The sequence below is a fragment of the Tiliqua scincoides genome, chromosome 1 (assembly GCF_035046505.1).
Source record: "Tiliqua scincoides isolate rTilSci1 chromosome 1, rTilSci1.hap2, whole genome shotgun sequence".
Lineage (NCBI taxonomy): Eukaryota > Metazoa > Chordata > Lepidosauria > Squamata > Scincidae > Tiliqua > Tiliqua scincoides.
Genome location: NC_089821.1, coordinates 41,373,926 through 41,662,283, shown reverse-complemented (window position 1 = coordinate 41,662,283; position 288,358 = coordinate 41,373,926). Strand labels below are relative to the sequence as shown.

The window sequence follows — 288,358 nt, the reverse complement described above, 5'->3', positions numbered from 1 at the left end:
GTGAACTGCACTTCAGTGTGTGACATGACATGCCTGAAAAGTCACACTTGGAATCAATATGCAATTATAAAATAGCTCTGATTTTAAAAACAGAACTCTATCTAAAATATATCACAAGACAAAACCAAGATTTATTTAGTTCAGCATCCCACAGATGCCTTCAGGTAGCCCATAAGCAGGAAATGAAGGCACCTGTTCTCCCCCACCATTATCCTCAACCAACTGCCATTTTGTGCTGTGGTTCCTTCTGAATCTGGAACAGGGGTGTCCAAAGTTTGTGGCAGGAACACCACATCATCTCGCTGACACTGTGACAGGGGCTGAGGAAAAAAAGAATTAATTTACATTTAAAATTTGAATAAATGTACATAAATTTACATAAATGAATATATTAAAGATGAACTTATATGAATGAATGATATCTTGCAATAGCTCAAGGCCTATAAAAAGCCTTGTACACAGCAAGGCTGGCCTTTGCTGTCGCTGCTGCTTCACAGATGTGAAACAGCAAGCAGTGAAGGGAGCCCTCATCCCACAGCTCACAACAGTCACCCTCACTCTGAGAGCATTGTGTCAGGCCAGCATGGGCTCCAGGAAGTCTCTAGAGTACCAGAGGCTTATTGGAGACTGGGGGCTCCCTGTGGACGGCAAATGGCCCTCAGGCCGGGGTTTGGTCACCCCTGATCTAGCGGTTCTATTTAAGCTATTAGTCATAGACCTACCCTCCAAGAAATTGCCTAATCTTTTAAGCCAAGCCAGTAAGCAACACCACATCTTGAAGTGGTAGATTTCACAAATTAATTATGTGACTAAGGGTGTAATCCAAACCTATGCTGGAACAGGCAAGCCAGGAGGCTTGCGCTGTATCCAGCACAGGACTGTGCCCAGTAGCGGCTTAGCCAGAGGAAAGGGGAAACTCTTCCCCTTACCCCTGCTGGCCCCAATAGGATTTGCACCACCTCCTGAGGTGGCACAAGTCCAAGGAGAGCGGAGCGGCTTGAAGCCACTTCGCTCTCCCTAGGGACAGGGGTTGGGATCCAGGCTAACTGCCAGATCCCAGCCCCACCTCCGGCTCCCCATGAACCAGGGCCACCCATCGCCCTCCCTCCCCCTGCCCAGGAACACCTCCCTCCCTCCCCCTCCCTGCTTCCCCCACGCCTACCTGTCACCCTTGTGTTGGCTCATGCGAGCCTACACAAACAGCTGGGAGGAAGCCGGCACAGGGGTCTCAGTCGGCCTCCACAGGCCGGCGCTTCTGGGAGTGCAGGCCTGGCTTCCTCCCAAGGAGGCACAAACATGCTTTACAACATGTTTGCAACCCTCCCAGGCCAACCCAAGGGACTAGGGCCAGCCAAAGTCAATGTTTGGATTGCACCCATAGGGCACAATCCTAAACCCCGGGTTAGGCCAGCACAAATCACTTGCGCTGACCCAGAGTTGTGCTGGCCTCCCTATGCTGGATCCAAGCCTGGTGGGGTAAGTTTGCATCAGCCAAGCGGGATGGGGGGGTGGGGAGGGCAGGAGGAGGCAGGGAGGAGGCATTTCAGGGCAGGGGGAGAGCGGGCCGCAGGCATTCCTGGGAGTGAGCAGGCAGGGAATGGGAGGCGGGGCCAGGCAGTTATGCTGGATCCTGATCCCCATTCCTGGGCAGCGTGGAACAGTCTCTGGCTGCTCCATTCTTCTCAGATCTGTGCCACCTCCTGAGGTGGTGCAAGATCCATTGGGGCCAATGCAGCGTGACACGGGGTAAGGGGAAAGTTTTCCCCTTGCCTCGGGTTGCGGCACTTCTGGCCCCAAACTTGCGCTGGATGCAGCACAGGCCTGCTGGCCTATCTCAAGTTAGGATTGCACTGTAACAAAGTTTCTTATTAAAGGAGGCAAGGTATTTCAACCTGTGCTTAACAGCAGTCAATTATAACAGTTCTTTAGTATACCAGGGAATGTCATTTAACCAAAAGAGAAGCTAGTTCTAGAAAGTCTTGCTTTATAGAAAGTGAACAAGAGGGCTGGTGGTGAACTGATCATGAGAAAAAAAAAATGTGACTGTTGGAATATTTAGGGCTGGACAACCATATGACCTGCAGTCTTGGATCTCTGACTTGGGGTGTTAAGTTTCCATTCTCCTGAGAGTATGTACAAATTGAGTATTACAGTCCTGTCCTACACTGTCATAAAATATCTATGTCTGATATCCTTGAACATGAAAGCTGGAATCCCTTTTAAGCCTGACTAAAATAATATGTTGTTACATATTGTTGTTACATGGTCAGGCTGTTGAATACTTGGATAAGCCTGCAGTAGTTTATGAAAGGGAGAGGTATGTGGCTGGCTATGGCACTTCAAGACTACCAACAAGCTTAGCTGAGAGGTTTCGCTTTACATAGCAGTTGTAGAGATAGAACTGTAAATAAAAAGTATGAAGCCAGCAGAAATACAATAACTAGAAAGTAAGACTTAGGGCACAAGCCTAGTCAGGTCTACTCAGACACATGTCCTATTTTGTTCAATGAGGCTTACTATCAGGAAAGTGTGGTTAGGATTGCAGCCTTAATCTTGGAGGAGATTCAGGTCTCCCAGATACATCAACAAGCCAAAAACAGAGAGGACAATAGAAAAGTGTTATTAAATTAGCAAAGTTGAATATCAATTTGAAAAGCAGTCTAGAGAAAAATCAAACTTCTGTTTGATGGAAATTGATGGGTTGGTATGTCCCCACAGACCAAACTCCCATCTTTACTGGGAAGAAGACTCAGTGTGCTGTTCAGGCAAGTGTATGGAAATGGGAAAGCCAAGTTTGAATCTCTACTTTACCAATGAAGTTGCCTAGTCCAATCATTAGTCCATCTAGCCCAGTATTTTCTACTCTGAGTAGTAGTGGCTCTCCACTGAGTCCTTTCCCAGGCCTTGCTGCCTGGTTGAATCTGTTTGAACCTGGGGTTTTTTCCATGCTTGTGCTCTGCCACTGAGACATGACTCTTCCTTAGGTCATCTTTGGCCCAACTTGAAGCCCAGTACTGTACAGTACTTTGTACTGTACTTTTACTTTGTACTGTATAAACATGGGGACCAGAGAAACCAGAACTAGAGTGATCAAGACTCTAAGAGCTGATGGACTGCTCAGACGACCACTGTGACCATAGTTTCAGTGTGTATTCATTAACCACTGAAATAATGATAATGTTTATGCTGCCAAGAGGCACAGTGGCTATCCATGTTGTGAAATCAAATTTCAAAAACCACTAGAACAATTCCCTCCCCCCCTCCATTTAGGTCTTGTGACTTGAGAAAAGCAACTTCTTTGAGGAAGTCGCTATGTGATTGCCCTGCAGCCAATGCTAGCTACTTGTGTGAATCTGAACTCATTCTCAAAAACATAAACCATAACCCATAAAAAGAAGATTTCACAGAGAAGGAAGTTAATAGAAGCCGTTTCCATCTGTGACCCTCTCTCACAGGCTGTGCGGGCATTGTTACCTCTTTCTCAATCAAAGTCGGGTTAGAAGAAGCGCTGCCTACTGTAAGCTAGCGTTACTAAAGAATAGCAGGATGTCAGCTAGTAACCTCAGAAAACCTGTCACTGTGCTGAGAAATGCCTGCGGTAGCCCTGACAGCCAGACCAAAGCAAAGCTTTTGGGGGGGAAAGATAAAAAGAACATGCAGTGCAGCTTCTGCATAGCAATGTATGCCATCCTGGTTACTGTCCAGTGCAACGAAATGAATTCCAGGAATGCTGCATCCTGACTGTATCTGGTGGAAAAATAATACCATATGTTCTCTAAGAAGACAAGACATCAAAGCTTTTATTATTATTATTATTATTTTTAAATATTAGGGCAGAGCTGTAGCCATAGAAGTGGAGGCCTGTGTTGTGCAGGAACCTGTCACTCTTAGGGATATTCCAAGATTCTTCCCTGGATTTTCAGTGTCGGTTTTTAAAAAAGCAAGTTTCTAGTCCTTTTTTATTTGTGAAAATATATATATGTAAAAGCACATGTGATATTCCACTCAGTTGCTCACTAAGAAGTAAACCTAATCCTGGCATGCTGTGTTTTGGTCAACGTGTGCAAAGGATTCTGGGGTGATTAACTTGGACATCTGGCACATATTTTTAATTTTTTTTTTAAAGTGCTGTTTTGATAACTTTAATTTAAATGGACAAAGTAGTGCTTTTTTTAACCTGTTGGTTGAGGAAGAAAGAACACACCCAAAACCTGTGAGAGAGGGTCACAGATGGAAACAGTTTCTATTAATTTTTAAATCCCCCTACATGAATGTAGGTTTATTTAGATTTATAGAGTTTCACATTGATGTACGATATCCTCCATTCTACCCCTTGCCTCGTACCACCAAATACTTCTGCTTAAAAATCTGTCCTGGTTTGGTGGTAGGGAAAAGTAATAACCGTATCTTATTAATTCGCATGCTCAAGGTTGGCTGTGTCTCTTTCCTAACAAAAAGCCATGATGGGGGGAGTCACAAACCATATTGGGACATAGCTCTTTCCCCTATGCTATTATTCACTCTTTAGACTGCTATTTGCAGGGGCAAATGGGAGTTTGGGGGGGGGGTGATTTTTCAACAGGGAAGCAGAAGAGCCCAAAAGGGTTAAACTCTTTTTCATATGCCACAGATGCAGTCTACAGTTGAGCCCCCACTGAACTGCTTTTTCTTAAGAAAGAAATGTGATCAAACTTTAAGTGTGCTAATTGAAAATACCTTTAACATAACAAATAGTTTTGTCCCCAGAGTCAATTTGGACATTACAAGAGATCTTAAAGAAGCATGTATTTTCTTTCTTGTGATGTGATGTAAGCAGAATAAACATTTTTACCAGGGGGTTGCATACTAGAGGCAGATCTGCTTAGGTCAGGCATGCTGCCTCCTTTTTTATAAAGTGGGTGAATAGCAGATATAAACACAGAACTTGCAGTGGGACTTGCTGGCAAAACAATCAAAATTGGATATTGCCTCCAAAGCAAATCAAACACAGCTGGAGTGTTTACCAACATATCTGTAAGACATCTCTTAAAAATAAGGTACCTATCTGCCAGATCTTTATTTTCCTTTCTTTGAAATTGTCATGAAGCTTTGACTCCAGATAAGAGAACTATAATGAAATAAAAGAAACATTGTTTAGCTGTCAAAATGAATTTGATGTGTGACATGTATAGGAGGGAGGGGAAGGCAGGATGGTGGGTTCCTGAAATTTGTGTAAGATGGGAAAAATCTTATTTTGAACCTGTGCATTTTAAATCAAAGTTAGTCCTTCAGATATGATAGAAACAAACAATTCTTTCATTTGTTTCATTGCTTCGTGGTTACATAAAAGTCAAAGGGGGGCTGCTTGCTTATTGATTAGAATGACCTAAATAGTGTAAAAGTATTTGACATTTTTGCTACCTGTCTGAAGAAAAATGTTGACTTTAAGCTTTATCCTATATTACTGTCAAAGTATTTACAGAATAAAACAATGAGAAGAAATAAGTGTACAGAGATGAAATGGTCTGATTTCCCTTCTCCGTGAAGATCATACATGTGCGTCAGATAACATCAACAAAATACAAGCAGCTTTACAATTCTGGCAGAGAGTGCATGTTTGTTATACAAATACATGTTGTAATTTGTTGTGGGGTGTAAGGTCAAGTCCCTCCTGCCCAGTTCAAGGCCCCAAATCACTTTGCAAGGGCTGAGACAATGTACACGGCAGCTACTACCAGCCACTGCATTCTCCCGTCCCAAATTCCTGCTATGTAAACTAGCTTGGAACTTTTGCCATAAGAATAGAGTACAGATACACGATGAATCCATAAATGTAGGTATCGTCCTTGATCCCAGGATATTTCCCTGCCCCCCCCCCAATAGCTTATTGCTTGTTTCAGGCATTGTTTTACCACCGCATTGAAGACCCAGCTTCAATTACCTTACAGAGGTTGTGCTTCTCCACCTGGCAAATAGACTTTGTGCCTGTCAATGCTTTGGGATAGGGCTTTTCAGACTGGGGCATCACAACGCCCCAGCCTGTGGCCCTGGCTTGTTTCCCTTTAAGTGGCAGGGGCAGCCAGGAGGCAGGGAGGAGGCAGCGGGGTAATCCCCAGGATCACACCCCTCAGGGGGGCTGCAGGGGCTTCGGTGCACTTACCAGAGCCTCTGGCAGCCTCCTGGGGGGGCAGGGAGCCCTGCATGACTGCCTGCAGGGCTCCCTGATACTTCAAAAGTGAAAGTGGAGCAATCACACTGCACTTCTGACTGCAGCCTAGGATTCTTAAAAATTTTCCTGCTTGATGATGTCACTTCCAGTCATGACATCACTTTCGGTGGGTTGTGACAGATTCTCATTCTAAAAAGTGGGTCCAGGTGCTAAATGTGTGAGAACCACTGCTTTAAACCATTGTATAGAAGAGGGAATTTTGGCAGGTGCAGCTTTTTAAACCCTTCCAGGTTGGGCCGCAGCTGCCAAAATTCCCTGTAATACAATGGTTAAAAGTATAGGCACGCTGTGTATCTGTCCTCCGTTGTATCGGGTAACCCAGCCTTTGTCTCTAGCATCAGTGGTTTCCAGTCTCCCATCTAGAGCAAAACAAAAGCTGAACCTGCTTAGCTTTTCCAGGCAAAGCCACAGCCTCCAGACCACAATTCTTTGCTCACTTTTTTCCTCTGGCCCTTTTTTTGCAAGCAGGATTCTAGCTGCAGGCAGAATCATGGATGATTGGACTGTTGGACCAGTGAGGGTGGAAGGGGCAGCTGTGAGTTACCTGAGTAAGCTCTCAGGACTAGGTTCCACTCTTCCTCTTGCCTCACTACATCAGAGACAACCAAAAAAAAACCCAGCAGGGACGTGTTCACAATACTGTCATGGAACATAAAAAATGATTTATGAAATACAAAAGCTACAATTCCACAAATATTTAAGCATACTTAAGCCCCTTGATTTCAACATAGTTAAGCATGCTTAACTCTGATGGATGGTGCCCATAAGTGCCAAACTATTTGGAAAAACAACAACATTAAAATCAGTATGATCATCAAATGTAAAAACATTTATTTTGATGTAATGATTGTGTTATCATTAGGAAAAAAAGAAAAAGACGGCACACTGATTTATTAGAAGGGTGAGTTCACTAATGATTAAAAAAAAACCTTAATATGTTTTTTGTTCATTTGTTTTATTTTTTTCCCTTTCCCCCCTAAATGTTTGTGTATCTTCGGCTTCAGCTCTTATCTAACTTTGCTGAAACTGGAAGGTTTTTCTCAGTAGACAAATTGTGATTTGACAAGATTCTTCGTAATTTAAATAGGGTGGCCTTTGCTGTATTTGTCAGCATTTTAAAAGATGCTAGGGCAGTCTGAAGATAAAAATCTCTGCCCTTTGTGTTGCATTAATAGAATGCGTAAGTGTTTTCTACAACCTGATCTTATGCACGTTCACTTGGATGTGAAGTCCCACTGACTTCAGTGGTGCTGCTTGCTCCCAAGTTAAGCATGCACAGGATCACCGCCGAAACATTATAAGAGCAAAGCTCCTGTTTTGGATTCCTTGAGAGCCGACAGGTGAGTCTGTAACTTCTTCAGGCACATGGTCCAAAACAACAAACACTCAAGGCCCTTTTGACTTGAGGGAGGGCACTTGGTGGCTAATATTTTGAGAACGCCATTGTCTTCTGTAATTTGCCCTGGTGTATATTTTGGAAGAGAAATGTTGTCAAGAATTATTTAATTAGAATGTGAGGAAGAAAAATGTTATTCAGTGGCTGTGAGACCCTAAGAATAAGAAGGAAGGAGGTGGGGGGAGATGTGCAGAAAGGTTAAAATAGAGACTTGCATTGTTTGCAAAAAGCCTGCTGTTCCCTTTATGTCTAACTGATCTGTGCCAGAAGCCCTCTTGAATTTCTACAAGAATAGAGCTTCAGATCATCTGCATTCAGTGCCAGAGTCACGGCCCTGGAACCGATAATTGCCTCTGACAGGATTTAATTACCTTCTCCAGGACCTTTTCTCTGTTTGATTGGAGACCACCCCCTGCCTCCGATCAAATCAGACAGTAATAACACACTGAAGCACAGCAGCCAATCACGAGTCAAGTCTGAACAGTGACCTTGCTGAGTAGAAGCTGATTGGCGGTGTCAGCCTTGTCAACTGTGTCAGTGAACCATCAGACAAGAAAGGGGGAGAGAGGGAGAGGGAGAAAAAGGGAGCCTGAGCAGAAGATAAGAGAACAGCATTAATGCTAATGGAGTCTGTCAGCATGCGCGGCTCGAGGTTGCATTTCAAGTGTGGCGAGCCACAAGAACCAAAATTATGGCAAATCGCATGCAAACCCAGAACGGTCGGAAATATATACATATATTTTAAGCGGTGGGAACATATCGGAGCATGAATGCACCTGCAGCATGGCTAAAATAAAAAAGATCCATGTCAGTGATATGAGAGAATCATTTTCCCGAGAAGGTTCACCTCTTGCAGAATATTCTGAGTGAATTTCCTAGTTTGAAATCACCACCGTTGTACTGGGGGAAACACAGTCATACTTGATAAAGCACTCTGAGAGCTTGTATTTTTAACATTTATCTGACATGTGCTTGGAGGGCTGCAGTGATTGTGCCCATTTTAATATAGATGCCACAGGTGCTGAGACCTTATGAGAGGGAATGAGGCATTCATTCAGAAGCAATTCATTGATTTACAGAAGGAATAATTAAATATGAATGCTTTCTTAAGACTGTGGAACTGTAGGCATGGATTGGTCCCCAAAAGTGCTTGGACTGCCACTGAAAGTGCAGCTACATAACCATGTAGCACATGCTAATGCTTATTAACTGTACATTGATGTTGGTGTTTTGTGTGTTGTGCCACGTGAATGTTCAGCCTGTGTTGTGCTAGAGACCATCTTCATTTTTTGGTGGCATGCAGATGCTTTGCTCTGATTGATTTCTGGTGTGCACATAATATGTGTGTGTGCATTACATGTTCCCTGTTTCCTATATCTGAAACTGTGGAGTGTCTACTGCTATTGCCACAACCATCAGCGTTGCACTTTTGGTCAGGGGAATGTTATTGCTGTTCAAGAATACAGCAGGACCCCAATGTTCCAGCAGTTGTTCTGGTACGTACCCTGGAAATTTTTGACTCAGAAGTCTTTAGTGAAAGCAGATCCCTTCTTTCTTTGCCTAAGGCTCCTGTGAAGGGGACAGTGGTCTCCTGTTGAGGGCATCATTTTGTTGACAAAGAGACAACACACCCAGTTCAGAGTTTAAGAGTTCCTGATTTGTCCACAAAGTTATGAAATGCTGGAGCAATGCCTGTTGCTAGATGGAGGGGAAAACAAGCAGGGGCAATTACATGACAGGGGCAATTACATGAGGTTACGTTCTTAATGCCATGCATGAAAACTGGGTAGCTACTTCTTACATAGATGAAAACATGAATATAAATGATGAACTTCAACAAAGAGCAGTAGCTCAATATGGTTATGAGCAGCTGTGCAACTGCATTGTTCTTTAAGGAACTCAGAGTGATGGAACCTGAGGACACCCTCCCCCCCCCCCCCCACGAAGAAGGTCTATGAAACCAGTTCCATGTTCATTGTAATAGTAGGGTGTTCCCCATGACCATCTTCTTTTAAATGAAATAATACAAAACCCCAGTCATGTTGCTATGTCACAGTCATGCATTGTTGGGGCAAGGCCATTGCCTTATTTATTGGTACAAAACATGGCAGAAACTAAGGGGCACTCTGGATAGCTACCCCTGTTGGCAAGGTAAGAGAAGCTTACTTTGGTGGCAGTGAATTGCAGCAGCGCTCAGTGCTCAGTGGCTGCCAGCTTCTAAAACTGAAAAGTTCCCATAAGCAAATAAGATTGCTCTGTTCTGATAGCAGAATACTGTTGAGTTTACAATTACTGTAGGCTCTCCTGTACTGCCAGTCTAGGTTGCACTTGCTGCCTGTTTGTTGCATGCTACGTTCCAACTTGCGCAAGCTGAGCTGAGTGTGAAACTAATGAATATCTTTACATCATTCAAAGCTCCCCCCCCCCGCCAACAAAGACCTGATTTCTTCCTGAATTAAGGAGCAATAGTGCAGTCCTCAAACAGCAAATAGAATCTGCACAGAGTCACAGAAAAAGGAGGAAAGCGATGCTAAGATTCTGGACTACTTCTTCAGTGGGGGAAAGCTGGGTTGAAAAGCATAATGAGGGCTGAATTAGTAGTGCACAGATGTTGCATTGTGTGCACTGATTTCTGCACAGATTTTGTACCTGGCACACCCTCTGCACACACAAACCAACTGCTAAATGTGTGGGCGCTGAACTCTTGTAGCAGCCTCTTTTGTAAAACAGTGCTTGTATCTCATGCTTATATACCAGTTCTGCACATGTCAATGCATGAATCAAGGCCAAGGTTTATATCATCCCAGTTCTGAGATACTGGTAGTGATATCTTAAGTTTAACTCATACTCAAATATCATGATTTTAAGAATTACATTTTTGGCCAAATACTTTTGGGCAGTGGTAGTTGCCTGTACTGAGCAAGGGGTTGGATGAGTTGACCTCGAAGGACCCTTCCAATGCTATCATTCTACGATTCTACTGTACTGAGATGTGGAAAGTTATTTATTTATTTACTTCATTTATACCCCGTCTTTCTCCCCAAAGGGACCCAAGGCAGAAAGAAAACTAAACTGAAGAAAAAGACCTGCTTGAAAATATCGATCATGTTCAATATTTTTAAAGACTTGAATGATAGAGAAGAAAAAAGATTCCCAAGTGAGCAAGTACAGACCCTTTAGAACTATTTCCAACCATGCAGTGATCACTGGAGGGAAAGAAAAAAAATCTGTATAATAGAATTCAAAATGATATTGAAGATTAGGAAATTGTATTTCATAATTACACAGAGGGACAGCCTAGTTACTGGTGTCCTTCATTGGCTTGGATGAAGCTGCTTGGAAGGCAAACTTGGCCCATTCTGTCCGACACGGCCTCTTTCACAAGACATTCATTTACTCGAAGAGAATGTTCTGGGTGCCACATGGCTCCAACTGCCTAATGGCTAGAAATATCTTGATATCTCTATAGCGACTATTGAGAGAAAGAAAAAAGGAAGGGAAGAAAGACAGCCTGAGATTTGTTTGTTTTGACCTGCCAAGTTACCCTTAGAAAGCTTCCTCATTCTGCGCTCCTGATAATCATTTGTATCCCTTTCCATGGTTAGCAACATGTCTCATTAGAGTATGATGAGGATTTGTTAACACCAGCATGTGTGGATGGGAAAATGCAATGGAGAACTGGAGGGAGTTAATTTTGGATTTCAAATATCACCCAGCAATTTTCTTTCTCTTCCGTTGCTTTTCCACCTTTCTTGCTATCTCCCTGCCCTTTTTCCTAAGTTGAAGTGTCGTTGCAATCAAATTCTTTCTGTGCGTTTGTGTATGTGTACAGCAGTAGCAGCAGCAGGATTCAAGGACTGTACGGTACTGTCAAGTACTGGGCAGAATAGCTTCTTGCAGTGCTACGGAAGGCTTTTTCTTCCGTGCCGCAACCTCAAATTATGTGAAATTGACTGTGTTTCACGTTGCGCTCTGAACCTTGGCTCAGATTCAGCAACGTTTTCACCCTTAAGCTGTAATACGGCCAAAGTTTAAACAAGATTTATTATTGTTTGAGGTAGGGACCATGGAAAATGGTCATTACAGCAGAATTCTGGCAACCATATTCTGGACAATAAGAAAAGCTCAGGGCTTGACATGAACCAGACTTGGTCTGGAGAGGGGTGGAGGCTTCCAAAAAGGCATACCATGAACTGGGATGGGCAGATTTCAAGCTTACAGAATCTGCTTTGCTTTTTACTGGACTCCCAAGGTCCTTCAAATGGAACCAGGTGTCAGGAAGGTACATGTACATGTCAACAAAGGGCTGGGATGCATCTGAGCACCTGCACAGATTCGGAGTTTGTTTTCAGTGCCAGAACTCTGCTCGTTGCTCTTTCAGCACAAATTCTGTTCCCCTCCCATCCAAGCTTTCTTCCTCTTAGCAACCGAATTGGGGGCTGGGGGGTTGGTTCAGGGTTGGCTTTGTGTTGTCACTATTGCTAACAAAGTCAGAAACGCTTTGCTGATCTATTGCAAATCACTCACAGACCTGCCTTCTGCTCACTCCTGCTTGTGGGATACATACAAATTACATTGTGTTTTTTTATTACACTGTAATTGTACAAAGAATGTTGGAGTCCTATACAGTATGTCCACAATCAAGGAAGTAAGAGGTTGCTGCTTTGCACACACTGGGGCTTTTTCAGGCTTGGCTTTTTGATAGTAGCCTTCCCATCCCTCCCACAAAGACATTCATGAGAGTTAGCATGATTCAGTGCTGCATTTGGCATGGCATGAGGGGCTGTAACAAAAAATAAAATGTTAGCATGTACGTGTGTGCACCTGTCCTGATAGACCCATGCCCAAGGCTGTTTGGATCCTGGCCACAAGCAAACAAAGATCCTGGCCTCAGACTCTACAGCACATAATTATGTGTTGTTACCCCTTCATCACTAGAAATATAGGAGATCTCTACCTATATTTAGCGGTTTTTTAGTACACCAGTATCAAAATGCACCAAATGTTGGATTGAACAGTTGATAGAAATAAACTGGCTTTCAGCCTAGAAATCTGCTGCAGCTTTTTTTTTTTAAAAAGCACACAATCCTTACTAAACATTACAAATGTGACCACAACCATGGAGAATGTAATGGAAGAGGTGTGCTTCCATTGCAGGGGATTGCTTTGTTTGTATACATACAAGGGAGTGGGTTGTTTTGAAAATGATTCCATCTGCTTAAGTGCACTGCATATTTATTTGAAAATCCTTCAAAGTACCCAAAAAATTTTTTTAAGAGTAGTTTTTGTTTTTTTTAATGTCACTAAATGGAGAAAACTGCAGCCTACTGATTATTCAGCTGGCAAAATGGAAATTCCAAGTTGCATAGACCACTAATTGCGGCCTGCCCACAGAATGACAGGTCTATAATTTTTAGTTTTGTGTGCATTCAGAGCCAGTCACCTTGACTCTTAGCAGTCCATTATCTGCTGGCCACCGACCATATGATGATATTCAGGGAGTGACAGGTCTTTTCCATTAAGGAATGATAAAATGCCCCATGCTTTACTTAGATAAAGCTTCTTGTAAGACAGAACAACTAGTTGCTCATCTGATGCCTGCAGGTTAAAATGATGCTGATCTGCTTCTGAATTTAGAAGTTTAAGGCTACAATTCTATACATACTTGCCCATTGAATTTAATGAGACTTACTTCTGGGTAGACATGCATAGGATTGTGCTGTCAGGGTTTGTTGTTGTTGTTCTATTGTGAAATTAACATCCTAAGAATTGTTACTAAATGATAGGTCAGTGGTAGAATTCAGTTCTTTGCCTAGTCTTAATAATAGACTTCACGAGACACTGAGCATAAAAACCTCAGTTCTATGCACTCCAGAGATTGCTAGCCATTTTCCCCTGCAGTTCTCTCTCTCACATATGCCGTACGCATATGTGCAACAAATCCAAGTGTACCATTTAGAAAGTATGTCATATTTCTAGCTTACTCATTTCTGTAGTGACAATGCAATGTATTTTGATGTCCAAATTTGGTTCTGCTTATTGTGAAGCTTCTGTACTCTTTGGATTATAGCAGTAAAATCAAACAAAATGAAAACAAATTAGTTGCCTTACATGTACAGAACAACTGGTGATTTGAAACAAGTGGTGATCTTTGACAATTGTACATAAGACATACAGTATCATATGACCAATTATTTCAAAATTAGTTACCCAAAGTACTTTGTAAACTATTCCATTTATTTCGGTTTATTCAGAGGCCATTCAAGTGAAAATAAATACAGTAAATCACAGTAAATTTCAAACCCTTTGGAACAGAAGTTTGCTGTCTGGCATGCAAGTCGGGCAAGACACATTACATGAATTTCCCCCCCCCCAACCATGTCCAGGTTTGTCTGACAGGATGAGAAGTGCCCTATCCGCACCTGTCAATGGGCCATCTCTTATGTGTGAAACACCTATGTGCAGAACATGATCTGTCACCTTTCATTAAATCTCATCTGTGGGGCAGTCTAGCAATCTATCTGAGTGTGGAAAGATTCCTTTCCATTAGACAGGACCTGGATGCACTTGTCCACCTACTAACTTCCAACTGGTAGGCCAAAGTCTCTTCCTTTCCCAGCAGGCCTTTCAAAGCAAGCATTTTTTCTGTGGTTTTAAAGATGCCATGTTTAGAATGTTGCCAAAGTCATATTTAAGCTAATCAAAATGGTTATTATGTTGTTTTGGTTTTTTGAAGCTATCTGTCTCCTTCACCCAAAACCATTTATAACCCCCCTTTTGATACTTAAGAAACTCTTTAATTTGAATCAGCTGTGTTTGGGAGTTGTGCCTAGCCTGGAAGTTTTGCTTGCCCTATGTGCCTGTCTGCTCAAGTGAGGAATGAGCTCATTGATTACTGGAGGAGTGAGCTAAGAATTTGGGGGGGTCATGTGAAAACATTTCTGCAGGACATGAAGCAGGAGACTTGAGACCCAGCAGTACAAAACTCATCTCTGCTCTAGGTTTTGAGCTTCCTTCCCTAGCTTCAAGGAGATGGATATCGCTGCTCTGAGGTGGCCATTACTCAGAGGAGCAAGTCGGCCAGCACCAGTTGGGAACTAGTTGCTGGTCTGAGCAAAACAGAAACAGGACCACCTGCCAGGTGACCGGGGTCTGAAAGCTGTGACACACCCCACTTGATAGAAGTAAAATCGTTTTCAGGGATCACTTAAGAGTGATTATATTTGGTAAATGGTGATTTGCTAGTTTAACAAAATATTTTGTTACTCAAGAATCAAAATTAGAAACTCAGGGCCCAGTCCTTTCCAATTTTCCAGCACGAGTGCAGCCACAATGCAGGTAAGGGAAGGGAAGGGAAGAAATGTTTCCGTACCTTGAGGAGGCCTCTTTGACTGCCTCCCCAATACAGGAAGCAGCGCACACCCCATCAGCACAGCAGCACCGGATCTGGAAAATGGGATAGGATTGGGCCTCAGTATTTTTAAGAAAGTGTTCTAGATTTCTAAACAGATGCCAAATTGTCACTTCCGGAGAGCTGTCACTTATCAAGTACTGAAAAGCGAGCAGTGAAGATGGAGGACAGTCATCATCTTGAATTCTACTGCTGAACTCTTGTCATTGTTTGCTCATTATGAGCCTATCTTAGAGGCCAATCCTGAACCTGGCAGTGCCCAGGGCTCCAGAGGTTCCAAAATGTTAAATGCCAGATCCTGTGGGTGCTGTGGCGACTGCCAGTGTTTGCTCACTTCCCCTGGGCAGACAACAGCTGGTGCCAATGAGTCTCCTTGACTATGTACCCATGTCTAAACGGATGCAGAATTGAGGAGGCCTGTGTCGGACCACCTGGCTTGGGAGGGAGTTTAGGATTCAGTAGCAGAGGCTGCCGCCATCACCATCCCTGCCCCCTTGCGGTCCCAATTCTTTTCTCCCTCCGTCCCATTCCACCCACTCCCTGCCTCCTCCGTTGCCCTGAAAACTCTTACCACGGCACTGGCCCAGCACTAGCACTCCCTACTCCCCGGGTGCCATAAACATGTTTTAGGGCACTTTTACGACACCCAGAGCCAGTACTGAGCAGCAGCACTGGTGGTAACAGAGCTCAGGGTTGGCTCTTACTTGCCTGTCTGTGAGCACTCCTACGAAAGGAGTCTTCTTTTCTTGTCTCCTTCAAATGTATGATTCACGCAAGCAATTCTAAACAATGTCTTTAACTCTGGAGATGAATCAGGTGGAGGGAGAGAAATGCCACTGCTGAACAATTCTGAGATTCTCATCTCCTCCTTCCTGAATACAATAGCCCCAGCACACCTCTTACTCCACAGGGTGGCTTGTACTCAGGGAATTGTGTGCTTCATCCAATTTTCTTCAAATAATGAACAAATGCTATCAGGTTTATTGGTCCTATCTTGTGCACACTTTTGGGGTGTAAATTATTTATTCCGCTAATTAAACTGCAAGCAGTCATGGACAGTGAGCTTACTGAGGCAATTCCATACGTATTGGCTGTAGGTTAATTATTTAAGAATTGCAATATCACTGGTAATACCAAATAAATACTGATCTCATCAGCAAAAGCAATTGGATGCTGCTGTCTTGCCAGACTTCAGTTCATGTAGCTGTTATAGGACGATGCCTTTTAGGTCTTGTATGTTAGAAATCAGCACAGCTTTGTTTGGGTTTTTGTAATCATGCAGGATTAAACCTTTTCTGTTCCCTTCCTTCTTTGGAAAATAAAGATAAATCTTTTGTTGAACTAGCCAAGTTTTATCTTGATGGTGCCTCACCTGCAACCTGACTCTCTTCCCTTTCCATTGCTGCTTATCCCCCTTTTGTATATTTTATGCCTTCTAAGCATGAATTGTGTCACTTTTATGTTCTGTACAGTGCCTAAAGGTGAAGGCAGACATGCATTATAAGTGTGGTGGAAGTGAATTAAACACACTTTTCTGCCCTTGAAAACAAATAAAACGCCCCAGACATGCAGCAAATATGTGTTGAAGCTATTCCTGCCATCCTTTGGAATGTTATGTCTGATGTTGCCTTAATACTCTTAGAGGCACTAAATAAGTTTCATTATTTCTAAGCCACCCTGAACTCTTGGAGATTTGCAGGACAGAAACATAATAAATAAATGTTAAACGATAGCATAAATAAATCATAGGAGCAGTCTTTATAGCAGTTCACTGGCATGAGATATACAAGGTACATTGCTCAGCTTTAAAAAGATTAAACTGGTCGTTCGTTCAACAAAAATCTGCAACATTTATGGCAGAGGAGCTTGATGCTAGGCTGCAAACAGCCAGGTTTGTATCCCCTGACTGAAGCTGTAATCCCATTGTCACTTATGCATGAATATGTAACACTGACTGCATAAGTAAAATAAATTCAGTGTTGTAGCTTTAGGAAAGAGTTAAACAGGTATGTCCAGTGCTGCTGTTGTGAGCAGACTGGGAACCAGGTCAGAGACAGCAGGTATATAATGCCAGGTGAAATTCAATTGACTTCTCATATCACTTGATCTTGCTATGCTTGAAAGCTGCAGTACACACTTCAGCCATCTTCAGAGGTGGCACTGAAGAGCAACTGAATGTTCCCATTCTGGTGCTGTAAACAATGTATTGATGCCTTCCATTTGCCTATGTTTGGAGGCATTAATTTGGAAGACTAGATTATAATTTCAAACGACAAACTTGATAAAATAGAGAAGTGGTAAGAGAATTGAAGAAAGACAACTATAAAGTATTTGGGAAATGGCATGCCAGAAAGAACTCTGTAATTTTAAAACAGGGGTCTCCAAACTTTTTGGCTAGAGGGCCACATCAAATGTCTGGTGTGGTGTTGAGGGCCAGAAAAAAATTTAAATATGAAGTTTTAATAAATAAATTAGAGATGGAACTTAGAGATGGAAATTAGAGATGGAAGAAGACTGAATAAATGAATAAATGGGCCCATTCATTCAACCTCTCTGGCCCTCAGAACACCCTCCAGATGCAACCAGAGCACAGTTCTCGTCATGTTCATTTGAGTGGGCCAGAGGCTTTCAGGGGACAAGAGGTTGGCCATGGGCTGGATAGAGGCTCACTGTGGACCGCATCTAGCCCCTGGGCCGGAGTTTGGAGACCCCTGTTTTAAAAGATCACACATCGAACGTGTATTAATAATGTGATATACATTCTTGGCAGTTCACTAGAGAATTCTAGGCTCAGATTTCAACACAGGAAAAGATCTCTTTAAGGCTGACAACAAAAGTAGAGGCGTGCCATGGTATCCACAGATTTGGTGTCCATGGTTTCAGTTATCCACGAATACCAAGGATATCAGGGACACCTCTTAAAAAGGTAGAGGAACATTTTAAAAAATCTTGTTTTACCAGTTTCAGGTATACATGGGGCGTCTGGAATGGACACTGGTTCATGCCTGTATAGTTCAGGTATGACTAGATGTGCTTTTTGCCAAGTTGTTATTCAGCATAAAAGAAGAAAAGGTGAATTGAATTGATGCTGGCCAATAGATGGACTTTGATGGACAAATTAGTTGTTGGGAATAGCTCTGGTTGAAATGATCATGAGTTAGTCCTATTTGATTTAATTGGAAAAGCTGTTAGAATCAGAAATGCAAGGCAAATTTTAAGGAGCTAAAGAGGTTAATTAGTGAGATAAGTTGGACTGGAGAGTTAATGCCACTGAATGCCAAAGAATGCAATTAAAATGCACAGAAAGTCAACAATCTGCATATAAAGTATGGTTAAAAATAAATAACAGAAAAGGCTCCAGCCCTAACTGAATTAGTAACAATCTGGCAGACTGATCCTATATTCAGGCAGATCTCAATTTTTGTGGGGGTTGCATTCCCATAAATCTGCACGCATTAATTAAAACCATTTTTTCCATAGGAAACAACAGGATTGCCTGGGTTAGGGGGAAATAGTCATTTAACACTCATGTGAACAAATTTTGCTTGCCCAAGATGGCGGGGGAGGGGGTGGTGGTTGATTTGACACAGGAGACTACTGGGAATTGAGATGGCTATTGATGACTGAGAAATCAATGAGGTAAAGAAAGTGCATTTCCCACCCACAATCCTTTCTCTATTCCTGTTTGCTTGGCTTGGCTTCCCTCCTTAGCCACTTAATTGCAGAGATCATCTGGTCTAATCCACCTCATAAGCTCTAGTAAATATATATAATATTATATATGGAATCCTGTTCTGTCCCAGACTTGTGAATTTGGGAGTGCAATCCTGAAGGGCCCTTGGGCCAGCGCAAGTTCCTTCCTCCAGCCCAGGAGGGTTGCAAACATAAGGGTGTGCACGGCCACCCCACACCAATGCAGCCCAAGGCTGGGTGTGTTCGCATTGGCCTTCCCAGGTCAGCACGGGCATCTGGGCCGGATGGGGAGGGCAGGGAGGGGGTCTTTTGGGGCAGGTGGTAGGCAGTCCATGGGTAGGGAATGGGAAGTGGGGCCAGGATTCAACACTTGTGCTGGATCCTAACCCCGATCCTGGGCAGCCTGGGCCAGCCCTGGGCTGCTTGGAGTTACGCCACCTCTTGAGGTGGCGCAGATCCAAGTAGTCCCATTGGGGCTGCTGTGGCTCTCCCTGGGGTAAGGGAAATTTTTTCCCCTTGCCTTGGGTTGAGCCTGAGCCAGCCCGAAACATGCGCTGGATATAGTGCAGGCCAGCTGGTCTGCCTGTTTCAGCACAAATTAGGATTGCACAGTAAAAGCCCAATCCTATCCTTATCACCTCTTACCCCTCACTGGATCTTTCCCCACTCCACCCAGTTTCACCCCTCCCTGCTCCGCCACTGCTTTACATGCTGCGGTAGCCAGAGTAGAGTCTAGCAGTGGATGGAGAGTACTGCCACCTCTTGCTGAGCGCTCTGTCGGTGGCCATTTTGCAACAGCAGAACCCTTCCACTGTCACAAATGCTTCCATGCAACAGCCCAATCCTGTATAGGATTGGGTTGTTATTCAGTTTTTTTGAAAGCCCAGATTAAACCTTCAGTTGTCAATTTTGGACATTCCTAACTTTTATGAGTCCATGTCAAATATTACATGCCTGTTCATGCCTTCGCTGGGGAGCTAATGCCAGGCATCTTAATGGTTGATCAGCAATGGACAAATGATAATGATTAATACAGTAAAGCTGGCGCAAGGCTTGGGAGACAGGTATGTTTGAGAGAGCACTCAGTCAATTGAGGCACGGTTATTCTTAAGAATAGAAAATGAAACAAGCGTTTTTCACACATGTTAAAAGGCTCTTGTACGGTGCAAAGAGATCAATTGTTTCCATGGTCACCAAGGTTGAACAAAATAATGCAGGTTTATTTTGAGAGACACAAGGTTTGGGTGACATAACAGGGTATGCTTTTTAACTTCTGTGTGTGCAAGACTGATTGGGCAATTGGATGTGATTATAAAGCCAAGAAAATAAGTAAAGTAATTGGAGTCTTAAAGTATGGATTTACAAACAACTATAGTTACATGAAAAACAAGATCTAATGATTTGAACAGAATTCATTAGATGCGCAGCGCAATCCAATCTTGCGCTAGAACAGGCAGTCCAGGAGGCCTGTGCTGTATCCAGCACAAGATAGGGCCCCAAAGTGGCTCGGCCTGAGGTAAGGGGAAACTCTTCCTCTTACCTGCAGGTAAGCCACTGCAGCCCCAATGGGTCTCCTTGGACTTGCAGCACCTCCAGAGGTGGCCTAAGTCTGAGGAGAGTGGAGCAGCTTGCAGCTGCTTCATGCTACTTGGGAATGGGGGTTGGGATCTGGCATAACTGCCAGGTCCCAGCCCTGCCTCCTGTTCCCCACCTGTCCGCCCCAGGAGCGCCCTCCGCCTGCCCTCCCTCCATCCGAGAATGCCTCCCTTCCGCCTCCTCCCCACCCATCCCAGAACCTTGCATCAGCCAACGCATGGCTCCCTCCCCAAGTTGGCGCGGAGGCTGGCCCAGAGGCTCCAGAGGCTGGCGGTCCAGCCTCCATCCTCAGCCTCCAGAGGCTGGCGGTCATCTGTGCGCTGGCCCAGCCAACTCATGAGGAGGCACAAACATGTTTTTCAGCACATTTGTGAACCTCCTGCACTGGCGTAAGGGACTTGCGCAGGCCCAACCCCAGGTGCACCAAATTGTAACCTTGGACTTTGTTTCAGATAGAAATGAGGATTACATTGTGATGTTTAAAAGACCAGACTTTTGGCAAATATTTGCAAAATGAAATGAGGATGCAGAAGGATCTGATAAAGACAATGAAGCTTGCTTGATTTAAATGGAAGCCTTGAGCCCTGGCTTTCTTTCTCAGGAAGAGAATAAAATGTTAATTTTGGCTGCAGCTTTGCCTTGGAAGGGTTGCTGTGGAGTCTAACAGCCCTCTAATTATCTCTGCATTGTCCTCTTGCTTCTCCTGGTGCCAGGACTTGCTTTAACAGCCCTGATCCCTGAGTGATCTCGAAGATAAGGCAAGGAGATGATTTAAGCTTGATTTATTGGCAGAAATTTCTTGCCTTATAGGAGAGTATCTACTGTAGATTTTTGACTTTTGATATTTAGAATTGCAGTTTAGAATTTATTATATCCAAGGCCAGCTCATCCACGACATTGGTTGCCTCCGGTAGTAGATTTTGAGGACGGGGTGGCCCCTCTGTTCGCTTGCTTCCATTTCTCCTCCTCCAACTCACTGAGGTTGGAGAAGGAAGAGAAAATCAGTGTGGAAGAGGAAGTGTTGAAAAGAGTAGAGTGATGGGTTAGAGCAGTGTCAGCCCAATCCTATCTACTCTTACCTGGAAGTAAGATCCATTGACTATAATGGGACTTACTTCTGAGTAGACATGCATAGGATTGAGCTCTGTCTCTCCACCAGTGGTACTTGAGGTGGTGTCTGGTGGTAGTAATAGGACCCATGTTGTCCAGCAGTGAAACCAGAAGTGTGACACAATAAATAGCAGTAGGAGGCTCAACCCGGCAGACAGAGCTCCAAAGGGACCAGGGGAAACTATAGGCCGGTCAGCCTAACATCTATACCGGGTAAGATGGTGGAGTACTTCATCACAGATGAAGTACTCAAAACACATAGACCAGGGGTGTCCAAAGTTTTTGGCAGGAGGGCCACATCGTCTCTCTGACACTGTGTCCGGGGCCAGGCAAAAGAAAAAAATTAATTTACATTTAAAATTTGAATAAATTTACATAAGTTTACATAAATGAATATATTAAAGATGAACTTATATGAATGAATGAAGGTTTTGCAATAACTCAAGGCCTATAAAAGGCCTTGCACAAAGCAAGGCTGGCCTTTCCTTTGCTGCCGCTACTGCATCACAGATGTGAAACAGCAAGCAGTGGAAGGAGCCCTCATCCCATAGCTCATGCGAGAGGTCAAACAGTCACCCTCATGCTGAGACCAGTTGCATCGGGCCAGTGTGGACTCCAACAAATCTCCAGAGAGCCAGAGGCTCATTGGAGACTGGGGACTCCCTGAGGGCCGCATTGAGAGGCCTTGAGGGCTGCAAGTGGCCCCAGGGCTGGGGTTTGGGCACCCCTGACATAGATGAACAGGCCTTGCTGAGGGAGAATCAGCATGGCTTCTGTAAAGGTAAGTCTTGCCTCACAAACCTATTAGAATTCTTTGAAAAGGTCAAAAGGCATATGGATGCAGGAGAACCTGTGGACATTATATATCTGGACTTTCAGAAGGTGTTTGACACAGTCCCTTACCAAAGGCTACTGAAAAAACTCCACAATCAGGGAATTAGAGGACAGGTCCTCTCATGGATTGAGACCTGGTTGAAGACCAGGAAACAGAGAGTGGGTGTCAATGGGCAATTTTCACAATGGAGAGAAGTGAAAAGCGGTGTGCCCCAAGGATCTGTCCTGGGACCGGTGCTTTTCAACCTCTTCATAAATGACCTGGAGACAGGGTTGAGCAGTGAAGTGGCTAAGTTTGCAGACGACACCAAACTTTTCCGAGTGGTGATGACCAGTTGTGATTGTGAGGAGCTCCAGAAGGATCTCTCCAAACTGGCAGAATGGGCAGCAAAATGGCAGATGCGTTTCAATGTAAGTAAGTGTAAGGTCATGCACATTGGGGCAAAAAATCAAAGCTTCACATATAGGCTGATGGGTTCTGAGCTGTCTGTGACAGATCAGGAGAGAGATCTTGGGGTGGTGGTGGTGAACAGGTCAAGGAAAGCGTCAACCCAATGTGCGGCAACAGTAAAGAAGGCCAATTCTATGCTTGGGATCATAAGAAAAGGTATTGAGAACAAAACAGCTAATATTATAATGCTGTTTTACAAATCGATTGTAGGGCTACACCTAGAGTATTGTGTCCAGTTCAGGTCGCCACATCTCAAAAAGGACATAGTGGAAATGGAAAAGGTGCAAAAGAGAGCGACTAAGATGATTACTGGGCTGGGGCACCTTCCTTATGAGGAAAGACTACAGCGTTTGGGCCTCTTCAGCCTAGAAAAGAGGCCCCTGAGGGGGGACATGATTGAGCCATACAAAATTATGCATGGGAAGGATAAAGTGGATAGAGAGATGCTCTTTACACTCTCACGTAACACCAGAACCAGGGGACAGCCACTAAAATTGAGTGTTGGGAGGGTTAGGACAGACAAAAGAAAATATTTCTTTACTCAGCGTGTGGTTGGTCTGTGGAACTCCTTGCTGCAGGATGCGGTGACGGCATCTGGCCTAGATGCCTTTAAAAGGAGATTAGACAAGTTTCTGGAGGAAAAATCCATTATGGGTTACAAGCCATGATGTGTATGTTCAACCTCCTAATTTTAGAAATGGGCTATGTCAGAATGCCAATGCAAGGGAGGGCACCAGGATGCAGGTCTCTTGTTATCTGGTGTGCTCCCTGGGGCATTTGGTGGGCCGCTGTGAGATACAGGAAGCTGGACTAGATGGGCCTATGGCCTGATCCAGTGGGGCTGTTCTTATGTTTGCTTTTCCACACTCAGAAAAGCCCTCTCACTCACCCTTAGCCTCTTATTGATGTTTGTTGCATCACATCTGGCCTCCCAACCCAGAAATATCTGGCAATGATGTCATTGCCAGTTACTTCTGGTGGTACTTTGAATAGGTGGAACATGTGAAGTAGTAACCTCGAGAAACACTGGGTTAGAGGCATTTCCAACCCACCACTCTGCTTTCTTCCAGACTTCCTTTTCCATTTTGGCCCCCTCTTCCTTTTCCAACCCAGGGAATGGGAGAAGCAGTGACTGGCACATTGCCAGGTAACAGGGGCAGCATTCTGCCTGCTGCCTCAGGTGCCAGGAAGTCTTTGGCTGCTTCTGCTTATACCCTAAAATTTGCTTCCTCCAGAAGATAAAACCCATAATATTATTTTGTTATAGAATTGCGTAGATTTTCAATGGAATTTGTGATGGAAATTGGATGGACATTTGTGATCGAATGTTGATACGATATATTTATTTAATTGTGATTGAGTGTTTCATCTTTTCATTGTGCGTTGTTCTGAGTGCAATTCTTTGTAGACAAGCAGCATATAAATTAATGTACAATACTGGTGCTCGCATAATATTCCGATCTGGTGCAAACAGAAAACTCACTTGTTGGAGGCCTGCAACAAATATCCTATATTTGGGCTATAAAAATCCATTGCAGCATGTTTAGGAATAACTCCAGATAATGCAAACAAAACAGTTCCAAAGATCAAGAAGAAATGAGAAGAAAGTAGTGGAGAGAAGGGAAACAGAACATGATCATGCATTCATACCATGAAAGAGTTGCAAGATAGACTGAAATTGCTAGAAGGGGCTAGACAGAACATTGAAGTGGGTAACTGCTACAATTAAAGCTAACCCTTCACTCCATTTCAGAGGATAAATGCAACTGTTACCCTGCACATGCCTGATCTTGTCTGATCTTGGAAGCTATTCAACTTCCTCATACACACAAACCCCTCTCGTGCCCCTCCCCCCTGCATCCCGTTTGTCTCACCTCTGCTCCCTATTCAACTTCCTGATACACACAAACCCCTCTCGTGCCCCTCCCCCCTGCATCCCGTCTGCCTCACAACTGCTCCCTGTTCAACTTCCTGATACACACAAACCCCTCTCGTGCCCCTCCCCCCTGCATCCCGTTTGTCTCACCAATGCTCCCTGTTCAACTTCCTGATACACACAAACCCCTCTCGTGCCCCTCCCCCCTGCATCCCGTTTGTCTCACCAATGCTCCCTATTCAACTTCCTGATACACACAAACCCCTCTCGTGCCCCTCCCCCCTGCATCCCGTCTGCCTCACAACTGCTCCCTGTTCAACTTCCTGATACACACAAACCCCTCTCGTGCCCCTCCCCCCTGCATCCCGTTTGTCTCACCAATGCTCCCTGTTCAACTTCCTGATACACACAAACCCCTCTCGTGCCCCTCCCCCCTGCATCCCGTTTGTCTCACCAATGCTCCCTATTCAACTTCCTGATACACACAAACCCCTCTCGTGCCCTTCCCCCCTGCATCCCGTCTGCCTCACAACTGCTCCCTGTTCAACTTCCTGATACACACAAACCCCTCTCGTGCCCCTCCCCCCGCATCCCGTTTGTCTCACCACTGCTCCCTATACAACTTCCTGATACACACAAACCCCTCTCCTGCCCCTCCCCCCTGCATCCTGTTTGTCTCACCACTGCTCCCTATTCAACTTCCTGATACACACAAACCCCTCTCGTGCCCCTCCCCCCGCATCCCGTTTGTTTCACCTCTGCTCCCTATTCAACTTCCTGATACACACAAACCCCTCTCGTGCTCCTCCCCCCTGCATCCCATTTGTCTCTCCACTGCTCCCTCTTCAATTCTGTCTCTGCTGGAGAGAAGGTGGAGTACCTCAAGACATGAGGGATGCAAACATCATCACGCTGTACAAGAACAAAGGCGACAGGGGTGACTGCAACAACTACCGTGGCATCTCTCTCCTTAGCGTTGTAGGAAAGTTGTTTGCCCGAGTTGCACTAAAGAGGCTCCAGGTACTTGCAGAGAGCATTTATCCAGAATCACAGTGCGGATTCCGAGCCAACAGGTCCACCACTGATATGGTATTCTTCCTTAGACAACTGCAGGAGAAATGCAGGGAACAACAACAGCCACTCTTTATAGCCTTCATAGATCTCACGAAGGCTTTCGACCTGGTCAGCAGGGATGGCCTCTTCAAGATTCTCCCCAAGATTGGATGTCCACCCAGGCTCCTCAGCATCATCAGATCCTTCCACAAGGACATGAAGGGCACTGTTGTCTTTGATGGCTCCACATCAGACCCCTTTGACATCCGAAGCGGTGTGAAGCAGGGCTGTGTTCTTGCCCCAACCTTGTTTGGGATCTTCTTCGCTGTCCTGCTGAAGCAGGCCTTTGGAACTACAACAGAAGGCATCTATCTCCGGACCAGATCAGATGGAAAGCTCTTCACCCTCTCCAGACTGAGAGCAAAGTCCAAAGTCCAGCTGAAATGTCTGCGTGACTTCCTCTTTGCCGACGATGCAACTATCACTACCCACTCTGCCAAAGATCTCCAGCAGCTCATGGATCGTTTTAGCAAGGCCTGCCAAGATTTTGGACTGACAATCAGCCTGAACATAAGAACATAAGAACATAAGAACAGCCCCACTGGATCAGGCCATAGGCCCATCTAGTCCAGCTTCCTGTATCTCACAGCGGCCCACCAAATGCCCCAGGGAGCACACCAGATAACAAGAGACCTCATCCTGGTGCCCTCCCCTACATCTGGCATTCTGACTTAACCATTCCTAAAATCAGGAGGTTGCGCATACACATCATGGCTTGTACCCCATAATGGATTTTTCCTCCAGAAACTCGTCCAATCCCCTTTTAAAGGCGTCTAGGCTAGACGCCAGCACCACATCCTGTGGCAAGGAGTTCCACAGACCGACCACGCGCTGAGTAAAGAAATATTTTCTTTTCTCTGTCCTAACCCGCCCAACACTCAATTTGAGTGGATGTCCCCTGGTTCTGGTATTATGTGAGAGTGTAAAGAGCATCTCCCTATCCACTCTGTCCATCCCCTGCATAATTTTGTATGTCTCAATCATGTCCCCCCTCAAGCGTCTCTTTTCTAGGCTGAAGAGGCCCAAACGCCGTAGCCTTTCCTCATAAGGAAGGTGCCCCAGCCCCGTAATCATCTTAGTTGCTCTCTTTTGCACCTTTTCCATTTCCACTATGTCTTTTTTGAGATGCGGCGACCAGAACTGGACACAATACTCCAGGTGTGGCCTTACCATAGATTTGTACAACGGCATAATAATATTAGCTGTTTTGTTCTCAATACCCTTCCTAATGATCCCAAGCATAGAATTGGCCTTCTTCACTGCCGCCGCACATTGGGTCGACACTTTCATCGACCTGTCCACCAACACCCCAAGATCTCTCTCCTGATCTGTCACAGACAGCTCAGAACCCATCAGCCTATATCTAAAGTTTTGATTTTTTGCCCCAATGTGCATGACTTTACACTTACTGACATGGAAGCGCATCTGCCATTTTGCTGCCCATTCTGCCAGTCTGGAGAGATCCTTCTGGAGCTCCTCACAATCACTTCTGGTCTTTACCACTCGGAAAAGTTTGGTGTCGTCTGAAAACTTAGCCACTTCACTGCTCAACCCTGTCTCCAGGTCATTTATGAAAAGGTTGAAAAGCACCGGTCCCAGGACAGATCCTTGGGGCACACTGCTTTTCACCTCTCTCCATTGTGAAAATTGCCCATTGACACCCACTCTCTGCTTCCTGGCCTCCAACCAGTTCTCAATCCACGAGAGGACCTGTCCTCTAATTCCCTGACTGTGGAGTTTTTTCAGTAGCCTTTGGTGAGGGACCGTGTCAAACGCCTTCTGAAATTCCAGATATATAATGTCCACGGGTTCTCCCGCATCCACATGCCTGTTGACCTTTTCAAATAATTCTATAAGGTTCGTGAGGCAAGACTTACCCTTACAGAAGCCATGCTGACTCTCCCTCAGCAAGGCCTGTTCGTCTATGTGTTTTGAGATCCTATCTTTGATGAGGCATTCCACCATCTTACCCGGTATGGATGTTAGGCTGACCGGCCTATAGTTTCCCGGGTCCCCCCTCTTTCCATTTTTAAAAATAGGCATGACATTTGCTATCCTCCAATCTTCTGGCACCGTGGCCGTTTTGAGAGACAAGTTGCATACCTTAGTCAAGAGATCTGCAACTTCATTCTTCAATTCCTTAATAACCCTTGGGTGTATGCCATCAGGGCCCGGTGACTTATTGATCTTTAATTTATCAATGAGGTCTGAAACATCTTCTCTTTTAACCTCTATCTGACTTAACTCCTTGGTTAGGAGGGGCCGTTCGGGCAGCGGTATCTGCCCGAGGTCTTCTGCCGTGAAGACAGATGCAAAGAACTCATTTAATTTCTCTGCCATCTCTAAGTCTCCTTTTATCTCCCCTTTCCCTCCCTCACCATCCAGAGGGCCAACCGCTTCTCTGGCGGGTTTCCTGCTTCTAACATATTTGAAGAAGCTTTTATTATCCCCTTAATGTTGCTGGCCATGCGTTCCTCATAGTCTCGCTTGGCCTCCCATATCACCTTCTTACATTTCTTTTGCCACAGTTTATGTTCCTTTTTATTCTCCTCATTAGGGCAAGACTTCCATTTACGGAAGGAAGCTTCCTTGCCCTTCATAGCCTCTCTAACTTGGCTGGTTAGCCATGCGGGCACCCTCCTGGATTTAGTGGAACCCTTCTTTCTTTGCGGTATACACCTCTGCTGGGCCTCTATTACTGTTGTTTTAAGCAGCCTCCATGCACTCTGGAGAGATTGGACTCTTTTTACCCTCCCTTTCAACCTCCTTCTAACCAGCCTCCTCATTTGAGGGAAGTCCGCCCGTCGGAAGTCAAGGGTTTTTGTTAGAGATTTGCCTGGTATTCTTCCCCCAACGTGCACGTCAAAACGGATCGCAGCATGATCACTGTTCCCCAATGGCTCAGTAACGTTTACATCTCTAACCAGGTCCTGCGTCCCGCACAAAATTAAATCCAGAGTCACCTGTCCTCTGGTGGGCTCCGTGACTAGCTGATCTAAGCCACAGTCATTTAGCACGTCAAGAAATCCGGTTTCCTTATCGTGACCAGAACACAAATTGACCCAGTCAATATGAGGATAATTGAAGTCCCCCATGATTACAACCCTGTCCCTCCTTGTCACCTCCCTGATCTGTTTCCTCATTTCAAGGTCCCCATCAGATTTCTGGTCTGGAGGACGATAGCACGCCCCCAGTATTACATCGCTGCACAAGCCTGGTAATTTAACCCACAGAGATTCTACGGTGGAGACGGACCCACCTTCAATCTCTACTTTGCTGGATTCTATCCCTTCCTTAACATAAAGGGCCACCCCACCTCCAACACGTCCCTGCCTGTCCCTCCTGTAGAGTTTATAGCCCGGGATTGCGTTATCCCACTGAAGAAAACACAGGTCATGGTTCAGGATGTGGACTCACCTCCCTGCATTACAATCTCTGCACATGAACTGGAGGTTGTCCATGACTTTGTATACCTTGGCTCAATGATCTCCAACACTCTTTCTCTCGATACCGAGCTAAACAAACGCATCGGCAAAGCAGCTACCACGTTTTCCAGACTCACAAAGAGAGTCTGGTCCAACAAGAAGCTGACGGAACATACCAAGATCCAGGTCTACAGAGCTTGCGTCCTGAGTACACTTCTGTACTGCAGCGAGTCATGGACTCTTCGCTCACAACAGGAGAGGAAACTGAACGCTTTCCACATGCGCTGCCTCCGACGCATTCTCGGCATCACCTGGCAGGACAAAGTTCCAAACAACACAGTCCTGGAACGTGCTGGAATCCCTAGCATGTATGCACTACTGAAACAGAGACGCCTGCGTTGGCTCGGTCATGTCGTGAGAATGGATGATGGCCAGATCCCAAAGGATCTCCTCTATGGAGAACTCGTGCAAGGAAAGCGCCCTACAGGTAGACCACAGCTGCGATACAAGGACATCTGCAAGAGGGATCTGAAGGCCTTAGGAGTAGACCTCAACAAGTGGGAAACCCTGGCCTCTGAGCGGCCCGCTTGGAGGCAGGCTGTGCAACATGGCCTTTCCCAGTTTGAAGAGACACTTGGCCAACAGTCTGAGGCTAAGAGGCAAAGAAGGAAGGCCCATAGCCAGGGAGACAGACCAGGGACAGACTGCACTTGCTCCCAGTGTGGAAGGGATTGTCACTCCCGAATCGGCCTTTTCAGCCACACTAGACGCTGTTCCAGAACCACCTTTCAGAGCGCGATACCATAGTCTTTCGAGACTGAAGGTTGCCAACTAACTTGGAAGCTAAGCAGGGTCAAGCCTGGTTAGTACTTGGATGTGAGACTGCCTGGGAATACCATGTGCTGTAGGCTTGTACCATAGTCTTTCAAGACTGAAGGTTGCCAACCAGAGGATAAATGCGTACTATTTATTTATCCTCTTGGAACTGATCTTTGCATTCCTTTGCTTTACTGTTGAAGCCCCATAATTACACCTGAAAAGGGAAACAGGTAGAGCTGAAAGGAGTGGGACAATAATATGAACAAAAGTCATTCTGTAATAAGGTGCTGCAGAAAAAGTGAAGCAGAGATATGACCCACTTTGAGGCATGGTTTATTTAGCACCAAGGGCCACCATTCAAATATGTCACGAACTATTATGGATGATGAACTACCATGGAAATCATGGTGCCTGAGGCATGATTTGAAACTCTTCATCTCCCTCCTCTCTATTATAACTCATGAAGTATAAAGAAGAAGAAGAAGGCAAAAAGGTAAAATAAAAGAGGGGTAGGAAAGACAAACAAAAAGTGTGCAGAGAACAAGATGGTAGGAGAAAGTCTGATAGTGTCATGCTCTGCCATAGGCCACAGGGGAATACTTACCCCAATCTGGCCTCAGTCAAGGGCGGCATGCATCAGAGGGCTTTACTCAGCTTGTGGTTGATCTGTGGAACTCCTTGCCACAGGATGTGGTGATGGTATCTGGCCTAGATGCCTTTAAAAGGCGATGGGACAAATTTCTGGAGGAAAAATCCATTACAGGCTACAAGACATGATGTGCAACCTCCTGATTTTAGAAATGGGCTATGTGAGATGCAAGGGAGGGCACCAGGATGCATTTGATGGGCCACTGTGAGATACAGGAAGTTGGACTAGATGGGCCTATGGCCTGATTCAGCAGGGCTGTTCTTATATTCTTATGCCCCCTCAGGTAACCTTGTGAGATGAACCAGTTCCTTTAGAAAGACATTCCTTAACTACCCCATCCTAAGCACAAAAGGCTTTAAAGATAAAAGGTAATCATTCTATAAGGGAGGCAAGGTGAGATAAAGGAGCCTGTTTCATCATTCTGACCATTTGCTTGAAAAATTAACTCTGTCAAGCTGGCTCTGAGACAAGGGTTTTATAAGGCCTGGGAGATCAACTGACCAGCTGTTGGCTAGCTGACTGCACCCAGCTTGGCACTGTCCCCTAACAGGTCTCCCTCCACCAGGATACTTTAATGAAGAGCTAGACTTCCTGCTGGACTAGGACATGGATGGTACAGGAGGTAAGGCACTGAAGACTGGCTGCAGGGAGTTTGATAAATCCACACACAGGGATCCTTACAAACAGAAAAAAGCCTTTTCTAATTTACTGCAGGTTTGAGTCAGGGCTAACCAATCACACTCTGAAAGGCTTCGATATAACAATAAATACTATGCCTTTGAGCATGTGCAGAGTCCCTGTCCCTCATCCCTGACAAAGGAAAACGCAACTGCATACATATTTTGGAGACTACTGTTTGAAATCAGTGGGTATATGATTCACAAATGGGCTTAAGGCCCATGTGCCTCTCATACTAGAAATTAAGCACAAAATTTGTCTGTTCTAATATATAATTTCAAATACTTTGCTCTATTCACATTTGGGGAGATTTGAAGTAGGTTTTGTCTTGAAGAGACTCGTTGTGTCAAAACTGATCAAGAAGAGTCTGTTGATTTTCCTTATGGTTGGAATTCTCCTCATGGGGATGCATATTTAGTAATCTTCCTCTAGAGTCCACCTAATAACTTTCTGCTGGAGCAAAGAATCCTAATTCTTATCTAAGGAAGTACTACTATTTAAAACAATATATTAAACAAAGTGCCCATGCCTGTGCATGTCTAGTCAGAAGTAAAGCCCATTATAGTCAGTGGGGCTTACTCCCAGGTAACTGTGAATAGGGCAGCACTTTGAATTTAACCTCTATTTGTTGACTTTTTAAAAATTGGATTGTTCTAATCAATGTTCTAATCTAATCTAAAAATGTTAGGTGTGAATCTGACAGACAAGTGTTTGAAAAATATGTGTATAATACAGGTACACTAACCAGTCAGTTGAAATTTTTTATGGCTCCCTGTTAACTGTATGTTTAGTGGGAAACCCAGGTTTATTGCTGTGTAATGCACATTAAGGCTAGTGCACATCCTGGACAGACAAGTAAGGGCCCAATCCTATCCAATTTTCAAGTGCTGGTGTAGTTGCGCCAGTGGGGTATGCACTGCATCCTGTGGTGGAGGGGCAGTCATTGGGGTCTTCTCAAGATATGGGAACATTTGTTCCCTTACCATGGGGCTGCATTGTGGCTACACCAGATCTGGAAAGTTGGATAGGATTGGGCCCTTCGTCAGCACAGACCAAAAATTAGGTCCCTACAGTGGTCCTATAGTGGACCACAAACTTGCACTTTAAAGGTGCAGAGTACTTTGTGGTCTGAAAATAGCATCCGCATGGCAAGCTTTTTCACCAAGATGAAATGTGAACCAGGGACAGGTCACAATTCCAATGACTCAGACTCAAGCCACAAAAACTTGAGTCACACGTGTCAAAAACTTGGGCACTGACTTGGAACTTGAGGGTTTTACCCTAAAAATGAAAAGACCTGTATAGACTCAAGTCAAGACTTGCATTTGTGTGCGCTTGCTTTTTTTTTTTTTTTTTGGCAGCTTCCACAGCTTGACTCACTTTTTGAAAAGCATCTGACTCAAGTGGTACTGGCTCTAAAAATGCCTCTGGACGAGTCACAATGGCCCCTGTTATGACATTTGCCATTCAGGTCTGGGGGGGGGTGGAGACTCTGGACTTGACTCAAGAAAAAGGCTCCGACACATCCCTGCACCTTACCATTGGCTGCACCTGGTCTCTCAATCCATGTGATTGTATGCAGTATGAACCAGTTCATGAGTATTACTTCACATTATATCTGGGAAGGGAAAACTTTATATGGGATTTTTTTTTTAAACAGCATCTGCATAGCAAACATAACTTGTAGGTTTCTACTATGGACATCATTCCCCATATAGTACTCCACAGCAAATAATTATTTGAATCATTTGCAATCTGCTGGAGTTCCCAAGTCATTGTTCCCTCAACACTCACCCTGAGCTGACAAGAACAAAAAGTGCCACAGAGAGATGTGATTAAAATATCCTTCAAAATATTCTGAATTGGCCCTGATATTTTATTATGGCAAGATTCATTCACAAATGTACAGAATAACCAGTGTTAATGGGAAACATTTCAGCCACTTTCAATAGGGAATCAACCCGCTTGAGCTTTGATTTTGTTCCCTGCTCCTTTGTCCTGTAAGGCTAAATCTTATCCGTGCACATGCAGAAATCTCTATGTAAATGCTGTGAGGGCTCAGGGTATTTAAATAGTCAGGGTTTAATTCTCCAGTCTGACATCCAGCTCATTTTCAATGTGGTCCATCATTGCTGGTATGACATTACTGAAAGCCAACTGATTAAAGCCAGCTCCTTTATGCATACTTTACCTCTATGACCTATGAGTGGCTTGAAACCATTTGAACTCTGTTTAAATTGGATCCCCCTGGTTGTAAGTGTTGCTGCATGTCACTTCTGTGTCAGTTGGATGGAAATCTTGCTGCAGAGGATAAAAGTTCACAGCTCAGTATTAATCTACTGGGCAAACTGCATCTATTGCATTCGTGGTTTTTTGAAATACTTTCGGATGACCTCTGCCAGGTAGAACATAATGTAAAGATTTCTAATCATTAAAAAAACCCAAAAAAAACCCAGAGATATTTAGAACGTAGCACTTGTCACACCATTGCATTAAATAAATACCACATGATAATGGCATAATGAATATGGAGAAATGGGTTATTAAAAATGAAGGCGCACCTAATTAATAAAACATGATTTTGTCTTATGTGACTTGATTGTCTGTTCTCTGTATACAAAGTATAGGAATTGGGAGTAGTAAACAAAGTCCTCTAAAAGGATCCAATCTTGACTCTTGCTCAATGGAATGAACCAATATACTTGACCCTCTCAACCCCATGGCAGTAATGGTTTCTCAGGACCCCATCATTCTTTGCTCTTAGCTAGATATATGATTGCAAACTGAATGGTTAGTGTTCCAACACAGATTGGCTTTTGCCACTGAATCACAACTACTGAAAAAAAAACTCCAGCAGTAGGCGAGTACAAAATCAAGAGCCAAAAGCCAACGAGCTACAACCGGCATGTGTAGCCACACAAACAACTCACAGCTCAAGCCTAAAGCTGGGTGAAGCAGTGCCAAAACAGCTACCACTGTATCCGCCAAGGCCTCTGGAGGTCTCTTTAGGGGAAGGGGACTTTCATCCCTTTCCCCTAGGGAAAGCCCCATGCCCCCTCAATGGGGCTTCTCAAGTCTGCACTTGCTATTTTGCCAGCACAAACTTGAGAGATTCTGTGTCAGGCCTTCTGGCCCAATACAGAGTTCAGGATCTGGCAAAGCAGGGTTCCACCAATCCCACCCCCCCTTGCCCTAGTTCCTCCCCCACCTCACTCTTACCAACCCCAGAATGCCTCTCCCACCCCTGAGGTCCTCACTACTGTCCAGAGCTCTTTCTTAGCTCCAGGTGGCATCTGGCTGATGCTAGGCTGGCCCAGTGCTGACTCCTTGCAGGGTGTCACGGACATGCCTTATGACATTTGTGACACCCAGCTGGAGCTCAGCACCGGCACTGGTCCTGCTTAGGATTGGGCCCTTAGCCTGTGACCATACACCTGAAAGACACAACAAGCTAACCATGGCAGATGTTGTGAGCTCAAGACACTTGTGGAACTGCTGGAGTCTTAGCTACACACATATGTGAATAAGTGTGCAACACCAAAATATATAGATATGTTATTTGTAGAAGAAAAAGAATACATGTTACAGTACAAATTACTGTACACTACATTGTGATATAGTAATGTAAATATTTCCAAGGAAAATCAATGCAGATTATTTCTGTCCTGGTCAGGCATGAACCAGCACGTAGCAGGGATGGGAACTCAAGTCAGGCGGCAGGAAGTGGTTACAGAAAAACACACACACATCCTGGCAGCAGCTCCGTTTTTTTTTTTTTTTCTTGAAGCAGCAGCTGGCTTTTTAAAGGGAAAGACTCATGATGAGTCTTTTTGAGTCGCCAAAATGCTCTAGGTGACTCAAAAAGTCTGCCTGTTAGGACTTGTTTGAGTCGAGTCGCAGGGGAGGAGACTTGCAACTCGACTTGAGTCAAGCCGCGCTTGACTCGCCTCTCCCTGACATGTGAGAATAGCCCAGTGTAGTATAAAGCACAGTAATAGGAAGGAGAACCAATAAGCTGAATCTTTATGATGATTTTTGATGAAGCTGCTAGAGGTGAAGAATTTAGGACATAAGGGAGGAGTTAAGAATAGAAGGAAATGTTTTATACAGAGTGAGACTAATTGTCAATATGAACCTTGATATGTCAGTATTACTGAAATGTCCACATTTTTCCAGGAGTTTAAGCCAAGGATTGTTGCTTCCACCATATCCAAGATTTATTTTTTTTAAACTTGAATACAGCATATAGGTATATTTAAGCAATGCTTGAACTGATTAGTGAATTCAGGTCACTGCAAGAATCCAGGTGTGCACATATGGAGGAACTAGCTTTTAGAAATTCAGTGGAAATGTGTTTATAACTCTAGACTCATCTCCACTTAAACATATTAATTTAAATAAGATCAGGCTCTGCCTTTCTAATTACTGAATTGTATTAAAAATAGCATTCTTATTGACATGCAGAAATCCAATGACACTTGCACCTGAAACTGCCCTGTTTCAGTTGCACCTTGCAACTGAAACTGTCAATGGAGTAGGGGGCAAATAAAGAATCTGGAATTCTGGATTTATTTTCCATTGTTGTTCAGTTGTACATCCCATTCTAAAATGTGGTCAAAACAAAGGAAGACAAAATAGATCAAAATTTTAATGCAATAGTGTGTATGTTCTGAAATTGGTTCACTTCAACCATTGCAAAAAACTGTAAATGTTATCCATTTGGTAGCTCCGTTTTTATCTTAGCAAAATCTTCTTTACTGATAGTAGTGTATTTATAATATTCTCTTGGAGATGCAGATAGCAGATCAAACCCTCCCCCACCATAATAGTATGCCCTTTCCAATGCAATCAGTGATATTCAAGCTACAGCTGCAAAAGAGCCCAGTGTGCTTAGAAAACCTCCGGTTGATATCCTCCCAACCTTCACACAAAAGATGCATCAACCCAATCATTATGTCTTATTTAGGTTCCAGTGATTTAAGGAACATCTATTTGGGCTGAACTAGCCTTTTTCTTTCTTTTATTCTATAAATAAGTGTTTTACTCTAAACGATAATTCTGATAACCAGGCAAAGTGCCCCATTGTGCTATCCCTTGATATGTTGCCACTATGTGTGCAAGCAATATGTATATCGGTTCTACTAGTCAATCACTGGTTACCTTCACTGTGTGTTCCTGTTTTATAATATTTCTTAACAGCATGCGTTTCCAAGACATACAGCAGTGCAGATAGTTATAAGGTGATCATATTTGGCAGTTGTGTACTCTCTGTAGGGCCCAATCCTATGGGTGCCTTCTACTGACAGAGCTAGTGTTCTGTCTGCCCTCTCTGCCAGCTCTGCAGACACAGCAATGACATAATGCAACACGGCCATCCATGCAAATGACTCGCAACTACACATATGGCACTGGAGCTCTCAGCCACTGCCTGAGGAGGTATGTTGGTGATGTGGGTGGGCAGTGGGCGGGGAGGGGGAGTAAAGGGACATTTCAGGGAGAATTCCGAGGACATGTCAGGGAAGGGAGAAGGTGGATCCAGTGGCAGGCACACCAACAGATCTCATATCCCACTTTTTGGCCTGTTCTGCCCTAACCCTGGCTCTCCTTGGACTTATACCAGATATATAGTTGACACAGGTTTGAGGAGACATATAGGCCACCAGGGGCTCTACACAGAGGCAAGAGGAACATTTTTTTCTTACTTCTCAATTCCCCCACCATTGCATGCAGCATGTGCCCCCATGGCACACAACTATAGGCTTTAGCATGGCAGGGGACAGGATTGTGGATATTGATGGAACTTTGGAAGGAAGGGGTAGTAGGAAGTTGATAATATAAAACAGATGCCTCTGTCAGTTACTAGTTCTGCTGTTGACCATTGGAGAACAGTTTCCTCCCCCATTGCCCCATATATAAGGCCCAGTCTCCCACTGGAACACTTCTAGCACAACATTTTTTGAATTTCCAGGCACTGACTGAACTTACGGAAGCTGTTCCTGGATTTTCTTTTTTCCTAACATGATTTAATGCTGGAAATTCCAGCAGGTTTTATTAAACTGTCCAGGATTGCTTTCAGAAGTCACCTGAAGATGAATGCTGATTCCTAGAGGCTCCAGGACAATCTCAAAGGGTTGGTAACCCTATTGCCAGGAGATTTGATTCCATAATTTTATAGACTTCATATACAAGGCATAAGGCAGCCATTTTCAAACACTGTGCCGAGGCACAATGGTATGCCATAAATGTTCCCCAGGTGTGCCACAGGAATTTGGGAGAGGGCCATTTATTACTAGGGCTATTGGGGGATGTGAGCCCCCCATTGACAGTACAGCATGCCTTGTCAATTGTCAAAAAAACTGTTGGTGTGCCTTGACCATTTTAGTGCCTTGCCAGTATACTATGAGATGAAAAAAGGTGGAAAATCACTGGCATGAGGAATGTTTTTCTTCTCATTCCAGAAGACATTTCCACCTTTCTGTAGATGCCCTGTCTTTAGGATGATCCATGGTTCTAAAATTTAATTATGATAAACAACCTTGCCGATATAGATATACTTCACAGGCAACATCTAGAATGATTGGATCAGATTCTGCACCACACCAGGTTGCAGTTTCCACACTGCAACTGTGAACCACAGAGCATTCCTAAGTGTGCATATAGCTCAGTTCTCAGTCTAAATGAATTTTATTCATGATCTCTAGACATGTATACAAGCTTATCTTGATTTTATTTCTATTTGTTTTTATTGTCCCACCCTTCCTCAAAAGAGCGTAGGGCAGCATACATGGGTTCCTCTTCCCGTGTTAATCCTCACAACAACCTGTGAGGTATGTTAGGGGGAGATTGTGAATGGCCCAAGTTCTCCCGGTAAGCCTCATGATAAAGCAGAGATTTGATCAAGGTTCTCCTTGCCTAATCTGAAACATTAACCACTATACACACTGAGTTTATACCCATTTATCTGTCATTGATTCCCTCAAAGAATCTTCAGAATAGTTTGGTGAGAACATTAAACCTTTTCTGTTCTATTTATTCCCTAAGGAGAAGGAATGTCTGTTAAAACTGATTTGGCTCTGTGGTGTCTAGATATTTTCTCTGTTTCTTTCGCTATCTCTCTTTATGCCATTATTTTTGCTGTCATCTTTTCTTCTCATATTGTTTTATGCTATTTAAGCACTTTCCTGCACACAGGAGGTGTGAAGCTTTCCAGAACACTGTGTTTGGTGACAGAACTGCAACAAACACTTGATTACAACTTCTGGGATGTTATAAAAAGACATACAGCCCAACCCTAACCTGTGCTGGAACAGGCAGGCCTGCTGCAGCACAAGGTTGAAGGTGGACCTGGTGCAACTTGAAGTAAGGGAACTTATGTCCCCTTACCCCCAAGTAATGCCCCAGCCACCTAAATGGGGTACTTGGCTCTGCACCAGCTAAATCTCTGGCACAGATCCGAGAAGTCTGGTGTAAGGCGGGCTGCTTGGGAGGGGGATTAAGATCCAGTCTAAGTGGCAGATGCTGGTCCCACCCCCTCATGGACCCCACCCACCCTCTCCTGCTCTGGAACACCCCCGAAACACTCTCTTCTGCCCTCCCTAAACCCCCACGCTGGCAGCCTTCTGGTAGCGCAAACTTACCTCTGCTGGATAAATATGCTTAGGCTTTCACAGTTGGAATCCATACTGCACTTAACAGTTTTTTGGGCTAGGTGCCATGGTCTAGCTTGAATAAGCCTAAACCAATCCTAAAGGAGGGGGGCTAACTATTACCAACACCAAAAAACTTAAAAACTGAAAACTAAAAAATCTCTGCTGGACCTGGATCTAGCGCAGGCAGGCAGGTGTATATCTTTGTACTGACCTCCCCAACTCCCGTGGTGGCATGAATGTGCTTTATAGGGACTTGTGCAGGCTTAAGAGCAACTCACGATTGCGCTCATAGAGGTTCTGTCACATGCATTAAGTGTGGCACTGGAATGTTTAAACACAAAACTGGAAGAATTTTGAAGCTGAGCTGAATTTAAAGGTAGCTGTAAATGCTAAGTGGGTTTGCCTTTTATAGAGTGCTTTTGGGTGAGACGACAGTTCTCACAGTGAAGTTACTAATAGCACCAAAAGACAAACTTTGGGCCAACTCTGCCAGAATGAGAGAAAAAGAGGGCAACAAATTGACAGTGATCAGGAAAAATAATGCCAAATTACGTAGAATTTTATATCCGACAGCTGGAATAGTCATAACTCAATAGTCAAAACTCAAATGCTTAGTGATTCAGGGTATCACTTACGTATCACTTATGTTTAGCCCTCCAAATGTTTAACATGCAGCAGACTGATGCAAAGATTCCCTCAACAGCAATACCCTTCAGTTCTTAGAAATGTTGCTTTGAATGCTGGATTGGGAAAAAATGCAAGAATAACACTTGGAATAAATGCTAGAATTTTGAAAATATTATCTGGAAAAGCTCTAAAAAATAAAACCCTCCCTGTGGACACTCTGAGGCCTTGTGTAAGGGCAGGGGATAAAGGCCAGCTCCAGACACATAGGTCAGAAGGGTTCACTCAGGGTGTGATGGCGAGATCCCTACTACCTCCGTCATATGCTGTATACTGCCTTGGGTGCAGTTTGTAGAAAAGTGGTGTATACATTTTATAGGAATAAAAAGGAAGTTAAATGTCACTAGTGATATCACAGGCACAATCCAACGAACACCAGTGACATTTGCATGCCCACATACAGTGTTGTATTCACTGGCACATCCAATATGCTGGCTGAATGTAGCAGCACATTTTCCCAGTGACAGAACTCTAGCTGAGTTTTAGGAAACTGCAATATTCCCTTGTTGGAACTATATCCTTGAGGAACAGAACAAAAAGCATTTTTGCATATATTTGTGAATCAAACTTGCCATGGAGAAAGGTCACAGGAATTTTACTTTTAAGTAAAAATACTTGCTTGAAATATTTCATGTCTAAAAGGAGCTTAAAAATCACAACTACAACAAAGTAAAATCAAAGGAAAAACAAGTATATCGGAACTTTCAATCTCATAATTTCTAGATCCATACCATGACTCTCTTATTTATTTTTTAATTATCTTGGGAATTATATGCCTTTTTTTGTTTTGTGAGTCACTTTGCCCAGTTGCTTAAGTCAACTGCAGCTTTTTGTTCTGCAAGCACTTTCTGAAATACATCTGCTCATGTCATGTGGTACTTTGTGAATTGTGTTATAGAAGCTGCACTGCAACAGATTGCAGTATACCTCTCATGAGCAGCAGATTGGGCTGAACAGCTTTTAAAAAAAATTCCCTCACATTATAATTCTTCGATCAAGAACTTTGGTTTTCTTATAAAACTTTGGGTTGCTTCCTTCTCCAGTTTCACAATATTCCGCTCAGAAGCCTTAATAGCAGCCTCTCTGTAACAAATTTGAAGGATAGGGGTATGTAAAGCAGTTCTCAGTTGTCATGTTCAAACAATGTGTAATCATGAACAGTACTCACAACACGAACCACACTGATGACCCCACTCCCATGCTTGTAGCCCTACACTTTGTCTACAGAGGCTAATGCTCTTCACTTGGAGACAGTATCCACTCAATCTTGTGGCTTACTGGTGCACTGTTTTACATGCAGTACGCTTGGTTACAGCTTGTCTGAACAGGAGCGGTATCTGAACCTTAACCCAGGAACCTTCTTACCCTGGAAATCTGCCATATGAGATGTGTCTTTGGGTGGGCACTTGAAGGTCAGATCAGCCAGCCATTTGATTTGGAATAATTGTGTCACATTAGCAAGTCATTGCATAAAAGCTTCAGGCATAACCCTAGTTGGGTGTGAAGCTATACAGTCCCTGCATTCTTAGTGACCCTCTTAATGCCCAGGTAAACTCCCCTGTGTATGTACAAGCCATCAAGTCAACTCTGTGCATGAATCAGATTGGTTTTTGAATGGAAAAGGAAGAATAACAGATCCATACTTACATGGGAAGTAAGAGGTGCACAGGGAGTGACGATAGCTGAGTGACAGCACACTTTGCTTACAGATGGTTTAATCCCTGGCATCTCTGAGTAGGACTGGGAAAGAGCCCTGTTGGAAACTCAGAAGACCTGCTGCCTGTCTGTATGGAGAATGTTCAATTACACCAAAGATTAGGCTAATGATCTGACTGTTTCCTAGGGTGGTTTATGTTACATATGCCATGAAAAAGAGTGTGGCTGTTTACAATGGGAAGTGAACTAGTTCCATTTCACATGTACCTTCAATGTAGATGTGCCAAACAGAACCTCTGCTGTTCAGCCAGTTCAGCCAGGGTCATGAGTGGCCCGTGCCAATTTTGCTGCCCTGAATTTTGGTGCCCCTGAACACTCAATTGCCCACCCACCTCTTTTCACCTTATCCTTACCCACTGCAGGAAGGATGAGCGGGGAGGACAAGCAAGCAAGGGAAGGTTGAATGTGGCTCCAGGATAAGAAGGGGTGAGAGAGGTGCCCCCTTCCCTTCACTTACTAGGAGCTTGACACATTTCATTTGAAACAAAAGTGATACAGAAGAGGGAGAAGAACAATGAGGAAAGGAAGAGACTAGACGTGGGTTCCAGATCACCTCTCTTTGCCCACTTGAAGTTTGTAAGCACTGGATGGGTAGGGAGAGTTGATCTGGGGCAGCAGCAGCTTTTTTTCTTTTCTTCCTTCTCCCTCCAGCAGCACTTGAGGGAGAAGGGGGCTGCCACTACCATAATCCTCTTCTGATGTGCTTTCAGCAAGCCATAAGAGAATCAGAGCACCCAGCGGAGCAGCAAGCTGGAGACAGTGACTGCTGAATAGGATGGGGGTTCATCAGTTTGCCACCTCTCCAACTTCCTCAGTTCATATGTCAGTTTCAAATCACTCCATGGAAAGGCCAGCCTTGCAACTGATTGTCTAAACCAGGGGTGCCCAAACCCAGGCCCTGGGGACACTTGCGGCCCTCGAGGCCTCTCAATGCGGCCCTCGGAGCCCCCAGTCTCCAATGAGCCTCTGGCCCTCCAGAGATTTGTTGGAGCCCGCAGTGGCCCGACACAATTGCTCTCAGCGTGAGGGCAACTGTTTGACCTATCATGTGAGCTGTAGGATGAGGGTTCCCTCCACTGCTTGCTGTTTCACATCTGTGATGCAGTAGCGACAGCAAAAGAGAGGCGAGCCTTGCTTTGTGCAAGACCTTTTATAGACCTTGAGCTATTGCAAGACCTTCATTCATTCATATAAGTTCATCTTTAACATATTCATTTATGTAAATTTATGTAAATTTATTCAAATTTTAAATGTAAATTAATTCTTTTTCCCCCCGGCCCCCGACATAGTGTCAGAGAGCTGATGTGGCCCTCCTGCCAAAAACTTTGGACACCCCTGGTCTAAACTGATCTCAAGTCTTCTTTGGACAAGCATTTGTTAACTGGGGCCAATCACAGATAAAATTAGCATTGCAAATTTATTATATTATACAATATTTATGCCAATATTTTGTTGTAAACTGGGCTGAGCCTCAAGGACAAAAGGGAAATATACTTCAATTATTCCTTTCTAGCAATAATGATTAACATCTGGATACTGTTTTCAAAATGCCAAAGAAAAGTTGTGAATATTATTTATATGACACGAACATTATGATTTTACTTGTGCAAAGTTGGTGGTAATTTAATTCTTAAACCAGCAGTAAAGCTCTTCTCTCATATTAAATAGCTACTATTTGGACATGTAGTGTTTTTTTTTTTACTACGTTGCAAAGCAGACACCAGTGAAATAACATGCATAGCTCAAGATTTATAATCTACATTCTCTTTGCATTAGGTGTAACACTGGCGTAAAAATCAAAGCCCCCGTTCTTCCAGCTGTCTCTGTCCCTCAATATCTATTGGTAGACATTTTCTGGCATGTTTTGGAAAATATAGTGTTACGACCCTTTCTTGAGGCGGGCTGCCAACTGAACGCGATAAAACAACCCAGAATCTTTGCCATTTTCGAAAAGAAGTCACTTTGGTGTTTTAAATAACACAAGCAGGCATGCAAACAAAACAAAACAAAACAAACACTTTAATGCCCTTGTTTCCATGCTGCAAATAGTTCTGTTTTGTTTCGACTCAATTTGGAAATTTAAAAAAATCTGGCCATTCAATGCAGTCTCCCTATCAGCGTATAAAATTCCTGCAATAGCTTCAAGATTTGCTAACTCCTAGAAGGTTGGCATTGTCCAACTGCTGATGTTTCAGCCTTCTTTACAATGTTATTCTTAACGCTGAAATGTATGGTTTATTTTGGTTTCTTTTGCCTGAAGGGCAAGAGGCATTGCCAAGGATTTGAATCAGCCCCTACAAAGTGTTCTCATGAGGCAAGTGGTTATGTGTTTTGTCTCCAGGGCTTGGGCCAAATGTGGAATTTCTTGTAAATCACTGGATTCAAGCTTTGGGTCTCAACAGTGTACTCAAGATACAAGATTTTTTCCCATCTACTTCAAACGAATTTAGAAGAGAATTTTCCACAGTTCTTTCTGGTTGAAAAGCTGATTGCTATTTGCTTGTTTTGAACATCATTTAAAAGTAGACATGACACGTCCCCTTAATTTTGCATTTGCAATGTTATTTCACAGTCTTTGCCTGACGTATCTCATATGTGCTGGTAGCATTTCTGTTTCATTATTTTTCAAGCACTGTTTGATGACACTGATTTAGCAGTTTCTCACAGTTCACTGCTTCAGTTTTCATCAAATTATATTTTGAGTTACACTAGAGACTTTCATCATCAATTTCCATATGCCTCAAAGATATAAAGCGACCAGTTTGCCAACTCGGAATTCAAAGGCTAGACAATAACCAGAGGAGAATGGTTTTCAAGTGAAATGGGGCTGTCTTTAAGTATGAAACAACATACTTAAAACTGTGCAGTTGCTTTTAGCTGGGGACTTCCCAGGTATGGTGGCTGCTACAAAATATTTACTTTAGTGTCAAGTTAGAAGATAAAAGGGACATTATCCAAAGCATAAGCTATATGAAGATATGGAGATTTCCCCATTTCTCTGGGGGAGGGGGGAAGAGGTGTGTTTCTCAAGGTAGGATGACAGAAAGATACAACAATCTAATTTTTGTTGTGCTTTATCTCCAGTGCAGTGCAAAATGTTGGCATATAGGTTGAATAATAAATCATTTCCAAAAGTACCTTGAAGCTTAGTGAAAGTGTAGCTTTTAGGGATCATAGATAAACATATCTTTGTGGAGCAATATAAACCTGGCTGGAATACTTTGATGTTACTCGTATTTTTAATTTTTAAATATTCCTTTCAGCAGCTCTGTGAACTGTGCTGCAGATATAATGCTATCTACCTAATAATATTTCATCTAAAGTCCAATCAGCCAGTTCGCCAAACAGGCTGCTTCAGTCACATGATGTTTATTTCATGCAGATGATGTAATCCATTTCTTCCCAGCCCACATGTGTACACATTTTATTCCTGTTGCATACATGCAACATTAATAATAATAATAATAATAATAATAACTTTATTTCTACCCCGCCTTTTTCCCCGAAGGGACTCAAGGCGGCTTACAACATATTAAAAACAATTTAAAAGCAAATAAAAACATATTAACACATACTAAAAACAGCAGTCAGAGTAAAAATAGGTAAAAAGAGCATAGAGCAGCAGCAAGTCATAAAAGAATCAGGCCTGTAAAAAAAATATTAAAAGATGTTAAAAAATGTTAAAAGGCCAAGAACTCAGAAGGCCTGTTTAAACAGAAGGGTCTTCAGGCCTTGCCGAAAGGTCTCAAGAGAGGGAGCCATTCTTAAGTCAAGGGGAAGGGAGTTCCATAGCGTTGGTGCCACTACTGAGAAGGCCCTATTTCTTGCAGCCGCCCCACGTACCTCCCTAGGCGGCGGCACTTGTAAAAAGGCCTTCTCTGATGACCTGAGAGGGCGAGCCGGATTGTACGGGAGCAGGCGATCTCTAAGATACCCTGGTCCAGAGCAGTATAGGGCTTTAAAGGTCAATACCAGCAACTTGAATTGGGCCCGGAAACGAATGGGCAGCCAGTGCAGCCACTGGAGAAGCGGACTGACAGGGTCGAACCGCCTACCTCCAGTAACCACACGGGCCGCCGCATTCTGCACTAGTTGCAATTTCCGAACCGTCTTCAAGGGCAGCCCCACATAGAGTGCGTTACAGTAATCTAATCTCGATGTCACTGAGGCATGGATCACCGTGGCCAGGTCTGCACGATCCAAGTACGGCCGCAGCTGGCGCACCAGCCGAAGCTGAGCGAAGGCCCCCCTAGCCACAGCCGCCACCTGGGAATCCAGGAGCAGCTGCGAGTCCAGGTGGACCCCCAAGCTGCGGACCTGCTCCTTCAGAGGGAGTGCAACCCCATTCAGGGCAAGCCGATAGTCCAGCACCTACATCGAGGATTTCCTAACCAGGAGAGCCTCTGTCTTATCCGGATTTAATTTCAGCTTGTTAGCCCCCATCCAGATCCTCACTGCCTCCAGACAGCGCTCCAGGTCCTCAACCGCCACCCTGGAGTCTGGAGGAAAGGAGAGATAGAGTTGGGTGTCATCAGCATATTGATGGCACCCCACTCCAAACCCCCGGATGACCTCTCCCAGCGGTTTCATGTAGATGTTAAATAGCATGGGGGACAGAATTGAGCCCTGTGGCACCCCGCATCTCAAGGGCCAGGGTGTCGAACAGGCATCCCCCAGCACCACCATCTGGGATCGACCCTCCAAGTAGGAGCGGAACCACCGCAAAACAGTGCCTCCAGCTCCCAACTCGGCCAATCGGCCCAGAAGGATACCATGGTCGATGGTATCGAAAGCCGCTGAGAGGTCCAGCAGGACCAACAGGGACGCACTCCCCCTGTCCAGTCCCCGGCGTAGGTCATCCACCAAGGCGACCAAGGCGGTTTCCGTCCCAAAGCCCGGCCTGAAGCCAGATTGAAAAGGATCCAGATAATCCGCTTCATCCAAGACCCTCTGGAGTTGGGATGCCACCACCCGCTCAATTACCTTGCCCAGAAACGGGATGTTGGAGACTGGCCGGTAGTTATCCAACACAGTGGAATCCAGGGAGGGCTTCTTCAGGAGGGGGCGAACCACCGCCCGTTTCAAAGCGAGTGGTAACGTCCCCTCCATCAAGGAAGAGTTGACCACCCTTCCTGTCCACTCAGCCAGCCCACCCCGGGCAGCTCTTATCAACCAAGCTGGGCAAGGGTCGAGCAGGCAGGCAGATGGCCTCACACTCCAAAGGAGTCTGTCCACATCCTCAGGCTGTACAAGCTGAAAAGAATCCCACAACACAGGACAAGCAGTTGCCACGGGGACATCGTCAGACACTGTCAATGTGGCATCCAAGTTGTGACGAATACGATCGATTTTATCTGCAAAATGTTGCGCAAACACGTCACAGCGGCTGACCGTGTATTCCTCCTGGTCTACTGGGGGGGCCTGATGGAGGAGGCCCCGCACCACACGGAACAGCTCTGCCGGACGGTTGTCAGCAGACGCAATGGTAGCAGAGAAGAACGATCTCTTCGCTGCTACCACCGCCACGGAATAGGCTCTGTAATGGGCTCTACTCCGTGTCCGGTCGGATTCATCCCGAGTTTTCTGCCACCGTCGCTCTAGACGCCTGCCCTGCCGCTTCATCCTTCGCAGCTCCTCAGTGAACCAAGGAGCCGCTCCGAGTCTGCGACGTGGCAGAGGTCGCTCCGGAGCAATCTCATCCACTGCCCTGGTCATTTCCCCATTCCAGAGGTCAACCAGGGCCTCAGATGAGACGCCAGTCTTGGCAGTGGGGAAATCCCCCAGAGCCCTCAGGAAACCTTCAGGATCCATTAGCCTCCGGGGGCGGACCATAGAAAACGGTCCCCCGCCTCTGCGGAGGTAGGAAGTTGCAACCAGCCTAAACCTTACCAGGAAGTGATCTGTCCATGACAACGGAGTGATCTTGATCTCCTCTACGTCCAGATCACTGCCCCCATGCCCAGCTGTAAACACCAGGTCCAGCACGTGTCCTGCAGTATGTGTTGGGGCCAAGATCTTCTGGGACAGGCCCATGGTTGTCATGTCATTAGGCAGAAATGGCTTAAATCAATGCCATACAAATGGGGGCCGAGGGGGCTCCAGGCCCTGGGTGCCAAGCTGCAGGGGGGCGACACCTCTAGCGACCAAAATTGTGGAAATTGTGGTTTTTTTGAATACCATCATGTTATATAGTATTTGAAGTGTAATTTACAACAGAATGCAATGAAACAAACCAGAGTGAAATATCTCAATCTGATTAAAAGTTATAGCCAAAATACCAGAAAACAAAGATAACTGTCTTATGTAACAAAAGTGGATTTCCTTAACTCAAAACTGACCAATGAGCCCAAGTGTTATTATGACACAGCATGGAACCAATAAGATGTTATGAGTCAGCTCCCTTTTCCATATATCTGAGCTAATACTCAAACTCCTATTCAGTAGTGTGAGTGCCATCAAGTTGGCCATTTTTTTTGTTGGTTACTGATTGGTTTGGTAACCTGTACTGTTATATAGTTAAATAAATAAAAGATTGGGGTGACACCAACCCTAGTGATGCCACTGGTGGGAAGGTTGGGTGTTGTTGGTCAATTGCTTAGATTACTTTTAAAGTGGATTTGAAACATTCCTAGGGAACTGTAGTCTGTCAGATGGCTACATTGAATCTCCAGATGCAGGGATTCAGTTTTGCTGGAGGGGTGAGCACTCTTCACTCCAGAGCCCAGGTCAACCAAGTAGGTAGACCTGGAGTCCCAGTTGAACTTTAGCCTCTGTGGTGGAAGTTTACTGGGCAGATAGACCTGGGCTTCCTCCCAGCCTTGAAGCCCAGATTAATTTTGTTGTATTGGGAAGGGGGGGGGTCAAAAATGTATGGGCCCTGGATGTCAAATGATCTAGCTATGCCACTGGCTTAAATGGAGACCATATGCCACCTCAGGTATGTCAGGCAAAGATCTTCACTCAACAAGGGCTCACTTAGGGCTCCTTCTCTTTCTCCTTGAACCTGCCTGGTAAGGAGAGCAGCCCGTGACATGGGGAGTTTAGCTTTCTCCTTGCCCTCCAAAGTCCCTGGGATCCTTCTTGTCTCTTCCTTTTCCTTGCCACTTGTCTTTCTCTATCACTTCCCTTTGTTCTTCCTTACCTCTTCACATTTCATTCCTCATGGTTCTCCCCATCTTCCAGCTCCTCTTAGTCTGTCTCCACCTGCCTCTTCCCACCTTCATTTTCCTTGCCCTTTAAACTTTTCCAGCACTCTTGGTCCCACCCCATGCTGAGACTGCAAGTAGCTGTGAAAGGACCAGTGTGTCAGGAAACTACAACACCCAGCAATGATGTAACTGTCAGGCTCCAAGTCAGCTGACCACATCCCAGTCCTGTGCAATGCTCTGAGCTGCTGTAGCTCACACCTCCTGTAATGGAACCCACTCCCTCCACCTCCTTCCAAAGGGGTACCCGTACATCCAAGGAGAGGGGTACGAGGAGTAGTGGTTCCACTTTACTCCACATTGGTCAGACATCACCTGGAGTACTGTGTCCAATTCCGGGCACAAGAAAGATGCAGCCAAACTGGAGCAGGTTCAGAGAAAAGTGATGAGGATGATTAAAGGCTTGGAGAACAAGCCTTATGAGCAAAGGCTTAGAGAACTTGTTATTTTTAGCTGAGAGGGGGTATGATGGTGCCCTTCAAGTACCTGAAGGGCTGTCATATGGAAGAAGGAACACATTTGTTCTCAACTGCCTCTAAGAATAGAACTAGATCAAATGGGTACAAACTGCAAGAGAGGAGATTCCAGCTGGATATCAGGAAGAAATTCTTGAAGATGAACGGTGGTTTGGCAGTGGAACCAGTTACCAATGGAAGGTGGTGGATTCTCTCTCACTGGAGATAGTCAAGCAGAGGCTGAACAGGCACCTGCTGGAGATGATCTAGAACTGAGGTTCTCAGATGTCTGGGGAGCCTGCAGAGCCCTCTGCAGGACTTCCTGTGCATCCAAATGTCTAACAAAAACAGGGCACTTCTGGTTGTTGCAGAACCAGAAGTGACCATTTTTTGTTACTTTTAGTTGTTTGGAGGTGTGGGAGCCCTCCAGGCTCCCTGGACCCCCAGAACTCCGGTGCTGGCTGCAGGTAAGTAAAAAAAAACCCCTCCTGTCCCCTGTACCAGTTCAATCCTGGGGATCATGTCACTGTCTTCCCCTTTTCTCTGCCCCTTAAGGGGCCAGGGGTAAGTCTTCTCAGACTGGGGTGTCACAATGCCCAGTTTGAGAACCTCTGAAGTAACCCAAGAGTTGCTTTATAGTGCTGTGTAACCATCAGGACCGTTGTTTTCTTGTTTGCAGACTTTGTGTAATGTGAAGATGAATTTACAGCACCCTGTGCAGTTACAACGGGAGGCCACAGCTGATGGCGCTTCAGGATTAGCAATCTGTGTGCTAACCCTGGTGGGGTCCAGCAATCACACTGATATCTGGCCAATAATAAAGGAGGGTTTAATAGCTAAGACAGGGAAGCTTGCTGTCTCCTGGGAGTGAGACAGAAGAACAGGATCTGAAGCAAAGTCTTCAACCAGGCCTCTTTGGTTGGTAATTCAGCAGTAGGCCTCACAGGAGCAGCAACACAGCTTTGCTCCTAGGCTTCCTCCTTACAACCTCTGCAACAATTGATTCTGGACGATTTTGAAACTTCTGTTTAATTGAGGATTTTTCGTTCTAGTTCCTCATTGGCCCTCAGTAGCTCTCCACAGAGTGCTTCTTGGCTGCCGCTCTCCACTCTCCAGCAGGGCCTCCCTGACCCTTTCCAGATCATGGGTCATAGCAGGTCAGAGCTTAGGCTGTTAGGCAGTGTAATCCCATTGCCAAACCCTGCTGTAGCACATGAGAGCCTGTGGCCTACTGAGCTCTGTGCTGCTGCTTCCAGGAGCTCAGCAACCCAGACATTCGGTAATGACATAATACAATGAACATCTGGTACCTTTGCTGAAAAGATTGCCAGCCCCTGTGCTACATCCTCTGCATCCTTTCCCCTCGCTGCTGCTGCTGCTGCCCCCCTCTCCCCTCACCCCTTACCCAGGAGAGACTTATGAAAAAGAAACTAGACTACAACTACAAGGGTGCAACTACTTGCCATGCTTGTAAGACAAGAAAGAGTGAGGTCAGGGGATATTAATTCAGGAGGCAATATACCCTCCTTTTCACAGGGGCAGTGCCAGGTTATTTGGGCATGATCGTCTCTCTTTATGTGCACACAACTACTAGAAGTTATAGCCCTATGCTGAGGGCAGCTTCTCAGTGAGAGATTTCGCCCTGTAGTGGTCCATCAGAAGTGGAAGAGATATGGAAGGAAACATACACCACTTGGCCTAGGAACTTTGTGTAACCGTTTTGAGAGTGTGCATGCATGAAGGTTGTGGTAGCCTTTGATCTGGCATTTCCACTACAGAGATCAGCCTTGGATTGCCACAGTTCATGAATACCTTATAAGTGTTGGGCACAATGGAGCATTGTGCTTCGTTAGAGTTACCAAGTCAGACACATCCAACAACCTGAGATTTGTGAAGCAGGACCTGGTGATTTCACAAGACTGCCAACCGTTAGAAAAATGGGGGGGGGGGGGGAATTCTGATCCTGGGAAGGGCCCAGTCATAAAAAGGCAATTGGCCTTAGATTAACCTTCATCTGCCCATCCACCCTTTTTGTCCATCCAACCCATTGCAGGTTGTTTTCTCTTATGGTTCCTGATCTTTGGAACACTATTCCCCTTGAAGTTTTCGAGCTGCCCCATCCGTACTAGCACTCCAGAGATCCGAGTTTATTTCACTGCACTTTTAATTGGGGTATGAATGGTTTTTATTGTCTTGCTTTTAATTATTGTTTCTATTGTATTAAGTAAGTCACCTTAAGAACATAAGAACAACCCCACTGGATCAGGCCATAGGCCTATCTAGTCCAGCTTCCTGTATCTCACAGTGACCCACCAAATGTTTCAGGGAGCACAAAAGATAGCTTCTAAAATCATGAAAAGGTGGGGTATAAAACTGTTAAAAATAAAGCAAAAAAACCCCTGGGGGAACAGGGTTATATTTAGCAAGCTGGTAACCATGTGCCTAAATATATATATATATGTACCTAGACACAGTTTAGACATGTTACTAACCCCAGTGTACCATAATATTTTGCCAGTGATACTTCCTGATTAAAAGTAGATGCCTAAGGGTGCAATCCTAACCCCTTATGTCAGTGCTTTCCAGCACTGGCATAGCAGTGCCAATGAGATATGTGCTGCATCCAGCAGTTGGGTGTCACTCATGGAGTGCTCCTCAAGTAAAGGAATGTTTGTTCCCTGACCTCAGAGCTGCATTGCCCTTATGTCAGTGCTATAAAAGGCCTTGCACAAAGCAAGGCTGGCCTTTCCTACTGCATCACAGACGTGAAACAACAAGCAGTGGAGGGAGCCCTCATCCCACAGCTCACGCGAGAGGTCAAACAGTCGCCCTCACACTGACAGCGGTTGCGTTGGGCCAGTGTGGGCTCTAACAAATCTCCGGAGGGCCAGAGGCTCCGCAAGTGGCCCCAGGGCCGGGGTTTGAGCACCCCTGGTCCAAAGTAATCCTTAAGTATTTTCCAAGATTTTTTACTGAACCATTTCATTGTCTATGAGCTCTGGATATAGAACAGAATTCAGACCAAACACATGTGTAAATATAGAACTAAATGATGTGTGAAGTAATTATACATGAAAAAGGTAATCATTAAAACTCTAAAACAAAGCAATCTGAATACTACTTTGCTATAAATAACTTGAGATAAAGCTACGGACACATGAAGCTTTCAGAAATTAGATTTGGAAAACTAATTTGCACTTTATAAAGATTTTGTAGTTCTTAAACAAGTATTTTGAGACAAAAAAAAGATGAACATCAAAAAAAAGATCATCAAAATATGTACCAGAGATATTATTTTGAGTATTATTTCCCACTCGAATTCAAACATTTTGATGTCCCACTGGTGCAAAAGTGCTAGATCTGTGCTCTACTTTTTCATTCAGAATAATGGGACAAATGTGCTTAAATCCCAGATTGTGCTCTTAGTGGTAGCACTACTGTTATCCATCAAATACAGCTAAATTCTGTTGTTGTATATGTATCCTTACTCACAAGAAACGTATTTTGTGCTCAACACTTTTAACCACAACGTTAAGAAAAGTGTTGTAATCTTCAGTATAATACAAAGTATTAAAACTACCTAATAGAAATTAAAACCAAATCTAAAAATTAAGTATGTTTTTCAGCAGATAAAAAATGTATTTACAACACCTAGAGTCTTGTAATGTTTAAATGTTTTTGTCACAGCAGTTCTTCCTACTGCAAACCTAGTTTCCAAACTCTACAGAGTTTTAAAACTGAAAGCATTTACTATTTGCTGTTTCAGCAAACATTGCAGGAGGAGATATCCACTGTGTTAAAAGTCCCATTGATTTTAATGCAACTTACTTCTGCAAAATGTGTTTAAATTCTTGCTGTTACTAGCTTTGAAATGAATGAGGTCTTTGTTTGCACCTTGTGTTTTTTATGTGATAAAGTAACATTTCCCTGTTTTTTTGCATTCTGTGGTGCAATCCTATGCTCCAAAGTAGGTCTGATTAAATTCAGTGGACAGAGGTGTTTGTTTTTGGTGAGTAAGATAAGTCTTACTGAACACAATGTGATTACTTCTGAATAAAATAAACACCATTTTCAAACACCTCTATCAGTGGGACTCCCAGGAAGGTGTGTATACTATTACAGCCCTAGAGAAATTTGTTTTCTCAAGGCAAGTGTCAGATCTCTCTCCATCAGGGTAAATTCAAAAGCAAAGTTCACTGTCCAAAAATAACACAGAAGAGTCCCTTCACAATAAATTTCCCCTATTAGAAGAGATTTGAAGTGGGCCTCATTTCTATATAAATTTCTGGGTTCAGACTATGCAGTACTATGATTTGTTTAGATAAATTGTGGTTGTACTAGTGTCTGAACCTGAGCCTATTCACAAACTCTGGCTAGGATATGAAACAATGATTTAACCAAGGCTACAATCCTATACAGACATTCCTGAGTAAAGTCCACTGAACATAATAGGACTTCTGAATAACCATGCACTGGGTTGCATTTGTAGCTTGCAAATCAGAGATTGTGTTAACTGTGGTTTAGGTTTTTTTTAAATTTGTTTAATGAATTTATATCCAGACTTTCTCCAGGTAAGGAAATGTGTTATGTATGAATTCACAGACTTTTGACATATGATAGTTAGAACCATTGGTTCATCTCAGGTGTGCTGATACACCATAGAGAGAGATATTTAATTACTTGAGAGAATAAATACACCTCCACACAATGCTAAAACAATACACCTAGAATAACTTATAGCACAATTTTGTGGTTGTCTACTCAGAAGTAAGTCCCATTCTATTCAATGAGGCTCACTCCAAGCCTCATTGGATTTGTTTAGCAAGGTGGCATAAGATTTCAGGCTTAGTCTGAATGCTTACCTGGATCTTCTAATTCCTGAGCATAGGCAAAGGACACCACTTCCACAATTTAGCCAGCTATGATAGAATAACAAGGTAGAGCCTGTCCCACATTTTTCAGTATCTTCAGGGTAACTCTTGGTTGGCAACCTTCAGTCTCGAAAGACTATGGTATAAGCCTATAGCACCCGGTATTCCCAAGCGATCTCCCATCTGAGTACTAACCAGGCCTGACCCTGCTTAGCTTCCAAGATCAGACAAGATCAGGAACATGCAGGGTAACAGTTAACTCTTGTCCAACCAGAAACCAGTACCAGCTAAAGCTTCTAGAATAGGGGTGGGCAAACTTTCAACTTTAGGGATCTGGGACTTTTAACAGTTGTACAGAAGAGGGAATTTCAGCAGGTGCAGCTTGTAATCTCACAGATGACAAGCCTCCTAACAAGCTGCTTTCCTACTGCTACTGCAATATGGCTTTTGACCTGCAAGATGGAGTGCAGGACCCAGGAAGTTTAGGATTTTACCATGTTCTTTTAGAGCTTGCGTCCCGAGTACACTTCTGTACTGCAGCGAGTCATGGACTCTTTGCTCACAACAGGAGAGGAAACTGAATGCTTTCCACATGCGCTGCCTCTGACGCATTCTCGGCATCACCTGGCAAGACAAAGTTCCAAACAACACAGTCCTGGAATGTGCTGGAATCCCTAGCATGTATGCACTGCTGAAACAGAGATGCCTGCGTTGGCTCGGTCATGTCGTGAGAATGGATGATGGCCGGATCCCAAAGGATCTCCTCTATGGAGAACTCATGCAAGGAAAGCGCCCTACAGGTAGACCACAGCTGCGATACAAGGACATCTGCAAGAGGGATCTGAAGGCCTTAGGAGTGGACCTCAACAGGTGGGAAACTCTGGCCTCTGAGCGGTCCGCTTGGAGGCAGGCTGTGCAGCATGGCCTTTCCCAGTTTGAAAAGACACTTGGCCAACAGACTGAGGCAAAGAAGGAAGGCCCATAGCCAGGGAGACAGACCAGGGACAGACTGCACTTGCTCCCAGTGTGGAAGGGATTGTCACTCCCGAATCGGCCTTTTCAGCCACACTAGACGCTGTACCAGAACCACCATTCAGAGCGCGATACCAGAGTCTTTTGAGACTGAAGGTTGCCAACAACTAGTATTGACTTGAAAAATGTCCTTTAGTCTAGGTACCAGGTTGCTGCTCTCTGTAGTGAGAAGAGGAAACACAGAAAGCATTTGAGTCCACCTCCTTTCTTTTGGCAGGCATTCATTCAGTGAGCATTTTCACACTCAGTGCATTCTATGGACCTCATTGTAAAATGTTGGTTAGGTGCTAACATATCCCCAAGTGTCACATTCCAGATTACCATCTCCTTGAAAATATCTTAAACTCACCTGGAAGGGACATGCAGTATTCATATTGAAGGGCTGATACTGACACAGTTGTTACAAATGTTGCCTAATGTAGGACCATTACTTCAATTTGGCAGGAATTTTCAATATTAGAGTTTTACAAGATGGAACAGGGCAAGTTACTACCAGTTGTTGGCAGTGGCTGAAGTGATTAAAATTTATTTCCATAATAAGCAAAGACAGTTGCATTATTTCAGTTGACAAAGAATTAAGGGTAAGTACCCTTTTCAAGCCTGTACAACTTATGTTTCATAGGGCCAAACTAGATGTGATGGTGGCAGATCTGTGTGACTCAAGTCTGTAACTGAATCCCTATGAAGTAGGATGATAGAAGATGGTTTTAAAAAGTTAATGAGTTTGTGGGAGAAAAAAAGCTGACATTCTGCCATGCTGGTTTTTTATTTTATTTTTTTACTTGATGAAAAAGGGGTATGTTCTGATTTCACCAAAGGGGACAGAAAAGCTGGAAGAAGAAAGTGGTTTGGTGTGAAACTATTGAGAAATGTAAAGTAACCATCAGGTATGACACAGCTTTAGAGCTGTAGTAACAGCTATTTTAAAAGTGGTAACACCAGTTGTATTATTGCATTGCAGGTGATGTGCATGAGGTTTGAGAGTTTTAGCTGTAATTAATATTATAATATTTTGATAATGGCTCTGAAAACCTGTGTAGATGTTACTACATGTGGAAGCAGAGAATTATGACACCATGGAAAATGAGAGCAGGCATGTTCATCAAAATACAAGAATACTTTTTTATATTTATAAATGTTTACATGAAAACATGTGATTTTTTTTTTCTTGTCCATGCACGGATAAAGATAGAATTTGTCCTCTTTCTGGAAGTGTATTGTGGAAGCTTCTTATTGTAGCAGAAATAGGGTGCTGGACTAAGGCTGCGATCCCATCCGTACTTACCTTACCTACTTCAGTGAGGCCCACTGAACTCGCTTCTGAGTAGACATGCATAGAATTATGCTATAAATGGCACTTTTGAGCTGATCCAACAGGGTTGTTTTTTCATGCTTGTATTATGTGCTTATCTCCACTGTAATGCATCAGACTGTTTTGCTTGGAATGTGGCACAGTCTACTCAATGAAATGTCTATAACCATAGCAGCAGGTAAATTAATAACTTTAGATAATTAATTTAGAAAATACTGAGAACAGTGTTGTATTTGTACTTATCCCCAAACAACTGGCTTACCCAAAGCAGTAAATTCAGATTGCTCTCATTACTTTGGGGGAATTAAGCTTATTATTTTTGAGACCAGAATGCAAACTGCTACGGTTAATGAAAAATGCTAGTGACCGGGAATATCCTTTCCCCAAAGCCCACTCTGGTACTGTCATCTTTTTCTAGGGTCCATTGTTCAGCTGCGAAACTTCCTTGTGGTATAACTACCACACAGGAAGGTATATTAACCTTTCTGCAGTACAGGTATATAAAGTACGCAAGTTTCATTTACACAGGAAGTATACAAGCATTGAATTTAGTTATCCACTTCAGTTTATTTTTTCGGTTTTATAACTGAAGTGTTCATGTAGCCTGTTTAATGAAGATCTCCTAATTAATTTGACTTGACTGTCAGTTTTTCACATTATGCTGCACAAAAGTATCTCAAAGTGCTAGAACTAGTAGAGGTGGCTTCTTAATTAAATGTGTTTAGTAGTAGGTTAAACACTTGAAAATACAAAATGTTGCTTCCTCATAAGCTCCTTTTTGTATTGCTTTCTCTTTCCACAGAGGCCAAATGGGAATGTTCCAATCAGCTATTTAATTTAATTTAATAGGAACAAAACAGCAGATGACCAATATCCTGTGAAAGAGCTCTGACCCAGTGAATAGGAAAAGAAAGCCCAGAGGATATCTGGTGAGGCTTCCTTCAGTTGCTGTTCTTACTGCTCCATCAGCACTGTGTTAAGATCTTTCTCTCTTTTTGTTGTTGGAGAACTGAAGTGATGCAAAAAGGTCACACCCCAATGAGACTTGTCCTCTCACCTCAGTGGCAGGGCAAAAAAGATAGAGTTTGGTGTCTTTTCTTAAGTCTGGAAGTTACTTGAATGTACAACAGCACCACATTTATTTTTCATTGTTTAGAAAGATGGTGGCACTCTTTCTCTGTGTGTGAAAATTGCATTTCTCAAAAACCAAGAGTCTTGTAAAACCTTAGATTTATTGTGGCATAAGCTTTTCTGGTCTAAAAAGTTTGTATTATCAGATGTATCAGGTGAAGTGGTCAATATTTCAGAATACCAGGTGATATTTCAGAACAAGAAACTGTATTCCAGTATTTATTGCAATCTTTATCTTCCTTCCCGCCCTCCCCGGGTTCTAATAGCCATGATTTCTGTCCTTGATTATTTTCTTAATTGAAAGTACTTCTACAAGCTATAAGAGAAGCACTCTCTAACTCTCAAGAATACCCTTTATATTCTTGACTTTATGTGTCCAGTTCATTTGACCAAATTTCTGGCTCATATGCAGTTTATCTGGGAAACATATAACATAGGGGCATGGTCTCAAACTAGACCCCATGTATACTATTAATCTATATATATATAGATTAATCTATAGATATATATATGAAATCTCTAGCCAGTTCTGTGGGATACAGGTGATGGATCAGAAGTCAAACCTAACTAAACTTTCCTCCTGCCAATACAGCTGTGTTACCAGAGTACGTACTGCATCCTGTTTGGGTGCGTGTGCAGTCACAGAGGTTTCCCCTAGGTAAGGGAACATTTTCCCCTTTATCTGGGGTAAGCTTCTTTCATCCCAGTGGGTCACCTTTGATCCATGCCTGCTACTTTGCTGGTGTAGGTCAGTGGTGAGTAAAGGAGAAGAATGGGGGGAGGGGAAACAGGACAAAGTTACTGCACAAGTTGCTGCTGCTGCTGATTTCTGCCCACACTGCTGGCTTACTGGTTTTGGCAGGGACAGTGAGCACTGGTGGTGAGACTGTAGCCCCACCACTTCTTGCAAAATGGGTGCTGGCGGCCTTCTGCATAAGAACATAAGAACAGGCCCACTGGATCAGGCCATAGGCCCATCTAGTCCAGCTTCCTGTATCTCACAGCGGCCCACCAAATGCCCCAGGGAGCACACCAGATAATAAGAGACCTGCATCCTGGAGCCCTCCCTTGCATCTGGCATTCTGACATAACCCATTTCTAAAATCAGGAGGTTGCGCATACACATCATGGCTTGTACCCCATAATGGATTTTTCCTCCAGAAACTTGTCCAATCTCCTTTTAAAGGCGTCCAGGCTAGACGCCATCACCACATCCTGTGGCAAGGAGTTCCACAGACCGACCACACGCTGAGTAAAGAAATATTTTCTTTTGTCTGTTCTAACTCTCCCAACACTCAGTTTTAGTGGATGTCCCCTGGTTCTGGTGTTATGTGCATAAAATGATCTCAATAGTTCCACTGTCATAAACCTCTCTGTGCCCTGTGGCAGACCTGCCATTAAATTTACAGGGCAAATGCCCTGGCCACGGAGACTCGCTTGCCTTTAGGACTGCGCAGAAGCCTCCCTAAGGCTCTCGATGTGGTTGAAAACTGTGTTTCTTGTTTGTTGGAAGCACAGTTTGAAGTGTCTTGTCATTGCGCGAGGTTCTGTGTGCACCAGGTAAGTGGGGGGGGGGCAGATTTGCGTGCAGGGGGCTGCAGCTTCCTGTGGAGTGGGGCACCATTGTGCACCTTTGCTCCAGGACATGGGGCTGGGGAGGTCTGCTACTGTCCATGCCTGCTATCAGGACCATCTCACCCGTGGACTGTGGTGCATAAGCTGCTTGGAGCAGTAAAGGTGACACCCTGTGCCTATTGACCACCTGTAACTCTCTCACTTTGCACCTGTGCACCTCTTTCTCTCTGCTCTGGAGAATCATCCCATCTGACCTGTTTAGAAGATGGAGAAGGCCTCAATGGGTATGGGGGTGGCAGAACTTGAATGCTGTTCCAGGTGTGTTTGATTTCAGCCATGTTAGTCCAGTATATTGGCTGTAGCTGCCTTTTGCATTCTTTCTATGAAAATATGTGGGTAAACGTGTTTGAAGAGCTCAGTTCAGCCCTGTGAACTGGCAATAGCAGGATCTTCTAATCAGGGAGAAAAGTAGCTATGGGGATTATTTGAGCTTACTTTATCTTCTGTGCCACCACTCTCCTGTTTCATTGGTTATCTTTGTTATTATGAGAACTTTTTCATACCATAATGGCTCCCAATGTGCAATGTCTAGCTTGATGGGAGTTTCTGTTTGCTATTCTAATATCAACAAGTTAATGAATATGTTATAATTATCTTTCCAGTCTGGCAGATTACTTTCTAAAATTAAAAGTGTTAATGTTTATTATAGATCTTTGTTCTATGTATCCATTTCCTCTGATACAGACAAATGATGGTTATCTATCTTGTTTGTATTGTATTCCATCCAGCTTCAGTAAGAGCTAAGGGCAACATATACATTCATTCCCCATATCTTCAGAGGATACTTTGCTGCTGCAACCGTGGATACCTGAAACTGTGGCTAGCAGCTAACCCTATACTTACAATAGGTTCTCAGATTATCATAGCCGGAGACAACAGCACTCATAGTTAAAATCTCTGGTGGAGTTTGCCTTTGGATGCCTGATGATGTCTACAGAGATTGTAGGATGAAATGTTGTTTTTAATTCATCAAACAAAACTAGTTTTGAAATTTTATGGTCAGTATACCCAGAGATTTTAACTATGAGTCCTATACTTACTGTTACTCCTTGTAAGCCCTTCAAATGACTTCCTCTTCTTGCTTGTTTGTTAGCACTTGCTGTTCAATGGAGGGAAAGTGCAAACAGGAAGCTGTTTGGAGGGCAGGCGTAAACAAGCAGGTGAGGAGAGGAAGCCATCCGGAGGGCTGCAAACACTATCCCCTCTGGCAGCAGTAACTGAAATGGGAAGCAGACAGCACAAGAAACAGTATCAGGAGGCCAAGCAAAAGAGAATTAAATGAGCCATGAGTGCGATGGGGGGAATTTGTGAACCGTGGAGAAATGAAACCACAGAAAACGAGTCTGCGGATGAGGGGTGAATGTATAGTGTTATCTAATTTTTATCTTCACTGGAACCTTGTAAGTTTGATTAGGCTGAGAGATAGTAACTTGCCCGGCTGATCTGGTAGATCACCAAGTGAACTGGACAAATGTGCTCAGAAAGTTATTTTCATTCCAGTGCCTGGGCTGAGGATTTAGGTACCTATTACCATAACTATCTAAGGGAAAAAATCACTCTGAATACAGCATGCTGTTCAATCACTATTTGTTTTAGGTTTCTCCTGCAGAACCATCAAAGCTTGGTATAGTCACTCTGGCAAGCTCAATGGTTGATTATGTTGAAATGGCCACCGGCAGCCATCATAACAGGCTACTATATGGTGGCATCATTCAGTGTTTTTTTTCACGAAGTGAAGTTGGCTGAAAAAGTGGGATGGTATGTAGAAGGTGCAAATTGATTAGGCATGACTTACCTATACAGCACTTTAATAGCATTTTAGGCACCAAAATTCTAGTTTTGTCACAAAATGTTTTTCCACTATGACTGGATTTTGTTGTCTCTACCATGTAATACTTCACTCAGAACTTCAGTTTGATTGTTAATCCTGTTAAAGACAACCAAAGCAATCATAAATACTGAGAATCCCACTGGCTTTTTTAAAAAGTTGAAATAACTACAGTGCTTTCTGACATTATTTCTGGCCATGGCCTGTTTACTGCTTTAATACAATTTGAGATGTTTCAATCTTATTTTCTCTGTATTGCCTAACAATTTCATTTTTTTCCTGGTAAAGTGAATGTGGACCTGCTTTTGGCCTCATGTTATTTCCAATCTAGTCTAATTCTGGGTTTTTTGTCTGACTAGTTAAAGTTGTACTGTAGAAAAAGTACAGACCATTGTGAATTTCATCCTGTTTCAGCTTTAAAAAACACTTGTTTTTTGTCTACCTAATAATGTATTACAGAGGGGTTTTTTTTAAGTGCCTGATTTTCCTTGCAATAAACTCCCATTTATAGTCACAATTTAATTCCATTTTATTTTACACTGCCGCTTTGTAAAGTGTTCCAATTGTTGTCTAAGTGTTTTCTTATTTAGAAGAAGCAACACCTTGGCACTCTCCTGAAAGGTGTGGGCTCCAGTCCTGTATATATTCATATGGGAGAGTCAAATGGTTTTACCTCCTTATGAAATCTATTAATGTGTCAATGGGGCAGCACTTCCATGATTGATTGTGTGGAATTGTTTAGGGTCGGTGAATGTAAATTTTCCTTGACTGTAAAAAAAATAATTTTTTTAAAATCTGACTTTTTTTCTCAACCAGTTATGAATACTTTTATGAATACGTGGGGGTGTTTCCCTCCCACCATTAATTAATGCGATGCTTCCATAATAATGTTTGAGAAATTGAGGGATACCCTCCTGATTGTGAGCATGGCACACCAGGCTGTGCCTTTGGTCTCGTGTGACCCAGCCTGTCTCCTCTTTTATTTAATCTTTCAGCTTTCAGGGGAGGGGAGAAGATTTGCAGGGCTTGGGCAGTTCCCCTCCTTGCTTGCCTTTCGGCTTGGGGAGTCAAGTAAGGCACAGCAGCAAGGAGGAGCTGGCAGCGTGTGTGTGTGTGTGTGTGTGTGTGTGTGGGGAGAGCGCCTTGGCCGCCCTGTTTCCTGGTGCTCTGCTCCCTGACCCCAGTGGCAGTCCTTCTCACTGCACCGCTCTGCTCTCTTCCTTCTCGCTCCTTTTCTCTCTCTCCCCCCGAGGCTGCTGCTCTCCTCCCTTCTTGCTGTCTCCTTCCCCCTCTCTTTGCTCCTCATCTCTCTCCAGGGAACCTCTCGGGTCGAAGGTTCTGCCCTGCCCTGCCTTGCCTTGCACCAGCCTTTCCACCTTTGCCAAGCCTTTGCTGTGTGTGTGGCACCAGCTCCTCGGCACCATCCTCATGGATCGGCTCCTTCCCCAGCACTGAAGGCATCCCTAGGAATACACATCAACCTCCAGGATCATAAAAGAGGGAGAGAAGGTAAATCATTCACCCCCCCCATCAGAGAGAGCGAGCGGAGGGAAGAGGAATGCAGCGGAAGAAGGAGCAGGAGAGGGTTGGGAAAATAAGCACAAGCAAACACAAAGCCCTGGGTTAGAGGTGCCTTGTCATGTACAAGTACAAGGGGATCAGAGAGGGCAAGCAGCGGCCGCAGCAAGAATGGGACTCGCACCGGCTGTGTAGGACCGGATTTTTGCCCAAGATTGTGTCTGTTTCCAAAGAGGCTAATTTGTGGCTCAGCGCGAGTGTTTGTTTCTCTTCCTCCTCTCTCTTCTTCCTCCTCCTCCTCCTCTTCTTCCTCCCCCCCTTGCAATACCCCCATCTCTCCTCTTCCTGCCCCCTCTTCCAGCCTTTGCGCTAATCTGTGATCTGGTGGAGGGGGGGGCGCGAAAGGGGCGACTGTGGGTAATAGAGCAGGCAGCGGAGGTGCATTTTCCAGGCTGCTGATGGGGAAAGTCTCGGGTGATCGGGGTTATAATGTGAGAGCACGACCGGGGGGGGGGGAAGGGTAGGCCAAAGGAGCATTGTGCTGTGCAGGGCTGCCGGGGAGAGGGAGACCAGAGAGTGGCAATGCAAAGTACAGTGGAGCATTGAAACTGAAAACGTGTGCCTGGATGGGGGGGGGGGGAAGGGGGAGGAAGGTGTGGGGAGGAAAGAGAGGAAGCAATCGCGGCTTCTTGGAGCCCTCTTTGCATTTCTTAAGGGGCATTTTCTCACCTCCTTCCCAAAGCCAAAGAAAGGTGGGGGGGAGGTGGAGGGGAGGGCAATGCAAAAAGTAGTGATTGCCCATCTTGGCCATCGGGTTCTGGAGTTGTCCCTTTTCACATGCAAACCCTCTCTCCCCTGGCATTATTTTTTTTCCTGCTTGGCAATCAATGACCTCCACGAGGCCTAAAGGGCACTTGGAGACCTTTCAGAAATGTTCTTGGGGTGCCTGTGCGCGCTGGTGGTGGGGCTGGAGAATGGGGGCGGGGTGACTGGAGAGGAAGGGAATGGGCCATTGCCAAAGCTGGAAGACATGCAGTTGGCGAGGATGATGATGGTTTTTCCCTTTCACCCCCCCCCTTGCTGCATGGTTATGTGATTGCCTTCTCCCCCCCCCCCAAAAAAAAAACCCTACAGCCCAGACCCCCTGCTAGGTACTGTAGTCTCATGCTAATGGGAGCTGGAAAAGAATCTGGATGGTGGGGGGAGGTTTCAGTGGCTGGAGAAATCTGAGCAGAGCAAAACTTTAGGTAGAAAAGAAACAAAATAAGCCATAAACCGGGGAAGGAAGCCTGAGCAGCAACAAAAGGGAGAGAGAGGGAGCCACCCGAAGGGCAGTGGAGAGATGCGAAGCGTTTGATCTGGGTTTCGAATGCCAGCTTGAGTGGGAAGGAGGAGATCGGTGGGGATGAATGACGTGGGGGGAAAGGGGGATGTGATCGCGGAGCCAGGATGGTGCCGTGTCAGAGCCATTGGTCGCTGATGGTGATCAATCATTCCCAGCCCCGGGAAAAAGAGGGGACGCGAGAGGCAGAGAGAGAGAGGAAAGCAGCCTAAGCAGCCAGCCTGGATTCAGAGGAGTGGAGTGCAGCCCACCTTTCCAGCAGAGAAGGGAGGGCGAGCAGCAGTGTGCCCAGCCCCGCTTAAGACATGGGCACGGATTGACTGCCACCAGGAGAGAGTGTGAGTGCACGCTGGGGACCTCTGAAGGGGGGTTCCGCTTGCCTGGCGCTCCTGCACCCTAAAGTGTAAATAAAGGGATCTTTAGGGAATGGAGAATTTCAACCCAGGGATGGTCAAGGGGGAAGAGGGGCTCCCAAAGGATTGCTTGTGTGCGTGCATGTGTATGTGTCTGGCAGTAGGCATTTATGAATGGAAAACAGGTTTGCTTTCATTTGCAAGCCTTGTGCTGGGATGAGATATTTTTTTTTGTCCTGGCCAGCATTTGTTTGATGTAACTTTTATGTACCTCATCACAAGTTGTGAGTGCATTAAAAAAAAAAACACGTGCATACTCGGTGCATGCTGGCAAGAATTGATGGATATGAATAGGGTTTTGGTTCAGAACTTATCTGTTCAAGTTGATGCTGCACATGGTGATTTGATAAACTTCCGCTGGAATAGGCTATATAGGAAAGTACCAGAATCTGATCACTTTGAGGTTCTTTTTATCATATTTACTTATTGTGGTGTGACTCTGTCAAAGTCAGTATAAGGATGTGTGTCATGAACCTGTGATGAGGTAGAAGCATCAGTGTCTTATTTTAAGTGCACTTCCCCCCTCCCCCATTTCTTAAGGAACTTCTGACTTTTCTCCAACTAAGGCCAGTCAAAAGTTAGAGAGAACTGATATTCCCAGTGATGGAGTAAAATGGTGGGTTCCCCCCTCTCCCACTGGTATTTGTTCTTTTCACACCTGTGCAAATGGTAGATTTTATTGTCATGTTCTTTATTTACTGCATACATCCAGAAGGTTGCTCTTGTCACGGAAAATATTATATGGTGTAGTAATGTGAAAAACATGTTGCTGTAGCTTTTTTTGTTGTGATGCAAAAGTTGCAGTATAAATATGCGGATAAAGGCCCCTTTTTGAAAGACTTCATAGCAAATTAGGAAGTTCATAAGTCTCTGTGACATTTTCCCTTGTAGAAATCCACTCAGGGCATCCTTGCAGGATGCTTCCTATCATTTTCAGGCAAGCCACTGAGCTGTTCACTAATAAGTGATATAGGATTGTTCTTGATGATTTCTTTTAGGTTCATAATTCTAGCCTTAGAATAAGACATAAAATGCTTAACATTGTGGAATACCTCTCCCCATCCCAAATATTCCATTGTGTATACAGTCTTCTTAAAGAATAATTGCTGTCACGGGGAAAGAAAAACAATAGTGCTGGAACACAGCTCAGTGGCTTATATACATTTATTTGTGAAAGTTTTGATACCCTTGGTTTCTGTCTTAGATTTTCTTCAAAGAGCTCCTCATTAAAGCAGATCACAATCAAGCATTTCTGATATGGGAGCTGCATTTCACTTGGAAAACATTAAAGGAAAATTAATAAAATTCAAGTGAAATCAATCTGCTTGGATAGAATACATGACCTTTATTTAGTAGTTTGGTAATCATTGATTGACATTTTAACCACCATGTGTGTAATTGTCACATTTTAACATAAGATATGACAAAGAATCAGAATGTACATGTAATCAGACACTCAGTGAAACCGAACTTCAAGGAACTATGTATGGCTATCAATATTCTGCTTCTTTGAGTTAGCCAAGTGGTTTCTTTCATGGTTAAAAGTTTTGAATATTATAGAATACATACATAGGATTGATTATTGTACTCTGTGACTTTGATTTAATTTAAGTTCCATTAAATATAAAACGTAAAATTCTGTCTATTGCCCACACTCAGTTAAAAGAAAATGTAGTGATGTATCTTTTCTAGAAGGATAGAAAAACCAATTAGATTGTTTCATTAATACTGTTTTCTATCCAACAGAATCTGTTAAGAGGAAAATGGGAAAAAAGTGCCATGCCATTTCAGCACTACACCCTAATCTATGTCACAGCTAAAATTCTAACAATGCAAAGTGTGTTCCTTTTTCCTCCATCCCCAAGCTAACATTCTTTTTAATGACAGTCATTTCTCTAATGGGAAGATGTTTTCATTTGTATTTACTTTTCAGTGCAGTGCAATTATGCAGTTCCACACTGCACACTGTCTTCATAGTTGGTAGCTCAAAAGAGAATTACAGTCTTCAAAACAGAACTGCAATTGGAAGCAGGTGTTGTGTTTTACTGTTATGCAAAATAACAGTAAAATATAATTGTGGGGGAAATTAAGGAAACAGCTGCAAAGTTGGTATGGAAATTCCTACATTACAATTTGTAGGCAGTTATCTTACACCACAAACTGGGCAAAGATTTGGCTTAGTGAATTTTGCTCTGGTGATTTTATCCCACATGCCAATATATTTTTTTATAAGTATTTGGAGGTTAAGACAAAGGTAACAGTACATTCTCTTGAAATATATAAGCTCATTAGAGTCAAGATCTTCTTGATGGGATTTTACTTTTCTTTCATCAGGCTTGCTTTTTTATTTTATATGTGAGATGAAGAGAAGATCCTGATTCCTGAAAAAGAAGTTTGTGGGATTCCTTAACCTGCTTAACATATGGAAGCCTACTTAGGCCTGAGGTTATAAAATAATAAAATGAATGGCCTATGGCAGGCCATCTGCCATTTGGAGAGCTCTTTCATAGAATTCTATGACAAAGTTAAATTTAAAGTTCATGATATAACTTTGATGCAAAATAAATGTTCCAAATATTTTAATTTATATCTAGCAATTCTTGTTTCTATTTGTGTCTGGTGATAGCATCAGGGTAGGAAAAATACAGTATAATCTATTGTACAATACTAAGATGGTATTGCTAACAATTGGGGATATTTTAGTTTTAGTGGGCACTGATTTATAAATGTAAGAGTCATCTTCTGGTAGCATGTTCGTATTTATATATTTGGATCTTAGCCATACCCTTGAAGACTTGAGGATCCCAACCAAAGTTCACATCCTGAATGTTCGCTAGTACTCTTTGTGAAATAGCCTATTAAGATCTCTTTGGAATTATGATATACCTGTAGTTTATTCTGCTGTAACAGCATTAGAAGTTTTGCCCTTTAGGCCTCTTAGTATGTTAAATCTTGAACGTTCAGCCCATGGCTAGAAAACCACACGAATATGTGTGGCAGTTGAAAGACGAGCATCCAAAACATTTGGATAGGAGTTTTTAAAAGAGAGTGATGTGAGGAGGGGAAGGGGTACACTAAAATAGCAGGTCTATGAGTATCTCAACTTTATATTGTTCACTTTTAATGGGGGGGGGGAAGGATGGATTATTCTTAATCAGTTATTTGGGGAAGGTAATGACAAAACAAGCAGTTTGGCGTAATGCTATAATCAAGAGTTTTACAGACCATTTGGATGACCAGTATTGAACTGAATTTGGATCTGTGAACAGACACACATACTCACCCAATGTATTTTGAATTCTCAGTCAAATGTATAGGATAATTATAAGTGAATTAAATGAATAGAAACTCATAGTTTTTAAGTTCAAAACTGAAAAGTGTAAAGTTCACAGTAAAAAATTATAATCTGTATAGAATTGCTAGTCTTTATCATTTAGGATGAAATGTTCTTCAAATCCAGGGCAGTGATCATGCACTTCTATCATACCTTTTTCTGAATTCCTTTGGATTAAAGTGAAGTCACCCTGAGAGGAAAGGGACAGATTGTGTAACAGTAGAAAGTAATTTTTCCTTATCTCTCTGTAGACTGACTGGCCTTCAATGGATCTCTCTGGACCTATGCCAGCTCTTTTGCTGGCATAAGCCTGAAGAGACTCCTGGGAATGAGGTTCAGAATGGAGGATAGGATCTTGACATGTGCTGCTGTTGCCAAGATCCTCCCCCTCTCGCCCCCAAACTGCTCCCAGTTTGGTCTCCTCCACTTCTCCTCTCTACTACTCCCTCCATCACCTTGCCTGTTCCCAGTGGGGTGTCTGGGAGCTGCTAGTGCAAACATAAAGCCTCTGGCCATTTGTGCCAGTGGCTCCAAAGCACACTGGTGTGGTTTTGTGGTGCTGTACTGGGGTGTATTGCAGTAGATTGTGAGATCTGCTACCAGTGGCGCAGCTAATGAACGTGCAGTCCATTGCATAGCTCAAAATGATGCCCTGGATCTGATGTCACAACCGGAAATGACATCACACCTGGGCTTTTTAAAAAGTGCAAATTGTGGGGAAACCTGCCTCCTTCTCCCAGCAGCTCACCACCCAATTGATCTGCCACCTCTCCCAGCCAGTGGCATAGTTAAGGCATCTATCGGCTACCTGGGATCAAAGAAGATTTTGTAGCCTCCCATAACAAAATCAAATTTAATTAAGTAAATATATAAAAAGTGTGCCTCTTATTGGTTAGAGACATTGTGCTGGGGTGAAGAGGGATGGTTATTCTCTCCCTGCTAAATATAAGAGGAGCATGACTTGAAAAAGTGCCTCTTTACAAGTTAACAGGAGTAGCTGTATTATGATACATGGAAATGAGAGCTGACTGATATTAACACCTTATTGGTTCCATGCTGTATCATAATAACATCTTATTGTCTCTCAGAACAATCACTCTCATAGGTCAAATTTGAGTTAAAGAAATCCACTTCTTGTTCCTTAAGGCAGTTGTGTTTTCATTTTCAGGTTAATTTGCCATAACTTTTGATAGAAAACAGATATTCTAACATGACTTGTTTCATTGCATTCTGCAATAAATTACCTTTCCAATGATATATAACATGATGGTATTATTCATACATAACAAGATTTTCACAATTTTGGCCACTAGTGTCAAGCTCAGTTTGTTGTCCCCCTAAAGCTTGTTGCCCGGTGCGGCTGCTACCCCCTGCACTCCCTTAGCTAAGCCACTGTCTGCTACCATAAGAACCCAGTAGAATTGGGTGGTTAGATTATTTTCTGTAGTACTCTTCCTTTTTTACATAAGGATGAATGGACCAGCCCAGGAACCATCTAGTCTAGTATTCTGCATCTAAGAGTGGTCTGCTAGGAACTTCTGGATACTTGCAAGGAAGGGCATGAAGACAGTAGCCATTGTTTGTCTTTTCCATCTCATATTGTTTCTACACCTGGATGTTCCATTTAGCTATCATAGCTTTTGATAGGCCTATCTTTGTCTAACCAGTTTTAAAAAACCATCCATGCTAGGAGTTGCTACATCTTATGGTAGTGAAATTTGAGTTACTTATGCATTGTTGAAAAAAGATATTATTATTAAGAATATTTGTATATGACTTTGCAATAAAAAGTGGTTCACATAGTAAAACAGATAAGTGGTTCGCTGTCCCCAAAAGGCTCCCAGTCTAGAAAAAAGGATGCGAAAGAGATACCAGCAACAGCCAGTGGTAAAGGTGCCATGCTGGGGTAAAGAGGAACAGTTGCTCTCACTCTGCTGATTAAAAGGTACCTCTTTGTCCAGGTAGCAGGAAATGCCCTCTCGGCCTGCCCTCGGCCAAATACCAGTGACTGTTGTTTAGATACTCTGTGTACTAATATTGAGAGAGAGAGAGAGAGCGAGAGAATGTCTGTAACATCTTTTTCACATAAAATACATAATTTTATAAATTTCTGAGATATACTCCTCAGTTATCTTTTTTTTTTTCTTGAGGCTCTATTTTTTTAACCTTTCCAGCTAAAGAAGTTTCTCCAGTTCCCTAATAATTTTAATTTTTAATATTTTTTACCTGTTTTCCACGTCTGTCTGAGATGGCCACATTATAATAACATTCTTTTTTAATATAATATAAGCTTGAACCTTGTGGAATGCGCAACATGGGCATGCTGGTAATGTTACTGAAATACCAATTATATATTTAAGAGATACTGTATTTTGAAATGAATTAGAAATATTTTTTGTTTGTTTTTCAAGAATGTGGAAGTGTTACAAGAACCATTTATGGAGGTGATTATTGTTAAAATGTTACTCTTTTCATGCATGTATGTATGTATGGAGGAAGGGGCAGGGGAAAGACAATGGAAGGCATGTTGACCCAACCTAGTCTGACTGTTGCAGGTTTAGAAAACTTGCAGAGCTGTGATTAGTACAACTACTATACTAGTATTTGTATAGTTAAGATTTTTTAAAGTTGTGAGCCAGGATGGTGTAGTGGTTTGGGGATGTGGACATATTTGTAAGATCCGGGTTCAAATCCCTGCTATGAAGCTTCCTGGGTGACCTTGGGTCAGTCACTATCTGCCAGTCTCGCCTAACTCACCTGGTTGTTTTGATGACAGAAATAGAGAAGGAACTCTGTATACCACCCTGAGCTCCTTGGAGGAAGGGTGGTAGAAAAATCTGAAACACACTTTCAGATTAAAGTAAAAACACTTGTGCCCTCCAAGTGGAGTTTAAACTTTAAGTGGCCTTTAAACGTAAGTAGTAAGCCTAATAACATTTAGAAATAATTTTCATTTAGTGACCACATATATCGTCTTAATCAAACTAGGAAGATCTTGATATGTATTTCTATAGAAAATTATCCCAGGCTAGGCGGAACTCAAACCCTAAGTGGAATTTCAGATCTTTAAATAAATGTATCTATATTTTGTTCTTCCAGAAGTCTACAGTGTTCATGAGGAGATCTTTTGGCTTCCGATTTTGGCTGAAACACAATGCCCACCCCCATCCTTTGCTCTGGAAAGTTGTAAATTGCTCATGTCTATAAAGAGGAAGGATGGCTCATGGAATTTCTTCACAAGGCAAAGTTACCATAACAGTGGATGAATACAGCTCAAATCCGACCCAGGCATTCACGCATTACAACATCAACCAGAGCAGGTTCCAGCCTCCACATGTACACATGTAAGTAGTATTAGTGTTTTAAATCTTATCTAGTGAAATTAGAGATTAGGAACTTGTTTGGGACCACCATACTGGGATTATGTCATGAGCTGGTTCAAAGTCTTGAAATAGGGACTTAGAAATTGTGAGGGTAGGAAAAACAAAAAGAATTCGGGTGTCTTACTACTTCTTGCTGATATTTTAACATTTATTGTGGTAACATTTCTAACCATTTTCGTACCAATGAGGGCTAGAAACCCTTTCGTTTTTAAAAAGAAAATACCAAGTTTTACTTTGTGGGCAGAATGACCATGGCCTGTAGGTGCATGCTGCCAACCCTTGACGATGGTGAATGGGAAATTATGAGAGTTTATTGATACCCCTGCAATAAACTAGTTGACAAAAAATTGCCGACATTTATTGTGTGGTTGTTACAGATGTGTTAGTGTTGAAAGAGCACCAGATGTCAAAGGCTTGATGAAGCTCCGCACAATTTTGTTTGTGAGCTGCAGGCTTAGATACAGACTTGTAGCTTTATTGATTTCACTGGAACTTGCCAGAGGGACATATTTCTTGAAAATGTGAGCACCCTTCCCCCACCCTTTGCACTCAGCTGCGAAATAGGCCTAATTGGGACTAATTGTCTCCTGATCACTGAATCCTTTGTCCTCCTTGTTGTAAGGGAAACGTGTGTGCCGCATGCTGCATTCCTCTTACAACAAGGAAGACAAAGGATTTCAAGACTGCTGAACTATTAGTCCCAAGAATTACAAATGCTGCATTAAAATAATGTTTACCGCCTGAACTTAAACCAACAAAGGCAGAGCAAAAGGTCCCTTCCTCACCTTGCTATATTTTGGTATAGCCTGGTTCTGAGATCATACAAATTCAAGTATCTACTGAGCCACAGTCTCACTGTGTGGTGTTAAGAACTAAGTGAAAGCTTAAACTCCACATTTTGTTCCTATTGTTTAGTAGTCTGATTTTTATGAGTTATTTTTAGTTCAGCTTCCCCCCCCCCCCATGGTCTGATAGAGTGAATGGTAAAACAGGACACCCCTTGGCCTTAGGTTGACCCAAGACGAATCAGGTCTTTTCTTTATTGTGGCATAACAGTTTCGGCATAGTGAAAATCCCAAAAAACCATTTTATAGTTTTGTACTGCATTTGCAAAGAGGTATTAAATAATGATACTTTTTGATTGAGTCAACATCTCTTGCTCTGCTGGTGGTATGCAAGCCTCTGAGTTATGCAGAGACCTTCCTTAGGCTGGATGGAAAGGTAGCTTTGTCCCCTTGTTGAGAAAGCGAGCAAAGTTCATTGTCAATGCAAATGTTTTAATCTTGTCAGAAAAAACTGTCCTATCACAGAACAGATCATTAAAAAAAGTTGGCTCTGATCCAAATAAGCATGTTACTAGATCTGTACATCAGCTGGGCAGCCGTCTTCACCCTGCCCTGGGAAGGACTATCCTTTACATTGCTAGCCACTGTGGAATTCGAGCAAGTTTTAAAAACAGTTTGCTGCAGTGTGTTTGAGAGTGTGTTAGTTGCAATGTGGTGTGCGGAGGACACTATAGAGTTATTGGTGGGGGGAGGAACTATCCAAGCCTCTTTGCAAGCCTGCAAGCCCTTCCACATGATTGAATTGCCTGTACGGTGAGGAACAGCCAGAATGGAATTCCAGGCTGTTACTACGAAAGAGTATTAGTTGACTGTTGTGTCTGACCATAGGTACATTTGCTGTACAGAAAGGGTGACATAGCAATTCAACATCTCTTTCCATGGCTTTGTGGCTTAACTTGGATAAACTCAAAATGTATAGGGTGGCATTTTGGGAAAGTGTTGACTGTTCTCAGACCAATTTCTGAACTTGCTCAAGGCAAAGCTGTAAAAATTCAGCTTCTGTAACAAAGATAATTTACTTTCAGAGTAAATATTAATCTTTTTGATATATAGTATCAGATGAGGTGTAGGTTCCCACTGTATGTTGTTCTTTCTCGAATTTTCTAACATCTTTCTTTGCCAACAGTAGTTCTGTGTGCAGTAAAATTGTCCTGATAGATGCTAAGAGTTGGAAAAGGGGAAATTTTGAACCCTGAACAGCTGAAGTTCAGATCCAGGTTGAGTAAATAAGGTACTTCTAAATTCTCAGTTCAATGGCAGTACAGTCACCTCACCTCTTTCTCAAGTTACTTCCTGAAAAAATGAGAGACTTCTAGGGTTAGTGGTAGACACAAATTATATCTGCCCATCCATTACATTACATCTGGCCCAATGAATATGGCTGTAGCTAAATACCATTGGTTGCATGTAACTGACAGTACTTGAATTTATCGTTTTGGCCTATTGAGGAGTTCTGTGTGTACGTTCTGGTCACTACCACTTAACTGTGCTAAAGATGGCCCATGTACATCCACTGTCAACCAGCTTCTGAAAAGGGCCAAGTTTCAGTGGCCTGACTGTTTAAATGCTGAACTGGTGCTGAGATCAGCAGCCTGTGCAGATCTAACTACAGTACAGCATTGTTGCAGTTAGCAGGCTCCAATATACTTACTCCAAAAACTTTCCCATCAATGGGAAATGAGTCCCTTAAAAACCTGGGAAGCAGAAAAATATAGTGATGTTTGTCTGCTTTTTCCTTACCTCAAGCTGATCTCTGCAATCATGAAAATAGAAATGTTTCTAAAAAACAGAACAGGCAAACAGGAGCCCTCAGACTGTGGAAATGCATTGGTATCCAGATGTAGTTGTGTTTTTACCAATCCAGCCATAAAGGAAGAAATCGCAGAAAGTGATACTTTTCTGGATCTATGTCTACTAGTTTAAGTTTAGGGTACTTGTTATTCAGCTCATCAAAAAATTGGTATGAGAATAATCACATTTGTGTATAAGTGAAATATGTTCTGAGGAATCTCTGCAGTTCAAATCCTTCCCTATTTTGTTCTTGGCTTAGAGCAAGGGTGCCCATACCCCAGCCCTGGGGCCACTTGCAGCCCTCAGGGACTCCGAATGCAGCCCTCGGGGAGCCCCCAATATCCAATGAGCCTCTGGCACTCTGGAGATTTGTTGGAGCCGGCACTGGGCTGACACAGCTACTTTCAGCGTGAGGGCGACTGTTTGACCTCTTGCATGAGCTGTGGGATGAGGGCTCCCTCCACTGCTTACTGTTTCATGTCTGTGATGCAGCAGTGGCAGCAAAGGAAAGGCTGGCCTTGCTTTGTACCAGGCCTTTTATAGACCTTGAGCTATTGCAAGACCTTCATTCAATCATATAAGTTCCATCTATAATATATTCATTTATGTAAATTTATTCAAATTTTAAATGTAAATTAATTCTTTTTTCCCCTGCCCCTGACACAGTGTTAGAGAGATGATGTCGCCCTCCTACCAAAAAGTTTGGACACCCCTACCTTAGAGCAAGGCTCTGCAAACCCCTCGGGCTAGATCTGGCACTTAGAGATAGCCCTCCCCCATGTGAGCAGCACTTACAGTTCTGCCATGCTGCTGCTGTTCCTGGAACCCAATATCATCACAAGGATGCTCTGGGCAGTCACGTCTGCCTGGACATCCTGTCGCAAAGACTACTGGGGCTACAGGCAATAGATGTGACTGCCTATCATGCCTTTGTGACGAGTTCGGGTGCCAGGAGCAGCAGCAGCACAGCGGAACTGTAAGTGCTGGCTGGGACAGGGAAGGCTTTTCAGCTGCACAGTGGTCTCCAGTTTGGAGACCTCTGCCTTAGATGCTTCAGGTCCCAATCCTCTCCAACATTCCAGCACTGATGCAGCAACAACATAGCCCTGACATAAGGGAACAACCATTCCCTTACCTTAAGGAGGCCTTCATGACTGCCTCTTCACCACAAGATACAGCACATGCCCTGTTGGCATGGCTCAGTCAGCTCTGGAAAGTTGGATAGGATTGGGCCCTTAGTTCCAGGTACAGTAGTCATGAAATCTGCATCACATTGTTTAGGGCATCATTTGACTTTCTAGCACATAACTAAATGGCATGTAATTTTGAGCATTCAGAGTATTAATCGTCACTGACTATAAGTATTGCTCAATTTTCAACTGTCATTTAAAAAAAAAAAAAAATTTCCAGATCACTTACTCCACATTTCTCTTATAGATTTCTTAGAGTGAATCCAGGATAGATGGTTGATGGATACAGCCTAAGTGAAAATACTTGACAATATACGTACCAGCAATTTCTGTTTAAATCTGAGAGAGTGCTTCTTATGGTCAGCAGAAAGGGCATTGGCACCATGCTTTGATCTAATATTTTGTGTATTGTTGCATGCTTTCTTACACTTGCAGTGAGCTGAGCCCATAGGTGTGTAGACTTTCTTCTATGCTGCACTGTTGCTTTTAACTGACCTTTCTAAGGAGCAAATTGCATCTTATGCAAATGAGCGTCCCAAAGCCCTGGGAGCTTTTTTTTTGTAAATAAAAGTAGCTTTGGGAAGGTGTTATTTTGCATAGAGAAGGACATAACTTTTCCCCATCTACATTTTTTTTCTGTTGCGGCTCTTGGTTCCTTCATCAAGCTGCATTTTGCCCAACTGGGTTTCAGTGACATGTTTGTAAAGGTAAAAATGCAGTGGGGATGCTTTGAGGGGAAAAAATGGAAACAGTATTGGTGACTTTCCACAGAAAAACAGCAGGAGGAGAAAAAGCTAAGCAGTCCCCATCCCTACTAATGCTCCTTTCCAAAACTGCTTTTCTTTAGAGAAGTGTTCTTCAAACTTTTTGGTTTCTGGAACCCTTTACAGTCCTACTGGTGTCTCAGGAAGCCGCATGACACCTGCACATGGGCAGAGTGATTTCACATTGAGCAGATGGCTGCCATTTATGGTGTGCTCATGGAGCTCCTGAAGGGATCTCAGGGAGTACCAGAGCTCCTAGGACTACACTTTGAGAAACACTGCTTTAGAGCAGGGGTGTCAAACATAAGGCCCATGGGCCAAATGCAGCCCCCCCAAGCAATTATCCACCCCCCCCATTATAATTGGGCCCTCCCAGCATGATAACTGGGCTCTCTCATATATTGAAAATATGATCAAGATTTGTATATTCTTGTGCAAGTGCAATTCTTGTGCAAATGACACTTTTGTCATTTGTAGCTGTTGAGTTTCTCTGTCAGAACAAAGTACTTATTTCTGGCCATTATTATTATTATTGTTATTATTATTATTAACGGTATTTATATACCACTTTTCAACTAAAAGTTCATAAAGTGGTTTACATTATCTGCTTAATGATGTTACTAAAACTGGAAGTGACTTTTTTTTTTTGGCCAAAATGGCCATTCTGAACCTCACAGAGGATGGATGCCAGTGGCCCCTGCAGGAATCAGAAGATACTCTGGAGGTTAGGGGACCACAGCTTCCCTTGCCTGCGGAGGGCAGGGGGCCCCGTACCAAGTTCGCAGTTAAATTTGCAGTTAATTGTGGATACGAAGGCCCTCTTGTAAAAACAATTAACATTAAAAATTTACTTAAAATAAGGCCACATTAAAATGTATTGCATTAAAAGACCAAAGGAAAAAAATCATAAAACTAGCAGCAATTAGAATTAGTAAAAAGGGGCAGACCCATAAAATCTAACCCTAATAAAAACCCACAATATCCAATATTAAAAAGACCTGGACTTGGAAGGGTCATTACATTTTTGTGTAATGTGTCATTTGCCCTAAGCCTTGTACCACATTACTTCCTGTAATTCTGATTTGCTGATCAGTTAAGGGAAATCCTGTCCTGTGGCTCAGGTCATTTTTGCCAGGGTGCACCATGAATACAAGGGAAGGAGGCTTGTTTCAGAGGAATTCGGGGACAGTGGGGACCAACTGACCCCAAAGTATACCTTTCCTGGCAACGTAGGAGTTGTGGGAAGCTACTAAACCCTAGTTGGGTACCAAAACTTCAGAGTCACCCTCTTTTGGGTGCAGATAATGTTACTGCCCAGTGTGGAGGGAATGGAGGCCATAAGCCGTGGATTCTACACAGATGGAATGGAGGCCCATGAGTTGAGGGTGCCACATTGATACTGGATAAGTGGGGAGCTGCCAGCATTTTGAAAAATGGCTGAATGCTGGCTAAGTGATGCCCCTACTAGGAAGACAACCAATGGAGCAAAAGCCCCACAGGTCTCATGGAATGGGCAGGCAAGATCAATCTGCACATGACTACAGGTGTGCAGATTGGGTTTCTACCATGTAGTGTTGTACTAGTTTTATTGTATCTGTGAAAATCTGAAAACATTTTCATTTTTCCCTGTTTAAGATTGTACCAGCTCTTTTCCCTATAATGTTTCAGATGCTTTTTGTTTTCATTTTTTGCTCATGGAGAATGTGAAGAAGACACTGCACAAAACAGAAAGAATACGAATAAGCATCAACCTCTGTGTAGCCTCAGTAAATCTGGGCTGTGAGAAGTTTTTGGTGTAGCACTACATGACATTTCTGAGTTTCTTTAGCAAACCCTGCTTTCATCTCAAATAATTTTGGAACTATAAATGTTGCTCCATGCATTGGTGAGAGATGAGGAATGATGTTAAAGGCTACCAAAATAACTGACCTATCATGGGTGAACTTATGTAGCACTTAGGCAGGGTTTGAACTTGGTAACCAGAGTAGTCAAATATATTAACAATTTGATTGAATCACAACATGGTTAAGTCAAAGAACTAGTTTTAAGTCAGTTAAGTCTGTTTGGCATTAAGGAGAATGTCCTTGAAATTTTTTGTAACGCCAGTTTGTTCCACGAGCATGTGTAAGATCTGTATACCAGAGTTGTTTTCATAGCTTTTCCTAGCACGTTCTCCTGTCTGACTTCAAGGAGACACAGTATGTGCATGCCTTGGTCTTCACTGAGGTAGATGCAGTGTTGACATGGGAAACCATGAACCCTGTGATGCAATGTTTATTTAAATGAGATTTTTTTTAGGTCAAGTGAAGTGGGATGTGTATGAAGGTTTGCACCAGCAGAACAGCAATTCTCCTTGTTCAAGGGCAAGGACACAATTTCCTTTTGAAGTTCCTCCTCCATTGGCAGTCCCCTTTTTTCCCATACTGCACATTATGTACATTATTCCACATTCATATTGCACATTATGCCTCATCATGTGCTATTCCATATTGCACATTATGAGGCATTGCCAAACCCTCAGGATTGGCTTTTTGGAGAATGCAAAGTTCTCTACTATATGGAGGAGGGAACCGGAAAGTGAGCCAACCCTCTGATTTTTATTATTTCTGCTCCTTTTTTCTGCTGTTGTTTTAAATTGCTGTGAATTGTTTTTATGGTGGATTTTATCTTGGTTTTTTTTTTATTGCATTGATATCTTGTTCCTTATCTTTTTATCATATTGATATTTTTGAAAGCAACCTTGTGTCAATTTTTTTTTAAAAAGGTGTGATATGAATTTAACTCCTAGGTAATACTGGGGACTAGATCTTGCTTGAATTTTGAAGTACAAAATGAGGGTGCAGGAAATATGCTATGTGGATGCACCATAATAGTCTAAACCTAATTACATTTACTTTAAAATCAATGAGACTAATTCCCATGAGTCAAAATGACTTCAAGCATGTGATGAATTTAAAGTATGTTACAGCTGGCTGCATGGTGAAATGGTCATCTGATTGCTTTGCCATGTAGCCAGATCAGTTTTCAGTTCATGATTTTCTTCTGCTTGTTCCATTATAGGCTGAAACAATATTTGGCTTTGAGGCAGAGCAGACATACAAACAGGGCAAAAAATAGATAGGTAGGCCTTTACAAAAAGTGAACCCTATTAACTGTACTTTTTAAATGTACAAACTAAGGCTTCTGTGGCCAGAATTGTCACCAAAACAGAAATTCATTTTTGGTTCTCAGGCCATGTTCAAGAACGTGGTGGAGGCGTCTGCTGGAGGCAGATGCGTTTACCTGCACTTAGTAATCCTTTGAGCTTTTGGCTAGGATACTTGTTATAGTTTTTTTTTTTTGGTTTATGAAGAAATATGTTACTTTAGTTCTGAGTTTTTTGGTCTCAGTGTAATTATTTTATTCCCTTGAGAAAGCCCTGCATAGTTGGGGGTGAAACGTTGGGAAACTACTCAGACTACTTGAATGTGGCCTGAGAACCCAAACATGAATTTCTCTTTTGGTGTACCTTTTGACTTCTCTGACAGCCCAACCCTATGTTGCCCGGAGCATGGGGCTGCCGCAGTGCCAAAAATAGCTGCTGCTGCATCCTCAGCACTAACTGGACATCTCCGGTGGCACCTTGGGAGAAGTAGTTGGAACTTTTGTCCCCTTCCCCTGTGTAAGGTGAGTAGCACCGCAATAAGGCTGTGGCAACCCTTGGGTCACCGTAGAATCAAGAGCCTCTGTTTTGGATGGTGGACCTGACACAGAGGCTCAGGATCCAGTGGAGCAGAGCTCCACTGGTCCTGCTTTGCTCCCTCCTGGCTTACGCTGGCGATAAGCAGGCGTGCTCTGTTTAGGATTGCGTCCTAAGGCTGCAATCTTAGGGACTTACCTGGGAGTGAACTGAACTCATAGGACTTACTTCTGAGTAGACCCACTTAGGATTGCACTGAGAGTCTACTTTTTCCACTTTGCCATATTAGTTTCTCAACTGATAGGCTGCTATACTATCACCACAATCCTATGCATGTTTGTTTGGTAACAGTAAGTCTGAGTGTATTCAGTGGGACTTACTTCAGGAAAGTATGAATGGGATTTCAGCCCTAAGCAGCTAAAGGCTGCAGTACAGTTTTATAAGTGTGTTCAGACTGAGAAACTGCACTCTGTTTTATTGGGAGGAATCTAGTAAAGGAGTAATCTTTGCTCAGGGTTCATATCTTCTAACCCAGTGGTTCTCACACATTTAGCATCAGGACCCACTTTTTAGAAAGAGAATCTGTCAGGACCCACCAGAAGTGATGCCATGACCAGAAGTGACATCATCAAGCAGGAACATTTTTAACTATCCTAGGCTGCATTCCTACCCACACTTACCCAGGAGTAAGTCCCATTTACTATCATTGTTAAAAGAATATACATAGTAGTCTGTTAAAAATACAGGTCTGTAATATTTTCCCAAATGCAGTCACATACCATGGCAATATCAAGACTAATATATTAAAAATAAAATATTGAAATGTATGGGGACCCACCTGAAATTGGCTCGCGACCTACTTAGTGGGTCCCGACCCACAGTTTGAGAAATACTGTTCTAACCTCCTGTGCTTCATTATTCTGTCTCATGGAAATGACGTTGGATGACTGACAAAGTCCTCGCAACTCACAAGTGTGTCATATCTCAGTGTTGGGAAATCATAGTTCTAAATCAGGGGTGGCCAACCTGGATCACATGTGCCACTAGTGGCACACAGACACTTTCTGAGTGGCACATGCAAGTTGTCATATATTTTGAAAAACATTTAAATAGGAACAAAGGAAGCACCACAGCAGGCAACACTCAGGGCAGCCATACATACTCTGCTTGGAAAATGGAAGAAAGGTGGGAATAGAATGATGGACAGGAGAGAAAGGCAATAGGGCCAAAGGTTAGTGAGTGGAAGATGGTGGAGGGCAAGTGGGGCAGCGCAGCCGATGAGATTAGCAAAGCCCAGGTGGCCCAGCTGGGCAGAGATACCATCTTAAAAAAGAATCATCTGCAAAAGATCCTGGCTAAGATCATCTTTGCGGATGAGATAGTGGGCAGGCAGAGAAGTACTGGGCTGTGTAGAAGGGCAATGAACACATGTCATATTGGCCTTGGAACAAGACCTGCTGAACTGCTGACTAAAGTTCCATGCAGACAGCCTTTCTGACCTCATCAGCAGTCAGCCAGGTGTTTTTGGAAAGTCCCAAATAAGCAACAGCACTCTTGTGTTTCTTGCTCTGTAACTTCTGGTGCTCAGAGATATACTGCCCTTGAACTTGGAGATTCTATTTAGCTATTGTATTAATTGTTAAAAGCAAGATTAAGGTAGAGTGGCACATTCAAGATTACATAAAAAGTGGCACATGGCGTGTTGCAGGTTGACCACCCCGTTATGATACTGCATTGCTTTCTGCATCCTCTATGATAGCAAACAATAGATCTATTGTCACAGTCCTGAAATGGTCATAGCAGCACAGAGAAAATACTTTCTAATATTGGTTATAAGGCTAGTTTTTCACTGAGGTTGGGGAAAACACTTGAAATTACTTCTCTCTCTTTTGTATTTTTTTGAGAAAACATCTGCCCAACCTAACCAAAAGATATTGCTAACATTCAAGGAATTAATATTTGATTATATCTGGTTTTTCCCCCCCATATCTCATATTCATTTCCTCATTTGTGCAATGCCACTTAATTAAAAAAAATCTTCAGTTAGAATCAGTAAAATGAAAAAGTCTTGATGCTGCTTGTGAGAGCCTTAATTTTAGGGAAGCTGTAAGAACTATTGCATGCATAATACCGACTGCTAAAATTTACTAAAAAATGAACTGGAGTCTGTGTGTTTGGGTCCCCAAACTTTCAGCTACCAGCACCATGTAGCTGTTTTGCTTTTGCTTTTGCAATGAGTTGAAGCAAGTTCAGCCCTTTATAGGAAATAATGTGTACGTTTTGTACGTAACTTGAAGGAATGTTCACAAGCAGGGGAAAAAAAGCAGTGTTTAAGCTCTCTCACCTGGGTTCTCAGCAAGAATAACCCAGCCCAGCAGTGATTTCATCCAGCAGAAGGAAGAAAGTGTATGTTGGAGGCCCGAGTAGGGGGTGAGAAGGAAAAGGGAACACCTACCTATACTGCTACTGGGTTCAGTGGGCTGGGTTGGTGGGCTGATGTGGCCTGCTGGCTGTACTTTGGGGACCCCTGCTGTACATCCTCACAGCCAGAAGTTTTCAATTCCATTTCTACTAAAATAGTCCTCCCCCCTTTCTGCTGAATAGAAAAACTCAGATGTGTTTCTGAGAGAATTAACAAGCACTGTTCTTCCTTCTCCTCTCCCTCTCTAACATGAATATCTGTTTTATGGTTTTCTGAATTGAGACCATTATGATCAGAACTGATTTCATGAAGATACTGATGAAATTTTGATTGATTCCATTTTATAATTTTAAGTTCAGCTCCTGAAAGCTGTTCCATATGGACAGACTATTTGAAATTTGATAAAGGATACAGTATGCATAGTTCATGGGTATATTTATGGCCCAATCCTATGAGCCATTTATGCCTCTGGAATGAGTGTTCTAGTGGCGTAAACAACTTTACAACTTACGCAAACATAACAATGTTGCTGAGCATGGCTTGGCCGCCACAAGCAGATAGTGGCCAGATCCAAGTGACAATGAACACTGGATGCCTGCTGTTGACGGTAAGACTGCACAGGGGGGAGGCAGGAAAGGTGGAACAGGATAGGGATGGACAGAATGGGGTGGTGATGGGCTGGGGAGAAGGTTGATTGGGCTTGGGAAGGGGGTGGATTCAGTGGCAATAGTGCCCACTGAATCCTAATCCTATTCCTGGGCATAATACATCTTCACCGGTCAAAGTGAACTTGGCGCAGGTCTGATTTGATGTATGGTGACAGTAGGGGCTTACCATAGGGGGAAGGGAACAAATATTTTCTTCCCCTGAGTTGGCCTCAGGATGCTGAAACTCCCTCGCAGGATACAGCGGATGCCACATTGGCACCATTGCTTCACCGCGCAGGGAGATCTTATCTCCCTCTATGTGAAGGATTAGGTTGTTTAAACAGCTACACTAGTTGGACCATTGTGTGACTTGAAGATGAATTAACTGTTAGCTTCATTTTTAATCTAATTTATTTTAGGTATTTGTAGCTTATCTTTCTATCATTTGCTGCCCAAGACGGTGTAAGTTACAAGGGCTGTTTATGACCAGAGAGAACAAAGAAAGTTTAATTCCTCAGTCCAAATAATTACACGATTATGTACAGCAGCTAAACTTTTTAGCATGGAACTTTTTGGAATGACAGTCTTTCTGGGACCCACAGGAAGTGATGTCATGACTGGTAGTGACATCATCAAGCAAATTAAAATAAATACAGGTTGAGACTAATTATTCCAGTGGGTTCTGTTCCAAGTGCTCGTGTGAATGGTGAAAAACGCACTATAGTAAATCAATTTAAAAAACAAAGTTTTTTTGCTCCAGTGATTTAAAAACAGCCTTGATGACCTTTGTGATGTAAGATGAGAGTCATTGTCCTCCAAGAGCTTAGAAAGAAGCTTCACTCAGCCCCTCCCTTCACCAATGCAAAGTGATCACCTTTCTTTCATGTGCTCAGGGGAAAAGGAGAAGCCTGCTGGAGAGAGAAGGATTGATGGATTGTCAGCCAGCTGCCCTCTCTCTCATTAAGGAGGCTATTGCTGTTCAGTTTCTTAAACTGATTTTAAAGGGATGCATTTCCCCCCCCCCCCCGTCTCCAGGGATCAGCACATACCTTCTCATTTGCAGTGGCCATTTGTGTTGAGTCAAATCCATGTATAAAAAATCCATGTATAAATAGGCTGGACCTGTATAAATAATTACATTAAAACAAATAATTAAATGAGATGGGGATGCCAACCCTGTTCCACAAAGTGAATTCTCTCTGCAGACTGCCTGCAATAATGTCAACCCCTCCCCCCAATCAGTAAGATTTTCAGCCCTACCCAGTGCCCAGTTCAATTTAAGTTCTTATATTTAAACATGTTCATTGTGATTTGGGATGAAATCAGTTTTAAATTGAACAATTCTCTCTTTTTGTTTGGTTTGGTTTGGGCTAGATTGAGATTCAAAACGTCCCTCTAAACAGCATTAAAAACCCAGAGTGATGAGGAGAGGAAATGAGGGTTCACTGGGAAGGGGGGGGGGGAGAAGAAAAGCTTGAAAAGGCAACAAGCTTTCCTATAAAGCAAAGATTCCCAAACCTATTAGTGCCAGAACCCACTGTTTCAAATGAGAGACCCCCCCTAGTTTTATAAGTCTAAAAAAGAACACCTTACCAGCTCAAGCCTCTGTTTTTAACCTTTTTAGTGTAGAGTAGGGAGGATGCCTTCTCAAGCATTTGTTGAGCTCCATTTTCATTAGATCAGGACCATTCTGGTGGCCTTGCAGCCCCCTTTTCCTGACCTTCAACCTAAGCCAAGGCACGCTTGTTTACTTGTCAGTAAACATGACTGTGTAGCTTAGTTTTGCTCTGCATAGGACTGAATACATTTGTCAGCCTGGACGGAAGGACTTCCTTCTCTGATGTTTTTGGGGCTGCGTTCATTGGATTGGAACCATTCTGGTGGCATTGGATTCCTTTCTGCCTGCTCTTTAGAATGAACCAAGGTGTGTTTGCTACTCATGCAATGTGGCTCCGTTTCTCTTTCCCTTTCTCCATGCATTTTCCTTCTCAGCTATCATCTTGTTAGTTTCAGCTTCGCAACCCACCAACAATCGGGTCATGACTCACCAAGTGGGTCATGACCCACAGTTTGAGGAACCCTGATGTACAGTATAATTAACGAGATCTACAGATCTATTCTGTGTACATGAATATGCCTGTAATGTATGTATTTTTTATAGTGAGTGTTTTATGGCATGTACATCTGGAAACAAGTGACACTGCCTTGCCAGTTTCCAGCCTTCTACCAAAAGAAATGAAAACATGATATTTAAGAAAGATCTCCAAAAATGCTTTTTGGGTGGTTTAATTTAATGTAACTATGGAAAGCAGGGCTGTGTGAGAACTGCCGACGTTTTTGATGAATTGGTCAGTTTAATCTATGATTTGGATGATGATAATCATATTTGCGGTTCAGATTCTCAATCTACCAGCATTTATGGAGGTTAAAATAAACAGAGCGTGGCTGAACCAACTGTAAAGCAGTCATTCATTGACTTGTGAAAATATGGTCACATTTCAGAACACCTCTCCAAATCCTTCTTGAAACATCTTATTTGCAGAAGTTGAAAGTTTTTGTAGGAGACAAAAAACTGGAAAAAAATTAAGTTTGAAGACATTACTTACTCTCCCTATTTTTTATATTTTTTTTGTAAAGATGTATTAAAATGAAATGGCTCCAAGAGAATACATAACTTCTTGGATTTAATTTACTTTTAAATCCTGTCTTATTTGAACTTTCATATATACAATCCCATAAAGAATCAGCACACAGTTTTCATGGACCAAAGCTGCACAGAAGCAATTCCACTGATTAATGTTATTGATTTTGCCCAACCAAATAGGTTTGGTTCAGTGGCTTTTTCTTTTCTTTCACTTCTTACCATTGGAAATTAATCATTTAAATGTCTAAGGGCCCGACCTAGAGCCTGATGTGCTTTTCTTACCGCTGTTGCACACTGTCGCAAACATGCCATGTTTGTAAGTTCAGTTGCTGAGCCTGCGTTCCACTGCCCGGTACTTGCCCGAACTGTGAGGTGGCAGAGAGGCCAGTGGGGGGGGGAGGCAGGGAAAGGTGTTCCTGGTGGGGGAGGGCGGGGAGGAGCTGTGGTGGAGCAGGAGGACCGGCAGAGCTCAGCTTGTGGCTCAGCATGGGACTCCTTGATTCTGCATTGGTTCAAGAGCTGGAGCAATATCAAGTAGCTCGATTACTTCCCTACCCCCAAGGAGCTGCTGTGGGCTACCCAGTGTGTGTTAGATGGCGCAGCAGCCTCATACCACGCAGCTCAGGATTGGACTGCAAATTTTCCCAGATCCTGGGATGTGTTTAGCACTGCAGTCTTTCTGATGTCTAATCAGAAGTGAGTCCTATTGAGTTCTGTAGGACTTGCTGTCAGGGTAACTGCAGCCCAATCCAAGTAAATCCACTTGCGGCGATGCAATGGTTCTGGTGCAGTCTATACTGCATCCTGCAGGGGATTTTTTGGCTACTGGAGGTTTCCTTCAGGTGAGAAGACATTTGTCCTCTTGCTCAGGGATAAACCCCAGCAGCCACAATGGATTTACTTGAAGCTGCACCTGCAATATCCGGGCTGGCGGATCAGGCTGGGGAAGGAGATTTGGATACTTTATCCCTGATCCCCCCCCCAGGCCTGACCCACCCACCCCCAACGTCACCATCCCATTTCTCCCACCCCTTCACTGGACGTGCCTCCTCCTGCAGGCCTCTGTTGCTTTGCCCTTGCACATGCGAAGGCTCTGGCCTTCCCACCAGTGCACTTGGGCCTTGCGTTGTCGCAAAGCACTTCACGGTGCTTTTGTAAACTGCATGTGCTGTTGAAATGCGCATTCTGCCGATGCAGGCTCTGGGTAGGATTGGACCATATGTATAGAATTTTAGAATCCTATAGACCAGTGGTTCACTACTTATAGTGCTGGGATCCACTTTTTAGAATGAGAAACTGTCAGGACCCACCAGGGGTTCAGGAAGAAATGGGGGGAAGATGTTGCAAAAGATTCAGTAATGTAAGAGATGGGTGTATCCCTTACTATGCAGAGTCAGATGCTGATGAGGTTCAGTGAAAATGAAAAAGCAGCTAATCAAAGTGGGGCTGTCTCGCTCCCAACTGGTAATGAATTGGCAAAGTAAGATGAATAGTGTACATTGACATTTAACAAGGTACAATTACTTTCCATACCAAGCTGCCCATTCCCAGACTCTGTTCAGCCCAGATCTGATATTATTTAGTCTGTATATGAGTTTTAACTCAGGAACTTTATGCTTTGCAGCTTTTGCATCTGGTTTCCATTGTTACCATGTTTAGGTATGATTTGCTTCCATTTATTCACTGATGGGGGGGGAGCATTGCTGGCAAAGAAGGCATCTAAAGTGCTGGCAAGTAATTGTAGGGCTAGCAGTGTTTGATTCTGTGATGGCATTGTTTGTGTATGTGATGGCACCAGGATCGTTACAGGGGCTAGTTTCTGGACTTGTATCTCTGTTGGTTCATTGCTACTGGTGAGGAGTTACTTTGGCTTTGAAGAATGTCTGAAAGCAAGCACAAGCCTATGAGAGAGAACAGTCTTTCAGGACAGGCTGTAGATCCTTGATGATTTACTGGAGGGACTTCAGCTGAAAGTTATAGGTGACAACCAGTGTTGTTCAGTACAGTGGTGCCTCGCAAGACGAATGCCTCGCGCAACAAAAAACTCGCAAGACAAAAGCGTTTTGCGATTTTTTTGGTGACTCGCAAGACGAATTTTTCTATGGCCATGCTTCACTTTACGAATTTTTTCCTTTTTTTTTGGTTTGTTTTAAATCGCACTTCGCAAGATGAACATTTCGCATAACGAAACGACTCGCGGAACGAATTAATTTCGTCTTGCGAGGCACCACTGTATCTTTCTCTGCCAGACCTGTCCTTTTAATAGGTAACTCCTGGATACCCATCTTTCCTTGTCTGTCTGTTTCTGCACTTCCCTAGGGGGTACTATATTTTTAAGAATACTTGATGTGAATCTTACATTCTTGCCCCGTTTGAAGAATGGTAAAACAGACAACTACTAAAGCAAACAAAATTCAAGAAAAAGAGATAAAAATTCAAGAAAAGAGATACCTCCTACAATCTGTAACACAAACCCAGGGGGTTGGAGAGAATGTAATTAAAATTATCTCTTAGTTGGTATATCCTGTGGTATGCTCTGGATGTAACTGGAGCATTTAGGTAGGTGTAGAGTTTAGTGGGTTTTCAGCATAAGTTGGTGTTCTCATGGACACTCTGGTGTCCAGAAAATGGAACTGCTTCATAGACTGGTTGGTACAGATTGAGAGAGGGTATGGGTGGAATCAGCAGTTTCCTTCTCATGGGTGTTGATAATGATCTCAGTGTATCTCAGGTTGAGTAGGAGCACTTGGAGACAAGAGGTGAGGAAATGTTGTCCCAAGTCATCCACAACTATGTTGGTATGTTATGGGGCTATGTGAGTGCCCATAGCAGTACTGTTTTGAAGATACGAGCTGTTTCCAAATCTGAAATGACTGTGTTGCAAATTTTAGCAGCCAGGCTTGCCATGATTTTGTTAGGGATGATATTTTGTTAGCCTGTTGTGTGAACGCTGGAACTCTTATGTGGTGGGCCTCTACATCTGTTTTGATCAAGAATGGTGTTTTCTAATCTAGAACACAATGAAATGCAGTAAGGATGTCTGTGGTACCTCATAAATAGCTAGGAGCATTGTGTTATAGTTAGAGGTGGGAGAAAAATGGTGATAACTGGCCCACCTCACCCCAGCACTGTCTGTTCTAGTGGCTGTCTGCTGGTATTCCTTTGCATCTTTTTAGATTGTGAGCCCTTTTGGGACAGGGAGCCATTTAGTTATTTGATTTTTCTCTGTAAACCGCTTTGTGAACTTTTAGTTGGAAAGTGGTATATAAATACTGTTAATTAATAATAACTAAATAAAAACACATAATACCACTTTCTACACTTCTCATTTTTTTAAAAACAAAAAAACCCCTGAAATCTGCAAAAAATAAAATCGTTTTATTTGGTTTTTATTCATTATTTAATGGGGGGGTGCGTGGGTAATGACTGTGGCTGCATCTGCTGACGCTATACCACCTATACCACTTGCCTAGCATGTTTTTATAGTATACTAGTATAAATTAGCATTATAATGTAAATTTTGAATTAAAACTCCTAACATCACTTTCTGTACTTCTACCTTAGAAACATAGAAACTTGTGAAAAAATAAAACTGTTTTTCCCACCTCTAGTTATAGGGTATAATGGAGTCCACATAGCCCTACTGTGTATTGACAGCCAAACAGCCCTACTGTGTGTTGACTCCCAAGACATTTGGGCTACCTGTATACCCTGTTTTTGGATTTTTGGGTGCCAGAGCTCTCTCAGTCATGTCTTTTGGGTTTTATCTGCATAGATTTGCTTTTCCTGTTCTATAGGATAGTTTTTTCTGTAGGTTGAAAGCTTCTTTTTGGTGGTATTTTGTGGGATCCCAAGATAGTGGCCAGTAGACTATAGCTTTGGAGAGCTGCCCTTCAACCTCTCATTTGGAGGCTAGCATGTTCATGTTGACTATTTCCTTTGCAAGCCTTTTTGTTAAGCATTGATCAGAATTGTTTCCAAGGGTATGTCCATGGCATTACATTCTCCATGGCTGAGATTTATAAGCAAGTAAAGCTATTTGTCCACTGTTTCAGCCTGTGCATGGTGATGGAAACATTAATTGATGAATATTTCGACTACACGACTGAACAGTACACCAGTACATAGAATATTTCAGTGTTCAGAACAAAAGGGACTCTGTATGGATTCCTAATGATCAGAAGACCAGTTAGAATTTTTACAAATTATTATTTCTAATGCACCTGCGATTACTAGGCACTGTAACAAAATTAAAATTCTTATTCTTATATATGATTAATCCTGGTGATTTTAAAATATTAATTGTTTTTATTAAAGTTTTCACTCCCTGGATTTGTGTTATAGATACATCCTAGAATTTGTACTTGTGGTGTTCCTTTTTCATTTTTCTTGTTTCTTTTTTGAGTTAGTAGTTTTCTGGTTTTATTGTTTTTTAACTTGCTTTTATGAGCTGCTTTGAGCATGCTATATGAAAAGGTGGTGTAAACAGTGGTGTTGCTAGGGGGTATCGGGGTGTGGGCTGCACCGGGTGATGTGCACGGGGGGGGGGTGACGACGTGCGCAGGTGACCAAAATAGCTAAAATCGTGGTTTGTAGGAATAAAATAAATTTTCAAATTGGCTACAATAAAGGATAGTATGCAGGATGAGTCTCATTATTTGCAAAGGTTCTGTTCCCAGAACTCAAGTGGATGGCAAAAATCACATTAAAGCAAATTCATTTAAAACACATTGTCCATTTGCTAGGTAATTTAAAAACAGCCTTGCTGACCTTTGATGTAAGACAGTCATTAGGCAGACAATCCATCAATCAGTCTCTCTCCAGGCGCATAGAAAGGCTTCACTCCGAGCCAGAGACCCCACCATTCATGCAGAGCAAACTGATTATCTTTCTTTCATGAGCTCAGAGGGAAGAGAGGGGTCGCTTGCCTTGGAGTGAAGCAGTTCTAAGTGCCTGGAGAGAGAATGACTGATGGATTGTCAGCTGGCTGCCCTTTCTCACATTAAGGAGGCTATTGTTTAATGACTTCCTTTAATTTAAAGGGCCCTTCTCATCACGTTGAGATAGAAAAATCCCTGGAATTTTCCATGGGTGAAAAATCTGTGGATAATTAGGTTATAACTGCAATCGCTTTCATGACTGTATCTCTACAACAGAAAGAAAAGCAGTTTTTTAAACTGTGATTTTAAAGGGATACATTTTTCTCCTTCTCCAGTGATCAGCACATGCCTTCTCATTTTTAGTTGCCATCCCTGTTGAGTCAAATCTGTGTATTAAAAATCAGTGTATAACAAGGTTGGACCTGTAGTTTTGTGATGTTTAGATGCTTAGAATGCCTAAACACTTGTTGCTTATTTAGAAATTCTAGTCAGAAAATAGTGTTATTTATTTCATGAATTCAAAGACTTTAGAATTTCTCCTGCATCAAGCCCAGTCATTTTACCTTTGTCTGAAGTTGATCACTGATATTTCTAAACTTGTAAGTGTCAATGATGAGGTGTCAGTTGGTTTGCTCTGTGTCCATGTACCATGAGTGGGGATTCAGATCTTCTTTTTAGAGGTCAAGTAGAAAAGCACATATGCTTCTCTAAAGTGCCTCAGGCTGTACTTTTTCAATCTTCAGCCTTATGTGTTTCTGATATATTTACACTTTTAAGTGTGAGCTGCTGACACCCCCAAGATAAGTTCTGACACGACATTCAGGAGCACAGCCAGTAAACCTAAAGTGTGAAGTATTTGTATGGACTAAATGCACAGCCTGTTTTGACATCTATGCTGTTTAAACTGCTGAACAACATACATTGAAGATGCAGTCCTGCATGTACTTACTTAGGAGTAATTCTCATTAATGAGAGTAGTTCCCATTGCACCCACTGGGACTTACTACTGAGTAGACATGCCTAGGGTTGCATTGTGAGTCATGCTCAGTGTATGTTGTAATGTTCAGCAGTTTATATAGTATAAATGCTGAATACTGTACTTCATACATCATTATCACAAATATGTTTACTTGGAAGCAAATCCTATTAATTTTAGGGATTAAGTATAGGGTTTCCTCATTCTAGTTTCCCTTTATCGTAGAAAAAGAAAACATCTATCTTTCATTTGAGAACTGAATTAACCATAGATTGTAGGTTATGGTTCAGCCATGGCTTTACAAACATAGTCCACAGCCTGCCAGAACAATGTAAACCTAATTCAATGAATTATTGAACAAGGATAACCTCAAGGAAGGACACTCTCCAAAATGCTTCCAAAACCACTTTCTTCTTAGCTGCTCTGGTTTTGGACATCTTGCAGCCGGAAACCAGATCCATGGCCTCTAATACAATGGCCATTTGGAACCTGGGGTGGTGCAAATGCCAAGTGAATGCCAAGTCCAGGATTCACTTGGCAAACATTCCCTTCTTGGCCACAAATTGTTCTCTCTTTATGGAAATCTTAAGGAACCAAAGAGAAGAAAAAAGCTGTATCAGAACTATAAAAGAGGAAAAGAATGTATCAAACTGGTATGTTCAAATCCCTCCTCAGCCATGAAGCTTCCTGGGTGACCTTGGGCCAGTCACTTTCTCTCAGCCTCACCTACCTCACAGGGTTGTTGTGAGGAAAAAAGGAGGGGAGCAGCCGTGTATACTGCCCTGAGCTCTTTGGAGGAAGGGCGGAATAAAATTGTGATTAATAATAATAATGATGATGATGATGATGATGATGATGTTCCTTTTGTCCATCTGAACCCTTTTTGTACACTTCTTGAGAATATGAGAATCCAAGAGGTTTTTAAACTGTGTTTTTCTAGTGGTTTCAGAGTGGTTTATCTTTGGCATCTAGGATATGCCATCTGGGATGACCTTCCTTGGCAGGATCATATGATTTGAGTCTTCTGGGGGGGGGGGACTCCCCAGGACCCCTAGGCTTGGCTCGCATTTAGACAAAAGGGTATTTTTGTTACTCTTTGAACTCCTCAGAAAAGGTGTATATCAATATTTTAATTGCATACAAATAATAAAGAGCAAAGCCCTTAATCCCAGGTCTGGGAAGAAGCAAAGCTCCCAATAACGATGGGCCTTCTGTTAACTGGAACCTCCCCCCTCCTAGTGAGATGTTGTGTAGAGAAGTCTGCAGGTTTCTGGAGCAGGACTGCTAGTGAGTGAAGTTCCTCAGGTCTGTTTCTTACGGCTATATGAATAACTTTTCCTAATCCCTGGCTGATTTCTGATGGAAATGTCGTTGATAAAGACATGTTTTCATGAAATTCTATAAGACATAAAACTGATGACCTTTTACAAGTTACTGATAGATGCTGCTGTAGTATTTTTGGGTTATAGGGTGGCCAGGTTAGAGAAGGGTTCTTTTAATTCTTGGCTATTAACCACAGCAAAAATAATAGAAATCAAAAGTTAATCATCTTCTAGAACACTGTCAACAAAAGAATGAGTAAGTAAAGTGTGATATGTTGTACAAATGCAAACAGTAATAGTAAAGTTCAAGAAGCAGGGACAAAAATGGAATTTTTGGGAAAAATGACTGTCTTTATTAAATATTGAGCATTTAAGAATATTGATATATGTGCTTATAATTCCCTTTCAGTATTATAATACTGATTCTATAACATTCTGATTTGTTTCTTAGTTACTTATGAGAGAAAGAGGAATGTTGATGATGTTGTTTTATGCAGTACTGTAATAATAGGGATGGGCACTTGACTCATAATGACTTGAGTTGCAAAAATACTATTTGGCGACTCGGGTGATGGACATCACTGACTCGATTAGGGCCAGTGACTTGGAAAAGGATCGTAACTCAAACAGACTTGTCCCTACTGTGTGTATGTGTTCTAGCTCGCTTTTTTTGATCTTGTGGATTGCCTTGAAACTGGCCTTCAAATCGATGGTGGCAGCAGACATGGTGGGAGGAGAATAGGTGGTTCCAGGAGGCAGGGGCTGGGGAGGGTTGAGGGGAGAAGGAAAGCTTAAGTATTTTGGGGTTTTTTGGCTCAAGAACTTGACTTGTTTCTCAAAATGACTCAACATTTTCTGCGAGTCAGAACAGTGCATGCCATGACTCAACTTGAGCCATAGGATTGCTGACTTGTGACTCAGTCCAGTGACTGGAGCACATCCCTGAATAATAATAATTTTAAAAAGAATCATAGCTCCTGTCTTCAACAATTTATGTGAACACCAATGGATCTCAAATACAATTCAACACTTGCTTGGCTTAAGACAGAGGTGTCCAAAGTTTTTGGCAGGAGGGCCACATCATCTTTCTGACACTGTGACACTGGGGCTGGGGGGAAAAAGAACTAGTTTACATTTAAAATTTGAATAAATTTACATAAGTTTACATAAATGAATATATTAAAGATGGAACATATGAATGAATGAAGGTCTTGTAATAGCTCAAGGCCTATATAAGGCCTTGCACAAAGCAAGGCTGGCCTTTCCTTTGCTGCCGTTACTGCACTACAGATGTGAAACAACAAGCAGCGGAGGGAACCCTCATCCACAGCTCACTGAGACGTCAAACAGTTGTCCTCACGCTGAGAACAGTTGCGTCAGGCCTGTGTGAGTTCCAACAAATCTCTAGAGGGCCAGAGGCTCATTGGAGACTGGGGGCTTCCTGAGGGCTGCATTGAGAGGCCTCGAGGGCCACAAGTGGCCCCAGGGCTGGGGTCTGGGCACCCCTGGCTTAACACATCAGATTGGTTCCCACAATGGAAGGGATGTTCAGGAGATTTTCTGTCTTATTACCATCAAGAAGGATAATCAGGAGACACACTATCTTGAACCTGAAGCATATTTATGTGCACGTTACACATGAAGACTCTAGGCTGTATGCCCTCTTCCCATGGACTGGGAAGTCACAGGCCTCTGTTACCTCACAGAAGCCTTTCTCTTACAGAGAGAACTTTTCCCCCCAAATTTTCTAAAGCCCTCAATGTCTCTTGGAAATCTGGGTACCAGAACTGGATACAATATTTCAATTGCAAGCCCACTAACTTGGACCAAGAAGGCCGAAATAACTTCCTTTGCTAATCCCCTTTATTTATTCACCAATTGGCATAACCTTTGGTCTTAAGTGTACTTTGTATATCCTTGTATTAAAGCATGTTTTGGAATGTTCCTACTGTACTAAGAGTCTGCTTGGTTTATATTGTAGTGAGATTGGGATTTGATCTGAAGGAGCAGGCAGGTCCTGAGGCAATGCTTAGCCAGTTGCTTAGAATGGACAAAAGAGAGTTAACAAATGTTAAAGGCCCAAGAAGCTTCTCAATGGTAGCCTCTATCAAGGGCCATCAAGACCTTCAGGAAGTGGGGGGGGGGGTAAGGCATAAGGTGATTTCTCCCCTCCTTTTCTGAGTTAGTAAGGCACACAAAGGGGCAGAGTGAGCCAGCAGATTCTGGAAGAGGAAAAGAGAGAGGATTTAATCAGGAAGAGACAGGAATGGCTGCCAAGAGGAACAGCTGATTGTGAATATGCTTAAAACACCTATTTAGCTGGTATTGCTTGCAGGAGTGTGCTGTCCACTCTGTCCAGTGCCCAGACATGTAGATTTGTAAATAAAGCAGGTGGGACAAAAAGCACCACAAGAGTCTTCTCCTACAAAGAAAGCCCAAATCCAGATTGTGCAGTTCCTAGAACTTCTCACCCCTTGGACAAGTGGGACACAAACATAAAACACCGTGGCTGCAATTCAATACTCACCTGAGAGTATGCCCCATTGAATACAGTGAGACTTAAACTTCTGAGTAAACATGTATAGAATTGCACTGTGTAAATACTTGTGTCTTAGCTGCTTAAGAAATGTAGCTTACTTTAATGTCAAGAGTTTGTACCCAGCTCTTTGTTCTACAGATAAGACCATATTGTTTCTCACAGAACGCTAAAACAAATATGCTTTCCTCCTGTGCAACCTTGAATTTTCCTTTGAGGCAGACAAGGCCTCCTTTTTAAGATCTCTTCTGAAGTAAATAAAGAGTATAAATATAGTTTACTGTATGCTTTTTCTTGTTAATATTGTATATAATATATATCCCCCCAAATTAACCAGTACAATGACCTGACCAGTTACTCTTTGTCCACTTTGAATTCTATTCTCAAGAGAATTTCTCAAGAGAAGTTGTTAGTATCTAATAAGTAGAGATGTTTGTTTCTGGTGAATAAGATAGGATTACAGCCCAAATCTTAAAAACACAAAAAGGGCTTACTTCTGAGTAAAATAAATTACATAGTTTTCAAACATCTCTAAATGAATGTGTGTGACAAGCAATGCCAGTGTGGAATAAACAAGAACTGGCTTTTTTAACAAGAATTTTAGCTCCTGAGGTAAATGTATGAAGGGAACTGAAGAAAATCAAGAAGTAGATGCACCGTGGTTAAAAGCAGAGCCTTGAGTCTGTTTGAAGATTCTGGCTCCAAATAGTTTATCGTGTTACCTCTTTATATAATGGGACTATTAAAACAGCAGCTCTGAGGAATGTGGGAGAAACTTCTTTTATAGGACAATTTTAAGAGGGTAATAGAACTCACATTAGGTCTGTCGTACTTCTTTGCAGATTTTGGTTCAGAAGAGGGGACAATACTTCAGAAATCTTGATATTTTTTTTTTACACTCACTGCCATAGATCAGTGAGCAGTGATTAGAACGGATTCTTCCCTTTGTTTGAGCTAAGTACAGCTAAGTTGGTCATCTGGACTGTTGTCATCTAGTGATAACACATCATCTTCTGAAACTGTCATGTTGTTGCTTCTGATTATGGGCATCCACTTCTTCCTTGCTGAACTGTTTGGCAAGGGATGAAGGAGACATCCAGATACAAAGCTGGATATCCAGATGAGATGGATCTGAGAAAACCAGCCTGGCTGCCTCGCGTACCCTTGGAAGGCTCAGGAATTGTGGAATTTGAATTGGGGTTTTGTCCCTAAGTGCTTCTGTTGAAATTTATGACAGTTGGCAAGGACAAATAGTCAATGAGCTAGTTCTGATTATACATTCTTAATCCTGTGGGGCTAAGTTGGACTATTAAAGTATCATCTGGATCAGCACAAAGCAAGAATCATATAGACACAGGAACAGAAATGGGTATGAAATGGGAGTGCGAGTCAGAGTAAAGTAGATGTATCAGCGGAAGATACATTTTCTTCTGATACACTAAATTCAGGACTAGGTTTATTCTTCAGTTGTTAAACAATAAGCATTAGGAATTTAGGTGTCAATTAACGAATGGACCTGAAAAACAGATGGGTGTTTGGACTTGTTGATGTTCTGTCAATGTTCTCACCAATTCAGGAATGGCCTCTGTAGCTGATGGAAATTAAGTATTGTCTTCTAATTTTCTGTTAGCAGTATTACTTTTTCAGATAAATCTGCGAGTTGTATCTAAAGCACTGCATGTGCCCAAGGGAGATTTGGACTTGTGGTTCTTTTGCTGCATGACAAACTTCTTGGAAAACTTAGCATAGTTTGAAGAGCAGTTTATTAAATAGCGCAGTAACAGAATAACTAAAAAAACCCAGAAAAAATAACAAGTTGACACAAACTGTAGTGTTGACAGCAGGAAAAACTAACTCTCACAACATAGCCTTGGCGTTGAGCACATCAGATCTGATAACATACAGTCATTCAGCACACTATAGACTGGTTCTCTGATGAGCGGTGTCTTGGGGAGGCTGATATGTGAGTGTATCTGTGTGTGTCTGCGACGCATTACTACATGAGGTATTTTTAAGAGACGAGCTTGCTGTTTACCACATTTACTCTTTTGTGTGGTATAAGGAATTGAAAGCAGTGCCTGGGAGCACCAGGGTCAGCACATCACTCTGAAATGTTAACCACTGTATCAAGTTTGTGGAGGAGTAATAGCATTATTACTGTACATCAGCTTTCAGTCTATAATACAGAGAACACCAGGCCAAACTTGCTGGTGTTAAATCTCTCTTCAGCTGAATGTAGCCTCTGAGCCATGTACTGTGACCTGCCAGGTGCTTAACAGTGTTGTAGCTTTTTGCAGTCCTAGGCAATCAGAAGAACCAGATGTTTACTGTGTTTGGCTTGCAGATCACAAGTTGTTGAGGCCTGGCATCTGAAGTTGGTATAATAGAGTAAAAAAATGCTATGTGGAGCTTGGATATTGGTATAAACTTTTGCAATGAAACAAAGGCCATCCCTCTTGGAATAAGAACATAAGAACATAAGAAGCCATAGGCCCATCTAGTCCAGCTTCCTGTATCTCACAGCGGCCCACCAAATGCCCCAGGGAGCACACCAGATAACAAGAGACCTCATCCTGGTGCCCTCCCTTGCATCTGGCATTCTGACATAACCCATTTCTAAAATCAGGAGGTTGCACATACACATCATGGCTTGTACCCCATAATGGATTTTTCCTCCAGAAACTTGTCCAATCCCCTTTTAAAGGCGTCTAGGCTAGACGCCAGCACCACATCCTGTGGCAAGGAGTTCCACAGACCGACCACGCGCTGAGTAAAGAAATATTTTCTTTTGTCTGTCCTAACCCGCCCAACACTCAATTTTAGTGGATGTCCCCTGGTTCTGGTATTATGTGAGAGCGTAAAGAGCATCTCCCTATCCACTCTGTCCATCCCCTGCATAATTTTGTATGTCTCAAAATTGAATATAATTGAAAATGGAATATACATCCATTTTATGTTTAGCTTTTGTCTTGAACATAATCTGTGTCTGGTTTTGCAAATAAGATCCTTTAACCATTTGTATTTCAGGTGTAACACAATGATTGGCTGAAAAAAAACAACCCAGAACACTTTTTAGAGCAAGTACTTCCAGGCATTTACTGAAAGATCAGAGCCCCCCCCCCCTCCACCTGCAACTTTTTGGAAATTTTTGAGCTAGTTTAACTTGTTTGTGCAAAGTTTCTAGCCTATTTTATCTACTAGGGATGTTATCATTATAATGAGGCAGCATGAATCAAATACAGTGATACAAGTTTTAACATCCTTCGAGAATTAAAAGGGAGATAATCATCCTCTAGGGGCATTTTTTTTTTGCACTGTGACCTTTGATTGTGTTGTGCCAGACTGCTTTGCATTGCTGCATCTTGACATTGCCACAGTGTTAATGGGAAAAAAACACACTCTTTGTTTATCTCTGAATTTGATACATCAGCTTGGCAACAAAACTAAGACCTTTAACCCACAGAGTTTTCATGTTTGTTGTTAATTATCTGTTACTGTAATTTCTGGGCCTTGGGGTGGGGTGGGGGAGGAAAGGACTGTTTTTACACATGTGCATAACTAGAGCACTCCTTTTCATTGGGAGGAGGGAAAAAAATCAAGGTTTGTTCTTATTGGTTTCAAGCAAATTAACTATTCTGACTATGTTCAGCCTTGTGTTGACTAGATACCATTAATGGCAAGAGAATTTTGCAAAAAAAGTCCTTTACAATTTAGGCATTGGTCAAGATTAAAGAAATGCATCCAATTTGAGTGCAGAATTCACTTTGTAATGAGATACTTGCACACTGGTCTTCTTTAATGATAATTATGTATTGCATGTGCCCAAGCTATTGCCTTGAGCCAATTTATTTCTAAAAAAGGTTAAGACAATTTTCAGTTTTAAATGCATTGACTTTAGCTCCCTGTGTTTTATGAGATATTCATTTTGTCAAGGATAGGATTAAGGAGTTTGATCTGAAAGCCTTTGAAGTGGGTAGAATTTTGAAATTCAGCATGCCATGCAGATTAAAACAAAGAGTATGTTTCTAGCAAATGCAACTAACATCAGTTTGCAGGGTGATTTTTGTCCTGTGTCACATTAGAAAGAAATAGTGCTGTTTTATCTGGTGCTGTGTGGAGGGCAACAGAGACAGCCACACCTCCTGTCTAATAAAATGCTAAAGGAATGTAGTAAAAGAGCAGGTGAACAGTACCAATGGGGGCATTAGGCAGGAAATAAAATGAACAGAAAATGAAAGATGAACAATTGATTTGAAAGAACTAGAAAGAAAACAGCAAAGAAGTGGATAGTAAATATAGCTCTCTACCAATATCCTACATTTACAGCTGTACTTTGAATGTCCAACTTTTACTGTCTGCACACAAGCCTGCTATGTTGTTGAGCAAATGAAATGGCTTGTAGGGGTTCTAGTACCAGAGACTGACCAACATTATGTGTTTGTTTCCTCTACAAAAGCACTTTTAAAACTCTTTTTAAAAAAGCAAAACCCACCCTACTATTATGCCTTCTAGTTACAATGAATAATTTAATTCTATTACCATATTGATTCAAGGTAGGGCGCTAGTACATGAACTGAAGGCATATAATACAACTCCTCCTCCAAAGTCAAGCAGGTCCAGGCTTCATCAGTGCCTGGAGAGGAGAGCCCCTGGAACACCAAACAGACTCCCTTGAACTTCACATGCATCAAATTTTTAAAATGCTTATCAGCTTCCTGATAAGGGGAAGAAAAGCAGAATAGTAATACTGTCTTCAGGCTATTACTGCTGAATTTAAGAGACATTTCCTGTACTTAATATTATTTCTTATGTGGGAATTTCCCCCTTTGTTCTGCTATAATTCCAAGCCTTCTGGTACCTAACCCCAAATTGTAAAGGGCATTCCCCACATGCTCTGAGGTGGTCATCATGTACAGTCAGATGCATGAGTGCTATTTGCATTGGCTTGTGTAGGTATATGTAGGTACTGTGTTTCCTGCCAAGATGGTTCTACATCAAAAGCATAGATTTCTTGGTTTTCTTCTCTAAGATAAGTGAATCACACATTGAAATTGAAATGTTTAAAAATAAATCTTCATTTGTTCCATAAATCATTGCATTATTAAAGTTGCACCTTGTACAAACAAATGAGTTTATTTCAGTATAGGTGACATGTTCTCCACTTATTTAAGAAAATAGCTAGAATCATGTCATATACTGTAAATAGGTGACACTAATTGTGATGGTTTAAGAATCCTGGTTCTGGTGATGTCTCCCCCCCCCCGTGTTTTGTTGTGTTCTCACCTGCCTTCAATCTTCATCTAGCCAGAAGAAGATTGTGGGGTCATCTGAAACAGCAGCTAAGTGTCTCAGAGCTCACCATGAAGGATTCCATCTGGAAGTGAAGGGTTCTACAAGCTGCACATATAACAGTTATTGTAATCAGCTCATTTGTATCTACTATGGAGCTTTGTAAGTCACCTTCGGCATTGGCTTTGCCATGGGAAAGGTGGGAAATAAAGTGTAGGTCCAGTGTGCGGCAGCAGTGAAAGCCAATTCTATGCTAGGGATAATTTAAAAAGGGATTGAGAATAGGACAGCCAATATTGCCATTGTACAAATCGATGGTAAGGCCATATCTGAATTGTGATGACCAGTACTGGATACAATGTCTCCTAAAGGGCATAGTGGAACTGTGTGACCAAAATGATTACTACGCTGGGGCACCTCCCTTATGACGAAAGGCTACAGCGCCTGGGGATCTTTAGAAAAAGGTGCCTCAGGGAGACATGACTGAGACAAAAAATTATGCAAGCAATGGATAAAGTGGATAGAGGGATGTTCTTTTCCCTCTCACACAATACCAGAATCAGGCGACATCCACTGAAATTGAGTGTCGGGAGAGTTAGAAGTAACAAAAGAAAATATTTCTTTACCCAGCATGTAATTACTCTGTGGAATTCCTAGATGCTTTTAAAAGGGGATTGGGCAGATTTCTAGAATAAAAGTTCATCACAGGCTACAGATTCTGATGGGTATGTGCAACGTCCTGATTTTAGAAATAGGCTACCTCAGAATGCCAGGTACAAGGGAGTGGCACCAAGAAACAGGTCTCTTGTTGTCTTGAGTGTCCTTGAGGCATCTGGTGGACCTCTGAGATACAATAGGCTGGGCTAGGTGGGTCTTTGGCCTGATCCAGTGGGGCTCTTCTTATGTTCTTACGGATACAGAGTTGCTGCATCACAGCACCATCAAGGCACTACTAAGAGTTCAGGTGGGTTAAATGTAGACAGAACAGTTGTTTTGTTTTTACCTCCAAGTGTTATTGATATTTGCAAAAGTGGGACAAGCAGTTAAAAACACTTGATAGGTAAGAGATACTGGGGTTTCTTCTAGCATGAAACTTCCCCCTCCTGATGGGTAGAAGGAGAATGCACAAATCCACATGTGCAATTTAAATGAGCCTGTGTTCCATTTTATAAATATGCACCGGATGCAGGGGAGAAAACCCAGCACACTCTCTCAGGATGCTGTTAGGGCCAACCAGAATCTCATTAAGGACGACTTCAAAGATCAGTTCTGCATGTCCATGAAAACAAGTGTAAATTATCTTGTGTGAGCCTGCTGTTAGCAGTTGTACTGTTACATTATGCATGATTCTAGACTGTGCATCCTATGAGCAAACTGCACTATGTTCCATTAGTGTTTTTCATTTTTATGCTAAGACTTGCAGCTTAGTATTTTATTGGTGTTTTTTTTTTTTTTTTGGTCTAGTATAATATTTGACATATTTGTTTCCTATTACATTTGCTGTTAAGATTGAAGCAAGACCTGCATAGGACCAATAAGATTCTTCAGTGGTTACATTATTAAAAAGTAATAATTCATACAGGCTACTTGGCTTTATTGACAGTTGGACTGTCTTTTTCATTCCGTTGTGAAGATTGCTACTTTGCAATGACTGCATTCAAACCGAAATTAGAAATGCTTTCCTTGACACCTCATTGAATTTCCTTCTGTATATTTATGAAATTAATAAAGTAGGAAGCTAGAAACTTAGCAATGCACGCTTCTGCTAATCTACATGCTGTCTTCCTTCAGTATGCCTGGAAATGCTTAATAGACAGACAAAATTGGGGTACTTCTAATTAACATTTATAACTGTAGACCTGTAGAAAAAAATTTCGATTTTCATTATAATTTTCTTTCATCTTTGAAAACTTAAAAATAAAAGTCACTGTACATTAACAATAAATTAGAGCTAGTGTTAAACTACAGCCAGAGAAAAGTAGATTCAAATTCTTAATTAGTGATTAAGCTCACTGGACGACTTTGGATTCATCATTATGTTTCAGCCTTAACCTACCTTACAGGGTTGGATACAAGAGTAATAAGATGCGAGAACAAACCCTGTATTGATGGGCTGGCAGGATAAAAATGCGGTAAATAAAAGTTTTAAAATTTGAAATACAAACTTGAAAAATATGAATTCCGCATACATACGTAACCATCAATAATATGTCACAAATAATTCACATGCATTTATTCTTCTTTGAATTGTAGATTTTTGCATATTGAGTTATTCTGATGGTTCTGTTGATCTTTTAAGGTTTCAGTCAAGATAGATTCAGATTTGATGCTTCATAATACAGGTGTGTGTCACTTAAGGACAGGGATAGATTCTCTTCTTATGCAATTAGGCTGTTAAATGAACCTTCTGGCCCAATCTCCTGCCTTTTTTGTGTAAAGGAACACTCCCTGCCAGACAATAGCTGGCTGAGCAGTCTACCTCCTCTTTGCATTGCCTCTTCTTTGCATTAAGGAGCCTCTGTTGTAAACAAACTCTGCTTCAGGCCATGGGAGACCTGACTGCTTCATTAAGAGCATTAACCTTTGTTGTGTGTAGACCACTGTTGTATACAAGCCCCTTGGTTACAAAGTTTTGTACATTCTTTTCTTATTTCTGCTCTGTGTACATTCAGTCTATATATCGCAATTCTTTCATTATTTTTCCCCATAACCTGATTTATCTTGCAAGTTCTTTCCATGTTCTCCACTGTCTGCTAATCAATGAAAAGGACCATCCTTCTGTTTTTCTTCACTTTATTATATTAAACATCTACTATTGGTATTTTTTGTTTTACAGTAGAGTTTTAAACACTTCTTTAGTCTGTTATAGAGAGATTCATTTTATCTTCAGATTCTCCTCTCCTCCTTTTCAGTCTTGTCTTTAGTCACTCACCTGTTCATTGCTGGTGACCTTGAATATATGACCAGGCAAGACGTTCCTCTCCTAAAAAAAATAAATTGCTGTGCTCCTGTGGGCAGCAACAGTTTTAGTAGCACTTGGAATGCTGATATCTTCCCATTAGTCGGCTTCTTCTGTTTGCTTTTTTTTCTCATGTGCCAGGACATGCCTGGCATGTTCTAAAGGGAAAAAAAATGGAACCAGCAGGACCCCAGCTGCCAGGAAAGTTGAGAAAGTTGCCACTACCCGCAGAAGTGGAATAACATAGAACAAAGTTCTGCCAAGAAAGCTTTAAGCACTGATGAAGCGGCACAAAAAATGTAAGAAAGAAAAAACTTACTGCCAATAAACTGGATTTTTGTGAGTGAGTAGATTTGGAGGTCTTAATGACAAAGCTGCCCTTCTGTTGGTCTGTTTCATGTTCTTGCTAGTACTTGGTATCAGTGTGAACCAAAAGTTTTTTTTCCCCATGTTCACTGCCTTTAGTTTGTTATTGCCATTTGGTGTACGTGAATACCATTTATGTTTGTCATTGCTTTCCAATATTTCCTTCTTACTTTATTCTTTCACTATGCATTTTTATTAACTTTCTAACTTGCTAGTGGTTCTTTTCTTCAGCTGAAGCTCTACTGTCAACTTTCTCCCCCCTCACAGGGTTTGTATGTTAGCCATAACATTCAAGTCTTTCTGTAGTTCTTATGTTAATAGTTGTTACTCTCCTAGTTCAAACAGATTGCATTGTATCCCAAGAAAGTTAGTGCTGACTACATACCATTGATAATCAGTGTGACTAATTACCATAGATACTTGCCTATAGTACCTAAAAGTTTTGCCTAGTAATCAAGCTCTACTTAAGAACATAAGAACATAAGAACAGCCCCACTGGATCAGGCCATAGGCCCATCTAGTCCAGCTTCCTGTATCTCACAGCGGCCCTCCCCTACATCTGGCATTCTGACTTAACCCATTTCTAAAATCAGGAGGTTGCGCATACACATCATGGCTTGTACCCCATAATGGATTTTTCCTCCAGAAACTTGTCCAATCCCCTTTTAAAGGCGTCTAGGCTAGACGCCAGCACCACATCCTGTGGCAAGGAGTTCCACAGACCGACCACGCGCTGAGTAAAGAAATATTTTCTTTTGTCTGTCCTAACCCGCCCAACACTCAATTTTAGTGGATGTCCCCTGGTTCTGGTATTATGTGAGAGTGTAAAGAGCATCTCCCTATCCACTCTGTCCATTCCCTGCATAATTTTGTATGTCTCAATCATGTCCCCTCTCAAGCGTCTCTTTTCTAGGCTGAAGAGGCCCAAACGCCGTAGCCTTTCCTCATAAGGAAGGTGCCCCAGCCCCGTAATCAGCTTAGTCGCTCTCTTTTGCACCTTTTCCATTTCCACTATGTCTTTTTTGAGATGCGGCGACCAGAACTGGACACAATACTCCAGGTGTGGCCTTACCATAGATTTGTACAACGCCATTATAATATTAGCCGTTTTGTTCTCAATACCCTTCCTAATGATCCCAAGCATAGAATTGGCCTTCTTCACTGCCGCTGCACATTGGGTCGACACTTCACCTTATCTCAGGGTCAATCAGAGGGCAGAGTCTTTCAACTCTTGAAAAGTTTCTTTCTCAAGCAGCAGGCAGGCACCCTCATTAGAAGGAATGCAGAGATCATTTGTTTCTACAGCAACTTCACTGGGAAATTCCAGCCAAAGTTAACCTTTTATTCTTCCTTCCTTCCCTTTTGCAAATGCTGCTTGCAGCAAAACAGTTCTGTTTTTTTCAACACCAGGATGGGATCCTCCTTTCCATTTGAAACAAAGTCCCAGGTTACAATTCAGTGCACTGGTACTTAAGAATAACACCCATGGAAAGCAGAGGGTCTACTTCTTAGTAAAAAGGTTTGCAAATATATGCAGCTGCATCTCTCTGTTGTGAATTGAATTGCACACTCCCAGTAATGTGTTAGGGGTTGTATGTTGTACAGCTTCTGGCTTAACACACCAGACACCTTAAAGGTGGATTTGATTCATGGTTCTCCTGCAGTGGTTCCCAACCTTTTTCATTTGCATATCCCTTGGCAGCCCATTTTCATAAATTGTACCCTTCATATTAGCAAAATGTTTGTAATAATACAAGCCCTCATCTCCTTTCTATGAAAACCCAGGCTTCATGTATTCATCACATATTTTCTCTTTTTATCAGTTTGAAGAACAGAAGACTCTGCCTTTGCACTGTTTTGCACCAGAAGTGTGCTGAGAAATTCTGGGTGATTGATCACTTTCCATATTATGTTTCAGCTTTTTTACTGTGCTGGTTTTCAATCACTGGTTCATAGATGAATTGATGACCAAAAGCTAGCTATTGGTGGGGCTTTCACAGCCAACTAGCTACCTCCCTTCCTGCCTTGCTGGTCCTTGCAAGGCATTCTGGAGCAGGACCTGCCTTTTTCTGCCATTATTCCTTTCTTTTTCAAGTACCCCTAAAGGTCCTGTTGAGTGTCCCTGGAGTACATGACTGCCAGGTTAGGAACCACTGATCTACTGGTATGTTGTTTACAGAGCACTTACTCAGATAGTGTTTACAAAAAGGTGGTGAAGACCAGAATTTAAAAAAGAATAAAAATGTATCTTATGGTCTTTTACTATGTTTTTAATAAATTAGAGACTACAGTTCTTAGGTAACAATTAGTGGTAGGCTATTTTTCAGGATCTGGCCTTGGGTAAAATCAGACAAAACTATAGTCAGACACCCCCCTAAGTTTAACCCCCGACTTATCAGAGGGTCATAGAAAATTCCATGATTATTGGCTCAAAACCTGCTCTTGACTTATCTGTGGGATAGAATCTGTGGGATAGACTTATAGGCAAGTGTCTGCGGTGGTTGTGACTAACTTAAGTCCTAGAAATTGCAATGGAACTTATATCCCAATCCTAATCAAGGCCTGCGCAGGCCAAATGAGCATTCTGCTGGCCATTTAGTTAGGATTGAGCTGTTAGCCATGACTTAACTTAGTTGGGATCCAACCCATTACCTATGATTTTCTGACTGGTACTACATTCCCCCCCCTCCCGTAAGTATATGATCTATAATTGTCCTTTCTCTATTTGTACAATGTTTGTTCTTCTCTGTGCATTGTTGCCTGTGGTGTTTTATGTCATTCTGCAACCAATTTTTCCCCCTCAGTTTCAGAAATCTATCTCTGGTTCACTCTGTTACTGTCTCTCTCTTCCAAAGTGATTGTGACCAGTCAGTTGCAGTTTTTCCAACCTGTGTGTCTGCCAGAGCTGTCAGTTTCCCAGTATTCTAATTTTTGCAGTAGTCTTTTGCCAAACTTTCCAGCTACTATTTTTCTTTGTGCATATGCCTTCACTTTTCTTTGGTCTCTTTTCAACACTGTCAATTTTATTTAACCTTTTGTATATGTTCAGAAATGCAGACTTATGCATATTATGTGTGTATATGCACCTAATATTCTGTGACCCCCCCCCCTCCAGCTTTTCTTTGGCAAACTCTTCAGGAAATATTGTAAAACCACACTCTGACTTGCATAGACAATGCCAGTGTTTCTCAAACTGTGGGTTGGGACCCACTAGAGGGTTGCGAGCCAATTTCAGGTGTGTCCCCATTCATTTCAGTATCTCATTTTGAATGTATTAGACTTTTTATGCTACCGTGGTATGTGGCTGCATTTGGGGAAATGTCACAGATTTGTACGTTTAACAGCTTACTGTGAAGATGCTTTTAACAACTATAGTTAATGGGACTTACTCCTGGATCAGTGTGGGCAGGACCGCATCCGAGGACTACCGCAGATACTCGCCTATAAGTCGATCTCACAGACAAGACAAGGGCAGGTTTTGAGCCCAAAATCATGGAATTTGATATGACCCTAAGAAAAGATGGGGGTTTGACTTAGGGAGGTGTCTGACTATAATTTTGTCTGATTTTACCCGAGGCCAGATCCTGAAAAATAACCTCCCAGTAATTGTTACCTAAGAACTGTACAGTCACTAATTTATTAAAAACACAGTATATATTCATAGTATGTATACATCTATACATACATGTATACATACATAGTATACACACATATATACACACATACATAGTATACACACATACATACACACATACATACACTATTTTAATACTGTTTTTGCTATACTATGTATACATACTATGTTTATACTATACTATGTATACATACTATGTATACTATGTATACATAGTATAGCAAAAACAGTATTAAAAATAGTCTCTAATTTATTAAAAACTATGATCTATCTCATAGATCATAAGATACATTTTTATTCACTAATTTTTTAAATTGTTCTCTCAACAACCATTTGTAAACACTATCAGAGTAAGTCCACAATCCCATCCACACTTTCCTGGGAGTAAGCCTCATTGACTTTGATGGGACTTACTTCTGAGTAGACAAGACTAGGATTGGGCTCTAAGTACACTGGAAACAGCATACCAGTAGAACCATTAATGAAATCCTTCTTTAGTGCCTGGTGCCTTAAGCCAAAAGCTCTATGTAGAACACACAACTGGGAGTGTGCAATTCAGTTCACAGTAGAGAGATAAGCAACAAGGAGTGACTGAGCAAGTGCAGCTGCACACAGTTGCACCTGATTTACTTGGAAGTAGACCCTCTGTGGAGGAAGGGCAGCGGTGCTCATGTGGAGGTCCTGGCAGGGGGATATTGCAGAAGCAAGCATGCTCTCCTAAAGGCTTACTACATAAGCAGCTGTTACAAGTGCTTCGTAGCTCCTCCCAGCATGCAGCTAAGATCTCTGGCTAAAATACCTGTTGCTGCAGAATAATTCTACTTTAAATTCTACTCTCTGCTTTTCCTGTGTTTTACATCTTTGCAAGGTCACCAGGACTCTTCCAGTGAAAAGGACACACACACAGGGAGATTACTTCTCTCTCTCTCTCTCTCTCTCACAGATGCTCTCCCCCCCCCCCCACACACACACACAAATGCAGGGACTTTTCCCCTCCAGTCCAACTTCATTGGTGAGGATAGGGGGAAATGAGGTTAGCAAGGAGGTTTGCAAAAAGTTTTGCAAAGGAGAGACTGAAGTGTGACTGTATACAGTAAGGGGAGAGGTGGAGAGGAAAGCAAGAGGAGGCAGTAGACTGGGAGCCCAATCCTAGGCATGCCTACTCAGAAGCAAGTCCCTTAATAGTCAGTGGGGGTTACTCCCATGAAAGTGAGGCTAGGATTGTAGCCTTAACTGTTTTAAGTGCTCTCTCTCTCTCACACACACAAATTTTTCCTTTTATAAAAGTTAACTCTTCCTCTCCCCCCAGTACAACTTCATCAGTGGTGAATGATTATGGGGAGAGGGGCTAGCAAGCCTCAGCCTTGAAACAGAGAGTTTAAAGTTTGGATTCAATAAGTGGAAGGGGCAAAAACAAGGAGGAAAGAGGAGATGGACTTAACCCTTTCAGTGGCTTGAGAAACAAAGGTACAGCCTTCTGCAGGCTGTCTCTCTCTCTCTTTCTCTTTAAAAAGATCACTCTCCCCCTTCCCCACCCTGTCCAACTTCATCTGTGGGGAGATGGGAAGCGGGTTAGCAAGTTGGGCTTTCCAATGGAGTGCTTGAAGTTTAAATACAGTAGGAAGGGAGAAATGGGGAACAAGAAGGAAAGAGGAGATGGACTCAGCTGTTTCAAATGACTGCTTCTCCCTCGCTCAGACGCCCCCTCCCACACACAGCTCATTGTCTCCTGCTCTGTCTTGGGTGCCGCTCCAAAGATGCCTCCGTGGGAGCTGGTGCTGAGCGAGGGGGGCTGCGGTGGCAATTGCCCTGCCCTGCCCTGCGCTTGGAGCTTCTGCAGCTGGGCAACAGCCTGAAGGAGCACATGGACCACACCCGCAGGCAGCTGCAAAAGCTCAGCAGCACCCCAGCCTGCATAGCTTCCTCTCAGCAGAAGATCACTAGCTTCCTCCCTCCCTCCCTCAATAGTGATTGGCTGGCTCACTTGCCTCCCCCCACCCTTGCTGCTTGCCTGCCCCGGAGATAAGGTGGGGCAATGATTCAGGCTGCTTTTCTGGGAAGAAATTTTTTGCCTTATAGGTGAGTATCTAGGTATTAAAAATTATCCTGCTTGATGATGTCATCTCTGGTCATGACATCACTTCTGGTGGGTCCTGACAGATTCTCATTCTAAAAAGTGGGTCCCGGGGCTTAATGTGTGAGAACCACTGGACTGTGCATTCCAGACTGGGGTCAGCCTTTATTCCCCTATGCAACATAGATTAGCAGAATGCGCACTTCAGTCACAGTTTGCTCTGTGTAATCCCAGCCATGTGTCCTTCCTTCTGCCTGTGCACATTCCTCACTGCTGTTGATCATCTTCAGAATCCCTGAACTTTGCAAGTGCAGTTTATATCCCACTTTTCCACAAACATCTCAAGGTGACTTAAAACAAAATTGTTTTATAAAATATTAGAAAATGTAAAACAAGGATAAATTGGGTAAAAACAGAGATTATTGCTAACATTAACCAGCATAAAGTCAGAATTACAATGTGATTTAAAAGTGCTCAGGAATAAAAGTTTTCAATTTTCACTTGAAAGTTGGATAAGAAGGAGCCAACGTGATCTCCAAGACTTCCAGAGTTGACTAGAAGTAGCGCCACCACTAAAGACTCTTAAATTATACAGAGTTGCTTCAAAAACAAAACCACATTGTTGAGTTTGAATATTGTGCATCCCCCAATATAAATTCCTTCGCTGCCCGAACGGCCCCTCCTAACCGAGGAGTTAAGTCAGATAGAGGTTAAAAGAGAAGATGTTTCAGACCTCATTGATAAATTAAAGATCAATAAGTCACCGGGCCCTGATGGCATCCACCCAAGAGTTATTAAGGAATTGAAGAATGAAGTTGCAGATCTCTTGACTAAGGTATGCAACTTGTCCCTCAAAACGGCCACGGTGCCAGAAGATTGGAGGATGGCAAATGTCATGCCTATCTTTAAAAAGGGAAAGAGGGGGGACCCAGGAAACTATAGGCCGGTCAGCCTAACATCCATACCGGGTAAGATGGTGGAATGCCTCATCAAAGATAGGATCTCAAAACACATAGACGAACAGGCCTTGCTGAGGGAAAGTCAGCATGGCTTCTGTAAGGGTAAGTCTTGCCTCACGAACCTTATAGAATTCTTTGAAAAGGTCAACAGGCATGTGGATGCGGGAGAACCCGTGGACATTATCTATCTGGACTTTCAGAAGGCGTTCGACACGGTCACTCACCAAAGGCTATTGAAAAAACTCCACAGTCAGGGAATTAGAGGACAGGTCCTCTCCTGGATTGAGAACTGGTTGGAGGCCAGGAAGCAGAGAGTGGGTGTCAATGGTCAGTTTTCACAATGGAGAGAGGTGAAAAGCGTTGTGCCCCAAGGAGCTGTCCTGGGACCGGTGCTTTTCAACCTCTTCATAAATGACCTAGAGACAAGGTTGAGCAGTGAAGTGGCTAAGTTTGCAGACGACACCAAACTTTTCCAAATGGTGAAGACCCGAAGTGATTGTGAGGAGCTCCAGAAAGATCTCTCCAGACTGGCAGAATGGGCAGCAAAATGGCAGATGCGCTTCAATATCAGTAAGTGTAAAGTCATGCAGATTGGGGCAAAAAGTCAAAACTTTAGATATAGGCTGATGGGTTCTGAGCTGTCTGTGACAGATCAGGAGAGAGATCTTGGGGTGGTGGTGGACAGGTCGATGAAAGTGTCGACCCAATGTGCGGCGGCAGTGAAGAAGGCCAATTCTATGCTTGGGATCATTAGGAAGGGTATTGAGAACAAAACGGCTAATATTATAATGCCGTTGTACAAATCGATGGTAAGGCCACACCTAGAGTATTGTGTCCAGTTCTGGTTGCCGCATCTCAAAAAAGACATAATGGAAATGGAAAAGGTGCAAAAGAGAGCGACTAAGATGATTACGGGGCTGGGGCACCTTCCTTATGAGGAAAGGCTACAGTGTTTGGGCCTCTTCAGCCTAGAAAAGAGACGCCTGAGGGGGGACATGATTGAGACATACAAAATTATGCAGGGGATGGACAGAGTGGATAGAGAGATGCTCTTTACACTCTCACATAATACCAGAACCAGGGGACATCCACTCAAATTGAGTGTTGGGCGGGTTAGGACAGACAAAAGAAAATATTTCTTTACTCAGCATGTGGTCAGTCTGTGGAACTCCTTGCCACAGGATGTGGTGCTGGTGTTTAGCCTAGACGCCTTTAAAAGGGAATTGGACAAGTTTCTGGAGGAAAAATCCATTATGGGGTACAAGCCATGATGTGTATGCGCAACCTCCTGATTTTAGAAATGGGTTATGTCAGAATGCCAGATGCAAGGGAGGGCACCAGGATGAGGTCTCTTGTTATCTGGTGTGCTCCCTGGGGCATTTGGTGGGCCGCTGTGAGATACAGGAAGCTGGACTAGATGGGCCTATGGCCTGATCCAGTTGGGCTGTTCTTATGTTCTTATGTTCCTTTTCTAATTTTACATCAAAGTTTGATCAGAGAAAGTAGAACTTTCTTGCACTTTCTCACTATTACAGAATCTGAACCTATTTATAGGTAGGAAAGGAGCAATGCAATTAGAGCAGGGTCAATAGACAATTGGTTATGATCCAGTGGTGGGGCACTGATCAGTTTCTGGTGAACCATGTAATGTGGACTTGATTTCTGGGATTCCTAATGAATATTGTCTGGCTTACATGGTTTTTTCGTCTGATCCAACAAAGCACTTTTTATTCTTGGGTAGTCTGAAACAAAGAGTGCACATTTCCATTACCTCCATTGTGCTTTTCATCTGTTACTGTATCCTGAGTTCATGCATTTATAAATTTTGATCGCATAAGTGATGATAGGATTCTAGTGAAACAAAGAGTTAAGACACTTAAGACTGAAATCAGCCTGTGTTTCAATTTTAGAGAGGTTTCATTAACATTAGGAAAGATGCTTAGCTGTAATAGAGAAATAGCAAGCAAACAGGTTGCATATTGAAGAGGTTGTATTTTCTTTCTTCTTTAAGGGTTATGAAAACTCTTGGTCATACATCTTTGCGAATGTTGCAGGTATTGTGCATTGGCTTGATAGGTGGTGCACAGCTTTCAGTACTGAGGATCTCAAACTTCAGGAGCATTGTATGATAGTTTTCCTCTTCTTAGTTAATACACTGGCTATGTGAGTTATGTACAGATCCCTGGAACCTAATCTGAATATTAGGTTCTCACACATTAGCACTGGGACCCACTTTTTAGAATGAGAATCTGTTAGGACCCACTGGAAGTAATGTCATGACCGGAAGTGACATCATTAAGCAGGAAAATTTTTACCAATCCTAGGCTGCAATCCTACACTCACTTACCCAAGAGTAAGTCCCATTTACTATCATTGTTAAAAGAATATACATAGTAGCTTGTTAAAAGTACAGGTCTGTAGCATTTCCCCAATGCAGTCACATATGATGCTGTAGCATCAAGTCTAATATACTAAAAATAAAATATTGAACTGAATAAGGACCCACCTGAAATTGGCTTGCAACCCACTTAGTGGGTCCTGACCCACAGTTTGAGAAACACTGCTAGTGAATTTGCAGCACAATCCTACGCATGCCCACACAGATGCAAGTTCCACTAAGTTCAGTGGGGTTCACTCCCACGAAAGTGTGTATAGGATTGCAGTCTCAGTGTATTTTTTATTCTAATTCAGTCATATTTTTTTCTGTCATTACCAAACCCAGATTAGCAAAACTGACATGGGGGGAAATAGCCATTTTATTTTTCAAGCCCTACATTTTGTCTGACCATGGCAGATGATGTTTGAAATGGCCAAGAGATTTTTTTTTTTTTTTAAAAGTAGCACTGATAGTCATGCTGTAGGGTTGCTAACAGGGCATGAAATAACATCTGGCCAATGGACATTGGAAGTCTGATTCTCTGCTGTAGCAGTTGATTGAAATGTTCCTTTCCCAGGTTTGGCAGTTCATGCGGCATTCATGTCACACAGTCCCTGGGGAAACAAATCAAGCAATTGTGAAGTGATTCTGCTGAACAGAGGCTGCAAAACTAACACTGCTCTACTCCACCTTTCATTCATAACATGCCTGTCCTTTTCAAACTGTTTGTAAACTAAAAAAAAATAAATGGCTTAGTAGCTTTAGCATTTGCCAGAAAAAGAAAAACAGGACTTGGTGCTTGTACTAGCAGAAGCACCAAGAGTTAGGACCAAAGAGGCATCCGGTATGTTTACAAACTGGATCACCCCACATGTCTGGATCCAGTCTGTAGTGCTACTATCCTGATTTCATGAGCACTGAATTCACTTATCTCTTTCCTCAGAACCCGTAATTAGGGAGAATAAACTATGGGAGAAAATGTGACCTGCTCTTCCCATTGCAAAAACTCCCATTTCAAGTATTGGACTCAACTACAACTCCGCCTTTTAACCCTGCCCCCCCAAAAATCCAGGTGTTTTGCAAATTGAATGTAGCAGGCTAAATGCAGATAAAATATACGTGTATCTGAGATTTAAAACTGTTACATTGATAAGAACATAAGAAGAGCCCCGCTGGATCAGGCGAAGGGCCCAACTAGTCCAGCTTCCTGTATCTCACAGTGGCCCACCAAATGCCTGAGGGAGCACACAACAGGCACAACCTGTGTCCTGGTGCCCTCCCCTGCATCTGGCAATCAGAGGCAGCTTGCCTCTAAAACCAAGAGCTTACTTACACATACCAACTGTGACTTGTAACCCATAATCTTTGTGCATATGCACTGGTACGCAGTGACAAAAATTGAAATGCTACTCAAATTCTGAACGTACTTGTTAACACATCCATATTGTGAACATCAACTTGTTTGAGAGTTAACGAAGCCCTAAAGCTCCTGTTCAGAAATGTACCCCCTCCCTAATTATCTGTATTAACAGCTGTTGTTGTGGTTAGAGTTGTAGGCTTTGCACTTGCCAAAGCACTTTTCATTGTGTATGCCTGTTTTCCTTTGTGTATGGTTGAACTTTTAATCATCTGAGCCTTGCAGGGTTCTGTGGTCATTACTTGACACTTCAGCTGGTCATGCTCAGAGAAATAACAAGACAGCAAGCCTGAAATCCTTGCTTTGCCACAGCCATAGCTTATTTATCAAAGGTCATGGGCGAAAGTAACATTCTGGATCATGTTGATATATCTTCTGTCACCATGCTCTACATGAGTGATTGTCAGGCATGTTGTTGGGATGTCATACTCTAGTTAGCAAGGCTGTGGATAAGTCTTATTATGTGTAGTAACTGGCCCACCTCACCACAGCACTGTCTGTTCTAGTGGCTGTCTGCTGGTATTCATTTGCATCTTTTTAGATTGTGAGCCCTTTTGGGACAGGGAGCCATTTAGTTATTTGATTTTTCTCTGTAAACCGCTTTGTGAACTTTTAGTTGAAAAGCGGTATATAAATACTGTTAATTAATAATAATAGTGCTAGTGTCTGTTGAGATTGTGTTTTCCATCACTTGATAGGATTTGATGATTTTAAGACCTTAAAGGAGTTATTTAAAATCAGAGAAGATGCACACACTTGGGAACTGTACATTGCTAGCAGCACTACAAATGATAAGTAGAGTGGTTTGTCTCCAAAGAAACGTACTTATGACCAGCCATCAGTGAAACAAATTAGTCATGACTAACTGAAGTCTCATTAATTTCAGTGAGACTTAGTCATGACTAACTGTCTTTGGATACATTCCTTTATCCAGTCTGGCAAGACAGATAAGAAACCTAGTTAGAGAAATCTGTGGCGGGAGACAAGAATTTTTAAGAGTCATATGCATGCTTACCTGGGACTAAAATTAGATTTAGCACTGAGTAAATATGCATAGATTTGTACTGTTACACTGTCATTCTATGCATGTTTAATCAGTAGTAAATCCAACCGCAGTCAATGGTTTACCACCAGATAAGCATGCATGGAATTGCAGCCTTAGAAAAGTTTGGGGTATGTTCTCTGTGACCATCTATAAAGCGCCGATAGTTACTACTATTGTAACTGGCCTATTTTTTTTTATTGTGTATTCACATGTTTTAGCTTGTTGTGTATTGCTCTTTTACTTGTCATAACCACCTATGGATTTTTAGAATTTCTATATAGGTTGGGCATCCCTTATCTGGAATTCCAGAACTTTGTTGTTCATCAACACGACCTTTCTTTCTTTCTTTCTTTCTTTCTTTCTTTCTTTCTTTCTTTCTTTCTTTCTTTCTTTCTTTCTTTCTTTCTTTCTTTCTTTCTTTCTTTCTTTCTTTCTTTCTTTAAGAAATAAAATAACAAACTGTTTCATGCACAAACCTTGTTTCATGCACAAAATTATTTTTAAAATATTTCATAAAATTACTTTCAGGCTATGCGTATAAGGGTATATAAAACATAATTGAATTTTGTATTTAAATGGGCCCTATTCCAAGATATCTCATTATGCATTTGGAAATATAGAAAAATTTGATATCCAAAATGCTTCTGGTTCCAAGCACTTTGGATAAGGGATGCCCTCCCTGTATTACTTGCTGTGTTGGCTTTAAATGATCTGGATTTTGACTGTTCATTTAATAATTTTATGCTGTACTTTTATGTATTAAGTTTTGTAAGCCACCTTGAGCTTTGGAAAGGCTGAGTATAAATGTGTTAAATAAATACTGTATATAAAGTAGATGATCTGTCAAACTTTAAATGAAAGACTTCATGCAATATTCTTGCTTACAGTTCTCCTTAACTCCTGCTTTGGTAAAATTTATTCTAAATAAGTGGCTACGCTATTACAGAACTCCCAAGTTTTGAGGATGCTCATCAGTTTCTATGAGTAGCATAGCCATGATCTGCAGCAACAAAAGGAGGACTACATTTGTGAATATTCCAATGTGGAGGAAATTTAAAGAGACTTCTGGAGTTGGTTGCATTATTCATTGCCAATTTAGCCTTTTGTTCTGTAAATGGAGCATTTGAACTGACTCTGATTTCTCCAGTTGCATTTGTTATTCATATTTGCTGACCAAGTAGTGTGAAATGTTCTGAGCTGTGACTTATTCAGAAAACTTCTTCCTCTGATCATTCCTGTGTGATTGTTGCTAAAATCACCTCATATTGTTTCTGCTCCCAGACTGGAGAGCTGATGATTTTGCAAAGTGGTTGGCTTATAACCAGTGATGATGTCATGAAAATGAATAAACTGAGAAGCAACAAAAGGCAATAGGAAATTCTTGGACCGCAGTCCTGCACCCAATTATATGCTTGCAAATCCTGTGGAAATCTTAGCAACATAAACACTCATATCACGGTAAAGGATAAGGGCCTGGATGAACAAATAAGGTTTTTATAATGGTCAAGTTTATACTTCTATACAGCAAAATGAATAAATATTCTGTTTATGACAATAAAAGCCCAGTAAGCACATTGAAATAAATTAAAAAGGGAATTGGATACAATTCAGCCTTCACTCCATCACATAATTTGTGTTCTTACTTGGAAAAGGTGTGAAGGTTCTTCTCTAAGATTTTTTCCTTTCATAGAAATCACCAAGGCCAAAACACCTATTGAAACTAAGTGGGCTCTTGTTCAGTGGAGCCCAGTTGCCTCCATTGCACTTGCTAAATAATAATAACTGGTATTTATATGCCACCTTTTTTGGTCATTGGAATTGCTCCTTTAACTTTAATCCAAAATGTGAGGCAGGCTTTCTCTAAAGCCTCAAGGGTTGTTTGTTTATTGTAAAAAATAAAAATAAAATAAAAAAAGTCACCACCTGGTGACTGAGCAAAATAGAACCTGGATAAGAACCTGGAATAAGAACCTGGATGAGAACCTGTGGTTTCCTGCAGGGCCTCTGAGAGGAATTTTATCAATCAATCAATCAATCAATCAATCAATCAATCAATCAATCAATCAATCAATCAATCAATCAATCAATCAACAGTATTTATATACCGCTTTTCAACTAAAAGTTCACAAAGCGGTTTACAGAGAAAAATCAAATAACTAAATGGCTCCCTGTCCCAAAAGGGCTCACAATCTAAAAAGATGCAAATGAATACCAGCAGACAGCCACTCGAACAGACAGTGCTGGGGTGAGGTGGGCCAGTTACTCTCCCCCTGCTAAAAAGAGGAGCACCCACTTGAAAAAGTGCCTCTTACCCAATTAGCAGGGGTTACAAAGTTTCTTTGTACCAATCAGGGGGTACAAAGTTTCTTTTGGTCCCCTACTCAAAGAGGAAGGGGTGAAACAGTGTGGGGGGTGGCAATGGGGGTGGGCAGAATGGGGGCCAAACAGACAGGGGGAAAGTGGCAATAGCTGGAGTAGTCTTTGGAGCCAGGTCTACCAGTCTTCCTAGTGTAGAGCTGAGGTCTGCCTGCCTGTGTTGGCAGCTAGATACGGAAAACCGAACACACTCCTAAGTCTCTCTGAAATCTTTCAAACGTAGAAAATCATTGCAGGAGATTTTAACATTGTATTTAGGCTCACACTAGAATGGAACGTGTTCTGTGTACACCAAAACTGACTTCTGTATCAGCTGCAACAGTCCCTTTGTCAGCTTTGTAGCTCCTCTACACTCCTTCGTGGTTAGTGCATCCACAAGCCAAAGAGCTACTGTAGCAGGTCGGTTTTCTCCTAGATATGACACTGTTAAGGAATGTATGCATTCCTGGGCCTGGTGTGTATGGCTTGTGGCAATTGTTGCTGCCATGTGCCCACAGTAATGCCTCCAGCATCGTATGTGGGAAGTGGGTCTGGGTGAGACTGGAAAATGTAATATCTCTGGAAATTTCTGGGCCCCCTTCTTTGGCTTCTGGGCCCCCTTTCTGACCCTGGCTGTGGGTACAAATTACCCCCTTTACCACCCTTTCCTAGGCCCTGGTTTCCTGGGAGGGCTTTCCCTAGTGCCCCCCCCCCCCAATTCTAGTGTCTGTAGCCTGGGATAATGTCAGTGGATGCAAACTATCAAGGTTTTTCCCCCCATTCTGCTTGTCTGGTAAAGGGAAAGTGGAGAGCAGGAAGGATGCAGCTAGGTGCTGCTCCCTTTGGTCGACCAGCCTTCCCCTTTGCCTGACAAGTGCTAATAGTGTGAGGCTGCCAGTGGAGTTTTAACCAGGTTTGTGAAAAAGCAGCGTTCTGCCTAGAAAAACAGCTGGTCTGACATGAGGTGGGGTTGCAGGTGGTGAATTAGTCAAAATGAGTGACCTTCCTTACAAGCATAAGTACACTGAAGTAAATAAAATCAAAATTAGCATTTTTTTGCCAGTGGTTGAAATCAAACACTTCATCTTTTTCATTAATTTCCTATAGGGACTCTAGTGTGCATCTGAAGGTCTGCTGCTGGCACAATCAGGTGTACCCTATTCGTTTCAATGAAGGCAGTCCATTATCCCTCTTTTTTCTTTACAAAGAAACATGTGGACTGTTTACTACTTTCACTGGAATGAGTAAACAGTCCACGCATTTATGGTTTCCATGTAAGCATCAGTATGGATGTAGTCGTTTGGATAAAAGCAGTGATGTTCTTCCTTGGCATGTTGGGGGGGGGGATCTCCCAGTGAAACCTAATATTGTGTACAAGCATTCCTAGATAGAAGTAAGATACCTTTTTCAGACATTAGTTTTTCAGTGTTTTGGCATTCTTAAAATATTTGACAGTACTAGTAGGCAAACTGAAGTTGCAATTAGACAATTTCTTAATTCTTGCGTGACATATTGGTGTTACCACTGTTCTTTCATTACTCTCTGCAAGTGTAAGATGGAGTATAAAATAAGTAAGCATTGAACAGAGTGATATTATTTGTAATTTTAGATTATCATTAAATCTTGTTATAATTGTGGGAGGGGGTATAAAATATTGGGTACTCATTCAGAATTCTTTCCCTGGTTTCCTACTCCCAGATGTTTTTTCTAGGCAAGTAAAGCAGTAGTAGTAAAATGTTTGACAGAACTGAAAATAGGATATGAAATCATTGATTAATCAATGCATTTTACAGCTAGGTCAGTGCTTCCCAGTCTTCAGCATCTCGAAACACCCCTACACACTGCAAATGCAGCACATGGCTCCCAGAAGTGACTGGCAATGACACTATTACCAGTAACTTCTGGGTTTTCTGGCCTGATGTGACTCTACAATGTAAGGCAAGGGGCTCGGGATGGGCTGGCTTTTCTACATCTAAGTACATGAAAACCACATGCAGGAGCTGAGCCCACCAAGCTGAGCTTTCTGCTGTCCTTTGTAGAGTCGTTTTGTGTCCTTACTGCAGATCAGTGACTGTCCTGCAGCTCTCCGGGGTGCGCCCTGAGAATCCTCTGGGAACTTTGGGAACTTCTGAGCTAGGTCCAGCTACTACACAGGCAGCAAGAACAGAAGGTTTATTGACTTTCTAGTGAACTCTTCCATTCATGGAGTGGTTCAAGCTGGGTGAATCACAGATTGTGGAGGCCTTTTCTAATGCCTTGCTAAAGCTGTTATGAGAAGGGAGAGGTAAGTAAGACAGAGGAGGCAGGGTACATTCCTATTGATTTGTAAACTGTGCCCTTTAGGGAGCCAGTGTAGGACCCAATGCCTTACAAGTTCATTAAAAATGTTTCACTCATCATTTTTATTTTAGACATCAAAAGGCACAATCTCAATGATTTCTTTTTGTTTTCCAACACACAGGATATGCCAGGATTCTTCCATGGGTCTGGCATCGCTTCTGAATATGTAGATTCAGTCTTTTGTCTTAAAATGTAATCAGCAAGATTGCTTTTGCATTGCTTGTAAGTAAATCACAGAAGTGAAATTACATCGCCTGCATCTCACTCATTCTGCATCATAAAATGTTATGTCATGCAGCCTCTCTCTCTCTCTCTCTCAGTTCTTGAGCTTCTTAAACTGACAATTTTCCTCCATTCTTCAAGGCCATGAAATATATGCCCACTTTATTAAGCAGAGAAACCAATATTCTCTAGCACAAGACAGCATCTGCCATGCAAACAAGCAAAAAATTGAGTTTTGCAGAAGATAAATTTGGAGAGCAGTTGAGTTTCCAGATAGTCAAAATTTCATGTGCTGTTGCATATGAAGTGTTTGGTAATCTGATTTTCTCATTAGGGGCAGCTTCTGCTCAATAAGTAGTAAAGCTTTAACTTTGATTTGTGGATGGGAACAATGAAGCATTTCAGTACATTTGACTGCGAAACTGACTTGTGTTATAATTGCAAACGTTATTGCCATGTCTTCCGTGTGTGTGTGTGTGTGTGTGGGGGGGGGGGTATTTTGCTGATATAAAATGGAAGGTAAAAGAGTTCTCAAATTGAGTTTTTACAAGTATCCTTAAGGCATATTTTTTATTTTGATTGTAATTCATTTTTGTAACTCATTGAAAAATAAATGAATGAACACAAGACAAATAATTGTCAAGAGCGCAAGTTGGTAGCATTGCTGATAAATGGGAATGTCACAGATAGTCCCACTGAAAATTTCTCAATTAATTTCTGAAGATGGCACAAAAAAGGTAACCTAGAGTGTGGTTGACCACAAAACTTCTCCTTGCTACATTATTAATATACTGGCCAGTTTTCTTCTTGCAGCAGACTTGTTCCACAGTGCTCTTGACTTACATTTGTTGTGTTTCCAACACAGACAGAGTAGTTATAATAAAGGCAAAGCAATGATCATGGGTAACTATATTTTCATTTTATGCTTTAAAAAAAAATGGTTCTGTGGAGGTGATGGTGCAGAACAGAGAAAGTTAGTAACTGTAAACACTGCTCAGGGCCAAACTAAAGGACAACCTCAAATGAAGAGAAGGTTATAAAGATATACTTGCATTAGGGTATTGGCACATGGTGCCAAGATCTTTTACTATTTCTGAAGTTGTTGAACGAATGACTTTCTCAAAGGATATCCTAAGCAGCTGTTTTTCTCATAATTTGTTTATGAAATGTTTATTCATAATTTGTTTATGAATAATCTTGTTATCTGAGGGGCAAAAGTGAATTTTCACTAAAATATGCTTCTGGTTGCTTAGAAAATAGAATACACAAATCTACTTGTATACTGACATTCTCACAGTTAACACAGATTTAGCGGGCCTTGCATAAGTGGCACATTTCCATTATGGAAATGTTGGTTTTGGTTTGAATGGGGGCTCTTTGGAAAAATACCAGAGTGAATACTAACTGTGCTAAAACTGAATTGCTAGGTACTTGCTACTCAGTGGATACTAAATGAATCCTTGTCATTGCCATGGACAGAAGACACAAACCCTTCAAAAAAAAAAGAAAAAAGAAAAGAAAAGAAAGAAATATATTGTACAAACGAATATAGATCTGTACTTTTAATACTGTAGTTCTGATGAATGGGGAGACAACTCTGAATTAAAGGATATATAGTGTACAGTGGTGGAGTTAGCTACAAGTATAATAAATAAATATGGATGGCTAATTATGACCAGAAACAATTGCTATTACATGTATGTAATGATGGAGATATGCTGTTGAAAAGGGATGTGCATTTTTAAAAGCCTTTTTCCTCAAAAAATAAATAAAAAAATATGGGTTTCTTCTATTTTTCCATGATAATACTGCTGTCAGCATACTGTTTGAGTCCAGATTGGATAACTCTCTGTTTGCCACAGAATTGATAGGTTCAATTTTCAACTCTCATTATGTCCCCTCCCCAATTTTTTCCAAGTTGGCAAAAATTATACTTGGGATGTAGCCACATGCACTGGTATTTTGAACACTTTAGTATATAATGGCTCCATCTCTAATTACAAATTATTGTTGTAATTGTTTGTGGGAAGGGGGGAATACACAGTGGGGTGAGGCTTACTGGAACATTGTAAGTTCAGGTGCCTTTCTGGGAATAGCCCAGAGCATGAGCAGCAGTTTTTTTCCCCCATGGCTTCAGAGGGCATTTGGGTCTGAGTTTAAGGCTGTAATCTGATCCTTCTTCACAGTTTCAGCTCCTTCCAAGTTCCTGGGCTCCTTCTTGAGCTTCCCTGTAGGAAGAAGCATGCCCATCACAGGTTTCCACTCTGGTGCACCGCCTACTTTATCACAAGCCCATTGCAGGGTTTTTAAACTCTGCCACTTTCTATGCATTCTTCCTCCATGGTCCCCTGTTTTCCTCCACCTCTGATAACCCACTTTCCCATGTGGAACCCTGGTCTTTTGTGAAACTGTGTTGGTAGCTTAAAACTTGTTGCACTATTCTTTGAATCTTGGATCTTCGCAAGGGGAGTGGAAGCAGCTGGGGCTTACCCAGCAAGAGCCTTCTTGGTTTCATCAGGTTTTTTTAACCTTAATGGTGCCTTCTGTGAAAAGAAGCTAAAGCATACAGCAGTATTCCATGTGTGACTTTTTCCAAGGAAGAGTGCTAATTCTGTGATGGAATGAACTTTATTTATTCGATTTATATTCGAAGGGCACCCAAGGCGGCTAACAATCAGGTTAAAAATACAAAACAGCAGATAAAGATTAAAAATACAAAACAGTTAAAATTCGCGTTTGCCGAGCGCCAGCTATCCTGAGGGAAACTTTGGAGGGAACCAGCTACTAGATGGTTCGATTAGTCTTTCGCCCCTGTGTTGCACCTGCTCTCTGGAGAAGGTAATGCCTTCCGGTCAGAAGGTAAAACCTCTATAAAAAACTATAAGACTTCCCTCCTGCACTGTGTATTTTGCTTCCAGATTAAAAGATCAGCAAGCTTTCCATAATTTGAATGAACAAGATGAAGGATGAATTATTGTCATTCAGATGAAATGTTAGGGAAGTAAAAACTAGTCTACACTTCAAGGGTTATTCTGTGGAGACCAAATGCCCATTCTTGCCGGCATTTTTTCTGCTTGATGCATCGTCTTCAACACGGGAGAAAAGTTTAAACATAATGCAACTCTTCCAGATTTAAGAGAGGGATCTTTTTCAGTGGGAAGAGATTGAACTTGGGACATTGTGCATGCAAATCAAATGCTTTTCCACTTAGTTACATCCCTTCTCCAACCTGGGAGATTGGCAGGACCCACTGTTTCACTAAGAAAACAGCTGCAGGCAATTTTCTTATGTAATTTTGCTTCTATGCATTGTGGAGAAAGGAGAAAAGCTATATAAAGGCCCAGGCCATGCCAAACATGCAGTATGTTCATGGGAACTAACATCCATGAGCATCGGCCCACATGGAATTTGCAACCACACATTAACTCTAACCTGGGTGTTTACGTCTGAAAAAAGCCATGCTAGCTAAAGGGGGGTGGAGGTTTCACCCTGTGGTGTTTCCCTTCTGAGGCAGAAAATTTCCTAGTCCTGCAAATTGTCCTTGAGAGATAGTTTAGGATGCCATCTTACCTCCTCTGAGCATTCAAAACTCACAGATTGACAATGAAGCCCCATAATCTACTGGTTGCTTTTGTGAGGCATTCTGGGACCCATGGAGGACAACTGAGTGATTTGTGGCCCTGGCACAACCCAGCAGCGACCTCCAAAGGCACCCAGAAAGGCTTTGCTGTGGAGCATGGGGTCACAACCCACCATGGAGGATGAGGTAGGTTGTGGTGGGTGAATGTTTGGGAACTACTGAGCTAGGGTGTAAACGTGGAGTTTTACAGAGAATCAAAACTACAGTTTCAACTTCTGCAGGACAGACAGCAAAATGGTGTACAGCCAGCAGAGCACAGCCTCTGTTCCCTGGTTTGCGACTGTGAGTTAGGCTCGGCCAGTATGCGTTTCCTGACTTCCTTGGTGACTTGTTGTGATGCCCCAGGCATCGCAATGCAAAGTTTGGAAACTTCTGTCCTATGCTTTTCACTTATGCAGGAAGTTAAGAATGTGCAAGACAGATGTAACCATTGATGTATATATTATGCTTGCCACAGGGATGATGTTCTTAGCAGTATCCTTGGGGCAGGTTTAAGATATACGCTAGCTCCAAGACCTCCATGAGTTGTGTTGAATCAATTCTGAGAATCGACTCCCTCATTATATTAAATGACAATTTGAACCAGTCCTTAGTATCTCGTCAAGATTATGACACCTTTCTGTTGGCCCGTTTTGCTGTCCCCAGTTCATTTGATATTGTGATAACTGTGCTATCTTCAAGTGCCACCCTGTAACAAAGCAAGTGAAGTTCAATTCATTATCCTGAAGTCTGAACCAGTGCCATTTTATTTCTCCCATTAAGGCACTCTTATGACTGTTATCCTTGCCAACGAGGTTAGGGTTAAGAGCTTGTCAGCATTATTCCTCTTGGAAACAGATCCTTTTTTTTGCTGTAACTTTGATACACTTAATTCAGATCATTAGATTTGCACTAAGGATGGGCATGTTTTTCTTTTTGATAGAGTTTAAAACTTGGCAGTTTCGGGTTTAGTGGCCTGAAGAATTTTGAAAATGTATGTGATATTCCAGAGTTAATGCTTGAAGTACATTAACGAACTTCTCTCTCTGCTAGTTATAGCAGGGGAATGAGGGTCATGGCTATTGGATTTTGTTTCTAGCTGTACTACTGACATATGTTGTAATACTGAGGAAGTCTGTTAACCTCTCAGTGCGTCTAATCTATTCTCTGATCAAAGGGCTGGGAGATAGTTTTAAGTTCAGCTAGTTGATGTCAGCTTGGCTAGAATTCTTGCTTATATTTGACTCATATTCAACTTTCATATAAATTCCTCATGAAAATAGTTTCTGCATAAAATCATACCCCAAATTGTACTTTCTTAGCTAATGGAAGGTGATGATGATGGATGATCATTGTTAATAAATATTTATATACTGTTTCTAAAAAAAAGTTGTTCACAATTAAAGGCAGTCTGAGCATAGGACATGAAAACACTGTAGCATTGATGAGTACTACTAATGGTACTACTAATGGTAACTGAGAGTGCGAACTGGTGAGGCTATAATGAGCCTGGAAAGGAAAAGAAAGGCTTTGTGTGGAGAGCTCACTGGATATGAAAACTTTCTGTTTGTGTATACATAAATACTTTGTATGTATAATAATAATAATACTGGTATTTATATACCGCCTTTCTGTTAATCAGATTACTCCTTGACTTTATTCAAGGCGGTTCACATAGGCAGGCTATCTCTAAACCCCCAAGGGAATTTTTACAAGAACCACACAACATTTCAGATGGATCTTTCATGGTCTGGTATCACTTCTGGCCCCCAGTTGCCTCCCATGCTGGCTGACAAGTAGCTCTTTCATCTGTCACTTGAAGGGTAGCCAAGACGCTTCTTTGCTCACACCAAAGAACAGGTGGAACAGCTCAGCCCGTCAGCTGCTTCAAGGTCTTGCCATTCATGGAGCTGCTGGTGGCCTTGAACTGGCGACCTTCAGATGTTATCTTTGGGCTAACGGAAGCTCTACCCTCTAGACCAGGGTCCAGACATTTTGGCAGGAGGGCCACGTCATCTCTCTGACACTGTGTCGGGGGCCAGGAAAAAAAGGAATTAATTTACATTTAAAATTTGAATAAATTTACATAAAATAATTTATTAGAGATTAAACTTATATGAATGAATGAAGGTCTTACAGTAGCTCAAGGCCTTTAAAAGGGCTTGCACAAAGCAAGGCTGGCCTTTCCTTCGCTGCCACTGCTGCATCACAGACGTGAAACAGCAAGTAGTGGAGGGAGCCCTCGTCCCACAGCTCAGGTACGAGTTCGAACAGTCATCATGCTGAGAGCAGTTGCATCGGACCAGCACAGACTCCAGCAAGTCTCTGGAGGGCCAAAGGCTCATTAGAGACTGGGGGCTCCCTGAGGGCTGGATTGGGAGCCCCTGAGGGCCGCGAGTGGCCCCCAGGCCGGGGTTTGGGCACCCCTGCTCTAGACCAAACCTCCTGTATATGTTAATATATATGAAAATTTGGCACAATACCCATGCGCACAGGATTCCCTTAGGTCTCTTTTTTTCCCTTGCCTTCTACCCTATGAGTATTCACGGGCAGGTGTAGAGGCAATGTGATTGAACATTAGGGAAGATGGGAAGTCTGTGTAGCCCTCTTTTTATCCCTGTACTGCCTTCCTCATTTTGATTCAGGTGATTTGTTTTTAGAGCACAGATAACTTGCACTGGGCAGATATAGCTTGTTGGATGAGGACACATGCATGTGCACATCTTTCCCATTTCCCCTGATATCCTATGGTGATGCTTGTGAAAATGCCTGTACACACGCTTAAAAAGGAGAGTGGAAAAAGCAGGACTATGTTGATCCTTATAGAAATCCCCTACATGTGAATGATGTGCTTGCAATGTGAATGGATTTTGCCCAATGTGTTCAACATGTGTAGCATATTCAATTTTAATGGGATTTCTTATGTTTGCTTTAGGGTCGACCCTATTCCATACGACACCCCGAAACCAGCAGGCCACACGCGGTTTGTCTGCATCTCAGACACACACTCCCGAACAGATGGAATCCAGATGCCTTATGGGGACATCTTGCTTCACACAGGCGATTTCACTGAGTTGGGGCTGCCCTCTGAGGTTAAGAAGTTTAATGACTGGTTAGGTAAGGAATTACTGCTTTTCGGTGGCCCCAATTAACCTTTGCTGTCCAAGTGTCACTTACAGCTTCCTAATTGTGTTAGAGCTATGAAGAACATTTGTTCCACCTTTGCCACTTTGTCTGCTTGTTATGTTCTCTGCTAGTCAAAATATGGTTCTGTTAATTAAGCATAGATTTAGATGTTTGACTTTGAACTTCCAGTATGTACCTGGTAATGAGTCATCTGTTTTTCTGTAGCAGAATCTAAATAGTTTTGTGGTGTCTGTGTGCATCTGTGTGCATCCTGTTGTACAAGTCCTGATGGATACTTGAGTTCCTATTCTTATGCAAAAAGTAGCAAAAATGCACCTACTTTGTCTTCCTAATGCAGTAGGAAGTATGGCTTGAAAGGGGCTCAATGCACAGCATAGCCCTGCTCTGGTTATTCAGATGAACATATGTTTTGGATAAAGGGGTGCAGGCATATTAACCTCTTGATGACTGATGGCTTCTCTTGTGCTTTATACAGTCTCCAAGGAAAAAGTCACCTGTTGTGGTGCAAGATTTTGCTAAGTATATCCTTACAGCCCATTGATCTTACTGAGCCACTAATAAGTTGACATAACAGTTGAACAAGAAAAATGAAAGCCGACAGTGATTGTGTTAAACTCAGTGGATATTCATGTTATCAGAGATCACTGTCCTGTGAGGCTGATTGTATATGCCTAAGTAACACGAGGAGATTAGTTGCAGAGGATAGAGAGGAGGGTAGTCAAAAGAGTAAAATGGCAAGATGACCCTAAAAAGTTTTCTTGTCTAAAGTGAAGCTGCATCATTATATCAAAAGTCTTTTAAAATGTGGCTCTGACATTGCACTCTTATGGATGGTATCAAGTGACCGTGTCTCTAAAGGCCCCTAATGGCATCATTAAATCCCATTGGATTCCCTTGGAAGACCCTTGGGGAGATGAGAGAAGTGAAATTTTGGTTCATGAAAGGATATTTTCTTTTAACAAAAAATAAGAAATAGCTGCTGTTTCACATTTTGGCCTTTCTTTACCCCTTTCCTCTCACTGCTGTCCACCCTCTGACATCTTCTCTGTTCTTGCCTGATTTTATATCATTTTTTGCTTTACTTTTGATACAGTTTTTCTCTTGTTTTGCTCTTGAGGGCCACACACTGGGCTAATAGTACCTGCCTTATATGTGACAAAAATACAAAGGTATGGTAATTTAAAAGACATTCCTCTCTTTTTTTTATAATGATCCTTGTTGTACCTTAAGCTAATTTCTTGTTATGAGTTATAACCTTGCTCCATAAGGCTAAAACTCCATTTCTGATACGGTATATATGTGAACCATTAAGCATAGATATGTAGATGGAAGTGAAATACGAAGTCCTCCTCCCAATTGCTGCTCTTCAAGGCTGCAGATCTGAAAATTAATCAACTTCCTATCATCTTCAGAAATCACAGAGCAAAGCTGTTATCACCTGCTAGGAGGTTCCTTTCCAGATTCATGGGGAATACTTTGAATCATTCACAGAAGTGCCAAATATAAAATGAAGTTTGTGATCTAAAAATCTGCAGTAAAAGGGGTGGAGCGAATCTCCAGGGAAGGAGTTTCACAATGGAGGTACCAATGTTGAAAAAGCCGTAGCCTAGGTTGCTGTCCACTGTGTACCAGCTGGTGAGTGTGTGAAGCAGGCATCTTAAGGAAGATCTTAAAGGATGAGTAGGTCCATGTGAGAGAAGGTGTCTCTCCAATATTAAGGACCAAGACCATTTAATGTTTTAAAAGTTCATAGACATCATTTATAATTGATTCCAGAAATCAATGAATTCTGATAGTTATCTTAAAGTTGGCAACATAAACTCCCTGTGATTTGGTCACAATGAAAACTTGTCAAGAGCAACCCTACTTAGAACATATTTCATTAACCCAACCTGTGTTACCCCCGGCTCAGCCTTTCCTGTCCAGTTATTCCTGTTCAGCTGGTACAGCAACCTAGGTTGGTCAAGTGCTCTGTTATACATTGCTACCACCTGATCAAGTGCAATGTTGCCAAACCTAAAATGGCTATCCCATACTGTGAATCTGAAACTTAAGTGTAACTCCACCCATACCAACTGTATATCTCTTCCAACCAATATTATTTCTATCAGTTCTCCATTATGTTTCAGTTTGTTCACCATTGTCCCTTCTGTCCAACCTCAGACATCTATTCAGAAATCTCATCGCCTCCCCCAGATTAGATTTAAAAGCGAGACAGCATTGGTTATTGTGAACATTCAGAAATTCAGTATGTCCTCCCCCAGTGATTTCATGTAGATAACACAAGAAACAAGATGGACCATTGTTGTGCATCGTAAACCAAAATACATGGGGGTGGAGAGTAGTGGCTTCTCCATCCCACCTTCTGTGATCTGTCCTCCTGGGAGAGTGGAAACCTCTGTAAAATAGTGTCCTCTAGTCTTATCCTATTAAGGCAGCAGTTCCCAAACTTGCTGGGACTGTAACTCCCCCAGAACCAGAAAGTGAACGATGGATCAAGGTAAGTGGGAGGGCTTTTCCCAGCACACAGTTTTCACGTGCTGTAGTTCTGCCTACTATACTGAGCCTCTTGCTGCTGCTTGGAGGCTCACGCTGTGGTCTCCCTGCCGGGGCAGCAGGCTACCCACAATGTCCCGACAAGTACTTTGCGATAGCCCAGGGTGTCACAACAACAAGACTGGGAACCACTGTAGTATGGTAATTTAGAAGAAATAAAATCGATATCATGGTCAGTTGTATCAAATCCCTGCGCACTTTCTGGACCTGCCATTATTTTATATTTGATGCTGTTGAAGGGAGAGAGGCACAAACGTCTTCTATTTTTCCTATTCATTCTCAAAGGCACAGTGTTTATTAAGCTTGGTTCTGTCTCACAGAGACATCAAATTATTCCCTTACATCTGAGGTATTCAATCTGTGCATGGCTAGTGAGGCGTGGCTAGCCTTCAGGGGCGTCACCAGGCATCTGGGGAGAGAGGCTGCTCTGCTCTGCTTAGCTGCCCATGCTGCCTGCTGACTTGCTGCTTTTCTGCAGCTGTGAACGAGGTGGGTGGGGCAGCATGAGGCTGGGAGGGCTGTGAAACATGCTGGGGGGAGGTGGGAGAGAAGGCTGGCTGGGCAGGCAGGCAGAGGTGCCGCATTTCATCATGGAGCTCTCTCCATGTGCAACCTTGCCCCAAGGACTACATTTCCCAGTGTGCCCCTCGCCCTGGGCATCCTGGGATTGGTCAAGGCTGGAGGAGAGGAGGAGTGCTGAGGAGCTGCATCTCATCAGCATAGGGGCGCTCCTGGCAGGCTTCAAACTGGGAGGGAAGAGTAATTACAAGCAGCTCAGTGAAGGAAGGAGCCAGCCTGCTCTTAGTGAGGGGATGTCCAAATGCCCCAGCCTGCATCCCTCCGTCTTGCCTGGGAGAACACCCCTTACTCAGAAGTAAATCCTATTGTGTTCAGTGGGACTTACTCCCAGGAAAGTGGGGTTAGGATTCCAGCCAAATGGTCTCTAGGTCTCAGTTTGCATCAGTTTGCAATTAGCAAATGCACACAAAACAAAGTCTTCCCCTCCCCCAGCAAATTCATCACTTCTTCCCCCCTCTCTTTCCAGAGCCCTCCAGGTGTTCTGCTAACAAACTCAAGGCACAATCCTAACCAGGTCAACTCAGAAGTAAGCCCTATTTTGTTCAATGGGGCTTACTCTCTGGCAAGTGTGGTTAGGATTGCAGCCTCAGAGTGCTGGCAGCTGTTTTTTTGTTTCTAGTGTATAATTATAACACCTTCATCCCCATTTTGGGGGTAACTGAGGTGAGGTGTTGTAATGGGGAGCTGTGGCCAATGGCCACAAGGATCAGGGGAGGCTCAAGCCGGAAAAGTTCAAGAACCACTGCCTTACATTGTACTTCTGAGAGGCTTCCTTAGGAGCTTGTATGAGAAAAAAGTTTAGGATCTATGCTTAGTTAATAAAAATATGTTTCTCCTCCTCCACCCATTTAACTTTTCTGGTTCTGTTGCTATTTCTGCATTCTGTTAACCAAACCCAGCCTTCAGCATCCTCTCTGCTAGTTTCTGCTTTTTGGCAAGCTATCAGCTAACTTTTATGCCTCTTTAAGTTCTCTTCTTCTTCTTGACTGATAAATTTTCATTATTGGTTTTGCATGAAAGTCTTCGGGGCTTGTTTGCCGCCTGACCTTTGTGGTCACTTAGTGATTACACGTGCCTGCTGAGGTAATTTATTCACTTTGTTTTGGTGTGAACATATCCCAGGGGTCTTGTAACTGCTGTAATCACTTGACCCTAGTGACTGTTAAATGCTTTAAACACAGTTATTTTAAATTTATAATTGTTTTCATTAAAAATTCCTTATAGAAACTTCACTGACCTTGCAGTAAACACAGCATTACAGGTTGAGGGAGAAATTAAAAATATTATGCTACAGCTAGTGTATCTTCATCTATAATTCTCAGATGATTATATCACATCACATATGTTTACCTTTTGCTTTGTTGCATGTAGTATGTAATTATTTTCCTTACAACATGTTATAAAGTATCTTTAAATATGGAAGTGGCCAAAATATGAATACCCAAGAGAATGTGAGGTCTGGGGATTCTTTTTTTAAATTGAGGCAGGAGGAGTCTCTGAAAAATATAAGTATACTGAAGAATATAAATATATTTTGATAGAATGAACCTAACATTGTAACCCTTTACTTAATGTGAGTCATCTAAACGACTATATTGGTACAGTCTGTGCAGTTGCTTTTCTGTCATGTAACCAAAATTTTGAGATCAAGCTCTCAAGTAGTAAATCCATAATTAGAAGAGGATTTACTGCTGCTGCTGCTGCTGTTTCAATAATGATTGATTAGCTTTGTTGTACGACAGGCTTGGCTTTCATTTATAGATCACCACGTTTTCTTCAGGACAGACCCAAGACATTTTGCTACTTTGCACAACTGCCTGGCGCACATTGCAGTGTGCAATGTCCCTGGGCACTTACTGCACTGTCAGAAGGAATATTGCATGCTGCTTCATTGACATCCCTTAAAACATTGCTACACCAAGCAACTGCTTAGGGTTTGCACAGTTCCACTGTCTTCCTGTGCAGTCCAATCAAAAGAGTCAACTTGCTGTGTCTTGCTATGTGGAGAGTTTCTAGATTTGTCTGAGCTCTGTATTGCACAGAACTTTGTCAGTCAGGAAAAAAAAAATGAAGGGAACCTCTTGGAGTTTTCTATAAAGTTCTCATTGAAGCTGCATGCATTGGTGAAGACTCAAGCTGCCTTTCAATGTAAATAAACTTTAAAGTTGATTCTTTGACAGTACAGAACGATGCATGCTAAAAAATTTTTTCCAGATCTTCAGCATTCTCATTTATTTATTTGCATAGTCACATGGAGTGTTATTGACATATATTTGGAAGAATTCAGAGTCTAATGAGTTCAGAATCTAATGAAGATTTGGTTGACCAATGAAGATCAACTGAGATTTGGTTGACCTACTGCACTATTTTTTTTCCTGCCATTTTCATTTGTATTTTGAGATACTAATATAGTTTGGGATTCTTCAAGATGTGTGTCTATGTGCTAACTCTTTTGTGTCATGGTGATATGGGACTCTGGGTATTAGAGAAAATAGAAGCACCTGATTTAACCTTTTGACTAATCTAGAGTAGATGATAACACTTGGGAGGGCAAAGATAAGGAGGCAGTTTACTATGAGCAGAGATGTGAACAAATGACCAGTTTTAATCCAGATTTGTTTCTGCTTGTTCTTGGTGAAATCTGAAAGTCTGAAATTTTTCTTCCTCTAAAAATTTTGACCTAAGATAATTTATATCCCACATGTTGGAGAAAAACAAATAAGTGTGCAACAAAGGTGTATGTATATTCCCAGGCACCTAGGACTGAGTTAGATCAGTGCTGGCAGCACTGATCATTTGTTAAACAGGGAGGAGGAAACTGGGTTTAGAGCACAGTCTTAGGCATGTCTGCTCAGAAGCAAGTCTTATTTAATTCTATGGAATTGGCACCTAGGAAGGTGTATTTTGGACTGTAGCCTTTCAGCCCAATGTATGTTTCCTCCCACCAATGCAGCAAGGCAAAAATGGCTACTGCTGCATCCTGTGGGGGACAGTAAGAGAGGGTAAGCCTCCAAATCATGGAGGGTTCTAATTGGTCCTGTGCTAGGTGCAGGTCCTAGGTGCTAGGAAATAACTGGTGCAGGTCCACGTAGACCCAGGCTATGGAATTGTGTACCTTCACAGAGCTGATCTGCCCAAACCTGTGACCACCTCCTTGCTCTGCTCTCCCATACTTGTTCTGCCTCACCTCCCCTGCTGTCATACCTGTCCAGCTGTCCAATTTTTCATAACTGCTGCCAAGGCAGTTAGCGCTAGTGGAACACTAGTTGCACGTGCAGTTTCTGGTTTCCATTGAGGCAATGCTCACCTGACCACATGTATAGTGCATCACCCCTGCCCTTCCCAGCAAGGGTGAAATGAGTGAACCAGAGCAGCCCATGCTAGGCGGTGCTGGAGGCTTGTATTTCATTCATCTCTCCCCAAAAAATTGGCAGCGGAAACAGAGATGCAGATATCACTGGAGCAGGTCTGAGGACTCTTCTCACCCTAGAGAGCTGTCAAGGGGACAGGCACAGATGCAAGTAGGTTAACAACAGAAGTTTTTACTGAGAGCTCAAGTCATCAGATGATGGAAAGCAAACAATTCAGCAGTTCCCTTTGGGAGCCTGAGTGACTGGGCTATGCCCCTTTTTGTGTGCCAAGAGGCTCAAGCGCCATTTTTCTTGAAATCTCCTGCACACCAAGATGTGTGGGGGAGGGAAGGTACTACCTAGTGATAGACCAGAGAAGTAGCAACTGATCAAGAGCAGTTGCCTGGCAGCAGTGGTGCCCCACTATAACATTGCTGCCCAGCATCCCAGGAGCACATTGCAAAGAACAAGAACAAGTGAGTCATGCTGGGCTCGAACACTTGCAGCAAGTTCAGATGGTGGCTGGAGCCACCCACACTGATTGCGGGATCTCTGATACAGGACCCAGGGAGAACCCCTGTCTTTCAGACACTTGACTACTTGGATGGAGAGCCTACACAGCAGGGAAGACATTGCAAGGTCACCAACTGCCAGCGGAGGCAACCATCAGCCTCTTAGAGCTCGGGGCTATCTCTCTAGTGCTGTGGTCCTTCCTGTTGGATGTAGCCCACAAGGATGTACTTGTGTACATAGACAACACTTCAGTGAAGCAAATAAGGCAGGACCAGGTCTGCCTTCCTACACAGGGAGGCAAGCAGGTTATTCCTTTTGTGTAAGCTTACCTCTGTTCCACTAGAGCAGAGCACATCCTGTGCCTACGTTGAGGCAGATGGATAAGCCATCAGGACTTAGATCAGGCAGAGTGGATGCTACACTCCAAGATCCTCAGGGACAGGTTTAGGACAATCTGAATGGACCTCTTTGCATTTCCAGAGAACCACCAGATGAGAAGGTTCTTCACCAGAGGAAGGTCTACAGAGACTGAGGAAACCAGTGCCCTGTACCAACAATGACCCAAGGTTTATGCTTTCTGCTTTCCCACATTTCAGGGTTCTCCTAAAAGTCATAAGAAAGATACAAACAGAAGAGGCAAAGGTGGTACTGATTGCCCCACAGTGACCCAGATGCCCGAAGCTCACAGACTTCCTGCAGATGTCAATCAACTTCACTCCTCCCCTGGAGGAGAAACATCCTCAGCCAGAGATGCTTCACTTAACTGCCTGGAGGCTGAGTGGCAGAGTCTCACAGACTCTGTGCTGGATGTCATCTTCTCTAGAAGCCGTGTTCCAGGTAGCAAGGTAGAGCATGACGCACACATTCACAAAGCATTACAAAGTTGATGTGTGCTCCTTGGCAGATACAACCTTTGGCAGGTAAATTTCGCAGGGAGTGATGTAAGGGGCCTCAGGTAGTTCCCACCCTTGAAAAGGACACTGCTTGCATGTGTTCCAGATGCTAAGACTGAGTCACTGGAGAAAGGGGAAGTTTCTGCTTACCTGTGAATTCCCCTTCTCAGTGATTCCAGGGTTGCTCAGTCTATCCACCTTATTGTATCTGCAAATGCATACCCCCCCTCCCCCAAAAGTGAAGAAAGGACTGCACATAGGGCCAGCCATGTTACAAACAGGGCATATAGCATCACTTAGGCAGAAGCCTACATGCGCGTAACCTTGCATTCTCAGGCCTCGTAGTTAGTGGCGTCACTAGGTGCGGGAGGCCAGCGCGTCAGCCCCATGCAGTGGGCGTGACAACACTCCAGGTGGTGGGCGTGGTGATCTACCATCGCCCTGCCCCCACTGGTTTTTTGGCTCTACATTTTGATAGAATAAAAATATTTCAATGCAGTTTGTTTCATTGCATTCTGCATGAAATTACATGTTGATTGATATATAACATGATGGTATTATTTTTACAAACTGTAATTTTGGTCATTAGTGGTGTCACCTCCCCCCAGGGTGTCAACTTACTAACATCTTATTGGAGCAGTTCTCAAACGTTTAGCACTGGGACCCACTTTTTAAAATAAAAATCTTTTTAGAATGACAGAACCCATCACAAAGCAAATTAAAATAGTTATAAATAATTAAAGTAAAACAAATAATTAAATAAGGGAAAGTCAGCCCTGTTCAACTAAGTGAATTTTCTATGTAGCCTGCCTGCAATAACACCCCCCCAAAGAGTCAGTAAGATTTTCACCCCTACCCAGTACCCCAGTGGTTCTCAAACTCTGGGAGAGTTTGAGAGCCAGTAAGTCCTTGCAGAGGTGGGGGGAGGAGGCAGCGGGGGCGGGGGAAAGGCAGCGGCGCAATCCCCAGGAGGCTGCAGGAGGCTTGGGTAAGAGGAGGTAAGTGCCTCCTCCCTGCCTCCATGCTGCCCCCGCCCCTTAAGGGGGCAGGGCCCAGGGCCCACAGGCTGGGGCGTCATGATGCCCCAGTTTGAAAAGCCCTGCAGTACCCAGTTCAATTTAAGTTTTTATATTTCAAGCATATCACTATCAGGACCCACCTGGCTTTATAAGTCTGAGAGCCCAAGCCTATGCCTGTCTACCCAGAAGTAAGTCCCATTATAGTCAATGGGGCTTACTCCTAAGAAAGTGGGTAGGATTGCAGCCTAAAAGAGAAAAAGATTCACCTTACCATGTCAAGCCTCTGTTTCATTCTTTTTATGGGGGGTGGGGCTGCCTTCTGGAGCATTTGTTGAGTTCCAGTTGCATCAGATCAGGACCATTCTGGTGGCCTCACATTTCCCTTTGCCTGACCTGCCCAGGCGCAAAGGCACATTTACTTACTTACGAGTAAACGTGACCACGTGGCTTAGTTTCGCTTTCCATAGGGCTCAATACATTCTCCAGCTTGGAGGGAGGGACCTCCTTCTTGGGTGTTTTTTGGGGGCTACATTCATTGGATCAGGGCCATTCTGGTGTTGTTGGATTCCTCTCAGCCTGCCCTTTCCGGTGAACTAAGGCAAGTTTGCCTACTCACGAGTAAACGTGCAATATGGCTTGGTTTCACTTTCCATAGGGCTCCATGCATTTTTTGTTCCGGTTTTTTGGCCATAACTTTTGATAGAAAGGAGATATTTCACTCTGGTTTTTTGCATTGCGTCCCGCTGGAAATTCTGCATTCGACGGTATATAGCATGATGGGGTTACTTCTAACCACCGCGATTTTAGCACTTCATCTCCCCAGTGCGCGTCACCCCCCCAGTGCGCGTCACCTGGTGTGACCCACACCCCTCTAGTGATGCCACTGCTCATAGTCTGAGCATGGCCTGGATGGGAGGATGAGGAAGGCAGATCCGGAAGTCTCCAAGCAAGATAATTCTATGGAGAGGGTCCCAAGGCTTTCTTCTATTTGGGGATTTCACTATGGGGAAAACTTGGATAATCTGACCCTGCCTGCCCAGGAGGGAGGGGTTTCCCTGATACCAAGCCTGAGCCATCCTGGAACCAGTGAGAAAGGGAGTTCACAGCTAAGCTCAAACTCCCTTTTCTTTTTAATGTTTTTTAGTATGTCTATTCTGTATTTATTTGTAGAAAACTCAATATTTTTTCTTGTATATAGCCCACTATTACAGGAGTATATGTTTTACTTAAGTAATAAAGTTCTCTAGTCATAAAAATAGAGAAGCAAGTTCCATGCGTCTTTGTCTAAACTGATTGAAAGCAAAGGGGAAGATTTTGGGGGAAAAAACCCTCCAATGAAATAATCACAACAGGAAACAGTTTTTTTTTAGTAGTTTGATTTATTCTCTCATTTTGGTGCTTACCATCTGGCACTTATTTTAAAACTCTGTATTGCTTCATTTGTTATATCCAGAATGAAGATTTACTGTAAAGTGCCATTTTGCTGCACTCAGCTCTTAGCTCTTGCTACAAATTTTGCAAGCCTTCAATTGCTGTGATTGAAAGAAAATGTTGATTAAATTGAAATGTCCTGGGGGCGTTGGTTGGTTTTACTACCTCTTCAGAGACTGCTTCTCTTTTTGGATCTCTGCTTTTACTGATTAGATAGAGGGCTTCTCACTTTAAAGTGAAAAAATCTGCCTACTGTCCCATCAAATGAAAACAGGGGTGTAGAGAAGACATTATCAGTGGCTCCTTAGCAGACTTCCAAAGGAAGGCAGTTTCAAAGCTGCTAAGTCCAGACATGGGCATTTTCCAGAAGTAACAAAGTGATTGTATTAGGCATGTGTTAAGAAGCTATGTATAGGTTCATAAGAGTCATATTGTTATATTTATTTTTAAAGCGTCACATTATAATGATTATTGTATCATATTTCTTGGTTATCAATGCTCAGTGAAAGATATAAACGTGCAATATATAGGTTGCTATAAACACAGATTAATAGACGCTGTTTCAAATGCGTAGAAATGCATCTTTAATGTTAATGGGGCAGTTGCTTTTGAGCAAAAATTGGCTGGATTAGGGCCAATTAACTAATCCCCTTTCCTCCCAGGCTATATCTTGTGTTGCATGTGCTCATTTTTATTCAGAAACGACTTCTCGGATTCTGTCCTGTCCAGATCTTTCTAGAATTACAATGTAACTACAATTCATAGTATATGCTGTTGAGAGGAAAGGAAGAAGGCACATTGGGAGATATATCACAGTCTGTAGTTGTGACTTTTTCATGGTATTAATTTTTTGCCACTGTTTTCTGGAGTTTTAAAAGTGGCATAGATTTGTTGGGAAAAAAAATCAGAGCTAAAGATATGCTCCATAATGGAAATGTTTAAAAAGGACACCTTGCAAAATTTCACGACTCTGACAAAGAGCCATGAGAAGAATGCGTGCAAGATTACTCAGAATTGCCCAGAATTCCCTGAACATTTCTAATAGATTTTTATCCATTAATGATGAATAAATATCAATATAAGGATGCTTTGCCCGTAAAACTCCAAATTCCCTTCATTTATTTCCCATGTAATGTTGACTTCTTTATGTACAGTTTCCAAAGTAACACACTGCAACTAGGGGGCAAAATGCCGTATAAGGATGATTCTTTCTTTATCTCTACAGAATGCAAATGCAGCACAAAATAACAAAATGTAGAGTCCTCTGCATTTGCCAGGACATTGTTGTTTTTTTTCCTGCATTGAGCAGTGCTTTTAGTACTCTGGGGGTATAGTCTAAAATAGCAGTGTTTGGGCTAGGGCTGAGGTATTCAATCTGTGCATCCCGCCTTCCTGGTGAGGCGTGGATAGCCGGGGGGGGGGGGCGTGGATAGCCTGGGGGGGCGTTGCGAGGAGAGGGGCTGGGCTGCTCCACTCAGCTCTGCTTCCAGTGCTACCTGCTGACTTGCTGCTTTTCTGCAGCTGTGAACGAGGTGGGTGGGGCAGAGTGAGACTGGGAGGTCTGTGAAACATGCTGGGGGAGGTGGGAGAGAAGGCTGGCTGGGCAGGCAGAGGTGCCGCATTTCATCATGGAGCTCTCTCCATGTGCAACCTTGCCCCAAGGACTACATTTCCCATGTGCCCCTCGCCCTGGGCATCCTGGGATTGGTCAAGGCTGGAGGAGAGGAGAAGAGGCTTCAAACTGGGAGGGTAGAGTTTGCAGCTCAGTGAAGGAGGGAGCCAGCCTGCTCTTAGTGGGGGGTGTCCAGATGCCCCAACCTGCATCCCTCTTGCTTGGGGGAAACAGGGATGGCATCTGCATGCTGGGTGTAAGGGTGTGAGCAGCCCCCATCTACTTTAGGGTGAGTTGTAATCTTGCTGTATGTGGCTGCAATCCTTTCCACACTTTCCTGGGAGTAAGCCCCATTGACTCAAATGGGGCTTACTTCTGAGTAGACCTACACAGGCATGGGATCTGTTTCAGCTTAACCCAGGATCCCCACCTTTCTCTTTTTCCTCCCCCTTCAAAAAAGAAAAAAAAAGCCACTCTTGATGGCTTTGTCTCCAAAAATTGATTAAACAGAAAAATCCCCATTTCTTTTCAGCCATCCCCTTTTTCCTCCTGCCTCCTTTTGGGGGAGGGGGGGTACTCTGTTGGCTGCTATTGCAAGACAAAAGGCACAATCCTAGTTAGGTATACTCAGAAGTAAGTCCTATTGTGTTCAATGGGACTTACTCCCAGGAAAGTGGGGTTAGGATTCCAGCCAAACAGTCTCTAGGTCTCAGTTTGCACCAGTTTGCAATTAGCAGATGCACACAAAACAAAGTCTTCCCCTCCCCCAGCAAATTCATCACTTCTTCCCCCCCTCCCTTTCCAAAGCCCTCCAGGTCTGCTAACAAACTCAGGGCACAATCCTAACCAGGTCTACTCAGAAATATGTCCTATTTTGTTCAATGGGGCTTATTCTCAGGTAAGTGTGGTTAGGATTGCAGCCTCAGAGTGCTGGCAGCTGTTTTTTTGTTTCTAGTGTATAATTTATAACACCTTCATCCCCATTTTGGGGGTAACTGAGGTGAGGTGTTGTAATGGGGAGCTGTGGTCAATGGCTACAAGGATCAGGGGAGGTGCGAGCTGGAAAAATTTTGAGAACCACTGGGTTAGGGGAAAGATCACTGCAGATTCTAGCATAATGTCTGATGCTCAAAGAAATTTTATCTCATCATAAAGATTAGCAGGCTGTGTAATTCAATTTAGAATTGGTCGGCAGTGCTCTGTCTATTGCAGAGCCTTTTTATTTTATGTGGCATATGACTGTCAGGCCCCAACTAGGTGGTAGGCAGTAGTTAGGGGTCTGTCAGTGCTCCACTTTGTCTTTGGCTTAGCCGTAATTGTTGGCGAGAGCACTATGTTAGAATGAGTTAAGAAATCGCTTGCTCAACTGAATGTCTCCCGGGTTTGTCCTGCGTGGGAGAAAATGAATTTTCTATGGTCAAGCAAGCAACCAGTGAGTGAAGGTCTGCTAAAAGCATTTGCTGCTAACCGAACTTGAACCTCAAAACCCTCATGTGAGTATTTATTCACTGTATCAGAGGAATTGCCGTGTCATTGAAAACCAGCATGCAGCAACTTATGTTAATGCAAGGGTGGCAGACCCTCACCTTGTTGTAATTACACATACTAGGGGGTTAATCAAGGTTTCTAGAATTACTATCTTGATTTTCTTTATTACAAGAAAAACAGGCAGCTTTCTGAGCCATGCTTTCTATTTGACTTGCTAATTAATCTTCTGGTTCCACTGGGCCGGTAGCCAGTGTCTATGGCTGAAATCCTATACATGCTTTCCTGGAATTAAGTCTTATTGGACACAATGAACTTATTTCTAAGTAGATATGCATAGGATTGTGTTGTGACATTTTTTGCTTGTGCTTGTTACAGTGAGAATGCCTGAGTTTTCCTGAAAGGTTATAGGAAAGCCAAATACATCTTGTGCTGACTAGAGGGTTGTTTCAGAGCCTGATAACGGACTGCTGGAAGATTTTATTATGAGCAGCACACCCTGCAACAGGACGCATTGTGTTAATGAGTCTGGAGGAGAAATGATAAAATCTGCTGTTTTCTTATGAGCAAATGGTTCTACAATATGGTCCATAATAATAATAAATAATAATAATAATACAGGTATTTCTGTACCGCCTTTCTTGGTCCTCAGATTTCTCTTTAGACTTTATTCAAGGCGGTTTACATAGGCAGGCAATTTAAATCCCCGTAGGAATTTTTACAGTTTGAAAGAAGGTTTCTATTTTTCAAGAAACCACAACATTCAGATGTTTCTTTCTTGATCTGGTCGCACATTCTGGCCTCCATCCTCCCGCGCTCAGAGCAGATGGAATAGCTGGGCTCAGCTTGTCAGCTGCTTCAAGGTCGCACGGTGCCGGTGGCCTCGAACTGGCGACCTTCGGATGTTATCTTCAGGCAAATGGAGGCTCAACCCTCTAGATCAGACCTCCTGCCCTGAGCTTCTGAGCTGCTTCTGCTTCTGAGCTGGATATTATATATATTGAATATGCCTAAGTGAATCTTCACTTAATAGCTCCTTGTGTTGAATCTGCTGTTCTCTTGTATCTGCTAGTTTAATGTACTGTATTTCTTAGTAGAATGCCAAGTTACAAACCCAGCAAAATTGGGTTGCTTGTAAGATTTTCCAGCAGATTTCTTATAGGGAACTTGTATGGTACTGCTGAAGCATGAAATGTGTCCATGTGGTCAAGTACAAGTTGGTGCAGAAGTAGGACAGATTGATGTGCTGTGATAAAAACAGTTATGTTATCAAGACATACTAGTTATGTTGTCAGTTGCTGCATACCACAAATAGATCTGAGTTTAGACCAAGGAGCTAAGAGCCCAATCCTGAGCTGCCCATCATGTGGGGCTGCTGCAGCACTAAAAATGGCTGCTTGCAGCATCTGAACCGCACCGGGAAGTCCCATGTCGGAACTTGCTCTGCTCACCTGCCATGCCTCCTTCTTCCCAAGCCAGAATATCTTCTTTCTTCCTCCCCTCATGCCATGGCTTGCCATTCTGCCGCCAGGTGCTTCAAGCAGAGCATCTGGTGACTGATGGCTTGCCTCCAACTGCTGCTGGCTTGTGCTGGGCCAGCTTCAGCGCTGGGCTGGCGCTAATCCCTACAAATGTGCCTTATGGCATGTTTGTGACAGTTTGCGCTAGTGATGAGCCAGATTGCACAGTTTAGGATTGGACCCTAAATTGGGAGAATATCAGTACAGGTGTGCGCCACTTATGCCAGAGATACATTCTCCAATCCCTTTTATGTGAATATTCAGTCCAATCTATTGCCTTTGTTGTGTAAACAGACACTCCCTGCCTGACACTAGCTGGCTGCACAGGCTCCTGGGGATAGATTGCCTCTCCTTTGCATTAAGAACCTCTCTGTTGTGTAAACAGACTCTGCTGCAGTCTATGGGAGGCGTGATTGCCTCATTAACAGCATCTTTATTGTGCTTTGACCACCATCATATATGCAATCCCTCGTTAAGCGAACAGTTGTTAAGAGGCACACACCTTTACAAATAAATGGCCATAGTAGTGGAGCAAAATAATTAAACAAATCAAGAAGTTTGACAATTGAATTGGCAAATATTCAAATTGAAAGGCTGGGGTTTTTTTTTGTTTTTTTTGAATACATAAAATGGGAATTGGAATTGGAATCTTTTGTTTTATTTGCAAACAAAACATTTCAGTGTTAAAATATTGTTTCTGGTATTGTAATTTACTATTTGGTTCTTCCTCTGTTTTCTGGTTGCTGTTTTCTGGTTTTATAGTTCAGCCGACTATATTATTTGTAGCTCTAGAATTCTGAACGTGCTTATTTTGTGAATATGGTATTCCTCTGGCAACAAAAGCAAAGCAAGACTTCAGTTCTGCTTCGGATTTAGTTGGATGCTGCAAAGGTAATTAGACAACATAATTGTCTCTGAAATATATTTTAAAATGCCATCTTCCTGATTCAAATTGAGTTTTTAAAATGTGTCACAGGAAACCAATATTTAAACTGTGTTTCTCAATATGATTAATCATATTCCTTTTGGTTCTCAAGACAATCTCAACTTATGGTGAGAATGGAGTAGGACTATAAAGCATTATACCTGGCAAGGGACAAAAGGATCAACAAGATTTGCACTGGGGCACTTAAAGCCCCAGAAGGGCTTGGGGCAGAGGTGGGAAAATTGAGGCAACTGATTAACTGCTGGATCAATTGGGGCGTGGCATGGTTGTTGCTGGGGCCACCAAGGTCTCCTCAGCTTCAGTCCATGCCTTTTCAGCAAGCCCTGCCTGTCTGAGAGTAGCTGGTCCATGTGGGGGCTGGGTAGGAGTTTTTGGTTGGTAACCTGATTGGCCGTGGTTATTGGTTTTTTCGCCTACCCTGGGCTGGCATTTGGGCATGGTGTTATAGATGTAGTTATTTAAAGGTTTCCCTTGGTTGGGCGGGTGGCATGCTGGCTGGGTTGCCAGGAATGGGAGTGGTGTGCATGCTGAGGTAAGCAAAGTCAGGGGGTGAGTCAGGACCGGCCAGTGACAACACTTGTCCAGATTGGTGAGGCTGGCTGGTGAGCCCCCTGGCAAGGGCCATTTCACGGCTTAGCCTGTGCGGGTCAGTGCTGACCAGCTGCCTCGACCCCTTGGGGTTGGGTGGGATAGGCTAACCCTGTCTCTGATGGGGTGACACCTGGAGTCAGGATGTCACATCCATGGGGTCTTGGGGGCAGTAAACAGCTAGTGCTATTTTCCCCCAAGCTCTTAGTGGCCATCATACTTTGGGTTTTTACTAGCTTAATTTTTCCCTGCTGCAGGTTGCTTTTATTAATTCAATAAATTACAATCATCCCAAGCCTCTGTCTCATGTCTTTCTTGGGGAGTGCCTGGGTTAACTGCTTATATTTAAGTCTGGTATACTACTGGTTGAGGGATGTTGAAGTGTAGTGTGGATGAAGTGACAGAGAAATTTGATATTGTCTGGAGGCAGAAGAAACTGAGACAGAGTTGGGTCAGAAATGCACAGCACAGTGCATGCGCCTTAGTATTTTACCACTAGGAATCTTTGAGCCCAATCCTACTTGGTCCTACGCTAGTGAATTTGCTGGTGCCGGTCCATGTGGACCCACATCCGTGAATGATATCCAGGAAGGGGACTAGAATTTGGTGGCTTCCGCTATCACCAAACCTGCACCCTTCTCAGACCCAAATCGACCATCACCTGCTCTGATTGCTGCTTCGTTCTGCCCCACCCCTGCTGCCTACCCTGCTTTGGCATAGCTGCTCCAGTGAGTGCAGTAAAGCTCTGGAAGCGCACAAATCCACATGCTTTTAGAAGTTGTTTCCCGACTATTGTAAGGCTGTGCTGGCAGAACTCTATGCTAAGAGCCCATAGAATTGGGCTTTATTGAGTTACCGCTGCTTGTTTGCATTCAAAGATGTTATCTTAAGTAACCTTGGGTAAAAAGAATATTGCCACAAGATCCGCTTACTGATGTAATCCAGAGTACAAGTTGAGTCTCATTATTCACGAGGGTTCTGTTCCAAGAACTCAAAAAACGCACACAAAAATGGCAAAAAGCGCACTATAGCAAATCAATTTAAAAAACAAAGTCTCTTTGCTCTGGTGATTAAAAAACAGACTTGCTGACTTTTGTAATGCACACAGAAGCAATCAGTCTCTCTCCAGGGGCTTAGGCTTTACTAGGAGGCATCAATCCCTCCCTTCACCAGGAGCCCCAGCAAGGGGGAAAGAATGGGGAAGGTGATAATCGCTGCCATTTAGCCTTCTTTCACATGCTCAGGGGAAAGGGAGGAGTGAAACCTGCAGAGAGAATGACTGATGGATTGTCATCTGGCTACCCTCTCTGGCATTATTAAATGACTGTTTCCCTTTCATTTAAAGGGCCCTTCTCATCAGCTCTGAGATAGAAAAATCTGTGGATAATTAGGTTATACCTATAATCACTTGTATGACTGTCTCTGCAACAGTAAAAAGCAGTTTTTTAAACTGTGATTTTAAAGGGCTGCATTTTTTCCCTTCTCTAGGGATTAGGACATTCCTTCTCATTTGCAGGGGCCATTCGCGTTGAGTCAAATCCGTGTATAAAAAAATCTGTGTATAACAAGGCTGGACCTGTACCTTCTTTTTTTAGCAGAACAATCAGATAATGTAAAATAGTCATTGGCTTTAAAAAATTTTTAGCACCAGGACCCACTCTTTAGAATTACACTCAGTCAGGATACACCAGAAGTGATTTTGTGGCTGGAAGTGGCATTATCAAGCAGGAAAGTCTTTAACACCTCTATATAGTGAAATCAAATCAATAAAGTAACTAAACGTTTATAATAAGTAATAAGTTTAAAAAAGTATTTCAAATAAAGAACCCTCCTAACCCTCTCAAGCAGTTCCCGAAACATCCCAGAAGCTGCAATCCTGTTCGCACTTATCTGGGAATAAGCCCCATTAACTATTATTGTTGAAAGCATATACGTAGTTGCCTATTAAAAGTACAGATCTGTAACATTTCTCCAAAGGCAGTCACATACCATGGTTGCATCACGTCTAATGGTACTAAAAATAAAATACACATTAAAATGAATGGGCACCTGACATTGGCTTGCAGCCCACTTTGTGGGTCCCAACCCAAAGTTTGAGAAACACTGTTATATATGAAAGATGGACTGCTTTTTCTCTTGCAGGAGACATGTTAAATACTGTAGTCTTCTTCCACTAGACCAGTGGTTCTCAAATTTTAGCAGTGTGAACCATTTTTTAGAATGAGAATCTGTCAGGACCCACCAGATGTGATGTCATGACCAGAAGTGACATCATCAAGCAGAAAATTTTTTAGCAATTCAAGGCTGCAATCCTACCCCCACTTTCCAGGAGCAAGTCCCATTTACTAAATTTGTTAAAAGAATATACATAGTAACCTGTTAAAAGTAGAGATCTGTAACATTTCCCCAAATGCAGTCACATACGATGGGAGCATCAAGTCTAATATATTAAAAATAAAATATTGAAATGAATGGGAACCCACCTAAAATTGGCTCTCAACCCACCTCATGGGTCCCAATCCACAGTTTGAGAAACATCGCCCTAGACCAGGGGTGCTCACACTTTTTTGGCTCGAGATCTACTTTGAAACCCAGCAAGGCCCGGAGATCTACCAGAGTTTTTTTTACAATGTTTGCGCCATCATAACATATAACATTTATGTGTACAATGTATGTTGGTGTACCTTGAGCCCCACTGAGTATAACAGGACTTACTCCTGAGTAGATATGCCTAGGATTAGGCTGTGAGGCTGCAATCCTAGCCACACTTACCTGGGAGTAAGTCCCATTGAGTACAATGGGCCTTACTCCTGGCGTTCCCTCCCAGAGGCACCTGAAGGGGGGGTCGGCACTCCGCGATCTACTCATTTTGCCTCGCGATCTACCGGTAGATCGTGATCCACCTATTGAGCACCTCTGCTCTAGACTTTCCCAACAGGCTGTCTGGTACTGGTGGGATTAGAATATGTTTGCTGAAATTTCATTTTGACTACTGAAAAGAGAAATTCTTCACACACACACCCCCCCCCCCCCCCACACCAATCCTGTTTAAGGGAAGCACTGGTGAAGGTTTCTAGGAAAGCCTCCTGTCTTGGCAGGAAAACAGTTTCCTTGTTTTGAGTGGGGAATAGCAGCAAAGACGACAGAACATCTATTAAGAGGAATGCATGGTTTGGGGAGCCCTTTATTTGAGAAATGGCTTCTCTTTGCCCAGATATGTTAAAATGATTTCCAGAATCTGACTGGCTGGCTGACTAAAGAAGACACATCATAGGGCTACATTGGAAGCAACAGAGCCATTAATAAACAAGTGCTTTTCCAAGGCCATCTGTAAAAACAATGATGATGGCCTTTGAGGTGAAGGTGGCAAAACCTTTCTGGTGGAGAATATAAATAAGATGCAAATTGTTACAGCTTCTAAAGTGACTGAAGTGAGGATTATTTTAACTTTCACTGTTAATTACCAGCTCCAGTGAAGGGTACTTATCTTTTATGTCATGGTTCTTGAGATTTGCAAAATAACACCTTATGACTAGAGTGTGTTTGTTTTAAGAGGGCACTAGAATTTGAGACTTAAAATGATAGGAAATCACAGAGAAATATCAGAGAATTTACAGTTGGTTATTGATTAAAATGCCTGCTTGCTGTTTGGTTGATAGGCACCAGGTAAGTAGTTGTTTCATGAATGATTTGAATGCACAGAGAGCCATCATACAAGGATCTTCTGACACAACATGGTACAACAATTTTGGTACATGCAAAAGCAACCCAATATGCTCCCCCCCCCCCCCAAAAAAAAAAATGCAAGTGAAGCCTCTTGACATGGCAATAAAATATTGGGAGACACTTTGCATCTTAATTGTTTGTTAAGGCAGAGGAGCAGCTCCAATTAAAAGCAGTTCTTGGGAACCCTACTGGGCATTTAAAGGGTGTCTCAAAAACTCTACATGCCTTTTAATGAGCTCTAATTCAAATTCATACATACTTCATTGTAGAAAATCTGCAACACTCAAACATATAGTGAAGCAATTGAAGACGTGTGGAACCAGTGGCGTCACTAGGATTTGCATCACCCACTGCGGGAGACCAGAGTGTCACTCCCATGAGGGACCTCCTCCATGTAGTGGGCAGTGCAATTACCCAGGTGGTGGGGTGTGGTGATGTACCATTGCCCTGCCCCACTGGTTCTTTAGATATACCCTTTGATAGAACACATATTTCAGTGTGGCTTTTTCATTGCATTCTGCTGTACACATCAAACAGTATATAACACAATGGCATTATTCCTACAAACCATGATTTTAACAATTTTGGTCACTAGTGGTGTCAGCCCCCAAGGGTGTCACCTTCGTAATACATTGTTGCTTCCATGCTGTGTCATAATAACATCTCATTGGCTCTTCAAACAACCAGTCTAATTGGTTCATTGTGAATTAAGGACATATACTTTTTTGTTACATAAGACAGTTGTATTTTTGTTTCCTGGTTTTTTGGCCATTACATTTGATAGAATGGAGATATTTCATGCTGGTTTTTTTCATTGCATTCTGCTGTAAATTACACATGACATGTAATTACATGTAATTATACATGGCGGATATGATGTGATGGTATTATTTCTGCAAACCACGATTTTAGAGATTTTGGTCACCACTGCGCATCATCTCCCTGTGCGTCACCCAGTGTGGCTCGCACACATTGGTGGATGTCTGCAGATTCCATATTGCCCATTCCTATTGACCCTTTACGCCAACTCATTTGCTGGTGTAGCTCTGAGGAGCATTCTAGGGAAGGGTAAAGCCTAGGATGGGGTTGTAGGATTCCACAGACACTGCTGCCATTGAGATCCACCCCCTCCTGCCCCCTATCTGCCCCAAAATTACCTGGGTTTATTTCTTTGAGAATTAAATATGTGCCTTAAGGCCTAATCCTAAAGAGGGCATACAGCAATGGATCTTCCAATCTGCTGATATAAGTTCTTTAATTGCGGCACAACTGTTGCACTGCTGTTGTGCTAATCAAAGAAGAAATGAAGAATGAAGAAATGGCCGGAGCCTCTGTGTGCCTAACACCTATAGAGCCAGTCTACCTTGGAGCAGGTAAGGTTCTAGTGGTGGGTGGGTCTTGGGCAGTTTGGTGGAGTTGGGAGGGCAGGAAGCTGGAGGGGGTGGGTCCTGCTGGCAGCAATGTGCACCTGGATGCTATCCTCATTTTTCCAGCATGCCCCTTTCTTCTAGTTAGACTTACATTAGCAACATAGCTGGTATGGTTCTAAGGAGACCCAGCTATGATCAGGTGGCATACCAGTAAACAGAAGTTTCACTTACCGCAGATACTCGCCTATAAGTTGATCTCACAGACACGTCAAGGGCAGGTTCTGAGCCAAAATTAATTGAATTTTCTATGATTCTCGGATAAGTTGGGGGTTAAACTTAGGGGGTGTGACTATAGTTTTGCCTGATTTTACCCAAGGTCAGATCCTGAAAAATAACCTGTCATTAATTATTACCTAAGAACTGTATAGTCTCTTATTTAAAAAAAATATAGAAAAAGATCATGAGATACATTTTTATTCTTTAACTTTAAATTCTAGTTTTCACAACCTTTTTGTAAACACTATCAGAGTAAGTGCACTGTAAACAGCATACTAGTAAAATAGTGATTCCTAACCTGGGGTACATGTATCCCGAGGGGCATTTGACAGGTTCTTAGGGGTACTTGAAAAAGAATTGAATAATGGCAGAAAATGCAGGTAGTGCTCCAGAATGCCTTGTAAGGCCAGCATGGCAGCAAGGGAGGTGGCTAGTTGGCTGTGAAAGCCCCACCAATAGCTAGTTTTTGGTCATCAATTCATGTAAGAATCAGTGATTGAAAACCAGCTCAGTCAAAAAGCTGAAATTGATCAGTCAATCACCAAGAATTTCTCAGGACACTTCTGTGCAAAACAGTGAAGAAGCATAGCCCTTAGTTCTTCAAACAGATAAAAAAAATATTGTGACGAATACATGAAGTATGGGTTTTCATATAGAGGAGATGAAGGCTTATATTATTAATTACAAACGTTTTGCTAATATGAGGGGTACAATTTATGGAAATAGGCTGCCAAGGGGTATGCAAGTGAAAAAAGGTTGGGAATCACTGCAGGAGAACCATTAATCAAATCCTCCTTTAAGGTGCTTGGTGTGTTAAGCCAGGGGTTCTACATATAACACATAACTGGGAGTGTGCAATTCAATTCACAGCAGAGAGACGAGCAACAAGGAATGACTATGAGCAAGTGCAGCTGCACAGAATTGCAACCTTATTTATTCAGAAGTAGACCCATTGCTTTCCATGGGTGTAATTGCTTGTCTAGCACCTGCTTTGATAAGCAACTTTTCAGGAGTTGACCCCTGACCATTGCATTCAGCTTGTGCTCCCTAAGCACAGTCGCAGAGCAGAAGATGATGGGGGATAGGATTGGGCTGTAACTCTTTTACTTGAAACAATGATATTTAATAATAATAGTAATAAACAGCCAAAATATATTGAGTGAAATGGGAAAAAAATTCAGTTCATTTACTTAATGAATTATATGTAGAGGCCACCAATTTATGTATTTTTGTCTTAAATATTTTGGCAAAGGTTGGAAACAGCCATCCAGTTTCCTGAAACAGCTCAGTAAATCATTGTGTTAGTTCAGTTATTCCTTTACAGAAACAGACAGGGTTGTGTTTGAGTAGCCTCTGGCCTCAATCCAGCCCATTTTAATCACCTGAAAGTCCTCTTGATTTCAGTGGGAGAGTAAATCACATTCTTGACTCTCTCCCTCTAAAAGCAATAGGATGGAGGCATGCTTTACATTGGATGGATCATACCATCTGTTTTTTTTTTTTATTGATCCAGTCCAAAATTCTCACTGTTTTCAAAGCAAATTTTGCTTGAGCAAGGTATGATGCGAGTCAGATATCTGTTCAAGCAATCCAGTTTTGAAATCCTTCACAACAGGATTCATAGGCCTTTGGGGGGCAAAAGTATAAATGAAAATCTCAAGGCCATCCTCTGGCACCAACATGAAGATGATAATTAGCTTAATTACAGACAAAATAATTGCTCTACAAAATGACCTTCTTTTCTCTTTGTATAAAGTTTCTGTTTCCTTTTTTCCTGAGAAAAAGAAACCCTTCAATTACAATTGTAATTGCAGAAACAAAGAAGAGGTGGTGTTAGAAGTATTTCTATGACTGTTTGCATAAGTTTCTTTGTATAGTCTCAGGTCTTCTGAAGTTTCAAAGTAAAAATGATTAAATTGGACTTTGTACAAGGTAACACCCACTACTGAAGAATCTGTTCAAAATCTGGAGATTACGTTATCTAGTGATTGAAGATTCTACAAAGAAATAGATTTGTGTATTGATGCCTTTAGAAATATTATTCGATGGCAATAAAATGTCCTCTGAAATTCCCTCCTGAGTGAGGAAAATAGAGTTTGTTCGCAGTAATTGCATTTCCAAGCATTTACTCTCTCACTTTCCAATATGAGTTAAGCCAATTGAAACTTGTGATTTGGTTTTGCTTAGCAGCAAAGGTACCATGTAAATTGATCTGTGATGCGTTTGTAGAAAGTGCTTTGAAAGTTTTGAAATTGAGATGGCCTTTTCTTATTAGATTTAGAAAGTACGTGGTTTCATTTCTATATTTTAGCCTAATATAATATTAACCAAAAATGTTCTTTTTCAATTTGACTTTAATCAAATTCAAGGCACCCGTTTCTGTTTAGGCCCGTTGGCAGTAGGAAGGGTGAGATTATTTTCACTGGAGTTTTCAGTATATAGGGTTCACTAATGGAACCATTTAAATTCACACTGAGATAAAATACATGTGCAGCTTCTTCCTATGCAGCCTCCTTCATTCACTTCAATGGAATGTTTGGCTGGGTGCACACGTTCCTTTCTCTGTACTGAGAGCCTGCTTCTTTGATGTGAATGAAGATGTTTGTGTAGGTAGGGGAGCTTTATATGTATATTAAAGGCACAATCCTCTAGTGCCTCTGCACCACCGGTGCAAACTGTTGCAAAAGCACATTATGACAGCTGGCAGGGCAAGACAGCAGACAGTTGAGTCTGCTGGCAGGAAGGCCAAAACCTTCACACACATACCAGTGCAAAGGGCAGCATGTACCAGGAAAGGTAAGATCCATGCTGAGCATAGTGAGCTGGAATGGGGTGGGGGGAAGGGGGCGAGGGGAGGGTGGTGATGGGAGCAGGGGGTGAGCATATCAGGCCTAGGAGGAGTGGGATCAACAGCACTGGCATGTGCCATTCTTGTCCCCCTTCCTGGGCTGATCTGCTGACACGAGGCAACACAGGCTTGCACCATCGATGTTGCTGATGTAGACCCAACTAGCTCCATTGTGGCTGCTTGAGCTTCCCTGAGCAAGGGGTCAAATATCTCCTTACTCCATGATGAGGTCTGGCAGCCAGCATTTTCCAGACAGGGGTGTAGTGTACCCTGTGCTGATGCCGGTGCATCGCAGAATGGGAACTTAAGTAGGGTTGGGCTGCAAGGTCCTCAGACTTATTTTGCAGTTTAATACTAAGGGATAGTGTCCATTATCTGCAAACTCAAGGTTTTTCCTCCTGCTAAAGCATTCCCACTAAGATCATTGGTAGTAGCTCATATTTTGCAAGAAGGCTCCAGATTTAATTCCCACCACCTCCAGGTATGGCAGGGAACAATTCCTATGTAAAACCTTGCAGAGCTGCTCCCATTCAATGTCTAAAATACTGAAACTGGATGGATCAATGGTCTGAATCAATGTAGGGCAACTCTGTTCATTTTGCCTTGCTAAGATAGATGGTGTTTTCACCAAAAGCTCCCTGTATGAACTATCAGTGATACTCATTTTAGCTTTGCATAGAAATATCAAAGACTGTAGCTCTTGTGGTCATGGCCTTTTGGCCCTACTTTTTCCCTATGTGTGTATTTGCATCTGCCATCTCTGGTCTTCCATGTATTTGATGAAGTAGACTCTTATGCCACAATAAATCTTTTTGTCCAATCTTTTTGCATTGTCTTGAAGCTATGGATCCAGAGAAAGCTCAGCAGAGCTCTTCTACTATTTTAAGGATTTTGTCCTGTGTAACTAATTCTAGATTCTCCTTTGGTAATTAAGGACTAGCTGCCAAATATAGTACCTGTCAAACTATTCAACTATTTTATTTTGTTTCAACTGAAACCATTTCGTTTCAACTGATTCTTGTAATAGATTCAGATTTGAATTTATCATCAAAGCAACATTAAGGCTACAGTCCTGTACACACTTTCCTGAGAATAAATCTCGCTGAACACAATTAGACTTACTTCTGAGTAAGCCTGTCTAGGATTGTTCTGTTAATGTGTACAAAAGTTGTGTACAAAAAGAGCAGTGACAATATAGTCACTGAGAGAGAGCGACTAAGATGATTATGGGGCTGGGGCACCTTCCTTATGAGGAAAGGCTACGGCGTTTGGGCCTCTTCAGCCTAGAAAAGAGACGCTTGAGGGGGGACATGATTGAGACATACAAAATTATGCAGGGAATGGACAGAGTGGATAGGGAGATGCTCTTTACACTCTCACATAATACCAGAACCAGGGGACATCCACTAAAATTGAGTGTTGGGCGGGTTAGGACAGACAAAAGAAAATATTCCTTTACTCAGCGTGTGGTCGGTCTGTGGAACTCCTTGCCACAGGATGTGGTGCTGGCGTCTAGCCTAGACGCCTTTAAAAGGGGATTGGACAAGTTTCTGGAGGAAAAATCCATTATGGGGTACAAGCCATGATGTGTATGCGCAACCTCCTGATTTTAGAAATGGGTTATGTCAGAATGCCAGATGCAAGGGAGGGCACCAGGATGAGGTCTCTTGTTATCTGGTGTGCTCCCTGGGGTATTTGGTGGGCCGCTGTGAGATACAGGAAGCTGGACTAGATGGGCCTATGGCCTGATCCAGTGGGGCTGTTCTTATGTTCTTAGTGCAGTATCAGAACCATCTGTCATCCTTCAAATCTACTGTAGTGTTTCTCAAACTGTGGGTTGTGACCCACTAAGTGGATCATGAGCCAATTTCAGGTTGGTCCCCATTCATTTCAATATTTTATTTTTAATAGATTTGATGCTGTCATGGTATGTGACTGCATTTAGGGACATGTTACAGACCTGCACTTTTAACAAGCTACTATGTATATTCTTTTATCAATGATAGTAAATGGAACTTACTTCTTGGTAAGTGTGGGTAGCATTGCAGCTTAGGATTGCTAAAAATTTTCCTGCTTGATGATGTCACTTCTGGTCATGACATCACTTCCAGTGAGTCCTGACAGATTCTCATTCTAAAAAGTGGGTCCTGGTGCTAAACGTGTGAGAAACACTGATCTACTGTATTGTTATTAGATAACCCTCGGTGTCTGACTGCAGTATTTGCAAAAATGATTACATTAGCTGTTAGACAGACCTATGTGGCCCCATCAGACAGGTACACAGTTTTATACTGATCAAAATACGATCCAGTGTAATGTTTGGCTTCAGTGTTTATCTTTGATGCATTGATTTAGAAGAAAACTTTTTCAAAATATAGGTTTCTCCTGCAGTAGAGATGTTTGCTTTGTGCTTTTTTTCAAATAGAGGTATAATAATTTGTATACTTTTTCACTTTATTTTTTTAAATCAAGAAAAACTATTCAGTGACTGATACAATAATCCTAGATTTTGAAGTGTGTATTTTGCTCAGAGATCATTGGTCATCTGAATTGGGATATAATTTGAGCACTAACCAGTCCTATCCAGCTTTCAGCACTGATGCAGCTGTGCCATTGGGACATGTGCTGTATTCTGCAGTGCAGTCAGGGAGGCCTTCTCAAGGTAAGGGAACATTTGTTCCTTTACCTTGGGGTTGCACTGTGGCTTCATTGGTGCTGGAAAATTGGATAGGATTGAACTCTTATCTCTAGTGAAAAGTTATTGTGGGAATCTACTAGAGAGTCACAATCGGCTTCATTTAACAAAGTACAAAGGTTATTAATCACAAACAGTTACATTAGAATAATGTTATGGTTGAGACATAAATGCACAGATGCAAGGAATTCCCTTCATAACTACTTGAGCTTCAAAGCTCCTACATTTTCAAGTCTTCTGTTCCAGTTGGTGATATTAAGTTGTTCAGGTTTTAAATGAGCCTGCCATTGGACAGGTATGTATACTGTTGTAAGCCATTTGTTTGGGAGTGACTTGCGCTCTGTGGATTAGGGACCACGTAGATTAACCAATGTCTCCTGATGTTGTGAACTCTCATGGAGATCCATGTGTTTTGTCACCCACTGGTCTTCAGGATTAGATGGGGTTCCATTAGTGTCCCTCCCCCAGGGTTTATGGCTCAACCTTGGCATTATTATAACGTAGTTTTTTGTGTTTAATGTTTCTTAGACTTGGTTTTCCATTGCCAGCATGGAAGGAACCCTAATGCATGAGTTTCAGAGGAGAAGGTAGCAGTCTGAACCTGCTGTGTGGCTCGATCAGCAAGCGTGAGTATTAACGCTAGAGCTGTCAGGGCTTGTGAAAATTAATGAAGCCTGACGGTTACAGAGTGAAAGGTCAGAGGCAGAGCTTGCTCTTACGTATCATTTGTGTTTTGTTGTGGCTAACAACATTTTCAACAAAGGAGAGCTTTTGTGTGTGAGCTTTAGATTTATTGCAGGACTCCGTAGGTCTCGGCCTTCGCTTCTCCCTGTGCTGTAGCCTAGTGTTTTCCTTGCATAAAAGCAAAACAGTTCAACCTTTTGCTCTTCTGCCAAAATCTTGATGGATTTTCCATATGCTTCTTGAATATCCTTTCAGCCTCCTCCCAAATCAGATATTGCTATTTGAAAGGTTGTTTTGCATGTGGTTGAAGCAGTAGCAAGTGATGTTCAACAGAAAGGTTTACTCAATACTTTTAAAGGAATACTTAGCTTTTAGCATTCTGTGTGTGTGTGTGTGTGTGTGTGTGTGTGTGTGTGTGAGAGAGAGAGAGAGAGAGAGAGAGAGAAGGGGGTTAACTTCACTTTTGAGTTGCTCACTTTTTATCAGAATAAGAGTTATGGACACTTTAGGTGATATTTCTAATTTTGTCATATTGCGAAAATAATCTAAGGTGAATCATGCTACAGATTAGAATCATTAAAAATACTCACTTTCATCAAAGTCTATTGAGTGCTAAGGATATCAAGAAGAAAAAAAACCTTACTAACAGCCCAATCCTAAACTTCCCGGTGCCCGCTGGAGCAGCGGCTCCAGAGTAGTTACTGCTGTATCCAGTGAGCACTGGAGAAGCTGTTGGAAATCTCCTCAGGGGAAGCAGACTTTCATCCCCCTCTGCCATGGGGCTTCTCAAGTGGGGCTTCTCAAGTCTGTGCTGGCTATTTTACTGGCACAGACTTGAGATACCCTGTGTCAGGCTTCTGGCTGAACCCTGCTCGTCCTACCCCGATCCCTGTCCCTGCTCTGCCCTTGTCCTGTCTTTCCCATGTCCCCCCAGAGGCCGCACAGCCACCCGGTGGTTTCACTTACCACCGTGGTGCATCCTCTTCCTGCCAACTGGCATGGGCCCTGCACCAGTGCTCCCTATTCACCGAGTGCCATGAATGTGCATTATGGTGCATTTACAGCAGTCAGCGCCGGTGCTGGGTGAGTTTAGGATTGACCCCTGAGTCAAAGAAAAAGCTATTGAATTTGTGTCAAAAAGATGTAACATTTAGTTCCTAGCAGTTGCTCTCATGTACACATGAGCTCTTACAGGAGTAGGATTCCTTAATTCAGGGCTTTTCAAACTGGGGCGTCGCGATGCCCCAGCCTGTGAGCCCTGGCCTCTGCCCCCTTAAGGGTCGGGGGGCAGCCTGGAGGCAGGGAGGAGGCAGCAGCGCAACCCCCAGGATCGCGCCACCCAGGGGCGCTGCAGGGGCTTGGATGCACTAACCCAAGCCTCCTGCAGCCTCCCCAGGCTGTGGGGAGCCCAGCGCAACCTACAGCAGAGCTCCCCACAGCAGTGAAAGTGGATGCGGAGCGATCGCGCTTCACTTCCGCTTTAGTGGAGGCAGGGTGTGATTGCTCCACATTTACTTTCACTGCTGCAGGAAACCCTGCTGCAGGTCGTGCCTGGCTCCCCGCAGCCTGGGGAGGCTGCAGGAGGCTTGGGTAAGTGCACTCAAGCCCCTGCAGCCCCCCTGGGCAGCGTGATCCTGGGGATCGCGCCGCTGCCTCCCCCACCCCCGCTGCCTCCCCCCGCCCATGCAAGTACTTAGTGGCTCTCAAACTCTCCCAGAGAGTTTGAGAACCACTGCCCTAGTTCATTGGAGGGACAACTCCATGTTCACAAAGTGCAGATTGCCTCCTTCACTAAAATGCATGGGGGATGATCTTAAAAATTCTTAGCACCTTGTAGCCCCTTCTGAGTGTGCAGAACACTCCACCTGTTTTCATATAATCCTTGCAGTAGACTTATAACATAAGTAAGGTTTCGATCCTCTATGTACTTACCATTGATCATAGTGGGATCTTACTGTTTTATTTCACTCTTATGATATTGGTGTAGCTTGTTTTAACACTACCTGTTGTTTGTATTGTATATTATATATTTTATTTTTAATTATTTTAAACTAAGTTTTATTATGTTGTACTCTGAGCCTTGGAAAAGTGAGATAAAACGATTTTAAAATAAATACTTTTACTTCTGGGTAAACACAGTATATGACTGCTCTATCAGCATTATTAACCCCATATTGTAGCTAAGGTTGGGATATAGTGGCCATCCTAAGGCCATCTAATATTCATTTTAGAAATGAGTTGAGGTTTGAATTGGGGAAATCCTGATTTGTGGTTCAGGCTCTTAATTGCTGCATCAAGCAAATCTCAAGAACATCTTGTGCACATCAGAGCATCTGCACAGGTGTTTTGTTCGTACTTCTTGGTTACGATAAGCTCTTGGCAATTGCCTAATATTGTGCTGGGTACTGTAAGATGTACAAGGAATAGTTGAAAATAGAATAGTTGAATAGGAATAGTTGAAAAGCTAATAGTCAAGGAATAGTTGAAAAGCTCTTCAACCTCTCCAGACTGAGAGCAAAATCCAAAGTCCAGCTGAAATGTCTGCGTGACTTCCTCTTTGCCGACGATGCAGCTGTCACTACCCACTCTGCCAAAGATCTCCAGCAGCTCATGGATCGTTTTAGCAAGGCCTGCCAAGATTTTGGACTGACAATCAGCCTGAAGAAAACACAGGTCATTGTTCAGGATGTGGACTCACCTCCCTGCATTACAATCTCTGAGCATGAACTGGAGGTTGTCCATGACTTTGTGTACCTTGGCTCAACGATCTCCGACACACATTCTCTCGATACCGAGCTAAACAAGCGCATCGGTAAAGCAGCTACCACGTTTTCCAGACTCACAAAGAGAGTCTGGTCCAACAAGAAGCTGACGGATCATACCAAGATCCAGGTCTACAGAGCTTGCGTCCTGAGTACACTTCTGTACTGCAGCGAGTCATGGACTCTTCACTCACAACAGGAGAGGAAACTGAACGCTTTCCACATGTGCTGCCTCTGACGCATCCTAGGCATCACCTGGCAGGACAAAGTTCCAAACAACACAGTCCTGTAACAAGCTGGAATCCCTAGCATGTATGCACTACTGAAACAGAGACGCCTGCGTTGTCTCGGTCATGTCGTGAGAATGGATGATGGCCGGATCCCAAAGGATCTCCTCTATGGAGAACTCGTGCAAGGAAAGCGCCCTACAGGTAGACCACAGCTGCGATACAAGGACATCTGCAAGAGGGATCTGAAGGCCTTAGGAGTGGACCTCAACAAGTGGGAAACCCTGGCCTCTGAGCGGCCCGCTTGGAGGCAGGCTGTGCAACATGGCCTTTCCCAGTTTGAAGAGACACTTGGCCAACAGTCTGAGGCTAAGAGGCAAAGAAGGAAGGCCCATAGCCAGGGAGACAGGCCAGGGACAGACTGCACTTGCTCCCAGTGTGGAAGGGATTGTCACTCCCGAATCGGCCTTTTCAGCCACACTAGACGCTGTGCCAGAACCACCTTTCAAAGCGCGATACCATAGTCTTTTGAGACTGAAGGTTGCCAATACTGTAAGATTAAAAACAAGGAAAAGGCCTTGCTGATAGCTTACTGTTTGACAAAACACTCCTGCTTTTGGGTGAAGCAACTATATTCAAATATTTACAGAAATAATGGGCACATCCCAAAGTGTGATAGTTTGGATTGTCATTTGGTTGGTTTTGCGCTGGTCTTCATCTCCCTGTTTTGCTCACCCCATTCCACCCCTCCCCGCCTCTCTCCTAACCCCTTCATGGTCTTCCCCGAGGTAGTGGGCATCTGTGGTTGCTTATTACCATGTGGACCACCACTTCCAGCTGTGGCCGTGTCATACTCTCTAGCATTGTCATGTTTGCAACAGCCGGAAAGTATATTATGCTGCTGGAATATGTGTTCCAGTGGTGTAACGGCCAGTTAAATGATTAATTGTCGTTACTGGGAGAGGAGAGACAATTCAAGGAATAGTGACCCTTCTTTTTAATGAAATATAGGATGTTAGGCCAGTAGAACCTTGTATTCCTCGCTAACCTCTGGAGATGCCATAAGATTCAAGAGAATACCTCGAGAGTCCTATTCCTAGATAGTAAGAGAGACTCATTGGCTGCAGTGTTACATGTACACAATCTCAATAAATTAGCTTTATTAAATCTAGTAATATGAACTCTGTCTGTGTGAATATTTATGACTTTCCTTCACCACCATCCTTGCTGGTAATACTTTTGAACTTCATTTTTGTCTTCATTACCTATCTTTGGATAATTTTCGTTTCCATATATTTATCAATGATGAGACACGTGAGCTCTTGCAGTGGTTCTTCCCTGTAGAAGTACTTAATGCTCCCAGTAAGTATGATTGCAATCAGTCGGTGATTCTCTGTAGTTGTTTATGTTTCAGAGATTGGGGAGGGGTGGGAGTTCAATTTACCAAATTAGAATTTAGTTCCAGTTAATTCTGTTGGATTTAGGGCCCAATCCTGGGCTCAACGCACCGGCTCACCTCTGGCACGGACTGTCACAAATGTGCCATAAGGCATGTTTGCGAAGCTTACCACCAGGTTGTGGAGAGGAAAGCGGAGGCGGGGAGGAGGTGTTCTGGGGAGGAAGTGTAGGCGGGAGGTAGGGAAAGGGTGGGAGGGAGGCGTGCCAGGGTAGGGAGCAGGGAGGGAGGGAGGCAGGTCCGGTGGAGCTCTGCTCAACTGGTTCCAGAGCATTTGTGTGGGACTCGGCGCCAGACAGGAATGCTCGAGTACTCCATTGTGGGGCTACTTGCCTTATCCAGGAGAAGGGGACAAAAGTCCCCTTCTCCCAAGGTGCCACCCGTGGCTGCTGTTGGTGTGCAGGATGCGGCAGCAGCCGTTACTGGTGCTGCCATAGCCTCGTGCTATGAGAGCTCAGGATTGGGCAGCCCCCTCTTACTTAGGATTGCAGTACAAAATTCTACAGAATTTGTTTTTCTTTTAATTCATACAAGTAATTTGGTTTTAGTACAATTGGCTTGCAAATATGATTCCAAAATTTGTATATGATTGGTTTTTTGTTGCTTTCATTTATATTGCAGCCATTGGTCTTTTTATTCAAATTTTAACTGATTGCTAAATCTGTTGCCCTGTCTAGAGTTTGTGCTACATTGTGCCTCAAGGAAGTCAGTTTTAAAAGATTAACAAAAGAGTAGTTAAACATTTTTAACCCAATGAATACAACTCTTTATAAATACTAAATTAGCCTTCTGAAGTGTACCAGCGCCAACAAAAGACCATACCAACTTAAACAATTTGGACTGCAGTCCTATGCACACTTTTTTGGAAGTAAACCCCACTGAACACAATGAGGCTGACTTCTGAGTAGACATGCATAGGATTGTGCTGAAATTGTATCAGAGAACTTATTCCATAAATTGCATCACTTAATTGATGTAAGATGTCTTTTAAATGGTGGTTCTTTTACATTGAGCAGGAAGAACAACTGTCCCTTTTCTATAAATTCCAGCAGTTTCTTGTTTACATCTTTTTTTTGAGATTGTCCACCTTTTTGGGACAGGAAACAATTTATTAATTTTGCTATATAAATCTAAAGCAAATCCATTTAAAAAACAGTGTCGTTTTGCTCAGTTTTTAAAAAAAGGTTAACAGCCTCACTGACCTTTTGTAAAGCACACAGAGGCAATCAGTCTCTCTCCAGGTTCTTAGAAAGGCTTCAGTTCGAGGCAGTGACCCCAGCACAGGGAAAGAATGGAGGAGGTGATAATCACTGCCTTCTTTCACATGCTCAGGGGGAAGGAAGGGCTTGCTTGCCTGGGAAAAGCTGCTCTAAGTGCCTGGAGAGAGAATGATTGATGGATTATCTACTGGCTGCCCTCTCTCCTATTAATGAGGCTATTGTTAAACATCTTTTCCTTTGATTTAAAGGGCCCTTCTCATCAAGTTGAGATAAAACCGCAGGTAAAAAAAATCCGTGGATAATTAGGTTATACCTGTATACACTTTACTCTTGAAACTACAGTAGTTCTAGAGACACATTCATGAAAGGGGTGGAGATTAGTGAACAAAGCATTTTCACTCTTTTTTTTTTTGTGAGGCTGCTTTGAAGAGAACTATGCTGTTTGTTTGACTGCTTCATCTTTAATGAGCAAGAAATACGGATTTTGTTTCCTTTGGCTTATCCTAGAAAAGGAAAAAGAAATTGAAACTACAGTACCAGGTCAGCTTTTCCCATCAGGCCTATGCAACATTATGAAAGCATTCGTTCCATGAATAATCAGAGGTGGAATATACATCCATCAAGAACAATGAAGGAAGTGTTATGCTTATAAAGAAACATAGTCATACATTGCTCATTCGCACACTGTATATCATTGTTGAAATTGTTCAGAAGAAGTTATTTCACTCTCTGTATGTTACAGTTCCACACTAAATAGCTATAGTGGCTTAATAAACCTTTTAAAATGGTTCAAGAACATAACTGTTCACACATAATTGTTCATGAAAGGGGGTGGAGATCTTCCATCAGTTTCATTTCCTTTCTTAAATGTATGACTGCAAGTGAATGAACTTATGATTATGGAAAGTTAAACTGATACGTATCTTTGTATCAGTGTGTAGAGAGATGCCAAGTGCCAAGATTTCTCATTCTGTACCCTGACTAAACTTGGGGATATCTCAAGCAATCACATGTTCATAATTAAAATACCTCCTTCAGAATCATTTGCTCTGAAGTCAACAATAAAAAATGTCAAGAATTAGGTGAGGTTGTGGAAAGTTCTTTAAACCTTAAATTAAACGAAAAACAGTAGATACACTCGCCTTGATTATATCTCTGACTCATAATGTAGAAACCTATGAGGAGTGAACATGAAATCTCCATTTTGTAGTATTATCTCCAACCCAACTCTTCAAAAACAAATTTTGTCTCAAAATATGATTACTGATCTATGTAATATGACATCATATTCATCCATTACTTCTCTTTCAGACCTGAAGGTACAATGGATTTAACAGGGACTTAAACTGCAATTCTGTGCATATCTACTCAGAAGTGAATCCTATTGTGTTCAGTGGGGCTTGCTCCCAGGAAAGTGTCCATAGGATTGCAGCCTCAGTTCTTACCAGAATGTGATATTATGATTCTTGTTTTTGCTTTAGCAAATAATCAGGTTTCAAGAAAAACTTTCAATAACTGATGCAGAGATCTTGGTTTGCAAGGGCTGCAAAATAAGTGTGAATTGGAATCTTATAACAGTGTTTTGAAGGAGCTGACTATCACTCCAGTTTCACAGATGGACACCTAAAATTTAGAGTAAATCTATATCTGTTGGTGGAAGAGATCTAGAGATCACAGTTTTGACTGCGTACCAATAGTAAGCAAAATGTGATGACCTAGGGTTGGACCAGAAACCAATTAAGCACTTAGATGACCAATAATCACTTGTACAAGTAAGAGTGCATGTGTATAAGTTGACTATGCATGCATATAATTTTAGGTGTTTACTGTATAAAATGCTAGTTTTCGCTATGTGGCTCATTATCTGCATACCATTTCTTCCTCTTCCTTGCTGCCAATCTACTCCCTGATCTGACTTACTACCATCAGCAAATCTCCTTTGGCTGCTTGGTGCTGAGACCCAATTGCTTGCCACTTGTAGTGGTGGCCAGGCTAGACTGAATGGCATATTGTTTTGTGACAGCCATAAGGGGCCTTGTGCCACTGGAATGCTTGTTCCAACTGCATAAGACCCTTTTAGAACTAGTCCATAGGTCATTAAACTTTTGCCTGCTTCCTAAACCTTCCCTTTGTCTCTGACAATGTTTGTGGACAAAATTCAACATAGTCACACTTTAGCATACAAGAGAAAGTGCAGGCCTAGTATTTCAGAAGTAGTCATGAAGAAGTTGTCGAATGTTTTTTCATTTAAAAAATGTTAATTGCTTAAAAGCCCAGTTTATTTCTATTATATAGAAAGATCAAGAGAAACAAGATATTTTTCATTTTGAGGAAAAGGTCCTTGTGGGAGATGGGTGTGAAACGTGCTTATTGACTTAACCATCTCTTTTGGAGATTTATATATAGCCAGAACCTCAGTAGGCATGAAATAACAGATTATAAAACATCTTCGGTGTAAATTAAGCAGGAAAACTTGGCTGCTGCCATAACCATAATCTCCAGTAGATAAACATGCAAAGTAATGGAAGATCTTCACCCCTTTACTGCTCTTAAACGCCTTGATTGTCAGTGCAATCTTATGCATGCTTACTCAGAAGTAAACCTATTGCTTACTGGCATGTAAGTGTATGTGGACTTGGAGCTTGAGTACAACAGAGTGATCAAATGATGTCACATTATGATTCATCCACATTAAATTATCTGAAGGGACTGGTTTAATTCCTTGGACACCTTTTAAAAATGTCACTTCATGTGCCTTTCCTTGGCACATTTTTTTGCTGAGTGACAATACATGGTTGCACAAACTGGCAGTAATAGCTTTTGCTTCACAGAGGACTGCAGATATATCCAGGGTGCCCTGAAATGTGGGATATTTTGATGTGGGACCCAAGTGTGCTAATTAAATGCTTTGTTGTTGTTTCAGGAAACCTGCCGTATGAATGTAAAATAGTGATTGCTGGGAATCATGAACTGACATTTGATAAAGAATTCATGGCAGACCTTGTTAAACAGGATTACTACCGCTTTCCCTCAGTGTCCAAATTGAAACCAGAGGACTTTGACAATGTTCAGTCACTTCTGACAAACAGTATTTACCTGCAAGATTCAGAAGTAACAGTGAAAGGATTTCGAATATATGGTGCCCCTTGGTAAGTCTCAGTTTTAAACCTTTTCTGCTTGTACATTAGAGGCTGTATTTCTGCCTCAAAGCATTATGTGATTTCTGCTGTTACATTGAGATTAGTGTGCAGTTTCCCCTGGGGGCTGGGGCTAAGAATAGGCCCTCAGTTTGGCTGTACTTGTCGTAAGAGGCGACTAAACAGCCACCGGGTAGATGGAACTCGTCAGCCTAGGAAGGCAGCTCATCTAAGAGAAGGAAACTCTGACCTCAAACCTCCACTGCCTTGTGGCTACATCCAGTTCTGGAAAAGGCTTCAGGAGTCAACCTCGAGGCAAAATCAGGAGCCGGAGTCCCTTAGGCAGTTCATGGCTGAACACAGTCACGTTCTGGCAACTCCTGCGACGCCGCTGGAACCAACCGTATTGGCTTCTGCCTTTCCATTGGACCATTCCAGCGACGTGGAGAGGGGGGATTTGCTGCATGGGTAACAGCCTATCCTCCATACCTTCTTTACCCAGGCTTCGCGCACTGGAGAGGACACTCCAACTTCGCCATACGGCGTCGGCACAACACGGGAAGCAGCAGTTTACCGGTTATAAGTCTTTGCTCGATTGGCGTAGAGCATGACGCCAGGGGCTGCTTCCGACGGTGGGAGAGATCATTGCATCTCATTGGGCAGCTACCGCCCGCCTTAAGCTGGGCAGTCCCCAGCCAGTAAGGTGTTGCCTCGCCACGGTCCGTTAACCTCATGGGGTGCGTGGGGTTTAGGGTGAAAACCGACAAGCGGATCGACAACTCTGCACCATGCAACAGAAAACAGAAAACTACTGCCCTAAAGCTGGGCACCTGGAACGTTAGGACAATGACACCTGGCTTCTCTGATGACCTGCAAGAAATAGACGACGCACGCAAAACAGCTGTCATCGACATGGAGCTGAGCAGACTGCAGATGGACATCGTCGCCCTTCAAGAGACGAGGCTGCCAGATTCCGGATCTGTCAAGGAGAGAAATTTCTCATTTTTCTGGCAGGGAAAACCACCAAACGAAACCAGGGAACATGGCGTTGGCTTTGCGGTCAGAAATACCCTGCTGAAATCCATCATCCCACCTACTGTGGGAAGTGAAAGAATTTTGTCCCTGCAGCTCCAGTCATCAGCAGGACCTATCACTCTCATCAGTGCTTATGCACCGACTCTGTCGTCTCCAGCGGAAGCCAAAGACAAATTCTATGATGACCTGGCCACCACTGTCAAGAAAATCCCTGTAAAAGAGCCATTGTTCATCCTCGGCGATTTCAATGCTAGAGTTGGTGCTGATAACAGTTCATGGCCCACTTGCTTAGGTCAGTTTGGCACTGGGAGGATGAACGAAAATGGCCAACGCCTGCTAGAGTTTTGCTGTCATCACGGTCTCTGTGTCAGCAACACGTTCTTCAACACAAAGCCCCAACATAGAGTCTCTTGGAGACATCCAAGATCAAAGCACTGGCACCAGCTCGACCTGATCCTCACCAGACGCTCCAGCCTTCCCAGCATCAAGATCACACGCAGTTATCATGGTGCTGCCTGCGACACTGACCACTCCCTGGTGTGCAGCAGAGTGAAACTGCAAACAAAGCGACTGTATCACACGAAAAAGGAAGGAAGACCTCGCATTGATACCAGCAAGACCCGGGATCAGAGAAAAGTGGAGGAATTTGCACAAGCGCTTGAGGAATCTCTTCCAGGCCCGGCCGACGCAAACGCATCCAACAGATGGGAACATTTCAAGAATACCGTTTACAACACCGCCTTGTCCATATTCGGCAAGAAGACCAACAAGGCGGCAGACTGGTTTGAAGCCCACTCTGAGGAGTTGACACCAGTCATTGAGGAAAAGAGGAGAGCTCAAGCAGCATACAAGGTCTGTCCCAGTGAGCGCAACCTGCAGGTCCTCCGAATTGCTCGCAGCAAAGTCCAACAGACTGCCAGGAGATGTGCTAACGACTACTGGCTCCAGCTCTGTTCCGAGATACAGATAGCAGCTGACACGGGCAACATCAAGGGGATGTATGATGGTATCAAGCAGGCCCTAGGTCCAACACAGAAGAAAATTGCCCCTCTGAAGTCTGCCACAGGCGAGGTCATCCAGGATCGGGCGCAGCAGATGGAACGCTGGGTGCAGCACTACTCTGAGCTATATTCCAGAGAAAATGTAGTCACTGAAGAAGCACTGAACAACATTGAGTGCCTGCCTGTGCTGGAAGAGCTTGACAGTGAACCAACCCTAGAAGAACTTCACGTGGCCCTGGACTCCCTTGCCTTTGGCAAGGCACCTGGAAAAGACAGCATCCCTGCTGAAGTCCTAAAATGCTGCAAAGAGATCATCGTCACTGAGCTGCATGAAATCTTCTGTCTCTGCTGGAGAGAAGGTGGAGTACCTCAAGACATGAGGGATGCAAACATCATCACGCTGTACAAGAACAAAGGTGACAGGGGTGACTGCAACAACTACCGCGGCATCTCTCTCCTTAGCGTTGTAGGAAAGCTGTTTGCCCGAGTTGTACTAAAGAGGCTCCAGGTACTTGCAGAGAGCGTCTATCCAGAATCGCAGTGTGGATTCCGAGCCAACAGGTCCACCACTGATATGGTATTCTCCCTTAGACAACTGCAGGAGAAATGCAGGGAACAACGACAGCCACTCTTTATAGCCTTCATAGATCTCACAAAGGCTTTCGACCTGGTCAGCAGAGACGGTCTCTTCAAGATTCTCCCCAAGATTGGATGTCCACCCAGGCTCCTCAGCATCATCAGATCCTTCCACAAGGACATGAAGGGCACTGTTGTCTTCGATGGCTCCACATCAGACCCTTTTGACATCCGAAGCGGAGTGAAGCAGGGCTGTGTTCTTGCACCAACCCTGTTTGGGATTTTCTTCGCTGTCCTGCTGAAGCAGGCCTTTGGAACTGCAACAGAAGGCATCTATCTCCGGACCAGATCAGACGGAAAGCTCTTCAACCTCTCCAGACTGAGAGCAAAATCCAAAGTCCAGCTGAAATGTCTGCGTGACTTCCTCTTTGCCGACGATGCAGCTGTCACTACCCACTCTGCCAAAGATCTCCAGCAGCTCATGGATCGTTTTAGCAAGGCCTGCCAAGATTTTGGACTGACAATCAGCCTGAAGAAAACACAGGTCATGGTTCAGGATGTGGACTCACCTCCCTGCATTACAATCTCTTCGCATGAACTGGAGGTTGTCCATGACTTTGTGTACCTTGGCTCAACGATCTCCGACACTCATTCTCTCGATGCCGAGCTAAACAGGCGCATCGGTAAAGCAGCTACCACGTTTTCCAGACTCACAAAGAGAGTCTGGTCCAACAAGAAGCTGACGGAACATACCAAGATCCAGGTCTACAGAGCTTGCGTCCTGAGTACACTTCTGTACTGCAGCGAGTCATGGACTCTTCGCCCACAACAGGAGAGGAAACTGAGTGCTTTCCACATGCGCTGCCTCCGACGCATCCTCGGCATCACCTGGCAGGACAAAGTTCCAAACAACACAGTCCTGGAACGTGCTGGAATCCCTAGCATGTATTCACTGCTGAAACAGAGACGCCTGCGTTGGCTTGGTCATGTCGTGAGAATGGATGATGGCCGGATCCCAAAGGATCTCCTCTATGGAGAACTCGTGCAAGGAAAGCGCCCTACAGGTAGACCACAGCTGCGATACAAGGACATCTGCAAGAGGGATCTGAAGGCCTTAGGGATGGACCTCAACAAGTGGGAAACCCTGGCCTCTGAGCGGCCCGCTTGGAGGCAGGCTGTGCAGCATGGCCTCTCCCAGTTTGAAGAGACACTTTGCCAACAGTCTGAGGCTAAGAGGCAAAGAAGGAAGGCCCATAGCCAGGGAGACAGACCAGGGACAGACTGCACTTGCTCCCGGTGTGGAAGGGATTGTCACTCCCGGATTGGCCTTTTCAGCCACACTAGACGCTGTGCCAGAACCACCTTTCAGAGCGCGATACCATAGTCTTTCGAGACTGAAGGTTGCCAATACAGTGTGCAGTAGATGGCCAATTGGCCATCTGAAATCAAAATTTTATTAATGCTTGCTTGCTTTTATTTTCTAATTTAATACTATCCTGAATTCACAAGGCCAAATTCTGAAGCAGCTCATATTTTCGGTGGAAACTTATGCCAACATTTGTCAAATATAATTTGCATTTCGGATTTTGATTTGAAATGGACAGTTTCAGGGCTTTTGATTTCAGAGGTCTGATTTGTTATACCTGCAGAATGGTAGTTTGCCCTGAAGTCACATTTGTACCCCAGAATGTGTTTGAGCATGGGGGAGAGATTTTTACTTAGATGCTATGGGAAAATTTGTTGATGTAATTGTGTAAACCACCATCAGTGCAGCATACAAAGGAGAAATCGAAAACTTCAAAGTCAACAAAATAATAACAAATGATATAAGCGACTATAAAAACACAAAACCAATTTCTTTTAGACACAGCATTAAAGACTGCATGTGTTTGACTGAGAAAACAGGGTTAGAAAAGAAGCATAGTTTTCTGCTGTAACTGTGCCTGCTATATGATTAGTGAAACTGCCCAGATGCTACTTGTTTGCCTCATGTGATCCCTTTATGAGAAAGGTTTCCTATAAAACCAAGCTAAACAAATCTTCTGATCAATGTGAACTACCCATTGTAACAGTGGAACCTTGTGCATGTAAAAGATGCTGTTAAAGAAGGCTGTTGTTAGCATGCTTGTTCTCTCAGCTCTTTTGTTGATAATTTCTTAATTAGATACTGCACAGACTTTAGAACTCTGTTACACAATGCATGTCTCTGCTGATTACAGCTGAGTTCCTTATTACTTAACCCAGTGTGAACTTACATCAAATGCTTGAGGTTAATATTTTCCACAATTTGCTGCTGGGGTATTTTAAAGTAAAATTTTGTTGTGATTCTTTTGCCTCTCATCTGTGTTCACATCTCACTATTTTGTGATGTCTGAAATAGGGTCATTTTAACCTTTCTTTAATTTAAAGCAGTTAAATAAAAAACCATTCTGAACATTACCTGCGTCTAGAAATTTAACTGCAGGAATATGCTGTAGATAACTACAGTGAAATGGTATCTTTATGTAACTGCTTCTTCTGTATGTTGTATGGGCTGTTAGTTGCCAGCCACTCCTTTGAATATTTAGGTGGGATTTGCTTCAAATGTGAGCTAAGAGTTTTAGTTGCCCTTATACGATCCCTGTTCTATTCTGAAAGGCATAATTTCTGTTTCCATGCTTAGATTAGTACCTCAGTCATATATCTTTATTCTAAACATTGCATTGAAGTTTTCCGAACACATTTTTGTTCATCATCTAGAGATGCTTTGTAATGTTTTCTTCATCAAACCCATTCAGCCTCTCTGATTACAAGTGGGGCTAAAAAGGGTAAATTTTAAAAAATCAACTTCTTAATTCATGAATTCATTTAAATCAGCAGGAAGAATGTAGCTGAATTTAGCATTGTTATACATTTGACTTTTTTAATGTTTTAATTCTGTGATGCTTTCTAGTTGGTAGAGATTATTTCAGTTTGGTCTACAAATATATCTTAAAAGACATTTCAGAGGCATCTTTTCCCCAAGTATTTGCCTGCAGCTCATTGAAGAAGACAAGGGCATGTAAAGCCTTTGTAGCACAGTATAGATAGCAGGCTCGAGCTGGAGGGTTAAAAGGTCTTTGAATTTTCTGGAATGTCAGGAGCTAAGATTATGATGATGATGATGAACAGTTTTGTCCTATATATGAGCACTTTAGACAGTCTGAGAAATCTGCAGTTAAATAAGTGGGAATGATGCTTAGCAAAAAGAAGTTGTTATTTCTAAGGGAAAAGAGAACTATGAAAATTTAAATACAGTATTTGAAAAAGGAATATTTCTGTAGTATTTCAGCAGGAGGCTCTATCATTCAGCATTATCTATCATATCAAGGGGCTTAATTGATTCTAAACATTTTAGACATAATCCAGCTCTATTAAAGTTACAGGAGGCTTTGGTATTCACTTCAGTTGGATGTGGACCAACAAAACTTTTGTTTTGTCCTATACAAATCCTAGTGATGTATTTGAATCCAAAGGAGCATAAATGATTTTTAACTTAACTGTATCAGCTCGGTCAATTAAAAGGTTTTTTATAAAAGAAAAACATATCTTGGTTCTTGCCCGTGACAAATTTGCTTTAATATGTTGTGTGTGAAAGCAGCTGTTTACCTGTAGCATTTGAAAAATCTAATTGTGGTACAGAAGCAGAGAGTATTATTTAAATTTATTTCTTGTTGACCTGTTTTGAAGGTTAGATTTAAAGTTCATCTTTTGATCATCCAGAAACTGATTATTTACTACTTTGTTGCGTGAGCTCTTGAGATGAGGGTCCTACTTTTTCTAGCTGTATCTGGAAGCCATTACATTTGCATATTGCATGCATGAAGGTAGGACCTATAAAATATTAAGTGACAACAAACCGGGAAGACATGTTCAAAGGCTGTGAGCAGTGGAGATGGCCGCAGAGTGACCTTCTTTCTGCAGTAAAAACCATTGAACTCTTAACTCTGCTTCATAATGGCTTATCACTTTACCTATTGATACTGGGATTTCCTAGGTCAAAGCCCCTACATGGCAGGGGTTGCATTGTAGAAAGCAAAGGAAACTTGAGCCCCAACCAAGTGTGATTTTCTAATCTGACTTGAACTAAGGCTCTAATTTGTGTCTGACTGTGATGGATTGCAGTAAATAAGTGTTTAGAGCAAGGGAGGGTGGGCAGATTGAGAAGAGAGTGGGTTCAAATTTGATTTATTCTTTGGGTTAAGGAGGCTAGTCACCTTGTTTGGGAGGTGCATAATGCTGAAGCTAAAATGGCAGCTTTCAGTTTTGTGTCAGTTTGAATACAAGCCTGAAATCCAGTTAATAGCCCATTCAGCTTTGCAGTTTATGCGGCTCCATTGAAGAAGAGAGAAACATAAGATGCAGAGAGGTTTTTAAAATGTTTTTATTTCACAGGGCTCATACAGTATGTTTCATGTCTTCTCCACTACACATTCATGCATTCAAACTTTGACCCTTATACATCTTCAAATGTAGACTATCCCAAAGGAAAGCTGCTGCAATTTGTTGTTTGTGGTGACACATACTGCAAATCTGATGTCTTTGAACTCACCTCTAGTTAATGACCCATTGTCTATTTGGAGGCATGTACACATCTTGATGTTGATTTTTGCCTCTTAACAGCTGGGTGGGAGTATACACATTGTTCAGATGGAAACAGTTTATGTTTATTAGTTGATGTTTGCCAAATGAAAATGTCTAGCAAAGGAACTCTTTATCTTCCCCATCAACTTGTCATTTGTAAACTCTAGTAGCTTGTTTAAAGGAAAGAAACCAAATGTGAGAAATCCCACTTGGATTCAATCATTTAGGGTTTTGGATTCTGGTCTCAGGATTATAATGAAGTGAGAGACAACTTACCACATGTGAGGTTTTAGGTTCAATTCTTGTAATTCCCATTCAGGTAGCAATGGCAAAATATCAGATCCTGGAAAGATATAGTCTATCAACTTCTACAGTGGATTTTACCTCGCCTTCACTACCTTGTGTTTGTCATTGTTGTTAGAAGCTGACATCTTCTGCAGTGATCAAACTAAAATAAAACATTGCCTTTACCCATGCAACAAGGGTCTTGGATATTTCAGGGAGAACTCTTTGTGTTTCATCACAGTGACATGTATGTCAGGCTAGAGGGATGAGCCAATTGCATTTATGAAAACTAATAAATCAGTGAGCAGATAGTAGGTTTCTAGGACTTCAGTTTGGAAAGGCTGGCAGGGATTCCAAAGTTTCCTCTATGCACCAAATGCTTCTGCATGTGCATTAATGTTCTGCAGATGATTGTAGTTTCTGTTGCGACTTGAGAAACCTCTACAGAGTTATCAAACTTTCCTGAATGGCTTTTCAGAAGGTCCACTGGGCTGCAGTTGGAAAGGAAGCATCAGAAGAGGCAGAAAATGGTTGGATGCTCTGCCTATAGTTGAATCCCTTCTTGTACTTCCCAGAATATTCAAACTATACTGTACACCAGCAATTTCCAACCCTTTTCATCTCATGACACATTGAAGAAGCATTAACATTGTCAAGGCATGCCATCGTTTTCTGACTGTTGACAAGGTAGACCCACATCAGCCAGGGGCTCACATATTCCCCAATATCCCTACTAGTATAGTTTATTTTATTTGAGAGATTTATATCCTGCCTTTCCCATGCCAAAGCAAATGCCATCCCTCAAGCTCGCAGGGCACACATGCAGACCATTCGCGGCACATCACTGTGCTGCCGCACAGTGGTTGAAAATAGATACTGTACATTGTAACATCCCCTGGGGGCTGGGGATAAGAATAGGCCCTCAGTTTGGCTGTACTTGTCGTAAGAGGCGACTAAACAGCCACCGGGTAGATGGGACTCGTTAGCCTGGGAAGGCAGCTCATCTGAGAGAAGGAAAACTGATCCCAAACCTCCACTGCCTTGTGGCTACATCCAGTTATAGAAAAGGCTTCAGGAGTCAACCTCGAGGCAAAATTCGGAGCCGGAGTCCCTGAGGCAGTTCATGGCTGAACACAGTCACGTTCTGGCAACTCCTGCGACGCCGCTGGAACCAACCGTATTGGCCTCTGCCTTTCCATTGGACCATTTCAGCGATGTGGAGAGGGGGGATTTGCTGCTTGGGTAACAGCCTATCCTCCATACCTACTTTACCCAGGATTCGCGCACTGGAGAGGACACTCTGTTCCAGAGCGTGACACCATAGTCTTCCGAGACTAAAGGATGCCAACACATTGTAACAAATGTATTGTACTTTGTTCCTTACTGGTCTTTCGAGAGAAAACTCCCAGATCCTGATTCAGTTGTAGTCATAGTCATTGGCAACTGGTGCCCCCAGATATAGCTGCATCCAGCCACTTCAGTGAGCATCAGAGCGATGATGTCTGAATGCACATAGACATGGGCGGTGCTCAGGACTTATATATGGAAGCAGTGTTCTCTGTAAAAATTAACAGGAGTGCATGGAGCCCTGTCGCAGCTGCATGGGGATACCTCTGGAGCATTCAGCAATGATGTCATTGCTGACTCCAGAGTGCCATGACGAGCTCTAATTCCAGCTTGATGGCCGTGCAGCTTAAAGAAAAGCTCCTGTGGAAGGGTTCTTACATGCAGAGATATTTTGTTGAATCAGGTCACAAGATTATAAACTGGCAGTGAGATAAAATAAATCTTATTTCCAAATGTGTTTTTTAAAATGTTCCACCTATCTAAATATTTTGGTATTTTCCCCTGAATTGCTCTTGGGGTAGCAAACAGGTGCAGCAACCCAAAAGACTATAAGGCTCTAAAAATGGAAAATGCTGGCAAATTTGATATATGCAAAGTTCATTGGGAATTTGCAGAAGTAGGGAAAAAAATCCACTGATTGACATAGGGGTTTTAATTTAAGGAGAAATATCAAACCAAGAACAATAGTTGCCATTTTCAGGGTTTCATCTTGTCAGAGGTTAGTAAATAAAACTGCCAAACCATTTCGCAGCTATAGGAAAGAAATATCAGTCCATATTCATTATAGGTGATTTCTCATGGTACATCTGAAAGCTTTTTAAAGACCTAAGAGAATTCCAGTAGTACCTCCTAACTTGCAATTTGGTAGAATTTCTATGCAGAAAATAACTTACAACACACAAGAGCATTCATGTGTGTTTGCAATTGGTGTGTGCAGTGGTGCATATCTCCAGTCTCTAAGGTGTAGAAAATTTTAGTGTTGTCTGATGGGCCTGGTCATATTTAACTTCATTAGCTGCAGAACTGCTGAAAGTGAAAAGGCAGCCCTTGCAAAGGAAGGAAATCTCTGTAGACATTGCATGTTGCCTTTCCTGCCTTAAAGTTAATAATCAAAGGTGACGTTTTAACATGTGTGTGTTTATGTCTACATGTTTTATTGGTGTGACCTTGATCCAAACCTGAACATCTCCTCTGCTTAAACTACATCTGGTTTTCTGTTGACTACCCGTATTGTAAGGGATTTTGTGGCAGGAGTATAGGAGTGGAGCTTCTAGCAGTGATTGTTTGATGTTGCAGAAGGGCAAAGAGTAAGGGAAGATAGAAGGCTTTTGGCTGCCAGTGACTGAGCTGCTGAATTTCTGGAGTCAGGACAGGCTAAGGGCAAAGAAAAGGGAACAGCTTCCATATGTTGAAAACCCCCCCCCCCACACACACACACACTTCCAATAAAGCAGGTGATCACCTATGTGGTCACAGCATTCTCTTCCTCCTTCTGTGTCTTCATACACTGGTTTAACGGAGAGGAAAGCATGAGTCTACCTGTTAGCCACACCTCTGCCCCTCTTTTCCTTTAGTGGAAGGCTACTGCTCTGTGCACAGAGTTGGAATTCTGATCACATACTAAAACAGGGGTGTCAAACTCATTTCATACAGCGAGCCAAAATGCATTTGTGACCTCCTGAGGGCCAGAGATGATGTTATTAAGCAGGAAGTGATGTCATTAAGCAAGTCATGACTAGAAATAGGCACTTTTTTCTTTCTTAGGAACTCATTAGTTGTAAATGACAGAAGAGAAAATGCTCAAATCTTGATCATATTTTCAGTGTATGGGAGAGCTCAAGTATCATGCAATAAGCCCTTTCAGCATAGCTCAACCTCAGCACCTCTCTGCAGCTGAGAGCATATGGTGGTGATGGGAGAACCAGAGGACCAGCTAAAGACCTTCTGAGGGGCACATCGCATTGAACACGTAATGAACTGCTTTGGCATAGCTGTTTTGAGCACACAAAGCTCTCTGTTGCTTCTGTCATCTTTGACAAAGAACAGTTCCTGCTATGAATCTTTTGAATGTGTCTTGAGGAAATATTCCAGTCACGCATTATTTCATTATACCTGTATATAATATCTGCATTATCTCATTTATCACTTCATTTGTCCCTTGTTCACCTTGCATTGTTACTTGTGAAGTAGTGTGTGAGATATTACCTTTTGGCTGCCACTCAAATTCCAGTTACGTCAATACAAACAGAGGGGTTTTTTAGGATGATTTTAGAATACTCCCTCAGAAGGCCGATTATAAAATTGTGCACACACGCAAAACAAGAACAGGAGCATTATTCAGCAATATCCTGTACCACAAGTTTACCTTACTGAGCTCTTGAGAATACAAACAAAATGATACTATGCCATTGCTTTATAATGAATACTGGTTGGGTTCTCTGTTCTTATATCCAGGAATTTAGTCTGTTGAGTGATCAAAACATCGGGAACAGATAACTCGCTGCAGTTTGTCACTGCAATTCAGTCTTTCTGTGGAAATGTGCAGTAATTTCTTATTTTTAAAGCAAAATGTAAATAGGTGTAACTAACAGAATGGTTGACATGGTTTAAAAAACAAAGGCAGATTATCAGTCAACAGCTTTCAAGAGTCAATTTCTGTCTCTTCTTGCTAGTTCTCACTTTATAACTCAAGTCTAGAATGTCTGGTTTCACTCACTCATCTGTCATAATTCTGCACATTTTTTCCCTTCCACTGGGAGCTGAAACAGAGTTTACTGGGTTCCCCCCCCCTGCATTTACAATTATATTTTAGTATAAATAGCCATAAAGTTGTTACGGCATTCCACTGCTTTCATACTTTGCCTTTACACTGTCAGAAAAGCATCAGATTTTTTTTTTTCCAATTATAAGTTGTGTAATGCATCATGGATTTTGCTGACAGTCTTCATGTTCTTGAAATAGCAAGCAAATTAACAGCAGATACTGAGTTGGTAGGATTAGAAAAACCAATTGGCAACTCACTTGATAGACTTCAGATATACTGATGGGTAAAATGGGTCTCATTTCTTTTATTTTCATCATCTTATTTGGTAATTATCCGAGGCCTTTTAAAAAAAAAAAAAAAGAAAGAACAGAAACTGCCATGGTCAGCAATAGAGTTCCACATGCCTGTTAGCACTGAGTGGAGGGGTGGGAGGGAAAGAATAATGTTGGTTCTGTATAACTTTGTCAGGAACTCTGGCATTCTTTAGTAGAAATCAGCGGCTCAGAAAAAGTATTGGGAAAGAATAAGGTCTTGTGTCTCTGTGTTAAACAAATACACGTACACTGAACAACATCATTATGTTTAAAGGCATGGGCTCTTATTTCATTTTTCTTGGCATTTGTCCTTCAGCCCTCATTATAAAATTGAAGACTGTATTCCCCCAGGTCTAAAATTACTGGGGTTTGTTGACATTTTTTGCCTCTTTGGGAATGTCACTGACTCCTTTTAAATCTAGCTGAAATCGACTGACTTCTAACTTAACAATCATTCTATTTATTTGAAAATGAAAAGAAAGCAGAAATTATAAAGATGTCTTTTTAAAGAACAAAGGCATTCACCTTGATCTAGAGTGCCATGTAATTTCTGGTGCACACACAAACTCCCTGCACACATGGGCTGACCCATTTATTTCAGTGGAGGTATCGGAAATGGGTCTCCGTGTGAAAAGGAATATGTATGTAGGTATGTGTGGATTAGTTGCCTTCATTGGAACTAATGGGTGTGGGCACTGAACTCCATGTACTAATCAAAGTTCTCTAGCCTAGTTTTAATTGCTAGATTTGAGACCATTATCGGTAAAACATGTTCATGTGCTTTAACCCATGTGTTTCATTGCAAGTCCACCAGCAGGAAAATAAAATACAAAATTGCTTGAGTGTTTGTTTGAGATAACAATCACAGATAACGTGAGTAAATATTAAATAAAAATTATTATTGTTGGAAATATTAGCATAAATATTGTTTTGTCCAGTAATCAGATATCGCTGAAGAAAACAGTATAGTCAAAATGTTTATATTTTGCATGTTTAAGGTAGCTTAATAACCATGGTTCTTCTGCACTCTTTTACTTCCACCCCTTCTGGTAAGGTGTCTCCCCTCCATTTTCACACATCCCTGCTAAAGAGATGTAGACTGCATCTGCATTAGAATCTATGTACATGAACTCACTAAACAGATATGCTGTGCATCATTAGACACTTTTGTGTACTTTTACTCATTGGAATATGCACTTAGTAGTTCTTACTTAACTGCATTCAGTGCACTGCATTCAGACACAGCAAAGGCCATGCATATGAATAGTGGTAGTCCTTAATTGTTCAAGGTGTGTGTTGTTCCCAACAGTGCACAGATACCACTTAACAAGAAAAAACAACAAAAGCTATTTGAAATGAAACAGTCTCTGACAAAGAGCTACATGAGATATGTCTGCATTTTTCTCTTCTTTCTTGTAAATTGCCAGAAAAATTATTTCTTTTCACTCTGTTAAATATTGTTGCAGTGTATTTGTTCATATGCAGTTTGTTGGTAGAGCCTTCAGGGCAAATCTTAGACTCTTCCTTTTACCCTGATCATCCTAGGGCTGTTTTTTTACATACTGTTGTGATGCAAAAAGTTCACAAAGCAGTTCATGTAGCAAAATAAATTTAAGAAATAGTTTCCTGTCCCAAAGGGGCTCACCATCTAACCCCTTCCCCCTCCCCCCCCAAAGATACATGAGGCATCATCAAACAGCCCCTGGAAAAGATGCTATGCTGGTGACTATTGCACTCCTGCTACTAAATTCGAAAACCTCGACTTTAAAAGTTGCCTCTTACCGGAGGGAGCGGAGGACACACCATCCTTCCTAAATTTCAAATGCATCTAATTTGAGACAAAGTAGGCACTGGAATGATTTTCAGGTATTCACATGTTTATATCGCCCTTCGTCTAGTGAGGTCACAGTGGTGTAAATTGTTACTTCCCTCCTTTTGTCCTCACAACAACCTTGTGAGTTGGTTAGGCTGAGAGATAGTGACTGGCCCAAGGTCACTCAGAAAGCTTCATGTCTGAGCAGGGATTTGAATTTGGATCTTCCAGGGCTGAAACCAGAATGAGAAAAATGCTGTGTATCAGTTGTTCCCATAGCAGAGGGTAATAGGCTCCATTCTTTAGAGATTTCAGTGAAGCTTTTTTTGTCAGCCAAGCTTTCTAAGGGAAGAACCAGGAAGGGAAAGAGCAGCTGTAAATGGATCACAGGCCTCGTAGTTATTACCTTTATTTACTTTTATTAAATAATGTAATTATTACATTTTTTATTATAACTGTGACACTGATGGTACTCTTCTGGTGGTTTTAATACCTATTATTGGTGGTTTTAATACCTATTAAAATAGGCACATCTCCCCCCCCCCACTTTACCAACAGTAGTTATTACTACAGTGCATGGAAAAATATTATACTAATGATAAGGCTAGCACTATATACACAGTAAAATAATGCTCCCATGGCAGTCATGCTTTTATAGAAATGTACCACAACCCAATTACGAAAAAAAAAATGTTGATGCCTTACTCATTTCACCATCAAATATTTTTGGTCATGTATATCAAGCCACAGGCATTATGAAACAAATCATTTTAGATAGGAAAGGGGGGGAAAAGCCAATGGAACCAACCACATGCATTTCAGAATTGCTTTTCAGTGAATAACCAAAAAATGAAAATAGTAAGAGGGAGAAACAACTTAGCAAAGGAAATTAGACCTGAAAGATCATTGGGTTCTATGAAGAATAGATTTTGATAAAAATCAGGAGAGAACAAGGCATGAACATTGAGAATATTGGTTATTAATGCACAAAAACCATTAAGGGGCAGGAGAAAATAGAACCTGCTGTCAAAGGTACGTTTGACCTGATGTAAATGGTGTACTGCTCTTCTTCTTTGAACGTATTTTACACGCCAACTGGAAACAGTCTAATGTGAGACAGTCTTCCTCAGGATGACCTGGAGAGCCCCTAGGAAAATCGCAAATATCTGTTATTTTCCCCAGTGTGAGACAGTAGAGTGCCAGATTCAGGACAAACGTGGCTATTCACAGTCTTCTATTTTGCTCTCATTATGCTTGGAGAAGCTCAAATATTTATTTCCTTGTCTGGTAAATCTTAATTATAGCAAAGTTGGAGAACACTTTTAGTAGCTGTACAAAGAGGAGCCCTGCAACATTGAATGTGGCTTTAGAATTCTTCCTTTGTGTTACAGCAACCTGTTCAACAGTATTCAATGATCTCATCCCTCTGTTGCGACTCCTACACAGTGTCACATGTTGGTTACACACATCACACGTGCCCATGTCACATATGCTTATTACTGATGGCTTAAGAGTACTGGTGCATGGAAGTCCCTATGGAGATCAGGAAATACATTAGATTTTTTTGTCCGCTACAGTTGAACATAAAAGTAGCAGACGTTAAAGCAGAAAAGGGTGTCTTTCCATTGAACGGAGTTCTTGTTTTCCTCTTAGTCTTGGAGGCAAAACTGTGATTGATAATCTCCAGCCAAGTAGATCGATAAACATTTTAGAATCAAAATGTGATTAGCATGAAGTACTTCAGTAAATTCCGGTTCAAAATTTGCCATTGCCTGGAAACGACTAATAGTCCAACTTTCCCTTTCTTTCTTCATTCATTTTCCAGGGCTATCATATTCACTATTCACTTGTGTCTTTGTTCTTTTAATCTACAAAACAAGACTACATTTGGGATTACTCCTTTGAATTTGTTTCTGTTGAGCCATTTCTGCCCAACGTTGCATATACACAAAAGGAATCAAATGTGTACACCTGTGGGCTGGGCAGAAATGGGTTAATCAGTCTGCAGATCAGGTCTACTTGCTTTCTTGTAAGCATATAAGCTCATCTCAGTTCAGGACTAGATTCTTGGTATGTTTTAAGTGGCACTAACATCAACATGTCTGCGGCAGTTTGTTTGGTTTCTACACATAACACCTGTCAAGAGTGATCTTGTGAAAAATGCAGAGTAAGAATTTGTTACCCCATCGAACGCACAACATAAGTATATTTCATATCCCATTGTGGAATTCATCGTTCACGAATGAAAATAATGGTGTAGGAGAAGAAATCTAATCATCAGTATACTACATTACAAAAGATGTTGGGCAATGATATGGGGGGAGGGGAATGGGAATGTGGATTATAGGAGAGCCAGAACCATTATAATCTAGGAGTTGAGCACATAAACATCTATTTTGTTATCCTACACAAGTAATTAATAAGAATACATAGATAGGCATGAAATTACTGTTTTGATTGCTTTACCATAAGTAAGATGGTAAATAACTATTACACATTCATTCATTCATTCATTCATTCATTTATTTATTTATTTATACCCCGCCTTTTTGCCCAACGGGCACACAAGGCAGCTTACAACACTTTAAAAATACAACATTAAAAACAATCATTAAAAACAATTTACAATAATTAAAAAAGTTATGCTGCTTCCTGGTCTCTCTTTCATTCTTCTGTTCTCCTTGCTCAACCTGCACGCTTTTGAAGGGCAAGGCCCCAGGTCATCACACAGCCACGGTTTACTGCTGGCCTAGTACTGCCCCAGTGATCTCCATTTCTAGAGGGATTGGGCAAAGAGAGTAGGGCTGCATGCTCCTGCACCCAGCTGCATGCTGGGTGAGTGGCATGTCTACAAGTATGGTGTTTTTTTTTGGCGGCGGGGGGGGTATTATGTTTGTATGTGCACATTTGCAGCCTCTGTAAATTTGACTAAAAACCAGTGCGATTGAATGTTTAAGTTCTGCTTTACATAGTTCTAATACATATGAATTTTTGAAAACTTTTTTGTTATGTGTGTGTATATATGTTTATTTTAACCTCATTTTGGATTAAACTAATATTAATGATTTGACTAATGCTGAACACACCAGGTAAGTTCAGCCCTGTGGTTTGTTGGTTCAGGCAAAAACTCTTAAAGTCTTCTACCCAGGCTGCTTGCAAACCAAGGCACAAAAACTCAGATCCAAAAATTTAAGACCAAAGGCAGTTTACTCACAATCTGATGCAGACTTATACAAACATTTTCTCACATCAAGATTCTTAAAACTGGAAGACCAGGAGCCCTAAAAAGCTGCCCCTGGATGCATGTAAGTATAATAAAACAAAAGATAAAAACAGAGATTAAAATACACTGTCCTGTTCTGCAAAGGTCAGCAAACAAGAAGCTATATATACATAAGGAGAAATCAGCAAGGGGACACACCCTTTAGAAAGACCATTAAAGGGGCCACATACAATTTCAATTTTAAAGAACCAGATACTCAACTGATAACCACTACTCAGTGTTGTTATTCCCCAACATGGTTCTATTCCACATGTTCTCCCTAACTGCTAATGTATAGTTACTGCCAACTATTTGTCATTGTCTGCTGGATGGTTGTGGTTTTGCCGTGCCAAACTGTAGCATAGCTAAGAGGGGAAGGGGGTATATTTGAACCAGGTAACACGCCTAGAGGGTGTCTTTGAAGCCTCCAAAAGACACTTCCAGTTCTCACCAAGAACCAGAAGTACCTTACAGAGGCCTCTAAGGCTCCCCCCCCAAAGCATGGTACTCAGCACCTCAGAAGATATCCAATGCCCATGGAAGTGCCTTTTGGGGACCTATAAGATGTTGGATGAGGGGTGTTAAAAAATATGGCGGTGTTATTGGGGATGGGTAGATGGATACCCACCTAGATGGGTAGATGGGACTCGTCAGCCGGTGAAGGCATCTCATCTGAGAGAAGGAAAACTCTCAGTTATGGAAAAGGCTTCAGGAGTCAAGTCTTGAGGCAAAATCCTGAGCTGGAGTCCCTGAGGCAGTTCATGGCTGAACACAGTCACATTCTGGCAACTTCTGCGACGCCACTGGAACCAACCGTATTGGCTTCTGCCTTTCCGTTGGACCTCTTCAGCGACAGTGAGAGGGGGGATTTGTTGCATGGGTAACAGTCTATCCTCCATATCTACTTTACCCAGGCTTCGCGCACTGGAGAGGACACTCTGTTCCAGAACCACTATTCAGAGCGCAATACCATAATCTTCCAAAACTGAAGGATGCCAACACCCTTTTGGGGATATAGGGATGTTAAATCCCCCCTCCAAGTGCAGATGCGTTAGGTATTCCACTAACCTTTAGGGCAGTAGAAAGTTACACCTCCATGCTCAGCCAAACATGGCTTGCAATCAGCTGCTCCCACTCTCTCCATAGCCTTGTATCACTTCTTTTATGTAAAATGTTTTTGGAAGAGTTTCACCACATTTTCCTGTGTGGCTGGTGCTTCTTTTTAACAACGTTATGTAGCAGAATATATTGGAAACTTTCCCTTCTGGTCACTAGAATTATATTTCTGAACACAATCTGGCAACTTTGTGTGACTCCTGGTTAGACAATGCAGTCTGACACACATCTATTTGGGTCTTCTACAGGGACTGGCCAATTATTATAATTATAATTAATGCCACAACTTAGCTGTTCTGAAAACACTGAAATATCTTCAGTCCAGATATTAGCTGCCTCAGTTGACTGTACTCTGGCCAGTTTAACTTTTAATGCCCCACAGTTCCCAATAAAATAACAATCTTATAGCAGCAACTCCCATTCGACACAATCCAGACATAATTTCTGTCATGTGAATTGTAATGCGATCTGCTATTGAGGTGAACTGTTCAGTTATTCCAGTGCAATGAACAGTCTGACTTCTTAGCAATTGGGACAGTTTCCACAGAATGATTTGTGAACGTCTGTGGGATATGGTGCCCTGAATCCTGAGGTTCTGAGTACCAATTACTGTATTAGAAGGGTAGAGGAATATACCAGGGATTGATCTTTAAAATGCACTGCTTCAAATATCTTGTTCACGAAATGATTTTCATCGCGCTGCTTAAGAAAGTTATTTGCAGGCCATTTTGTTTTCTTATGTGTGGTACACTGAACGTTTGAATTAACTTTGTACTGCTTGACATGTCAATGGAAGTGAGTCAGATGAGGAAGCTGAACTTGGTAAGCTTTAATACATACAGAGGGCCTGCTGTATCCATGGATTTGGACCTGTGGATTTCACTATCCATGTATCCCAAACCTGTGTGGTCAGCCCCACATGGACCCTCTAGAGGCGACCAGAAATGCAGTCCCATCACCTCTTGAGGATGTTCTGAGGGCCAGGGATGTGTTCCTCTAACACCTTCCCCTCCTCCCCAAGTGTGTGACCAACTGTGGCTCCAGAGCTATGAGAGGGAAGCTGCATGGGCCTTCCTGTAGAGCTTAGATATCTTGTATACTTGTTACCCAGCTGTAACAAGAGCTGTTACCCAAGCCTTTTACCATTATAAAACTTAACAAGGAACTAGGAGGATATGGTTTCCCCATATATTGCTCTTCTTCTGAATTTGGGTTTTTTTTTCCATTTCTTTTGGTCATCTTCTCTTCACTTGTTTTTCTTACAGGCTTTTCTTTCTATTCTTTCCCTCACTTATCAGAGAAATCATTCTTTCTGTATTGATTCATTTTGACCTATGTCTGGAAGGCAAAGGGAATCAAATTAACTAATATTTTACTTTTGCATAAGATTAATGCTAATGCTTACAAAGAAGGAAATACATTCCCATGATTTAATTTTCATTCTCTGGTTGATTTTCAGTGATTTAATTTTGCAGAGGGTTGTCTCTCTGCTTATTGTCTTTTGAGCTCATATTGGGGAATTGGAGATGGAAAACTCCTATTATGCTGTCTTGCAAGTGCCGAATTGTTCTCAGTACTATCATCTTGAGTGCTTGTCCATTCTAATTTTAAATAACTCAAGCAGTGAGGCTCTGTAATTTCCTTCTGGAGACTGTTGCTCTGTGTAATCAATGTTACTGACAGGAAATTTTTCATGATATACAGCCTACAGTTCCCGGCTCTTAATCAGAGCCAGCCATGGCCGAATATGGCCTCCTAGTTGCAGGTTACGATGAAGAGGGTGAGATCCATCCAAACTCGGCAGCAGCATTTCCTCATATAAAGAGCTTCTCAGAGAATGATTTTTGAGTGCCCATAGGATTTAGTGCATAGAGTCCTGCAGTGCTGAGCTCCCAATCGGTGTATGGGCTGCTAACGGCATTCTGTGACTGCTGGCTATAGGATTACATAACTTTCCTACAGAGTGCCCATGACCATCTTGGTCTTAAAGTATCTAACTCAGTTGTGACAGAAATGTTTATTTTTAATATTTATAACAATAGTCCCTCCTGTACATTTCTCTGCATTGTATAATATTCCTTTAAAAAAATAAATTCTTGAACCTTGTTGCCCTTCCTGATAAGCAGCAGGTTAGTTTGGCACAATATCTCTGATAATGTAGGGTATCCATTTTTTGGAAAGCCAAGTGCTGCCTGAAATAAGTGAATAGACTGTCATTAGTTGAGGTAACTGGAATCAGCCCAGGACAAAGAGCACTGTAACAATACAGTGCTAACAGAAGCCATATTATCAGAGGTATTATTGTATTTTGAAATCTATAGATCAGGGGTGTCCAAAGTTTTTGGCAGGAGGGCCACATTGTCTCTCTGACACTGTGTCGGGGGCCGGGGGGGAGAATTAATTTACATTTAAAATTTGAATAAATTTAAATAAGTTTACATAAATGAATATATTAAAGATGAACTTATATGAATGAATGAAGGTCTTGCAATAGCTCAAGGCCTATAAAAGGCCTTGCACAAAGCAAGGCTTGCCTTTCCTTTGCTGCCACTGTTGCATCACAGATGTGAAACAGCAAGCAATGGAGGGAGCCCTCATACCACAGCTCATGCGAAAGGTCGAACAGTTGGCCGTCATGCTGAGAGCAGTTGCATTGGGCCAGTGTGGGCTCCAACAAATCTCAGGAGGGCCAGTGGCTCATTGGAGACTGGGGGCTCCCTGAGGGCCGCATTGAGAGGCCTCGAGGGCCACAAGTGGCCCCCGGGCCGGGGTTTGGGCACCCCTGCTATAGATGCTTGGTTCACTGGTATTTGGGGTGCTGTCACATCTGTTAGAACAGTGGTTCCTAAACTGTGGGTCAGGACCTGATTTTTGGTGGGTCCCATAGCAGCTGAGCAGAGCAGATAACGAATTGCCTCAAGCCCTGAGGCTTTTCAAAAATCAGAATTGCCCTGCAAAGAGCTCCTGCAGTTTGCAAGCATGAGTAAGTATGGGGAGATAAATGTTGGAGCATCTTTTTTTTTTTTAATTGTTACATGTAAATAAGGAAAAATACTTCTAGATTTTTTTAAAAAGTCTTATAAACTTTAATGGGTTCCAATAGAATGATCTATGCAGGAAGTTTATATATCCCTTTCTCTAAACTGGTTTAGACAGTACTTCCAAACTAGTCCCTCCCTCACATGTACAAGGTGAGAATGTCCCCCTTCCCTACCAGCATGTTTTTCTTGTTGTGATAATCATATTGGGGAGGCATTTCACCTCCCACCCCCCTCACACACAAACTAGATACTAGTCCTTGAAGCGAGACGTTGGGGGATGTGGAACCCTGCATGAGTTGTGCATCGAGTGTCTTCCCTGAGTAAAACTTGATAGTATTACTCATCTCTCTAAAAATACATAGACAATCTCTTTCTTCCATAAGGCATTCTCTTTCTGCATGTCCCTCTAATCAGTTTTCAAATCATCTGACGTTTCACCTATTAAGCCAATTTGAGGTAACTTTTTAAATAAGATTTTTTTCTGGGTACAACTTTAGAAGCTTTTACCAAAGCCAATATATAATTCCATCTACTCCATTTCCCTTTTCTATTGATTTCATAATACGATTTTGAAACTAACAGGATTTTGTTGGCTGTACTTGTATGTATGGTGCATGAAACGAAGTTCTTTATTTTGTGCATCTCCCTTCTAGATAATTGGGCATTAGTTTATTTGGAGCATTATTACTTAATTCATTACTGAACTTAAGACTTCTGTACTGGCTGGAATAATTCCATGCATGGTTTGCTTTGCTTTTTTTTGAATGTCAGTACAGTCTTACTTTTCTAAACACAAAAGCTGGAGTACTTTCTCTCCAGACTTGGAGGGCTTAAGGCCATGCCCATATCTAAATAACATAATGATGACAGTATTATACTGTCTTTCCCGATTCTTCTCATTATGAAGTTACTGCATACATGCAGCTACTTGAATCAACCATTATCATGTTCTCTGTACTATTTCAGTGAAGTCAAATACTTTGCAAGAAGACTGATTTGTTTTTATTAATCATAGTTACAGCACTTTTAGTACACATGGCATTTTATAACCAGTGATGTGAGAGGAAATTTTTCCACTGATATACAGTCATTTTCTTTAGAAAATTTTCCAGTACCAAAAATGTGCTGTTTCACGAATTTGAATTGGAACATAATTTTTATATTTAAAATTTCACATGCATGCATACAGGGTCTATTTATTTGTAATGTGCTGGGGGTAACCCGATGGGTAAATTAAAACCAGAAGTATACCTAATCCAAATGTATGCTAAATCAGTTTGAAATTTATGACCCTAACCTATCAGGCCTGTTGTCATGTCATAATGCTAGTTACGTCACAAAAGCCATACTGAAATGGCTGCAGCTGCGGTGGCCCACCCCAGCAGCTGGCTCCATACAGGAGTGCAGGTAAACCGGTGAGGTGGGTGGAATGGGGTGGAGACTGGGGATGGGAGGAGGTGGGGCGTGGGGAGGGCGCATCCTGGCATACACAGCCTGGGAACAAGGGACGCTCAATCACTACAGAAAGCGAACGGGCTATATATGGGGCAGTCATAGGCAGGTGTGTGTATGATGTATTTCACTTGATTTCTCACCACTTAACACGAACTGATTCCATGTATTTGACGTTGGGTACTGTGAGTTCAGAGCTTAATTTTCTGTGTGCTGCTCTTTTATATTTGAAAGTGTTCATCAAGGGGCAGGCGTACGAAAGCAGATCCTGCGATCTGTTGCCATAAGTCTGGTTAAGGCAGTGTGAAAGGTTTCTCACCATCATGCGCTCTGGAGCTGATGGTGCAAACTGCTGGAGGTTCCATGTGCCCATCAGCGGATCCTGGATGCCCACTGGAGCAGAGAGGAATGGGGCAGGGATTGAGCTAGGAAGGGAGCGGAAGGGGGTGATCTCAGCAGCAGTACTGCATGTCAAGATCCTATGCCCCTGTCCTGGCCCAGCCCCTGACTCTGCTTGGATTTCTGCCAGCAAAAGAGGTGGTATAGTTCCAAGGAGACCCCTTGGTGGCCAGGCAGTCTACCATTAGATGCATGAGCTATTGAACCTCCTGGTTGCACACACACACACCCCTGCCATCAGATGCAGCATTTTCTTTGGCAGTGTCACTGCATCATATACAATGATGGGGGATAAGACTTGGGCAATAATACTAACACAACATAGCACTTAAATTCTCTTTGCTGGATTAGGGCTTGAAGGATTTGTTGTTTGAAGATTTTGTATAGTATTCTAAAAGCATCTTCTTTGAAAACAGTTCGCTTCACAAACTGGTTGTCACGACAGCTGAATAAAAGCGACCTTGGGATGCTTTGGTTCAAAAAGATACTTTTAGTTTGCTGTTATACAATCTACTTCAGTGTTTCTCAAACTTTTTTGACCTTGACCCTAAATAAAGTTTTTCTCTCTATCCGGTGGCCCATGGAGTTAGCACATGTTAGTAATAAATACTGATAGTAATGAGGATGGTGGTAGTAGTAATGACAACATCTCTCCAGATTGCTCAGCAATGACATCATCATCACTAACTCTGGAGCGCTGAGAGGAAGCTGCGTGGGGTTTAATTCTAGCTGTGCAGTCACACAACTTATAAGGAACACCACTTCCTGAGACCCTTAGGAACATCCATGCAACCTTTGTTGGTGTTATGGCTCCTGTTTTAGGAATCTGTCGTTTTCTTGCTATACCTGGGTTGTAATGCATAGAAACCCAACTTTTGATGTCTGCTTTGATCATAACCAAAGGGCAACACTAGAAATACATCACAAAGCTGGAGAATCATGGCTAGTTTTAGTTGTGTCTACTTCGCACATGGTTTCTCGGAACATGGCAGATGGCAAAGTGCAGGCAGCAGACATATTGTACCATTTATTATGTTCTTTCCCTGAAATTGATACAATCAAATGAGAAAAATGCACCCATAAAATATTTTTATATTTGAATGTAAGACTTGAGAAATGAAAAACAGTTGTTTGATCTTATTTTCATTTGTGTCCTTACTTCTTATCCTTTAGCTATTTTGGCCATCACATTTTCTCTGACTGGTTCAATGGGATTTCATCAGGCCCCTTTGTTCCCTGGATTACACCCAGCAATTTGAAATAGTCTACATATGAAGATATGCCTTAACACTTTTGGCATTGGGAGCAAAGTATGTCGCTTACTCAGAGGCAAAAAAAAACACAACACTGAAGAATGCTAGAACCTAACCCAAATGCCATACCATAATGCCCTTTATATGTATGTCATATTGTCATAAATATAATATTTCTCCATTATTGTGATGCATTGTACACTTATTATGGAGCTTTGCAAGCCGCCTTGGTCATTTGCTTTGGCATGAGAAAGGTGGGATATAAATTTTTCAAATAAAATACATCAGTGATTACAGGAAGACATTTATTTAAGTCTCAAAATGAGTTTTTCCCCCCAATGTGTTAGCAGTCTTGTGCAGGGGAGGGCCTGAGTCAACTGAAATGTGGAGTAAAAATATTTTTTAATAAATATTTAAGAGTAGCATGGAACACAACAACTCTGTAACATTGGTGTTAAACCAGCGTTTCCTTCAGGAAATGCTTAAGGCATGGAAGAATTGCTTGCATGCACAGGTTTCTTTATATGTGGGCCAACACATGTACATCAGGTTTATAAAGGTATAAAAGCAACTGTAGAATTAACAAGATATAAGTTTGCTGTGGGAAACACCAATTGAAAACAATGTATTTTCTACTGGAGTCTTAATTTTACTGTCCTTAAGAATACAGTATTGGTACACCATTTTTTTTTAAGCAAAAATGTTTACAAAGCAATTTATATAGCGGAATAAATGGGGGTGGGGGAGTGTTCCCTGTCTGAAAGGGATTCACAATCTAAATCTGCAAATAGCCACTGCTCAATGAATAATTGCTCTCCCCCTGATAAGTGTAAGAGAGCCACCACTTAAAAGGTACCTTTTTCCTAGTTAGCAGGGGTAATATGTAGCACTGCCCTAAGATTGCCTCCATTTGGACTTGTAATTCTGATCTGTTTGAAGAAAAATGGTCTCATTCACTCTTGTGCATTCACAGTCCCCATGTTCAGTCATATAAATAGCAGGCCTGTAGAATTTGTTTCTCTGGTTTACTTCTAATGAAGGAAACAAACCAGAAACCCCTTGCGGGGTTTTCATAGTGAATTGCTTCTTTCCCAAATGTTTCATCAAGAAAAGAATACGACAATCTGCACAGTGAAAACCTACACTCTTTTCCGACTTCTATCAAAGCCTTGTTGAGATGTCTGGCCTGTTATTGTGTGTTTATTCAGGCATCAATCACAATCAAGTCTCTTGCTAGTTCATCTGTAAGGGCATTGTAATCCTATTTTTATCAGTTCCTTCCTGTTCACCAGACAGTTAAAGTAGCATGAGCAGGGGTCAGAAATATCTTAATGGATTTTGGTTCCCAGAGATATCGGTGACCAGAGGAAGAGTTTTGTTGAAATTTCTTCCTGAACTGATAATGTAGACAAGCAGTGGCAAGGTGTAGAAAGAGGGCATGCAGAGCAAGCAGGAGCATTAGGGGGGCAGATATTAGGGATAAAATGCCCATGCGGTGAAAAAGATAGTGGAAAAAACAAGGGCTAATTAATAAAAATACCATAATGTTTCTAGGTGACCCCTTCATGAAAGTTAACATTAAAGCAATTCTTTATGCACAAATGGGCATTTCTTGGACTTTTTCAATGCTAAGGTACACCTGTCTGTCCACACACATACATACACGTTTTACCACTCTTTCCTTCGTAAGTCTCTTTTATTCAGTATTCATCTTTGTAGTTTAGTGTTTGGTATAGTCACAAGTTAAAAAAAGAATGCTTTTCATATCATGGTTAGCATATGTTTAATAGGAAGAGTACTTCTCTCGCTGCTGTGCTTGCTGCCTCTAGAACTTGTTTCTACTACTGTAGCTTATCTTACAACTGTGATACAATCCATCTTGTAACCTGCATCTGTGCAGAGTTTGATGCATCTAAGCACATTGATTTAAGCAAATTTAACCATGCCTAACTTTATGAAGTTGGGCAGTTATTTGGAAAACAGTCACACTCTACTTTGTTACTGCTTACTGAATTTTGAAATTCTGAAAATATTATTTTGGTAGTTAATTTGGTACAAAGCCATGACATCTAAAAGTGAAAATGTGCTGTCTGAATCCTAAGTAAATGTTTGCTTTAAACTCTTTAATGCTTTTAATGCTCTGGTTGACCATGTTACTTAATCCTCTGGCAGTATCATGTTTGTTTGATTTGGTTAATTGCCATAATGCAAGCAATGTTCTCCTAAAATAAATATAACAAATTTCCTGTGACAAACATTGGAACATATGCTGCTTGTTTTTTTGTGGGCAAAGTATCACCAGGCTATTCTTTCTTAAAGTTTGGAATTATATCCCTAAAGGTGCAATCCTATCCAACTTTCCAGCACCGCCGCAGCTGCAATGCAGCTCAGAGATAAGGAAAATTTTGTTCCCTGCCTCCTCACCACAGGATGCAGTGCATATCCCATTGGCATGCCTGCATCGGCACTGGAAAATTAGATGGGATTGGGCCCTAACTTGTGCACTTATGACATTTTGCCAGCCTCAAATGGAAAATTGATACGATTGTATAAAATTGTGCTCACTCAACAGATTGAGAAGTTTTCAAGCTTCATTGGGTGCAGTCCTACTTTGTTATAATCAATGGGAGTTTTTGCTTTGATTTCAGTGAAGGTGGATTGTACCGATTGGTTGGAACTAAAGATTAGGGTTATACAGAGGATTTGCATCAACCAGCAGAATTTTCATAGGATTTGGCTCATGAAACTGTTTTCATGAATATACTCCAATTTTGATAATAGCCTAAAAATGGTTAAAGAAAAACCCTTCCATTTCATACTGAAAACAGAAAATCCATACATGACCATTATCTTTAGCCTTGGACAAATTGATGAAAGCTGTCAAAATTTAATGTAGGAGTGGTGATTTGATTTTAATCAATCGCGTGCTCCGGAAAACAAAGTACACTCCAATCTTGGCACACATGATGATCTTCATTCAGCATTGAGCCCCCACTGTGTCATCCACAATGAAGCTGACTCCATACATGCACCCACATGTAAGCAGAAACAACAGAGTCTTATAGCATCCTAAAGACTAACTGATTTATTTGTGCATAGGCTTTTGTGATCTACAGCCCCTCCAAATCTCCCCAAATCCCTGAACTGAAACCCTCAGTTTATATATTTTACTTACACACACGTACACACTCAGGGATACAGGAATAGAAAAAAAATATTTGTAGAAGGTGGGATCAAAGGAACATAAGAATAGCCCCACTGGATCAGGCCATAGGCCCATCTAGTCCAGCTTCCTGTATCTCACAGCGGCCCACCAAATGCCCCAGGGAGCACACCAGACAACAAGAGACCTCATCCTGGTGCCCTCCCTTGCATCTGGCATTCTGACATAGCCCATTTCTAAAATCACTAAAATTTCTAAAAGGACTATGAGCTGAAAGAGGTAAAGTCAGTTCTTATGTGAAGTACAGTGACGTTTCACAATAACAGAAATAGTCAAAACAACCATCGTGTCTATGCTCGGTTAATGGGTGTATAGAGGAACAGTGATTACCTATTAGAGCCCAAACCATGAAATACAGTGTTCTTCTCTGAAGCCAAAAGCACGAGTTGTGCTGCAATGAGTTATTCAACATTGCAGTGAGATAGGAAGCCTTCACCTTTTTCAGGCCAAATTGAACAGAGTCAAGTTTCCTGATAAATTCCAGGACGTCGGTTTTGTGCTAGGGTTGGGCAGTATCCCGACTAGTGTCCCCATTGTCGTGAGCTCCTTCTGTGAAAATAAGATGAATTCTGCTCCTGTAAGGACCTCATTCACAGAGGGAGCTTCTGTTTGCAGACCTAGGTCCAAACAAGGGGAGAGCTAGTCAGTGGAATGCCCTGGGAGATTTCACTGCTGGTACGAAAAAGTGGCTAAGAGACTCAGCTGCAAATCGGAACTTGCCCAATTTGAAATCTTTCCTCTGCCATGGGCTCACTAGGTGGCCTCATTTATTTTATTTAAAAGATTATCTACTGCTTTTCCAGGGCACAAAGTGGTTCACAATATAAAACAAAGTCCAATATTGAAACATTTAAACAAAAGCTTTAAAAACAAATAAGATGATACAGACGCAGTTAAGAATGTTAAAACAGCAAAAACATAAAAAACACTAACAAGCAACCTGCAGGTATTAGTTTAAAAAGGGGTCCTTAAGTGTTCCCTCCCTCCTCAACTTAGACCAGCTACTCTCTCAGCTTCAACCCAGCTGCAATATGTGTATAATCCTTGCTCACTTTAAGAAATGTTGGTAATGACAGCACCAAGATAGTACATGTGAAGGTACTATACATTCAGCAAGTGCTGTATTATTCTTCCACTGTGTTCTGAATGTTGCCAAAGTTTTATGCCAATCTGTCTATCAAACCCTTTGCATCAAGACTGGCCTATTGATATGCTGTGTTCACAGCAGCAGGGCACTGTCGGCAATTGCATATATTACATTGGCAAATGAGTACACGAGTTCCTAATGACATAGCTAAATATAGCTATAGATTAATAAATGTAGCTAAGGTATAAAATAAAATACATCTAGCTATGGTATGCTATAAATCAACCATTTACTGATTCATTTTGCTATGTAAACTGCTTTGTGAACTTTTTTTGGTAGAGAAGCAGTATATAATATTCTTGATGATGCTGATGGCAGATATTTTATCCCGAATTGATGTTGTCTGAATGGATATGGGACAGAGATGACATCTGAATTTGTGGATGGGGTGATCCCTGTGTGTCTTTTGTAGGTGTAGGTTCTATGAAAAAAGCACAACTTCTGAACTTAGGGGCCAATCCTATGCTGCCCTGGCACAGTGTAATACAGCGGGGCCAAAACAGCTGTCACTGTATCCTGTGTGGCCAGAGCAGCAGCTGGAGGTCTCCTTGGGATAAGGGGATATTAATATTGGTCCCCTTACCCCATGTAGTGCCCCTGCAACCCCTATGGGTCTATTCAGATCTGCACCACCAGCTCAATCTGTGGTGCAGATTCGACTAGCCTGTGTCAAGTTTTCAGGTGTGGCATGGGGATAAAGATCCAGTGGCAGCTTCTGCTGCCATCCCTGCCTCCTCCCAGGCCTGAACCATTCGCCCCTTACCTTGAAATGCCTTCCTGACACTTGGTGGGTTGCCTTTCCAGGGAGCACTCCTCCTACTTCTCCTGCTAACATGGAAGCCCAGCAGCAACTGGGCATTGGCTTACCCATCAGTGCCTTCTCCCATTTGGACACCACAACATGCCTTATAGCACATTTGTGATGGCCATTGCCCGGGCAGTGCTCAAGCAAGCGTTGCTACCCAGGCAGAGGCTACCCGATGCTCATTTGTATCCTGCTTGTTAAAGGTATGAATGTAATTGAAAAAAAAGTTCTTCAGCTGTCAGCGTTTCCTCTGAATAATATCTAACTTCATCCTGAAAATGCTAGTTGTAGAGAGCAAGCTTAGTAAATTTATGGCAACTGTTGATTTCCTGCTTTGCATTCCCAGGACTGTGTTCTTCAGCTAGCGTGGAAATTCTTCAAAACAACAACCCTAAGGGTAACTGAGAAACTTGGCTTCCAGCATTAAATCTAATTTTACTATTCCATGACTCCCTCTGGACATAACTATTCAGCATAGAAGAGCTGCTGTTCAAACTTGCATAACTTCATGGAAATTATATTTCAAGGCCCAGGGCTCCCTAGCTTGGAATCCCAGTAAGCAGTGAAATTGCAGTGAGTTTGCTGAGCTCAGTTATACAGGTTTGAAGTCAGCATTGCCTGTGGTGTAGTAATAAAGACTCTCCTGAGGAAAGCCAAAGGAAAAGAGGTCCCCAAGTTGCAGTCATTTCATTCTTTCCAGTTATGTTCATATTATTGCTATAACAGAGCGGAAGAGAATTTCCTGCACTCCTGCCTCTTTTGAAAGATGTTGCTAAAATGTAGCAGGTAGACAGAATAGGTGAGAGAATGAGAACAATCACGTGTAAGAAAAATTGGGGTAGACTTACATGCCATATAGAACATTGTGATTATTCTTTTTTATTATGATTATGCTTTTTTCTTGCATATACTTCCTCCATGTGTTTTAATACGACTGATGCACACATAGTGCTCCATATTCCTTAACTATGATTTTGGGAGCAGTATACAGGATCATGCACACCATCTCTAAATTATGGTTTAACCATTGTAAAAAGTTATGGCAGTACCAGTCTTAAAGAAGCTTCTGTTGCATTTGAACCCTACACGCACAGAAGAAAGTTCCTACACAGAAACTTTGCTGTCCTGTATGTCTACAGCATCCAATCTCTCCCCCCCCCCCAAATATCTGCTACCAAGAGTTGTTCTGCAGGTTACCTGGAACCAGGTGGGCTATGGAAGAAAGTTATTTCAGTTTGGACAAGTATAGATTACAATACAACCCCACTGTCAGATCTTGTTAAGGGTTAACTCTTAACAGTAATAGTTCACTATTAATAAGATCTGAAAGGTTAATATATGTGCCAGTGTAATTCATACCTTTGGTTAATGGTTGACAAACATCTGAAAAAATTAATTACAACTTCCAGTCTGTACTATATTGTATTTGTGATGTTACTAATTAATTTTATGAAACAGAGCATATTTAGAAATTGTACCTTTTTAATGGAACAAAAAAAAAAAAAAAAAAGCCTGGCGCATTCTCTGCTCTATACCACTGCAAAACATTCATCTCATGATCAAGAAGTGAAAATCATTCAGTTCTTCTTTGGGAAGCGATGAATCTGTCTTTCAAAAGGTACTAAAGAAGTAACACATTCAAGTTCCTCCCTGCCAAAAATCTTGTTCTCAGTCTGGTGAAATGTGACAAGTAGTCCATTGAGAAGATCTGGCCAAGTTACAGGAATGCCATGGTTGCAGATTACCTATGACTGAATCCCCTACTACTTGCAACATTTTAAATGGTGGAATTATGTGGAACGTTGTAGATCATATTCATGCCAATACCTCACTCCCAAATGGGGCTGATGATTCATGAATAGTTATTGCTCGTGTGATTTTTGTAAACCTATGTGATACTGCCATTCAGTCATCACTAGAGTGGCAAGGGAGTCATGAATGAGGAAGTATCAACCACGCCTTTCTAGTAAGAAGCCTCTTGCCCCTCTTGGCTTCAGTTTCTAAATACAACAACCGTGTCCTCCAAAATTCAGAGAGAGAACATTGTATGTACTGATAGTTTGGCAATAGTTTGAAAGAAAACCAACTTGAAAATATTCAAGAGATTCAGCTGTTCTTTTCTGGAGTAAGATTAGCTTAAACCATTTCTGCCCAACATTGCATATATGCAACAGGGACTAATTGTGTACACCTGTGGGCTGGGCAAAAATTGGTTAACTGGCTCAGTGTCTGATCACAGTCTGTCTTTGATCCATATAAATTAAAATGAAGTTTTCCTTATTTTTGTACTTGTATGAAATGACAGCACAGTAATTGTATCAAGTTTTGGGTTGATTTAAGGCACATTAGGCCCAGGAAGGGGATTGGGATTCAGCATGTGCTACAGCCAGTCTTGCCCTCCAGAACCTGATCTGCCCTCCTCACTGCCCCATCACCACCCCCTCCCTGCCTCTGTCCAACCACCTGCATGGGCTTACGTGCTTCAGCGTGCAGAGAAAAGCTCTGGCTGCGTGCATTGCCAGAGTGCGCTTTACAGCTGCTTTACAACACCCGGCAATAGCGGAACATGCATTCCGTTGGAACAGCAGCCCAATGTAATTGGGCTGTAAGTGACTATTATATCAGTGGATCTGATCCAAATTGACCAGCGTTGTCAATTTTTGGTAATCATTTTCATGATTTGCATATATGACCCTAAGTAAGGACAGAAATAAATAGAACAGTTTCCAACCTGTAAAAAAAATACTTGCATTTTGCACACAGTTTTCAAATCTAAAGGATCATATTGGATTCTTTAGAAAAGTTGTTTTTAAATTGATTTTGTTACATTGATGTGATTCCTTACAAAATGCAGCGTGACAGGAAGACTTCACCATTTCATGTCAAATATTGCTGTTTCTTTGAAAATAAGTTTTGTTATAGGCTGCTTTTCCAACATGTGCAAAAACTTGCAAATTGTTTGGGCTTTGGCTGCGTCTTCAGATGAAGAGTGTCCATAGTTTTGCATCAGCCACTGAGCATGCCTCTGTAGCTACACCTGATCTAGATATAAGCCTTTAGCCTAGACTGGTATATGTTTAGATTGCCTTTTCCATTGTGAACAATCTTTTAGATGCAAAGGATCTTGACTTATTTCTTGTGCCAACTCATCCATGCCTACTGGTTCTAATGAGGTTGAAACCCCAACAGTGATTAATAACCACTGGATCTTTCTCCAGAAGCAGTTAGGGTAGAAGATAATATGTTGCTTCAGCTTTGCATCTGGAATACATCACATATTGTTGAGGCTTTCCTTTCAGATTGATTTTCTTTAAAGAGCAGATGTTATTTATTGGCAACACTTGGATCCTTTACAAAGAGATTTAAGGAAATTGAAGAGTGAGGGGTATAAAGAATCCTTAGGTTACTTAGTTTTGTATTGTTAACATAATCATTGATCAACTGTAGTTGCTAAGATATTTTACTTTCTTGTACAATTTTTTTAGTCGGAGTTTATAGATCATTTGTGTATGCATGTGTGTAATATAGAATATATGAGATTTGGTTCAAATATAAACAGACTAGGAAAAATTATATTAAGAGCATATTAATCTTGTACTCACCTGCATGAAAGTAAATGTCATTCAAATCAGTGAGGCTTGATACGGAGTAAACCTGCTTAGGTTCATGCTGTAAAGCTGATAAAGGAGCACAATAAAGATTTCAGTGGCACCTGAAAGTTGTACTTTTTTCCAGCAGATGTCAGTTCAATAAGAAGAAGCATCTTGTTGTTCTGTAGTTCTAAAGCATCTCACGTGCCCGTCTATGATATTTAAAAGTTGACTGAGTGTGTTTACTAAAATGTGACCCAAATTACTTTTACTGTTGACTCGTAATAGCATGGAAACTTTGATTTAGCTCTATGTGATAAGATCTTACCTTCGGTTACTTCTGGATGGCAAAATAGAAAGATTGCATGTGACCCACATTCAACCTTTATGTTAACCCAGGCTGTAGCTTGGTCTGCACTGACATCTGAGAGCTTTTTAAGTTAAACCTTGTGAACTTGAAAGTAGCAATATTAAATATTGTATGAGAAGCTTGTCAAAAGCTGTTCATGAAATGCGGCCTAAAAGCAATACCATGCCTCCTTTCTATAAGCACTGCACATTTTCACCTAAAAATAAAATGCTGGAAAGGTTAGGGAATTTTATTCTAGGTGGCACATTAAATAAAAATAATTAAAACGAGAGTGCATTATAATGGTTATAGTCACATTTCATAAAAATCCAGTGGTCACTGCTATCCTTCAAAGTACACATGATGTACATGAAGAGCCAACCCCTTTTTGTTTTTCAGCATAAAGGAATACCTTGTGCATGTACTGGAAGCTGGGACTGGGAACACTTTTTCTGAGTGAGCACTTGCCATGCAAAGCCCCTTTTCAGAGGAAGTGTGTACACAGCCCAGTAACAGCACCTTGGAATTGGTCTGGTCCCAGTTTATTGCTAGCATAATGATATTACAAGACAGTTAAATGGAGATTGTCAGGCAAGTCGGGCAAGCATGGTCAGCCCTGGTCCACATTTGCCAAATCAGCTATAATTGTATTGCACACTGGTTGAAGTAGTGGATAGGGCCAGGTTGGGGTAGACACCCATCTTTCAGTAAGTTTTTTGCAGGTTGTTCAAAGTCTAGTGGCTGCAAAGCCCATGGCCCTTCATTCAGATAACCTAGTTCAGGAAGAACCTGCTATGCAAACTTGTGAGTACAAAGTAAGTCAGGAAGAAGTATGAATCTCCTCCAGGTAAGAACGTAACTCTGCTAAATCAGGCCAAATCGTTATGTAGGTCAGCATTGTATTTCCCACAGTGTCCCACCAGCTGTCTCTGAGAAGTCCACAAGCAGAGCAACATATCCCTTTACTGCTGTTGCTCCCCTTTATGACCAAACAGAGAAGTTTTGGGAAAGACATTGGTGGTAGTTCTTCACCTTATTTTTTCATGCTGTCGGTGTGCCATAAGTGACTAACAGCGCAATCCCAAGTGCTGTGTGCACCTTTGCAGCAACCACTGCACCGGTGTGGATTGTCACAAATGTGCTGTAAATCACATTGCAACAGTGCAGAAGATGGGTCACCGGCAGGAAGGCCTGTGCCATCCAGCCGATGCTAGTGCAAGAAGGAATGCACGCCGGAGCAGGTAAGAGCTGCTCCAAACAGCGCAGGAGCAGGATAAGGGTGTAGGGAGGGATCAAAGGATGGGTGGATTTGGTCTTGTGAGGGAAGCAGGATGAGTGGCAGCCATGCACGCCCTATCCTATCCCTCTTCCCAGGCTTGAAATCCCAGCATGGCTCCACTTGGACTTCTGCCAGCAAATAAGCAAGTAGAGGTCTGAATAGACCCACTGCGCGGGATGGGGCTTTCCCCAGGGCAAGGTGACAAATGTCCACTTCCTTCAAGGAGACCTTTAGCCTGCTTATTCCCAGCATAGAATGCAGTGAGACCCTGCTGTATAGGCATTGGCTAGAATTGGGCTGTAACATAGGCATGGTTGGACAAATTACTTAGGGCCCAATCCTATTCAATTTTCCAGCACCGGTGCAGCCATAATGCAGCCTTAAGGTAAGGGAACAAATGTTCCCATACCTTAAAAGGGCCTTTGTGACTGATGCCCCACCACAAGATGCAGTGCATGACCCATTGGCACAGCTGCACCAGTACTGGAAAACTGGATAAGATTGGGCCCTTAGTACTTTTTTTGTGACAAGTAACTTCTGTGTACTTATTTACATGGCTCCTATTGTGTGTGACTGAAAAAGCTGTGATATCATGAGAAAAAAAATGTTTGATTCCAATATGTGCATATCTGTGGTTAAAATGTTGAGCGTGAGCCAACACATTTTTACAGCAGTAATAACTGGAGATTAATTTGTTCCGGAATAAGTTTTCATTTGTGTGTCTAGCAACATCAGCATATGGTATAAAATTTAATATTTTCCCAGAGTGATCTATTGTAAATTAGATATCGATACTTGAAATTATTTTTGATGCAATAATTCAGAATTGTGGTTCTCTGGAATATTGTGGATGTGTGGATGATGCAAATATGGTTGTCTGAAGGATTGCTTCCGATGTTGCATCAGTGTGAAAATTTTGAAAACAACTGTAGGAAAAGGCTTCAAAATGAACTACAATTGCACGATAATGGAGCAAATATGAGACATGCTTCTTGCAAAGTATAGATCTTCACTGCAGTTCATACATCTTTCTTTTTCTAACCTTACAATAATTCATGTTTTAAACTTTTTTCCTACTGTTTTCCTGGAAGCAATTTTGGAATTGAAAATAAGCAGAATTTACCTTTTAGAAACTTCCTTGTGAGGGAGGTGAGTATTCAGTGCTGTATAAGAATTAAGTAATCTACTGTATATTGTAGGTTGTCTTGTGTGCAAATTTTGCAAACATTATTCACTTAGTCCTTATCAAGGCTCTTCAGTGGCAGTCACATATTGCACATGATATAGGTGAAATTTTGGATCCCATCATGGTTCTTCATGCTTTTCTTCATTGGTGTGGAATTAATCCACTATCCATTTGTAATATATGGAAGTTTCATGGTGTTGGTTAAATCACATGGGGTATACTCTGACAGGCCTATACAGTTTCTAGGGAGCCCTCGTCCCACAGCTCACCAAGATATCAAACAATTGCCCTCACGCTCAGAGCAGTTGTGATGGGCCAGCACAGGCTCCAGCAAATCTCTGGAGGACTAGAAGCTTGTTGGAGACTGAGGGCTCCCCGCCGGCCAGATTGGGAGTTCCCGAGGACCGCAAGTGGCCCCCGGGCCAGGGTTTGGGCACCCCTGCACTAAACCAAAGAGAGCCTGCCAGCCATTTTTTGTGTCCTTCAGGCAGGCAGTGTAAACAAGAGATTATCAAGTTCCTGGTGTGCTGTCATATATAGCAGCGTGGGTTGTGTCCTATTTGGAATGTCTCAATGTTTCAGGCCTTTGGACCATTTCATCCTGGCTAAATGTATCCCGGTCATTGGTGTCCCAGGACACCTTTTTTTGTTTGTTTGTTTGTTTGTTTTGTTTTGGCGTCCCAGACATTGGTGTCTTGATATATGTACATTTATATTAGATGTACTTTGCTATCTTTAAAATGCAAAGGTAGGGTTGGAGCTGGGATAAGAGGCTTAGCACATATAACTAAGAGGTTTGTTACCCAGTTATAGTTTATTGCATGGTTATAATGAAATGCAAATTACGGGGGCACAAAACAGATGTGAATGTACACCACGGTTGCCAGTGACTCCGATGTATTTGACCAGCACATAATTGTCCAGTATGCAAATACCCTACTACTATCCAATGACAATGGCCCATTTGAGTCGGGGGTCCATATGTAACATTGGTCCTGACTGAGTTCAGTATGATGCCCTTTTTACTTTTCAAGGCAGCCTAGTATATTTTCTGTTCAGGAATCTATTTTTGACTGGGTAAACTAGAATTCGGAGTCTAGAAAAGGCCCAAATCCAGGACCTCTGGGGAACATCATGCTAACTGCTTTTCCACATTTGCCACAGTGCAGAAGTAGAAAGGTTGCTTTCTTGTGCTTTTACTCATCTATCACAGTGGCAATATGCAGTGACATTTCCAACTGTGAACGTGGAAACTGGATAAAAAGTGTTTAGGACAACTGGGAAATTTCATTTAGACAGAATGTCAGACCTTAGTCTCCAGTGTAAATACTGTCGCTTTACCATGTCCAGCTTTATGATATCGTTTTATGTAAAATTATAGCAGTCTGGCTATGAACAGAAAAGCCTTGAGCTTGTTTAATAAACTAACATTTGTCTGACACTTCAGGCAGTCCTGTATTTCCTCCCTACTGCTGCCCTTTCTAAACCGTAACACATTAAAAAAAGTGTCCAGTTATAAAAGCGCAAGCCCTCAACAGAACCCCTTAAATGCTTCATGAAAGTTCTGAAAGTTTGTTAAGCCTCTTCGGCAAAACCTTCTTCTGGCCTACATTGTTCTTGTGGCTGAAGTTCATGCTAGCTAACCATTATTTAGATTTGCCCAGTAACCTAACACCAATATTTCAGGACAAATCGGCACCAGTGTAGCTCCTGAACGAGCAAGTTGCATGTATTCATAAGCCTTCCATTCATTTCTCTGACATGTAAAAAGGGGCAGGGCAGCTTTCATCCTGCTGCCAACTCTTTTATCTCTAAAGCCTCAGGTTTCGGAAAATATTTCTGCTGTGCCTTGATTTCAAAGACTTCTCAAAACTGTTCAGAAACGTTTAATACTCATAATTTTAGTAGATTTTTTCTTGTGTGTGTGTGTGTGCGCGCGCGCGACACACAGAGAGAGAATATCTTAGTAAAATGTGTCTTGAGTTACTTCACTTCCTGCTATTGAGAGCTGTGCATTGTTTAAAATGATACAGTGTTTATATACATTGTGGTTAGGGCTATGGCCATGGCTATTGTTGAAAAATGTTACACAGCCATTTATCAAAGAATGTCAGCAAAGGCATTGTGGAAATGTCCTACTAGTTAAATGAGGCTTATATTTAATGGGGCTGTAAGAAAGAAAGAGTTTCTTTTATCGTACTGTAAATAAGGTTCCTATAGCAATGTCATTAGGTTAAGGTGCAGGTTCCCTTCTGAATTGTGATAAAAGAACTACTCTTGCAAAGGTAAGGAAATGCATTGCATACACATTTTGGCCAAGTTTTTGTTTTTTTTTTAAGAAAACACAAGTGAATTGTACTACCATCAAACAAAAGACAGATACGTAGCACTGCAAAACAAGGTGGTGTATTTTATGTGCCGAATGAGAGCTGGTTCTTCCATGTGTTTCACTGCTCATAGGAGCAACACAAGAGGTTGATGTTCTGTGCTCTGCATTTGAGAAACGTTCAGAAGCTACTTGATGGGGAGAAGTTTAAAGGCCACAGCAGATGACATTGTTAGGGCACAATCCTAACCAGCTTTCCAGCACTGGCATAGCTGTGCCTGTGGGGCATGTGCTGCATCTTGCAGTTGGGGGGGGCAATCACCTCTTCAAGGTAAAGCAATGATTGTTCCCTTACCTTGGAGCTGCATTGTCCTTATGTCAGAGCTGGAAAATGAGTAGGATTGCACCCTTAGATGGCATTATAGCAATGGAGGGGGATAAAAAGCTATCTTGTGTAGGCCATACCATCTGCTCTCCAGCCAGCCCCCTTTCTAAATCTTGCACTGTCCAGCCTACAAATAACCCAAGCAGAGAGCAGCAGGTTCGTTGTGGAAAAGTGATTACAGAACAAATGGGTCTAAATCGAGGGTTTCCAGACTATGTCCCAGGGGCCACATGTGGCCCCTACAAGATTTTTTCCAGTCCACAGTTCCAGAATATTTTATTTGCTAATTTCTTTGCTAACATTTGACATTTTTACTCATTATACATCATTTCTCAGTTTAAACGTGGCATTGTTTTTTGTCACACTTTTGTTCTGAAACATTTCATGCTGATTACAAAAAAGATCCAAGTAAAACCTATTCATTAATTTATGTTTCATTCATTCATACATAAAAAAGATCTTTCTTGGGGCCCATGAAAATGTGTACCATATATGATGTGGCCCTAATACCAAAAATGTGGGAAGTATGCTTTTAGTTGGGGTGCATAGTTGGACCTTGACTTCTGTTTACCTGCTATTTATATTATGAGAGTCTTGCTTCTTGTCAGTCTAATTTCTGGTTGCTGCTGCCTCCTGACACCCAGCACTTTATCAAGCATAAGCTGCTAGGCTCCTATTACTGATCTCAGCATTGCTAATAAACAGCAACAGCAAGGCTATATTTTCTGGTTCCTGTCAGACTGCTGCTTTCCTGGGTGAAATAAAAGTCCTATTAACATGCTCCTCCCCATTGGCTCTGACAGCTTGATTAATTAGCCCCTCTCTTTAGATGACCTCTGCACTGACATGACAAGGAGGTGAATATAAAATGAATAGTTTGTCCATATAATGTACTACTGTAAGTTTCAGAGTTTTATCAGATCAGACTGTCTGGGGCTCCAAACCTGGAGCATAAAATCTATATAGCACAGCGGTATATGGTTGTGGGTTGTGAACTGCAAAGCTTTGCAACATGATTCAGGAATGGAAAGGCAAAATGCAGCTATCAAAGAAAAGGAAATATCCAGCATTGCTGCTGTTTGTATAAAAATTAATCTTTGCTTGTACTGTCATGATCTCACAATACGAATCTAATTCCTTTTTATGTTATATAATAAGGCCTTTTGTGTTTTTTTGTTTGTTTGTTTTAAAAGTTGGTTTTAAAATTCTTTTTGCAGAAATACGGCATGTTTACTTTGGGCATGCAATCTCTCATAAAACTGTAATGTAAATTCCTTATTATATTACCCCTACAGTTAAATGTCATTTTATCTTTTTGTTATGCATTTGTGGTTCAAGAAACTGTCTATGAAAATTTACAGTAGACTCAGACTTACTGTAAGAGTCCTTTATCTGTTAGCTCATTTAACATTTTAAGACACAAATATGTCATACAGTTTAAAAAGATATGAATTTTTTCTGCTTTTTATACTTTTAACAATTGTCTTGAGGGGGGGTTCATTTAGTTTCATGAAACAATTAGTGTGACGAAAGTTTTTTGCTATATTTCATAAATCAGTCAAAATTCATACTTCCTTATAAGAATCAGTTAGGTATGTCCTGTCCCCCCTTTTTTTGTCTGCCTTTTAAGGATAGGAAACACATATCAAGAGAAAGACATAAGGATAATTGTTTAAGCAAGGGATCCAAAAAAATTGCTTTGAATCTAGGTGCCAGCCCCAAAACTTAAGAGCCAGACAAATGTGTCACCTCCCAGGATTTTATGTTTTAAATCCAGCCCCCCTTTCCAAAAATAAAAAAATAAAAAAAATCTCACATGCTGCCTCCACCACAACCAAAAAAAATCTCACATGCAGCTAATGGTATGAATTAGATTTTTACATCAAATCAGGCATTACAAAGCGCATTTCCAACCACTCCGGTGGTAGGGGAAACTTGGCAAGTGTCAGAGAGAAAGCGAAAAGATCTGAAGGCTTTGATCCAAAAGTGAATAAAGAAGTTGCATCAAGAAACAAGTTTTGTTTTTTTCAGTTAATATTCATGACACTAAGGCTGCAGCCTATAAATATCTGGGAATAAATCCCACTGAACTCAGTAGACTTACTCCTGAGTGGACATTTACTGTAAAGCTCTTTTTCTTTTCCATGCTGTTATGGGAGAAGAAACACACAACTATAGGACAGGCTGGAAAAAGGGAAAGGGAAGGTATGTGCTCCAACACTCCCTACCCAAGAGTGCTCGAGAGGCTGCCTCCATAACTCACTCCCCTCCCTGTCTAGCAAAGGCTTCCGCTCACCTGTAGCCTTGCAGTCATTTCCTCTGAGTCAGGAACAAATTTGGAGTCACCATAGCAACCTGGATTTGTCCAGCTCTGGTTAAGCTATTGCTCATCTCAAGGCTTGACAAACTGTGGGACACTAAGTTGCCATAGTGCTTTGAAAGTTCATCCCAGTGCCTTGCATTTTACCCTGCCTGATTCTCAGAGCTCTGTTACAGACTTGAGGAGCAGTCTGAGAAATGATCCCGTGCATGGCAGGGGATTGGATTTGGCAGCTAGTTTATTCTCTTCCTCCCTCCAGCCAAGGCACTTTGGCCTCTATGCAAACTCTTCAGACCTTTGAGCTCAGCAGCACAGTTGGGCAGCACACATAGAGGCAGAGGAACAGGGTGCATTCCAACCCCCTCTCTGTGATTGTGGCTATCCCCTAAGAAAGGGGCTGGGGCTTGATGGCTAACGTGAATATGCTGGGAGGTTGGCAGGAGTGGGACATGTAGTGATTGTTTCCCATTTGGCTCCTTTCCAACCCCAGAGAAAAGGAGGAGAGGATGGTGGTGGAGGGAGGAATACACCCATGCACACTTCCTTGCTTCCTCTGCCCAACTTCTTTCCTGTTTGCTTTTCTTTTTTCTTTTCCTCTTCAAAACCCTTCCTATATTCTTATCCTACCTTTCTTCCCTTCTCCTTTTTTATTCTTCAAGATTATTTTGTTGCTATCATCCAGCCTTTCCACTCCTTCTCTTCATCTTCTCTCGTATTTCACAACCCTCACCTAGGTCTGTAAATTTTCTAATTCTCATCTCTAAAAATACTTTTTTTCATTTTCCAAATTCATAAACATTGTCACTTCTCTTTGCCTTTCCATTTTGGTCCTCTGTTTCTTACTATTAAAGTAAGAAACTTTAAAGTGTGTGTGTGGGAGGGGGGGCTGTTGTTAGTTGCTTGCACCTCACAGGGCACAGTAGACCAAGAGAGGTCTGGCTCCTGAATTTTGGGGCCGACTCCTAGATCCAAAGCAAATTGGGTCAAACACTGATTTATTCCACAGTTCTAATAGATTGTTAGATTGTATATTGCAACTGTTTTCAGTCTTTTTCATCTCACAGCACGCTGACAAGGAGCTAAAGTTGTCAAGAAACACCATCAGTTTTTTGTCAATTGGCAAGGTGCATCATGATGCCAATTGGGGATTCCCCCAATCACCCTACTAATAAAAATAACCCTCCCCCAATCACCCTATTAATAAAATGACTCTCCCCCAAACTTCCATGACACACCTGCAGACCATTTGTGGCACACCAATGTGCCACAGAACAGTGGTTGAAAATCACTGGTCTACTGTGTTTTTACCATTTTTGTTCTTCTACTTCAAATGTGTGCTGCCTTGTCAACAAATATTGTAGGAAAACAGAATAAAATGAAATATACAATATCTAACTATTTGCTCATATTTATAAATAATGATGGGATCCAAAGAGCTATTTTAATGCACTCAAGGACATTTTTTGTAAGCCACCAATAAAAACACATTTTTGCCATGACACCTGTGTATTTTCTAGCTTCATTTGTTTTCAAGTTTGACATCCTGATGACCTATTTACTCCTCACACTGAGAAGTGTCACCATAAGCAGTCCCTTATAAACTTGGTTAGGGCTGGTTGCAGTGGTGGTTGGCACCCTATAGCAAAGATGAAAGTTTACTACAAAGAACGTTGCATTTTTATATACTGCTGGAAATTAGGGTCATGAAACCCCCATAGAACACTAATACAGTGCTTCTTAATAACTACAGTGAATGCTTCCATTCAAGCTCATTCTTAACAGTTGCCTCATGTTGGGATTTATCAAATGTGTGGTGATCAGGCTTTCTTAGAATCTATAAGGTTAAGGGGTTCATCTTTCAGGCAATGGAAGAAAGACAGGTGGGCTTAAAATTAGATTTTGTATAAACCAACCCTCATGCGAGCTGACTTCTTTATGTAACAATATTGAAGCGGAAAGAAATGAATGACCCACATTTACACTGATCTTTTTTTTTTTCCAATTATGATACAAACCTTCCTCTTAATTCAGAACTGTGCATGCAGAGCTCCCAAATTCTTCTTTTTCATTCCAGGATTGTTTAAAAGAAACATTTTAAACATAATATTATATTATTTATATATTATTGCCCAACTCCTTCTCCTAATTAGTTCTGGTTGTGTTGGTGGAGTAGCTGCATTGCTTTATTTGAACTTCACATTTTATTCTTATAGCCTGAATCAACAAATTAGCTGAAAATGGTAATATACATTGGGGGGGGGGGGCTTAATAAATGTTCTTGTCTTAAATGGCCATTTCTTGCTTCTGTGAATTGCATGACTCCAAAATATTCAACAGGCATTATATGACAGTTATGTAGAAATCTGTGGAACTAAAATTAATTTTGTATTTAGTTGTCACTAAATTTTAAAATTAGGTTTTCTTTTTTTAAAAAAAACAACTCCATATAATGCTTGAAAACATGCATGAGTCCCCACAAGGCTAAACACATAGAGACAAATACATCCTTGACTTACATTGGCTGTAGATGGTTTTGATTTTTTAAGAGTCTTTTGTACAAGAATATAGCTATTTTTAGAACTCGTAGTGAGAGGGAGGCAAGTTACTAACAGACTTAATTAAAACAAAATACTTTGACAGTTACATTTAAATTTTAAATTGTACACTTATTTTAATCATTAATGGACTTGCCCCAAGGCACTTATTTTTTGTACTGTTTGGAAGTTGTTTTTGTAAAAAGCTTTTTCCCCCTCTAGGCCTTTTTTCTCCCACCCACTTTTACAGTATAAGATTGAAAAATTTTGCTGCTGGGTTTTAGTTTCAAGATTTCTGGAGCTGTGCTGAACACAGAGCAGAGAATAATTATAACTGAATAGCTATAACTGTAAATAAGTGGAAAGTTCAATCTTTTGCGATGATATTCATTAAAATAGCTGCAAATGTGCAAGAATGCTACTTGCGCTGTCGTAAATTCAGCTATACTGCAAGTCTTCCCCAGTCCTCCAGACTAGAGCCAGCTCTGCCCCCTGATGGCTTAGACCAGTGCAGGTAACCCTAATGTTAATCTCCCTAATGTCTGTTCTCACTGGGCTTTTGTATGGTATTAAGCCTTCTTTTGAAGGCTTATTTTGAAAATGTCAGGGTAGTTTTGAAAAGCAGAGGGGAGAGAAATGATAAGTAGGGGAGGTGACACAAGAGATAAAGCTGTGCCTGAACTCTCACCCAGTTAAGGGAAGTTACACTGGAAAGGCAGTTGGGGTGGGATAGGAAGAAACACATTTGTGAATAGACCTTGGCTCTTTAATCATTATTATTTTATTAAGATGCTCACTCAAAGCAGCTTTTTATTTAGCCCTTGTTCCCTGGTCATCCATTAGGCTGCTTGCATGTCGTAGGGGGCCAGAAACGGTGTAAGCAGCAACAATTTGCACACACAGTTTGACATCAAGCTAAGGATACATGCACAGATGTCTACTTTTGTGTCTACATATCTCTAAATCAGGGGTGTCCAAAGTTTTTGGCAGGAGGGCCACATCGTCTCTCTGACACTGTGTCGGGGGCTGAGGAAAAAAAAGAATTAATTTACATTTAAAATTTGAATAAATTTACATATGTTTTACATAAATGCATTTATTAAAGATGAACTTAAATGAATGAATGAAGGTCTTGCAATAGCTCAAGGCCTATAAAAGGCCTTGCACAAAGCAAGGCTGGCCTTTCCTTTTCTGCCGCTACTGCATCACAGATGTGAAACAGCAAGCAGTGGAGGGAGCCTTCATCCCACAGCTCACGCGAGAGGTCAAACAGTTGCCCTCACGCTGAGAGCAGTTGCATCCGGCCAGTGCGGGCTCCCAACAAATCACCGGAGGGCCAGAGGCTCATTGGAGACTGGGAGCTCCCTGAGGGCCACATTGAGAGGCCTCGAGGGCCGCAAGTGGCCCCAGGGCCGGGGTTTGGGCACCCCTGCTCTAAATGGATCAGGGATACTAGAGCATTTATTGAATATTAAGGGTCTGACCCTTCATCCCAATGTATAGTCTACCTTGGTCTGAACAAAAATTAGAAGTTTGAACTGCACTGCCATGTCATGTATAACCACTGCTGTGAAATAAGCATTGTTACAATTTTAAGAAAGAGCTCAAGGAGTTTTTGATAAGATACCATGTCACACATTCTGAGAAAGCCTTGATAGGCTGTCTTGACTAGAACACCAGTTGACTCCATCAAACAGTTGAAATTGATGGGGAGCCATGACTTCTTAGGAAAACCACATTGCCCTTTCTCTAACTTTTTCTCAGTATGTCTATTTATTCTGTTTTCAGTAGACTGCCTACCACCACATTGCAGGATTATTCCTTCATCATGCACAAATTACTGGGAGTTATGCAAGGTTCATGCTCTTCTCACAGCATCATCACAAGCATGCCATTGCTGTCAACCCCACCATTAAGCAACCATTCCTTTCATCGCATTGCTCAGAGCAATTCTTTTCTTTATGCTTCTGTGCTGTGCTTTGACTGGGTGGTCTCTGGTTCCCAAATGGGTGAGTCTCCATTTTGTGCCAGGCTGACTTTGTTTGAAAGAATATGCTGAAAGTCTATGTATATATGAGTAAAATTAAAATTAGAGTTGTGAAATGTCATATTGGTTACCTCCTAAAAAGTAATAACACTATGTCTTTGTGTTTGCTTGTAATTTTAAGCAAAGTAAAATTCACCCTAGAGTCTCACTGGAAATTTTAATAAATTTTAAATATTAAAATGTATCCCAGAGATCATTAAATAAGTTGCAGTATAATTAGAGATTGGGAAATCTCAGAAGGGTTCGTTGTCTTCAGATGAGCAATGGAAAGTTAAAAATCATTATCGGGCACTTACCTGAAGTTCAAAGTGACAGAAATGTCATGTTCTTTCCCAGCCTCCTCTAAGAATTACCTGCTTTTTGGTCTAATGTGGAAAAACTTGGTTATCTGCATACGTATACCTAATTTGTAAAATATAAACTTCTTACTGATTTTTTAAAATTGTAAAATGTATATATTTTAGAGCAGTGTTTCTCAGACTGTGGGTTGGGACCCGCTAAGTGGGTCACGAGCCAATTTCAGGTGGATCCCCTTTCATTTCAATATTTTATTTTTAATATATTAGACTTGATGCTACCATGGAATGTGACTGCATTTGAGGAAATGTTACAGACCTGTACTTTGAACAAGCTACTATGCATATTCTTTAAAAAATAGTAAGTGGGACTTACTCCTGGGTAAATGTGGGTAGAATTGCAGGCTAGGATACTGAAAAATTTTCCACTTCCAGTGGGTCCTGACAGATTCTCTGGTGCTAAATGTGTGAGAACCAGTTTTAGAATACTGAATATAGGGAGACCCCAGATACAATTAGACCTCTGTTATTGTAGGGGGGGGGAATGCTGTTCTTGAACAACCAAACTTTGTAACAGTGCTACAGGAGATGTCACTGAAGGAAGCTGCCGTTGATTGGCCAGAGTACACTACATTTCTAATGCGGGGACAGTTCACATATGTTTTTGCCAGATTTGGAAGTTCTATTTTGGATGAGGAGAAGCAGAGTGGAAACAGGAGATGGGAGTTGTTATGCTTCGTGTTCTCTTTACATTATTGTCACACCTGAATCTATCTCCGTTCTTTTGTACTTGCATAACTTGCTTCTTTGATTTCGAAATGAGCACCTTTGAGAGATTTCCAGGGCATCTAAAAAGTTTGAGAACCACTGAGCTAATAAATAGTTCATGCATTGTATTACACCATGACTTTCAAGAACATAATCTACAGTGTTATAATTTTGCCCACCTGTATTTCTCAGAATCTGCTTCAGACTTAACTTCAAGTTATGCAAGAAGTCAGAGTATTTATTAAAAAACATACCGTATATTTTTGAAAGCGTACAGTATAATATGCATGTACAGGTGTGCACCACCTAATGATGGGGATGCATTTTCCAATCCCCTTTGTTATGCAGTTAGGTTATTAAGCAAACATTCAGTCCAATCTAGTGTGTTTGTTGTGTAAACAGACACTCCCTGTCAGAAACTAGCTGGCTGTACAGGCTACTGAAGATGGATTGCCTCTTCTTTGCATTAAAGGCCTCTTTGTTGTGTAAACAGACACTCTCCTGCAGGCTATGGGAGACATGATGTTCTCATTAAGAGCATCTTTATTGTGCTTTGATCACCATCACATATGCTGTCTGTCAATAAGTGGAAGGTTGTTAAGTGGTGAGCACTTGTATAAGTCACCACAGTCTACAGCCTTTCACCAAAGGCTACTGAAAAAACTCCACAGTCAGGGAATTAGAGGACAGGTCCTCTCATGGATTGAGAACTGGTTGGAGGCCAGGAAGCAGAGAGTGGGTGTCAATGGGCAATTTTCACAATGGAGAGAGGTGAAAAGCAGTGTGCCCCAAGGATCTGTCCTGGGACCGGTGCTTTTCAACCTCTTCATAAATGACCTGGAGACAGGGTTGAGCAGTGAAGTGGCTAAGTTTGCAGATGACACCAAACTTTTCCGAGTGGTAAAGACCAGAAGTGATTGTGAGGAGCTCCAGAAGGATCTCTCCAGACTGGCAGAATGGGCAGCAAAATGTCAGATGCGCTTCAATGTCAGTAAGTGTAAAGTCATGCACATTGGGGCAAAAAATCAAAACTTTAGATATAGGCTGATGGGTTCTGAGCTGTCTGTGACAGATCAGGAGAGAGATCTTGGGGTGGTGGTGGACAGGTCGATGAAAGTGTCGACCCAATGTGCGGCGGCAGTGAAGAAGGCCAATTCTATGCTTGGGATCATTAGGAAGGGTATTGAGAACAAAACGGCTAGTATTATAATGCCGTTGTACAAATCTATGGTAAGGCCACACCTGGAGTATTGTGTCCAGTTCTGGTCGCCGCATCTCAAAAAAGACATAGTGGAAATGGAAAAGGTGCAAAAGAGAGCGACTAAGATGATTACGGGGCTGGGGCACCTTCCTTATGAGGAAAGGCTACGGCGTTTGGGCCTCTTCAGCCTAGAAAAGAGACGCTTGAGGGGGGACATGATTGAGACATACAAAATTATGCAGGGAATGGACAGAGTGGATAGGGAGATGCTCTTTACACTCTCACATAATACCAGAACCAGGGGACATCCACTAAAATTGAGTGTTGGGCGAGTTAGGACAGACAAAAGAAAATATTTCTTTACTCAGCGTGTGGTCAGTCTGTGGAACTCCTTGCCACAGGATGTGGTGCTGGCGTCTAGCCTAGACGCCTTTAAAAGGGGATTGGACAAGTTTCTGGAGGAAAAATCCATTACGGGTTACAAGCCATGATGTGTATGTGCAACCTCCTGATTTTAGAAATGGGCTATGTCAGAATGCCAGATGCAAGGGAGGGCACCAGGATGAGGTCTCTTGTTATCTGGTGTGCTCCCTGGGGCATTTGATGGGCCGCTGTAAGATATAGGAAGCTGGACTAGATGGGCCTATGGCCTGATCCAGTGGGGCTGTTCTTATGTTCTTAAGTCATAAAATTGTTTCTTAAAATTGACCCTGAAAACATTGGTTGACTTATGAGTCAGTGTGGTCAAAAAAGGTTTTTAAGAGCAGCTGCTTGAAGAGGTGGGGGGGGCGCTGGGCTGAGAAGCAGGACGTGGGGAGTGGGTGGGCCCCCCCCAAAAAAAAATGCAGGCCCAGCCTATTTATACACGGATTTTTTATATACGGATTTGACTCAACACGAATGGCCCCTGCAGATGAGAGAGAATGTGCTGATCCCTGGAGAAGGGGAAAAATGCATCCCTTTAAAATCAATTTTAAAAACTGAACAGCCCTTATCAACAGCCTCCTTAATGAGAGAGAGAGAGGGCAGCAGGCTAACAATCCATCAATCCTTCTCTCTCCTTCGGACCCCTCCCTTCCCCCAGCACGTGAAAGAAACATGATCATTTTGCATTGGTGAAGGGAGGGGCTGAGTGAAGTGCTCATGGATTGTCTTCTTAATGACTCTTACCTTAGAGTCAAAAGGTCAGCAAGGCTGTTTTTCAATCACTGGAGCAAAGAAACTTTGTTTTTTAAATTGATTTGCTACAGTGCGTTTTTTTAATCCATTTGTGAGTGCTTGGAATGGAACCCAAGAGAATAATTAGTCTCAACCTGTAGAGCCATTTTACACTATTTGATCTGAGGCATTAACAGAAAGTTTTAAAAATGGTAGCCGATTAAGCAGCTTCATTTCCCTTCCTGTTTGAAGCAGCTAAAATGGCTCCTTTTTCTCTTTTTAGCTTTCTGTTGCTGCTTCAGAACAATTACTGGTAAGTCATTTTCAAATTAAAATAATTTCATACTCTCCTAAGTTTTACCCATGATTTATCCACAGATCATAGCAAATTCTATGATTTTGGCTTAAGAGTTGTCCTCAACTTATCCATGAGCTAGACTTATACATGAGTATATACATCACTTTAAATGTCAGGATGATTATTAACAGCTCCTTAAACACAATAGAATAATGTTTTCCAACAGCATCCACTTGAGAGAGAGAGGCAGGATCTTTTCAGAAGGCAGTTCTAGAATACATTTCTGTGGAAATGAAAAACCATCTTGACCATTGTTCTCTTCAGAGTCGAGTACAAAGTGCCCTTTTTTGACCTTTCCTTTGCTAATATAAATACTTAGCAGCCTGAAAATCTCTCTACAAACAAACAAGCAAACGGAATATCTCTCCACTGCTGTGAGCATGTGTGCACTCCTGGCACTTCCCCAGAAGTGACAGCACATAATGTCATTACATTGCACGACATCACGTGATGTCACGCCATTGCTGCCTGGGGTGCTGCAGGGTCTGCAGCCATTTGCTCAGTAACATTTGCTATTGGAGCGGCTTTGTGAATTTATGGCAGCAGATCATGAGATGCACTACCTTAAGCCCCAGATAGGATTGGAACCTAACTTGCTTAAGATAAAAGTACTTCTCCTTAGTTGGGCTAGGAATTGAACCTGGGACCTCATTCATACTACAAGTACACTGTACTGCCAATCTGTGGGCTTGTCCTAAATACTGTGGTGGTCAATATCTCAAGTAGCTTGCAAAACAAGCTTTTTAAAAACTTCTAAATATGTTTTAGCATCACACTTTTTACTGAGTGCTTTTTTTCTCAGTGTCTCTTATAAATGGGGCTAGGGCTGGGGATAAGAATAGGCCCTCAGTTTGGCTGTACTTGTCGTAAGAGGCAACTAAACAGTCACCGGGTAGATGGGACTCGTCAGCCTGGGAAGGCAGCTCATCTGAGAGAAGGAAAACTCTCACCCCAAACCTCTACTGCCTTGTGGCTACATCCAGTTATGGAAAAGGCCTCAGGAGTCAACCTCGAGGCAAAATCCGGAGCCGGAGTCCTTGAGCCAGTTTGTGGCTGAACACAGTCACGTTCTGGCAACTCCTGTGACGCCGCTGGAACCAACCGTATTGGCCTCTGCCTTTCCGTTGGACCATTTCAGTGATGTGGAGAGGGGGGATTTGCTGCAGACTGAAGGATGCCAACATCCTTATATATGAAAAACAACCAGAAATTCACCAGTGCATGGAGCTTGTCAAAATTAATCTGAGTGGAGGTTAGCTTTGTGGTTAAACTTTAGCCTTATCAGCCTTATAAGCTGTTGCTGTTGTTTTTATCCAGAAAGGATGTTTTTTTTCCTTTTTGTTTTTAAATTGAAGGTTTTCAATGATTCTCATTCTTTCACTGGCTTTATTTTCATGGGTTCACCTTTTACAATAGTTTTCTATCTTACTACATGCTCTTTCCTTTCATTTCATTAAATGGAGAAAGGGCACAGATGCATGCAAATATTTGTGCACTTCGTGTTTTATTGAAAAGCCCGTCTTTATTTTGCAAAAAAGGTCACCTGTTCCCTTTTCAGTTTGTTCAGTTCAAGACATTCTCTGTTATTACCTCCCAAATGTAAAACTGAAATAGATACTCTGAGTCTATATTTACAGGGGCAGTTCTGTAATTGAACAATTGTGAGAATGCATATTTAATGTCTCATCCTGTAATTTTTGTTCTGCAAATGGAATGATCACCCTCCCTAGTAATCATGGGTGTTTGTATGTTTGAGTGCCGATGAAAATGAAAAAAGGCTTTCATTACTGTTATTACTTGAAAGTGTTTCCTTTTGGATTAGAGGTACATACAGGCTAGGGAAAGAATACTGTGTGAAAATTTTGTCCCCAAGCTATTTGTTCATTGTATCAAGGGGACAGAGCTGCTTCTCTCTAGAGAAGATAGTGCTATTTTAGATTTTTTTTTGTTTAAAAAATAGCAATATATTTTAGAGAAAAAATGAACAGGCTGCTACAGCCATATAAAACTGGTGAATGCAAATTTTTGCCCCAATCCTATCATCCCCCGGTTTACGCGATACACTTGTTTCATGGAGGTACACACTGCATTCAGTGGTGGAGGGTCTCTGCAAGGTAAGGAAACTTTTGTTTTCCTTGGACCTATGCCAGCTGGCATAAGTTTGTGGGAAGTAAGGAGGCAGCACGGGCTGAAGATAGGATTTGGCTTCGTGTTTGCTGCCAAGATCCACAGGCAGGTGGAAGCCATTTTGTGGCAGGGGCCTAACTGCAGAGGGCCTTCTGCTATTGGAATGATAGTTCCAGCAGTGCAAAGCCCTTGGGGCCATTGTTATTATCAAATTTAGTATCCATTCAGATTTTTGCAGCAGCTTGCAAAAAAAAAAAAATCAATAAAAATGTAAAAAATTGACATATCAATAAAAAAATAAAAATAAAAATTATAAAATTTATAATTTTAATAAAATTAAACTTTCATCTCTGGGGTGCTTTTGATTATCTTCATATACAATATTTATTAACTGCTTCCGAGATGGTTTAATGTATTGCCAAACATGCCGTTTGCAGTTGTACCAGGCACATCAATACCTGTGATGTAAATATTACAAAAGAAATTACTTGGTGGCAATTTGAAGCTATAGAGTTGCTAAGGGGAACACCTTAACTGACTCCAAACCATCTTCTAGTCGTCTTCCCCCCAAAGATTTATCTCTTTTCTTTTACATAGATTACAATTTTTACATTTTATTTTTTTACTATATTTCTATCCCACCTTTCTCCCTGAACGGACCCAAGACGGCTTACTGCATAGCTTAAGTACAAAAGCAGAAATCACAATTAAGACAAATTTAAACATTAAAACCATCACAATTACTATGTATTAAATGTAATGTCAGAACACACATTGCCTTCAAAATGGGCAACTGGGTTAGGTATGTTCCCAAATTTAACATGATTAGCAATCAACAATACTGTCTTACTGTTCATATTTAAAACTCGTTGGGAACAAACAGCTATTAATGTCTCTTCACAACATAGTAATTGTGTATGTTTTGTGATGAATAGGAAAACCTATTCTCTTTTCTCTTTGAAGCCTAAATCTCTTCCAGAAACTCAGTTTTATTGTCTTTGTTTTGGGGAGAAAAAAAATCCACTCTATCTCACACTGGCTTTCTAACAAGCTCCTTCTTGCTTGCAAAACATGAGGATGGCATAAGGTGAATGTCTTTAATTAGTGAGGATACACACTCATTAGCAGCAACCCCAAACGGCCATAGTTTAATCTCTCTCATCTCTGGGGTGCTTTTGATTATTTTCATATACAATATTTATTAACTGCTTCCGAGATGGTTTAATGTATTGCCAAACATGCCTTTTGCAGTTGTACCAGGCATATATAGGGGTTGTGCAAGTTTTCTTACAAGCTGGATTCTTCTGTGTTGCGCTTGGGTCACAGTTCAACATGGAAGGCCATTTCATACAATTCTAGAACACATGGCTGGTCACGACTGTACTGACATTTTTTCTTAACAGCAGACGCTTGTGAGCCCATGGCAAGGTGCTCTATAATGTTATTTAAAACTGATTTCAGGACCGTCATAAAGAAGTATAAAGCAGGTGAAGCACTTGCATACTGAATTACAAACTGATGAAAATTGGAGATCTGGATAGAAAGTTAAGTGGCAGATTATGGGTCCCCAAATTATGTGAATCAGTCTTAAATTTTGGTGAGAGCACACACAGTAGAACTCTGATGCTTTCCATGCAATCATTCATTGCTTTTTTTAAAGAAAAAAGTCCCTGCATCCAACTGTGGTTGTTTTTCTTCATTGAGCTCCAGTGCTTTTCAGACTTAGAGGTGTTCTAATGACAGAAATAACAGTAGGATACTACCTTTATTTAGACCAAAATTATGGATTGAAAAGCCACAAAGAATTGAGGAGGTTAATCAGAACTCTTAATCAGGCTGAATGTTAAGTGGGGGGAAAAAGCGAGGCGAGGGGAAAAAAAGGCAAGAGGAAAAAGTCCCCATCTGCACTTTGTAGAAGTTTTGAAATAGAAAGAGGGGGTGGGGTTGTTCTTAATGCAGACGTAGAGTCAGGCTTTGTGCAGTCACATCTCAGAGTACACCAAAGGCTGTAGAGATAGAGAAGTATGGCTGAATTTCCGCTTTGAAAACATCAAGCAGACAATTACACTCCAACTGTTACTTTTTGATCTTTAGGGAAACCTGCAGTTCTTGCTTTAATTATAGTACTGTTTGTCTGCAACAAAAGATGTGCTAGTAATAAATTGGGTAGGAAAGAGAGAGGGGGCAGAGCATGCACAGTGCCTAGAGCTTAGTGACTAGTAGGACTAGCATCCCCCTTTCTGGTCTCTGCTCACTCTTCTCATGGGGAGGCTGAGATTTAACTGAGGTTAAAGGACAAGCTAGAAGTTAAAAAAAAATCTGTAATGTGGCTAAAACTGTACTTCCCTACTCTCGTTACCACACACAGTTCCAGGCTTCTGGTCCCTGTACCTTTCACAAAAATGTAGCTGCTTTCAGCATGGACTGCAGCAACACCCCGAAGCCTCCTTAAAAAAACCTGTGGTTGTTGTCATCATTTCATCCAGTTGAATGGTTTATGGCCACCTACTTGGGTATCCTTACCTGCCTTTTGACCTGGTCAGGTGATCTTAAATGGTCACTTAGTTGGCACATGTCAGTTTTAGCAGGTAGGCTGACTAGGACCTATTATTCTTCAGGTAGCCAGACAAGAAGATAATGGATCAATTGCCTAGTCATGTAGGCTTTCTGCCATGGCCCTGATTTCAGTGGCTACAGTGACTATTGTAGCAAGATGACTCTGCAGGCTGGGGCATCCTGAAAGCAAAATGGCAAAAAAAAACCAACGGTAAAATGAGGGACTTGCATCACAATAGCAATAGATGTAATTTCCCTTATGCTGTCGGTGGTGATAAAATGATTTGGCTGAGGGTTTCGACAGCTGAAATTGTAGTTGGATAATTAATTTGTAGTTTGAACCCTGCCATTTAATGATTTATTTTCCTAATTTATGCTTCACACTTGTGTTACAGAGGATGTTCAAGATTGGGGTGGCATCAGGGATCAGCCAGGTCAGACACCAGCTGCGGGGCCATGCCCATCAGAGGACCCAGATGGCCATGCTTATCCCTGAATCCTCAGTGGTAGTGAACTGTTGACAGGGGGGAGCACCATGAGGGGGCCCTTTCCAGGGCTTTGCTTCAGCAACCTGGTGTCAGCACTCCTCAAGGCAGCTTACATCTCTTAAAAAGCAATCTATGAACCCATAAGGAAATATATCAAAACAAGAAAACATAACCAGCAAAGCAACAGCAGAGCCATAATAAAACAGTTAAGGACAGTAAATCAAACAAAAAACAAATCAAATATTGGCTCAAACAAAAATGTCTTTAAAAGATGTCCACCCCCCCCCCCCCAAAGAAAAAAGAAAAATCAGAACTGTGCAAGATATACTTCTTTGGCACAGAATTCCACATTCAGGGCACTGCCATTGAGAAAGTCCTTTTCTCTTGAAAGCTGGCTATTCAACTGGACAACCTGATCTTCTGAAATAAGATAAGCTAGTGCCATCTGTGAGTCCTTCAGCTTTGTTGCAAATGTAGTCCAATCTTACTGGTACAGAAATGCAGACCAATAATGAGACAGGTGGGAGATACTGAGAGAGAGGGTGGTGTTTTGTCATATCCTCTAGTTATGTTAGTTTAGTTGAACCTCGGACAAGGTAAAGATGGCAGGAGCTTAAGGGCGCAATCCTAACCGGCACTTATGCTGGCATAGGTGCCCCGGGAGGGTCGCAAACATGCCATAAAGCATGTTTGTGCCTCCGTGGGAGGAAGCTGTGTTGGCACATCTGGCTCTCGGTGCATCTTCCTCGCCGCCACTTGTGCCAGCGCACCCACACTGACACAAGCAGCAAAGGTAGGTGTGGGGGTGTGTGGAGGAGGCGGGAGGGGGCGTTTCTGGGGGAGGGCGGGCGATGGGCAGCTCTGGGGCAGGGTGGGGAGCCAGGGGTGGGGCTGGGACCCAGCCGTTATGCCGGATCCCAACCCCCGTCCCTGAGGAGAATGGAGTGGCTTCAAGCTGCTCTGCTCTCCTCGGGCTTGTGCCACCTCCAGAGGTGGCGCAGGTCCGAGGAGACCCATTGGGGTGAGCAGCCCTTACCCAGGGGTAAGCGGAAGAGCTTCCCCTTGCCTCTGGCTGAGCCGCTGCAGCCAATGTGCCTGTGTTGAATGCAGTGCAAACCTCCTGGCCTGCCTGCTCCAGCACAGGTTTGGATTGCACCCTAAGTTTGTTAACCTTCTGCCTTGAGACAGAGCATTACTGTACCAAAAGCTTTGCTCTCCCTGTCCCTCAGGAAGCCTTGTGAGATCAGTACAATTTAGCAACTGCTACAGTGGCTGGATATTTCCCTTGCAGCACTGATACAAGGGACACCTACTTGTACTGTGCTGACATTCCCTTCTCTAGACCCAAAGCTTTTCTGAAGTGTTGATGCATAATGGAAGCATATGAGGATTGTGTACTTTTATATAACTTTCATGCCAACTCATGGGTGTACCATGGCAAAACAGGGAACTTGAATATATATTGAAATGAAATAATACCCATCACTGCAAGAACAGGCATTTCAGAACATCCGTTTTGCCCAGCTTAATGTCGGTTTTTGAAGAATAACCTTTGGCAACCATCAGTGCCCTATGGAGAAATAATTATTCATAAGAATGAATCCTGCAATCATCATTTGTGTAATTAATACAGCAAATTATAGCTCTTCTATGCCTTAAATCTGTGTTCTTTGGCAAAAATGTTGCTTAACATTCCATTTTTCTTTCTTTTGGAAACTGTGGCCAATTGTGAAGGATCAGTATGTCAGTGGCTTAACCTACTTCAGTATAATGATCTCTGCTATTTTGTCTGCATATGATCTTGAAGCACTATCGACAGAGAATCTGCATTGCTGCACAATTTTGAAAAATGGAAATGACATCTCTTTCATAGTAACATGGTTTTTCTTACTCTTCTCTCCAAAGGACACCATGGTTTAATGGATGGGGCTTTAACCTACCCAGAGGTCAATCTTTGTTGGAAAAGTGGAACCTTATTCCTGAAGGCATTGATATATTAATGACCCATGGACCTCCTCTTGGTAAGTGACACAAAAGCCAATGATTTTTGCATTTTTGTGCCATCGTTAAGGGGCACTCAGTAGAACATATAATGAATGGTATCTGTGGAAAAAGAAAGTTGTGTTACTTACAAAATGGATTTGTGCTGTCCACTGGATTCAGTAGATGCTTTCCAAGAAAAAGTTTCCTGTATGTGCTCTTTCTCTTGGTTAGCAATATAACTTTTAATTTCTATTATCATTAAGAAATTAATGTGCCAAAGTTTCACATATAATTCTTAGTCATTATTAACAAGATGGTCCCTAAGCTGTATGACTGAAAATCATGAAAGGGATTTGTACAGTCTAAATTTGCAAGCTATATTTCTGTTAGAACATAAGGAATGGACTACCTGAACAAGCTGAACATATGTCCTTTCTGTGCTGAACTAGCATTAGCCAAATTTGCCCCAGTATAACATTTTTGAAGTTGATTAAGTGACACCAAAGATGAATGTGCAACCTCCATTCAGTTTTGATTTAGCTCTTTCTCCTCTCAGATATTTCCACCCTTCTGATCTTTATGAATGCAATAATCCACACCCGCAATAATTGATGTCAGGTTTTATGGATTGTCTGCATTATCTGTAGAGCTTAGTGGCTTTTTCTTTAAAAGTATTCAATTAATACTAACTTGCCAAGAGTCCTCTTCCTGTTGCCCCTGTATTGCTTCTGTAGTGACCAGGTCTCAGGAATAACAGGATAGGGGCAAACCTCTTTACTTTAGAAGGCATGGAAGGATAGAGACCTGATGCAGTTTCTCTAGTATGTAAGGTTTCATGTGGGGATTGCCCATTCTTTTCAGCCCACATTTGAATTTGAATTTGAAGGACACTTCTTCCACTCCCTGTACGCTGAATGGAAAGGCCACAGGTTAGAGCTCTGCAAAGCATGCAGAAATCAGTGTATGCAGGGACTGTCTTCAGAATGAGGGAATTCTATGCACAAAGTTCCATTTCATGAACTGATGATCATGAACTGAGCATGAACTGATCATTCCTTGAGATTGAAGAGAACAGGGTAGCCTGGGTTCACTTTTTGTTTCACGTATCCATCATGAGTTCTACATTGTACTGTTTATATTTTCAATATTTGACATATGTGTGTGTCAAGGCTAATATTGACCAGTGTATGGAGAAGTAGGTATGACAAGCAATCATTACCTGACCAGTCTGACAAAGTACATTATGAAAAGAGCAAGGGAGGGTATGGGGGGATGCACCATTGCCAGGAATAAATGTCATAGAACCTCCAGTTATGTAGAAGAATCTATACCTGCACTTTCATAAATCAAATTACATAGAGAAAAATGTTAATTGGGAGTGAGGGGGCAGACTTCAAAGACAAAAAGCCTAAAGAACCTAAAAGAGACAGAGTGACAATGAAAAGTTTCTTAAAAGCCATTGTATGCTTTAATGGAGATGTTAGGGTTACAGATAATGTAATAAACCTTCAGTGAGTTATGGCTTCCTGAAAGTCTACGTGAAACCTTACCTGAATAGAGAAAATTAAGAGTATTGATTACGTTTTGCTTTTAGGTTTTCGAGACTGGGTTCCAAAGGAGCTGCAAAGAGTTGGTTGCGTGGAACTGTTAAACACAGTACAAAGGCGAGTAAGACCCAAACTCCACGTCTTTGGTGGAATCCATGAAGGTAAGAAATAGACTCTGTACCAGGATGGCTACTGAAGCTTTCTTGGGAGTAAGCCGTATTTAACACAATAGGACTTACTTCTGAGTAGACATGCATAGGCTTGTACTGTGAAACTATACAAGAGGGTAAATTTCTAGGGCATCTTGTGCCAGAAGGGGATTGTCAAACAATGACCAAACATAATTATAAGACGTACAATCCATTATAACAAGTAACAAAATCAGCACCATATTGGCAAATATGTGAGAGGAAAAGCAAAATGGTGAGCAATTTGGAAGAGATCATAAGGCCTTCCTATTTAGGGCTCAATCCTATCCAGTTTTCCAGGGTCGATGCCGTGGTATCAGGGGGATGTGAGCTGCATCCTTTGGTGGGGAGGCAGTCACAAAGGCCTCCTCAAGGTAAGGGAACTTTTTTTCCCTTACCTCCAGGTTGCAATGTAGCTGCACCGGTGCTGGAAAGTTGAATAGCATTGGGCCCTCAACCTCCTACTACAAGGAAGGTCATATAAATCTATATATCAGTCCTTATAATCCTGAACACAGTATGCCAAAAATGACCATCTATAAAGTGTGATATGCATTAAAAGGGAGGTGGGTGGGTATTAACTCTTTTGACTAATGTAGTTTTTTTGTGACAAAGGAGGTATTGTGTATCAGTTAAAATGTGGTAGGGACAAGGGGGAAGCTGTATGAGAGAGGCTTTGAAAAGCATGTTCTATTTTGTAAGTTGTCCGAACACAATGAGCAGTTACATTACAGGAAGTTGTTTTCTTGAGGAAGTTTCCTTCTTGAGCTCTGATTAGCCAAATGCTGAGCAAAAGCTATTCACTGGGTTTTGTCAAAGGAAATGCTTTGCAAATTGAATCTGAAAAAGAACTTGAAAAATCTAAGCCCCCAAACTCTCATGATTCAGGAACATTGCTTAGCACATTATTAGAAGAGTGGGACAAGTTCCCTGAAAAAATCCATATTATCTTAATTTTGCTCTGGTCACTGAAACCTGAGCAAGAATTTTGTTATGATCTGAAAATACAGAGAACATCTTTAAACAGTCTAGAATCCATCATATAAAAGAGACAATGGGTATTTTATGTGCAGCAAGTGGCTTTATTCTGCATGTTTTTTATGCAAAGTCCAGGATATGGACAACATAACCCAGATACTAGGGCAGACAGAGAAATCCAGCCTCAATTGAAAGAGGTTTCTTACAAATATTCTGGATTTAATTTAATACTATTGATTAAAAAATAAAAATGTCTCGGTCTTTCAGATGAGGTTTGTAAAGCATTCTGTCTTAATGTTAATTTCAGACCAGGGAAATTTCTAGCACAATAATCTTCCATCGTGGGGAGGTATAAGTTAATGAGAGATTACTTAAAATACATTGTGTAGAGATTTTAAATATTTAATGAACTTTAGTAGCTTTTATGTCCTAGTGAGATAAATACTAGAAATCTTGTCTGGGAGAGAGCAAGGCTTTGTGACCCTGCAACTCCAAAATTACATATTTAAATGCTTCATATTTCATCCACCCTGCACTCCCCTGGAGGTTTCTCTGCCGACTCTAATTAAGTTCTCTGTAGGCTCACAGAGTTGGCGAACTTTGCAGAAGAGAAGATGGCTAACTTAGTTGGCGTTGTTGGTATTTCCCAAGTCCACATGACTTCAGCACAAGTGAATTTTATGCTAGGGTTGTAAAGGCCTTGTAACTAAGAATTTATCTTGGAAACACTGACACCGTTTCAACTATGGTAGTATCACTCTTAATGGATCCAAGAAAAGAGTGAACATTTCAGTATACATGTTAATGCTTGGATAGCAATACTAAGTGAATACTACAGAAGGAAAAAAAATTTAACTGTAGTGTGCAAATTCCCTGCAGCTTTTGTAGTTGTATTACAAGTTGAATATAATCCAACTTCCAATGGCATTAATGTTTAGCTGATGGAAAGCAAAGAGCTCTTAGCATGGGAGGTCATTATGAAAAAGTACTGGGAGGCACAGCATTGTACAATTTAAGTTTACGACTAGGTCGGTAATGCATCCTGTAAGTATAAAAGGAATTTAATGAGCATTCCAGAGAACTAATATAATGTGAATCCTATTCAGTCAATTCATATGAGTTGTCCCATCCCACACAAAGAAACTGCACATTAAAATGAGGGGAATGCATTTCAGCTTCTATGAATGCCTGTTGTCAAGATAACCCAATCCATCTAGAAGGAGGTTTCCACCTGCACATTCTGCCCTGGATGGAAATCACACCACAAACTAGTGTTGTATATGTGTTTCCTCAATTCTATCCAAGGATGCCATGCCAAGGCCTTTAACTGAAGTCTTGACAACCATTTATTAAGAGTGGGTGCAGGTGTGGATTCATTCCTTCGCCACCACCCTCATTTCACAGACACCTAATCAATGGGATTTTACCTTTTGCAAAAGGTCTACACATGCGTAGTAGTCAGAGATTATCATGCATATGTAGACCTTTTGGAAAAGTTAAAATGTACTCTTAGCATCTACGTATTCTTTGAGATCAAAACCAAAGGTCATAGGTCTGCATTGCAAATACATTTAAGGGAGTGAGAGTGCATTCGCAGAAGTGAACATTTTTCCTATTTAGTGAAACACCCTCACTCTGAATTGACTTTGTGACATCATGTGGCCAGTCAGATGTGTCTACATGAAGATGTCACAAAGCGAATTCAGAGTGATGAACATTCGGCACAAATCAGTAGCCTCATCTTTTCTCACTTTCCCTTCCTCACATCCCCTGTATTATAAACTGGTGCCTGACAAAATGTATTGACGCATATTGGTTTGCATATTGAATGTTTTCATACAAGCCCAGCCTCACAGTGATTTCTCCACACATACAAGGGTAGAAAATAACGAAAGAGCTCTGGAAAAAAGCACTCCTTTTGTGTTACATGGTATTTTCAAATGAAGAAAAGATTTTCTCTAAAGTTTGGGGGACGACAACAGGTAGTTCTAATTAAAGCAAAAGTGTATCACATTTATCAAAAAATGGAAATTATCTGGGAGCTTTGGAGTGCTCAGCTGGTTTGGAAAGGCTTAGGTGAACTTGGTTCCAAAACCCTGCTTACAAGGAGCGTTTTCTTTTAGCCACCCTGAGGCACTGTGCTAGGTCAGTGTTGTTTGTTTACGTTACAGTAAAAGTGTGACACATTTTCCCTACAGGTTACGGCATTATGACAGACGGTTACACGACATACATTAATGCCTCAACATGTACAGTCAGCTTTCAGCCAACCAACCCACCAATTATATTTGACCTTCCAACCCCACAAGGATCATGAAGCACTGCCGCCATGGGGGAAGGTCTATAAACTGCCATTTTTCTAATTAAAAAACATTCATTCTCTTAACATGTTTCTTTACAAACGATGTGGGGCTTTTTTTTTTTTTTGTAAATGGTTAGTACAACAGGAAGAAAATAAAGGTTGTGCTTTTTTTTTTTTGAAATGCAGCATCCATTTGAAATTGATAAAGCATTGTGAATTTGTAAAATGAAGTTTTATGTTCTCTTAAATGAACTTGCCATTGTAAATTGTTAGTGTTCTCAAAAGGACAGCCAAGCTTTCTTTTAATGAGTGAGACACCTTATTTTAATATTATTAAATAAGCTTAAAGGGGCAGTGTTTTTAAAACCGAAAAAACACCCAGATTTGCACATCTGTTATTGTTTGAACTTTAAAAAATTGTAATACTAAAATGCCACTTTCTTCTCTTCATTTCTGATATAGTACATGTGCTCCCCAATCCAAAGTTCTGTCGATGTTCTTGTTCAAAAATTGACCACAATCTACCAAAGAGTTAGGATGCAATCCTAACCCACTTTCCAGCACTGGCATAGTGCCAGTGGGGCATGTGCTGCATCCTGCAGTTGGGGGGCAGTCATGGAGGCCTCCTCAAGGTAAGGCAATGTCTGTTCCCTTACCTCAGAATCGCATTGCCCTTATGTCAGTGCTGCAAAGTTGGTCAGGATTGCGGTCTTAGATGCCCTTACTGAAATCAGCTGGCTTAAACAGCCTATCTGTCTATTGGATTGTGGCCACAGATCTGTGAGCAGGAGATGGTGTTCATTTCAGTTGGCACTGGGGTGCACGTTTCTACTGCCACCAGAATGGAGAAGTCATTCTGGGTCAAGAAGATGCTCATTCCCATCAGAGCTCCTGTGACCTGAACAGCTCACTGGACCAGCATGATATTCAACCATTTGCCCACTGATACATGTGCATGCTGTTAACTTTTGCCTGTTAATGGTAATGCCTCAGTGAGAGGGAAAATAGCCTTCTAGGTTTCCTTTGTCTCTGCCTACTTTAATGACCAACTAGATAGCAGCATCTTGTATGTGATTATCTAAATTGTCACTGTTTGGGTGAGTTTCTTAAATTATTTTAGCTTTAAAAATACGGGGATGAAAGCTGCAATGAGCAGGTGTTCCATGCAGTAAAAACATGTAAATGCTGACTCCTTTTAAATATGGATTTTTATATATGTATTTTTTGTGCATTATAACTAAGCTGGGCATTTAATATTGCCAATGTAGCATCTGCAAAATTATGCTGTACAGCACATCTGAATTATGAAGGATGTGACACATTGTTTTTTTTCGAAGCGCTCAAGGCCTTCAAGAGCTTGAGTTTAAAAATCTTTGTGCAGTTTCCAGACATGTATAGATTCAAATGAATACAATCAAGCCTAACTAAAATAAGGCTTTGTTGTCCTTTATATTTAAAATATTCTCAAATTGTCTTTCCATATCTTTTTTTCCCTTATTTTGCACTGTGTGTAAATGCAATCTTGCTAGCACAAAATATTGTTGCAAATAGTTATTTCTGTTCTACCACTGTAAATGCTATTGAGCTTTATTCTGTTTTTATGTTATCTTAATGGAATTTAGGAAAGCAGTTGTCTCTTTTAAATTTATTGCGATATTATATATCTAGCGGCCTTTATATGCAAATAAAATTGCAAGATTTTTAAATATCTCTCATTTCAGAAATTCTTGTATGTTCTGAATCACTTACAGACTTGAAGTCACAGGGATCATAGTGAAGTGTTTCTCAAGCTTTGAAAAAAAAACCATGCTGACATCTATGCAAGGACAGATGCAAGCCTGTTTTCCCAGCTTGGGGTTGTGCATATATCTGAAACCCTGCCAAATAGCTATTCAGAAAGAGAGTGAAGGCTAGATTCAGTCCTCTTTTCACTATCCCTTCCCCATAAAATAGCAAGAGTCCTATTGTTTGTTTTTTTAAACCACATATATGCATCCTTGGCTGCTCAGTGTAGCTTGGATCCTTACTCATACAAGCTGGGTAGCGTGGGGAGCAGCAATGCATTTCTGATCTGATGGAGTATACAAGGTTAGATCCCAACTTGTGTCAGCAGAATGACGTTTGCATAATCTTCTGTACGTCATCCTTTCTGCAGCATCCCCCTACAGCACTGTAAAACCTCTTCTGAGGGTTGGTACCCAGGAAAAATGAGTGGGATGTGACATGGGCAGACTGCAGAGGAAGACAGGAATTCTTGCCTGTAAATCAGGGATAGGCAGACTTTCTGGGGATTTTACCCTCCCCCAGCCTCCTGCATCTCATCCCACTCCCTTGGGGGAAATTTCAGCTGTCCTTTCAGCAGAGCTACTTCTGCCAAGTCATCTCTTCTCAGCTTAGCAACCGAGAGGTGCTCTGCAAAGTGACCAGCAGAAGTGGCACTGCTGAAAAGGAGGCCCATGTGATAATTGGGTCTCCCAATGGCTCAGGAGTTTTTTCCTTCTCATTTTCTCACCTCTCTAGAACTGCCTCAGTTCCATTTCTTGCTTTCTGAGTCCTCCTTCTGTCTCTCCTTCCTGGTGCCTCAGCAAAAGCGGCACAGCGGAAAAGGTGACTCATATGATAATTGGGTTTTCCCATTGCTACCCTATCAGTAGTGCCACTTCTACCAATGCATCACTTTGCATCTCAGCAGCTGAGAGCAGCTGATGCTGGTGCTGAGAGAGACCAGTTATCACAGGAGTAGATAAAGAGCTTCTGGGGACCGCATCCAGCCCGCAGGCCTTTTGTTTGACACCCTTGCTCTAGTCTAGAAAGTCTCGTAAGTATATCACTGCCTCTTCTCTGTATCATGTCTTTTTTTTTTTTTACAGAAGTGTACCTTTGTGATTAACTTTTTTTAAAGGTTATTTTGGCTCTAAGGACTAAACTGCATTATGGAAAACTGTGTTCCTGTTATTTTTTCCCCACCTTTTGAGCCATACACAAGGTCTCTTCAAAATTATCACTGAATTTGCCACCAAAAGCTTTGGATTAGACACCCATCATCTAAATGGGCAGTGTTTCTGTCTATCCTTCCTTTAGTCTGTATGAGAAGATCCCACATGACTATGCAAGAACCTCTAGCTGGAAGAAGGAGCTACCAGTCTCAGTCTTTTCAAGTGATTGATTAACAGTAATGTAGTAGATTAACCTTTCCACTCTGAGAGAACAGCTTTCATCCAGTCATCTTGAAAAGGTTGAAAACAGTCAAGGCCTTTATCAAATGAGGGCTGCAGAACCGGATGTTCCACCAAGGTGATTGGTTCCCTCGTTCTCTGTATTTAGTGAATTCAGTGAACCTAGGGGTCAAGCATTTAGTAGAGTAAGAGACTTTCAGATCAATCTGATCTACTCCAGGCAAATTCTACCAGCATTATGCCACAACACTGTATAAAAAGCAGATTGATGAAATAAGGAATTCCTGGCTGTTAATTACATTATACATAAAGAAAAATATTGTACTATAAAATGTATTGTGTGAGAAAACACTGAAATAGAACTCTTTTTTACTCAAATAGACTGTAATTTATGTCACACATCTTGCAGCCAATCTGTATAGGTTCTGACAAGACCTAAAATCCTTTCTAGGTACAACAGTCTTTCCAACATTTATTAGGCTTTCAGTTTTTTATTGCAAAAGGTAATGAAACTAAGCTAAAGGCTTTGACATCAATTTATGTGGTGAAGAACACAGTTCATAGCTCTTTGTAATCCATTTCTGCATCCCAGGTGTGTCGAAGCATTCCTCTACTTGGTTATCATGACCAATGAGAATTCTTGAGATTTATTTTTTTTTCTTATCTTGTGTTTTGTAATAAAGCACAATGGCCAGCCAAATCCTACCCAAATCTCACCCCCCCCCCCACTGATGCAGCCATGCCAATGGAGTATGCACTGTATCTGTGAAAGGGGAGGCAATTGGAAAGGTCTCCAAGGGGTAAGTGAGCATTTGCTTACCCTGGGGGTTAGCCTCCACTGCTGCCATTGAATTTGAGGCATAGGAACAGCCCCACTGGATCAGGCCATAGGTCCATCTAGTCCAGTTTCTTGTATCTCACAGCGGCCCCACCAAATGCCCCAGGGAGCACACTTGATAACAAGAGACCTCATTCTGGTGTCCTCCCTTGCATCTGACATGGCCCATTTCTAAAATCAGGAGGTTGCACATACATATCATGGCTTGTAACCTGTAATGGATTTTTCCTCCAGAAACTTGTCCAATCCCCTTTTAAAGGCATCCAGGCCAGATGCCGTCACCACATCCTGTGGCAAGGAGTTTCATAGACCAACCACACGCTGAGTAAAGAAATATTTTCTTTTGTCTGTTCTAACTCTCCCAACACTCACATAACTGCATATAACTGCAGCAGTAAGGGAGAAAGGCAGGGTTAGGATACCAGCACATGCAAGTGTCACCGATACCAACTCTTGTCTGCCTACCTCCATGCCCCCTTTCCACCCACTCCCCTCCCCATTCCAATCTCTCCCTGCTTCATTTCATCCCCGCCAATGTCACACCTATCTTTGTATGTCCAGCAACAGGCCTCCAGTGCTACAGCCTGGAATGGCAGGACAGCACACCCAAAGTGGTCACCACTGGAGGCCATTTTATGACAGTGGAACTGTATTCTGCTGTCATAAAGCCCTCTGCGCATTGGCCCAATCCATGATAAGATTGGGCCATAACTTTAATTTCCTAAACACATATACCTAGGCCAGTCTGGCATTTTTTCTTAACTATGAAGAGGTAAGTATCAAAAAGTCCTGGAAACAAAGACTGCAAAGCACTAATATGAATATTAGTTCCTTTCTATGTGAAGGTCTTGGTCTTAACATGCATTTGGACTGTGCTGTTCACAATCCCTATCCCTTACTTATGTTCTGGAGCCACTAATCTTTATCTTGCAGCAATCTATAGGTTGGAGATCTCTTCGGTACAATTGAAAACATTAAATTTAAGTGAGTACATTTGAATGATGTTGAATGAGTACATGAATGGTGTTTACCTGGGGAATTGGGAAGAAACCAGACAGGCTCTTGCTGAGGTGCAGAAGAGCCAGTAGCTCTTACTATCAAAGACTACTCTTGCTAGGGATGTTCAATAGACCAGGTAGTGCCAATTGCAAACCTGGTCCCGGTGCTAGCCAAGGACAGGATCACAAAATGCCCCACTTCTTGAAAAATGTCACTTTTGATATTCATTGAAAACCAGAAGTACCTTTTTTTTGGCCTTCTGAAGGCCTCAGAAAGCTTTCTGGGGTCAGGGTGGCTGTGGGCAGCCTTCCCAGTTCTTAAAAGGCTGTCTAAGGCCTTGAAAATGGACCTGAAAATGCCTCTCCATAAAATGAAAAAGTGGCACAGGGTGCCACCTGCAGCATTTGCTCCCCTGGCTCCTCCAGGTACACCAGTGGGTAGTGCGATGCCATCCATCCTGTGTTCTTTCCTATTTTACTGCCTAATCTCTTTCCAACCCTTCACGCTGCTTCATCAGCTGCTTTTGAACTGTGCACCTATACTTTCATTGGATCGACTCCTTACCTTTGCTCAGTTTATTGTTCTCTAGTTCATGTATATACCTGAACAGTTCATACTATCTGAGTACTTGCCACCAAGCCCTACTTGTCTCTTAAAGTCTCCCTCCAACTCTGATGCTTTTAAGCAACTTAACCCCAGTGTGCCTCTGGAACATTCCTTGTATACTTTTGGGATCTTTAAATAAGCCCAGAGTGTCCTTTTGATCGGTGGCTTACCTAAGGGGGAGAGGCTGGGGACAAGTGCTATGCCGGGGGGGGACGGGACGGGACATCAGAGTGGTGCCTTTCTGAGGCCTGGGTAAGCCTTAGAAATGCACTTCTGGTTTTAGCAAAAACTGGAAGTGTGTTTCTAAGGCTTTGGCAGAACTTCTAAGGTTCAGAAAGTCTATGTGCAGCCTCTCCAAGCCTCAGAAGGCCTTACAAGACCAGTCAGAGACCTTAGAAATGCACTTCCCATTTTCCCTAGAACCGGAAGTACTTCTTGGGAGACGTTAAATGTTGTTGTTTTTTAACCCGGTGCCCAATGGCATAGCTACACCACTGCTCCTGGTAATTCCTCTTTCATCTTAATGTTGCTGCAGTAAGTTGCCCCACTGAAAAGTGCCGTTTTCAGCCACACTAGATACTGCTCCAGAACCACCATTCAGAGCACGATACCATAGTCTTTTGAGACTGAAGCCAACAAAAAAGTTGCCCCAGAAATATGGAACTTCTTTCCCTTGAAAATAATGAAGCTAAGGCTGTGATCTCAAGTACACATACCAAACAGTGTGCTTCGCTGAATTCAGATGGACATACTTAATAAAACATGCCTCGAATTACAGTGCATGCATCTTTTGAATATGTAATTTTAACAATTTACTTGGCCTTGGGGTAGCCTGGGTTTCTCCAGTTGGAAGAACCCTAGTGAATGTATGCCATAATAGAGCACCAACCAAAATGCGTTTCTCTGTATATGTATTTCTTATACACACTGGGTATACAGATGTAGCTCAGTGCCAGAGCACTTGCCTTTCTGTGTAGAAGGGCCTAGAGTCAATCTCTGTTGTTTGGAACAGAACAATTCTTGTTTGAAATGCTGGAGAGATGCTGCAAATCAGTACAGACAGTACTGAACTGGACAGAGCAATAGTTTGAATCAGTACAGTCAGTTCTCTTTACATCCGAATTCATTATCTGCGAATTCCCTTATCCCAGAAGGGCAGAATTACCACCTACACCTTCTTATTTGTGATTCTGTTATCCATGAATATTGAGGCTGGGGCAAGCCCAGGGCCAAGAGACAGAAGAGGAGGAGGAAGGGTGAAGCACCACTGCTGATTTCTGAGGCATAATTGTTGGACCAGCAACCTTCAATGAGTGGCGGGATAGCCAGCACGGAGGAGGAAGCATAATAAATAATAATAATAATAAAACTTTATTTCTATCCCGCCCTTCTCCCCAAAGGGACCCAGGGCGGCTAACAACATATAAAACAGATTAAAACATAGTTTCACAAACAGATAAAAACATATTAAAAACACATTAGCAGAACCCATAAAAACAGTAGTCAGATAAAAGAATAAAAAAGAGCATAAAACAGCAGTTCTTAGAGGAATCAGGCCTGTAAAAAAGCAACTGAAAGATGTATAAAAGATGTTAAAAAGGCCATGAAGTCAGAAGGCTTGGTTAAACAGCAAGGTCTTCAGGCCTCGCCGAAAAGTCTCAAGAGAGGGAGCCATTCTCAAGTCAAGGGGAAGGGAGTTCCATAACATTGGTGCCACTACTGAAAGGCCCTGTTTCTTGCCGCCGCCCCACGTACATCCTTAGGCAGCAGCACTTGTAAAAAGGCCTCAGGCGTTGGAGAGGTTGATAAGTCCTTGGTATTACCCAACCCCATAATCTTCAAAGTAAGTTTCAAGTCCATAAAATTCATAGAGTGTATGGTGAAGAACCCCACTGTATGGTGTATGGAACCTAACTCCATTTTCCCCATAGGCTCAATGATTCAGTATCTGCTAATTTGGTTTTTCAGGAACCTAACCCTAGCAGATAAGGAGAACTGACTGTATGTGGCAGGTTCCTACTTACTCAGGAAGTTATTCTTGGTTCCTATGATAATACAACAGGCCACAACAAGAAGATAGTCTCTACAGTAGTTCCTTAACTTTTTAGAGGCCTTACAGACTGCTGCCTAATTTATAAATGCCAAGGTCTGTGGCTATAATGGTGATTGGGCAGCAGTGCTCCCCCCCCCCCCCCGTAAGTAGTAGCTTGTTTAACCCTTGTTGCACATAGCTTATCTGCCCTGTCAGTTTCACAACCCACTGGTGAGTCCTGGACACAGAGTTTGGGAACTACTGCTCTAAGACATCTGGGCTCAAATTTTACATCTCAGAGAGCTTCTCACCGCCCTTAACAAGCATTCCCTCAGTAAGGAAATGTGTAACATTCAACCTGGACTAGAAGGTCACAGATTACCACCAGCAGCTTTTACACTGGAAGCATTTGACACTTGGGGCCCATAAATTTTTGTCATTCCTATACGTCACCCTAGTGCTTTACCCACTGACAAAATGAATTTGTCAGTGGGTAAAGCACCCACCATGATGGGGAGCAAAATTGGATGCCTGTCAGAATGGGAGCCCAGGTCTACCTGGCAGGTAGCTCTGGACTCCAAGTCTGAACAGGAGCCCAGGTCTAGCTGCTTAGAAGAGGGCTCCAGAGGCTGGTCAGAATGGGAACCCAGTATACCTAGCAGATAGAACTGGGGTCCAATTCTGGACGGGAAGAGGTGGCTCCAGAGGCCAACTGGAAGCCCAGGTCTATCTGGCAGGTAGATCTGGGCTCCAAGTCTGGATGGGGAGAGGTGGCTCCAGGGGGCAATTGGAATGGGAGCCCAGGTCTATCTAGCAGGTAGATATGGGCTAGGTCTATCTAGCAGGTAGATATGGGCTCCAAGTCGAGATGGGAGCCCAGATTGACCTGCCCAAAAAACCACAGGGGCCAAAGTTCAACCAGAAGCCCAGGTCTACCCACCTGGTTGACCTGGGCTCTGGAGTTAAGATAGTGCTCATGCCCCCCCCCATCACAAACACTGGATCCACCCCTGGTGTCACCCCGCAGGGTGTCACCCTGCTAACACTTTATTGGTCCAATACTGTCATAGTAACGTCTGATTGGCTCTTTGAATAATCAGTCTCATTGGTCCATTTTGAGTTAAGGAAATTGTGCCTTTTGTTACATAAAAGTTGCATTTTTGTTTTCTGTTTTTTTGGCCATAACTTTGGACAGAATGGAGATATTTCACTCCGGTTTGTTTCATTGTATTCTGCTGTAAATTGCGCATTGAATGGTATGTATAACATGTTTGTATTATTCCTAGCAACCGCGTTTTTAGCTATTTTGGTCACTAGTGGTGTCACCCTCCTAAGGGTGGCCCCTGGGGCAGACCGCCCCTTCCCACTAGCTTCACCACTGCCTGGAAGGAGTATTATGCAGACTTCAGTGACACAATGTGTTGTATCCAAAGACCTTTTCTTTCCAGGTCTATCTTAGTATCCATATATTGCCCCCGTAACAGCGCTGTCGATCACTATGAAACCTCCAGTTTCATCACATTGCTTTTTCTTTGTAGGGAAATGTGAGGAATATCATTGCAGCACTTGTGTAGCTTCCTGAAAAGTGAGCCACATATCCTTTCTATAAAGGCTCAGTGAGCCACATAGCCTTTCTATAAGATAAGTAGGAGCCCATTACAGAGAGAAGCTCCATTGCACTGGTGCAGCATTTCAGTGTCATTATTGGCTTTGTGTTACTCAGAGCAAACTAGGTATGGAGGCAGGCAGACTCCCCTGCCTGATTGATACCATCTCTTAGTACGTCTCTACAGTGGAGCCCCCAGTTGTGTTTCAATCAGTCTCCAGCACCAATCAGATTAAATGACTCAATTTTCTGCTGCCATTTCAAGGATGAGCTTCTAGGCCTTGTGGGCATGGACAAGGCTCTTTTCAGCTGGTGAGGCTGAAAATGTTTGTAAGAGAAAACCAAAGACATGATTTGTGTTCTGATGCACTTTTCACTCTCACTTTCAAGGTACGCTTTTATCTTTTTATCATGATTTTGTTGTATGCTGGATTTTGCCTGGGCTAATTGAGTGGTTGACCTTGTGATAGTGTTTGCTATGTAGGCATCCCTCTCAGGAATTCATGAGATGGAGGATTGCTTTTCCTAAGCAATACTTAGATTTCTACAAAGCAGAGCACACAAGTCATTCCTTCTCTACCATAATGGCTGCTGTCATTATGCGTTCGATATGCATTTAAAAACGTCAACCCAATCAACCAGAAATGTAAACCCAATCAACCAGAAAGTAAGTGTGGGTGTGTGCTTGTGTGTCTTCTGACACTGTTGTGCCAGAATACTATGCAGTATTTGCGGGTCTTCTCAACACCTGGGCACATAGGGATCCTGCCCCCTGGACACATATACACAGGTAGCAGAGGAGTTAGGCTGAGAGGGACAAATTAGAACTGCATTAAGCAGCCTCTGGCTGCTTTCATCACTGATGTATTAGGGTCTATAGACAGAAAGGAAATATCAGGGATGTGCTGCTGTTTGGGGCTAATGACAACTCAATCCTATCCAACACCTCCTCCCATGCCAATGCAGCAATGCCAGCATAGGCTACGTTGCATCCTATGGGGAAATTTGCAATGCTGGAAGTCTCCAGAGGAGAGCTGCTGCAGGACCTGTGCCTGCTAAATAGCTGATGCAAGGCTGTGTTGCTTCATGCTGGTGCATCTGGGCCGGGAAGGGGGATAGAATACACAATGCACTGCTGCTGCAAATCTTGCCCCCTCCTGGCTGCCTGTCGTTGCCCTCCACCCCATAAGAACATAAGAACAGCCCCACTGGATCAGGCCTAGGCCCATCTAGTCCAGCTTCCTGTATCTCACAGTGGCCCACCAAATGCCCCAGGGAGCACACAAGACAACAGACACAATCCACATCCCGATGCCCTCCCCTGCATCTGGCAATCAGAAGAGCTTGCACATACCTACTATGACTTGTAACTCATAATGAACTTTTCTTCCAGAAATTTGTCCAATCCCCTCTTAAAGGCATCCAGGCAAGATGCCATCACTACTTCCTGTGGCAAAGAGTTCCACAAACTAATTACATGCTGGGTAAAGAAATATTTTCTTCTGTCTGTCCTAACTCTCCCAACACTCAATTTTAGTGGATGTCCCCTGGTTCTGGTGTTATGTGAGAGTGTAAAGAGCATCTCCCTATCCACTCTGTTCATCCCCTGTATAATTTTGTATGTCTCAATCATGTCCCCCCTCAGGCGCCTCTTTTCTAGGCTGAAGAGGCCCAAACGCCGTAGCCTTTCCTCGTAAGGAAGGTGCCCCAGCCCCGTAATCATCGTAGTCGCTCTCTTTTGCACCTTTTCCATTTCCACTATGTCTTTTTTGAGATGCGGCGACCAGAACTGGACACAATACTCCACGTGTGGCCTTACCATCGATTTGTACAACGGCATTATAATATTAGCCGTTTTGTTCTCAATACCCTTCCTAATGATCCCAAGCATAGAATTGGCCTTCTTCACTGCCGCCGCACATTGGGTCGACACTTTCATCGACCTGTCCACCACCACCCCAAGATCTCTCTCCTGATCTGTCACAGACAGCTCAGAACCCATCAGCCTATATCTAAAGTTTTGATTTTTTGCCCCAATGTGCATGACTTTACACTTACTGACATGGAAGCGCATCTGCCATTTTGCTGCCCATTCTGCCAGTCTGGAGAGATCCTTCTGGAGCTCCTCACAATCACTTATGGTCTTTACCACTCGGAAAAGTTTGGTGTCGTCTGCAAACTTAGCCACTTCACTGCTCTACCCTGTCTCCAGGTCATTTATGAAGAGGTTGAAAAGCACCGGTCCCAGGACAGATCCTTGGGGCACACCACTTTTCACCTCTCTCCATTGTGAAAATTGCCCATTGACACCCACTCTCTGCTTCCTGGCCTCCAACCAGTTCTCAATCCATGAGAGGACCTGTCCTCTAATTCCCTGACTGTGGAGTTTTTTCAGTAGCCTTTGTTGAGGGACCGTGTCAAACGCCTTCTGAAAGTCCAGATATATAATGTCCACGGGTTCTCCCAAATCCACATGCCTATTGACCTTTTCAAAGAATTCTATAAGGTTTGTGAGGCAAGACTTACCCTTACAGAAGCCATGCTGACTCTCCCTCAGCAAGGCCTGTTCATCTATGTGTTTTGAGATCCTATTTTTGATGAGGCATTCCACCATCTTACCCGGTATGGATGTTAGGCTGACCGGCCTATAGTTTCCCGGGTCTCCCCTCTTTCCCTTTTTAAAAATAGGCCCACACCCCACACCATTCCCCTACGCTGCTCAAAGCGGCCCTTACCTGCTTCAGTGTACTCCATCTAGATCTGGCCCCGGTGGGACGGTGCAGACCTTTCCTTGAGTGCCACTAACTTCTGTGCTATCACAGCATGCTTTATGGCACATTTGCTACAGCATGCACTCGCTCCACCAGCGCAACACTTCAGTAGGATTGTGTCATGAGTCTTATTAGTCCAGCCATTAAATTCTACAACTGTACTCTTTGCATTGCGCTATTTCTTTGAGAAGGTGAGGAGGCTTCCTTTTGAAAAGATCCAGAGAGTCTAATGCAGGAGTGTCAAACATAAGGCCCGGGGACCAGATGCGGCCCGCAGAAGCTTTTTATCTGGCCCTCAGGCTCTCAACTGCTGAGCAGTGCTGAGGTGTTTCTGCTAAAAGGCCAGCCCACATGAAAATTGTGCTCTCCCATATCTTGAAATACTATCAAGATTTGATACTTCCGCTTCTGTCATTTGAAACTAATGAATTTTAAGTGGTACTTATTTTTGGTTATGACCTTTTTAATGACATCACTTCCTGCCAAATGGCATCACTTCCGGTCCTCTGCATGCATCATGAATGCTGTTTGGCCCTCTGTATGAAATGAGTTTGACATCCCTGGTCTAATGCTTGATTCTAGAGAGAATAAAGGGACTGAGAATCATAGGGAGCTCTAATGTTCTCTGATGTGGGGAAAAGTCAGATTGATAATAGTGGAATGCTGATATTGGGGTCCCCCAGGATCCACTTCTTTTCCTGCAGGAACAATTAGAACAAATAAATTTGCACACCTCTTTAGCAGCCCACTTTTCTTTTACACTTGAATATATTCACTGCAACTGATGCAACACCACTTTGAAATGTGACATCCATGTTGATTTCTAAGCTGAAAATATGACATCGGGAGGGCTTGTAGCTTGGTGGAAGTATATTTCTTTTGCATTCAGAAGGCCTAAAATTAAATCCCCGGCATCTCTATGGACATTAGAGAGGGAAGCTCATTTTTAATTTTGGCTACAAATGAATATTATGGCTTAGCCACACTGCTAAGAAAATCGGTTTTATCCAACTACTATCAATATCCAGAAGGTAGACTGATGTTGAATGTACCATCTAGGACTGACTGAGGACAAAGTAAATGTAGATGGTTTTTGATATATTGGGAGTGAACCGTTTCTCTTTATTACTCAGATGCATTTGCATTTTGTGGCATTAACATCCACTAGAGCAAATGTGCTATTTGGTCTATGTGCTCTTGAAACATAAAGTACAGGAAGGGTATAAATATCTTTCATGATGGTCATTTTTTTAGCTGTGTTATTTATTCAGCAATATTTCCTTGGGATGCACATGCTTCGTGCTGAAAGCCTAATCCTACTTTTAATTTTTCAGACCCACTCAAAGGGGCTTTTAGACACCATGTAATAAATTTCTTGCTTAAACTGTGTCATGATGGATTTAGTCCCTGATGTAAAGACATGCTTGAATGATGAGGGCAAGGAAGCACCATGGCTTCACTGATGATTTAGGATTTGCTAGCTTTTATATGGAACGAGGGGGAAAGCTGGCCTGGTGTCAGCCGTCATTACAATTTGTCTGGGATGTGCTTTCCCACTACAGTGGCACCTGAGAGATTGCTTAGTAACTAACTAGATTACTATGAAAACAGACTTTTCCAGGGGGATGAGTTATATATCTGAACTGCTTTAACAATATGCAGACAGCCAAAGCTGGAGCTATGGATTCAGCAATATTATATTTTTGCTGGTATGAATATTTACATAAGTGCAATATAAGCTCAAGAAATATTATGTCCACTTGAGAGATTGGGAAAGGTCATGAAGAATCTCTTCTACTAGGCTGAAAATCTGTGCTCATCTTACTACTTTATTAGGGGTTATCATGTTGGCTATTGGATGTGTTCCTACAAAATCTCCTCTGAAACACGTACCCTTCATTGAAATTGCAGTTTGGATGTGTATGAACAACGGAAGACAAGACTTAGAAACTTGTGGCCCAGTACTATTTTCTTCTTTGAATTTCTGGTTCGGCCTTGGGCAAATCAGTTCTCTACCTGTAAAGTGGAGATCATAGTGACCTACTTCTCTACTTCTTTTTTGAAGAAGAATACCATAAAGGTTTAAAATACTATATCTGCTTAAAGTTGAATTTGTATACCCTGGGATTTTCTTCTCCATGTGTGTAGTTAACATTAAGATTAACTGAATGTTCAGATGTTTGACTTCATTCTATTTAATCTCAAGTGTACTTTAAAATTGAATTAACAAAGCTATTTGTCATTTAGCTTTATGTACACCTATGAATATTCCCCTATGGAAATCCATGCATGGAAAAAAAACATAATGTGCAACCACAGCGTATGAGTAATCCTCCCACAGACAAGCATATTTTAGACCACTCTGTAATGGAGAGAAATATAATAATATTGTTATTATTATTGCCTATGAAACAAGATGCTTTTCAAATAGAAAACAAAGATACTATTGAACTGTTAGAGGCATATTGTTTCTCCCTGGGGAGAAATCAGATATAAGCTTGGAAAACTGTGAGGATTGAGATACCCTTCTACTCTTTGAGCCACTTGGTTTGTGAGTAGATGAACTACTTAACCTTCCGTGAAGACAGAGTGTGATTAGTGATCTAGCAGATGTTCATATGAATTTTTTCCTATGCAGTGGATGATCTGTTCAATTGGTTTTAAAAGTATTTGTAAGAATAAAAGTTTGATGCGCATGATATCTTTCAGGGAAGACTTGCCTGTTCAATTAGTGATCATCTGACTGAGGAACCTCTAAAAAGCTTCCAGAGAATCCTGTGTTTGGAACACTGTTTGAGAACTCCTGACCTAGGCCAAAAAAAGATATGTGTATGATAATTTACACAGTGGTGGAAGGACTCTGATTTGAATCTGGATCTAAGTACCTCTGAGTATGGACTATCAGACCAACCTTGATATAAGAAAGACTACATTACTGTTGCGGTTTTTCAGATCTTAATGAAATTAGCCCACTATTCTCCCTAGCATGGTCGCCACCAAAACATAATAACCACTTCAACAATGAAAACTGTAAAAAGCCAGCATTCATCTGCCAAACCAGAGGGATGAAATCATTTAGGCAGGTTCGCAAGCTCTGATTTGGGTCCCTTAGCTCTAGAATCCTTTTCTGCTCATACAATAATAGCCTGCTGATATCCTTTCCACTGGGGTTCTTTACTCAACGTGACTCAGCCAAGACTTTTTGCTCATGCCTATAACGGTAGGTCACCATATGGCTGACATCTGCCTTTGTGGAACTACGCCATCACATTTTCCTATGCATAGAGCGGAGTTTTTAAGGGGGGGAAAACATTAAAGACTATAATAAGCAAGGCTAACAATGCCAAGAGTTGTGTAATCCCCATTAATCACCATTGGAAGAACCTTGCTCTTTTAATTTGGCAGTGCCTACACATATGGATACTGGGGGATCTATATGAAATGCAGTATACCTTCTTGCTATGGTAAGTTTTGAAATGGATGATCCATTTATGGTTTTAAAAAAAATTGACAATGGGAGGGTCATGAAATAATAATAAGTGCATGAATATTGGTGATGGTCTTAATCAAAAAGCTACAGAATCTTGTAGACTTGCTGTGTCTATATTTAGGCCTCTTTGCCTTTAGCTGCTTCCGACTGGAGCCGGAGGAAATGCTATCCCATAATAGTATGTTATGTCTAACAAAGCTGCCAAGGAAGCACTACGGCATTCATTCCGAGTTCCTAAATAGCTTTTATCGAAGGGGAAAAAGTGAGTTTCCACTCAGCAGCCTAAGAAGCAAACAGTACACACATCTCCTCCCAGTAACTGTAGTGTTAGAAAGACAGAAAGACTACATTTGTTTTAAAAGTTGCTCTTAATAATTGAATTTAACAAAGTTAATCTAAATACAGGGATTTTGGGGGGAAGAAATTTGTTATATCGCTTGTTTCAAGTGTCTTTGAGGTTGGTGTCATATTTTGATGTGTAGAATTCGTGTCTGTTTCTTTCTAAGCCCCCCTTATATTTCAGGGACTACACTCAATTCCCCTGTTATGTCTGATGCAATGCAGTTTTAGGATTTTGATGAGGCATTTCTGAGTCCTGGCAACAGGGTGCCTTCTCATAGCTCTGTGTGTTTTAATATAGTTCTGTGGATTGTACAAGCTTTTAAAATATGCAAGATGCTATTGTTCTTGCCGCCTTGGGCAGGATTGTTCTGTGGGCCCGGGAAGCTTAGCACCCAGGAACTTCTCAGTCAGGGTTACTCCTGGAGACCTTAGGGAGACCCAGCTTGGATGACAGAAGGGGAACAATCCTATAGGCAGAGCCCAGAATGTAACAAAATAACTGTGCAGCTCTTGCTCATTTTGATGGAACTTGCACAGGAGAAGAACCCCCCAGGATGTGCCCATGGTGGACAGCTGCTTAATTGAGAACAGAATATCTGTAACGGACTATCTCCCCACAGTGGCTGCCTGGCTCCTTGCCAGCTTGCAAACTGGAACACGAGACATTTAAAAACCGTTTGCAAAAAAACCCGTTTCCTCCGCTGCGACTGTCCCAGCCTATATTATTAATCAAGGAACAACTCAGGACAGACACTGTACTTGCTTAGGTCTCTAGGGTTAAACTATATTTTAGGCTTGTGCTTATTTTGAGGGAGTTTGTTGCTGTTATTGTCAATCCTATGCTAAAGTAATTATTGTCTGTGCGGGTCACCGAGAGTTCAGTATTGCTGAAAACTTACAGTCCTTGGTATTAATGGCTGCACAGCCAGAAGTCTTTGTCTTAAAGGGACAGAGAGCAGGTTGTTTCTTTTTCCTCACAAGAGTATTTCAATCCTGGTTAGCAGCTTAATTTGATATAGCTGTAAACAGCAACTTATCTTGCTAAGAAACTTGCCTATGGTTTCTTTACTGCTTTGCATTATCTGTTGCCCGCTTTCCTCTTTATTCCACTGGATTTCTCCTTAACTTATCATTTCAACATCCCACTGAAATGGTTCAGTTTACTGTACTTATTGAATAAATATAGTAACTTTAAATGATTCTGGCTTCAGGTTCAAGAAGAGAAGTCATAGCTGTCCAGAGCCTTTTTTCTATGATTCACACAACAGTTTTCAACAGTTTCAGATTCATTTTTAACCACAATGTGCAAATGAGATCCCTTTTCAGTGTTTCCCTATATTCTTCCATTTTTCACTCTTTTTTGGATTTTCTCCTTTCCTCCTCACTACTTTCTCTCCCACTCCATCACTCTTGTCCTTTAGTGAACACACCTCCTTATGATAACAGACAAAGTGATGGCTTGGTGCAACTCACTTTAACTTGGACCTTCACCTAGTTATAGGTTCCAGTCCAGACCAGGGGTTAGGATGCCATATGTGAATTAGTCATGATTTCCATGGTAGGAGCCCACACTTAATGGGGGTGTGTGTGTTAGGTGAGTTATTACCGACTGCAGTGTATTGCTATTTCAAGAAAATTGTGCCCAATTAATTTAAAATACTTTGTCTCTTGTCTTATTCTGGGTATTTGGGCAATGCACCACTGACAGTTTGTAGAAGAGAAGATTTGAGCAGATGCAGGTTGGTCATACTATAGTGTTAACTGTGTATTTAGGGTGTATCACATTATTTCTGTAGTCCCTGAAACAACCCACCCCAGTAGGCCAGTATTATTTTCCTCATATTACAGACAGGAACCTGAGAGTTAATGGGCTGCCCAAGACTACCCAGGCGGACAGTCCAATCCTAACGAAAGCTTCATGGCTCCCACTGTATCCAGTGCTTGTCAGGAGCAGGCTGGAGGTCTCCTTGGAGTAAGGGGATAAGTAATGACTTAGCCTGCCCAAGCGGGCTACTCAGATCTCCGCCAGCTGTTTAGTTGGTGGAAGTCCGAGAAGCCCATATAAATCTACTAGTCCCAGGACAGGGGTTAGATATGGTGAAAGTCTATTCCGCCAATCCCACCCCCTCCCACTGCAACAGAGGCTGAAGCTGCACACTGCTAGAGTGCCAGCAGGAAGGACAGAGCTTTCCTGCATGCTGCAGAGGAACCAGGTATCACCACTGATAAAGGTGGTGGGATAGGTGGGAAAGGGTCGGGAAGGGTGAAACAAGGTAGCGACAGGGGTGGGGGATAGGTGGACTGGGTCTAGGAAGGGGATGGGTTCTGCAGCAGCCAAATACTAACCCCTTCCCAGACCTGATCCTGCAACATGTGTCCACGTGGACCTGCACCAGCAATTTTGCAAGCACAGATCTGAGTAGACCCCCACACACACACCGCTAAGGCTTACAAATTGTTCCCTTACATAGTGGAGACCTACTGGGCTGCTATCTTCAGAAAGTTACAATAGCCATTTTGGCATCACTGTGTCGGCTGAGAAGAATAGGATTGGGCTGTTACTATATGTGTCATTGCTCTACTTTTGACAAGGTTTGATTTAAGTTTCCTTCTGGTTTATTGGTAGGATGAGCTCATTTGTTGAAACAACAATTGGAGTACCTGCTTGCAAAAAGCAATCTGGAAGCATTGCAGAATGTGGCCACTTCGGCCCTGGCAGCAGCAAAATGTTGCCAAAGATACTTTGTAAAGTATTCATAAACATTATAAACTGTAAAATGGAAGGTGACACCATTTTTATGACAGTTTGCCTATTTTTACAACTATATCATCACACCATGTCACAGTGCTGCACAAGTATGTAAAACTTCACTTACCAAAATTTCCAATAAAGAGTCTTATACAACCCTAAGAGGGACAGGCACCTTGACTTGCATCTTGCCTCTTTGCCTTGCCACACTATTTTTAAAAAAATTGGTGACCCCCCTCTTGACTTAAAATATTTTGCACCCCTTATACTATGCCTTGAAAAATATAGCGATTATCCTACCTTGGAGAATTTTTGATTAATACCAACCTATCATTCATAATAGGTAAATATTTCAAGGCTACACAAAAATATTGGACAATTTTTCTGATCAGTATTTTTAAAATACCAGCTGAGTGACTTCAGACTTCAAATGTGCTGTCATTAATTATGAACATGTCTAGTTAAACGAGCAATGATAGATCATTCCTGCAATGATTTGTAGGCCGTGAGTGAAGCTCTCAACATCATCCTCCAAGAGGGAAGGCTTCTCAATGAGACACTGCTCTTGCAGTTATCCTTTGGAAATTTGAAGAGGAATACATTTCCATCTTGCTGCGGCTGCTCTCCAATCACGATGAGCAGACAGACAGGAAGGGTCAGGACTGACTGCTTGAACCAATGGCAATCTATTGGTAAGCTTATCTGTCAGCAGTTCAGGGGTGAAACTAGGCTTGAAGCAAAACTGAAGACTAAGTGCCAATTCTTTACACACAGATCTTCATATTCCACTGAATTCAAAGCTCTGCTTGTCCACATCAACTGTGGATAGAGTTATCCTTCCCTGGGAATGAAGTTGGGAAAAGGACTCCTTGTAGCATTAGCAAACTAATGAACCACTACTCTGTCATTCTCCATGCTGATTGTGCTTTGTTTCTGGAAAGGAGGAAACTGTTGGACCAAACTTCTACGAACACATTCAATAGGAAAGAGGGTATCAATATCTGGTAGAAGACTTTGACGTGGTTTGGATGCTGCAACCATATTATGACCCCAAACTTGTAACGAAAGCTTTCAGGTATTTATCCTCCTGGCAACAACACCTTTAAGGAACTGGGATTCTCATCAATTCTTGCTGTAAAAACAAAGCCATGAAACAAACTATCTGTGGAGAATGACCTGCTGCTGAGTGTTTCTTCAGTTCAACCCAACATAAAGAGATTAACTGATGCCAAACAAGCACAAGTGCCTCATTAAAGGACTCTGTAAAAAGTAAGCTTGTTACTTTTAACATGCACTGATAATTTCTGTATTAGAATAAACTATGGTCTGGCACACAATTTTTCCTCTCCCCCTCTCACCTTCAATGCACCTCATGCCATACACTGTTTGAGAATCACTACCGTGTTCCCTGAAACTTAAGATACAGCTCTGCTTACCCATCTGTGCCTATTTTGAATGGTGGCTTCCACCTCTCCAGGATTTGAATGGTGGATTGATTTTGCCATGGGAGAACCACTTTCAAATCCCTGCTGGACCATGAACATCCTCTGCAAGTTTTTGTTTCTTTTGTTGTGGGGAGCATCACCAAGATAAGAACTTCAGAGAAATGTGTTGTGTCAGGAGGGTTAACATGATAAATAATGCTGCACCTGCCGCTTCAAATTTATTTCATGCCTGCCCAGCGATGTTCTAGGCCCATAAATGTTATTCCTCTGTAGAGATTTAAGAGATTTCAGATTTATCATTTGGAGACCAATGGCTATTGCAGAAGAATTTACACAGGGAAACAAATCACTACAAACCAATCCTAGAATAAATAAGAAAATGTGGAACTTCCTTATTGTCTTTCTAGACACTTGTCTAAATTTTTCTGAAGATATACAGTCTCCTCACCTGTGGTGTACCTGAGGTAAGGGGGACAAATGTCCTGGGCACCAGGCTTGGGGGTGGCGACATGCCGCCACCCCCCATGTGGCACACCCCTGTGGTACTCCGCCGGCGTGCCAATCTGAGGGCCTATCACCCAGAGGCATTCTGAGGGCCAGGGAAGCAGCTGGGTAGGCTTCCTGGACCCACAGAATGCCTTCTAAGGGCATAAAAACATCACTTCCGGTTTCCTCCGTGAAACCAGAAGTGATGTTTCTCAACCCTCTGACGGCTTTACAAGGTCTTCAGAGGTTGGGAAGGCAGCGTACCATCTCCCCGAGCCTCTAGAAGAGAGCTGGTGGGAGGATTAGCAGCTTGGCCAGTGACTGCTAGCAAAATAGTTGGCACAGACTCCAGAAGCCCCATTGAGCAAGCTGGGATGTTGGTTGGGGTAAGGGGACGAATGTCTTCTTACTCCAAGGAGCCCTCCAGCCTGCTCAGTTCCAGCATAGGATGCAGCAGTAGCCACTTGGCACTGCTGCTCCTGTGCTGGATAGAATTGGACCGTTAGAAGCATTGTCCTCTTGTCCACATGTTTGAGTTAACTTCATCTGAATTTTAACTTTGACACAAGCTGAGAAGTTAGTAGCTCCTTAGAGATACTCGAACAGGGAGAATTAAGTGAGGGTAATACAAAACAGCTGCTCCTGTGACTATCGGGTAATGACATCCTGAAATGTTGAGAACTGAATGGAACAAAGCAGCATAAAGCAGACATGGAAAAATGACACAGTAGAATTCCTTCATGAATGCGGAAGAGTGGTTGGGAACATAGCCAGGATGATGTGGCTGGATTCATGACACTTTCTCATCCACTGTAGGGTGATTTTTTTTTTTTTTAATTCACTCAGTGGTGAGATTCATGAAACTAATGAGATGTACACATGGAATCTCTCCCACTGTTAATTTTGGTGTTGCAGTGCTAAAACAAAACTGCAAAAAAAAAAAAATCATCTGGAAAACAACAAAGGAAATCCCAGTATAGCAACAGATTTATCTGTTTGCACAATATACTTCCATTGGGATTGTGCCACTCCTACAGCCCACTTCTTTTTGGACATTGTGCCAGTGACACACCAGCACCAGTGCAACATCCATCATATCTGACCTAAGCCCATCCAGGCAACATTGCACCATCATAGCCCTCTCAGAAATGCTGGCACAGTCCTTCTCAGTTGTGAAAGCAGATGTGGTTTGTGATCACTTTCAGGTGCAGTTCTGAGGTGCAGGGAGGCCCACAGAGGGGATCACAGGCTCCCCATACCCTCTGGGGGGCAGAACAACCACCAGGTATGTTAAAGAAACCCCTCTTTTTATGGGGCTGCACGATCATACAGATACTGTTGCCCCTGTTGCTGTTGCCCCTGCCCCTCAAGGGGGCAGAGCAGTGGCATCGCTAGGGGGGTGCGGGCCACACTGGGTGATGCACACGGGTCAAAAAACCAAAGTGAAATATCTCCTTTCTATCAAAAATTATGACCAAAAAACTGGAGAACAAAAAATGCATGGATCCCTATGGAAAGTGAAAGTGAGCCGTATCACATGTTTACTCGCAAGTAGGCGAACTTGCCTTAATCCATCAGAAAGAGCAGGCTGAGAGGAATCCAATGACACCAGAATGGTCCTGATCCAATGAATGCAGCCTCCAAAAACACCTGAGAAGGAAGTCCCTGCCTCCAAGCAGATGAATGTATTGAGCCCTATAGAAAGCGAAACTAAGCCTCACAGTCGCATTTACTCATGAGTAAGAAAACGTGCCTTGGCTGGTGTGAAAGATCAGGTGAAGGAGAGTGCAAGGCAACCAGAATGGTCCTGATCTGATGGATCTGGAGCTCAACAAGTGCTCCAGAAAGCAGCCCCCCCCCCCCACACACACTAAAAAGGACCAAAACAGTCTTCAGCTGATAAGGTGAACCTTTCTGAGACTTGCAAAGCCTGATAGTGATCTGGTTTAAACAGAAGTTCTTAAATTGAACTGGGCACTGGGTAGGGCTGAAAACCTTACTGGTTTTGGAGGGAGGGTGTTATTGCAGGCAGGCTACAGAGGAAATTCACTTGGTGGAGCAGGGCGGGCTTCTGTTTGTTCAGGGCAGGAGATCTGGTCTAGAGGGTTGAGCCTCCATTTGCCTGAAGATAACATTTGAAGGTCACCAGTTCGAGGCCATCGGCACCATGAACGGTGAGACCTTGAAGCAGTTGACAAGCTGAGCAGAGTTATTCCACCTGCTCTTTGGAAGGAGCTGCTTGTCAGCTTGTGTGGGAGGAGGCCAGAAAATGATACAGACCCCAAAAGTTCCATCTGAAATGTTGTGTGGTTCTTGAAAGACAGAACCTGTCTTTAATTGTAAAAATCCCTACAGGGATTTAAACAGCCTGCCTATGTAAACCGCCTTGAATTAAAGTCTGAGGAGAAATCTGGCGACCAAGAAAGGCTGTATATAAATTGTATATAAATACCATTATTATTATCATCATCATCATCATCATCATCATCATTATTATTATTATTATTATTATTATTATTATTTTAATTTGCCTGATGATGACACTTCTGCCATAACATCACTTCTGGTGGGTCTTGGACAGATTGTCATTCTAAAAAGTGGGTCCCAGTGCTAAAAGTTTGAGAACAGCTGCAATAAGATGTTAGTAAGTTGACACCTGGGGTGTGTGTGTGTGTGTGTGACATCACTAGGGACCAAAATCACTAAAATCACAGTTTGGAGGAATAATACCAGCATGTTATATATCAATCAATGCATCATTTCATGCAGAACGTGTTCTATCTTTGTTCGATCAAAAGGTACAACCCAAAAACCAGTGTGGGGCCGAGTGATGGTACATCACCACACCCACCACCTGGGGTGTTGCCCCGCCCACTGCATGGGGGGTGATGAGCTGGCATCCCGCACTGGGTGACGCGAACCCTAGTGACGCCACTGGGGCACAGACAGGGTTTCCCTGGCTGTAGACTTCCCTTGGGTTCTGCACAATGGTTTTGCCTTGGGACAGCTGCCTGTGGGGAGCAAGGAGGAAGTAACAGAGGGAGTAACAAGGGTTGGACAATGCCCTGATGGGAGTGAGATCATGGTGGATTGGGAGTCTACCTGTCGCACTCCTGGGGGGGGCGGGACTGCAGCGGAACTCTGCAGAGGATTGGTGGCATCACTAGGATGGAGCAGGGAGGTGTGGGTTGCACCAGGTGACACGCACGGGGGGCTGACACCACTACTAGCCAAAAATTTTTAAAACTTGGTATTTTCAAATAATACCATCATGTTATATATCGTTCAATGTGCAATTTCATGAGGAATGCAGTGAAACAAACTGTGTTGTGAAATATATTCTATCAAAAGTTGTAGACAAAAATCCAAAGGGGGCAGGGTGATGGTGCATCACCATGCCCTCCACCTGGGGCATTGCCCTGCCCACTGTATGGGAGGCGGTCCATCATGGGAGTGATGTTTCTGACATCAGGTGATGAAAACCCTAGTGATGCCACTGTGCAGGACCACAGTTCAGCCCCTGTGGCAATGGTGCAGTGCTTGAAAACAAAACAAGATGAGTAGACCATATTTCTAGCTAGCTGTGTTCAGGGAATTAATTTCCTTTCTTTCTCTTTCACTCCAAACCTGCTTGCAGATTTCACTTCTTTGGCATGTACCAGATTAAGCAGGACGGATTCCTGCCCCCCCCCCCAACCACTGCTGCACTTCGTTATCCAGGAGCAGTGAAGAATCCAGGAGGACACACAAACTGCAAGCCTGTTCCTGCAGAGGGAGTGCAGCCTGCTTCAGAATATGTTGATAGTCCAATTCTTGCATCAACACTTTCCAGATCAAAAGAGGCTCTGTTTTGTCCAGTTTTGTTTTTTAAATTTCAACTTGCTAACCCTCATCCAATCCCCACCACCTCCAAGCAATACTCTAGGGAAGCTATTTTCAACCACTGTCCTGTGGTACATTGGTGTGCTGTGAATAATCTATAGGTGTGCCATGGGGGTCATATATTAGTAGGGCCATTGGGGTATGTGAGCCCTTGGTGTGCTTTATCAATTGTCAAAAAATTAACTGTGCTTTGAGAGTTCTAGCACCTTCTCAGTGTGCCATGGGATGAAAAAAGGTTGAAAATTTTTGCTGTAGGGCAGGGTTGTCTAGACGTCGTCCCATGGGCTGGATCCGGCACGCTGCATAACCTCTCCCCCATGTGAAAGGCACTTACCATTCCATGAGAGAGCTTCAAGGTTGCGGTCTCGCCCGAACTGCACCCTGGTTTGTCGCATCTGTCTGGAAATCCAGGCGCAACGGCTGCTGGGGCGACAGACCCTGGAAGTGGCAAACCAGGGCTTTGCTCAGGGGAGATTGGCATGGTGACCATGAGGCTCGCCAGCAGAATGGTAAGTGCTGTTCATGCCAGGGAAGCCTTTCCCAGTGCACAGCGGTTGCCACTTTGGAGACTGTTGCTCTAGGGTGTCCACAGACCTACCCAGCAGTAGACAGTATGAAGAAATAGAACTGGGTGTTATTTGCATATCGATGATACCGAACTCCAAACCCTCAGGTGATTTATTCCTGCAGTTTTATGTAGATCAGTGGTTCTGAAACTTTTAAGGAGATTTTTCCCCGAAGTAAGTCTTTGTGGGGGAGGAGCCAGGGCAGCGATGTGACCCCCAGGATCTTGTTGCTAAGGGGGACGAAGGGGGTGCTTTCCACCTACTTTCACTCAGTGCAGTGTAGCCCCCCGCAGGGCTTCCTGATGCTTGGAATGCTGATACAGAAGCAAACTGCGTGGCAAATAGGGAGTGCTTTGCGCATGTTTCTGTCTCAACGTTCCAAGCATTGGGGAGCCCTGTGGAGGGCTGCGCAGGGCTCTCTGCGCTTCCTGGAGCCTCCAGTAGCCCGCAGTGAGTAAAAGTACATGGAAAGCACACACCCCTCATCCCCTTCTACCCTCTACCTTCCCCCGTCCCTTAAAGGGACAGGGAACCTTTACACAAACTGGTGGGTCATGACCCACCAGTTTGAGAACCACTGGTATAGGTGCTAACCAACATAGGGGACAAGACCTTTGGCACCCCATAAACTACATTCTGGTTTCCATCTTCTGGAAATTGTTGGCCAGGAAGGACTAGAACAATTGTAAAACAGAACATCCAAATCCCAACCAAGCCAACCAACCCAGAGGAACACCAAGCAGTCTAGCAGGACCTACAGTACTACCCCCTGTGTAATCCTTGGCACAGATCATCCACCAGGGCAACCAAGGCTGTTTCAGTAGATACAGTCCCATTTAGACAGGAACTCACACAAACATTTCCACTGTGTATGGATTTCCCTATTTGTTTAGACAGATACAGCCATTTAGACAGGCTCTCACACAGAATTCAAACATTTCCACTGTGTATGGATTTCCATATTTGTTTTAGACAGAAATTTCAGGAGTGTGCCTGCATGAGCCAGGAGCAACAAGAAGCCCAGATATGATGTGGGTATATTTAAAAAATCACAAAACTCGGATTTTTTCCCCCTACAACTCAGTCAGGGTAAAATGAGTTCTTTGCTCCATGTGTTGAATTTAGATAAAAATCACTGAAAAGACGATAACGGTAACAGGAGAATTCTCCATGCATGCCCCTATGAGTGCAAGCTCAATTTAAGATATTGTCAAGGACATAAACATTCTCAGTGACTCCAAAGCTTAAGGAATAGCTGCTGTGGAACAAAAAGGTAAAGGTAAAGGGCATGACCCTGATCTTACTGGAGACAATGGCAGGACAATGGCGAGTTTTCCATTAACTTCAAAGAGAGCAGGCTCAGACTGAAACTAAGATTAAAGGATATCGCTAATGTTTTCCAGGCAGTGGCTAATTTCTTTTTTAAAAGTGCTCAGGACTAAAACTCCAGAATTACTTCTCCACTGGAACGAGCTCCACTAATTTTAACACAGCCCACAGCCATGTAATGCTTGGAGAATTGGGTTGCTCCATCTTATTACGGTTATGTCTGCCTCTGAGGACCAAATGATACCTTATGTGGAAGATTTGTGATTAGATCTCCCAACATTTTTATTTTTACTTAAAAGCAGCTGTGGGCTGGAGCAGGGGGGCGGTGGGGCTGCAAATTTAATCATAGCGGCAATGTGGGGAGACTGTTCCACTGCTCACAATTATCCCAGCCTAAATTCTCTGTTTCCCTCCCTGCTCAGGTTGCTGTTGGCTCCACAAAAGAAAAGTACAGGTATCTGACTGTGAGTACCTCCAAGCAGTTAAAGTGAATTTGCATTTAGTTATCCTAAGTTTGCACTCTAAGAGGAATTAAAGACGTAAATTCAGAGGAAGTAATGAGGAATTCTAGCCCGCAATAGTGCTCTGTGGACTATGCAACCTGGAAGTTGCTGCTGTTTAGTATTAATACGGAATATAAAGTTGTTACCTTGTAATGTTAATATAAAGTATAATGTGCTACTGTGCTGTGTTCTTAAGGACACCTGTCCTGGATTAATTACTTCCAAATATGCATTCACTTTTCTTTTGTACATGTAAATCAAGAGTTTTAAAGAGCAATAAGGTGTACCCTTGTGCTGCTTAAAGGACCATAAGGTGGTACGTTGGAGTCAGAGATTGTTTTAGCCAAATTTCACCCCCCCCCCCACTCAATCACCCACAAATGTTGATGGGTCTTATTTATGAGGAATACAATTTCTGTATAAGTGTGGAGTGGAGGAGTAGTAGCTCTGTAACTCTTGGCTAGGAAATGAAACATATTTCTGGATCTATAGAGGAGACGGCGTACATGTTAAGGGGATGAAGCTGAATATAACATTTCCTGCTTGCTTTCTAGCTGTAGAAGCCTTCTAAGAGTGCAATAAATGGCAAATGGCTCTCCCTCCCCCAGAGAGCGCGTGCGTGCAATAGAGAGAAGGAACACTTTCGGTTCCTACCCAACACAGCCCATTACTCATCTCCCTACTTACAGCCCATCCCCACCACCAAATTACTGGTGGGCCCGGGGAGCCCACAAGACAAGAGACCTGCATCTTCGTGCCACTCCCTTGCATCTAGCATTCTGAGGTAGCCTAAAATCAGGAGGCTGCACATACCCATCATAGCTTGTAACCCGTGATAGACTTTTCCTCCAGAAATCTGTCCAATCTCCTTTAAAATGCATCCAGGCCAGATGCCATCGCTACATCCTGTGGCAAGGAGTTGCACAGACTTTTGTCTGCTCTAACTCTGCCAACATTCAATTTCAGTGTCTGTCCCCTGCTTCTTGTCTTATGTGAGATGGGAAAGAATGTCCCTCTATCCGCTCTATGCATCCGCTGCATCTGATAGAAGATGGCTTAGATTTAATGGCTTTCTATGGCAAATATGAAGGAAAGCTATTTGCAAGAGGCTATGTGCATATAAGCACATTTCTCATTATATTTTTCTTCTTTGACTTAGAGGAAATGGAAGGGGACTTTACGCATTTATTTATTTATTTCTTAGCTGAGCCCAAAATAAACTAGCCACGTGACAGTGGACAATCTGCATCTTTCATATCAAGGAGTACAGGACAAGGCATCCGACTCCAAATTTATTCTCTCACTGAAACCAGTACCTTGAAAGACTTGTCTTCCTTGATTGCTTACAAAAGCACTGTCAGGATAAATAATGATCATGAACTTCAACTTTAAAGAATCAAAGTTCATTATATTGAAGGAGCCCTATTAAAAGCCTAGATTCTTCTTCATTTGATTCACTGCAGTCGATTTCCCAGAGGCACAGGAAAACACACAAAATCAATCTGCCAGGTCTAAAGAAGGGTAGTTGTTCTAGTTGGGTCTACCTAAAAGATTGAGATCATCCGGAGAAAGGGGCTCTGTTACTGGTATCATGGAAACAAGCTGCTGCTAAGATGAGTTTAAATTGAAACCGGTTAATCAGAAGCTCTGAAATGAGTCGGAACAGATGACAACTCTCTAGAGGCAAACCAGACCAAAATTAATAAGACTTAAAAGGGACTTTCTTCTTAGGTTCCAGTGATAGCAGTCAGCTCCTGTTTCAGGTTTCCTCCTGTTTCTTAATTATTCTTATCTGGGTAGTTCTGTATGATGTCAGCTGCTTGATCTCTGATACCATTTGTTTTGTTCTCCGAGCCGCTTGCGTGTCCTTCCACAAGAATCTGGCTTTCAGCTATTGCTACTTTCTGAACCTTGTTTTACTTTACATCTTATGTGTGAGACATGCCAAAAGAGTTTAATGACTTCTGCTCTTCTGTTAGTTTTGTATCAAAGCTTTTGAAAGATGTGTGCCAGTTTTCAATTATTTTTAAATTTAGTATCTTCTTCTTATAGACAAATCTGTGACAATACACAGCCTCAAATGGCTTGTTTATACTTAGGACTGCAAGTCTTGTGAAATACTATTTTATCATTTCTATAACTTTCAGCCCTGCATAGTAGATCAATGGCCCAATCCTATAAGTGCCTGTGGTGACGGATCTCCTGATCCACTGCTGTAAGTCCTCTAATGGAGATGCAACTGTTGGGCCACCATCTTGTGCTTCAGAGCTGCTGGTAGAAATGGCCCAAGGCTCCATTGCCCACCACAAACACAGCCCACATCAGAGCAGACAAAGTGCTAGCAGAGGCGGGTCATGGGCAGTTCAGGCGAGGTTCAGGGTGGGGAGTAGGCAAGAGCAGGGGTGGTTTGGGGGCTGGAGGGGGTGGATCCCAGCAGCAGCATTCAATGGGATGCTATCCCCATTTTTCCTGCTCATTATGCCCCTTAAGTCTCCTCGGACTTCCACAATCAAAATAGCTGATGTAGGGATGAAGAGGCCCATTGCCCCATCAAATACGCTGTTCAAAACATTGTTCGGCTAGCTCTAATTATTAGGATGAGCAACATTCACATAAATGGGATTGCAAAACTCTTTATTCAAGTGTCCATAAATAAAAGGTTGTTGCTAAAATGAGGTATTTGAGGTGGAGCAGCTAATGCAATAACACAGGCACTTTTCTCCCATAACATTGTGTTAATATTCCGTTATCATGGCCCATATTCAGCACTGTATTTATAAACCGAGAGCAACAGGTACATTTGCTCAAACTCAGCTCACAGATCAGATAACTTTTTGTAATTTCGTGATGTGCTTTGTCCAGTTGAGAGGCAGGTGTTTAACTTTAACAGGCACAGCAGGTGTGACATGAGCCGAAACAATTCTGCATTTCAAATCCCTGTTGTCACTCATAAAGGCTATCATCGATAGCGCTGTAGGGTGGGATTAGAAGCATTCTGGCTGTTTGCGTTATTTTCCACCCAGCTTATCTTCTAAAAGATCAGTTGCTTTATGGTGCTATACCTACTCCTTTCCCATTCCCTCAAAGAGCACCATGTAAAAGCAGGAATGTAGTGAAGCAGGCCTTGGCTGCCAACGTTGAGTATCAAATCCTCCTCAGGCTCCATCTGGAACTATTAAATTACTGTCAGTCCCCAGCTGGGACCACAACAGCTTCCACTGTGCCCAACCGAGCATATTGCATTATTCTCACAATTTTGCAGAGAATGTAACCTCTCTCCCTCCCACGTCTTCCAGAGCCTTGAGAGGATATAATTCCAATGATCTGGTTGGAGTAACCAAGGAGGGAGCAGGGTATGGGTTTTTTGTCGGTTGTTTTCTTTCTTTAAAATATTAGAAATATTACGAGAAATGTGAATACCCCCTTTCATCATTGATGTACGCCCTTGAAAAAAGAATTGAATTTCCAGGACAAAAATTCAAGTGAAACTGCCTAAGCTCTCATCAGCATCTCAATTTATGGATCTCTTCTTTTCAGGATGCTCTGAAACCAAGTGTCCTTTGAAAGGCTTTCAGTAAATTATTATTGGTCATAAAGCTGACTCAAACCAGTTGTGTATCATGCGCCTGTCTCCCATGTATATTTTCCCTGATAGAATTATTGTATATTTAATATAAGAAGACTTCCGAAATGAGATCTAAGAAGAAACAAATCTAAGGGCATGTCACTGCAACTTCCCATCCAAAGTCCTCACAGAACAAACAAACAGAAATAGATGGAAGGCTCATTTTTTGATTGGCGAAAAATGGCCGCCACTACTCCATTACTAGTGTCATGATTTTATGAGTCCATGGCAGCAAAATAAAAACAGTTAAACAGAACCGAAATGGAACAAACAAAACCTACCAGAGTAATACTGACAGCCATTTCCCACATCCCTGATTATTCCAGCTCTACTTACTAGCCATAACATTGCTCAATGATGATATTGCCACTTTATCCCTGCATGTAGAAGATTCCAGGATATGGTCCCAGGTGGGTGGCAAGATAGATGATGGATCCCCAGTATCTCTCTCTCTCTCTCTCTCTCTCTCTCTATGTTGTGGCACAGAAAAGGTTGAAGACCACTGTATCTCATTGGACTATGTCTTGCTATATGACAATGGGAAAATTTTAGAACTTTACCTTTATTTTTCCTTTCTGAGACATGCTAGGGGCAATAACGGCTACTTGTTTTGGTGAACCCCTTGAAGTCTGTACAGGAAAGTCACTGCATGTTACGACATGTCTTAGCTGTAATAATAGCACATGGACAATCCATGCAAAGCCAGTTCTTCTTTAGAAGCTCCTCAAGGAAAAGATCTAGAGCAGTGTTTCTCAAACTGTGGGCCGGGACCCACTAGGTGGGTCGCAAGCCAATTTCAGGTGGGTCCCCATTTGTTTCAATATTTTATTTTTAATGTATTAGACTTGATGCTACCCTGGTATGTGACTGCATTTGGGGAAATGTTACAGACCTGTACTTTTAACAGACTACTATGTATATGCTTTTAATGATGATAGTAAATAGGACTTACTCCTGGGTAAGTGTAGGTAGGATTGCAGCCTAGGATTGTTAAAAAATTTTCCTGCTTGATGATGTCACTTCCAATCATGACATCACTTCCAGTGGGTCCCAACAAGATTCTTTTTCTAAAAAGTGGGTCCCGATGCTAAATGTGTGAGAACCACTGATCTAGAGAAACCTTAGAAACAACACTCCATTTCCCTCGCTGGCCAGTATTCATGATCATGACAATGCTACATTTCAGCATGGTTTAAGTCATCTCTATCCAAAGGCAACAGCTCTTAATTTACCTCTTAATAAAATGTGCCAGGATATTAAGGCCAAGTTGCACATTTCTCCTGGGATTTAGAGGTTAGGTTGAAATCATTAATACAGCCTCTGTGTGAACCCTTTTGATCACTAAGTATTAAATTCGTTCATAAGTACATAAATCCTAAAACGCTAGAAGGCAGAGCCACCTATCATAGAGGGCTGCCTTATTCACCTTGCTCCTTTTGTCTGCAAGTGTGATGCCCTCCAATAAATGCTTGAATGAGAAATCAATAGGATTTTACCCCTCTCTTTCTGAAAACACTGGGCTTAGAAATTATGTCCTTACCTGCTAAACCTTTTGACACTGTGGTACATCACTTTGCCTTTTTGTGTAGCAAAAGGTCTAGTTAGAGGGTAAGGTTGCTAGTGAAACTCCCCCCCCATCATAGTATTAGAACATAACAAACCTTTGAAGACCATTGGGATGATGGAGGGGGAAGGAAGGGGGCATAGCTTAGTGGAGAGCATCTGCTTTGCATGCAGAAAGTCCCTAGGTTCAGTCATCACTGTCTCCAGGAATCCCACAGCCCAATTCTAAGCTGCCCGGTGCGCAGGTCTGCAGAGGCATCAAAACAGCTGCTGCAGCATCCAATAGACACTGAACAGCTGCTGGTGGCTCCTCAGGTGAAAGGGCATTCATTCCCTCCCCCTGAGTAAGGGAGGAGGCCTCAAAATGGGACTATTCGACTCTGTGTTGGCTATTTAGCTGGTTCAGAGTAAGACAGTCCTGTGTGGGGTTGGGAGGCCTGACGTGGGGCTATGCACGTCCCCTGTCCCAACTTACCTTTGCCTGGAACTTCAGGTGGTGGTCATCACTCCTCTGCCCAGCACTAGCTCAGTCTGGGCTCACACTGAGCCAGCACCCATGCCCAGCCAGTGGTAAGCATCACAACATGCTTTATGGCAGGGGGGCTCACACTTTTTTGGCTCGAGAGCTACTTTGAAACCCAGCAAGGCCCGGAGATCTACCAGTTTTTTTACAATGTTCGCGCCATCATAACATATAACATTTATGTGTACAATGTATGTTGGTGTACCTTGCATAACCGCATGAGCCAATATTGCACAACACAACATAATTAACTATAAATATTTTTTGTAATTACTTGAGTTTACTTTGATGACTTGCACTGAAGTGAATCAGCCAAGGATGCATAGTCCGGACAGTAGCTGCTGACAGCCAGCCTCAAGCACACTTCCAAATGTTCATCAGTCATGGTGGAACAGTACTTGGACTTAATGATCTTCATGTAGGAAAAGGCTGACTCACATAAATAAGTGGAGCCCTTCCTGCCTCAGGTGCTCTTATATCCCTGAGGGCCCTATTGCCTTCAAGTGGCTGCAGCTGTGCAGCACACTCTACTGGATGCCCAGGCCTTACCCTTAAAGGGGCCACTGCTGACACCACATCTACCTCCTCACCAGATCTTCTTCGATTCCAATACAAGTGGGGGGGGGGGGGGGAGAGCAGATCTCTATACAGACCAGTGCAAAAACAGGGGAAAGGTGTGGGGGAGGGAAGATCTCTATATAGACATCACAGCAAGACCAGTGTAAAACCCCTTGCACACAGAACCAACAGATGGGGGGGGCAGATCTCCATACATACCAGTGCAAAAACAGGGGAAAGGTAAGTCAGCCCCAGTAGAGTCAACGGGGCTCACTCCCAGGGATGCATGGACGGGAGAGAAGCCTGCGATCGACTCATTGTGCCTCGCGATCGACTGGTCGATCGCGATCGACTTATTGAGCACCCCTGCTTTATGGCATGTGTGTGATACTCAGTACAGGTGCTGGGCTGGCACTGATAGTTTGGATGACTCCCTTAGTCTCCAGAAACTCTGGAGAGCTACCTCCAGCCAGTGCCAACAGCATCAAGCTGGATGAACCAGTGGTCTGACTCAGTCTAAGCCAGTTTCCTATGTTCCTATGATTTTCCTTCTCTGCTTGGTTGCCTGTTTTTAAACTTTTTGGATACCCTCATGATAAAAGGGCTGCCATATTAAACATGCTATTCCAAATCAACAATCACACTACAGAGCTGCTAATCAGATTGCATATTGCAGAATACAGTTGACAGTATGTATATAATAACCATCTGCCAGCACTCATATGAGCCCTTTCCCCTAGTGCAGTGGTTTTCAAACTGGGCCGTCGCGATACCCCAGCTTGAAGGCCCTGGCCTCTACCCCCTTAAGGGCAGGGGCAGCGAGGAGGCAGGGAGGAGGCAGCGACACGATCCCCAGGATCTGCAGGGACTGGGATGCACTCACCAGTCCCTGCAGCAGCCATCCTGGGTGTGGGGAGCCCTGCGTGAGCATCTGCAGGGCTCCCCAGCCTTCCAAAAGTGAAAGTGGAGCAATTGCGCTCCACTTCCAGTTTTGCGGAGGTGGAGTGCGATTGCTCCACTTTCACTTTTGATGACCTGGGGAGCCCTGCAGACACTCGTGCAGTGCTCCCCACACCCCAGGACGGCTGCTGCAGTAACTGGTGAGTGCATTCCAGTCCCTGCAGCCCCCCCCCTTAGTGACACAATCTTGGGGATTGCATCGCTGCCTTCCCCCTGCCCTCACCAAGACTTACTGCTGTTCAAACTCTCACCAAGAGTTTGAAAACCACTGCCTAGATCACCACATACTCCATGTGCCCTGTCCCTTTGAAGTTGGTAACTACAGTGATCAAGACTTTCATCTGTGGTGGGCACCTATTTTGTGGAACCCTCTACCAAGGGAAGCTCACTAGAGAACTCTTTTCTCCTACAGTCTAACTAAATCCTCCTTATTCCAGAATGCTTGGGGCAAGTTAGCAGATAATTTTGCTTTAACCCTTGCACATGCCCGATCTCGTCTGATCTCGGAAGCTAAGCAGGGTCAGGCCTGGTTAGTATTTGGATGGGAGACCACCCAGGAATACCGGGTGCTGTAGGCTTATATCATAGTCTTTCAAGACTGGAGGTTGCCAACCATTTGATTTTAATCCTGACTTGTATGCATTTACATGATTAGGTTGCACTGGCATTTTTCATTTTTATTTTTTTCAGTGTGGTGCGGTGTAAACTGTCCAAGGTCCTGTTATGAGCAGACAAGGAAAATAGCAATAAAATTTTAAAAAAAATTACAATGAATAAGTTCTCTGGCTCTACCCACCCGGCATAGATTAGAAGTACAAATGTTTTCCATTGCTACCAATGGAAAAACAATCTTCACATAAGTACAGTATGTTCAGGAAATCTTCCAAAATTCTGTCCCTAATTCTGTTTTGCCCTCTGCCCTACGCAATGCTCAGCGATGTACTTATCAGTGTCGATTGCTGCACCTACAAGAATAGGACTGGGCCATAACACATCAGTCACACATATATGTATATGTATGTATTTTTCACATTTGTATGCATTTTTCACATTTGTACTTCAAGGAGCTCTGGGGTGTACATAGTTGCACCCCTCAAAACAACCCTGTGTGGTAGATGAGGCTGAGAGATAGTGACTGGCCCCAGGTCACCCAGGAAGGTAATTAACCTTGTCTTTTTTGATTTCATTGAGATGAAAGGTGAAAGCGTGGAAAATGTAAGATGAAATATATGCAGTATGTATATGTATCTATATGTATACATTTACAATGTATATTTATCTTTGCAGAACATAGAGATTTACTTATGGTAATAGAGAACTCCAGTTACATTTAGCCGGTAAAGTTGCATTAGCAATCCTTAACAGTTTTTATTACTCAGATTGTAGTTTCTATCAATTAGGATCACATTGACAGTCTGGTGATATAATTGGCAAATTTGACAAGGACAGTTATTACCCTGTGTTGTGACAGCTGGTTTTGCTATCAGAAATTTGTCAGCCTTCTTCCTGGGAGCCGTTGGGTGAATGGTTGAGTGGCTCAGAAGAGGACATTTCACATTTTCAGACACACTCAGCCCTTCACCCTCTGTTCACCCCCACTTTCAACATCTGTTGATAAACTAAACCCTATATAAAACATACACATTTGTGATATCAGGAAGCCAGGAACCTGACAGGCTCCCATTATTAAACAATCTACTGTCTCGACTGACAAACTGCTTGAGGGCTCAGAAAACTAATTTATGACCACAGAAGTTAGTACCTTTCAGTACTGGCCTTCTACACGCCCTTCAAATTCCCACATACTAACTTTGTCTGAAGTTTTGTGGACTTCTCCATGTAGTTAGAAAGCACACATTCACCTGATTATAACTGACAATCCTTACTGCAACTGCTTCCTATAACATTATGTACAAGAAAAAGTGGTCAGCAAAGGTACATGATAACTTCCGTGAAATCCAGTATTGCCATTACTCAGGCAGAACTGTTCTTGAGAACACAGAAAGAACTTTGCTGGATCAGATCCATCTAGCATTCCGTTTCCCACAGTGGCCAACCAGGAGCCCCTGGGAAGTCTATAAGCAGGCGATGAAGGGCAACAGATCTGTCCTGATGGTGCTCCCCTATAACTGGAATTCAGGGATATAAGCCTGGGAAATCTTATATGGTTTCTGATACTTTTGTTTATAATATGAATGTAAACCAAAACTTCTTTGTGTCTGTCAGTGAGAGACCCAATTTATCAAAACATCTATATAGTGTTGTCAATGATTTGAACAGAGTTTTATTCACAAGTGATGTTTCATATGAGATCCTCTTTTTCCCCTGGGCCCTGCAGAAATGCCTCGATACATTATCAGTGATTCCCAAACTGTGAGCCATAGGTCCTGAGAAGACACAGGGAAGCCACAGAATCCTCACAAAATACCCACCACCCTACACAATGTATAGGATTGTAGGCCTAATGGGGAACTGCAGCTAATGGCCCAGTGGGTCCAGGGAGCCACCAGTCGAAAAAGATTGGAAACCTCGTCTCTAGCTTAAGAACCCTGCCTGGGGCAAAGTCCTGCAGTGGATCTCCCTTGGCTGCCCCCCCTGCCTTCTGATGGCACATTAATTGCTACCATTGAAACAGAACTGGATTCAGAGTCAGCCAGGGCAACTGATGGGTTTGGGTACTTGGCCGGTTCCTGACTTGGTTGACTTCCAATGTCATCCTTATTGGAGACCTCAACTTTTTATAATATGTGTAGTTGTTTTCTGAGAAGCTATATCAGGCTATCTAGCATCTGCTCAGAGATTTTCTGCCACAGATGACCCAGGAGAATATTAGGAAATACATTCTTTCCTAGACAGGGTCAATTCATCTGACCACGGAATGCCTGGACAGCTGCATTTTGAGACCTAGACTGAGGTTTGCTTGTGGTTAATGAATTATATGAAAGTTCTTGCCCACAGGCTGGCCAAATTTGATTGGCATGCTATTGCTTTACTCACTTCTGCAACACTTGTGGTAGCACAGTCAGCCTGTGGTAGAACACTTGAGATTGCTCTTCACCACAAGAAAATGGTTTTTTACTCCCCACTTCCACAGACAGACTAGAAAGAGATGCACACAGTCTTAACCATAGAGCACAAACCAATGCAAGACAAGATGTCAGTGATCAGAATTCCCCACATTATTTTCTACTTTAAGGAAGCCATGGGAGGCTCCCATTTTCATCAGAGCAATGTCACTGGAGAAGGTTGTGTTCACCTGCCCTATTTTCCTAATCTAGATTCCTCTTCCAAATTGGACTAATGCTGTTGGTGGAAAAAATACAGGTACATGTACTGAGCATGTATCAGTGGCATCGCTAGGGGGGTGCAGGGGGTGTGGGCCACACCAGGTGATGAGCCCTGGGGGGTGATGCGCCCTGGGGGGGTGACGTGCTAAAATTGTGGTTTTAGGAGCTACTCCATCATGCCATACACCATTGGATGTGGAATGTCCAGCGGAACACAATGCAAAACACAGAATTGAAATAGCTCCTTTCGTCCAAAGGTTATGGCCAAAAAACCATAGAAAGAAAGAAAGAACCATAGAAAGAAAAAAATGCATGAATCCCTATGGAAAGTGAAAGTGAGCCGTATCGCGCATTTACTTGTGAGTAGGCATACTTACCATGGTCCGTTGGAAAGGGCAGACTAGAGGAATCCAACAACACCTGAATGGTCCCGATCCAATGAATGCAGCCCCCCAAAAACACCTGCGAAGGAGGTTCCCCCTCCCAGCTGCAGTCTATTGAGCCCAAAAGGAAGCCACTTGGTTGTATTTACTTGTGAGTAGGTGAACTTGCCTTAGTCTGTTGAAAGGGCAGGCATAGAGGATTCCAACAACATCAGAACGGTCCTGATCCAATGAGTGCAGCCCCCCCAAAACACCCGAGAAGGAGGTTCCTCCCTCCCAGCTGCGAGTCTATTGAGCCCTATGGAAAGCAAACTCAGCCACATGGTCCCTTTTACTCATGAGTAGACAGGTGTGCTTTGGCTGGTGGTCAGGCCAGGCAAAGGGGAATGTGAGGACACCAGAGTGGTCCCAATCTGATGGAGCTGGAGCACAACAAATGCTCCAGAAGGCAGCCTCCTCCCCCCACTAAGAAGGACAAAAAAAGAGGTTTGAACTGGTAAGGGGAAAGTTTTCTATTTTGCACTTGCAAAGCCAGGAGGGTCTTTGTATTGAAATGCCTGAAATAGAAGAACTTTAAACTGGGCACTGGGGAGAGCTGGAAATCCTGAGAGTAAGCCCCATTGACCACTATGGGACTTACTTCTGAGTAGACATGCATAGGCTTGAGCTCACAGGCTGCAATCCTACCCACACTTTCCTGAGAGTAAGCCCCATTGACCACTATGGGACTTACTTCAGAATAGACATGCATAGGATTGGGTTCACAGGCTGCAATTCTACCCACACTTGCCTGAGAGTAAGCCCCATTGACCACTATGGGACTTACTTCAGAGTAGACATTCATAGGATTGGGCTCACAGGCTGCAATTCTACCCACACTTTCCTGAGAGTAAGCCCCACTGACCACAATAGGACTTACTTCAGAGTAGATTCACTTGGTGGAACAGGACTGGCTTCCCCTTATTTAATTATTTCCTTTAGTTTATAATTTTTTATTTTAATTTGCTTGATGATGTCACTTCCGGCCATGACATCACTTCCAATGGGTCCTGGACAGATTGTCATTCTAAAAAGTTAGTCCCAGGGCTAAAAGTTTGAGAACTGCTGCAATAAGTTGTTAGTAAGTTGACAGGGGTGTGTGTGTGAGAGAGAGACTCTACAAGTTTTCAAAATCACTAAAAGCGGAATTTGGAGGAATAATACCATCATGTTATATATCAATCAATGCGTAATTCCATGCAGAATGCAATGAAACAAACCACATTGAAATATCTGTGTTCTAACAAAAGGTATAGCCAAAAAACCAGTGGAGGTGGGGTGATGGTACATCACCACGTCCACCAGCTGGGGTGTTGCCCCGCCCACTGCATGGGGTGACATGCAGGCCTCCCACACCGGGTGATGTGAATTCTAGTGATGCCACTGGCAGGTATATTTTGGGTAAAGAGAAGAGCTAAGCACTCCTGTGTCACTGTTCAGATCCAAGCACAGGACAATCACATCATGTCTGTTTTGGCCTTCAGTTTAATTTAAATTGTGTTTCAATTTGCATTTCTCCATATTTATGTATTTTTAGGTTGATGGATTTACCCACACATTTCAGTTTCAGAGACTGTCATCCAAAGCCTGGAATGCAGTTTCATACACACAAAAGGCCTCATGGGCTGTGTATCCCACCTCTACAGCAAATCAACTTTGTAAACACTTCAAAGTGAAGCCTCTCAAGCACCAGTTGTCCATCAGGTGGACTGTGAGTGGAAATTAAAGGTGTTTAGACTCAGCCCAATGGCCATCAATGGCTTTGCTCTGAAGGCTTCTTGCAGTGCTGAAATACTATGGGAAGAAGAGTGCAGTCTGATTCTGGTTTCCTTCCCCCCCCCCCCCAAGAAGTTTAATTTCTATGACTTACTGATTCATCTTATAGAAACAGAAACACAATAGCATGCATGCAGCCTCCTGCTACTTCCATGGTCCTCAGAATGAGATGCTTGCTTTGTAGAAGATTAAGTTTAATTCCCCATGGTTGATGTATTGCTAATCACAGCTAATTAGTGTCTGAGCATCAAAGCAATTATCTGCTGGGGGGGACTCTAGAGATTTTTTATATAGCAGATAAATAAATACAAATTATATATGAAAAGATATGTCAACTAGATATGAAATGACATTGACACTTGCAAGAACAGCTTGTACTAAAGATGGAGGAATTCATTGAATCATATAGAATCCTGGAATTGGAAATTACATAAAAGGTCATCTAGTATATAGCAGGAAATCCTCCTAAAGCATCTCTAGTAGGTGCTTGTCAAACTTCTGCTTGAACATAAGAACAGCCCCACTGGATCAGGCCATAGGCCTATCTCGTCCAGCTTGCTGTATCTCACAGCGGCCCACCGAATGCCCCAGGGAGCACACCAGATAATAAGAGACCTCATCCTGGTGCCCTCCCTTGAAGATCTCCAGTGAAGGAGAATCCATCTCCCTTGGCAATCTATTCCACTGCTAAATTGCCCTTAGCATCAGGAACTTTTTCCTGATGTCCAATTGGAATCTCTTCTCTTGCCATTTGTACCCGTTGGATCTAGTTCTACTTTCAGTGGCAGCTGAGAACAAATTAGCCCCTTCATATGACAGCCCTTCAGGTATCTGAAGTGTCCTATCATATCCCCTCTTAGCCTTCTCTTCTCCAGGCTGAACATATCAGGTTCCCTCAGCCTTTCTTCATAGGGCTTGTTCTCCAGTCCTCTGATCGTCACTCTCCTGTAAACCTGCTCCAGTTTGGCTGCACCTTTCTTAAAGTGAGGTGCCCTGAACTGTTAAAATTATACATTTTAAGAATAATATGCAGAGTTCTGCCAGAAATTCAAATTAACCCGATGATATTAACAGGGATCAAAGAACGTTGCAAACACTAAATATAATTTAAAAACCGTCACTTTAATTTTTCATGTTTAATTATGGAAGCTTTAAGCTTATAGCTATGTTAATGTCAAGTCAAAATGCCCTGGGGTTGACTACCTCTGGGAGACATATATCTCAATGATTAAAAATTCAGATAAGGTGATATTCAATTTCTAGATCCATAGTGGATCCATTGATGGAAGAGATGCAATCAACTTGTATAATCAAGAGGTTTGGATTTGGATATGGATGGCAGAAGTGGAGATTCTTCTACTGTAGACTATAGCTTTGACTTAATAAGCTCTGTTTTTTGCAATAATGTGACAATATTGACAAGTTTCATATTCTAAAAATCTTAAGCAAGGGGAGAGATTTTCTCCCTACAAAATACAGGCAATAATGAGCTCTATGACAATATGTCACATTCTTATATGGATATTCAGAAATACTGATTTTAATTTCTTATATCTTAAGAAGGAATTCACTAGAGGTTTTTTTTTCAGATTAAGGTCCAAGTTGTAGGAAAGGCTCATAATGGAAAAGAATATTTCCATCTCTCTTGAAACCCCACAAAGTAGTGAAATGTTTTCCTATTATTACAGAACTGAGACAGAGACTGATTTATCAAATACTTCTCTGTCATGGGTAGCTTTGAACATGAGCCTGGGTCCAACATCCATTTATTTTTTATAATACGCTAGTGTTGTGTACTGGAAAGAGACCTGGATGTGAAGTGGGAAGTCCCCAGTTCAAATCAGAACTCTGCCACAAACTCCCTAACCAAGCATGGTCTCTCAGCCTCAACACCCTATTGCAGTGGTTCCCAAACTTACTGGGTTCACAGCCTCCCCACAGCTCTTCTTCCTGGCTCAGCTGGGTGTTGCCATCTTAGATCTTGCAAAATCCAAGATAGTGACACCCAAATCTTGCAAGATCCAAGATGGCAGCACCCAAATCTCACAAAATTTGGGCACCACCCTCTTGGATCGCACAAGATTTTGCAAGATCTAAGATGCCATCAACCAAGAGAGCTAGCAGGAGGGGCAACCAGGGAAAATCAATCACATCCCTGTGAGTGCATTGTGGTGCCCTAAGGTGCCACAGCTCACACTTTGGGAACCACTGCCCTATAGCTTTATGATAAAACACTGACTTGCCTCCCAAGGTTGCTATGTACAGATAACTAAAAGAATGTGGAGTGCTTAGAAAACTCTAGACCACTATGTAATGCTAAGTATTTATTATTATTTTCATTACACAACATAAAATCTAGGTGAAGAACTACAGAAAGTGATTGTCTTTCTAAAGAGGATGCTGAGAGCTCCATGTTCTTGGAGAATGCCTAGGAATATTTTATGGCAGCACTGAAATAGCTATCTGGATTTTAAGAGCGAGAGGCCAAGAGAGAGAATATAATTTCAAAATCCTTTGCTTATTTTTTAATTTATAGTCCTTGGAGGGGGAAAAAAAAGAGCGGATAGCCCAATCATTTATATGCCTGGGCAAAAGCAATACATCTATATAAAAGTACAGTGATATATTTCTGTTGCTAGTTTAATGTGCTGCTCTGTGCCCTGTGTGTTCTGATTCATTGGAGAGCAGCAATCATGTCGACAGGAGCTGTTCTTCAGTTCCCATCAGCGACAACTAAAGGCCAATTCAAGGTTGTGGTGGGGTCATGAATCTAACATATTCACTGATAGAACAATTTCCCTTCCACATGACACTGTCAGGGGGACGCCGCAAATATACTGTACGAACTGCTGTTGGTATCTGTATCTTCTTGCTGCTCACGTTTCCCCCCCCCCTTTACACAATTGTGAGTACAGACTGGCCTTGGGGAAACCATTGTAGGATCCTGATAGCCTGTTAAATAAGGTTGCCAACTTCTTTTGCCAGCCTCTGTGCCTTTAACAACATCTTGACATGCAGACTCATGCAGGTGGTAATGTTTTATCTCCATGCAGTGAAGAGCTTCATCTGCTGATTCCTGCATCTGTTAAAGGCACAGAACAAGATAGACAGGTCAATTTGGGGGGGTGGTCAATTGCTCCCACTGTACTGTTTACAGAAGCAATTCCCCACTATACAAATGTATGTGAGTTTAAGAAACAGAGGGCACAATCCTAACTAGGTCTACTTAGAAGTAAGTCCTATTTTGTTCAATGGGGCTTACTCTCAGGAAAGTGTTGTTAGGCTTGCAGCCAGAGTCACATCCATAACCTGTAGTGATAAAGTGCTGCACCACCAGCAAGCATGATCTGAAGCCTCAGAATCAGTGCAAGAATGGTCGTGATCTATTGTTTAAAATATTTCACTGCTCTTTCTCAAGGATCTAAATAGCTCACAACAATCAACCATTAAAACCATCACAGTACAATAAAACAAACATAAGACTGAGGACCTAAAACTGCTTGTGCAAGAGTCATCCATTCAGGAAGATAAGTTTTTGAAAGGCAACCAAAACACTGCAGTGACCCTCCTGGGACAGAGAGTTTCCCACTTTGGGTGCTGCCACTGGACAGATCCCCTCCATGCCCTCCAACTGCGTTTTGGAGAGTGATGGAACATGCAAAATAATTTCTCCTGTTGACCTCAGAGCACAGGCATTTTCATAAGGGGGAGGGGGAGGCAGTCCTTCAGGTATGCTGAACCTAAATCATGCAGGGCTTTAAAGGTCATGACCAGCACCCTGTACTGAGCCTGGAAACCTATGGGCAGCCAATGTAAGTAATGCAAGATTGGTGCAATGGGATCCAATGGGTCAGCTGCACTAAGGAGCCTTGCTGCTGCGGTCTACACCAAACAATGTTTCCAAGCACTTTTCAAGTTGGCACCCAATTACTTGATCAGCATTCCTGCTAACCAGAAGTACCCTTGTCTTGTCTGTTTATTGTCTTGTCTGTTTCAGTTTATTTGCCCACATCCAGACCGTCATCCCCTCCGGAAATTGCCTCAGAATTGGGATGGGATGGGATGAGATGGAAAGGAGAGACAGAGCTGCATGTCATCTGCATATTGATGACAATGAGCTCCAAAACAAGTCTGAATGATGTCTCCCAACAGTTTTATATTGATGTACAACCATCATGGGGGACAAGATGGAATCTGGTGGAATACTGTACATCAGGACCTATAGTGTTGAACAGCATGAACTTCTTGACGCTACCTTCCAAGTTTATGATTCTATGGAGTCTGAAGCTTTTTTAGTATGAAGTTTTCTTTCATGGGTTTTTACCAACTAAAGGGGGGGGGGAGAGAGACAGAAGGGGAGAGAGAGAGAGAGAGCACCTAAGGCCACTTGGCAATACAGGGTATGAAATGTAGGAGAAGAAAATACGTTTCCAGTATAATAGTCATCTTCTGACACCAGTTTTTCTAAATAATTGTTTTAACAGGAGCAGAGAGAATTGTATTTATAACTGACAGATGGAAAGGTCATGTTTGTCTAATGTTCAGGTTTAAATTCAGATAAGTCTGAGTATCCCACCAATTATTTTAATAAGAATTAAGTAACTCATCAGTGTGGATAACTCTTAACTTGGTAAGGCCGGCAAAGTTCTACCTTATCTTGCATTTTTCATTTTGCTTTTGTAGTTCTGGCTAACACTGAACCAAAACTGAACAAGAGGCAATCATAGTATTTTATTGTATTGGCAACCTTCAGTCTCGAAAGACTATGGTATCGCGCTCTGAATGGTGGTTCTGGCACAGCGTCTAGTGTGGCTGAAAAGGCCAATCCGGGAGTGACAATCCCTTCCACACCGGGAGCAAGTGCAGTCTGTCCCTGGTCTGTCTCCCTGACTATGGGCCTTCCTTCTTTGCCTCTTAGCCTCAGACTGTTGGCAAAGTGTCTCTTCAAACTGGGAAAGGCCATGCTGCACAGCCTGCCTCCAAGCGGGCCGCTCAGAGGCCAGGGTTTCCCACTTGTTGAGGTCCATCCCTAAGGCCTTCAGATCCCTCTTGCAGATGTCCTTGTATCGCAGCTGTGGTCTGCCTGTAGGGCGCTTTCCTTGCACGAGTTCTCCATAGAGGAGATCCTTTGGGATCCGGCCATCATCCATTCTCACGACATGACCAAGCCAACGCAGGCGTCTCTGTTTCAGCAGTGAATACATGCTAGGGATTCCAGCACGTTCCAGGACTGTGTTGTTTGGAACTTTGTCCTGCCAGGTGATGCCGAGGATGCGTCGGAGGCAGCGCATGTGGAAAGCGCTCAGTTTCCTCTCCTGTTGTGAGTGAAGAGTCCATGACTCGCTGCAGTACAGAAGTGTACTCAGGACGCAAGCTCTGTAGACCTGGATCTTGGTATGTTCCGTCAGCTTCTTGTTGGACCAGACTCTCTTTGTGAGTCTGGAAAACGTGGTAGCTGCTTTACCGATGCGCTTGTTTAGCTCGGTATCGAGAGAATGAGTGTCGGAGATCGTTGAGCCAAGGTACACAAAGTCATGGACAACCTCCAGTTCATGCTCAGAGATTGTAATGCAGGGAGGTGAGTCCACATCCTGAACCATGACCTGTGTTTTCTTCAGGCTGATTGTCAGTCCAAAATCTTGGCAGGCCTTGCTAAAACGATCCATGAGCTGCTGGAGATCTTTGGCAGAGTGGGTAGTGACAGCTGCATCGTCGGCAAAGAGGAAGTCACGCAGACATTTCAGCTGGACTTTGGATTTTGCTCTCAGTCTGGAGAGGTTGAAGAGCTTTCCGTCTGATCTGGTCCGGAGATAGATGCCTTCTGTTGCAGTTCCAAAGGCCTGCTTCAGCAGGACAGCGAAGAAAATCCCAAACAAGGTTGGTGCAAGAACACAGCCCTGCTTCACTCCGCTTCGGATGTCAAAAGGGTCTGATGTGGAGCCATCGAAGACAACAGTGCCCTTCATGTCCTTGTGGAAAGATCTGATGATGCTGAGGAGCCTGGGTGGACATCCAATCTTGGGGAGAATCTTGAAGAGGCCGTCTCTGCTGACCAGGTCGAAAGCCTTTGTGAGATCTATGAAGGCTATAAAGAGTGGCTGTCGTTGTTCCCTGCATTTCTCCTGCAGTTGTCTAAGGGAGAATACCATATCAGTGGTGGACCTGTTGGCTCGGAATCCACACTGCGATTCTGGATAGACGCTCTCTGCAAGTACCTGGAGCCTCTTTAGTACAACTCGGGCAAACAGCTTTCCTACAACGCTAAGGAGAGAGATGCCGCGGTAGTTGTTGCAGTCACCCCTGTCACCTTTGTTCTTGTACAGCGTGATGATGTTTGCATCCCTCATGTCTTGAGGTACTCCACCTTCTCTCCAGCAGAGACAGAGGATTTCATGCAGCTCAGTGACGATGATCTCTTTGCAGCATTTTAGGACTTCAGCAGGGATGCTGTCTTTTCCAGGTGCCTTGCCAAAGGCAAGGGAGTCCAGGGCCACGTGAAGTTCTTCTAGGGTTGGTTCACTGTCAAGCTCTTCCAGCACAGGCAGGCACTCAATGTTGTTCAGTGCTTCTTCGGTGACTACATTTTCTCTGGAATATAGCTCAGAGTAGTGCTGCACCCAGCGTTCCATCTGCTGCGTCCGATCCTGGATGACCTCGCCTGTGGCAGACTTCAGAGGGGCAATTTTCTTCTGCGTTGGACCTAGGGCCTGCTTGATACCATCATACATCCCCTTGATGTTGCCCGTGTCAGCTGCTATCTGTATCTCGGAACAGAGCTGGAGCCAGTAGTCGTTAGCACATCTCCTGGCAGTCTGTTGGACTTTGCTGCGAGCAGTTCGGAGGACCTGCAGGTTGCGCTCACTGGGACAGGCCTTGTATGCTGCTTGAGCTCTCCTCTTTTCCTCAATGACTGGTGTCAACTCCTCAGAGTGGGCTTCAAACCAGTCTGCCGCCTTGTTGGTCTTCTTGCCGAATATGGACAAGGCGGTGTTGTAAACGGTATTCTTGAAATGTTCCCATCTGTTGGATGCGTTTGCGTCGGCTGGGCCTGGAAGAGATTCCTCAAGCGCTTGTGCAAATTCCTCCACTTTTCTCTGATCCCGGGTCTTGCTGGTATCAATGCGAGGTCTTCCTTCCTTTTTCGTGTGATACAGTCGCTTTGTTTGCAGTTTCACTCTGCTGCACACCAGGGAGTGGTCAGTGTCGCAGGCAGCACCATGATAACTGCGTGTGATCTTGATGCTGGGAAGGCTGGAGCGTCTGGTGAGGATCAGGTCGAGCTGGTGCCAGTGCTTTGATCTTGGATGTCTCCAAGAGACTCTATGTTGGGGCTTTGTGTTGAAGAACGTGTTGCTGACACAGAGACCGTGATGACAGCAAAACTCTAGCAGGCGTTGGCCATTTTCGTTCATCCTCCCAGTGCCAAACTGACCTAAGCAAGTGGGCCATGAACTGTTATCAGCACCAACTCTAGCATTGAAATCGCCGAGGATGAACAATGGCTCTTTTACAGGGATTTTCTTGACAGTGGTGGCCAGGTCATCATAGAATTTGTCTTTGGCTTCTGCTGGAGACGACAGAGTCGGTGCATAAGCACTGATGAGAGTGATAGGTCCTGCTGATGACTGGAGCTGCAGGGACAAAATTCTTTCACTTCCCACAGTAGGTGGGATGATGGATTTCAGCAGGGTATTTCTGACCGCAAAGCCAACGCCATGTTCCCTGGTTTCGTTTGGTGGTTTTCCCTGCCAGAAAAATGAGAAATTTCTCTCCTTGACAGATCCGGAATCTGGCAGCCTAGTCTCTTGAAGGGCGACGATGTCCATCTGCAGTCTGCTCAGCTCCATGTCGATGACAGCTGTTTTGCGTGCGTCGTCTATTTCTTGCAGGTCATCAGAGAAGCCAGGTGTCATTGTCCTAACGTTCCAGGTGCCCAGCTTTAGGGCAGTAGTTTTCTGTTTTCTGTTGCATGGTGCAGAGTTGTCGATCCGCTTGTCGGTTTTCACCCTAAACCCCACGCACCCCATGAGGTTAACGGACCGTGGCGAGGCAACACCTTACTGGCTGGGGACTGCCCAGCTTAAGGCGGGCGGTAGCTGCCCAATGAGATGCAATGATCTCTCCCACCGTCGGAAGCAGCCCCTGGCGTCATGCTCTACGCCAATCGAGCAAAGACTTATAACCGGTAAACTGCTGCTTCCCGTGTTGTGCCGACGCCGTATGGCGAAGTTGGAGTGTCCTCTCCAGTGCGCGAAGCCTGGGTAAAGAAGGTATGGAGGATAGGCTGTTACCCATGCAGCAAATCCCCCCTCTCCACGTCGCTGGAATGGTCCAATGGAAAGGCAGAAGCCAATACGGTTGGTTCCAGCGGCGTCGCAGGAGTTGCCAGAACGTGACTGTGTTCAGCCATGAACTGCCTAAGGGACTCCGGCTCCTGATTTTGCCTCGAGGTTGACTCCTGAAGCCTTTTCCAGAACTGGATATAGCCACAAGGCAGTGGAGGTTTGAGGTCAGAGTTTCCTTCTCTTAGATGAGCTGCCTTCCTAGGCTGACGAGTCCCATCTACCCGGGGCAATCATAGTACACCACTGTATTTAAAAGCTGAAAGCACATTTTTCATCACTTCATTGATGAAGTGTGGCCTCCCCCGTCATATCCTATCCCGCCCCCCACTAAGACCCAAAAGCCTGACATGGGACTTCTTGAGTCTGCACCAGCTAAATAACTGAGTAGGCTGGGGATGTATGTCCCCTTACTCCGAGGAGATCTCCAGCCTGCTCAACTCCAGCACAGGATACAGTGGGAGCCCCCACTGCTTGGCTCCTACTGCTCCTGCGCTGGATTGGATTGGGCCCTGAGTTTAACTGCTGATGTGCTCAGTGGAACTGTTATTGACTAGTCATTGCATCATTGAGTATTATAGGTGAAATTCCACAATCCAATAATGTTAGAGTATATGTGGTTGCTATGAATAGCTATTCACACCAGAAAAAAAACACCGAACAGTTGTCATAGTTACTAATGAACTACAGCATATATATACCATTCACCTTTTACGTGGGATCAAATTAATTCACACCAATGCGACCAATATTAGATGTGTTCCTGTACAGTAGAGCTTTTGTTATCTGAATGTGGTTATCAGCAACACTGGTCCTGACACCCAGTGTTTCATCAGTGCAGACTGCTAAGTGTCCAGAACTGTGGAGCATTTCAGTGGCTTGCATATCTCTCTGGTTAGCTAGATATCTGTTGTTGCATAGTTTTTCTGGGAGCAAGGAGCTATCGAATGGAATTGATTTCCTTGACAGGAAGCTGGACTAGATGGGCCTATGGCCTGATCCAGTGGGGCTGTTCTTATATTCTGGTTGGCAACCTTCAGTCTTGAAAGACTATGGTATAAGCCTACAGCACCAGGTATTCCCAGGCGGTCTCCCATCCAAGTACTAACCAGGCCTGACCCTGCTTAGCTTCCAAGATCAGATGAGATCGGGCATGTGCAGGGTAACAGTTGCTACTTTTTGCAATGTGTACTTCTTAGGTGGCTTTAGTCAGCTTTACTTTTGTCTGAGTCTCAAATAATATTTCCCTTCTTCTATATTAAGTGCCAAACTAAAATCACATTCTGTTCTGTGCAACTTTCCACCATTTGTGGAGGCACTGTGCAGTCGTCTGCTACATTACCAGTTGATTACCAGGAGAAGGGGCTACTTAGCCATTGCTGCTGGTTTGGTTTGGCACCGATTTAAGTGCTGAGGTCAGGCCATGGCCAGCGCAGCCATGAAGTGACCTGAAGCAGCTTGCATCAGTGGCAGAGCAAGGGGTCAGTGCATTGCAGGCAAGTTGAAAACAGACTCTGCCAGTGTGACTTAGCAGCCTGCCAGTTCAGTGGTGACTCAGTGCATGCACTGTTGAATTCCTTCTGGGGCTGCCATTTGCAGGTGCCCCTGCTTAGCAATGCCTCTGGGAAGGCATTAATCCTTCCCCTCTCCCTTTGCAGCACTCCAGCCACATCCACTTCCTGCCTTCCTTGCCTTGCTTATGAGTAGGCCCTTACTTCAAAGTGGGCTACCTCTCATAAGAATACTTCTATCTGGCTACCCCATTTCTATGTTTGGGGGCTCTGGCAAGGTTGGCATGCCCCTCAAACCAGGGGGGAATCCAGTGTTTGTGCTGGGGGGTGGGCCATGAGCACCAACTCCAGAGCCCAGGTCAACCAGACAGGTAGACCTGGGCTTTGGGTTGAACTTAATGGACTCCATGGCCGAAGTTTGTTGGGTGGGTAGACCTCGGGTCCCACCTGGCCTTGGAGCCCAGGTCTACCAGCTGGGTAGACCTGGGCTCCCATTCCAGCCAATCTCGCTGGTGCCTGCCCAGTGGGCATTTCTTTTGCTCTTAATTTTGCTCCCCAGCTTGGCGGGTGCCCTTGCCTGCTGGCAGTCGGGGGGGGGCGACCACACACCCATGGCACCCCCCCATGGATCAGCCCCTGCCTTAAAATTTCACAAGAAGCAAAAAACAATTTGATCTATAACAGACCAGACTTCAGTAGGTTCACTGGCCTCAAGTGGAAATCAGATCAAATATACATGCTACTCTACTAGCAAAATCTCTTCTAGTAATCTACTGATCCATTCAAAATCATCTTCTAGACAATATAGCCACTCAACAGCATTGAAAAACAGTAAGCCAAGAAACTTACCTAGAATAAAAGATTTCCTCTACAGTAGCATTCCTTCTTACAAAAATAAAAAATACAGAACAGCGAGTCAGTCAATCCCTGGAACAGCTGTTTTGTCAGAATTCCTAGAAAAGCTTATGATTTGATGGTTAAATTCACCACTGCTCCAACCTAGTCCTTGGTACGAGGACATCAGAGCAACTGGACTCTTGTCTTAGCAGTGCTGCTGCCCTTGCAGGAATTTCAGAGCATTCTGAAGTGTTTGTAGCTGTAAATCTATAACGTCAAATAAGGAGAGAAACATTTGTACATGATAAAAGCCTCTCCAGGGTAGGAGATTATAGACACCTTCTGAAGCATGGAGAGAAAACTCTCTTTTTTTCTAGTTCTATATTATAGGAGCTGTCTAGTACAATCATCATCACTGACCATGATCAAACTCCAGATATGATTTGTGGCAGTTGTATAATATAATTCAGTAAACTTTATGTATCTGAATGACCAGTTAAAAAAAAAAAAAAAGAGGCCAATAAAACAGCTGCACATAGGCCATCACAGCTTTTGACGGATGAGTCCTTTTCATTAGCAACTAGCAGACCTAAGCAGGGGATCAAAAATGTTTTGTTGACCCCATCTTAGAAGCTTTCAAGTCCACTTGTAAGTCTAAACTACCACCAGAGAGAAATCCTGCAAAGTGTCTGTAGCACACCCAGTACATCCTCCCCCATTCATTAAGGCTGGCATAACTCGTCTTGGACAGAAACAGCATGGCCAGTTATCCATGCTCTGATAACCTTGAGATTAGACTAGTGAGATGTGGTGTAAGTGGGTGTGCTGCCTTTGAAAACTTCTCAGAAACTTCAGCCAGTAACTTAGCAATTGCTCTTTCCTGTACTCAGAACAGCAACACTGGCTCCCAGTCTCTTTTTGGACATGCTAGCTGTTATCTTTAAAGCCCTAAATGGGTTGGGACCTGAAATTTGAAGGATTGTCTTCTACAACATGAGTCTGCTTGAACTGCGTAATTATCAGATACCCTCCTTCAAGTCTCTGCCACCTGGTGGTAGACAGGTGGCGGCAAACTGGCGAGAGGCCTTCTTGGTTGTGGCCCCCCATATTTAAATTCCTTCTCCAGAGAAACTCACCTGGTGCCAACTTTGATCTCTTCTCATTTCAGTTGTCTGGGCATTCCAGTTCAGTGCAGCTGCTTCAAATAGCTATGCTCTTCTGCTTGATTTTACGGACTCTGTGGTTGCTTCTCCCTGTTTTTGTTTTAAACATGGGATGTCACTACATTTGGTCTAACACATACAACCACCCTTGGAGTCTTGTGCTGGAGACTTACACATTTGTTAACTTACACATTTGTTAAATAAAACCCACACCACGGCTTTGCAGTGTTCTTTGCCAAGTCATATAGGATTGTCTGCAACATCTTACATTGTGAGGAGAAAGAACATGTTTCTATACTTCTTACATGATACACTGATTGGCTTGTTACAAACATTCTCTCTTTCCCAAACGCGTGTGCAGTTCAGACAACCTCCAAGCAGGCCCCCTGATATTACGAACTTGTTTTCTGCTTCTGACACGCCCTTGATTTCTGCTTCTGCTATAATAGTGTAAGAGGGAATTTGTGCCATCTATTTTGTGGTTATTTCTGTCAAGGAGTTGAGTAAACACTTGAGTTCAGTTCTGGTTCAGATCCTTCAGGATTTTTTTTTAGCTTTCTTATTCAGTTATGGTTCAGTTATTAACATTTAGAAGTGTTTTGGTAGACAATTCAGAAACACCTTGAACCTGTGTTGAAGCAGTGCAGAACAACACCAACCTCTCTGTTGCTTGCAGTAGGACTCAATATAATAAATACATTAGAACTATCCACCTTGAGAAAAAGTGTTTTTAACAACTTTTTTTTTTTTTTACATTGAAAGGGCTTTTTACAGACAAAACATGCAGTGGAATAAAAAACATGGGAGAGCAGCTTTCACATTATATAACTGAAAATGGAGTGCCCATTTACTTGTGATACTTGTGAACCACTTGTTTGATTCCAGTTCAAGGCAGTCAAGAGAGTTTTGAATAGCGTTCAGTTCCAGTTTGTTAAAAAAAGTAACCCTCTCTGAAGGTTTCATCTTTGACTCGACCACCTCATGTTCCATATGAAGCTATGAAGCCACTTGTGCATCTGCTGTTGCTGTTGCAATCACTGAATCCACTCCTTGTGATTAAAGTGGGTGAAATGTTTTGTCAAAGCTCCATAATGATCATTCAGAGTTTCTCTGCATTCCATACCTCTCTTCCTGCTTGCATTCTCCATAGCCCCTGATTTCCATCTCCATGCTGGAGCCTTCCTCTGTGTGCCGGTGGAGCGATGGAGACCACCACAGCAGGTAAGCCTTACACAGGAGGCAGATTACCTAAGAACATAAGAACTGCCCCACTGAATCAGGCCATAGGTCCATCTAGTCCAGCTTCCTGTATCTCACAGCAGCCCACCAAATTGAGGTGGGGGAGGGCAGGGAGAGGGTTGAACAGGGTGCAGGGAGGGCAGAATAGGGAAGAGATGGAGGCAGGTGTGGACAGATTGGGCCCAGGAAGAGGGCAGGTTTGGTGGCTGCAGCGTATGCCAAATCCTGACCACCCCCTCCCTGGGCCTGATCCGCCGGCACAGATAAATGCAGACTTGCAGCAGTGATATTGCTAGTGCCAGTCCAAGATAACTCATTATGGCTGCTGGAACTAATATCCCCTTACCCCGTAGACCTCTGACAACCAAAAATCCCATTAGAATGCAGCACAGCCAGCACACCATGCATTGTTGCACAGGGATTTAGGTTGGATTGGACTATAAGAGTTGGAGCAGCCATTGCATGCATCCTCTGCAACTGTACTTGTTGCAGTGCCTCCTCCCACGTTGACTAGATTTGAAGAGCAGGGAGTACAGAAGAGGGCCAGAGCACCTGAGAGGTCCTTTGTCCTCCATACTTCCACCCTGTTTGCCTTTGCAAACTCAGGGAGGAGGAATGGCAGTGTGGGCAGTGACAGTGAAAAAGAAAGGCAGCACCTTCCCCCTTGACCCACTGGTGTCTAGTGGTTCAGTCTGCATAATGAATGGGCCACCTCTGGGCAAGAGCACTGCACTTTGGGTAGAGAGCTCCAGGGAAGGGGCTGAAAAAGAACATGCTTTTATGAGGCAATGAAAGCAAGAAGGTTTGAGGGAGAAGGGGTTAAAGGCACAGATTATGATAGAGCAGAAGGCACAAAATGAGAAACAGATGAAAACAAAGCAGGAGACCGGAGGCCTGTTCCGGCCCAGCACCAGTGCTCAAGTGTCACAAACATGCTGTAAGGCATGCCTACGACACTCTGCGGAGCCTGTGCTGAGCCAGCACTGGGCAGAGGACTTCTGCCTGGCACTTCAGGTGAGTGCTGGGCAGCAGAAAGGTATGTCTGGGTGGGGGGAAGGTGTGGTGGGGCAGGAGGGGGCAGAGATGGTGGCAGGGCCTGCCACCATATCCTAACCACCCCTCCTGGCCTGGGTGACCTGACATGGGTCTCCTTGCATCTGGGTGCAGATCCAAGGAGACCCATCAGGGTCATCTGGCCATTACACGGGGTAAGAGGAGCATAAGCTCCCTGACCTTGAGTAGCCCTGGCACTGCTTCTCAGCTCCATGGAATGCAGCGGTAGCCATTTCGGCACCGCTGCAGCCCTAGGTGCTGGGAAGCACAGGATTGGGCTGTGGATGAATCTGAGTAGCATGAAGGGGGAAAGAAGGGAAAGGAAGTCTATAAGAGGAGAGCAAGAGCTGTGGCTTAAATATAAGAGCTAGGAGTTGAAGGTGATGCAAACAGGGCATGGAAGGATGAGCAAGTGGTGTGGTCACAGTAAGAGGAGGCAAAGATGATTGTATTGACAACATTTTGGAACGGCTAAACAAGAAGAGTGGGAAAATACTTAACTGGTTAACGTGATGGTCTGGAACCCTGCCACTCCAGGTAAGTCTCCAAATGGGACAAATCTGCATCTGGACTGAACAGTTTCATGGCTATGTTCAAATTTTATCTGCCTTTTCTAAATCATGACATGATTTCCCCCTCTGAATCCAGTGGTGCTATTCAGGAGTAAACGATTGCTACCTTAATCCTGCAGATGATTTATGTGATCCTGACAACTTTGATGAACGAACACAATTTTTTTTTTCCTAACCAAATTACAAGTGTTCACACTTTCGATGGGAATATCATATAAATTTTGTGCTAATGAATAGCTGACCATTGAAGCAATCAGGGCATTATTCAGAAGCATGTCAGAATGCAGGCATTTGGCAGAAATGTAGGATTTAAGAGGACAGTGCTCTCTGCATTTTCGAAGGCAGAATAAATTTAAAGTGCTGCTGCTTATTGATTTATGCTCTTTATACTGGACATGGCTTTTTATTAAAGAAAGCAGATATTCAATAGTGTTAACTAGTAATGGGAATTGACTTTTCACTAATTGCACAGAGGCTGGCATTAATACACTTTAATAGAACCTGGGGCTTGTCTGCTCCTGATCAATCCTGAAGCGAGTTTTTTCCCCCCCTCTTCTTTTTCAACTTGCTGTGGTCAAAGGATTCCAGCATTGAGATTGTTGGAGATATGTTTCACCTTAAAGAAACACCATCTATTTAATAGGACAAGGGCCATTACTTGATGGAATAAGCTCATTAATGCAGAAGCTTCATTTCATGCCTTGACTCTCGATGGATCATTATTCCCATATGGTCCACCATGCTGGCTTTCAGCTTGTTGCATGTGAAAACATTGACTGTATGCCTATGCACATGCTGCCATTGCAGTCAGTGGGGCTTAGTATGCATGGCTGGCTCAGCTAGGATCATGATCCACCAAGCCAGGCCCATGTGCTAAAGTGAGGCTCTCTCATTGCTTGTACAACTTCATCAGGCTTTACAGGCAAGAGGAACTTTATGTGCAGACGGAGCTGTACATTGCAGTTCAGATGTTTTATTCTATCATGACAATTTATCTAAAGACAAAGGTCAGGACTACAGCTATGCTAACACCAGCCATCAAATGACTATATATTTCATTCCATCCTGCTGTGTGTAGGCTTTCCATGTGTGATGTGACTAATCCTTGTGGAGTGATTCAACAGAGATTTAAGGTTGATTCCTTCTAAGTTTGACAGAGCATTTGTCAGATTCCCGTTTTTTAAATGGTTGAACATGTTCAGATCAGGACTCCACGTCTCTCCCAAAGTTGTTCAAAGACTATCTTGAGTCAGGACATGTCAGACTGAAATAATCCTGGATGACCGCTATAGCCCAATTCTACTTCTAGCAGAACAGTATCCTTAATTACCTACAGTTGATTGGGGGGGAGGGTCATGCTGTAGGGCTGCAAGTGTTTGCTGGTGTGTTGTATATTTTATTTATAATATTTGAAATAGACACTTCAGCCCTGCAGGGGGGCTATCTAGAATGAGCATTTTTTAAAGGGTAGAAAAAGGAGGGAAAATTTTTTTTAAAATTAAAAACATTCATGAAATGGTAGCCCAGGCAACAATGTAAAGCCATAATAAAATGGATCTAATGGATCTGTGATAGGGGGCAGGAAAGGACCATGTTCAGGGGCTCCCTGCAGCAGAGGTGGACAGTGCTGTTGAAATACTGAACACTGCAGGGGGCATAGGAGAAAAAAGATTAAGATGAAAAGGTGCGGGAAGAAAAATTGTGCTTTGGCTGGTGTTTTTTTTTAAAGATCAGATGGCAATGCTATCCTTTCATTCTACACACTTCCAATGTTAAAATATATCCTTTGTCGTCCCCCCCCCCCAATGGCTGCCATGAACTCAATGCCCCCAAATGCATCGAGGAATAGATGGATGTTGATACAAAGGCTGCTCTATCTTGGGAGAGACACAATTTGGACAAGGCCCTTCTCCAGAGCCTACTTCGTCACACAGCTAATCCAATGTTGATTAAATAAATTGCCCTGCATAATGTGTAAGAGCACAGAAAAAAAGACTGGTGCGTTTTGGAAAACTTACTAATATTTTGTTTTGTCTCTCCCCCCCCCCCCAAACTGGTACTTTCTTTCTGATGCCTTGTTTCATCAAATGAAAGATCAAGCATAGCTTATTATTCTGAAGATAACCTGTCAGTGGCTTAGCGTGGCTCCTATTTCAAAGCTTGTTATGTGACTGGCAATAAAATGTGACTAATATACTGTTAATTAATATCATGTCCTCCAGCTAATTTATCACATTATTAATCAGAGTGATAAAGTGAGAGAGAAGTAAGCTTACCTACAGCCATCTCAAAATTCAGCCCATGATACAAAAAAAGAAAAAAAAAGAAAAAAAGGGGGATGGGCACTTCAACCAGAGGAACGAAACATCTGAATGCTTCTGAATGTGTGCATTGTATTTGCCAACCCTTTAACTTGTCCCTCTGGAATATGTTACACAGAAAGACAGAATTTAAAGTGAAAGGGCAACCAATTCTGATCATAACCTTGCCTTTGCACTTCAAGTAATTATCCTTTAATTGCATTACACTATTTGAAATAGAGCCATAATTGGAAAAAAACAATTTGACATTCCCTGACGCTTTCTCTGACATGCGCTATTTGCTTTTTATTCAAATGTAAATTTTCTCTATAATACTGTCAAAGAAGAGGGTGTGGGGGGAAGAAAGCAAAATTGAAATGTCAGTAACAATTTCTGACATGCAGAGAGCATCAGCAGCAAGTACAGGATGCTAGGCGAGGTTTATAGTTCAGGTTTTAAAAAAGATCAAAATACAGAATGAAGATAAGCAGAGGGGGAGGGAAGAGAAAGGGGGGTGGGTGGGAGAGTACCGCTGCTCCATTCCGTAGGGATAGATATATGTCAGTTTCTTCCATACTATCAAAATATCAAACAAGCTACTGGCTGTAATTGTGTGATGAATGAGCTTTGCAGATTACACTGAAGGAATAAAAAATGAAGAACAATTTTCAACTCTCATAAGATGTCAGCAACATGGAAACTGTTGAGGTGCTGAGAAATTTCTTAGGATCTGTGGCAAGACCAAGCATGACCATTTGTGACCGAGTGTTGGCGTATAGGTCTGGTCTACATTACGGCCTGATGAACAAGCGCCACATGTAGTAGAGCATGGGAGCAAATCTTAGCCTTGCAGACATGCGTTGTAGTGTGTAGGATGTCGAGCTGTGCATCCTTTCTTGTACTGGGCAGCTTGTGCATATGCAGTGGGGTCACCGAAGACATTCTACCTTACATGCTAGACTGGACACAATGTGAATGAACCCTTTGGATCTTTTTCAGGTGGCTTTCTGAGACTGTCTATGGGCCTTATAGCAAACCTACCATCTCAACCTACCTGGGGGCTGGGGATAAGAATAGGCCCTCCGTTTGGCTGTACTTGTCGTAAGAGGCGACTAAACAGCCACCGGGTAGATGGGACTCATCAGCCTGGGAAGGCAGCTCATCTGAGAGAAGGAAAACTATGATCCCAAACCTCCACTGCCTTGTGGCTTCATCCAGTTCTGGAAAAGGCTTCAGGAGTCAACCTCGAGGCAAAATCCGGAGCCGGAGTCCCTGAGGCCGTTCATGGCTGAACACAGTCACATTCTGGCAACTACTGTGACGCCGCTGGAACCAACCGTATTGGCCTCTGCCTTTCCATTGGACCATTTCAGCGACATGGAGAGGGGGGATTTGCTGCATGGGTAACAGCCTATCCTCCATACCTACTTTACCCAGGCTTTGCGCACTGGAGAGGACACTCTGTTCCAGAGCCACCATTCAGAGCGTGACACCATAGTCTTCCGAGACTGAAGGATGCCAACAACCATCTCAAATTTGGAAACTCACAGCAAGCAGTCATTTTAACTACAGATATACTTGTGTGAGGGATTGCTTAGAAATGTACTGAAAAAAGGGGGACCTTGAGAGTGAGAGTGAGTTGCCTGTAGGATCACCGTTGACTTGCCATTTCCAAACATGCACACCAACTGGACATTAGTTTCAGACATGCTGTTAGCACTGGCAATTCTAGGACTGCTTGAGACAGTAGCATACCTGAGGGGGGGGAATGGTAAGTACTGCAGGCGCCACAATGCATTGTGTAAGCGGCCTCTCTCACTTGCAGGCAGAGCCATTCCGGGCAGCAACGGCAATGCACAGGCACTCACCAAACCAAATGGCATCTCCTGTGTGTTGCTGTCACTGCCCAGAATGGCTATGATGGCAAGCGGGAGGGGCCGCTTACGCGGTATGTTGCCATACCTGCAGTACTTACCGTTTCCCCCCTTAGTCATGCTACTAGCTCAAGAGATGAGATTACTGATGCTGGTTGTAGTACAAAGGCAGGGAAGCTTCTTAGATATTCCATGCATCACAACTAAGACCCTCCCTTGCATACACTCTTGCAATCCTACTGAATGTTTTAAAACTACTAGTGAAGATTGTTGTTCCCTACATCTCTTTTTACATACCACAGCTGCCTATCTTTAAGAACACACTTCTCAGGACTTAACAGTATGTCCCATCACACAGGGTGCTGACCTCAGCATTTTCAGTTTAGTGTTGCCATTTGCTGTCCCATATCAAGTCAGAAATCTTCAACTGCAGATTACTAGTTAGTGTCTCGTTTCTTTACAGTTATTCTAGCCAAAGCCACAGAGATTAGCAAGAAAAAAAGTCCATCTTCATTTGTGAATTTTGTTCTTTTGTCCCTTCCATTTCATCACTCAGACTGAATTTCTTCTCGAGAGGTGGTGAAGGGGTCAGCCAAAAATTCCAGTTATGAAAGATTCCAGCACATTATTTGGAAATATATATGATATCGAACTATATGATGATTTACTTTCATGTATTGGCTGCAATCCACCATACAATTATCCATGCTCAACTCTAAGGTTGAGTGTTTAGGACCAGAGTAGAAGTGATTAAATACCATGTCCCCATTGTTCATTTCCATAGGTCAGTTTTCATCCTGATGTATCAGCTAATCTGTGGACCTGATATTGTGAATGAAGCAAACATTGGCTGTCTCACCTAACGTTGTTCCTGGTTTGAAAGTGTCATATAACCCTGGTTGTGGATGGGATCATTATCAGTGCTTGATTGTTTAGAATTTGTTTAACTGGACACTTGTATAAATCCTAAACAGGGCTGTATTCTAAATTTCCCCTTCAGGACACCTGAACATAAAGGGCATGTGTATGTGTGTCAGAGAAAAAGGTAGAGAAAAAGCAGAAAATTACGCTGTAAGACAATAGGGTCAATTCACCTGATTGGTTGATTGTAAATTTATCTTTACTGTCTGTGTAGATTCCATGCTCATGGATGGCATGAAAGTCATCAGATTCATGCCTCATGAGCCAAAGTATCTACAGAATCATTAGATTAAATCAAAAACAACAAAAAGGCACTGAAATTCATTTCATTCAAAGAAATATGACAACAGTGTTGAGTGATTTGAATTCATAAACGTTTTGCTATGAAGCTGTAGTCTGAACACATCAGAAGTAGTGTGTCAAATTAAGTTTGTTCAGTCTTTGGGTGGTTTGTTTTTGGGTATGGAAAAGAATACTTACATTTTTTATTTCTTTGTTATAATTTAAATTTATCATAGTTGTCATCAGGTGCAGAAGAGGTAAAACTGAATGGAGAGACTGACTTCTATGAAACTACAGGTTTCACCATTCCTTCTGCACAAGGAAAACACCAAACCACTGGGGAATACAATTACACTGTGTGTGTGACAATATATTGCCAAAGTATGTGCATATTTTAACAACAGAGTTTGTTCAGTACTATGTAAGAAATGACTCCCAGTTTCCAGAATTATCAATGAACTGCTCTGTTTCACCAGGACAGATTTTTTGCCCCCATGAGACCTGTTCTGGACATGGGAAGCAATTTTCAGAGGGCTTATTGCAGTCCTCTTCCTTCTTCTACACTATTTTCTTGTTGATAAATCCTGAATAGTAATTCCATAATCATTTAGTTTAGATGATAGAATAAGCAGACAAAGGGCGCAATCCTAACCCCTTAAATCAGTGCTTTCCAGCACTGAAATAAGGGCAATGCAGCTCTGAGGTAAGGGAACAAACATTCCCTTACTTTAAGGAGGCCTCCGTGAGTGACACCCAACTGCAGGATGCAGCACATGTCCCACTGGCACCGCTATGCCAGTCCTGGAAAGCACTGACATAAGGGGTTAGGATTGCTCCCTAACTGTATTTTAGAGTGTGCTTTCTCTCTGAAGTTTGTCAAGTTCGCTTGCCACGACCTAAACATCCAATGAACGAATGTACAAAAAAGAACCTTGCAAATCTTCTTTCCTCTGCCCAGCCTTAATTTGCCTTGAACAGAGGGCAAGAGAAAGATTTTAGTGGAATAGTTGCAGGATAAAATAAACTGCAAATATAATTCCCTTCTGCTTAGTAAATTTGAAATTGGGGAGAAAAAAAAGCAGCCTATGGGTTATTTTATTGTTCATGGTACTTTATTTTTAAAATCTGTGTGTGAATTACATTATCAAAATCTTCCTCTGAAAATCTCTAACAAAGTTTAAAAAAAAATGTAACAGCATTTAGTAAATGGACTGATAATTATAATTAGCACCTCCAGAGGAAAGGGAGCATCATTGGGTGAATTTTGTTTCAGCAAGGTCATCAGAATCAAGACCCATTGCATCAAGTGATTAGAGTTCTCATCAACTGATCTGCTATTTATTTCAAGAAATATTTATATTTTATCAACACCTGTATTAAAACATGAACTGCTGCCACTTAAAAAATCTATCTACTGAAAAATTTTCAGTCTTCTCCCTCATTTACTTTAGAAAATTTAGAAATCGCATGAGCTTGTGTCCTACTGGGTGTGCTATAGTATAGCCTATAAACCATTGTGGATATGTATAAATGCACCTTAAAGCGAGAGCAAATAAGGCAATATGATATATACCATAATGGCAATGTGGTCCACAAATAAAAATTTTCTCAGCTAATTCATATACAGAACTAGGGAAAGTTTCCAGCAAATCTTGGGAAAAGATAATATGCAAAGTACATGAAGCAACTGGGAAAAGAAGAGAAAAATGATTTACTTATTTTATGATTAGAATATTGAGTTTATTGTTAACATTTATTTAAATGTTCCTGACCTTATAACTTCACTTGTATGAATTTAATCTCATTTGCTGATTTATTACTTAGTTTGACATTGTGAACTCCTGGTGTGAATCTCTGTCCACATGAAATCCAAGTGGTTTTTTTTAAAGCGTACAATCTGATTTTTACACCACTTTCAAAAAGTTACTATCCATGTTTCTAGTAACGCGATGCCCTCTGCTGGATCTAGTAGTGTAATTTTCAGATAATATTGCAGATACCTACCTGGTTCTAGTAACAATGTTGACTGCGTGGAATTGGACAGAATATGCAAGTTGATGTAGCTTTATTCTTCTTGGATTACTTTTTTCAAGCTAGAAGTCTTCAGTCACAGGTTTTGCTGGTTATTTTAAATAAATAAGTGAACTTCAGTGTCTCATTTCCTGGCTGCAGTTCTTGGTCATGTGTACGGATTCTCTGTTTGCCTTAAGTTCTCTGACTCCTCTCTTTCTCATTCATCTGAATGAAACTCACTTCGAACTCTCATTTCCAAGCTCCCACTACTGTCTTTTCTGGTGCCACTGCCTTTTAAAATTTTTGCTCACTCCACTGGATTTCAGCTTGAAAGGAACTACGTATATTATGTTGTGTATCTCCCCCCCCCCAAGGTAACTCACAAAATCAGACTAAAAACAAACAAAATAATGCAATGAAAATAAAGTCATAGCACCAACTCAAAAAACAACAGGCAACCTCAACTTGAAATAAAATAAATACCTGGCAGAACAGAAACATTTTCTTAAGCTTGCAAGAAGCAAACACTGTGGGGATTGTGCAGGTGCTCTCTGGAAGGAAGTTTCATAAGGTTGGTGCCACAACAGAGAAGACCCTCTCATGTGTCACTGTCAAGTGTGTATCCATGAATGACCGTACATGTATGAGGGCCTCCTCAGGTAACATTAGAGCAGAGGTTATCAACATTTTTACTATTACGGCATGTTTACAAGGCACTAAAATGGTCAAGGAACACCATCAGGTTTTTGACAATTGACAAGGCACACCACACTGCCAGTGAGGGGCCCACATCTCCCATTGGGCCTACTAATAAATTACCTTCCCCCAAATTCCTGTGGCACATCTGTGAACCACTTGCAGCACACCAATGTGCCATAGCACAGAAGTTGAAAATGGCTGCACTAGAGGATGGGTAGATTCATTGTGTGTGGGGGGAGAGTCCTTCAGGTCTATGTAGCTCAAATCATGTAGGACTTCAAAGCACCTTGAATTGAATAAGCATGAGCACCTTAAATTGTTCTTGGAAATGAACTGGCAGCCAGTACAGATAATACAAAGGGGTATGTAACAAAGTCAAATTCCCTAGCTTCTGTTAGCAACTAGATTCTGGTCGCCGCATCCCAAAAAAGACATAGTGGAAATGGAAAAGGTGCAATAGAGAGCGACTAAGATGATTACGGGGCTGGGGCACCTTCCTTATGAGGAAAGGCTATGGCGTTTGGGCCTCTTCAGCCTAGAAAAGAGACGCCTGAGGGGGGACATGATTGAGACATACAAAATTATGCAGGGGATGGACAGAGTGGATAGGGAGATGCTTTTTACACTCTCACATAATACCAGAACCAGGGGACATCCAATAGAGTGTTGGGCGGGTTAGGACAGACAAAAGAAAATATTTCTTTACTCAGCGTGTGGTCAGTCTGTGGAACTCCTTGCCGCAGGATGTGGTGCTGGCGTCTAGCCTAGATGCCTTTAAAAGGGGATTGGACAAGTTTCTGGAGGAAAAATCCATTACGGGGTACAAGCCATGATGTGTATGTACAACCTCCTGATTTTAGAAATGGGTTATGTCAGAATGCCAGATGCAAGGGAGGGCACCAGGATGAGGTCTCTTGTTATCTGGTGTGCTCCCTGGGGCATTTGGTGGGCCGCTGTAAGATACAGGAAGCTGGACTAGATGGGCCTATGGCCTGATCCAGTGGGGCAGTTCTTATGTTCTTATATTCTTATGGATTATCACATTTTGAACTAAAGGAAGCTTCTGAGCAGTCATCATGGGCAGCTCCCCATATACTGCATTACAGTAATCCCGTCTTGATGTCACCAGTGCCATATGTCTGAATGAGCCAGGAATGGGCACAACTGGCAAACTAATTGGCACACTAAAGGCAGAGTAGCACAGCCAACATTCAGGAGCAATGCCAAATCCAAAGAACCTGTAAGCTGTGGATTGGACCGTTCAAGGTGAATGAAACCAACCAGAACAGGCCTATTCTCCATCCTCAGGTCAGTAGCTAACCAAATGGACCTTCACCTTGTTCAGATTTGATTTCAGCGTGTTTGGCCAGATCCAGCCCATTACTGACTCCAGACACCAGTTTAGAACAACACTATACAAGTATGCATCGTGTAGCAACATTCCAGAAAATGACCTAA

The 288,358-nt window shown here is 42.5% G+C and overlaps 1 protein-coding gene, 2 long non-coding RNA genes and 1 pseudogene across 8 annotated transcripts; 2 read left to right on the top strand and 2 right to left on the bottom strand.

Annotated features, from left to right (window-relative positions):
• Positions 1-109: 109 nt before the first annotated feature.
• LOC136661017 (uncharacterized) lies at positions 110-8,027 on the bottom strand. Its single transcript, XR_010794935.1, has 3 exons — positions 7,976-8,027; positions 5,041-5,107; positions 110-320 (listed from the first exon to the last, which is right to left on the bottom strand). It is a non-coding gene; the product is annotated as an uncharacterized lncRNA (long non-coding RNA).
• Positions 8,028-61,995: 53,968 nt separating this feature from the next.
• MPPED2 (metallophosphoesterase domain containing 2) lies at positions 61,996-248,839 on the top strand. Of its 6 annotated transcripts, none has more exons than XM_066626787.1 (8): positions 61,996-62,286; positions 70,484-70,728; positions 126,055-126,236; positions 162,946-163,171; positions 219,468-219,583; positions 221,140-221,253; positions 246,306-246,385; positions 248,738-248,839. In XM_066626787.1, exons 2-8 carry the CDS (start codon positions 70,601-70,603, stop codon positions 248,765-248,767), a joined length of 876 nt encoding a protein of 291 aa, XP_066482884.1. In that variant the 5' UTR covers positions 61,996-62,286; positions 70,484-70,600; the 3' UTR covers positions 248,768-248,839. The 6 variants fall into 6 exon arrangements, with proteins under 6 accessions (XP_066482884.1, XP_066482877.1, XP_066482883.1 ...); XM_066626781.1 differs by lacking the exons at positions 61,996-62,286; positions 246,306-246,385; positions 248,738-248,839 and adding exons at positions 62,450-62,514; positions 69,796-69,828; positions 224,457-226,228; XM_066626783.1 differs by lacking the exons at positions 61,996-62,286; positions 246,306-246,385; positions 248,738-248,839 and adding exons at positions 62,452-62,486; positions 69,796-69,828; positions 224,457-226,228.
• A 2,357-nt stretch (positions 248,840-251,196) lies between these two features.
• Positions 251,197-282,495, top strand: LOC136634705 (uncharacterized). The gene is made up of 3 exons (XR_010793361.1): positions 251,197-251,341; positions 277,098-277,168; positions 282,111-282,495. It is a non-coding gene; the product is annotated as an uncharacterized lncRNA (long non-coding RNA).
• LOC136637021 (5S ribosomal RNA) lies at positions 273,497-273,613 on the bottom strand (annotated as a pseudogene).
• Positions 282,496-288,358: the final 5,863 nt, after the last annotated feature.

What these genes read in the sequence shown, in the direction of transcription:
- MPPED2 (XM_066626780.1), top strand. Translation starts at nt 70,601, where the DNA reads ATGGCTCATGGAATTTCTTCACAAGGCAAAGTTACCATAACAGTGGAT. An exon ending in CAGCCTCCACATGTACACAT is followed by an intron (nt 70,729 to 126,054) that starts GTAAGTAGTATT and finishes TGTTTGCTTTAG; the next exon opens with GGTCGACCCTATTCCATACG. An exon ending in GACCCATGGACCTCCTCTTG is followed by an intron (nt 219,584 to 221,139) that starts GTAAGTGACACA and finishes TTTTGCTTTTAG; the next exon opens with GTTTTCGAGACTGGGTTCCA.